The sequence below is a fragment of the Urocampus carinirostris genome, chromosome 4 (assembly GCF_059441175.1).
Source record: "Urocampus carinirostris isolate Australia breed hairy pipefish chromosome 4, RoL_Ucar_1.0, whole genome shotgun sequence".
Lineage (NCBI taxonomy): Eukaryota > Metazoa > Chordata > Actinopteri > Syngnathiformes > Syngnathidae > Urocampus > Urocampus carinirostris.
Genome location: NC_142352.1, coordinates 37,451,874 through 37,679,869, shown reverse-complemented (window position 1 = coordinate 37,679,869; position 227,996 = coordinate 37,451,874). Strand labels below are relative to the sequence as shown.

The following is a 227,996-nucleotide window of genomic DNA, read 5'->3' as shown; positions in this document are numbered from 1 at the left end:
CACACGGAGAGTGGTCTAAGTCCGCCCGGGTTGGAACTTTAGCCACTGCGCTTTTAGCTTTCCTGTGATCGTGTTAGTGAAGCTGCGTGGTGTAATGTTTTCCTGGTTCTTCCCTTTCTTGCATTTCAATTTCAAACATTTATCCAATCACATTTCAGTCATTACTTGGTACTAGGCTCATAAATTTACCTGCAGGACTTTACATATTTTTTGAAGGCTGTGTACCCTAATATTTGTCTTCGAGGAAGCTTTTGGTTTAGCCAATCAGATTCCGAGTGTGCAGCGGCATCCAGAAATGCAGGACTCAGAGAACCAGGCAGGGGCTGATTTTGGCGCAAATCCCATTTATTTCGCTTGAATCCTTACAATTAAAATAGGAGTTCACTTCCAAGAGCTGTCTCACAGAGCCGGTTTGTTTGCGAACAACACATCTAATTCAGTTTGGAGCTGCAGCTGAAGGCCTAGGTGTGAAATGCACAACCTGCCACCAATAAAGCATAATACTGAAAAACTATGGTAAGCTGTCTTAGAACAGGAAGTCCAGCTCAAGAGTCAAACTTTGTTCGGGTTTGATATTTTTTGCATGAACTGCGTGGCTCGCCACTGCAAAATGGATATGGAGTGTCTCGGGTAAGTGTTAATTTGCAAACTAACAAGATATGACATAAGAAATATGAAGGGGCTCACCACTCCCACAAATTGGTGTACAGGTTTTCTTCTATTTCTAATTGTATGGCTATTTTAAGCAGCTTTTGGTGGTATGCTTCAATGCAAGTATTTACAGCAAAGCGCTACTTGTGGAGTGTCCCTAATCCAGGAGGGAAAGTGAATTACTTTCTAAATGAAGTAACTAGTGAGGGTAACTAACTACTTTTCTCAGTAAAGCGTCCAACACTGGTTGTAAGAATGACACCAAATCCTCAACTGTTATTCTCGAGCACCATTAATCTGAAGTGAAGCAGTTTTGCCCACAGATGGCGCGCATGGCACTCCAACGAACGCACCCACCAACACATTTTTCCCTAGATCATTCAAATAAGGACCGATTAATGGACCTATCAACAATCTCAGCTCAGGATAATGATAACGGACGTAATCATCCGTGTTTATACACGCAAGTGTGAGTGGATGGAGACTCGGACGAGGGGCTTCCCGTGCACAGCAGCGCCGCGATAAAAGGCTTCCTGTAGCGCGCATTACCGTCGAGAGGCGCCGAGAGACGCTCCATCATAGTCAGGCTCCGACATGGCGCAAGATGGGGCACAAATGAGCCAAGAAACCGAGTGCATGATCGAGAAAGACACGGGTAAGAAACCGGCAGGCGGGGAACCTTCCGGAAATGTGAAAGAGATGCGGGCGGTGATGTTATCGGGATTTGGAGGGCTCAACAAACTCCGGGTGACTAAGAAGCTGATGCCCGAGCCTCAACCCGGGGAAGTAAAGATTCGTGTTAAAGCATGGTAAATATCGTGTTTTTATTACTACATTATCCCCATTATTGAACAGGTTTCAAGCGAAAAAATGCTCAACACTACACATGCCTGTTACCACTGGAAGCCACAGGTCTTTTATCCTTAATTGTGTCTCCTAACAGAGACTAAGGGTGGGTGGATCGATCAAAATATCGATATTATTGATACTTAGCGAGTACTTAGATTTTATCAAAACTAATTTCTTAAAGGTGCTGTCCAGAATTTGAAAATGTGTCACTCTTTCCAGGCTTAAAATCAAGATTGCAGCCTCAGTCAGATGATTCATGAGTACGTGCATACCTTGAAGGGAAAGTATGGCTCGCGAGCCAGGTGTGGCTCTTTTCATGAATGCATTTAGGCCGGGAGTGCAACACCATGTTTCTACCACTATCAGCAGGAGCGTCGTTGCACTTATTTCATCCATCCATTATCTGCACCGCTTATCCTCAGTAGGGTCGCGGGGGTGCTGGAGCCAATCCCAGCTGTCTTCAGGCAGTGGGCAGGGTGACACCCTGAACTGGTTGCCAGCCAGTCGCAGGGCACACAGGGACAGTCAATTAGCTCGCTCATTCACACCTAGGGACATTTTGGACCGGCCAATTCACCTGACAAGCATGTTTTTGGGAATAAGGGAGGAAACCGGAGTGCACGGAGGAAACCCACACAAGCACGGGGAGAACATGCAAAGTCCACACAGGAGGTTCGATCTCATGACCTCAGAACTGTGCCGCACCCGCGTTAACCACTGTGCCGCCGTGCTGCCGCACTTATTTCACTCTGGTCTTAAAAAATGTCATTAGGATATTATTTTTGCCAATGAGAAGCATCAGAGTACACAGGCGTGTAACGTCTGCCTTCTACCAATACCCGGATATTTGTAGTCAGTGTAGTCAGTGCAAGTTATAAAAAAATGACAACTGATCAACAATGCGCATGTGGACTTTTAAGACGAGTATTTATAGATTTCAAATATGTCCAAGATTCGCATCTATGAAACCAAAAGGGGGATGAATAATGACCACTCGATTCTCAAAGGTTTGTCATGTGATCACCTCACATGACCAAAGGTAAATAGATTGTTTTTTTCTCGTATGTTGGCTTTCATGACACTTTTCCAAAAGAAATCTGCTTGCACCTTGTTTTGAAACTAATTTTTCTGACAAAATGACATTCAAAATGAATCACAATGATTTTAAGTAACTGTAGGAAGGAGACACATTTTAGTGGGATATTTGTTGTTGTGGGACACAGGCTATAGTATTATAGTAATTTCACATACTTAATGAAATCCTATAACGTCACACACTGAAATAAAATGCACTGAAGAATTAGATTTTCTCTAGAGATCAGGTTTGGCGTCTTTGTGTAAATTTGTCATTACAGTGTGGCTCTCACTGAAAAGAAAAATCGAAATATATTGCTGTTATCGCTCTTTGAGACAAAAACGTTTCTGACCCTTTCTCTTAGGCACTTTTATAAACTTTTCGTTTTTATACTTTTGGGGGTTTTGGTTGCCGTTTCGACTGTATTAGGAACAAGACTTGTCTTACTTTTACCACTTTCTTGCTACGCTCACAAAAACTGTGCTGAAAAGCATAAAGTCACTCTCCAACTTCCCCCTTTGCTCCCTCTTTCCTTCTACCTAATGTGTTGCGTGTCCTGGAACCACATTGGTAAAAGTAAACTAGAAGAAGACAGACGCATTAGAAAAATAATATAAAGGCTCTTTGAACTCAGTTGAGCACTGTTAACACATACATAATACAAAATAGATTCTATTTTCAACTTTTTAAGGACAGCTCAAACTACACACCCCACCTTTAAGCTTGTTAGTGTCATCCCATTTTAACTATCCATGTAATAATGTTGTTAGTGTGTCCTAAGATGATACATACATTCCGACTTTCAAATTCGATCCATCCATCCATGCATCTATCAATCTATCCCTTTACAAAGACACATTTGTTCATCGCAGGAATTGATTCTCCTATTCATGGTACTTTTCAGTGGTTTAAACTTCCTGGATTTGATGGTACGTCAGGGGACTATCGATAGTCCTCCTAAACCACCTCTTGTACCCGGCTTCGAATGTTGTGGGATTGTGGAGTCCGTGGGTGAAAACACTGAAAGATTTGAGGTAGGTCAACTTTGATTCACGCTCGAACTAGTATACTAATCTTTTTTTACGGTGAGAGTATCGAGTGGAAGAAGAGAAGTAAGGTCAGTTGCAGTTGGGAACTTAATTGCTTGCTGTATTGATGACATACTGTAGATACCAAACCTGCTCGAAGTATCTTTAATGTATATACATGGTATGAAGGTGGAAAACATGAAATGATTTGAAATATCATTTAGCACCTATTAGGGTTGTGTCACGAACTTGCTAGTGATGATGCGGTAGCGCAATGCAGATGCACAGATTAGTACAATTGAAAGGTAGTCTTTTATTAGGGAAGGGTTTGATACATGGGAAGGTGGGCAGCGAGGCAACAATATCCAGAATACCAGAAGCAAAAAAAAGTAGTCCAACAGACAGACAAAAGGTTTTGTAGATCCAGTGAGTTGGAGTAGCTATATCAGCAGTCCAATAGTTCCGTAGATGGTTCAGGTGGTCAGAAAGGGGTTCGGCACACTGAATAGACAATATGAAATGTGATGAGAAAAACAACAAACTATTAAGAACCAAGGGGACACACTACTGAAAAAGGAAAGAGAAAGAGTCGTGATAGGAGGAAAAAACACAGCGAAATATGCGAAATAAGACAACACCTGTGGGGAGAAAAATAAAACCCGGAAGTAAGTGATCAAACAAGAGCAGGATTGTAACAGAATCAGAGAGTACCATACCAGGTGTCTTCTCTAGTTCCCAAAGTAGCATTTTTCAGCATCAGTGCTAACAATGGTAGCCGACACATGTATTGACTTTCTCTACTGACGATTAAACAATCAGGAACCTAAAATTAAATGAACCATAAATTGCCATGAAATACTTATTACTATTAAGTTATTACTATTAAATAATATTATGTACTGAGCAGTATTTGCAGATTGGTTTGAAGAGATTTGGTACATTGAAAATATAGTCATGTAAAGACTATAGTGATTACGGATGATCTGGAAAATTTTCCAAGCAACCTTGCATGGCTTTTGCATTCTGCGATAACAAGGTGAGTTGAAGTGGCCATGCCAGCAAAAAGTAAAAGATTGACTTGATGATGAAATGAAAGAGAACCGCTTTGTGATTTTCTGCATGCCGTTCATGCAATCACAGCTAGTGTTGGGCACGTTACTGAAAAATAGTAATTAGTTACAGTTACTAGTTACTTCATTTAAAAAAGTAACTCAGTTACCTCTCAGATTCACGGTTTACAGATCCCTTATCGGCAAGGGTGATAGGGTCACCACTTATGACACCAAAAAGTAGTGTGTTACTCTGAAAGTATCTATCTAGTTACAAATAAATGCACTGTATACACTCACATTTAAGCCGAACGCCTAAAACTTCTTTAAGATAACCACATAATCATTGAAATAGAAGAAAAACTGTACACAACCTTTGAACGTGCCAAATCTCTCATATTTCTTGTCTTATGCAATCTTGAGCACTTGCAAATGAACACATAAACGAAACACTCCGTATCCATTTTTCTTTTGGCTTCAAACAACTCAAAGATTTCTTCTCTATTTCTTGGTATTGTCCAGGATGTTTTCTGATTTTCTCCAGGCACGGTGTATCACAAAAATATTTTTACAAATAAAACGACCAAATTTCAGCATACTTTACCGTAAATTCTCTGCTTATGTTTGCCTTCATGATTTCCGGTTGGTTTGTTGTTTCTGTAACAGCCACGTCCCCTTCCAACGCGCTCCCTACCATTTGTTACTTGTGACATTCAACCAAATATGCGCATATATAGTGCCGTGAAGAAATGTCTGCCCCTTCCTCATTTCTGTGTTTTTTGCATACGTATCACTCGCGAAAGTTTCAGATCATCGAAACCCATTTGATTATCAAACAGAGGCAACCCAAAATAATACAAACCAGTGTTGAAATGTTTATTCTATTATTATTATATATTACTATTCCCTATTTGAATTACGTAGTATTTGCCTCCTGAACATTATAGTGAGTTGGGCCACCTTTAGCAGAGATAACAGAAATCAAACGTTTATGATAATTGGTAATGAGTCTTTTACAGCGCTGTAGAGGAATTTCGGCCCACTCTTCTTTGCAAAATTGTTTCAAATGTGACACATTGGTTTTCTAGCATCAACTGGCTGGTTAAGGTTACACCTCAGCATTGCAATTTGGTTTAAATCCGGACTTCAACTTGGCCACCCCATAATCCTCCTATTGTTTTTTTGGAGCAATTCAGAGGTGGACTAGCTGGTGGGTTTTGGATTGTTGTCTTGTTGTGCTTAAGTTTGAAGGCACAGTTAGATGACCAGATGTTCTCCTTCAGTATCTTCTGGTAAACACCAGAATTCATTATTTTGTCAACCGCAGCAAGTTGTCCTTGTCCTGAGGCAGCAAATCATCCCAAACCATCACCCCTCCACCACCATGCTTTACTCTTAGCATCATGTTGTTTTTATCAAATGCTTTGCCATTTTTTGCCAAAAGTAACGGTCTGCACACCTTCTAAAAAGTTGAGCTTTTGACTCGTCAATCCACAGAATGTTTCTCCATCCCACTCTTGGAGTAATCTTATATGGTCTAACACTCTTGGGAAGGTTTGCCACATTTCCCACTTTTCTCCATTTGTGGATAATGGCTCTGACAGTGGTTCGGTGGACCCCTACAGCTTTAGAAATGGCTTTGTGACCTTTTCCAAACTGATATACTGCAATCCCTCTTTTGCTAATTTCTCCTAGATTTTTTGGGGGATTGTGGCATGCCAATTTTGTAGGCCACTTCACTTTTTCTAACAGATTCAATTTGAGTGATTTCTTGATTCAACACAGGTTGTGGCAATCAACTTTGGCTGTTGTCTGTGTAATTAAACACTTTCCCAAAACTGTGGTTAGACACAGTTACTTTGTGATATAACAACAGGGCGCACCCTTCAGGGTATGTTGGCAGATCGAGGGTTTAATGCAACAACGTGAGTGATGCAGGAGTATTCAGCAATCAGAGGACATGGTAACGCACCATGAATTAAAGATAATTGAGTTACTACATATTGTCAATGGGGCGTTAAAGTGATCAAAGTTATTGCATTCCAGGAACCTTTGTAACGTGATAACCACAAAACGGCTTACAGCTAACACCGAGGCTTTCTAAAGTGTCTACAACAGCAGATTACCCAAAGGGAACATATTTTGGGGTTATATGCAAAACTAGCTCGCTGACTGCTCATCCCAATCGTTCCATATAACCGTTGATGTGAACAAAAGAGCTCAAATTGTGCTAGCAAAGTGGGTCACTGTTTGCAGCTCAAAGAATACAAACGTTCACAAATGAGTTTGACAGTTCTCAGTTTGTAAAAGCACTGTGTAATATTTGACCACTTGATCTTGCTGTATTGTGTGGTGCTGCAACCAAAAAACGAGTGCTACAAAGCAGAAAGAAGAATACAAATTATGGGTACTTAGAATGACCAAAAATGCACAATTTTTTTGCCCATTCTTTTATAGGTTTTCGTTTTTTGGGAGTACTCTTAGCAACAAAATGGCGGACTATCATGTCAGGTCCCTCTAAAAGAGCCAAATGTAATGTAAAACACATACACAATTCTTGAACTACAAGTATTAAAAGAATGCACGTTTATCTCATCTCATCTCATCAGCCGTACCGCTTATCCTCATTAGGGTCGCGGGGGGGCTGGAGCCCATCCCAGCCATCTCCGGGCAGTGGGCAGGGGACACCCTGAATTGGTTGCCAGCCAATTGCAGGGCACACAGGGACAGACAACTCACTCGCTCATTCACACCTATGGACAATTTGGACCGGCCAATTCACCTGAAATGCATGTTTTTGGAATGTGGGAGGAAACCGGAGTGCCCGGAGGAAACCCACGCAAGCACGGGGAGAACATACAAACTCCGCACAGGAAGTCTGGAGCTGGATTTGAACCCACGACAGGTTCCCATGACATGAACTGTGCCGCACAAGCGCTAACCACTGCGCCGCCGTGCTGCCCCATGCACGTTTATATGATAGCTTATTATCCATCCATCCATTATCTTCACTGCTTATCCTCAGAGGGGTCACGGGGGTGCTGGAGCCCATCCCAGCCGTCTTCGGGCAGTGGGCAGGGGACACCCTGAACTGGTTGCCAGCCAGTCACAGGGCACACAGAGACAGACAACTCACTCGCTCATCCACACCTAGGGACAATTCGGACCGGCCAATTAACATGACAAGCATGGTGCCCGGAGAAAACCCACGCAAGCACGGGGAGAACATGCAAACTCCAAACAGGAAGGTTTGATCTTACAACCACAGAATTGTGCCGCACACGGGCTAACCACTGCGCCACTGTTCTGCATGATAGCTTATTATTCAAAAAAAAATTGACAACGCCATTATCGTTACTGACGGTCAAAAGCGGTGCAATACTTTGTCTCTTCTTGTGCGTAAGGAAGATAAACAGGACATCCTCCTCAGCCTTTTGGCATATTTATTCTCTAATAACACCCAAACCTGAACGAGGCTCTCAATCAACCTAACCTGCAGCCATCTACAATAACACAAAACAATGCGTGATGATGTCACACAATGGAAAACGTCCTACTGTAATATCACAAGTAAGAGCGCTATTAAATTTACAACATTGCATTTGGGAAAACAAGCGTAGGATTCTTTCTCAGTGGTTCCTGCATCTTTAAACACAAAATGTTCCAAAACTGCTGCTCTCTCTTCACTGAGAGAAGTTTTGTTAGCTTTAGCTAGAGAGAGGGGGTGGATAAAGACGAAGGGTGTGAGAGACTGTTTACTTTTGTTGTGAACAAAGCTTTTGAAATGGAGTTGCCTATTTCTTTTAGTCCCGTTGTCTCAGGCTGTAGGAATTTGATTTAATTTTTTTACACTGCAGTGTTGAAAGCACTTTATATTGTTGAACTGTATACTTTTTGTTGTGTAGAAAAACACTTGAAGTACAGTAGCGTATGTCTACTTGAGCAGTTGTCTGACTAGAGTTTTTGATTCACTCTATTGAGTGAAACTCACTTTATATTGTTTCACAATTGAAATTTGTTGTGAGCAAAATACTTGAAGTACAGTAGGCGATGTCTACTTGACCATTGGTCTCAAGTTTTGAGAGCTAGATTTAATTTATTAAACTCACTTTATATCGTTAACTGTTATTTTGTTGTCGTTCAAGTGAAGGATAAAATTTGATTAAATTATTTTACACTGCAGTGTTAAACGCATTTTATATTGTTGAACTGTTTACTTTTTGTTGTGTAGAAAAACACTTGAAGTACAGTAACATATGTCTACTTGAGCAGTTGTCTGACTAGAGTTTTTGATTCATTCTATTGAGTGAAACTCACTGAAATTTGTTGTGAGCAAAATACTTGAAGTACAGAAGGCGATGTCTACTTGACCAATGGTCTCAAGTTTTGAGAGGTAGATTTAATTTATTAAACTCAGTTTATATTGTTTACTGTTATTTTGTTGTTGTTCAAGTGATGGATAAATTGGTTACTGGTAGGGTGCAATAAATATTACAAGGTTCTTAAACACTTTTCTGTCCTTCTCTATCCAACTATTATTATTTCATTTACTTCAACTTCTTTTTAAAGTAATGTAAATAGCTACGTTCCCTGGTAACTAATTATTTTTACTATAGAAAAATTCAGTTACTAACTCAGTTACTTTTTTAGAAGAAGTAGTGAGATACTATAATTACTTTTTTGGGGTAACGTGCCCAACGCTGTCAATAATACACAATGTCCTTTTTTCAATACATGATGCGTCTAGCAACAATTTGGGATTCTCTGTTGCCATGTCTTTCTGTAATTTTATTTTCCAGATAGGAGACAGAGTCATGGCTTTCACCAACTACAATGCATGGGCTGAAGTTGTTTGCACACCAGAGGAGTTAGTTCACAAGATGCCTGATGAGATGACTTTTGCAGAAGCAGCTGCATTCGCACTCAACTACGTCACTGCCTACTTGATGCTTTTTGAGGTGGCCAAACTCAGAGAGGGAATGTCAGTGCTGGTGCACTCAGCTGGGGGAGCTGTTGTAAGTTTTAATGGCTGCTACAAAATGTTGCATTAGCTTGATGCATCGGTATTTGATACTATTATTAGGTACTTAAGAACTGCAAATGCTAAGTTTATTGTTTATTAGACACTCAAAGTAAGAATAAAAGACATCAATGAATTTTCAACTTGCATAGAAAACAGCAGACTTTACGATAGTGATAGGACTTTTTATAGTCCGGTCTCTTTCGGCTCAGTTCACTAAAAAGAGCGGGCTCTTTCGGCTCACTAACATCTCTTCAGATTACCTTTTGTTGCTTTAATCTACAAATTACCAATCATTGTGTAACATTATTCACTAAATGACTTAAGAAGGGGGTAATAAAGCCCCCAAAAGCAAAAAAGACAAAATGATAAAAGACACATAAAATAATTAAAATAAAATAAAAAAAGGAAAAAGAGAAAAAAGAACAGTAGAAGGAGATAGCAAGAAAAGGTGCTGTAAAAAGCTAAGGGGAAAGAAACAAAAGAAGAAGAAAAAGAAAAAAGGGAAAAAGAGAGGGAAAAAAGAAGAACTATTGCCTATCACACCTCTGCCAATTTGTTTAAAACAGCTACCTGTCTAACTTGTGACACTGCCCCTTTAAAAGAGGCAGAGCTTGGGCCGCACACCTCTTGTAACACAGGACAGTGGAGAGAGAGCAGCTAAGTTCTCCAGCCTGGAGTCCAAACCTGAGAACCTCGACTTCATGTCACAAAATATTACCTTGCTATGTTTTCAGGCGATAACCAGTATCCCGTCTATGTACAACGCAATAGAATTGAGAGGCTGGCAGTGAAACCCGTCACTTCCCGCCCATGAACCTATGCTGGCTGATCTTCCCTCTCGTCTCATAGTTGCACCCCTAGTTGAAATGTAATAATTATTCTACACATTTTTACAGCATTGGAAAACGTTATGTCATGTTTGTCCTGCTATAGAAACCATATTAAAACCAAAAAATAGATTAACCTAATCTATATTTTTTAATTTGTAAAAATTTGGGGGAAAAAAACAGAGAGCTTCACTGCAGTGCTAAAGAACCATATGTGGCTCCTGAACCGACCCTCAAACTAGCACCATTGTACCCAACGCACAGTACATCTGAGTTAGAGGTAAGATCAGGCCTGAAAATTTCAGCCCGACCCAACCCGAGTCGCTGGTATATGAACCTGAATTTGCCCAAATTTGACAGAACTTGATTCGGTAACTGAGTCCGGAATAAACCCGAATCATTATTTCACCACCAAAGTAAATAGGAAGCTTTACTTTGGCTATGCGTACTTCAGCGCTAAACTGTGTGTTTTGTCTGAATTACGCAGCTTGAGGTTTAATTGTGACTGAGTCTCTCAAATCAAGTGTGCACTGCAGGTGCAGTGCCATAATGAACTTTTCTGCGCTGGAGTGTGGGTTTTGGAAAAGTGAAAGTGAAAACTGGACAAATTGGCACTGAAAAAAAAGTCTTATGCTGCAGTTTACATGCTGCAAATAGTGTAAGATTTGTCCCAAAAGCAGAAAGAAAGTTTGTAAAGCTTGTAAGCTTTTGACAAGAAGCGGAAATTACATCTGATGTGAGGGAGGCGGGAGGAGGAAGTGGCGCATCGTTTACTCCAACACAGAGGATGAAAATTTTTTGGGATTAAGTCATTTGAAATTAAACTGATACGCATGTTTTTTTAATCTAAATAATTACTTAAGTAAAAGTAAGTGCATGGTGTGCAGATCCTCCACGAAGGGGAAAAAAACAAATGTCGACATTTTAAGCCCAAACCCGGGCCGGATTTCGGGCTGTTCTGGCCGGGTTCACCTCTAATCTGCATGTTCTTGTCATACTTAACACAGATGGATATTACGCGTTACTAGAATGATGGTTAATTACAAAGCCACTGTAGAGTTTGAATGGACGCTACAACTAAGATGCATTTAAGGAATTCACCACATCATAACAAGGCTAAATGCTTTTTTTTAATGCATTTTTGCAGTCTAGTCTTTTGTGCATTTAACACTCGGGCAGGTGTTGATGTTGACAACTCCACATCATTGTTCTCTTCAGGGTCAAGCTGTGGCTCAGCTGTGCTCCACTCTATCTAACGTCACCGTCTTTGGGATCGCCTCAGGTTTCAAACATTCTGCTATCAGAGATTCTGTGACTCATCTCTTTGACAGAACTGCCGATTACGTACAAGAAGTCAGAAAGTAAGCATGATTTATAACCGGGATTTCAAACTCAGTCTGGCTCTGGGGCCGTATGCGGACTTTCGGCCCTAGGCCGGCTCGATCAGTAAAAGAATGTCAATTCCAAATTTTCAGTCAACCATAGTTTTTCAGAATTATACTTTATCATTCAGCCTACTTTAGTAGAAAACCGTACATATTATAACCACGGGTGACAAGGGATCTTTTCTAAGCATAATTTATACCTGCGAACACTACCGTTTTACACCTTAGAATACCGCTTCCTTCCCCTTAAAAACGCCTCCCGCTTTCTTCAAATTTAAACAGAAAACGAAAATAAAATCGTGATTCGAGAGTAGTATTTTGGTCTATGGCTGCTTTATTTTATTTTGCTTTATCTTTGTGCGTAAATAAACCACTCCAACAATCACATTAGATTTCCGCTTGATAAAAGTTTGCCACTTTGGGTTTTAACCAAGCACATGTTTTTTTTATTAGTATTCTTGAGACGAATTGTGTTTTGCGCTTAGAAATAGATTGTGCCATAAAACTTACAGCTTTTTATAGTCATATTGACGGCATGTATGCATTTATTCACAAACAGTAGGGAAATATATTTTCATGGTTGGCATCGAATGTGTTAACTGATTCATTTTAACAGTTGAGTGGATGCAGAATTTCAACTAAACCAACTCACCAATCTTGACAAACCTAACACTACCCCTAGCAATCGGAGTGAGAATTTGGTTTTCATTTATTTAAAAAAACTAATAACTTTTGATATAAATTACATAGGGAATTACTTCTTTTTTGACACACTCAGAAATGTATGGCGACCAGATCAAATCATGTGTCGTATGTTTGACGATTGATTTAGAAAATTCCCATCAAAACCCTGCTGTTCACCGCTTATTGTGAAAAACGGACTTCTCAGAGCGAGGTTCACCTGTCGAGGGCTTTGTCGTCATGGTCCCCATGGCAACAGAAGACTAATCCCCTGTGCCTCACTGGAGGTCTGCAACTGAGCCAATCATGGTTGATTCAGGAGAATCTGGATTTTAAAATTGGGGGCCTTATTTCCCAGCTTGTTTTACTTCTCAAACGTTTAGTAAGAACCTATTTTTCCCAATGTATGTTTATAGAATTTGTACTAATATACAGGTCTAGGGCACCATGGACTATTGATTCATGCTTGCTGCCTGAACACAGAGTAGTCGTGGATTAATATGAATTTCATCCCCTAGCACCAGACATTCCACTTAGGATCAAGACCAAAGCACAATTACATGAGTGATTTACAAAAGGTTATCACAAGACCAACAGGCAATGGGTCCGAATTATGTCTCTTTGAGAATGGCATGCCTGTCATTTCTTATCGGCTCACTTTTAATCACATACTTGTGTTTTTAAGTCCGTTGGAGAAAATGAAGTGTAATTAAATGATGGAACCTAATTGTTGAAGATCACAGGAAATCAACCCTGATACCCAGGTATTCCGAAAGTGTGGCCCACTAGTAGACAAGGACTTTGGTAAATGACAAAAGATATATTTGACTATTAAATTCAATACACTGCATTCAATAGAAATGGGCAATACTGGGAATTTTGGTATCAATCTGATGCAAGTAAATACAGGCTATTATCATTCGACACCGATCTTATACCCATATTTTAGTTTGGAAAGGTCAAGTCAAGTCAAGTCATTTTTATTTGTATAGCCCTAAATCACAAAGAGTCTCAAAGGGCTTCACAGATTGTTACACTATATTACACAAACTATTTTCAACCGACAAGAGGAGTAGGTTATTCGTATGCAATGGAGTAGAAGTGAGTTTTAAGTTTAGATTTAAACATTTCCACTGAGGTTGCAGATCGGATCTCAGGGGGAAGAGCATTCCACAGCACCGGTGCCCGGATGGAGAACGCTCTCGAACCAGCAGAAGACTTCTTTGCTCTCGGGGTCATCAGAAGACCAGCACTCTCAGATCGTAGGCTTCGGACCGGGACATAGTGGCAGATCAGATCTGAAAGATAAGAGGGAGCAAGTCATGATCATTGAATAATAGAGACCCTCTCCCCTTGAGTTTATAATTATGAAAACAGCAAGATTTTAGGGACTAAAATCTTCTTTTTTTTATTAAATAACTACAATGCAAACAGTTATGGTTGAAAAAAATATCTAAATATTTTTATCACAACTGTTTCAGAACAAAGGTCAAAAGAGCAGTAATGTAACAAAAATACAAATATAACTGTCACGGTTGCCCAATGCAGTATCCGGTATCGATCCGGTCTGTCCCGTCCGATATCTTGCTGCAGTATTGATACTGGATACTGGACAGGGCAGGACAGACACTGGAGCAAGATACCAGACAGACGGGATCATTACTGGAGCAAGATACCGGACAGGACGAGACAGACGGGATCGATACCAAATACACGAGCAGGATACCGGACAGAGTCAAAATCGAAGTCTTGCAAGTGCAGAAGTTTGTTGACGGACTGACAAGGAGTGAATGAGAGCACTGAGTTTAAATAGGCAACGAGCAGCAGCTGGCGCCAAACGGGCGGGCCCAAGTGAGGGCAATGGGCAACCGTGACAATGACAAAGTCAACCAGTTTACACAATATTTTGAAAATTAAGTCAAAATGCAAATACTGTAGCATAACCAATACTTTTAACAGTATAAAAAATACTATTAAAACAAGAACAAGAAGAAGTAACAAAGCCGCAATGTCACACGGATCCAAAGTGAACATTATACCATCCATTCCATATTGTTTTGAAAAAAAAGTCAAAATGCAAAGGCTTTCAACAGTTTAAAAAAAAAAAGTAGAATGTGGCTCAGGAGGTAGAGCGATCGTCTTGGGATCAAGAGATCTCAGTTTCGAATCCCGGCTCTTCCGTGTTACATGTCGAAGTGTCCTTGGGTAAGACACTGAACCCGTAATACCCCCAATAAGCAGGTTAGCGCCTTACATGGCTGCACGGCTGCTATTGGGAAATGTGAAGCACAATGTAAAACGCTTTGGGAAGTCTTGACTTGAAAAGCGCTATATAAATGCAGATTATTTCATAACATTTTATTACAAGAGCAAAAGTCCAAAAAGTAAAACAAATAAAAAAGTGATGAAAATACAAATACGCTATAACAATATCAACAAGATAACTTAAATATCTTCCATTGCACAGTATTTTGAAAATCAGTAGTGCAAATAAAGTGTAAAAACAATTGGAACAAATTTAAAAGTTATGTATAACCTTACAACCCAATAACACTGTTATTATTGTGATAGTTAAAATGGGAAAACTGTATAGAACCCAAGACAATAGTATTGATCTGATCCAAGTACACGCTCAGGATTAATAATATTGATATTTAGATCCATCCCACCACCCTTAGCATTTATTATTTAGGATTAGTTGGCTTTAAAACAACTGTCACGGTCTGACCCAAATTCAGGGAAGCAGGACCAAAGGCTGGGTGGGTTGCTTGAAAAAAGTTTGTATTCAAGGATTTTTACATTTGATTATAAAACCTAACAGTATTTATAGCAAAATAATGAACAAATTAGCAAACAAGTGGTTAAAAAAACAATTGACATTGTATCCAAGCCATGAAATGAATACAACATTTAAAAAAACAGACGTGGAAGACAAAATAGACAATGGAAGCCAAAGATAATGGCCCAAACGCTTCTGCTGTTGGCACAGTCCTGAAATAAATGTTTTTTGATTGCAGTCTGGTGCAGGTAATGAGGATAGGTGTGTGGGCCGTCTGCCTATTGGTGCCCTCTGGAAGATGTTTGTGTGCGAAATAATGAAGCATTGACCTTTTGTTAATTTTCTTTTATAAAGATCAGTACTCCATTGCCTTCCAATAATCATTTGCCTTGCTAATATTTTAGGATATCTCCTGATGGAGTGGACATCGTGTTAGACTGTCTATGTGGGGAAAACACAGGGAAAGGCCTCAGTCTGCTGAAGCCATTGGGAACGTACATCCTTTATGGTAAGACATGTACAAGAAATATTTCATTAATCATTCTACCCTAGGTTACCTTAATGCCCAGGACACACTACACGAAAACAGCCTGATTTAGTCCCAACGCATTTTTTAAAAGGAAACAATGTCAACTCTTTTGAACACTCCTTGTGCAGTGTGACACGATCAACGATTTCTAAGTTTGCGTCTGCGACGTTTTACAACATCTATGACTAAATTATGGCATGTAAGAATTTTTGTTGTCTTGTTCGGTAGTGTGACAACCATTTTTTTTTTTCAGTATTGACGTATAGGCCGTTATGAATAACGCCGTTACGTAACGGACGTAACTACGAGATGGCTCTTGGAAGTGAATGATGGGAACCGGCTCCCCACCAATCAACAGCTAGTTCCCTCCGAGACGCCTTTTGTCTCTTGTGATAGGTCAATTTACTCTTTGGGGGATTTTGTGTTGTTCGCTTAAAATTTGTTGAGGTTAACATTGTTTAGTATTTTATCTTATTTTGTAGATTTATAAATATTTAATTATGTTTTAAGAGTTTATGTGTTTAAATAAAAATATGAATTTCATCCTTTTTTGCTTCTTTTATCTCTCTTTTTCCTCTTGTTATTGTATTTTTTTCTTTCTTTTTTTCTTATTTTTGCCTTTTTTCCCTTTATTTTCCCCACTTTTTAAGTCATTCCATGCATAATGTTACATAATAATTGGTCAAGCAACAAAAACACCCTGATGAGCGTTTCAGTGAGCCGAGCTGAAAAAGCCGGTTGACTAAAATAGGTGGAATTCCCTTTTCTACAAGTAAACTCCAGTCAAAGACGTCACTGTTTTTTTGTATTTGCTCAGAAAATTCGTTGACATACAACTTCATTTAAAGTAACGGTAAACAGTTACTTTCACTATAAAGTATTTCAGCTACTAACATTGTTACCTTTTTTAAGAAGTAGCGAGTAACTATATCTAATTACCTTTTTAAAGTAACATACCCATCACGGCCTGTAGGAGCACGATAACAAATATTAAAATTCGACACCAACAACTAGCGCCTTCTTTTTCAAAAGGACAACACTACCGTCATTTTATTTTACACTGAAAAGTACATTCTTAGAAAGAATTTAGCTCCAAAGTTCCAACATTTATACTCCTGTGTAATTATTGTCTGGAAAACTCGATATTTCCTGAAGTTGAAGCTACTGATGAAAGGATTAGCGAGGCAATTGCATGGAACAAAAACTGGGTTGACTGTCACCTGTCTAAATCTGAATAAATAATGCTCTACACATAAAACATAGCCGGATAATAGAATGTATTCTCAGTCACAGCTGAGCCTCTTATGGAACCCCTGTTAATCACTGTAATTCTTCTCAAACCTCATGAATTAGGAACACAATTACTAGTCAATTAACGATTAGTGCTTGTTGTATTACAAAGGCATGCTTGCGCGGATCCTAAATTGTAGAGGTGCCAATAGTTCAGACAGCCCCCTACCCCCACATCCCCCTTAGCCTTCATGCCTTACTTGTAATTGTCTATTCACCTCTGCCCATCCATTTGTACAACACCCACTCATCCTTTTATTTTTGCTTTCTCAGGCGCATCCAACATGGTAACTGGGGAGACAAAGAGTTTTTTCAGCTTTGCAAAATCTGTGAGTCATAAATTCCAACTTTGGTATGAAACGGATAGATCATTTAACATATAGTGCTTTGCAAAAGTAATGCCCACCCCAAGAACCTTTTGACATATTGCGATATTTCAGGCTTTAAATTTACAGATTAAAAAAATCTCTAAAATATTTTCTTAAAATCAAAAACATGTGAGGCACCATGTGAGAAGAAAACAATTTTTTCAACATTTTGTATTGAGCTAACATTTCAAAATTGAAAGGTGTTGAAAAATGATTGGCCCCCTTTGAGTTAACACTTGTACAACCTCCTTTTGCTGCGATCACTGCCAAGTATTTTTGGGTATGTCTCTATAATTTTTGCACATCTTGAAACCAAACAATTGACCTGTTTCTTAACGTATGATGGTGATCATTTGTCAGATCTTTCCACAGAAGCACTATAGGATGAGGTCTGGACTTTGACTCGGCCATTCTAACACTTTAACATTGTTGGTTCTAAACTATTCCATTGTAAGTTTTTATCACGTCTTTTGCTGACTCTAATAGATTTTCTGCAGGAATCGCCCTGTATTTGGCTTCCCATCAACTCTAACGATCCTTTCGGTCCATTCTAACCAAAGCAACCCCAGAGCATGATGCTGCCACCACCATGTTTGACGCTGGGGATGGTAATTTCAGGTGATGTGAAGTGTTACTCTTCGGCCCCAATGTATTGCCTAAAAAATTCAATTTTGGTCTCATCTGAACGGAAGACCTTATTGCAGATGTTATTTGTCTCCCATGTGGCTTCTTGAAAACGCCAAGCAGGCCTTTCAGAAAGGGCCTTCTTTTTGCCATGCCTACATAGCTTAATGACACACGTGTGCACTCTGTTTTTCAATGTTAGTCATTAAGATCGACCAGATCATTCAGAAGTCATAAGGGAACTTTTGGAGTCAGTTGGTTGAGCTGAGAGAACAGGGGGCCTACCTTTCCGTTTTTTCATTGTAAATATGATATAAAATGTTGTATATCTCACACGATTTTGAATGTCAGAAAATCTTTTCAGTTTTTTACCTTTAAGATTGAAGCCTGAAATGTGGCAATATGACAGCCAGTTTTTGGGGGGGCAATACTTTCGCTAAACACAAACTACACACTCAATTCTCAAATGACTGACATCTTTGACGACTATTTGTTCTTCTCAAGTGGTGGCAGGTTGAAAAGGTGAACCCGATTAAACTGTATGAAGAGAACAAAATCATGGCAGGATTTTCCTTGCCAAATCTCCTCTTCAGGCAAGGAGGACCCAGTTTGGTAAAATCGGCAATGGACAAACTATTGTTACTCTTCAAGCAGAAGAAAATCAAGCCAGCGGTGGATTCTCTTTGGGCTCTTGAGGAGGTAAGAGCCCTAATCAAATTGAAGAGGTCTGTCGTGAAACATCAATCCTCCATAATTGTGTTCAGGGTTGTGGCAGGAACAGAAGCCCATTAAATGAGGAATACACACTATATTGGTCCCGTGTCTGTTACCTGTGACCAGAACAGAAAATAAAAGTTGGCCATGTGAACCAAAAAAAAATAGTGGGGAAGATTCCACACACAACTGTTTAAATGCCAAGCCTTTGTAAAAAGCTTTAATATGGCTTAAAGTCACAATTTATCTGTTTCTTTCTCGCAATTTCATTTAAAGGTGGACTGCAAAACACATAGCATTAGTGGTTAGCATAGTTGCCTTTGAAGCAGTTGCCGTGGGTTTGATTTCCAGCTAAGGCTCCCTTATGGTAGTGATATTTTAAATTCATTTATTAATCAACAGCCATTGTATCGTATTTAACCTACATTTTCTGCCGTTTTAATTGCGATTTTTTTCCCAAAGCTGTATTGTGAATACACGGCGTTAGTGGTTAGCATGGCTGCTGGATTGGATTCGCAGCTAATGCAAGTTTATGGTTGTGCATTTTCATATTTAAGTCATAATCATACATCCATCCTTCTATCCACCCATCCATATTTTTCTGCTTATCCGAGTTCGGCTCGCGGGGCAGCAGCCTCAGCAGGGAAGCCCAAACCTCCATATTCCCAGCTTCTTCATCCAGCTTGTCCGACAGGATCCCGAGGTGTTTTCAGGTCAGCCTGGAGTGATAGTCTCTCCAAGGTGTCCTGGGTCTTCCCCGGGGCCTCCTGCTGGTGGGACATGCGTGGAAAACCTCCCGAGGCAGGCATCCAGGAGGCATACTTATCAGATGCCCGAACCACCTCAACTGGCTCCTCTCAATATGGAGGAGCAGCAGCTCTAAGCTGAGTCCTTCTCGAATCACTGAGATACTCACCTTTTCTCTAAGGGCCCGGTCACACAGCCGTTTGCGTCTGAATCACGGCCAGAAATTTCTGCCTGTGAAGCAGACGCTGTTGGACGCTTTGAGATCGCCATACAGTCGAGATACAGCAGTGCTTTACACGCGGTCGGAAATTCACACGCGGTTGGCAGCGCGAAAAAGTTTTGCGCTGCTCAAAACTTTAGGGCCTGATCACCAAGCCTTTCACGGGCGTATCGAGGCTGAATCACGGCCAGAAATTTCTGCCCGTGAAGCAGACGATGTTGGACGCTTTGAGATTGCCATATAGACGAGATACAGCAGTGCTTTACTCGCGGTCGGAAATTCACACGCGGTTGGCCGCGCGAAAAAGTTTTGCGCTGCTCAAAACTTTAGACCACGTGTTAACCGCGGACGGCACACGAGTTAATGACGCGGAAATGACGCGGAACGACGTGCTCTGGCCGCGGCCAGGGCGTGTTACACATGGGTAGGACGGGAAATTTCAGCGGGTAATCGTTGGTGGAGCATGGTAATAGCATGTTCTGCGCCTGTATCGCGGTGTTATTACGTGTAATTAGCGTGTTACACATGTGACGGTCAAACGCCTTTCTCCGCGTATATACAGCGTGATTTGCCGAGTACACGTCAGTTGTGCTCGAGACGTCAAGGGGTGAACATGGATCCCCGTCACCGTAGTGACCTCGTCTTAATCCATTTTTATTTCTTGACATTTCTTTTCATTTCATAACAAGATAATAAAATAAAAATGAAAAACTATTACAATAATAACATATTGGCTTCTTCGGTGCCATAGCTTGAAATCTTGATCTTCACGGGACTGTGTCTTGAGCGGTTATGATTTCTACAGCCCGGTGTTATGCCGAGAAATGCATCCCTGCCGAAATTTGCATCCCCTCTCTACTACAACCACTTTTACCTCGTTTTATCTCACTTTTAGGGAACGTAATGGCGAAGATGTAACCAAATCCCTTTCGTCTTGCATTTGTTGGGAATGTAATACAACATAAACCATTCCGTCTTTGTTTTTGTTGTGAACGTAATCGAACAGTAATGCACACCGTACATAAATCACTTTTGAGAACTGTTATGCACTCTACCGTAAAGCTTATTATGAAGAAATAAGCTTTATGGTAGAGTGCATAACAGTTTCAATACGAGCGATTTGAATAGAAAAAGGCAAAATAAACATGTTACCTGCTCAAAAGTGATGCATGTATGTATATGGCATGCATTACCGTTCGATTACATTCACAACAAATACAAAGACGGAATGGTTTAAGTTGTATTACATTCCCAACAAATGCAAGACGAAGTGGTTTTAGTTATATGTTCGCCATTAAATTCCCTAAAAGTGATATAAAAGTGAGATAAAACAAGGTAAAAGTGGTTGTAGTAGCGAGGGGATGCAAATCTCGGCAAGGATGCATTTCTTGGCATAACGCCGGCTCGGCAGCTTTTATACCCATGGTCCACACGAGAAAATGACGTGGAAATGACGCGATGAGGAAGCGGAACAGTCGCCGGCGTCTGTTTTGCGGGCATACCACCGATGAACAGCGGTTTGGCCAATTTTGCGCATTTTCCATCGCGGGCCACCACGGGCAAAAAAACCCCGCAAAATTTCACCCGCGATACAGACACAAACGGCTGTGTGACCGGCCCCTATGGGAGAGCCCAGCAACCCTGCCGAGTAAGCTCATTTTAGGTGCTTGTATCCGGGATTATGTTCTTTCAGTCATGACCCACACTTTATGACCATAGGACCTGGGTTCTAATCCCAGCTAATGCATTTTTGTGGTAGCGTATTTTCATATCATCAGTATTTGGAATCCTTAGGCTAAATAATTATGTATATGGCATTAGTGGTATAGCAATTAGCATAGCTACCTTCCAAGCAGTGGACCTTGGTTTGATTTTCAGCTAATGCAATTTTATGGTAGTGCATTATCCTATTTAAATCATAATTAACCATCAATACGATTGAACCCATGATTTTCCCACCATTTTAGTCACAATTTTCGGCTAAGTAACAGTGAGTATGGCATTCCTGGTATAGTGGTTAGCATAGCTGCCTTCCAAGCAATTGACCTGGGTTTGATTGCCAGCTAATTCAACTTTATGGTAGTGTATTATCCTATTTAAGTCATAATCAATCATCAAAATGATTGAACACATGATTTTCCCACCTTTTTATTCGCGATTTTTATGGTAAGAAACAATGAATATGGCATTAGTGGTATAGTGGTTAGCATAGTGGCCTTCCAAGCAGCTGACCTGTGTTCATTTCCCAGCTAATGCAACTTTATGGTAGTGGATTATCCTATTTAAATCATAATCAACCGGCAATACAATTGAACCCATGATTTTACCACCCTTTTAGTCACAATTTTCGGCTAAGTAACAGTGAGTATGGTATTCCTGGTATAGTGGTTAGCATAGCTGCCTTCCAAGCAGTTGACCTGAGTTCGACTTCCAGCTAATGAAACTTTATGGTAGTGTATTATCCTATTTAAATCAAAATCAACAGTCAATACTATTGAACCCATGATTTTCCCACCGTTTTATTCACAATTTTAGGCTGCGTAATAGTGAATATGGCATTAGTGGTATAGTGGTTAGAATATAGAATAGAATATACCTTTATTGTCATTGTTACCAAATGGGTTAACATCTTGTGACAACGAAATTGGGCATGACACTCCAGTCTCACACAATCACAGTGAGGTAAAAAAGCCAAGAAGATAAAGGAACAGAGAAGATAAGGTTATAAAACAAGGAGGATAAGGTAATAGTTATAATTTACACAAGAAATGTCAGCATGTAGGATGTTACATACAGTTTCGTATCGTAAGGGTTTGTGCAATTAAACATTTGGTGCAAAACAGTCATCATAGTGCAAAAAATAGTCAACATATGCATTTGGTGCAAAAACTGGTCATCCTAGTGCAAAAAAATAGTCAACATGTGCAAGGTGAGCAGTAAACATAGTGCAGTCAACATGTGTAAGAAACATAGACATGAGTAACATTTTACGTTCGTTTGAGGTAGTGTGGTTAGCGCAGTTCTGAGTTCATGGGAACCTCCTGTGTGGGTTGAAATCCAGCTACCGGCCAGCTACCGGCCTTACTGTACTGTTCTCCCCATGCTTGCGTGGGTTTCCCCCGGGCACTCCGGTTTCCTCCCACATTCCAAAGACCTGCATTTCAGGTGAATTGGCCGGTCCAAATTGTCCCAAGGTGTGACTGAGTGAGCTAGTTGTCTGTCCCCGTGTGCCCTGCTAGCTGGACTGCAGCGTCGGGGATCCGCGGGTCAAGCCAAGACTCCGTGATCACAAAAATACTGCAATTCCGTACGAAGTTGTTGGTAGCTATCCGCAGCTCAAGTTCACTGATTTTGTGAACGATGGATCTGGCATTGTTCAGGAAAATACTCCTAAGAGCTTGTCGGTGTCGTCGCCTTCTTAGCTTCTCCGCTAGGCCTCCCCGAGAGCTTCGTTTTTGCTTACGTTCCCTCCGCCGTCTCCGTCGCTTGTCGGGCGGGCAGATCACCCAGGGAGATCCCGGTGGTCTTCGTATGTCCTATGGGATGTTGTTGTTGGTTTTGTAGTCATGAAATAAGTCGAAGTCTAATCTTAGACCCAGGTTAATAAGTTCCTGGCGACTTAAGGTGATTGTTGCCGAGCAAGTATTTATCAAAGAAAAGATGAGAGATAAAAGAACACTAAAAGTAAAAAGATTTACTGGAGCTGCCTTCCAAGCAGTTGACCTGGGTTTGACTCCCAGCTAATGCAACTTTATGGTAGTATATTATCCTATTTAAATCATAATCAACAGTCAATACTATTGAACCCATGATTTTCCCGACGTTTTATTCACAATTTTAGGCTGAGCACCAGTGAATATGTTATTAGTGGTATAGTGGTTAGCATACCTGCCTTCCAAGCAGTTGACCTGGGTTTGATTCCCACCTAATGCAACTTTATGGTAGTGTATTATCCTATTCAAGTCATAATCAACCATCAAAAATATTGAACTCATGATTTTTCCACCTTTTTGTCCGCAACTTTTCATGTGACTAACAGTGTATATGGCATTAGTGGTATAGTGGTTAGCATAGCTGCCTTCCAAGCAGTTGACCTGGGTTCGATTTTCAGCTAATGCAACTTTATGGTAGTGTATTATCCTATTTAAGTCATAATCAACCATCAAAACTATTGAACCCATGATTTTCCCACCTTTTTATTTGCAATTTTTAGGGTAAGTAACAATGAATATGGCAATAGTAGTATAGTGGTTAGCATAGCTGCCTTCCAAGCACCTGACCTGTGTTCGTTTCCCAGCTAATGCAACTTTATGGTAGTGTATTATCCTATTCAAGTCATAATCAACCATCAAAAATATTGAACTCATGATTTTTCCACCTTTTTGTCCGCAACTTTTCATGTGACTAACAGTGTATATGGCATTAGTGGTATAGTGGTTAGCATAGCTGCCTTCCAAGCAGTTGACCTGGGTTCGATTCTCAGCTAATGCAACTTTATGGTAGTGTATTATCCTATTTAAGTCATAATCAACCATCAAAACTATTGAACCCATGATTTTCCCACCTTTTTATTTGCAATTTTTAGGGTAAGTAACAATGAATATGGCAATAGTAGTATAGTGGTTAGCATAGCTGCCTTCCAAGCACCTGACCTGTGTTCGTTTCCCAGCTAATGCAACTTTATGGTAGTGTATTATCCTATTTAAATCATAATCAACCATCAATACTATTGAACCCATGATAAAAAGTGGTCGGCGGCGCCCTCTGTTGGCTGCGGCTGCATCAGCTCGCTACAACGGGTCAGGTGCAATCGACATTTCGTTCTGTGTACATTGTTACACAGAATGACAATACAAGGAAATTATTATTATTATTATTATTTTCCCACCTTGTTAGTGTTGAGGAATTTGTCGGTTGGTTAGGAAAAGCCTTCTCATATGTGGATAAGGAGACAGAGGCCAGCTTCGGAGGGAGATTGCTTTATTGCAGATTCTCTCAGAGAACGGTGAACATGACAATGGTTTTAAGCAGTAGTGACGATTACGCTGGATACACCCCAAAAGGCGGTCCTGTATCACGTATGAGTACGTGACCAGTCCTTGCACGCCGTCTGGCAACGGTATCTTCAACCGAGGTCACCCCGACCTTTTCCCACAAGCAAGTAATGTATTGTAAGTTAATGTAGACATGTATGCAAATCTATTTCTATATATGCAAGTGCAAATGCTTTTGAGGATTTGCCACAACATAATCCCCCCTTTTTTTTTTTTTTCCTTTGAATGGAAATTAAAATTGAAAAGGAAAACAGAGTAGTGGCAAATTATTACCAATCGTAGATATCAATACAGGACAGAGTTTACGCGAATCGAAAATAAAATAAAATTCTGGCGGTCAGCCTGCTGTGATTACTCTAACTTTCATTGTTCATGTTTCATTAAATAAAAAAGAAAAAACCCCTAACACTCCAAACATCTGACCCATGCACTAACCCCCCCTTCATTTATCTTTATCCGTACATACTGTATTATACACGTGGACCGTCGACGGTTGATCGGTACGTGATAAAGGTAAATGAATAATTAAACTGATCAGCGATAACAAATTTTGGTAACAGCCGTCGATACATTTCAAGATGAGTGCATGACTGGATAGTGATACAGCATATACATCGGCCTTTGGCCTGACCCCTGTGCATAATTTGAAGACCATGCACTGTCGTATTCGTCAACGGGTGGCGTGAAGTCAGATGTTGGAGTGAGTGTTATCCCAGCAGGCATCACGCTCAGTTTCCATGCAGCCAAAAACCCGGAAGCGACGATGACCATCCCAGGCAGCAGCTTGTTCCCCGGCAGTGTGACATACCAACAAAAGAATCACAATTAGAAACCAATATATTTGTTGCTGTTATTCCTAGTGCTATACAGTGTGTTGCATGTTTAACAATAGTGCCAATTGATATCGTATTCAGACCAGATCATCATATGTGTCTCTTTCAGCAGATGCTCCATTATTTAATGTAATTTAGACTGACTATTAACGTTGCCAAATAAAATTCAAGGTTCTGAATTCAGTTGAGTCATCTGTTCTCCCTCACTAAGGAATAGGCTTGGATATTTAATCACTAACTGTGCTCATTTAGCTTCTTACCACCCTAGTATTAGCCACTACTGTCATTTGTTCTCCAAAAGTCTTAAGAATTACTCTTTTAAGAATAGGTATGGCACAGAAACACAACAAATACATAATTATTACGATAGTTAGTACGAAAATTTCCCCCTTTGCTAACATACTACCCCAGTACCAATCAAGAGATACTGTTCTTTTCAGTATTTACTGTCACTTCATTGCTCAACTCACTGACATAACAGTCAGTGCTTTTGTGAAGCTTCCTGCTTCGGATGAATTTAAAGGTATATACGTACAGCCTTCCTCCTTTATCATATGACACACCTATACTGGCTAAAAGAAAATCGAAGGCCTGATGATTCTGCCAGGCCATCCTAGACGTCTCATGTAATTGCTCTCCTACTGCACTAAAGGCCTCGTTAATGTAATTAATAAACGTTGTTGGTTGTAATAAATGTAGTTAATCCATTTTGCGTTCTTATTCTGAGTTATCCAGATAAACACCGATCCTAATCCAGACTTAATTTCATTGCTAGCTATAAATTACTCTGGAATTACTCTCGGTTGTCCGATGTTATTTAGCCATACCCGTCCACATACATATGTTTTCTTTACTCCGGCCAATTGTCAACAAAGATATTTCATTTAATTGCTTTTTCCCCTTTTCACTTCTTCCTTTACCACTTGTATATCCCTCTCTTCTCTTTTCCTCAACGCCTACTTTCTTTTCGCCTTTTTACTTCTTCCTTTGCTAACTCTTATCTTTCTGTATTTGTAACTTCCTTACTTGCTCTGCCAACAAACCATTTTCTACATAACTTTCCCTTCTCCTACGCCCCCTAACACATGCTTTTTAGCCCACTAGTTTAATGGGAAATTGACATATAACCATCTCACTTAATCTTTCAATTCATTTATTTATTTTTTCCAAACCAATTAAATCTGCTATCCTAGCTCCACCTACTTCATTTGAAAACGACGTGCATTGATCTACAACGATTCATCTTACTCATTTGTATTCCATTCAATGAATATTTCCTCCATATTCAATGAAAAAAAGTATTTACTCACGCTTTTCCACTACTCTCGTACAACAATGCTTTTCATTCTCAAATTACTCCATTTATTCCACTCAATTGGATTCTTCATCATCTTCACATTCCTTTATTTTCAAATTTTTACTGAAAACGAAACATTTTAATTCATTTTCTGTCACTATTCCATCTTTCTATGGTGTGGTTTTGGCATTACCTCTATGAATCTGAAATAACTCTACATAATTATCTAAACTTACCACTCCTAAATTTATCGTTTTCCAATTGAAAAAACAGAAAAAATTTGGACCGTAAAAAATATTTATTGGAACCCCTTAGGCCCCTATGCGTTATGTTGTACACCCTTTGCGTCAAACGCTGATTTCCCAGAAAACGAACGTTTTCGATTCCTGACGCGATGTGCTCTCGGTTCCACCCAAAAACAATATTTTTAAACGGTCTTACTGTTGATATTAAAACGTTTCTGTCGTTGCATTGTGCACTTAAATTCGCATCCTTTTTCTTCTTTGTTAAAAACGCACGCGCTCTCGTCCGCGGCAATTTTCCTTCGTATTTTTCTATTTTTCCTTTTCAGTTACGTGGGCCGCTTAAACGCGAGCGCAAGACAAACATAAGACAAAGAAAAAAGAGAATACAGGAAAGAATACAAACGTTTACAACATTGAACAAACATAAAACATATGACAAGACAAATGGCCCACAAAAATTTAAGTTGTTTAGTCAAATTAAGTCAGTGCACATTGAGACCATGCGCCTACACAACTACCGAGTTAGGGTTACGGTTTTCCTCTTCTACACAATTTCCCGAATTTTACGTACTGGCCGTGCACTCATTTTTGGCTGTCGGCGTTGTAACCTCACTCTTTAGTGCTGCCGCCGTGGGTGTAGGTTTCCCTGGACTTTGGTCGTCGGAACTCTTCTCGCCTGTACCGTCACATTAAGGTTTACCCTATTATCCGTCACTTTAGTCTGTACTGTCGTTAACATATTTGGTTTCTGGTAGGCCGTCGGCACTCCGACTGGTTGCACGTTTCTCTGACTCATCCCATGATACCCGGAATTTCAGTAATTCAAACTTGTCTTCTATCGCAAATTGCACTATTTATACACGTCCTTCTACTCAATCAAGGAAGCAAGGCTTAGGGCGCTCTGAGGAGAGGGATGACTGAGAATGGGCGCCAAGAGTGGACTGAGAGTGTGATCGTGGCTACTGTGTTGTGCCGTGCAGAGTCGATTCAGTTTTATTAAGACGACAGCAGTGTGTGTGTGTGTGTGTGTGTGTGTGTGTGTGTGTGTGTGTCGTCGTATCGATACTAATAACTACAAGGAGTGGAATGGAACTATGACGACTATAACATGAAACCAAACGAGACGTCACGCTCTATAGAGAATTTACCAACCTATTTCATCATCGCCTACAATCAGCTTAAAATTTTTCCAACATTCTGCTTCTTAAAAGAACCTAAAAAAAAAATCAGTCATTAAAAGCGCAATTAACCACCAGTCTATCGTCCCAAAAACAATTGTTTTAAGTCAATGGTGGGCAAACTTTTGTCGTCACGGCCTAGGGACACATCCAGTTTTTCTCATTTACAATTATGATGTTGTATTTCATTATATTTAATTCCTGTTTATTTACTTTGTGTAAGCTTTGCACATCAAACTGAAATATTAGCCCTTTGTTCCTTGTTATTTTTTCCATTGTTCCTTACAAAACCGCTCCCCAGTTCCCAAACGTACGACGGTGATCGTTTGGATACACCATTTTTCAGATCTTTCCACAAACACTATTTATGTCTGGACTTGGGCTTGGCTATTCTAACACATTTATATTGTTAGTTTTAAAACATATTATTTTAGATTTTGTTTATGTACGAACCTCTACTGAACATCAGTATACCTTCAGGGCAATTGCAGTTGACTCAACAAGGTTCGTTTGCTTTCGGAACGGACTAATCCCGTTTCAATCCAATTGATTCAAATTGATAATGTGTTTCGATTTACAATAGTTTCATCATTTCATATTTACTGCTAGAACCAATTAAACGTATAAGTAGAGGTACAACTGTGTACAACTTTCTTTTGCACTATATTGACTATTTTTCACCAAATGCATATTTACACAAACCTCAACCGTATGTAACATTTTAAATGCACATTCTTGTGTACATATTGTATTAATTATAACTATAACCTTATCTTTTCCGTTCCTTTACCTAACTTTGAAGATGGAGTGTCATGCCAAATTTAATTGTCAGTTACAATATGTGCACCCGTTTTGTAACTATGTCCGTAAAGTTATATTCCTTCTTATCATAAATGATGCGCATATATGTAGTGCCTTCCAATACCCTGAGGAACTCCAAAAACACTACATAATGTGTTGTCTTTCATACTTTCGTCGCAAGTTTTTCATACCCAATTTTCAGCAAATTATCCTTATTTAAATAACTTATGTTGTATGTTTGTCTTAGTGTTTCTTTTTCTTTTCTTTCAGAATTAAAGCATAAAATATACTAGGTTAACTTTTTGTGGAATTCAGGGGCACTTAGAGTCTCGTTAAGTTTTATCGTGCTTACGTACTGAGATGTTTTAGTGCAAACAGGCGGCCCGCGACCTTGGCGTTATCAGCACCAGGGGGGATTGAATCCGGCCCGCGACAACACTTAGTGAAGCGCAAGAGAAAAACAAGCTGTAGGCTGAAATATGTCAACTTGATGTGGCTCTCACAATCGCTGTATTTATACAATCTTTCCCTCTCTTCCTTTCGTCCCACCCTCTCTTTTGCACTTTCTCATTTTCTTTCTCTCTAATGTACTAGTCCGGCCAAAATTCAGTGTGGAATCAATTGTCCTAAAAAACTGCCAACTCGAACTCAATGTCAAAAATTTCTAGTTGTCTTTTCATCCCTCTGTAATCATAATCTCTTATTGTTGATTCGATATAAAGCAATACCTACTTGTCACTTATGAATTACCTTGTTGAATCGTATTTATTTTATATTACTATCTTAATCTTTTATTCCGCGCAACAATCTTCGTTTTTACTCAACTGTCTTAGTTCCCTTTGTTTTTCTTTTTCTTTTCTTTTTAAAAGAAATATTTCATTCAGTGACTGGAATAGCTTCAGCTACGTTATTAATGATTTCTAGTCTCCAATTTTCTTCCCTGTGATACTATGTCGTCATCTTCAAACTTCTTTCAATTTTTGATAATTCGAAATCATTCACACCACTAGTAATCTATTATTGAATATGAGAAAAACTAAGGAAACAATCTTTTTATGTATTACGCCTCTTTTGAATATGTCCGTTTATAACCAACGAAAAGATGGACACTAAAATTATGGATGGTTTCCAGTCGTCTTCTTTGTTTTACACGCCTCTGCTTTAGCAAAACTACACGTCTTAAAAGTTCTTACCCTTTTTACATTCGCATATTCAACGAGAGATGAATAGTTTTGTTACTTAAACATTCTTTCTTTTTAAACTATTCTGTATAATTATCTAGTATACACTCAGTGTTCACAGTTCACCCTGTTCCTGTGTCCCAGACGCATCATCTATGTTGGGGACGCAACCATTTCCTGTAAATTTTCATTATCATTTAATTCCTCTTTAACAAAGATTCTTGGTTTTGCTGTATGAGATTTTATTTTTCTGCACGCCGATCTTAGCTAACGAGATCTCGTCGCTTCGAGATTACGTCATTGTTGTTGGTAATTGGTTAAGTCCGTCTTTTTCATTGGACAAAACGGCTTTTTCCTCAATTTATTGAAGAGAGCCCTCTCATAAATGCTTTTCTTGCACTTAACTTGGTATTTAGTTCTGTAGTTACTTATTTTTAATTGATGTAGTGTACTATGTCTTTGTTTTAAAGTACTATATTGAATCGTTAGTTTTGTGATACTGTTTAGTATACCTCTAGGGGCATTTCTCTATTACCGTATTACTGTCGTAGTATTTCTACGGTACTTTCCTTCAGCGATTTTAATTTTTACCGTGTAACGTTTTGAGTGTTAAGTGACTTAAAATTCGACTGACTCCTGCCGACACTTATGAGTGCTAAGGGTCATTTTGTCTCAAATTATTGATCCAAATCCTGATGCAAGCCAAGTTATTTTGTGAAAATGTCAAAAATTCCTACAACTGAAGATACTTACGTATTTACTTTTAGCACGGGCGCTGTGCAATGGAGCAAAATGCGCATGTCATGTCTTTATTTCTTTACACTTACCCAATCTAAACGTTTGAGTCTCTTTGCTACAGCTTCTGGATAAAACGTTCGTTGTCGGTTAAGGTTTTATCCTGCGAGTTTTTATTAGAAATGTCTTGATAGTGAACCTAAATCGTTTAATTAGCTTTTTTATAAAGTATTTTTAGCAATTTATATCCAAAACAGGTACTGCTGTAATGACTACGCGATTGTAAACTGGAGTTACTGGAGTTTTCCATAACATAACATGAGCATCACCTAGAGGCAGTGAAAAATAGTGCTTATGTGGGTGCTGTGACCCCCCTTTATTATCCTGTTAAGCACTTTTATTTTGGTTGCACTCCACAGTGCAAAGACTTCTTGCGGTCAATTTATACACACTGTCCCTTTAAAAAATTTCGAGTGCATGTCTCTTATGAAACCATATTCTAAAAATTATATTTTACACATTTTCGTCACATCTCACATTTTTCTTTTTTCCTGTAATGTTTTTGATTTTGGTACTTTAGAGCTTATCTACCTCAGGGCCAGTGAGCCCTTCATGAGGTAAAGTGTACTTGTACTTTCCAAATCACCAACCGTTTTGGCATGTTATACAGTAGTGTCACACTTAACCGGGTCGCTGTCTCTAGGATGCGTCATGGTCGTCAGCGTCGCTTTTCGGATCTCCGGTTGCACTTTCGGAACCGCAATTTCCATTCGCCGCTGCGATTTCTCGAGCTCTGCTCCTAGTAACAACCATATCAGACAATTTATTATCACACACATCTTTGTCACCCACATCTTGTTTTCCTAATTTGAACGTTACTGTCCTGTTGATCTTGCTTGGTCTCGTTGACGGTGGCAGCAGGGGTCAGCAATAAATGATTGGTGAAAAATTAATGCCATTAATTGCGAAAAATTAATGGAATGGTTGCTTAAATTCATAAATCCATTTATTGCAAAATTTAAATAATTAGCAACTATTGCGAGTTTGCGACCCATTAATTGCGAAATTATTCGGGTTTTTTTGTTAGTCGATTGCGTCAACAAACGTGCAAATTCTCTCGCCGCGCGAGCATTTCGTATGCGGTCAAGGGCACATACACGCACAATCGGGACAGTGCATGTATACGCGTAAGCTACCGTGTTTCCCCCATTATAAGGCCCAGCTTTTTATGAGAAATGAAATTCAACCTTGTCAACAAATTGCCTAAAAGCCCAACTTTTTTTGTTTTCTAACAACCGCTTCTGGGACAGCGAATTTGTTTCCCACATCGTTTCATCTAATGAAAATCTCTAACATTTTCACTATATCCGATGTTTCTATGTTGTACACATTTTGTTCATAAATGAATGTGTAATAAATAGCAAAACCTCTCATTACTAAGGTGTCTTACTGCGCATGATAATGTTGGCGTGAATGTTCTATCATTCACTGTTCATCTAACCTCAGTTAGTGTTCCGTCAATTCGCATATTAATTTAGGAGGAATCGACAAATTATAATTATAAAACAAGCCCCAACATGACGGTAGCTGATGTGATCACCAATAACTCAGAAGATATTTTTTGTACTAAAAGTAAAGATTAAAGGACCAGTTTGTTCGACCACATTGACACGGCTAGTATACCATTAAATTACCAATTAATGGCTAGAAATCCAATAAATACCCATCAATTGGCCTTGCCGCAAAAAAAAATAATTTTAATTTTTTCGCACTTAAATATTATTTTTCTTCCAAAAATCAATTAATGATGACCCCTGGGTGGCAGCGTGAGCCCTCGACCTGGACTGCGGCCAGCGTTGCCCTCACGACGGTGTACGGTCCCTCACGCCTCGGATGGTTCCTCTTTCGTCGACCTTGATGTACACGAGATCCCCTGGGACGTCTTTTCAAATGGTTGTTCGACCTTGGACTCCTGTCTCTTAACCAGCTAGTAGATGACAGCCGTCAATTGTCACATTCAGTCTCTCAGTTCAGTTTGTAGTGTTTTGTAGTTGCTCAAGTGGCCCAGATGCGGTGCTGGTCTGCCTGTTACAGGGATATGATTTGACCAAAGTGAAATTATCTGAAAATGAGGTGAGGGTCTGGGGGGCGCGGGCCCCCAACTGGGTCCAGGGCAGTGCCCCGGTGGGGGGACTAGTGGGGCGAAGTCCCCCCCGGAGCTCATGGGTTTTCCGTGTTTTTAAGTACTTTCAATGCATTCAGATGACAAAGAAATAGACAAAACAACAGCATCAATTTTCAATGTAGTTCGAACTATCCCATAGAAAATTACAGTTTAAGTCAACTCAAAATCAGTCACATTAAAAAACATTGGACTACCTTTGCTTTTAAAAACTATCACTGAGAATACCATCATATCTAACTCATGTGATTACTAAGTTAACACATAAATCATGTTGAAGAGTTCAAATTTCATGAACAAATAATTGTATCATGACCAAATGAAAAGTAACTCATTAGAACATACCTCTAATGTCTTTGTTATGGCAGAAGAGTTTATCTATAAATGAAAGTACTGTAGTGGGTTGTACCTAATTCACCCATGGAACCATTGTTTAATGTGTAGTTTTTGTAAGATGCCCTTCACGACCTTTTGAACAAACAAATTTATCTGATATAAAGTCAAAGGTATTTCCCTGTTACCTATTCTCCATGCCTCTGGAGACACAATCACCGATTTCCTGGAAAGCAGATTCAAAATACAATTTTAGCAGTATTTCTGTGTTAAAAATAAAATAATTCACAATCCAAACGTATCAATATTCCTCAGATTTGTAAACACTACGTCAATCAACAAGATTCTAGCGTGATTCAAAGCAGACTTGTGTTGTTATCACCGCCCTGTCGACGGCCTTGGCCGTCTGGCTCAGTCCCTTGTGACGTTCACTCGCAGTCTGCCGCCGGAATGTTTTCGTGAGCTTATCAGTACCAAACTGACCTTGGTGCTCAGCTGTCTACCTTTTTCCCCTCGTAACTGGCTGCAATCAGCACTGTTTGAGGAAAGCCTGGATGTGCTCCAGTGTCCCCACGACCCTTCTGTAGACAAGCGGCCAGACAATGGATTAGTGAACGTCTTTGTTTGTTCTTTGCTCGTTTTTCTGTCCATCCTCAGCCCTTTTCAACGATCGTCTGACTTCTGAATCCTGTTAAATCGGTCATGTTTACAAACTCGGATGTTTAGTCTAGGTTAAATGACTGAATGAATGAATGAAGACATCACCTTAGCAATTAAATTCTTAAATTTTTCATGGTCTTCCTCAAGATTGAGTAATCTGCTCTTCATTGTATTTTGAAAAAGCTTGCCAAATTGTCCTCAATTTACCCAAACTATACTTATTACGTTTATCGGAACAAGATCTCACAAATCAAAAGGCCGCACGCAAACGGAGCACTTGACTTGACGAATTAAGTAATCCCTCCATTTTTTTATTTTTATGACACCACTTAACATAACGTCACATAAAGTAAAGGGAAAACAATACACACGGTCGAGCTCAACTTACACACGGAGAAAGACAGAGTGGTGGGGGTAAGGAGGGGGGGGTAAAAAACAAAAAACAAAAAAGAAAAAAGACCAAAAGAACCAACGGTTTGCGCTAATAACCCACAAAAACCAAGAAGCAGTCACTCCATCATTCATCCATGCATCCATAACTCCACACCCAACGCCAAACAAAAGAAAAAACAAAAAAGACAAAAACATCAAAGGTTCTCCTCCGCGCAGCGTCGTCCTAGCCCTTAAACAGTTAACTATAAATCACCCGCGTACAAAATAAGATATTTTATTTCCTTTTTTACAAAAATACAGAATATAATTTGCATAAACAGTCAAATAAATATTACATTTCAAAAGGGTCTTTAACAAACGTTTAGGACACTTTTACTTGTATTTATTTTTATTATATAATTACCTCTTTTTAATATTAAATATAAAAGCAGTAACGTTCGCTCATTGGTAACATTTTTTTAATGACTGTTATTATTTAAATAAAGAGAAATCACATTTAAGCAAGCGATGTTATCTGCCATTGAAATAAAAATCACTCAGCGAAGCCCACGACCCTGAGATTAAGAATCTCATGCTCCACCGACTGAGCTAGCCGGGCGGGGGAGAACACACATCCACAGACAGAAACACACACGCACAGTTCTCGCTAGCTGGCACACACCAACATTCCCGAATGAGACATCTCCCACACCAAAACATGTCATCAATTCCCACACATTCTTTGTATCGCCTGTTCTATGCGAAAGTATTTTAATAATAAAACATCGATTACTGCTCATTTTTTAGCGTCGGTCTAATAAAATCAGATATTAGAAAATGGCGATCTCCCACGCACCACACTTTTTATTAAGTCAAGGTTACATGTCGGACTCCCAAATCATAAATCCACTAGGGAAACAAATAAATATTTCCCGTATTAACAATATATAAATCGCCTATTTTGAACTGCCACTAGCAAATGACGACGTCTTATCACAGCTTTACACAGATCTCAAGACAATCATAAATTATACCTAAACCGACGCGCTGCACACCTTTTTATTCTAGGTAAATTAGCCTTGTTATGTTTTTCACGCAGCCATGTCTCTTAACTAACAGGGTTCCTGAGCATCGAACTCCCGTTTAGACAACAAAATCTCAACACAGTTCACATATCACATCCGCTCGAACTTGGGCCAGACTACGGATGGAGAAATTCACATGCATGCATTTAATTTAGCTCCGAGATTCTGGCTCCTGTCTCTCCACAAATATCTCGACAAGCAAACTGAAATAAGGAGATAAAAAACATTCCTTACCTCAGTCGCTGGTGCGAGACCGATGAGACAATGAGAAGTTTTCCTCCCTTTTCGGTTTTATTTGATTAGTGGGTCAATTCACGTTGGGCGCCATTGATTTGTTGAGGAATTTGTCGGTTGGTTAGGAAAAGCCTTCTCATATGTGGATAAGGAGACAGAGGCCAGCTTCGGAGGGAGATTGCTTTATTGCAGATTCTCTCAGAGAACGGTGAACATGACAATGGTTTTAAGCAGTAGTGACGATTACGCTGGATACACCCCAAAAGGCGGTCCTGTATCACGTATGAGTACGTGACCAGTCCTTGCACGCCGTCTGGCAACGGTATCTTCAACCGAGGTCACCCCGACCTTTTCCCACAAGCAAGTAATGTATTGTAAGTTAATGTAGACATGTATGCAAATCTATTTCTATATATGCAAGTGCAAATGCTTTTGAGGATTTGCCACAACATTAGTCACAGTTTATGGCTGGGTAACAGTGCACATTGGATTAGTGGTACAGTGATTAGCATAGGTGCCTTCTAAGCAGTTGACCTGTGTTTGAACCCACATAATGCAACTTTATGGTATTGTAATATCTTATTTAAATCATAATCAACCATCAAAATAATTGAACCCATAATTTTCCTGCCTTTTTCACAATTTTTTGCTGGGTAATAGTGCATGTGGTATAGTGGTTAGCATAGGTGCCTTCTAAGCAGTTGACCTGGGTTTGATCCCCCGTAGTGCACCTTTATGGTAGTGTATTATCCTATTTAAATCATAATCAACCATCAAAACAATTGAACCCATGATTTTTCTGCCTTTTTATTCACGATATTTAGGCTCTGTATTAGTACATATGGCGTTAGTGGTGTAGTGGTCAGCATAGCTGCCTTCCAAGCAGTTGACCTGTGTCCGATTCTCAGCTAATGCAACTTTATGGTAGTGTATTATCCTATTTAAGTCATAATCAACCATCAAAACTATTGAACTAATGATTTTCCCACCTTGTTAGTCACAATTTATGGCTGGATAGATAGATCTTCAATTCCCAGCTAATGCAACTTTATGGTAGTGTATTATTCTATTTAAGTCATAATCAGCCATCAAAACTATTGAACCCATGATTTTCCCACCTTTTTTTTAGGAACTTTTCAGGTTGGTTACAGTGTATATGGCATTAGTGGTATAGTGGTTAGCGTAGCAGCCTTCCAAGCTGTTGACCTGGTTCTATTCCCGTTCAATGCAACTTTATGGTAGTTTGTTATCCTATTTAAGTCATAATCAACCATCAAAACTATTGAACTCATGATTTTCCCACCTTTTTATCCGCAACTTTTCATGTCAGTAACAGTGCATATGGCATTAGTGGTATAGTTGTTAGCATAGGTGCCTTCTAAGAAGTTGACCTGGGTTTGATCCCACATAATGCACCTTTATGGTAGTGTATTATCCTATTTAAATCATAATCAACCATCAAAATAATTGAACCCATGATTTTCCTGCCTTTTTATTCACAATATTTAGGCTGTGTATTGGTACATATGGCGTTAGTGGTATAGTGGTCAGCATAGCTGCCTTCCAAGCAGTTGACCTGTGTCTGATTCTCAGCTAATGCAACTTTATGGTAGTGTATTATCCTATTTAAGTCATAATCAGCCATCAAAACTATTGAACCCATGATTTTCCCACCTTTTTTTAGGAACGTTTTAGGTGAGTAACATTGTATATGGCATTAGTGGTATAGTGCTTAGCATAGCTGCCTTCCAAGCAGTTGACCTGGTTTTGCTTCTCAGCTAATGCAACTTTATGGTAGTGTATTATCCTATTTAAGTCATAATCAACCATCAAAACTATTGAACCCATGATTTTCCTTCTTTTTATTCGCAATTTTTAGGCTGAGTAACAGTAAATATGGCATTAGTTGGATAGTGGTTAGCATAGCTGCCTTCCAAGCAGTTGACCTGGGTCTGATTCCCAGCTAATTCAATTTTATGGAAGTGTATTATCCTATTTAAATCATAATCAACCATCAATACTATTGAACCCATGATTTTCCCACCTTTTTAGTCACAATTTTATGCTGAGTAACAGTGAATAGGGCATTAGTGGTATAGTGGTTTGCATAGCTGCCTTTCAAGCACTTGAACTGAATTCGTTTCCCAGCTAATGCAACTTTATGGTAGTGTATTATCCTGTTTAAGTCATAACGATTGAATCCATTATTTGTCCACCTTTTTATCCACAATTTTTAGGGTAAGTAACAGTGAATATGACATTAGTTGTCTAGTGGTAAGCATAGTTGCTTTCCAATCAGTTGACCTAGGTTTGATTCCCAGCTAATGCAATTTTGTGGTAGTTTGTTATCATATTTAAGTCATAATCAACCATCAAAACAATTTAGCCCATAATTTTCAACCCCTGAGTTTTCCCCATTTTAGTTAATGTTAATAAATATGGCATTAGTGGTGTTGTGGTTAGCATAGCTACCTTCCAAGCAGTTGACCTAGGTTTGATTCTCAGTTTTTGCAATGTTATAGTTGTGTATTATCCTATTTAAGCCATAATCAACAACCATCAAAACTATTTAACCCATGATTTTTCTCACATTTTTATATGCAATTTTTAGGCTGAATGTCAGTGTTTATGGTATTGGTGGTATAGTGGTTTGCATAGATGCATTCCAAGCAGTAGACCTACGTTCGATCACCAGTTAATGCTATTTAATTGTAGTGGATTATTTTATTTAAGCCATTGTCAACAACCATCAAAACTATTCAACCCATGATTTTTCCCATATTTTCATTTGCAATTTTTAGGCCCAATTGTATTGTATATGGCTTTGGTGGTATAATGGTTAGTACGGCTGTCTTTTAAGCAATAGACCTGGGTTCATTTCCCTGCTAATGTGATTCTATAGTAGTGTATTATCATATCTAAGTCATAATCAACAATTTTTAAAACTATTTAACCTATTATTTTTTTTCCCACATCTTTATTACCAATTTTTAGACTGATTGAGAATGGACATGGTATTAGTTGTACTTTATAGTGGTTAGCATCGCTGCCTTCTAAGCAGTAGAGATGGGTTTAGTTCCCTGCTAATACATCGTTAAGGTAGCGTAATATCATATTTAAGACATAATCAACAGTCATGAAAACTTTTTGACCTATGGTTTTTCCTACATTTGTATTCACAATTTCGGGCTGAATTACAGTACACCTGACATTAGTGGTATAGCTGCTTTTTAAGCAGTTGTCCTGAGTTTAATCCCCATCTAATGCAACATTATGGTAGCGTAATTTCATACATAAGTCATAATCAACAACATTTCAAACTATCTTGGCGTTAAGTCTGTTTGACTAACAGCAACAATGATGAACATATTTTGGATTATTGTCGTTCCTCATTAGCTGTTTATTTTGAAGCTTCCCTAGCTGACTTTAGGTGGCCGGAATGTGATTGTTGTGGTCATTAGCGGGTGGCAAAATGAGCAAACATTCATTGAACGGGGGGGGGGGAGGGGGGGGGGGGGTTGGGGGGATTGTGGAGGACACGTTGTCAGGGCCTCATTTGTTCGTATGCCCGCAAGGACAATTTAGAGCCTTATTGTGTTTGTGTTAAGGACGCTAACCTTTTCTTGCTGCTAGAATAGAAAGCTGCTTGCGTCATTGCAAATGGAGGGAAACTGCATTGTTTTCCTTTTGGGATATCATTTTCTTTCGACTCTTTAATTCAGAAATGTGAACAGGTTTTTGTTTATTTTTAGTTCATGGTTTTTATTCATTTATCTTTCTTGTTTTAAAGCAACACTTTGAGTATATTTTAGCGACTCCTACTGGTTAAAAATGTAATTCATTAAAAAAGACCATTGAAGCAAAAATACTCAAACTTTATGATATAAACGTGAATTTCTTTAATACTCATAGGTCAAAAACTGTTTTTATTTTACATAACACAGTCAGTGTTCTCGTTTGCCCGCGTCCCTGCGTCCCAGACGCATCATTTTTGCTGGGGACGCATAGTGTCACATCAACGTGCGTCCCCGGGATCGATTGATTTTTCGTTATTACCCGATTACTTTTTTTTTAACAAAGATTTACCGCACTCCAAACTTTTCCTCAGGCAGATCCACCATTGTTGTTTTGGTCACGCAGTTCGAGTTTTCGTCTGCACGCCGATCTCGGCAAACGAGATCTCGTTGCTTCGAGATTACGTCATTGTTGTGGTGGTTGTCGTTGAGGGAAGGTGAAGGTTAAGTATGCCTCCGAAAAAACAGTTAGTATCAGGTGAAAATCAACAAAATATTGGTAATTTCTTCAGTGTCAGTAATAAGACACGAAAAAACGGCGGAGAAATTCTTCGGAAGATCGAGGAGGCAAGGAAAACAAGTGTGTTGAAGCGAACGATTCGACGAAAGAAAATAAACAAAATAATACTCCTAGCAAGAAAAGGACTTTTCTGCCAAAATGAACTAAATTATATTCCTGGTTACGCTATAAGGAGGATGATAATGGATTGGACCTTGAGAAGGCATTACAACTGTGGTGGGACAGCAAACCACGAAGAATATATGAACTGAAAAATCTGAAGTAATCTGTGATGATTAAAACTGAATGATTATATAGATTTTTATTATACATTTGTCACTGATTTACAATGTCAACCTCGACAACACAAAATTTTGGGGACCCATAGATCTCTGTTGGGACTCATAGATTTTTGAGCATGATTGACTATGTGATTGACTCAAAACACAGTATTCACGTATACAAGCATGTATTTATTTATATATGTATTTAATTATGAATTTGTTTATGTATTTTATCCAGGTTAAGGAAGCCATGCAGCGAATTCACGACAGAGGCAACATTGGAAAACTCATTCTGGATGTTGAGAAGTCACCTACCCCTCTGGTAACTCCAATAAACTCAGTCAAAATTGTTTTGTGAATCATACTTATTTGTAAGCATAGTACGTATTTTAAAAATATGTTTTGAATCAAATACGCCTGAAAAAAAATAATTTATGTGCTTGATTCATTCTTTTAACACGTATTTTAATGTGAAAAAAAAATTACATGGAAATCATGCAAATAATTAAGCAGTTTGTGAACAAAATATAAAACGCATGCCAATGGTTTAACATAGCTTCTTTTACCGCACTTAACCTGCGAGAAAATCAATAATGTTTTTTTTAATAAGTGTATCATTGTGCTTGGCTATGGGGTCACTGATGGATTTCTGCATCATTTTCCTGCCATCAGATGGCCAACGACAGCACTGAGACAAGTGAAGCAGGAGAGGAAGAAGAGGAGCCTGAAGGGGACAATGACAGCAAAGAGCGCATACCTTTTATCCATTAACCTCAAACGCCTCGTGAAATGTGTTCCATGAAGGCTCATGTTGGGAAAGTTGTGCAGTGTTTGTGCATGTATTGTGACCATGTCAGTATTCGCCTTGTTTCTTACCTGTTATCGCTTGCATATGGAATGCACAAAAAAGGACCTACTCCATTTTCTGTATGTGCAAAAAAGATGGGGATGTTTTTTGTGTTTATATTCACTTAAGAGAATAAGTTTAATACCTAATATGGATTAGTACGACTTAACCTTGCTGATTAGCTATAACCCTTAGATAAATTAGGTCTAAAGGGACAGTGCGTATTAATTAGCCCCAGCAAGTTGTAGAAAACACATTTATGAAAAAACAGTATTGATTTGAATAAAGATACAGAATGCATGAACTATCATAAAAAACTAGCTTTTTTAAAAATACTCGTTGGTTGGAAAGTTTATATTAATTTGAGATAATATGAGGCTTACCTACCGGGAGCTGACATGATTGTCTGTCATTTTGCTGATACCCACAAAACGTGTGCTTAAAAAAAAGGAAGAATACGAACTATAGAGACGCAAAGACTTAACGTGTCCTTTTTCTTCTCTTCTTTCTTCTCTTTTCCCTTTCTTGCTTTTTATTCTATGTTTCTTTTTTGATTTTCTTTTCCTCTCTTTTGTTTGTGTTCCTTTTCATTTTCCCCCTTGAACCCTCATTCTATCCCTGTTTTCTATTTTTTTCTTTTCCCTTTTTATTTCTTTTTCCCCTTTGATTTTATTTTTAATTTTTTTTTTTAAATTTTTTTCTACTTGGTTTCTTTCTTTTTTTCCTTCTTTTTTTTCTTATTACCCTTTTTCGTGCTTTTGCTTCTTTTGGGTCTTTCTTTTCTTTCTTTTTCTGTTTTCTTTGCAATTCTTTAGTTGTTTTTGTTTTTCCCTTTTTTATTCATTCCCATCTTTCTTTTTATTCATTTTTCTTCACGAAAGACTAGGCAAACATTTTTTTACATAAAAAAACGGTGCAGTTTGGTCACTTTGAACCTCCGTAGTTTGTAATCTTCGTTGGGCTTTGTAGCACTCCTTTTGGGTTGCAGGACACAATAGAACGACATTTAATGTTCAAATTATACTCACTGTCCCTTTTATAGAATAATATAATAATAATAATAATAATTTCCTTGTATTGTCATTCTGTGTAACAATGTACACAGAACGAAATGTCGATTGCATCTGACCCGATGCAGCCGCAGCCAAGAGAGGGCGCCGCCGACCACTTTTTAAGTCTTAGGAATGACTCGGCCGGGGCGCGAACCCGAACCTCCCAGTCTCAAAGCGGGCGCCTTACCATCTAGGCTACTGAGCTGGTAGAACAAAAATATATTAAAAAAAAAACCTCCCTGTGCTTTTTCATGACAGATGATATGAAATATTTTAAATGTCTTAGTGTAAAGGATGTTGCTTGTTTTCATGAACCCGTCTAGGTGCCAACCTCAGTGTATTATCGTCACATGTGCCTTGTGTTTCATACTTGAATTTTCTACACCTAGGCCTTCAGCTCCAGTCTAAATTTAGTGATGTGTCCTTCGCAAATGAATCGACTCAATGAGCCGATACATGGAAGTAAAGTAAATCCACAACAATATATTTCCTTGTGCAATTCGGTCTCTTTAAGTTAAACGGCTGTTGGCATGATCACTTTGGTGGATTACTGCCCCCTAGCCAATCATAATTTGGGATAACGATATCATTTTCCAACACCGGCTAGCCGCTAGCTGGTGCCCAGTCATCAACTCAGAACAGCTTTCTCGAAGACTGATGTTACGCTCCAAGATTTTTTGTGAAGGTCGCCAGGTAGATTTCTTTGCGTAGCAACAACTAATGTCTTAAATTTGATTGGTTAAATACTTAAATATAAAAGCAGCACAACCAGGGGAGAAGCAATGAAAGGAAACATGACAGACACTTAAATTTTTTTAAAGAAGTATTGATGGACAAACATCACAATATCAAGATAAGGGCAGCACGTCGGCTGAGTGGTTAGCGTGTCCACGGCACAGTTCCGAGGTCATGGATTCAAATCCAACTATCAGCCTTTCCTGTGCTGAGTTTGCATGTTCTCCCCCTGCATGTGTGGGTTTCCTTTGAGCACTCTGGTTTTCCCTCATATTAGACTAGCTGGCAACCAGTTCACGCTGTTCCCTACCCACTGTCTGATGATGCCTGGGATGGGCTCCAGCACCCCCACGACCCTAGTGAGGAAAATGATGGTGGTGATTCAGATATTTTTAGGCCAGCAGACATGGCCTTGCAGTCCCTGACGGCCCACCACTGGAATGTATCGTTAGGAAAAGTATAAAAGTCGTTAAAACTAATTACGTTGCACACTAGGGATCAATTTAGGCATTCACATAACAATTGGATTGCCATTTTTTTTAAACAAAATATTCAGCAAAATGACTTACTTTATGACACAATGGATAGTCATAAAAATACTGGGACCCAGAAAGTCTTTTGTGTCTTATCCAATACGGAAACGTTCTTTAGAGGATGATGACGACTTTTTATAAGTGTGCCCTTTTTATTACCTGCCTGACCAAAAGTTGACTTTCTGGTGCCTCAAAACAAACGTGCCCTGAGAGATTTATTAGTAAGGCTGGGACGACTACAAAATGCCCGACAACTTCTGATATGTATCGAACCAAAAACTTCAAACTCTTTTTAAACTACCTGATGTATTTTCTCAAGTGCCAAATCATTGCAAGCAAACTGTCAAAACATTGTTTATAGTTAAAGCAACTTTGAGATTTAAAGAGGAACTAAACCCAAGGGATTTTTCTAAAAATAACATATTTTCTAAATCTCCACTAGCATTTTGATTAGAATATGGATTAAAACGAAAAATCCCCTTGTGTTCATCCATGAGCGCCCATTTTGCCATGAGGAGAAAATGACATCACAAACACTCTGCCTTAAGCTCTCGACCAATATTGCTTCGTATGCTACCTAGTGCAAAAATTGGTTATTAGTTGAAGCCTGAGTCCCTAAAATGACTGCGTCCAATAAATATCGGTTCTTAAGGGGACCTTTTATATTATTTAGTGCCTCGTAGTGGTTAAAAAAAACTTAATCCATTAAACAAAATATAGTAATCGAGTTAGAAAATAAGCAACAATACACGAACTATCATATAAATGTGACATTTTTTAATATTCTTAGGTCAATAAATTAGCATTTATTTCAAATAGCATGAGGCTCACATATAGGGGAGCTGATATGATTGTAAGTTTGCTACTACGGGTACCCTCAAAACCTTGTGAAAGGCTAGGAAAAAAGAAAGAAAAGTGATGCAGTTTGGTCACTTTAAGTCTTTGTAGTTTGTATTCTTCCTTGTGCTTTGTAGCACGTTTTTTTAGCTGCACTACACAATGAAGTGGTCAAATATAAATGTAAATATATAGTGCTTTTCAAGTCACTGAAGACCTCCCAAAGCACTTTATAATGTGCTTCACACTTATCCATTCTCACCCCAATAACAGCGTCAGCCATGTAAGGCAACTACCTGCTTATCAGAGAGTAGAAATTGAACCTGCGACCTTGTGATCCCAAAAAGTGCGTTTTACCTCCTGAGCTATATGGGACCCACACAGTGTACATTTAAATTCCATTCATCAAAGGGACAGTGTGTTATATCTAGTGGTACAAACAACTTCTACTAAGTAAAAGAACAAAACATTAATTTGAATACCAAGCAAAAATATATCAACTATCATACCAATGCTTATCTTTAAAAAATTCATAGGTCAGGAAATTGTTATTTCTTTTACAAAGTGGCCACCGCCATGTTTGTCTCCCGTCTTGTTGCATGCTCTGTTACTGGTTTTCGTTCCCATGAGAACATGGCAATTTAGTGGTCCAATATTACACACTGGGGCTTTAAACACAAAGTGTTGTGTTTAGTTAAGTTGAGGCCTACACATTATATTAATAGTAATTTTTGGGGGGTTTACTTCTACTTAAAGTAGGAAATGTAATGTTTAAAGTAAATATGGACTTTTGAAATCGATCCCAGTATTGAGTAGAAATATCAGTTTGTGATGTGTTTGTAAGAGAAATTGTGCAAATTTGTGTTTGTACGCTTCCTGCATGTTTGTGTCAATCAATGGGGGGGAAAAGTTAAGTGTTTTTTTAAGTGTTTTTTTTTCTTTTGTCCAGGGTTGCCATCTGTGGACTTTGTTTACATGAAAATAAATGGATCTGCAAAGTAACTCACTAAAGACGTTTTCATTTATGATTTATGATATATTAAGATTTGTTCGGATAACTGTAGCGTATCCCCTTAATGTTCCTGTAAAATCCACCTAAAATCGAAGACGTACCCAAAGTAAATTAAATTATTTTTTAGAAATTATAGACGGTTTTGGTCTCTTTTGAAAGGTAAGACTCTGAACTCTTGTACCAAACTTAAATAATCACTGCAAGTGCCACATACATTGGGTAATATGAGTTGGAACACACAGAAATAGAAGGTTTTTCTTCTCACCTGAATTTTTTTTTAAAGCAAACGCCTGCAAATGACTGTAGCATGGCTATCTTAGTTGGAAAACAAGGGAGACTATAGCTTGAAGCCTTACCTGGTCGAATTTGATCACAATCTGAAAAACTAATCATTGTATTTTACAGATTTTCTAATGATAAGTCTAGCTGTTTCCAAAAGTGTCATTTGGAGACAACAATTTTACAGCTATTAAAACACTGCATTTGTTTATTTTACTTTGGCCAAATGTTTAGACGTTGTGAAAGAGTTATAAATGTTTGACTTCTTTTTCCAGGAGTCAATCAATGATCATTCACACGTGCGTGTAATTGCCGTTCGTAAAAATGAATGAATGGCGTTATTTTTGGCTCTGTTTTGAATACACACCGTAAAAGTGCACATATTTATGTTGGGAATTTCACTGGCTAACTAATGTGTCAATCATCATTTGAATTGGTTACTACTGGCTAAAGATATTCAGAGCTAAAGAGGGCAATCTGCCTTTTATCAATAAAGGCCCTTATTTGCTCATGCAGGCTGTAGACTGTGAAAAAAAAACTGCCATTGGTCGAGAGTGGTGTCAATCAAAGTGTCAAAGGCTAACGGCCATATTGAAAATAATTTTATGAGTCTGTTTAATTGTAAAGGTATTTATCTGGCAAAACGAATGACTACAATAAGGAACGTTCAATGATGCAGAAATGCTTTTAGGCGGACTTTCTATCTTATCTGTCGGCATTATCTTGTGTTTTGGAGTAAATATTTTACACGGTTGGAATGACTAGATAGTCCTGGATGTAACGACTCCATGTTTGCAAACATGATATCATGAGCTGCCTACTAGGGGACATATTGATGAGCTGCCACGGCTTTATAGTTTTTGGGTATCTTGTTTCAGACTGACCGTACGTAATGTTTTTGTTATGAGTACATTTTGAAATGGTCATCACATCTTGAATCTCTACAGTGTAAGTGTCCCAATGATATGTGGCATGACATATTTTAGTGACTGGTGACATGGCACAGACACGTATTTGTTTATGAATAGTCTGTCGGCCAGCCGTCGGAACATTAAGGGTTTATAGAACAGTGAAACTAATAATTTGGGAAGCATTTTCTTTATGCTAGAATAATCTGAATAACACCAGGCTAGTCGGCCAATCTGTTCACAGTGAGCATCAACCCGGAGCAAACAAAACAGAAAGCAGGTAGCTAGCAGGACATAATTTTACCAACTTCTACTAATGTGGCAAAAACACAAAGGAAAGGTCACAGTCCTCTACCTATAAGAAGGAGAAGGCAAACAAGGAATGCAATTTGTAACAGTGGCAGGTAAACTTGCTCCACGCAGCTTTTGGAGGGCGGAAAATTCAACTCAGACAAAACAGTCAAAGGCCCCCAGCGACCGTGTAAAAAAGATCCATCTTCTCCGAGCAGAAACGAGCTATATGCAATTTCTTTCCACTACAATCAATGTATGTTTCGGAGCTGGCCCTGCATGTTGTATGCTGTCCTCGCTTTAAAGTTTCACTGTTTTGCTAGCTTGACAACTAGTGAATGATGTCTCAAATAACCAGACTTCTTGGCTTTTCATTGCTGTTTATCCATTCAACGGCTTCAACCATTAACCTTCTAAGGTCGTTGTAAAACTAAAACAAAGTACAAAAAAGTACAGTTAGCTTGCTAACTATGGAGAAACATTTTGAGCTAAGCTAAGACATGCTAATAACGATTAGAACAAGTCAAGTCAAGTCTAGTCAAATCATGTTTATTTGTATAGCCCTTAATCACAAAGAGTCTCAAAGGGCTGCACAGTTCAAAGACTATTGCAAACTACAGACTATTATGATACCATCCCCTCATCTAAAACCTCCATGAGGCCAAATAATACATAGATATTGTCAAAATAAAATGTAGGTTATTCATATGTTATAGAATAGAAGTGTGTTCTAAGCTTAGATTTATACATTTCCACTGAGGTTGCAGACCGAATTTCAGGGGGAAGAGCATTCCACAGCACCAGGGCCTGAATGGAGAACGCTCTCGAACCTGCGGATCTCTTCTTGGCTCTTGGGATCAAAACAAAAGTAAGTAAATGTGTAAAAAAAATTCTACTATGAACAAATACACAATATCAAGAAGTCATCACAATATTTTCCCTACTTACAGACAATTATCGTCCAACGCAAATCAGGATTTTTACAGAGTGTTTGAAAGTCTTCTCTCCTATGTCTAAGTCTGTGTTTTTCTGCCGCTTTTTCCTTCCGCTTCAAACATTTAAAATGTTGAACACAAGAGGGCAAATAAGACCACTTTATATATCTTATTAACATTAGAATAAGTTGGGGAACCGCGGCAGCGCGTTGGTTGTGCGCCACAGATCTAAGGTCATGAGATCGAACCTTCCTGTGTGGAGTTTGCATGTTCTCTCTGTACTTGCGTGGGTTTCCTCCAGGCACTCCGGTTTCCAAAAACATGCATGTCATGTTAATTGGCTGGTCCAAATTGTCCCTAGGTGTGAATGAGCAAGTGAGTTGTCTGTCTGTAGTCTGCGACGGCCTGGCAACCAGTTCAGGGTGTCCCCGCCCACTCCCCGAAGATAGCTGGGATGGGCTCCAGCACCCCCGCGACCCTACTGAGGATAAGCGATGTAGATAATGGATGGATGGATAGAATAATTTGCATGATTCACTATTTTGAGAGTGTTGCGTTCCTTCAATGACATCACAGCTCTAGAAAAAACAAGCCAAAGAACTCAGAGACAACATGGAATATTTTTCAACATATTTGCATAATTGTAGGGAGAAGACTACTTATTCTTTACCTAATTGAAAAAATATATATATTTTAGAAAAACTTGAAATGAAAGGATGCAATGCTTAGTGCACCGTGTACCAAGTCAATATTCCTCACAAGTTTCCACACAAGGAGGACATTATTTTATCCCCCACCCTAATATGTCCCTTACCTCCTCCTCACATTTGGAAAAAAAACATCATGTGGCCCAGTGTTCAACAGAGAGCTAGTATATACGGATCAGCCCTCAGACTTTCGGACTCCTTTGACGGTAGCACAAGGTGTAGCAGTGTGTCTAGTCTCTGGTATGGCAGGTCTGGGCCTTCCCGTCTTGGTGGTCCTGTGCTTTTCTTTGCTCCACTGCAGCTTCGGACGGCCGCCTCGCATTAGGAAGGCCGTGTCGCCCCGAGCGACGGGTAACCATGCACAAAAATGTCAGCGGCGCTCATCTTGACCTCACATGATATTTCCTTCTTGTATGAGGAACCGCAGATGAGCACGACGTGAAGGGCCAAATTGAGAAGTTGTGGAGGGAGGTCAATTTACTCAAAGAGATGCAGGCCTTGCAGACAGGTAATAAACAACTTAACATTTTAGAGTTTGGACAAAGCGTGTTTTAAAAATGTTCTATATTTTTGATGGAGTAAATCACTTTACATCAGTTTTAAAGTCACTACATTGGCGCCCCATTGAATGTCCTAATGGTCTTGGGCCATTCTATCTGTCTGATTTGCTTTTATTCTATCAACCCTCGTGGTCCCTGAGGTCCTCTGACAGCGGTTTATGACTATTCCGAGGGTGAAGACCAAACCTATGGTGAAGCAGGATTCATCCATTATATGCCAGAAAACCCTTGATAATTTTAAGAGGAGCGTCAGGACCCACTTTTTTAAATATGGCTTTTAATTGATCATTTTTATTTAGTTTGATTTGTTTAATTTCTGACTTTTTAGTGTAACTTACATTACTTTTTACTTTATCATTTCCTCTAAAGTTGTTTTGTATTTTTATTGTTATCATTTACGTGTATCCTCATTGGTGCGGGAGGATGTCACACTTGTATAGTGTGGTTCAATGGCTGAATATCCTGAGGCCATCTGCTGCCTTCCCTATCAGTGTGGATAAACCTCCCTCAGGTCCCTTTCCTCTCAGGGTTAGTCTGTGCCTTGCCATAAATCATGTATTATATCTATGACGATCTATTTTGTTTTTATTGTAAACCAGTGCCACAGAGCACAGCATAGTATCAAGTTGTCAGACTGCCATGGCGGCAACCATAGGTAGGGATTCCATCATGTAAAAGAAATACAAATTTCTCAACCTAGAGTTTCTTATGAAAATTAACTTTGGTACGATAGTTCCGGTATTTTTGCCAGCTATTTAAATCAAAGTGGGTTTTTTTGTCACTGAATGAAAGTTTTTGTACCACTAGGTGACGTTATATATTACAGATTGTACCTTTCATAATTAATTTTGATAATAAATACATTTATTTCCCTGTACTAACTCATGCGCAGAATCGTGAGCGGTTAAAGGATAAAGAAAAGAATTATGAATTTAAAAAGAAAAAAAATGTTATTTAAAAAGTCTAAACATAAAGATTTTCAGAAATGAGAATCTTTTTTGCAATTTATTATGTTATGCCATGAAGGCTAAATTATTATTATTGTACTCTTGTTTTAGTGACAGAAAGGGTAAATAATGTAAACAATACAACCTAAAAACCTTTAACTGTAATAAAAAATACAACAGCTATTATAGAGCAAATGTCAAGAGAGTCAAACCAAAAAATCAGCAACGTAACGAAAAAGCCCTTTTAGCTCTGTTTCCATAGTGACAGTGGATTTACAGGTTTTTGCTCAGGAACAGTAACATGTTTACATTTGTGGTTGCAGCTCGTTGCTCTCAGTAGGGTGAGCTTTATTTATGTCTATGAGAAATTGTGCCTTTACCACAGTAGCATACCATTTTACCACACAAATTACACCTGACATTGTCCTTTTCTGTAGTTGAAAAAAAAGTCCACATAGCGCTGCCCTTCCTGTTTGCCTCAATCAATTTTAGCATCTGGTAAGGTTGGGTGCATCTCTTCTGCCTGTAAGGCAAGATGCAGCTGCAGGCCAGGTAGGGATAGGTGCTAAAAGTGTGCCGGCCAATCACACAAACAGGCATAAACTTAGGGAATGCAGTACTCTATACTATATATATACAGTAGAAGCGGCACTTTGAGGAAATTGGTGGAATGATGAAGTATCGATCCCAGGACAATAGTATCAATATGATCCAAGTACTGTGTATCATCATGCTCAAAATAACTTTAAACAAGGGGACAAATTGAGCAATAAAGAAAAAAAGACACAAGAAGGATAAAATAAATGAAGAAGAAAAAAAGGAAAAAGGAGAGAAAAAGAAAAAAAAAGTACAGTGGTTAACACCTTTTTCTTACACGCAAAAGGTACCCAGTTCAAGACCGGGTGGAAAAGTATGTTGGCCTGGAGAGGAAGGGGCCCCACCGGGCTGTACCGGCCCCAGATACACCACCAGAAATGGTGCCCCTATTACCCTAGTGGTTAAGGGATCCATCCAACTGAGCAAGAAAAAAACAATGTAAAAAGCTAGGACGAGGAAAGAAAAGAAAAAGAAAAACTAAAATAAGGAAAAGAGATGCTTAAAAAAGAAAAAAAACAAGATTTAAAAGGGGAAGGATAAAGTAAAAACATAAAAATAAAGAAAACCTAGCAAAGGAAAAAAGAAACAACATTTTTAAAAAATCTAAAAAAGAGAAGAAAATATGCAGGAAATAAAATAGAATAGTCTTTATTGTCATTGATACCAAACGTTCTGAAACATCATATGCAACAAGACTAGACATGGCCCTCCAGGGTAAAACATGTAATATAGAGACTTTAAAGAGAAAAGGATAAAAGACGATCAAGATGAATAGGCAAACAACAACAATAATAATAATTACAAAATAGTGCTCAAAAATTTGGCCTAAGTTTAAGAATAATGCAATTAGAAGAATAGTGCATTATAACAATAGTGCAATGAAAAAAAGAGCAATGACGTTTAGCAGAAGTGATTTCTCATCTCATCTCATTAGCTGCACCGCTTATCCTCAGTAGGGTTGCGGGGGTGCCGGAGCCCATCCCAGCAATCATCGGGCAGTGGTTGCCAGCCAATCGCAGGGCACACAGGGACAGACAACTCGCTCGCTCATTCACACCTACGGACAATTTGGACCGGCCAATCCACCTGAAATGCATGTCTTTGGAATGTGGGAGGAAACCGGAGTGCCCGGAGGAAACCCACGCAAGCATGGGAAGAACATACAAACTCCGCACAGTAAGTCCAGTAGCTGGATTTGAACCCACACAGGAGGTTCCCAGGACCTTAGAACTGTGCCGCACATGCGCTAACCACTGCGCCGCCGTGGTGCCCTGAAGTGATTTAAAAAACCCAATATAATTCACAAGGTATGTATATATATTTTTTCACAGGTTTGTGCAATAGTATATTGTTTTTCACTGTTTTATTTAACAACATAATGAGAAAAAACAAAAAAGTCACATTTCAGTGCGTTTGTTAGGGTTGCTAATGGCCCTGGGAAAAAGCTATCTTTGAATATGTTTGTCCTAGGTTTGCGGGACCTGTAGCACCCACCAAAGGGCAACTGGTCAAGGAGGCGGTGGCCGGGGCTGGAATTGTCTTTTATAATGTTAATGGATCTGCAATGTTATCGTAAGAAGGCGATGTATTCTAACCCGGGGAAAGAGCAGCTGATGATGATAAATAAAATAAGAAAAAGGCAAGAATAAAGAAGTAAAAGGCAAAAAAACAGGGAGGAAAATAAAAAAGAGAAAAAACTAAATAAATAAAAAGCAATCAGATGAAAAAAATAAAAAATAAGATCAAATACAAGAAAAGGGGGAAAGAGAGACAAAAAGAAAAACCAAAGAAGAAAAGGAGAAGAAAAAACCTTGGAAAAAAAGAAAAAAAGGATCCGCGAACAGTCTTCGGTTTAAGACCGGTTGGAAACATTTGTTGGTCTGAAGAGGGATGGGCGGCACCAGGCTGTACTCTCCCAAGACACACCTCAGGAACGGGTGCCTATAAGCTCCTAGTGGTTGATTCAAACCAAACCAATATTAGGTATGTGGAGTGCCACGTCTAATTTCGTTGCACACAATGTTCACTATGTTGTTAACCATGACAATAACACTTAATTTGAATTCTAACCTCACTAACCACCTTATTTTACACAATATTCCATATTTGTTATCATCCAAAATAAACTCTGAAATCAATTTTCTGTTCTCAGTGTGCCTCCGAGGCATCAAAGTTCACAGGAAGTGCTATCTGACGGTGGAAGAGCCCAAACACTACCACGAAGCCAACGAAGATTGCATAGCGCAAGGAGGGACGCTGGCGACCCCGCGGGACACCCTGGAGAACGACGACCTTCGAGATTATGCCAAGAGGAGTTCCCCGGGCTCCAAGGACTTCTGGATCGGTGTTGCGGACATTGTGAAAGAAGGACAATATGTTGATGTCAACAGTCAACCCGTCAGCTACCTGAACTGGGACCGTTCCAAGAAGCAGCCCACAGGAAGTAAGCGCGAGAGTTGCGTGTCTCTGTCAGTGGCCGCACACGGTAAATGGTATGACGAGGTGTGTCGCAGTTTGAAAAAGTACATTTGTGAATATGTTATTCCCTGAAGCCCGCACTCTTGATATCGGCCACTAAGGGCAGTATAACGCAACTGGTACAGACCTTTATCATACCTGTCAACCTCCACGGCTCCATGCCCTTACAAACTGTCGTATTTTCCCTTACAAAATACAAAATAATCTTACACCAAATATTTTTTTTTCAAACGTGTTTATTTATGTAGTATAACATGTTATATTGTACATGTATTTCGTTATATCATATACAGTGGAACCTCGGTTCTCGACCATAATCCGTTCCATTTCTTTCTACGAAAACCGATTTGTACGATCACCGAAGCCGTTTTTTCCCATTAAAAAAATGTTTTAATCCGTTCCGACACACTGAATGTTTATCTTGAATATTTAACGTAAAGCTAACCCAGGCTAATCGTACGTTCGCGTTAGCGTGATCTTCTCTACGAAAGATTACGCTAACATGAACGTGTAAAAATAAAAAAATCAGGTCGTTTACACGTCATTTAGCACCCGGGTCTCCACAAGTGGTGAGCGGTTAAAGAATAAAGAAAAAATTTATGAATAGGATTTCTTACCGGTCGGCAGAAGCCATGCTGTATTCCTGAAAGAAGGGAAACTCGCACACCTTCTTCATATTTTGCTATTATTTCTTTCTTAAATGCAATAGTTGTACACACTACTCCTCTTTTTTCACCTGTAGCAACTTTGCTGCTTGCACCAACCTTCTTCCGAGGCATAATTAGGGGTTAAAACACTCCCTTCACCGCTTTTGAAAAACGAAAACAGAAAAGGAGTGCGCGTTGCCGTGACAACAGTTCTTCACGAGGGGTGGGGGCAATCTACACTCGTACGCCGCTCAGCGTCGCCCCTAGCGTACCGACGTTCGAACTCTGATTTTTTTGAACGAAAAGCGAAGCTAGAATTTCTCGAAAATTTTGGTCGAGAACCGATTTGTTCGAACTGAGAGGCGTTTGAAAACCGAGGTTCGACTGTATATTGTTAATTAACATTTTGTTGGGAGATCCTGAGTTGCTCGACATGAATAAGGTTTATTATAAAAAAAGTTCAAAAATTAAGTAACTTGGACGTTCACTGTAGAAGGAAAAAATACATGCAAATATAATTAAGTAGAATAATAATTTTTCTTATTCAAATTATGAATTCATTTTCTGCATTAAATTATTGTTGGTAATATACTGATTAAAAGGATAACCACAAACCTGTCTTTTTTCATTTTATCGTTTTATACTTCCTTTTTTTCTTAACTTCTTTATACAACATAATCATTCGTAATATAATGCATCAAAGCAAGTGAGCCGTTTGGGAGCCGGCTCTCTTTAATGAGTTGAGCCGAAAAAGCCAGTTTTCTAAAAAGAGACGGACTTCCTTTCACTACATCAAACCGCTCGCTTTGTTTGCAACGAAAGAAACGATACCGGGATAGAGGCTTCCGGGGCGAACTCATTTGACTTGATTGATTTGCCGTTTCGTGATAGTCGGTGTGTACCGTATGGTACCCATAATTGACAAATTTGCGTTTTTCCGTACAGATTTTCTTATGCGTCGTACACGTCTTAAAATGCATGCTAAAAGTACTTTGTACAGCAAAACCGTACAGGTTGACAGGTATGCTTTATAAACAGGGACACAGTGGTAGGCCGTCAGGGCCTGCAAGCTCTTCTCTGCTGTCCTGGTAAATATCTGAATCATGTTATGTAATTGTATTTTGTCCATAAATACTTATTAAATCATTCCTGATTGTCTGTGTGTTTCCTTTCATGGCTTTTCCTGGTTGTATGGCTTCCAGATGTGTGCTTTCATATTTACCTAATTTAATGCCATCACCTATAGACACAGACGCCTTCCTACTTACGACCATTTGACTTAGGTAAAACTGTGCACCTTTTTCCGAGTACAGGACATTGCTTCTTTCCGCCGCTACCGGCATGTGGGGCTGTGAGGTTACCCAACATCCACCCCGAAGAAGAAATCCCGGTTCTATTTCCTGGTTTGTGTGTATACACACTGCGCTGTATCTCTAGTACGCTAAGAACTTTGACTTTTTTATTGTTTAATATCTCGTGCATCCATTCAATATGGTTGGTGTAAAGTGTAAAGAAGAGGCGAGCCATTTCCTTTGAAATGAAAATGGAATAAAAAAGCTTGATGCGATTGAGAAAATGGTCGAAACACTTTATTTTGGCCACTTTTTACCACGGAGGAGGACCTCTTGAAGCGCATCTTTCAAAAGTAAGTTGAACTGAACTTTATTTATCTTTATAGAGCACATTATTTTATGAAATGTTAATTTTTTAGTACAAAACAATACAGGTTACTTATGCACGCCTTAAACATACTTATATAAACCTTAAACATACAAAATATAGCACTGAAGTAACTTATGAAGAAATTCGACTTACGAACGATCGTCCGGAACCTATCTTGTTCGGAAGTAGGACAGCGTCTGTAACCTTTTCAGAAGTATTGTCCCTGAGTAACACTTATTCCGTTACATCTACTTGAGTGACTTTTAACCTTGTTCATTGCACAATCATGTACATTTGCACAACTCAGAACGTTTTGTTTACAAGGTACCTCTATGCACTGTATGACTTATGTGGGCACTATCTATTTATGTGTCGTACTGGCTACATGTGTGTCTAAGGGTAGTGTGTCCTAGCATTGTCACGACTGGTACATGCATGGGACCCAAATGCGTAACGTTTCACACAATGCTTTATTAAGGGATCGGGGAAGTCAGGGCGAGAGGAAAAAGACAGCGGGGATCGATACAGGAAACAGAATCAGGCAGGATACGGGTAGCCGGGACAGGAGAACGCAGCTTGGATCGGGGATCGATACAGGAAACAGGTCGGGATCAAAACGGGAGCCAGAGTCAAAAGTGCTTGCTTGCATGCACTGAGGTTCGCTGACGGACTGACCAGGAATGAACGAGAATGATGTGCCAGAAAATATGCGTGAAAGCCCCCACCCTTCCACAGTTCTGCCAACACAAATTTGATGTATTCTTATGTTTTGAAGTGACAAAGGGTGTATAGAAGTAACACATTTTTACGTTTGATTTCAACTCCCTCTATGTCGGACTGCTGGTTATTTTGTGACACTCTGTTTTTAGTTTGTTCTTTTGATTTAAAAAAAAAGGCTTTGACGCGGCTCATCAGTAAGTATAAAGCCTCTGGGAATGATTTCAGAATGATAAATTGGTAGAACGTCTCGGCAAGGTGGGACACTGGCAGAACACCGGGAGCTGCCACTTCCTTGCAGATGTGAGCAGGCCCCCTGATCTTCTCGGAGGGTCGAGAATTCTTTCTCACCATTATTTACATAAGGGGCACAACGGATGAATGAAAGAACCACATGTTGCTCCATAGCAGCAGGTTGGACACGTTCACTACCGAGAGTGCAGACGCGCTATCTAGTGGCTAAACGTGAACGTTGCCGTCGAATCAAACCCAGGACAAATACTCTACGCCAAAATGCGTTTTTCGATTTTTTTTTTCTTGAAATATCGATAAAAGGAACAACGAATGTTTCGGGCTACGGTGTTTTAAAACGCTGACTGGAGAGGTAGGCTTCAAATGTGGACGAAAGGCAAGCACGTCACGTCACGCACGCTCGCGTGACGTCAGAGGGGCTTGAACGAATTCTCGCGCAGGAGCACCTCGGCCATTTTTCTCAATAGCACTGCTGCTGCTTTGAGAGCGTAAAAGCGCTTCATAGCCCATTTAAAAAGCTTACAAGTTTGGACAAGCGTGACTCTGTTACCTACAGGCTTCGGAGAAGTCCGAAACACAAGACTCGAAGCATGCTGCCGCCGACCCGTCCACAGTTCTTTCGCTGACAGCCTCGTCCGGTGTTTGGCTTGTCTAAAGTGTCGCGCAAATGGAAATGGTGCCCAGCGAGGAGAACCAGTTCGTTTCCCAAGAGGTGAGCTTATCCCGTCCAATACCTAGCAAAGCTTCACTTCCTTACTTTATGCCGAGAATGCAAAATGTTTGCGTGCAACGTCGACACTTTAGGTGTAGTTTAGAAGCGGACTTAGCTGCTAGCCGTTAGCCACGCAACATGACTTGGACGGCCTATGGTGAGTGACATGGCTAACTAACGTTGGGCTTTAACTGCGCTGCAATGACAACGTAAGCTCTTGCAATTTAACTGACGCTTTAGAGACATTTTATTGCCCAAACTGCGAACTGCGCCGTGTACAAATCAACTACCTATTGAGTCAACTCGATATTGCCACATACTTTATTTGAACAAACTCATTAAAGACTTGTTTACTAGCTAATGTCCAGTAAAGCCAAAACATTTGCAACATTTCCATTGTAATGATCTATCATTAGATGCAGTCGATTTAAATCTAAAACGTGACGTTCTATTGATTACACTACTGTGTAGAATCAGTTTCTCATATTTTGATGTGGCTTGTTTAGGAAGGGAAGTTTCACTTATTTGTTAGCTCATTGGTCCTCAATCCCTTTGTTTCGTACTCCCCTGCGAAGTATGATTTCGGACAAGTGCGCTTTTAAAGGGACAGTGTGTAATATTTAGTGCCTCCTCGTAGTACAAAAAACATTTATCTTAATATTAAGCAACACTACATGAATTATCATACCAATGTCAATTTCTATTGAAGTCACAGGTCAAGAAATTTGTATTTCTTATACATAGTGGATCCCTACCTAAATAGTTGGCATCTTGCTGTTACGCTGTACTCATTCGGCAATGGGTTTTGTTCACATTAGACAAGTCAGTGCCATCTAGTGGTCACATATGAAACAATTGGGCTTTAAGGGTGGCAGGTGTTGTTTAAGGTGTCCTTAAAAAGTGAAAGATAAATATTTTCTCTATTAAGTATGTGTAAACAATAGCCAACTGAGTTAAGAGACTTTTTTTCCACAGCTTCTATCTGCTTTTATCTGACTTTTATTTTCATCTGTGTTCCGGCCTCAAAGCGCTTTAGGCTGGGGGAAAGGAGATGGGGGTGATAAGGGGTAATTTAACGCGCGTATTTGAGGTTTTCTTTCATTTTAGGATAAAAAATGGTGAAAGTATGAAATTGCCTGTTTCAAATGCAGTCCAAATGCCAACCCAAACCCAGAAAAAAATGAAAAAGGAAGCCTTTATTCGAACATGTCTAAGATAGACACATACATGCACGTGCAATATAAACAGTTAGACATGGGTGCAATGATGATTTCAGACAGAAGCTAGTGTCAGTAAGTAGAATATTTTGAGTATGTGTTAAAGAGGCAGTGTGTAGTATTTAGTGCCTCCTAGTGATACAAAAACTTTAATTCAGTAAAAAAAAGAAATATTAGGCAACAATACACGAACTATCAAACCAATGTTAATTTTCATTTAAAAAGATCATAGGTCGAGAAATTTGTATTTCTCTTACATAGTGGAATCCCTACCTAGAAGTCCCCGCTATGTTTGTCTGGCATCTTGCTGCTACGCAGTGGTCTTGGCACGTACAATACAGTGCCAGCTAGTGGTCAAATATTACAATTCGGGGCTTTAAAAGTTCAAATGGCCCTTATGCTTTTGTTTCCACTGTGCCTTTTTCTTTTTATCTTACTTTTATCAGAGCTGTTTTACTAGTTTTGTATTTAAATAGAAATGGTCTGTCGTTTCAAACTTTGATCTCTTTGATCTCCGGCAAAACTAACATAAAATGCGACAGAAACAAAATGAAAATAAATCCAAACAGCTTGCCAACATCATTTTTGCCGTTCCATGTATTGCGTTACTCCCCAAGCCTGCACAAAATTTAGTAATTTTATTCATATTTAGTTTCTTTTGTCTTTTATTAGCATATTTGGTATTGAAGTAATCCAAAAGTAATTGAAAGTAATCAAGTTAAAGTAACCCTACCCAACCCTGATAACAACATAGTGAATATTTTTTTCAGCGAGATTAAACGCCGCTTTCCGAGATAAACATGTAATAAAAGATGCAAATGAAAAAATAAGATGCAACAGAATTACAGAATGAATGGGCATTTTTTTGCAAGCTAGTGCATTCATTAATTACGTTGCCCTGTGTTAGCCAATGAGTGTCAGGTGAACAAGGGAGGTTTGGTTCTTTTGGGCAAATAAAATAACTTTTTTTTTTTTTAATTATTACGCATACATTTCTTTTTTTTCTCGTTTCTCCCCCCAAGATGGTTCAGCAGAATTATCAATAACAATTGCGTATCCCTAAAAGGCAAACTGTGTAATATTTATTGCCTCCTAGTGGTATAAAAAAACTTTCATTCGGTTAAAAAAAATCATTTGAATAATATACCAAAATACATGAAGTATACTAATGTTCATTTTTATAAATATTCATAGGTTGAGAAATTTGTATTTCTTTTACAGAGTGGAATCCCTACCTAATGTCGCCGCCATGTTTGCCTGTATCTTGCTGCTACATTGTGCTCATTGGCACTGGGTTTTGTCCGCATTAGACAATAAAGTGCCATTGAGTGGTCATATTATACAATGTACCTTCAAACTAGAGCGTTGTAGAGTAGCAAGACATGCACTAAGCTCTTCAGAATTTAGCCTAAGTTGACATTAAAGTTTTCCTCTACATTAGATAGATAGATAGATAGATAGATAGATACTTTGTTCATCCCCGAAGGGAAATTCACATTTCCAGCAGCATCCCTGAGCTGAGAATAATCGAGAACAATCGAAAATAACACGGGAGCTGCTGGAGTGGCTGCCATTCGTGACGGCGCCGGAAGAAAAGATTCAATTTGAATCATGTACAAACAAACAAACAATTAAACCGAGTATACAATTTTAAAACACTTTTTAGGGGACAATACAAAGTAAGCAAACTATTTAATCATTGTTCCTCAAATCTTATTACCGTATTTTCCGCACTATAGGGCGCACCGGGTTATAGGGCGCACCCCCAAAAAATAGTTTTTGGTCTTATATCTTCCATAGATAAGGCTCACCGGATTATAAGGCGCTACAATGGGAACGTCGACAAAACAGTCAGATAGTTCAGTCAAACTTATTACCCCCTTAACATTCCCAAAGCTTGCAAAGAAGCAAATACGTGTCGTAGACACGTGCGGATGCGGTGTCCGTACGATGTCACTTAAATGCGTCATTTCAAATATCATTCGGAAGGTTGAAGTCTTGGGATTCAAGAAATGCCAAACATTTCTATGTTTCTATTTTCTTTTTCGCTCACAACTTTACTGTGCATATGACAATAAACACTTGGAATTGAGTTTAATTCACTCAACTCATCACAGCAACATCAAGATCGTTCTAAAACAAGATACCGGGAAAATATAAAGCCGCATAACTCACCTAAGTTCTCACGTTCAATAATGATACGCAATCATGGTCTTCTTACAACCGTGAGTGAAGTAAATCCAGGAGAGTAGAATAATTACAAATACAGACTAATGAAACATGTTTCTTTATGCCGTACTTTAGCAAGCTTGCTACGTCATTGCTAAACTCGGCCGATTGCAGGGTTTGTTTTGGCCATCTAGCCAATCCGAGGCTCCGAATAACTTCAGCCAATAGCGATCGATTTAACGGATGATTGACACATCTTTTTCGGCCAATTGCAGGGTTTGTTTTGGCCCTCTAGCCAATCCGAGGCTCCGAATAACTTCAGCCAATAGCGATCGATTTGATGGATGATTGACACATTGGTTAGCCAATGAAACGCCGGTATATAAATCCCAGCATACACCGCGGACTTGCTACGCCATTGCTAAACTCGGCCGATTGCAGGGTTTGTTTTGGCCATCTAGCCAATCCGAGGCTCCGAATAACTTCAGCCAATAGTGATTGATTCAAATGATGATTGACACATTGGTTAGCCAATGAAACGCCGGTATATAAATCCCAGTATACACCGCGGACTACTCCACGTTCGGGGTAAAATCGAGTCGGCGGCTGTTGAGTAAGTTGCGAGACCTTGCGAATTTAATATTGAGCCATATATAAGGCGCACTGTGTTATAAGGCGCATGGTCAGCTTTTGAAAAAAATTAAGACTTTTAGGTGCGCCTTATAGTGCGGAAAATACGGTAATTAGATTACCATTGTGTTTTTCTTCAAACATGAACTCAACGTTTCCGAACTTTGAATTGGTCAATCATTTGCAAAACAAAATGCCAACAACACTGGTAAAACCAATATAATACATTTCTTTAAAAATATAAAATTTAACAGATTTTGTAGCAATATGAGCATTTTTTTCTACTTTAACTCATCCACAAAGTATCTTAGTGCTTTACTTTGGTTTCCCATATACTAAAATTGGAACAATACAGTCATCCATATTTTATCTCTGTATCAGATGTACTCTCGAAAAGAACCATACTACTCGCAAGCCATAAGTTCCCAACCTCCGCTACACTGGGATATCTCATGGTTAGATATTAGTGTCCCTTAATATGTACCCATATTTGAAAACCTGATACCTATGTGGTTCCCCTCGATCTGATGCAAATCGAATCGCTGTAGCATGATGTTATAGCAAATAGAATGCAACCAGTCAACTTGTGATCTAGCAACGTGTTCCACGTATTCGCTGGCTTGCAGTGTTGACATTTTCACTTCACATTCAAATGTATCGGTTTTGTATGTCCAAAATTGTTATGAGTTTCTTTGATTGGCACTGTTTAATAATTGAGTTAAAATTCACCAGGTAATATTTTCATCCAATTTTCTGATATTTTGTCTGACACCTTCTAACTAAATTGGTTTATTCCAAATAGGTATTCGCTTTTTGTTAACTTTTTTTTCTTTTTGATTTGATCAATTGTTTAATGCTATGTCTTTTGATATCTTTACCAGCCTTTAAATGGGGTATTCAAAAATTTATTGTCGTGTGCGTGTGTGTGTGTCCAATGTTGTCACCCAGTGATTATATCCAAGGTAAAAATAACCTTTAATCTCATAATACACTTGTGTTAGTGCACATGCAGTTGTCAGCTGTAGCTCCTTTATGGAACATGCCTTTCACATTTTGGCATAAATGCAATATTCACACACGCATGTTAGAAAGTTGTGAAAAACATACTTGAACTAGCTATGTTTTTAAACAAGACTAAAACTTGGCACCATTCGGATTTCAGATGCTTAAAGTAATTTGTTTATTTGTTCCGTTTGTATAAGGGTAATATTTGGAGTCGCAGACAAAGTCTTTTTGATGAGATGAAGAGACTTTCTAAGGTAGCAGTGTCTTGCATTTGTGTGGTGTGCAGTGGGCTCAGCATGTCGGTAAATAGTTGCATGTGTCCGCATGAGGACTATAAAAGATGGAACGTTCGATTAGGACTTTAAAATTTAACTTTCAAGACATACATTGAGAATGACCAAATCTAAAGTTCCAATTCTGTACTAGTTTCAAGACGGTAATTTTTATCCTAACGAAGAAAGGACACCCCTGACATGCTTCATCTACAGAACCATCAGTCTCATTAGCCATGCTAAAGGTCCTACTGAACAGACAGAACCCACATGATGAAAATACCCTAGCCAAGGAACAGGTCGATCTGAAGGAGGGAGGGAGCACCTCAGAACAGATTTCAATTCGTAAATCCTATGTGAGAAGTTTGAACAAAACCAGAGAAACCTCTCTAATGTCTTCAAGTAGGCCTTTGATGCAACAAAACTGTTATTTCGTTTTCTGTGTTAAACAAAGATATAAACTGTAAAGCGCACACATTTTGCATTCAGACTGTCCTAATTTTCAGATTGATAGAAATCGTGCAGTAAAGAACTGTTTTTACAATTGACACCATACTACCATAAAAAGCTTGAACAGAGAAGAGAAAAAAAAATCATCTTAAAGATTCGACACCATACCCATTTTGAACTACAGTAGTGTGGAAATCGAGTCTGCAGAGATTAGGTTTTTGCATGTCACCTGTCGTTTCTAATTTACAACATTTGCAGTGTTTCCTGTAAAGACAGTTTTTTTGAGGCTTCCACATTCCCACGTGTGCCATCTTCATCCTAGTCAAGCGTTGGCTAACAGTTTGCTGACGAATGTTGTCTCATGCGCAATATGACGACATCACCTTCCAGTAGTTTTCTCTCTTGTTTGACTTGCTTGCATAAGATGGCGAGAGCTCAACAGTTTCCCTCACATTTCAAACATGGCTTCCTTATTCATTGAAAGTCCCCAAATTATAACCCCACATTTTTAATCAGTGTATTTACATGTCTAATTGAATTTTTTTTAATTGCGTAAGTAGTTTCATAACGTAAACAAAATTGATTTTGTGACGTGAAGTTTTCATATTGTGAGAATACTTACCTCTGCCAAATAAGTTTAACAACTTTGTTGAGTGTTTTAATGTGTGAATGCATGTCCTCGTGCTTATCAGTCGGTTCCTCTGTTAATTAGTCATAAGTAAAACTTTGTATACTACTACCACAGTGACCATTGTGGCTGTCATGTGAAAAATAAACTCTACGAAATGTTCTTTTGTTTGTTCATTATCAAAATTTTATCAATGGTATATTAGATAATTATTTCTAGAGGTATTTTTTCTTGTCATGGTTTGATGTTCTGTTGCTTTAAAGGTGGGGTGCGTCATTAGACGGGTCTCAAAAAGGTTGAAAGTAAAATATTTTCTCGATTAAGTATGCGTTAATAATGCCCAACTGAGTTCAGAGAACCTTTATTAAAAACAATTCTCAGCGCGCCTATCTGCTTTTATCTTACTTTTAGCACCGCTGTTCTGGGACTTGCAACACATTAGGAAGCCGGAGAGAAAGGGTGTAGAGTGCTTTCATACTTGTTCCCAGGTTTTTTGTTGTCCTGTAGCCTGAAAATGGTAAAAGTAAGAAAAGTCCTGTTTCAAATACAGTTCAAACGCCAACCTCCAAAAAGATGAAAAATAAGGGTTTATTGATACCTGAGGAATTGCTGACTGAGGCTGTGTCCAAAACTTAAAGCCAGGAGATGGCTGCAGAGAGTAGCAACATTTCAGGTTGCGGACGCCTCCTTTAATTAGATTTTATTTTTTCTTGGTCTTTGTCATAATTTTAACCAGTAGAGATTTATACACAGAATGTGGTATTTTACCTATGACACTATAATAATCTGTCTATATCATCAGGAACCACAGAAATCTCAAAAAGCAAGGAGACTGGGTTGGAAGTTAAACTTCAAAACTGACATTTGTCCTTTCCCTCAGTGCTAAGGACTCATTTATATCTATCTTGAAAGCGTGTTGCTTGTTTTTCCAGAAATGTCACTCAACCTTCATTAAGTAGGTTGGATCTGTAACACGGCATGACGTGAGGTGTGTTCTGACTCCAATTGGATGAGCATTTCACAATAAATCAAGTTCAGTCTTTTGCCAGCTTTTGAGTGAGGTTAAAAACTTTGAGTAGTTTGGCTAACCATCTTGCTATTGTCTTTGGTTTCAGATCCAAAAAGCTGCAGAAGAGCCCAGAGTGCTGTGTATAATCCAAGATATCACCTGTACTAGGACTGTCAACGAGAGATTAACCTTTAACGTGCCAGCGTCCACCTCCATTGCCAAACTCTACAAAGATGTTGCCCAAAAAGCTGGATATGTCAACGGCTCATTTGAACTCGCCTGGGGAAACACACAAGACATGGTTGGAAAATTATGCTAACTATACACCATGCCATGAAAATAGATTCAATAGTTTGACAAGTCCAACGTTTAAAACTCCCCATGAGAGTTTACACAGTTCAGCTATATCCACTCCCTTGAGGCGGCGCTCTATCTGAGATTGAGAGAGGCTAATAAAGAAAATCTCTCATGGCCTGAGAGTTTGATTCGGTCGCAGATTTGTACATACCATTATTAACTTGCATAAAGTAAGCACACTGCAGGAGTTGAATATATTTGCTGATGTTGAATAATGTTAAAGGGCAGTTTGCGCTTTTTGTTTTACGTACTGACTGGCCCCTTTACTTAAAGAAGCCTGAGCTAATCCTGCTGTTGACCCAAGCCAAAGCCTAGGTGCTGTGCCTGTTATCGCATCGATTAGGTCAGTGGATTAAGCTGTGCTATGCTTCCACTGCATTTCGGTCTGCTTGCTCATCCTGCAAAGCCATCAGCAGAATATGTGCATATTGCCATAAACCTGTAATACTTCTTTCTACACCTGTACTCATACATGTTGGAAAATTTAAACGCAATTTCAGTGGAATGTATGTTTTCCTTTGAGAAAATTTATAGGCTGTTGAGTTTACAACTGTCCGGAGTTTACAACTGTCCGGATTCTGATTCGGTGTAAATTTAGAGGTTACCACAAGCATGTTTCAATTCAATTTGTACACTGACACTATGGCAAATGTAACCTAAACCTTTGACCTCATGTAGAAATATGCTACATGTATTATATAAGACTGATTTTGTTTTGTTCCTTTGTACATTCAGACACCCCTGGAGCACAGCGCGGAAGTGTCCCTTCTGGATTTAGGTTTTCAGCCTGGCGGAAAGAAGAATTTTCTTCAGCTAACAGACAAAGATGGTGAACAACCACATGTTGCTTCAGTAAGTGGTTGTATTTATATTTCGACAAGTTTTTTCTTGCCACTTTATTTTGTTGGAAAGTGTGATAAGCTCAGACTGAATAAGAATTTGCATGTAGCGTTGCTTTTTCAGGGCCATTGTATTGGCTTTGCTTGCAACAAAAAACAATCGGGGTTAGCCGTATTTTTTCAAACAGAAGAAATGAAAATTGCAAAATGCTGGTCAAATCTGGTGACTCAAAAACAATGGAAATTTTCCAATAGTCTCGAATTACTCTGTTCTCGTCTGATCGACTCAACTGGTAAGACGAGAGGTGTACAACGTGATGCAACCATCATGCGTCGTGTTTACCCTACAAGATTGTGGGGCAATGTTTGCGACAGTGGATTAGGTTTGTGTTTAGAAATTAATTTTGGGGAAAGCTTTGTGGATTTATATTTTTACTTATTACACAATTGTGATGTGCCAAAAATGGTTTTTGGGCTCCCAAGTGCGAGTCATTTTATTTGGAACTAATACTGAGTCCCTATTTTAAATATGTGATTAAAACAATGTGAGGGTAGAAATGAATTCTAGTTGATCCCTTATTCGTTATTAATTATTATTTCTCTATAAACACTACTCCACATCAGTTTTGTAATCAAGAATACAGGACTGTCCCTGAAAAAAATATTATTTGTAATGCAATTAAAAATAAGCTAATGTCAAACATTCTTGATTCATTAAACAATAACAAATATTGCAATCCTTATATCATTCTAAAATTGCTGTTTTGGGCTTTCAGCTTAAGAACTCAAAATCCCTATGTCAAAATTGTACTATATACAGAGATGAAATTTAAAAAAAAGATTTATAACAGCAAAACAAAATCAAACATTTGAAAATGACCTTTAATGCACCCAGTACTTGGTTGGGAATCCCTTTTGCATGGATTATTGCATTAATGTGGCATGGAAGCAATAATACGCCTTTAGCGTTGCTAAGATATTGTGATTGTCCAGGATGCTTCAATAGCGGCCTTTAGCTCATTTCCAATGTTGGGTCTCGTATCTTTTAGCCCATCAAAATACTCATATACCAATACAAATCTTTGATGAAGTTAAGGTCAGCAGAATTGGCAAACCAACCAAGGATGGTAATACTATGGCCAGTACACCAATTACTGTTGGTTTTGGCACTGCGGGCAGGTGTCGGATCATGTGGGAAAATGGAATCATCCTATCCATTGAGCTTTTAAGCAGACAGAAGCATATTTTGCTCGAAAACGGGGTCACCAAACCTTTTAAAGCTGAGAGGTACTTTTGGTTACTGATTCACAGGGAGGACAACCAGTTTGATATACATTTCTAAACTGTCAACTTATCATGTTGTTACCATTTTACCTAGCCATCTCATCACAGTGCAGGCGGGGCGGGACAAACACGGCAACCGAATGAGAGTGCGTGCTTTAGCAGGAGAGGGGCTGAGGGGCTGACGGACAGCGATACGTACCACTAATACACACCATGGCGTTTGCGATCATTTAGATAATTAGAAATCGAAACGTTATGTTGATAACCTTGGATTTTGAAAATCTATATTTTTTTAATAATAGAAGATTATGAGACTCAGGCGGGACCAATTAAACCCTGGTGGCTCGCTAGAATCTTATTTCTGGGAAGCACTGAACAGTACATCAACACCAACAGCTGCTATGGCTCTCTAAACCATTACTGACTCTGAGAACTTCACACTGGATTTCAAGCAACTTTAATTTTCTCCTTCATCCTTTTCTCCAGACTAATAATTTTGGATGAAGTGCTAATAAAGGCTTGAGATAATTTGAAATGAAAATGAAATGAAAGAAATGAGATAATTTGTATTTCTCAACAAGTCTGCTTAGACACACCTGCTGTGGTGGCTACGCTTTGCCACTGCATTTCTTCTTTCCTCGAGATTAACGGCAGCTGTTATTAGTTTGTATGGCATTGTCCTATGAAATGTCATTACCCCCTACTAGTCGTGCCCAAGAGGGCAGGTTAAGGCTACACCCAAACTAAGAAAAAATTAAAGTAGCCCAAGCTAAATATTTTCAACTCACACCTATATGGGGAGAGATTTGTCTCTAAAACAAAAATATTTGCGATTTACTCAAGGTCTAAATATCATATGTCTTGATAAATGCACACTCAAGATTAAAAATCCCATATGTTTGTATAGTATGTATATACCAAAGCTAAGAACACACTCTCATTCTTGCACTCTAGAGTCTTTCTGGGAGATTTATAGCTCAACCCAACCAATGTGTCACAGCACCTGTCCTTGGGAGTCATTAGGTGGCCAAACCCTTCAATTCCAACCCCTAATGCCGAGCGCCAAGCAGGGAGGCAACAGGTACCATTGTTGTAAGTCTTCGGTATGATTTGGCCGAGGCTCGAACCAGCGACCTCCCATTTTTGAGGCGGGCGCCCTGCCCCCAAGGCCACCAAGCCCAAAATGCATATGTAAACGACAGATATATTTGTCGCTCTGCAAAATACACGATTTACAGTGGAATTCTTCTCACTACTGGAAAAAAAACTTTTAAAAAACCTTACGGAATGCTATGATTTGGCCATAAAAAATGTTGTTTTGAATTGCCGTGCAAAAAAAGTCTACACCAATATTCTAATGTTCTGAGATCCACTTTATAAAAGGTATACTGTATGTATCCTCAAAACTGAAAGGAGACATTTCAGATACCTATCGGAACCGCAACCACGTGATCCGGTCAGATTTAAGGTCATGTGATTTGATCATCTCTCCTACAAATTGTAATAATTTGTTTTCTTACTTACGTCAAGGGTGAGTCTGGAGCCACAGATAGCAGTGAGCTGGATGATAGCTCTCAGGATAGATTCATTGGGCCTCTGCCCAGAGACGGTACAGTTGGCTGCACTGGTGACTGCACCAGCCCTTCATACTCTTATACTTCCATCCTCAATAAATCTGATACAGGTGAAGCTTTAAAATGTGTACATTTTATGGCGTACCTCAGGTGTCAGTCTTCAGTGCGCTTTCTCCTCTACTCTAGGTTATGTAGGTTTGGTCAACCAAGCAATGACCTGCTATTTGAACAGTCTACTACAAACTCTTTTCATGACTCCGGAGTTCAGAAATGCGCTTTACAAGTAAGTCGAGCTCTGTATGTGATTTGGTTGTATAATTTGAAGTTTTTCTCGTATATTAAGCTTGGATTTTAATTTTTACCTTAGCTTCAAACTGAAAACAACTTGTTAGAAAGTGCTAAATAGATAATTGTGTGTCACAGTCAAAGCTATAAAGCTGGAATTCAAAGGTTAATGGTATGAAGATGCTTTAACTCAGTTTTAAAGTTTTAAAGCTTTAAAGGGACAGTGTGTATTATTTAGTGGCTCCAGATGCTAAAAAACTTAATTTGAACAAACAAAACAATATTGATTTAAATGATGAGCAAAATTATATGAACAATCACGTAAGCATGCATTTTCTTTTATGCTTGGTTTTCACGGAAATAGCATTTATTTGACAAAAGCTGATTCGCACCTAGACGGAGCTGACATCTTGCTGCCAAGGTTACCCTCTTTTTTTTTTTTCTTTGTTTCTTTTGCACATGATTTAAAATGATAATGTTCCACTGTAAGATAATTTTTGCTCATTGTAAGAATATTTTTTGTTCTTTTTCTCTTTTTTTCTTTTTTCCCCATTTTCTTTTCTATTTCCCCTTTCTTTGTCTTTTTATTATTTTTCATCCTTTTATATTTTTAGTTTTTCTCCCTTTTCCTTTCGTTCTTTAGGGTTTTCATTCCATTTTTCTTTTTACCCTTTTTTCTTTCGATTTTCTTTGTGAAATTTTGGCAAAAAAATGAGTGAAAATAATGTTGTTTTGGGCACTTTGAGACATCCTTAGTTTGTATATTTGTTTGTGCTTTTTTATCACGCTTTTCTAGATGCACATACTACAGAGACGTCTAGTGTTAAAATGTTGCACACTGTACCTTTAAGAGATTTAGTTGAACCCTGCTTTAAATTGGAGTTTAAGGTTTAACTTTTTTTGAACCAATATATCATAATTTTTACTACAATACCAGAGTCAAAGCCATATAATTTTCTTTTAGTTCATAAATCAACTGCAACTCTGTCCTATTTCTTCAGTTGGGAGTTTGAAGAATCTGAAGAGGACCCAGTCACGAGCATCCCCTACCAGCTGCAAAGACTCTTTGTTCTTTTGCAGACAAGTAAGAAACGTGCTATTGAGACCACCGATGTGACACGAAGTTTTGGATGGGACAGTAGTGAAGGTAAATATTTTGTTCCTGACCATAGGAATTATTTTGTTTGTGAGGAAGTACCACATGTGAATAATACACAACCCTTTTTTATATATAATTTCAGCTTGGCAACAACATGATGTGCAAGAACTTTGCAGGGTCATGTTTGATGCCCTGGAGCAAAAGTGGAAGCAGACAGAACAGGTGGGAGGAAAATCATAAACACAAAATTGGTCCCATTTTAGGAAGAAAAAAAGGCTTTTTGTGAGAAAAAGAAATTACCAGGAGGGTTTTGCAGTTTTAAACTTAAACACTTGGGCCTCTGTCTTTGCACACCACATGGTTGCTTGCACATGACACAAACAAACATGTGGTTGCCTATCATTTAAAATAATCCACCTTACTTACTATATTTTATGTGGGAAATTCATTTATTGCTTGACAGGACATTCCTCAATCAAAGATACAATAGATCCAATACAAAGAAACCCATACTGTTGTATAATCTGGTAAATTTGTATTAATGTCTGTCACTAGGTATGATAATAATTTTTTTTCAATGTCTAATGTTAATAACAGAGTCTGTATGAGGAAGAAACTAAATATTCAAACTTTGGCAGCCTGCAAGGATGTTTTTTTTGGCTAATAAAAGGTTTATTGTAATGCCAAATGTGTTTTCTGTTGAAAACCCCCAAAGTTCTTGTGCCATAAGGTGCTAGTACAAATTAATTTCTTCCTTGCAGTCACAATCAATGTTCCCTCTATGCTGCGTGCATACACAAATTGAAAGTCGAACTAGTGTTGCTGGAATTTCAGCAGAATGTGACTTGATTTGACGTCAGGGTTTTGACATGTTTGATAATCAATTGGGTTTCACACCCAGGATTTATGTTGCTCACTGTTATGACAAGCAATGCTCACAGACTTTGTTTGAACGCTCAGATCTGTGGAAGATTAGAGGGAACATTGGTCAAAATGCAGATTTTTAATGATCCTTTATGTCCCCGGTCAGCTCCTAACACAGGCTCTTTAGTACCACCAATTGCTTCCTAACAAAATCCCCACACCTGCCCCTTTATGTTAGTTATCCACTATGAACACTCACAAAAATGAGATGGATGCTCTTTCATCCATGTTTTTTCATTACTATATGGTCATTGAATCTGAGATTTATTTCAAGTTTCTATTTCTCAAATTGTTACTGTATCTTTCTGCAATTTGTATTATCCATGTGAGTCAACTTAATTAAGGGCTGAATGCATTCCTCTCTCAAGGCTGACTTGATCAACCAGCTGTACCAGGGGAAGCTCAAAGATTACGTCCGCTGTCTGGAGTGCGGCTATGAGAGTTGGAGGATTGATACTTATCTGGATATTCCTCTTGTTATAAGGCCATTTGGGGCAAGTCAGGCCTATGGCAGTGTGGTATGCTTTACTCTCACTTTTATTTATTCTAGTCACTGGACAATGTTTAGAATAAAATGTCAATCGGGGTGTCTTAGGAGGAGGCATTGCAGGCATTTATTCAGCCGGAAACTCTAGATGGGCCCAACCAATACTTCTGCGAACGATGCAAAAAGAAATGTGATGCCAGGAAGGTGAGTGCACTCTGAATGAGTTTGCACAAATTGTATGCAGATTGCAGACGGACCCGTCTAAGAATTTTTTTATTCCTATTATCTCCCCATTTGGTGCAGGGTTTGAGGTTCCTTCACTTTCCATACCTGCTGACGTTGCAGCTGAAGCGATTTGACTTTGATTATAGCACTATGCATCGCATCAAACTCAATGACAGCATGACGTTCCCTGAGGAACTTGACATGAGTCCATTTATGGATGTGGAGGATGAGGTGAGCAAACTCTATTTTAACAAGCAGGGATTTTTTTTATATCTGTCTTGATTGAACTTTGTATTGTTTTCTGCTTGAATTGAATCTAAAGAAGTCCCCTCAGACTGAAAGTTGCACAGACAGTGGAGCAGAAAATGAAGGCAGTTGCCACAGTGACCAAATGAGCAATGATTTCTCCACCGATGATTGTGTGGATGAGGGCATATGCTTGGACAACACTGGCAGCGGAGAGAGGGTCTTGAAGCCAAAGGTATTTGTTTAATGTATTTAAAAGGCCGTTGGAAAGTGTGCTCAATGCAATTGGGACAACTCGGCATGTTATATATATATATATATATATATATATATATTAAACATTTTAATGTTTGTGTGTGTATCTTTTTTGATGTATTAGTGAAAAACTAATCCGAATACAGTTGCTGGTACTTAAGATGAAGTATTCACTGATACTGATTTCAATCTTTTTTTCCCTCTCATTTTTAATTTGTTTTTTAGGCTTTTTTTCCATACATGCTTGAAATAAATCTTAAACTTAGTTGATACGTCTTTGTATTACTACTGCTTTCTTAGCCAGTTATATAAAATTTGGGCATCCCTTATAATTTTCAAGATTTTTCTTTATAAATCATTGGTTTTTTGGATCAACAATTTCAATTAAATATATCATAGAAGACAAACACAGTGATATCTAAAAAGTGAAATGAAGTTCATAAGACTTACAGAAAGTGTGCAATAATTAAACAAAAGTAGGCCGGTGCTTACATATAGGCACCCTTGTTGTTTTTTTAATTTGAATACCATTAGCACTAATAATTCGAACACAAAATTTGTTTGGTAAGCTTATTGACCCTTGACCTACATACACAGGTAAAGCCAATCATGAGAAAGGGTATTTAAGGCGGCCAGTGGCAAATTGTTCTCCTCTTTGCTTATTCTCTGAAGAGTGGCCACAGGGGAGCCTCAGAACAACTGTCAAGTGACCTGAAAACATTGTTCAACATCATGGTTTAGGGGAAGGATACAAAACACTAGCTCACAGTTTTCAGCTGTCAGTTTACATTGTGAGGAACATAGGGAGAAAATGGAAGCACACGGGCACAGTTCTAGTTGAGGCCCGGAGTGGCAAGCCAACAAAAATCTTAGATAAGAGGAGGTGAAGGATGGTGAGAACAGTCAAACTCAGCCCACAGACCAGCTCCAAAGACCTACAACATGATCTTCCTGCAGATGGTGTCACTGCGAATCGTTCAACTATTCAGCGCACTTTGCACAAGGAGATGCTGTATGGGAGAGTAATGCGGCAGAAGCCTTTTCTGTGCACATGCCACAAACCGAGTGGCTTGAGTTATGCTCAACCACATTTGGACAAGCTGGCTTCATTTTGGAATAAGGTGCTGTGGACTGATGAAACTAAAATTGAGTTATTTGGACTTAACAAGGGGCGGTATGCATGGCGGAAGAAGAACACAGCATTCAAAGACAAACACTTGCTACCAACAGTAAAATTTGGTGGTGGTTACATCATGGTGTGGGGCTGTCTGGCCAGTGCAGGTACTGGTAATCTTGTTAAAGTTGAAGGTGGCATGGATTCTAGTCATCAGCAGATTCTTGCGAAAAATGTTCTAGAATCAGTGGCAAAGCTCAAGTTGCGCCGGGTTTGGATACTCCAACAAGACAACGACCCCAAACACTGCTCAAATTCTACTAAGGCATTAATGCAGAAAAACAAGTACAATGTTTTGGAATGGCCAGCTCAGTCCCCAGACCTGAATATTATTGAAAATCTGTGGTGTGATTTAAAGCGGACTGTCCATGCTCGGAAACTATGAAACCTTACTAAAGTGAAGATGTTTTGTAAAGAAGAATGGTCAAAAATAACTTCAACCAGAATCCAGACCCTCTTTGGAAGCCATAGGAAGCCTTTGGAGGCTGTTATTTCTGCAAAAGGAGGATCTATTAAATATTGATGTAATTTTTCTATTGGGGTGCCCAAATTTATGCACCTGCCTACTTTTATTTTAAGCAATTATTGCACAGTTTCTGTAAATCCTATAAACTTAATTTCACTTCTCATATCACTGTGTTTGTCTGCCATATATTTAACGAAAATTGATGATCCGAATTCCAATGATTTATAAAGGAAACTCTTGAAAATGATCAGCGGTGCCCAAACTTTTGCATACGACTGTATATACATTAAGTCAAATTGTCTGAATCCAATACAGTAATCCTTTGTTTTTTTTAATTTTTACAATTATTGCTTTTCAAAAAAGTCCCGCAATAATCAAAACCCGCGAAGTAGAAACATTTATTTATTTTTTAGATATCAGTAACATATATATATATATATATATTAGACTTTAGGAAAATAACAACTCTAGAACTACAAATAAAAACACCAAACACATAGTTGCAGTTGAATGAATGGTCTTTATTGTTATTATACAATTCTACAACGAAATTGGAAGGCTTCTCCTTTCAGTGTAAGAAAGCGATTTACAGACCGGCTACCTAGCTGCACGTTAGTATCAGGGATCCTTGGGTGGGGCCATGTCGCCGTGCTGATTAAAATACATGAGTCACAAATGTAGCTGTTTCCCACAAGTTGTATCTCCAGGTCATCCATTTCATGGAAAATTGATCCAGTCTTGGCAGGGGATGGTTTGTGAGAGTTGTTGCATAGCCTAGCCGCAAAAGGCCTTACCTCAGCCCCGTTTTTCCTTTGTCTCCCGACGCCCCCTCAGTCTTTTCCTGGACCCAAAAACTATCCAAGAAGCACTCGGTGGTGATCCACCGTTCTTTGCGCTCTTGAATTTCCTCAGTCTTTAGTTAATTGATGAATTTCTTTTCAATGTTACGAGCTGCTAAAATACTAGCTGTCACATTGCTTCAGTTTGTTTTTGTATGGCCTATTGACTTGTGCACCCACCTAGATGAAAACTGACCGCATACACCAACATCAATATTTAATAGATCCTCCTATTGCAGTCATTCCCATCCAGCACACACACACACACAAACAGACAGGCCTCCGTGATAGCATTTGCTGTGTGTTGTCTGCTGCGAACCCAATAGCCGATGAAAATCAGCAAAGTATTGTGACCACGAAAAGTAAACTGCGATATCGCAAGGGATCACTCTAAAGAGAGTGTTAGTGTACAGCTTGAAGCGAGCATACATTGAAACTTCACACCTTAAATTTCGAACAAATATGTCAATATGTGATCTGGAAGTATCTGTACCAATTTTTTTCCCACAGCCATAGTATTTTTTTTTAACACATTGTATTCACAATTCTCATCCCTGATGGAACATTTTAATGATGTGTTGGACTTTCAGATGATAATTTTTAAATGTAGTTTTGTAACATTACGGTGAAGCAGTAATGCTTTTTTCCTTTTTGTCATTTTCCTGCTGCAGTAATAATCGCTTGTTTCTTTAGTCTGACTAAACATATTTTCCAACACTTTTTCTCAGAGTTTGCTGACCTTTGAGCTGTTCTCTGTCATGGTCCATTCGGGAAGTGCTGCAGGAGGGCACTACTATGCCTGCATCAAATCCTTCTCGGATGGCCAATGGTACAGTTTCAATGATCAGCATGTTAGCAAGGTCAGTATCAACCACTGTGAGTTATCGTGTCCTCAGATTAAGAGGAGTCCACTGTTTTTAAGCGTCAATTGGTCAAATTTTTCCCGTCTGCACTTGATCATGATCACTCATTTCATTATTTCCTTCAAAAAGATTTGCATTTACAGTTCTAACTTCACTGATTTTAGCATTTGCTGCCTCATTCTTAAATAATTATAAACCTAAAACACAAGATAAACACTTCTACCCTTGATCATCAGCAGTGTCAGTTTGCGCCTCATGGTTGCCGCGTTCTTGTTTTTGAACAGATAACGCCAGAGGACATCAAAAAGACGTATGGGGGCTCCTCGGGGAGCAGAGGATATTATTCCAGTGCCTTTGCAAGGTTGGTAATATAATTATACTACACTTGCTTTGCTGTATTTTTACTTTACTTTATGAAAATATATAGGTAAATCAGTGGGATTTTCTGCTTAATCCATCTTTTTCCTTCTCCAACAGCTCCACAAATGCTTATATGCTAATTTATAGATTGAAAGACCCCTCAAGGAATGCAAGTAAGAAATCTATTAATTTGCTAGCAAACAACTCATGTTGCATGTAGAATGATTGTAACTTTTTGGAGCTTGTTTGTATCAACAATTTTTAAGGACAGCCCCCCCAAGTTTTTGTAGGGTATTGGTAATGGCATTTTATACCAAGAATTTAAGAAAAGGTACATGATGAATAAGATGTTGAGAGAAAATCCTTAAAGGAACCGTACGAAATTTGGAACTTTTTTACCAGTGCAATCTTCTGGCTTGTGTGATTGCCTCCTCTGTCAAGCTTCTTACTGTGCGCGTGCAAGTACGTGCATTTCTTAAATCTGCTTGAAGAAACTCTTTCATCTTTGTTTAGCAGATTTGTGTAGTAGGAAAAAAACACAAGGGCCTTTTAAACTCTGTTAGGCATTGTTAACACATACTTAATGGAAAAATATTCTTCTTTCATCTTTTTAAGGACACATTAAACGACCCACCCACCTTTAACATTGTATTACTATTATTAACAATGCAAAAGAACTGAAAAGTTAATGTGACAAATAATAATTTCATCTGGGATATCCACTAGAAGTGGAATCCAGATTGCCACTCAAGTAAAGTCTCATTGATGTGTATATTCAAGGTGCCAAAGTGAAAGTCAACCAATAAAAAGTCTCCTGAGCAAAGCATTTATTATTTTGTTCATATGAAAACAGGAACTGCAACAACTATTATCTATTTTTTGAAATAATAATACATGATTCATTTCTTGCTTTGAGTGCTTTTATAACGCATGTGTTAAACCTGAAAGATTGTGTAAATTTATTATTATTTTCTCTGCCTTTTGAGTTAAACAATGTTTCCACTATTTAGAATATTTAGCGGTGGATAACTTCCCAAAGCACATCAAGAGTTTGGTTCAGAGGGAGAAGGAGTCTGAAGAGCATGAAAAGAGACAAAGAGAGATCGAGCGAAATACATGCAAAGTAAACAAATTGACCCACTAGCTTGATAAACATGATGCTTGTCTGGTGCTTAAAGTCTTCATTTGTTTTACCAGTCATTCCTTTTTTTTATACTTTAGATAAAGCTTTTCTGCATGCACCCTTCCAAGATAATGGTAGAGAGCAAGCTTGAGGTCCACAAAGATAAAACTCTTTGGGAAGCGACAGAAATGGCATACAAGGTTTGTTTGGTGACAGTCTTTAAATTGGAGAAAGCTGATGAATTCTGATGAACCCAGCTTTTGTTGTTTAATTGATTTCAGCTGATGGAGCTAGAGGAACAGGTCCCTTTGGACTGCTGCCGCCTGGTGAAGTATGATGAGTTTCACGAGTACCTTGAGCGCTCCTACGAGGGAGAGGAGGACACACCAATGGGCCTTCTGCTTGGAGGTGTCAAGTCCTCCTACATGTTCGACTTGTTGCTGGAGACACGTCTACCAGAGCAAGCCTTCCTGCCTTATAAACCTGGAGGTAAGGAACTTGTGCCCAATGAGTTAACATGTACATTCTAAAGCCAGGTTTATACTACAAAACAATTAATTTATATTTAAACCTGAAAGTGGAAATAAGCAGCAATATTGCTGTGTCAATTTAATCGTGTTCCCTCGTTTTTCAAAAACGAATGTGCAAAATAAAGGACTTTTGCAAAGGACGTACTGTATTCATTTGTGCATAACGCGCACCCCTAATCTTTTATTCCAAATCGGTATACATTTTTTGGTTCACTATTCCTAAGCTCAAAATTGAAATAATTTATTGACAACGTATACCAGACCTGGGCAAATTACGGCCCGCGGGCCACATCCGGCCCTTTGTACGTCCCTGTCCGGCCCGCGTAAGACCAATCATAAACACCATAAATTAAACAATTTTTTTCAACTTTTATTTTGAAATTTTATTTTGACTACATATACACGTCATAGACGTAGCGCCTTCACGCGCGTATACACTTGAGTGAGTGAAGGTGATACTGTTCGCCAGGGTACCCTCAAGATGTCGGCACACCCCAAGAAAAGAAAAGTTGATAACGAATGCCGTATTTTCAACAAGACGTGGACTGCCAAATATTTCTTTACAGAAATTAAAGGTAAAGCAGTGTGCTTAGTCTGTGGTACACAGGTTGCTGTGTTTAAAGAATATAATTTGAATCGCCACTACACGACCAAGCATGAAGATGAATACAGAAACCTGACTGGTGAAGAGCGTGCAAGGGAGTCTGATGCATTGCTTGCAAAACTACAAACCCAACAAGGTTTTTTCACTAAACTTCACACTTCCAGAGATGCAGCCGTCAGGACAAGTTATGTCATTTCTCATAAAATCGCCAGAAAAAGTAAGGCATTTTCCGACGGAGAGTTTATTAAGGAGTGTTTATTGGACTCTGCTGAGCTGATGTGCCCAGAAAAAAAGGGCGCGTTTGAGAACGTTTCACTCTCCCGACGCACTGTAACGAGGCGGATTGAGGACATCGCGGGAAATTTAGAGCTTCAGCTGAAGAAAAGAGCGGCCGACTTTGACTTTTTTTCTCTGGCTTTGGATGAGAGCTGCGATGTACGTGACACCGCCCAGCTGCTCATCTTCTTACGTGGGATAACCGCAGACTTTCAAATCACGGAGGAGTTGGCAGCCATGCAGTCAATAAAAGGGACAACCACAGGTAATGACTTGTTCAGAGAGGTAAATGCATGTATGGACATGTTAGGACTGAAATGGAACAAGCTTGCAGGTGTGACAACAGATGGTTGTCCAAATCTTGTCGGGAAAAATGTTGGACTTTTAAAGAGAATGCAGGATAAAGTGACAGAAATGAACCCTGATCAGAAATTGACATTTTTGCATTGTATCATACATCAGGAAGTGTTGTGTAAGACAGTATTAAAAATGAAACATGTTGTTGATTCTGTCACTAAAATAGTTAACTTCATCAGAGCGAGAGCTTTAAATCACAGTTTGTTGCTTTGTTGGAGGAAAATGAGGCTGAACATGGTGACATAAGCTATCACTGCACAGTTAGGTGGCTCAGCCTTGGCAAAATTCTGAAAAGTGTCTGGGACCTGAGAGACCAGATTCAGGAGTTCTGTGTTCAGAAAGGTCATGACGTCTCAGAACTTTCAGATGAAGACTGGTTGGCAGACCTCGGATTCACTGTGGATGTGACTGCACTAATGAACGAACTTAATGTCAAACTGCAGAGCAAGGGCCTTTTTGTGCATGAGATGTACAGTGCAGTGAAGGCTTTTATGAGAAAACTGCAGCTTCTCTCAAGCAAAGTTAAGGACAACATTCTGACCCACTTGCCAACACTTAAGGAAGCCAAAAGATCAGGCGATCACCTCCAAAAGTACTCAACCATGTTAGAAACATTGTCCTTCAAGGCGATTTCAAGTTTTCAAAACTCTTGAGAGTGAAATGCACATGGTCTCTTCGCCCTTCAACTGCAGTGTGGATGATGCGCCAAGTGAAGTTCAGATGGAACTCATAGATCTGCAGTCTGACACACTTCTGGCAGATCACTTCAAGTCAGTCTCACTGCTGGATTTTTACTCCTCCCTCAAAGAGGAGAACTTTCCACACCTGAGGAAGCATGCTCAGAGGATCCTAGTCCTCTTTGGATCTACCTATCATTGTGAACAGACATTCTCAGTTATGAAGTTTAATAAATCCAAACATAGATCCTCTATGACTGATGACCACCTCTCAGCTGTCCTTCGCATAGCCACTTCAGACATTCCGCCAGATTTCAATGCCCTTGTTCAAGCCCAGAACAGACTGGATTATTCTCACTGAAGAGGTAACATGAGGTGGAGAACATTACAAGTTATTGTTTGTGGAAATTAACAAGTTAAAAATAAATTGCACTTGTTCAATCATTGTTTTTCTTATTTAACCAATACACCACAATTTCACATAGCCTAATATAAATATTTACAGAGTGCTATATTCTTCTGATTATCAGCATCAGCTATTCAAAATATTTAATTTGAGCATTTTACAATGAAAGAAAGTTGGTGGCCCTCTGACACAATTCAGGTTTCTCATGCGACCCCTGATAAAAAATAATTGCCCACCCCTGACGTATACTATGAAACAGGGTTTGTACGGGGGCATTATTCCTTGAAAATGCTTAAATGTTGTGTTTTTTCACGGATTGTAAAGTGATTGAATTTTGGGTGAAGTGCCAGTAAATTCTAGAAATTGTCATGTTTCTCGACAAGTTTAAAAATGACACTGTTCACTGGTGGCTTGACATTGCCATTGCATTTTTCCCCTCATGATTAAGGGCAGCTGGCGTTAGTTTGTATGGCGTTGGCAGGTAAGGCGTCATCGCCCCCTACGGGTCACGCTCAAGAGGACAGATAAATGCTGCTACACCTAACAGGGCGCTATGAATGAATATTGGTGTAAAGATTATGTATCAATTATAGACATTTGTTATGGGCCGTGACAAAAGTTAGGGTACCTTTCCCTGTGGTAAGTTGTAATTGGAAAAACCTGCAATTGAAAAATTTAAGCTACATATTATAATTTGTCATTTTTACCCAACACTTATCGGGGGAGAGGTTTGTCTCAAATATTTACTTGGGTTGAGTTCAGATCTACAAATGTGTCATTTACTCAAGATTTAACAATCATATGTCTTGATAATCACACACGAAAGATTAATAATCGCACATCTAAATCACAGATATATTTGCGGCTCTGAAAAATAAATGATTCGCACAGTTTTTTTTCTTTTTGTGGTAATTGAAAAATCGCAAAATTGGCTTTGAAAGTCCTAAAAAATGCTTGAACTTGGCCATGAAAAAGGTGTACAAACCCTGTATGACTAGAATACCACTCCATACATTCATTGTGTTTATTTGATGTTCTTGAAAGTCCAATTCACCATCAGACATACCAGAATCGTTTTCCTTCTTGTGCTTTTTTTGCATTTATCATTATCTTTCTGGCTGACTTTGTTTTCGCCAGTCCCTAATATTTGTCTCTGCTACCGTGGATAATGAGAAACAAAATGAATGCCTTTTCTTAGTAATCTATTTCACTGGTGATATAGTGGTAAGGATTTGGCGCTCTCACCACTGCGACCCTCGTTTAATTCCCGTTGCATCCAATGTTTTGCAATTATAGTCGACTGAACAATCATTCCTCGAAAATGTGTAACCTTGTGCAAAATGCCCAACCAAATGTTGTTTTCTTAAGGTAAAAACAAAAAAATGTTATACACAGACTAATACAGTAATGAGAGTTGCAGTTCCCTATTCTTTTTGATGTGTGGATGTTTTGTGCTTTTTTTGCCACAGAAGTGATGGTGAAGGTTCATGTTGTGGATCTGAGAACGGAAACTATCACCCCGCCCGTCACTGTTCGGGCTTACTTGAACCAGACCGTCATTGAATTTAAGCATCTTATTGCTCAGGTTCACTTTCCTTCTCTTTCCCTAAATGCTACAACTCAAATTACAACACTGGAATTTGTTAGGTGTTTCTATCAATTTTATCCTTTAATTTGTGGTTTTCCTCAGGCCACTGGGCTTTCTGCAGAAACAATGCGCTTGGTTCTGGAACGTTGCTACAATGACTTGCGGCTACTTCATGTTCCAAATAAGACATTGAAAGCTGAAGGGTTCTTCAGAAGTAATAAGGTATGATTTTTTTTTTTTCAATCATGGCTTATGTTTTTTTGGTTTAATAAAGAAATCAACACTTGTGCAAACTGACTGCAACCCCACTTCTTTGTTTTCTACACTTTGTGTTATGTTAGATTTTTGTGGAAAGCTCAGAGTCACCGGATCACCAGGTCACATTCACTGACTCATTGCTGTGGAAGCTCCTGGATCGTCACGGGAATACGATACGACTGCAGGTTTTGCTACCAGAACAGTCCCCGGGCACTTTGTCCAGCAGAACTATTTGCCATCAGGTTGGAGGTGACTCGGATTTGCCCTTTCAAGGGTCAAAAGGCAACAGGAAATCTGTGGAGGCTATCCTTGAGGAAAGCACAGAAAAGTTAAAGAACCTTTCTCTACAGCAGCAGCAGCAGCAAGGATCCTGCACCAGCAATGTCCAGAAAAGCTCAGACGCCAGCTACTTTGAATATATTGAATCCTCGGGCAGAGAGGGGGACATTCCCTGTGTGGCCTCAGATAGCCGAGACCTTGAAAACCGGATCGGGGCTACAGCTGGGTGCAAGGGCAGTGCCTTTTCTGACCCAGAAAACCAGTTTGGCTGCGAGGAGCGCTCTGACTCAGAGGTGAACAATGACCGTAGCACCAGCTCAGTGGATAGCGACATTCTGAGCTCCAGTCACAGCAGCGACACGCTGTGCAATGCAGACAGTGGCCCAATCCAGCTGGCCAATGGCTTGGACTCACATAGCATCACTAGCAGCCGCCGTTCCAAAGCCCACGAGGGCAGGAAAGAGACCTTGGACCCAGCGGAAGAAGACTCTGGGACAGACAGCGAGTATGATGACAACGGGAAGACAAAAGCTCAGGAAACCCAGTACTTGTACTTCAGGACAGAACCCTGTTCCCAGGATGACTCTGCCTACAATTCTAAAAAATGTATGAAGTTCTGATAATGATTTAGTTAAACCTATACTATGTTCAAGTAGTCACACTCCTAGTTGGTGTTAATCCTGACGTGACCCTTTTAATTGGCCTCCAAGTCCCCACATGGTGGTAGCAAGGTGTCAAGTTTATATTAAAGTAGACGTTCAAAGTGAGGAGAGAAGACATCCATTGATCTTAACTTGAAGGAGGACAGGATCGGAAGCCCTAAGATGAGGGGTTTGCACCCGAACAACCTTATTACATCTTCAAAGTTACAAAAGGCATATCAGCCCTAACGGGTGTGAAAATAAAAGAAATGGCAACATGATTGCTTGATAGTGACCGTCCCAGTAACTTATTAAATGCTTAATAGATAGATAGATAGATAGATACTTTATTCATCCCCGAAAGGAAATTCACATTTCCAGCAGCATCCCTGAGCTGAGAACAGTACAATAATAAAGCCAAAAGAATACAATATACCAATACCCAGTGTGACGTACAAATGCCCACTGTAGCGTGTTATATAGAGTAACTAAATAGTGCTACACAGAATACATAACTAAATAGTGCTACACAGAATACATATTGCAGTAAGATTCGGTAATATCCAATGTAGGTGGTGTGGTTTAATGTGGGCCTTTACTCTGCCGGGTGGAGTTAAAGAGCCTGATGGCATGAGGAAGAAAAGATCTCTTCAGTCTGTCCGTAGTACAAGACAGTGACAGCAGTCTGTCGCTGAAACTGCTCTTCTGTCTGGAGATAATGCTGTGTAGTGGATGCGATGGATTGTCCATGATTGACCTCAGCTTTTTCAGTGCTCGTCTCTCAGCTACTGTTGTTAGGCTGTCCAGCTCTTTGCCCACAACAGAGCTCGCTTTCCTAGCCAGTTTATTGAGACGAGAGGCATCCTTCTTCTTGACGCTGCCTCCCCAACACGCTGCCGCATAGAAGAGGGCGCTTGCCACTACTGTCTCATAGAATATTTTCAGGAGCTTTTTGCAGATGTTGAAGGAGGCCAGCCTTCTGAGGAAGTAAAGTCGGCTTTGCCCTTTCCTACATAGAGCTTCTGTGTTGGCAGTCCAGTCCAGTTTGTTGTCCAGCTGCACACCCAGGTATTTGTAGGTCTGGACAAATTCTACACATTCTCCCTTGATGGTTACAGGAACCGGGTGAGTTCTGGTTCTCCTGAAGTCCACCACCATCTCTCTGGTCTTGGTGGTGTTTAGGTGCAGGTGGTTTGCGTCGCTCCATCGGACAAAGTCCTGAATCAATTTCCTGTACTCCTCCTCCTGCCCGTTTCTGATACATCCCACGATCGCAGTGTCGTCGGCAAACTTTTGCACATGGCAGGACTCAGAGTTGTACTTAAAGTCTGATGTATATAGAGTGAATAGGAACGGAGAGAGTACGGTCCCCTGCGGAGATCCTGTGCTGCTAACCACAGTGTCCGATGTACAGCCCCCCTGTTTCACATACTGGGGTCTGCCTGTCAGGTAGTCAGTAATCCATTCTACAAGGTGTGAGCTAACTCCCATCTCTGTCAGTTTCCTACTCAGTAGCAGAGGCTGTATGGTATTGAAGGCACTGGAGAAGTCCAAAAATGTAATCTTCACAGCCCCCTTCGCCCTATCCAGTTGAGAGAGGGATCGGTGTAACATGTATACTATAGCATCCTCCACTCCCACCTTCTCCTGGTAAGCAAATTGCAGTGGGTCGATGGCATGACGGACCTGTAGCCTCAGGTGGTGCAGCAGCAGCCGATCCATGGTCTTCATCACATGTGATGTCAGGGCGACCGGCCTGAAGTCGTTGAGTTCCTCAGGTCTTGATTTCTTTGGGACTGGGATGATGCAGGATGTTTTCCACAGCTGAGGGACCCTCCCCTAATAGAGCCAGGGCTTAAAATTGCAACCGATTTACTTTCAAATGTGTCAATTGCGTGCAGGTGGTAAAATTCTAGGCTTACAAAACAGGATTTTAATCTGCAGTGTTATAAACATTATAGTTGAAAGTCAGCACATTTGGCTGCTGCTAGTTTTGAGTGATTGATTATGTTGTTACCATAGTTGAACTGAAGGTTAATGTCGCGATAAATGCACTGTACATGTAACTTTTCAGCAAGTTTCTTCCTTTGACCCGAGTGTGTTAAACATGTTTCATCTGTTTGACCTTCAGCACAAAGCACAACTTCACAGTTGAAGCTGTAGGTTGAAATAAATTTCTGGATTCACTATCAAACTTTAGCTAACTCTGATACGGTTTTGCTGCACTGCTCTCCCTCCAAAATATGACCAACTAATCAAAATTACGTAGAATAGAATATACCTTTATTAACATTGTCACAAAATGGGTTGAACAAATTGTGTCATCGAAATTTCACATTTAACTAAGGATTAAAAAAAAAACATATACAATATTTACTTCCAAAAGTGTGGACATGTTGAGGCAGAAGATATTTACATTGCGTATTTACATACAGTTTTGGGATCGTATTAGTGCAATATGCGGTAGTGGAAATTGGGCATCATTGTGCAAAGTAAGCATAGGCATGAATATAATTTTACATCTGTATGAGGTAGTGTGTTTGCAAAATATTTTTGTGCAGTGTGTTAAGGGTGGTGATGGCTCTGGGGAAGAAACTGTCTGAGTTTGTTTTTGTTTTGTCCTCGGTTATTTTTTTCTGCTCTGCTGAGGTAGCGAGAGCAGGCAATGTCCTCCAGACTGGGTAGAGAGCAACCAACGATTTTCCTGTCTGCTGCCGTGCACCCAGCATGCCACACCGTAATGCAGTATGTCAGAATGCGCTCCACTGTGGCTCTGTAGAAGGACACCAACAGCTGTTGTTTCAGATGATTTTTCCTGAGCACGCTCAGGAAGTGGAGTGGCTGCTCGGCCTTCCCTACCACCTCTGGTTTTTGCAGACCAGGAGAGGTCATCAGAGATGTGCACACTCAGGAATTTGAGTGTGCTCTCTTTACACTGTCTCCGTTTATAATGAGTGGTGATGAGTTCCTGTCTTTCCTTCTGAAGTCCAGTATGAGTTTTGTTTTTGTGGTGTTCAGCATGAGGTGGTTTTTACAACACCACGTTGTCAGTGTCTCCACCTCATCCCTATACGCCGCCTTTTCCCCTTCAGAGATGAGGCCGACCATGGTAGTATCGTCGGCGTAACAATTGAGCAGTCTGAGGTGTAGAGGGTGAAAAGCAGGCGGCTTAGTACACATCCTTGAGGGGAGCCAGTGCTCAGTGTTAGGGTGGGAGAGACGTGGTTGCAGAGTTTCACGGACTGTGGGCGGTTTGAGAGGAAGTCCATTATCCAGTGGCAGATGGAGGAAGAGAGTCCAAGGTGAGAGAGTTTCTCCACCAGGATCTCCGGAATAATGGTATTGAAGGCTGAGCTGAAGTCCAGAAAGAGCATTCTGATGTAGCTCCTCCGTTGGTCCAGGTGGCTCAGTGCGGTGTTCATGGCGTTGTCAGTGGAGCGGTTTGCCCTGTAGGCAAACTGGTGGGGATCCAGTGTGGGTGGAGGGAGTCCTTGATGTGCTGGGACACCAACCTCTCAAAGCACTTTAGGACCACAGGCGCAAGTGTGACAGGCCTGTGGTCGTTGAGGCTTTCCACTGCTGACTTCTTGGGGATGGGAATGATGGTGGAGGTTTTGAATCAGGGTGGTACGGTAGCCTGTGACAGGGACTGGTTGACGATGGTGGTGAAGACCCCAGCCAGCGGATCGGCACAGTCCCTGAGTACCCTCCCTGGTACGCCATCTAGGCCAGCTGCCTTCCTTACTTCATGCTCCTGAAGTGTCATTGTGTTACTGCTGGTTGTTGGTGGGTGTGGTGTGACTGTTTGTGGCCTTCCAGCTTCTAAGCGGGCAAAGAACTGGTTAAGATCCGCAACTAGTGAAGCATCAGCCCCAACAGTTGCCAGCTTGTTGCCTCTGAAGTTTGTGATGTGTTGTAGACCCTGCCACATCCTCCTCGAGTCATTTCCAGCCAAGAGGTGCTCACTCCTCCTCGTGTAGGCTGCCTTTGCATCCTTAATGCATCTCTTCAGGTCAGCCCTGGCTGTGCAGTAAAGAGCCTCGTCTCCAGGCCTGAAGGCGGCTTTGCGGTATTTGAGGAGAGTGCGCACCCCGCTGGACATCCAGGGTTTTTGGTTTGGGTAGACCCTGATTTTCTTATATACTGTGACGTTTTCCATACAGTGTCTAATGTAGGATGATACAGTGTCTGTGTATTCCTGGAGGTCATGATGTTCAAATAACTCCCAGCAAGGCCGGGTAAAACAGTCCTGCAGCTGAGCGAAAGCTCCCTCAGGCCATGTTTGTATTGTCCTTGTTGCAGGCTTTGTTTTTCTCCGTTATGGCACAAAAATATTTTTTTATCTTTAGCTGATGTAATTAATGTGGGTAAAATAGAGGTTCTATATGAACTTATTCAATTTTATCAAAATTTCCATGCAGTTAAAAATCAGCAACAATCTGCTTCTCCGTCAATTGACTTCTGAGCAGTGCTGCAAAACCGCCACCTTGTTTCTCCAGCTACGTTTGATACCACTTTGCATTAGAAGTGTTTGTTGTAATGTTTCAGATGACTGTCTGAAGCGAAATGATCCACACAACCTAGTGACATTATGCACACAAAAAAATCTAGAGAGTTAGGCTTAAACATTATTAGCTATTTTTAAATTCTTTAAATTATCCTTTTATTGCTTTATTTAATTTATAGTTGCAGCTTAGTGGTTTGCGCGTCCGCAGCACAGTTCTGAGGTCATGGGTTCAAATCCAGCTGAATGGCCTTCATATGACGAGTTTGCATATTCTCCCTGTGTTTCCGTGGGTTTCTTCCCACATTCCAAAGACATGCATGTCAGGTTAATTGGTCGGTCCAAATTGTCCCTTGGTGTGGATCAGAGAGTGAGTTGTCTGTCTCTGTGTACCCTGCGACTGGCTGGCAACCAGTTTAGGGTGTCCACTGCCCGAAGATAGTTGGGATGGGCTCCAGCACCACCGCGACCCTCCTGTGGAGAAGCAGTTCAGATAATGCTTTATTTACTAAGACACTAGGTTTTTACTTGCAAGTGCCTGGGATTGTTTTTGTAATGGTTTGGGAGTTATTAAAATTTCTCAGTGTAATTGAATTGCATCAAGCTCCAATGTTTGAGTTGATTTTTATGTTGTTCTTCAGCTTTAGTGATTCACGTGGACAAGAGGATCACGTTGGCAGCATTCAAGCACAATTTGGAGCCTTATGTTGGTGTTTCTTCGACTCAGTTTAAAGTCTTTAGGGTTTACGCCAACAACCAAGAGTTTGAGAGCATCCGGCTTAACGAATCGCTGTTGTCCTTCTCTGACGACAACAAGGTGGGTGGCTATTTTCAATGGCCTTTTTTGGTTGCATTTCAGTAACACACGGACTGTCCCATAGATAACCATTCGGCTTGGCAGAGCCCTGAAAAAGGGTGAATATCGAGTAAAGGTGTATCAACTGCTGGTGAATGAACAAGAGGTGAGACTGAGAGCTGAAAAAGATTACGTTTGAAGGAAATTGACTGTTTTTCCGGTTTGTTTCGCAGCCCTGCAAGTTTCTTATTGACACGATTTTTGCTAAGGGCATGACTGTCAGACAGTCGAAAGAGGAGCTGCTTCCTCTTTTGAGAGAACAGTGCAAGCTTGACCTCAGCATTGACCAGTAAGCCCACAAAAGACTGAAGAGATGTACACAACATGCAAATTAAACAATTTAATTGTTTTGCTCTCAGGGTGCGTCTCAGGAAAAAGACATGGAAGAACCCTGGCACAGTATTTCTGGACAACCATGTTTATGAAGAAGACATCAGCATTTCTTCCAACTGGGAGGTTTTCCTCGAAATCCTCAATGGTATATAATTTAGAAATAAAACAGTTCTGCACTATCACCTTATCCAATGCCAGACATTTTTCTCAAATTGAGAGGGACTGACAGCCAATTTTTGCCATTTTTTCTTTTTTTTTTTTCGTTTACTTTAAGGCCTACAGAAAATTCCGTTTTGTAGCTATGTAGACAATAGGACATATCAAAAGAAGGCTTTTAATATTGTTTGACATTGCTTATTTTTTCCAAAATGCCTTGTTTTCAAGAATGCTACTGAGAAAAAAATCAAGGTTTTGTGAAAGGATTCATTCAAGCAAAACTTTCACATCTGTGCTTTTTTTACATTTTTAAATACCAAGATCTAAACAATGCCTTCCATAACAAGGGTAGGGAGGGTTACCGTACTTTCACGATTATAATGCGCACCGGGTTAAAAGGCGCAACCCACAAAAATAATTTTATGTCCTATATATCCATACACAAGGCGCACCGGACTCTAAGGCGCTACAGTGGGAACGTCAACAAAACAGTCAGATAGTGCAGTCAAACTTATTAACCCCTTAAGATTCCGACAGCTCTCAAAGAAGCAAATACGTGTCTCAGACGCGTACGGAACACGGTGTCTGTTCGATGTCACCAATAACTCAAATGAGTCATTCCACACATCCTTCGGAAGGTCAAACTCTTGGGATTCAAGAAATTCCAACCATTTTAGTTTCTATTTTCTTTTTCTCTGACAACTGTGTGGACAGCAAATTAAGAAATTCATTGTGCAGGGAAACGTGGTTCTTTAATGAACATATGATAATAAACACTTAAAATCAAATTTAAAAATAGACTCATCACGGAAACGTTAAGATCAGTCTGAAACAAGGTACTGGGAAAATATGAAACCGGGGTAGCTCACCAAAGTTGTCTTGCAGCCATCACGTTCAATAATACGCAACCATGGTCCTCTTATATCCGTGAGTGTAGTAAATCCCATCTCATCTCATTAGCCGTACCGCTTATCCTCATTAGGGTCGCGGGGGGGCTGGAGCCCATCCCAGCCATCTCCGGGCAGTGGGCAGGGGACACCCTGAACTGGTCGCCAGCCAATCGCAGGGCACACAGGGACAGACAACTCATTCGCTCACTCACACCTATGGACAATTTGGACCGGCCAATCCACCTGAAATGCATGTTTTTGGAACGTGGGAGGAAACCGGAGTGCCCGGAGGTGTAGTAAATCCAACCGTGTAAAATATTTACACACTCCAAAACGGCAATAATTCCGACAAAGGACAAAATCCGCCGAGAAGCATCTGCATCGATAGATGTTGCTAGCTGTCTGTTTAGCCCCATAATTCCTGTTTACAAATACAGACGAGTAAGAAATGTTTTCTCCATGCTCTAGAGCAGCCTAACGTGAGATTCACATACATCTTTTTCGGCCAATTGCAGGCTTTGTTTTGTCCCGCTTTAGCCTACGCGAGCCTCTAAATGCTAAAAAGGACCCGCCTCCTTTATCCCTGAATAACTTTAGCCAATAGTGACCAATTCAAATGATTGACACAATGGTTAGGAAATGAAACACCGGTATATATATATATATCCCGGCATACACTGCGGACTACTTCGCCTATGGGGGAAAATCTAGTCGGCGGCTGCTTGCCTTGACCAGTCAATTAACCTGACATGCATGTTTTATAATCGTTTTTTAAAAATAAAACAAAAGATAAACATTGTTTTTGTTTTGGCACTCAGGGACAATGCTTCTGAAAACATATTTATACGTCATGGCATTGAATGAGTTACAAGACCACCTTTTACACGACTGGCTAGAATTTTCTATTTTTTAGCAGAAATTTGAGGCGCTGTTAAAGTGAGATATTAGTTCAAAGATGCCATGGTTTGATCATTGACAACAGCTTTATTTATTGTTGATTGATGTGGCTCTCAAATGGTTTTACGGCAGATTTCAAAATGCAGTATAAAAAGAAGCCATCTCCATTTTAAAATTTATGTTGTATAATTTAAGATAACATTTAAAAGAAACTTTGATTCAGAAGGTTACACTCCAAAAACTGGTGGGTTAAAAAACATTTTTTTTTAAACTACTTAAGAGTGCACTCATCCACTAAAAATTCCCTCAAAATGTTGTCCAACAACCTAAAGGTAAACGTCATATCCTATGTATTGGATGATTTTGTACAAAATAACCTGAAATGTAGATTTTAATCATCCAAGCAGCTGATTGGTCCATTTTGAAACCAGTCTTTGTTATTTTGACTGTTTTTGGAGCAGGGTTCACCCACGCTTTTGAGCTTAGAGCTACTGTTTACTATTGATTGGCACAAAGGGCTACCAGTTTGATATGCATTTCTAAATTTGACACCTTCTTGTTGTTACTGTGTTGTTACTCGGTTGTAATTGTTAGAAGTTGAGTAAAAATAGGTCAACCACATGCCAGTTAGAAATCCAATTCCCTGGAAAATGACCCATCACTGTTAAGTTGTCCACAGCTACTCAGGAGTTCTGCAGGGCTACCTGGTGCCGGTGGGCAACACGTTGGCGACCCCTGTTATAGAGTTTAGCTAGGAATTTTTATGTTCTATTGAATTCCCTGACAAAAAGAAAAACTTCATGCTAGTTGTTGGCTACAATAACGTGAGATGACTAACGAAAAATGTTTAAAAATACACAGTAAAATTGAAAATTGCACCATGTCTTGTGGTTCAGTTTCAAAAAAATGTGTATGGTAAAATTTGAATTTTCTATGTTGTCTACACCGATGAAAGGACTTTTGTGTTAAATTGAATTTTTCTGGATTTTTCAGAACACGAGAAGATGAAGTCCATGTCTCAGCTGGCCGTCCTGACCCGAAGGTGGAGCCCGTCCACCATGAAGCTGGGTTACTTCCAGGAAGTGATTTTAGCGAGCAGCAATGTTGAGGAACTCAAGGCCAAGGTACTGACTGTTGTTCTTCTAAATTTTGTCCATGCATAGATTTGAATGTCCTAGTTTGTGGCAAATATTTCCCCTTTTTTTCTCGTTTCAGCTAAGTGAAATGAGTGGTATCCCACTTGAAAATTTAGAGTTTGCAAAGGTATGTAAGATTCAAAATTCCTAACCATTTTTTCTATTAGAGTTCGTACAGGAGCTTGAAATCCTTGAAAATGCTTGAATTTTAGTGTTGTTTTCAAGGATTGTAAGTTGTTTGCATATTGAGTTAAGTTCTTCTAAATGCTTGAAATTGTTGCCATGTTTTTCATCAAGCCTGCAAAAAAATGACACCAACACTGCTCTCTGGTGATTTTGCTTTGCAATGCGTTTCTTCTTCCCTTGTGATTAACGGCAGCTGCCATTAGTTTGTACAGCATTGTCCTATGTAGCGTCATCGTCCCCTACGGGTCATGCTCGAGAAGATGGGTGCATGCTCCACCTAAGTAGAGCACTATGAAATGTCTATTAGTGCAAGAATTACATATCAATTTAGGGCCATGTGAGTGTTTATGGTAGTGTTTCCTAGTGGTAAATTGTCATAGGAAGAACTTACTCCGCAACTGAAAATGTAAGCTACATATTCTTATTTTTACCCAACACCTAAATAGATAAAAGGTAAGATTAAGACGAGTAGAATATGTGCGCCAAGAAAGACTGCAACCTCTAAGTTTATGCATACATTGTCTGTAAAGGAAAGCTACGTTCCGATAATGAGGAAGACTCCTTTGATGGCGATAGTTATGAGGGGGAAGTTGAGGACGATCTACCGTGAATTTCACAATTACGGGATGCTTTCTTTTGACAGACACGTTTGATGCATTGCAAGCGTGATTCTACTAGCGTGTTGGTACCTTTCAAAGGAACGGTTTTGGGATGAATGCTATATTATTATTAAAGCTTTGAAAACTCTCTCGGTGTACCGTCTTTCTTCGTAAATATGTGTAACCATGTATAATATGTATTTGCAACTGTATATTTTTGTAATGTATTTATTTTAGAGATTTATTCTGTTATGTGTTCTATGAGCGAATCAAAAAGAAGGGGCGGAGCAAACGCGGGCTGATGGGGATGTGGGGTAAAGCTGAGTTACCGGTAGATCTGTCTGTTGTTGCAGCGGACAATAGTGGATATATATTTTTCCCACCCTTAATTTTGGAAATATACATTTTGTTTCCTTGGATTACTTTCAACGAGACCCGGACTTTACAAGTCTGCACCATACGTTAATTACGGGTATCATTTTCCATTCATGATGCCGAATGTGGTTCTAAGATAAAATAAGATAGATAGATAGATACTTTATTCATCCCCGAAGGGAAATTCACATTTCCAGCAGCATCCCTAAGCTGAGAACAGTACAATAATAAAGACAAAAGAATACAATATACAAATACCCAGTGTGACGTGCAAATTCCCACTGTAGCGTGTTATATAGAGTAACTAAATAGTGCTACACACAATACATATTGCAGTAAGATTCGGTAATATCCAATGTAGGTGGTGTGGTTTAATGTGGGCCTTTACTCTGCCGGGTGGAGTTAAAGAGCCTCATGGCATGAAGAAGAAAAGATCTCTTCAGTGAATAAAATAAAGAGCAGGTTGAATACTACTATTTATTTAGTTACAATTGTGGAACTTACAGCCTGGTCTGAGTTAGACTTGTGATTGTGGCACAAGTTTTAATGCATGCGCACGCGGCTTTCACAGAGGTGCGGCTTGTGTAAGTACAAAAGTGGCAGATGACTTAAAAAGTGGTGGGTGCGGCTTATAATCAGGTGCGCTCTATAGTCCGGAATTTACGGTACTTGTGATTCACACTTGATTTCTTTTAATGGGCCTGAAGAAATTGGAGTAATTGTTTTAAAATTCCGCATAAAATGATTGATTGAATTTAGCAATTTTATTGGAACTTTACATGCATATGCTGTTTGCAGGGTCGAGGAACATTTCCATGTGACATTTCTGTGCTGGAGATTCATCAGGATTTGGACTGGAACCCAAAAGTGTCAGCATTGAACATGTGTCCTCTGTTCATATGTGATGATGGGGCTGTGGTCTTCTACAGGTACTAGAAAATTCAGCCCAATTTTTTTTAGGAATTGATAATTACATCCGTCCCTGTAAATTCAAACACTAGCAAACGAAAGGAAATTTTGGTACTTGTTGCGTCATAATTTCCCCTAAATTACACATATATTACATAAATAAATTCCTAGTACATGTACTTATCAGCTATAAGAGTAATGAATCTCAATCCACCCTATTTACATTTAATACGTCATTGGTAGAAAAAAACCTAAATCTTAAAAAAAAAATTAAATACTTGTACGTCAAGAAAGTTGCATTTATTTTACATGAGTATCACCTAGAGGGAGCTGACATGATTATGGGACATCTTGCTGCTAAGGGTATCCCCAAAAAACAAGAACTGGTTAGGCAACAACAGAAAAAGATGAAAAATTGTGCAGTTTGGTCATTAAGAGTTCCTTGGTTTGTATTGTTCCTTAGGCCTTATAGTACTTGTTTTTAGTTGCACTACAGGATATGGTGAGTTTCTGGCATTGAATGTGTTGGCTGGTTTATTTTAATAGTTGAGTATTATGCAGTTTGACCTGAACCAACTCACCATGCTGTACAAACTCAAAACTGCCTTTTAGTAGCCAAAGCGAGCATTTGGTATGTATTTATTTAAAAAAAAAAACATAACTTTTGATAGAAATGATGTAGGTACTAGTTTTTTTTTGTTTTTTGTTTTTTTTTTGTTTTTTACATTTATAGAAATTTATATTAGGTCAGATTAAACCTTATGTTTGACATGCCTGATCTAAGAAAATCCTACTCCTGTGCCCAGGGACAGCACTGAGGAGCCAATGGAGCTGTCAGAAGACGAGCGCAATGAACTCATGAAGAAGGAAAGTAGCCGCCTCCTCAAGACAGGACATCGGGTCAGTTACTCGCCGCGCAAAGAGAAGGCCCTCAAGATCTACCTTGACGGGGGTCCGGCTAAGGATCCAGGGCAGGACTGAGTCCTTTGGCCTTTTCTCCTGTCCTCCGGATCCGTCGCGTCGTCTCTGGGACTCGATATGAGCGAGCGCTTGGAAAAAGACATGGAGCGTCGTCAGGTAGAAAAACTCTAGCCCTCCGCTCTGAGCCTGGGACTTTTTCGTGCACTGTAAGGTTTGTGTCGTACTGTAAAGTTGAAAGGGAACCCGAGAACTTTTTCCTGAGGTGAAATAAATCAAGCACTGTTAAGACCTTGGAGCTTGAAAGCCTCTCAGCATCTTCCATAGCTCTTCTTCTTTTGAATAATTTCAAAGAGAGTTGAAGGCTTTGTGGTGTAAAACATCACCTGACATACTGCTGTGGAGCGGTTGCTGTTTTAGATTTCATCTAATTTGCAAGATCATCGTCAAAACAACTATCTTGTTTTCGTAATCGCTTAAACCACACACACAATCACAGATACTTCTTGTCCTTCGTGATTATTTTGTGACTTTTCTGTTTTGCTCGTCCGGTCTCAATTGCGTGTGACGTGAGGGTGAAATCTCCCCCAGAAGGATGTCTTGGTTCGTCGCTGATACCTGCTGCTGCTTGATAGATTGAACACCACAAAGTGGAGAAAGTGTGCTCGGCCTGCCAGCTGTTCAATGTAGAAATGCCAATATCCGATTTTATTCTCCCTCCTTTGTTATTTCTTTTGAGATTTCAACCCTGTGTGAAAATAGTTGAACTTGATTTTACGGAATAAATAAAATGCTTTATTTCATAACCTGTTTTTTGTCTTTGTTACAAAACATTCAGCTCTGTGACCAGATTTTATACGCGACCAAGCGTGTCCACTAGTGGTTTTGCTGAAGGATTCTGCTCCTTTCTCATACCTCATAACCATTCACAACTAAAATCAGGATTCGTACTGGTGCTTGAAATCCTTAACAATGTTTGAATGTTAATATTTTTTCAAGATTTGAAAAGTGCTTGAATTCTAGGTGAAGTGCTTGTAAATGCTTAAAATTCAACAAGTCAACTTTAAAAAGCCTCTAACACTGCTCTCTGATGGTTTGTCTTTGCCATTGCAGTTCTTCTTCCCTAGTGATTAACAGTAGCTGGCATTAGTTTTTATGTTATTGTCCCATGAAGCATCAACCACACCCCTCTGCAACTGAAAATGTAAGCTATATTTTACCAATTCACTTTTACCCAACACATATATGACGAGAAATTTGTCTCCAAAACAAATACATGTGATCTCTACGAGTCCTAAAAAATTATGTTTTGATAAATGCATATGCGAAATTTGTAATATAATTAGAAATTATATATGTCTCCACAAATTACATCGGTTCTTCTTTAAATGGTACTGGAAAGGTGTCCTTGAAAGTCCCTAAAAATGCTTGACTTTGGCCATGACAAGTTGTACGAGCACTGTAAAATAGAAACAATTCTGTCCCTTATCTGTGTGGAATAATCTCGTTGCAATTATCGTTTATAAGGAACAACTTCCCTATTGGGCTTAATCTGGAGTGTCAAAACTAGATCTGGTCACTCATCACTGTCACCCACAGAACATATTGAAAAATTGCATTGCAAATATAGCCACCTACTATTACTGTTATTTTTTTTAAGATCCACAAAAACAGTTCATTGACTATTGATCATGTCATTTTAGAAACTAATTTTTACTTGCCCTTTCTTATCAAGGTCTATCACTAAACAAAAATGATTTAAAACTAGGTCCAGTCACACATCAGTGCAAGGGTGGTTTTTTAACGTGGGTTCAAGGTAACCCTAGGTGTTCTGTGAGTCAGTCTCAGTCGCTTGGTGGAGCCCCTGCCATGGGGGTCAAGATTCCTGTCTAAATATAAAGACTGTATGAGGGTGTTTAGTGCAGGTGTTGCCTATATTGTCGTGAAGAATGTGTAAATTCAAACAATACTCAAATTCTCAAGTAGGCTAACATTTATTCAGTTGTTCATCTGCAAATGCATCGATTACATTCTGTTAAAATGCCAAATAAACTGCAGTGCGTTTCTATTGCTCTCAACAGTTGATTCATTTTATTGCACATGGTTTCAAGCAAAGCTGCAAACACTTAATGGACCTGAAACTTGAGGACTGCATGGCAATGACTGTAACATTTAAGGCATATAACTTGATCATGCAGTTGCAATCTCTCACATGTGGCTTTGATTGTCAGCATCTTGTAAGCAAATAGAGTAAAGCTTTTTAATCGTTCTCCCCCAAAAATATATTAAGCCTAATGGTTAAAGCGTGGCCCAGGAAAAAAAATTGTTCAACAAAAAACATGCAGTAAATACGGCCAGCTTGGTAGGATGCCTCAAAATTACATTATTTTTCGGACTTTGAGTCTGATTTTTTTCATAGTTTGCCCGGAGGTGCGACTTATGTGTAAAATGATTACCACAATATTATATCATTTCACATGTTGAAGGGCTGAACAAAAAAGTCACAGATAAGAAAATCGTATTCTGCAGATTACAAACTGCCAATATTGAAATACCCAGCAGATAATCAAGCAGGAGTTTGCAAGAAACTTGTAGGGGACTGGCGAAAAGCGGAGGTGACGAGTTTGACATAGAAGAGGAAGCAGCGCTTTGTATACCTCCAAGTTGGGGGAGGTAAAAGTGACAGAGGATGAAGATTTCATTGGATTTGGAGTGAAACTGATAGGAAAGCATGTTCTTTATGCTAGAAATATCTGAATAACTCTAATACGTTACGTCGTTACTGTATTTAAATGTTAGGATACTATTCAATTATTCAACCTGCTCTTTATTTTATTTTAAATTGCCTTTCAAGGCAAACATGTATGTACCCCCAAAATGCGACTTATAGTCCAGTGGGACTTGTGTATATGTTTTTCTTCCTTATTATGGCTAGTGCGATTTATAATCCTTAGCGATTTATAGTCCAGGAAATACGTTATCTAACTTTTAGGGGTGAAATGCATGATGGGCCCATGGGGTTAGTCAATGGATTGGAGTTAACACTTTGGACGGGCTATTCTATTGAGCAGTAGTAACAAACCCCCGGCAAAAAAAAACCTGTATTTAGAACTGAGCACATTTCCTGAGGGTTCAAGAGAATCGGGAACAAAGCATTTTAGAGTACGTAGTCTATGGACGAGTACAGGCTGTCGCTCAGCTCTTCCTCACTTGAGTCGACCGGTCTAATGCACATGGATCCTCGTCTGAAAGCAGAGAGAAATTCACAAGAACATAAAATATACTCGACTTCACCACTAATAAATTGGAAACCTCTTGTTCCTTTAACAAACATCTGTTTTGCCAACGAAGCTAATGCTGAGGCAAAACATTTTTTATGTACGGCAGTTAAAAAAAAATGATGAAAAAGTAGTCAAACATACTGGCAATTGAGGGTGTGAAGACTTGTGCAACATCTGGTGGACATTCTGTATTTAAACGTTTTTTTACATGACACGAGGCTTTCAGCATTGTCTTCAGGCCGGATTAGGCCCGCGGGCTGCAATACACACTAAGGGTTTGCAATACCAGGAATTTGGTATCGATCCGATCCAAGTAAATACTGGGTAGTATTGATAGATACCGATCCTATTACAATAATTGTTGCTTGGAAATTTCAAGCTCATCAAATTATTGATCATTATTGATAACCAGTAACATAACAAATATACTAAAGAAAACATTCTAAAATACTACCCTGGAAAAAACACAAAAATACTATTATAAAAATACTACACATATACCACGACAGTAGTAAACTATAAAACAAAAATACTACTACAAAAAATATTATGAAATACGAAAAAAATAAAACTCCAGTATTACTATAGATACATGACAAAAATTTGATGGAAATACTACAAAAGTACTGTAAAAATGAAATCACGGTAATACTACAAAACTAAATATCAAGTTAGTGTTTAAAACAGGGATCTAATGTATTATTTTTTCTTTAATTGCGAATGTTTCAAAGCCTTTTTGATGAAACTAATGTATTTAAAAAGAAATGTAAAGAAATATAACATGTACAATTCTACATCTATCCAAACTTATTTATAAATCCTGATTTGTGTGTGCACGCCTGCCTGCATGTCTGTATGTGGCTTATAGGCTGAAAAATGGCTGAACCGATTTTTGTAAAAAATTTATGGAGTTGTACTTTAATGTTTTTAGCTAGGTTTTGTGTCAAAGCTTCAAACCAATAAATTCCAATGAAATTGATAAGAATGTGTCTATGTTGTGGTAACCAAAAGTCCCGTCCTACAATACAGGCTTTACTGGGTGGGCTGACACGCCCTTTCCTATTGGGCGAGGTTTCAAACCATACATGTACCTCCCAGTAACGCCCATCATAGTGACAATATCTACATATCACAAGCTGAGCATATAAGATAGCCGAAACAATTACAGCAAGCGACCCCTTTAATGGATATTCCTATTGGCATAGCCGTATCATTTCTTCCGGATTATGCAAATTCATCTCAAAAGTCGGTAGAAAAGGGTCTCTGTTATATGCAGTTATATTCATGGCATCAAGGTGCCCAAGATGCTAATAACCTTGTAATAGAGGATGCAACATTTTGTTGATTTATGAGGAAGTCAGAACCCAACTACACATAAAAATAGATTTAGATTTGTGAGAGATCATGGTAGATAGAGGATATATGATGAGTGATCCAGTATATCCTATTTATGAAACAGGTGGTGTAATTTCCATTTGTTCCAAGTCTCCGGCAAGGAACATATTTGTTTGTATTTGTTTTTCCTCATATGTTATCTAGTGTGCAGTTATAGACTAAGAGAAAGTGCAAGTAAGACAGCCACTGTAACTTACAAACGTCATGCTTAAAACTGACTACAAAACACATACAATAAAGTGATCTGTTTTTTAAACAAATGAAACGTTGTTATTTATACACATTAAATACTGGGACACTGCGTATGTTGCTCTCCAACTACAAAGTAACCGAAGTCACATTAGACAAAGTCGATGGCCATAAACTCACGGTACCATATTCTCTCACTGACATCTATCCGACCCAACAGCAGTGTAATCAAAATAAAACACTTACTGTGGAACAAACTTTTTTTGTTCCGATCCTCCGCATGTTGAGTTGAGCCGCCTGCATGCCTTTATCCATCTCAAACATTTCTCCAAATTAGTTTTTGGCTGAGGAAAAAGGGACAAACCTCGTCCTTACCTACATTGCAAGGTCCCCAGACACATTGTCCAACTATTTTGATACAAAACACTGTACGAGAGTGTGGATCACATGTGCATTGATACATAGATCCATCTATCTACCTTAGTCATATCCCTCAAGAGGGGTGACCGACAGCAAGACAAACATACAAAAACAAAGAAAATAAAGGGTACAATGGCAAAAAAACACACAAATATTTTTGAACCATGGCGAACCCAAATGCCCCAACACCCAAACAAGTTAGGCACCTCGGCACCTAAGTTGGTCATGCTTTCTTCCCTCCGGGATAAAACGGGACACAAGAAAGTGGCCGTGTCACTCGGGTCAGGGTGACACAACACACTCTTCTGTTCAACAGCAGGGCCCGACAGCTTTCACTGGTTTACGCCTGCCGCATCAAAAGGGTGCCCAGCCCATCCTTTAGAACGAGTCCACAATCCCATTATCCTTTCACAACACCTCTCCACATTGATACATAGATGGCTCACCTGAATCGGCAGCCACGGGGTGTCGTCTGCCTCGTGTTCTGATTGGCTGAAAACAAACGCTGATCTATGAATTGGCTTCTTGGTCACCCTTGAGGCCAATCTTCTAATAACCCAGGGAGCTGTAATAACCACCAGCTGCCCAGAAAGAAGAGGAGAGCACCAAACTGGGGAAGAGAGAGGACCACTCTCAAACCTCAAAACTCTGGGGTAAGCAGCCACTGGCCGAATCATTTTCCTGAAGTAAGAATAGGAATTCTGTTTTGCTAGATTGAAGAAAAGTCAGGACTGTACAGAATCTTGACCTGTTGGGGAGTGCAGGAAGGCAGGCCAGATTTGATTTTAAGTGTTTGCCCTCACTGCAACTAACCACAGGAAGACTACCTCCAATCAGAGAAGCACTCTTGTTTTTTGGACTTCATCCACCCCCCATTTCCCCGCACAGTTTTGTAGTAAATAAACCTTCTTTTGTGAAAATCTGGAAAGCTGTCTTTGTTGTGTTTCCATCTGTAAAACCTGCCTTTGATTTTCATGTTGCAGGGGCTTCTGACTTCCTCATAGATTACCAAAATTTTGCATCTTCTATTACAAGGTGGTTAGCATCTTGGACACCTTGATGCCATGAATACAGCTTATGATGCGGCAGGGGTAAACCAGTGAAAGCTGTCAGGCCCTGCAGTTGAACAGAAGAGTGTGGTGTGTCACCCTGACCCGAGTGACATGGTCGCTTTTTTGTGTCCTAATGGCATATCTTTATTGAGCCAAATGTACTCGTGAAAATTGCCATTTATGGCTTGCGAGCCATAGGTTCCTAACCCCTACCTTACAACGTTATTATAGTAATAGATAAAAGAAGAAGACTGTATCATTCCCAAGACAATAGTGTCGATCCGATCCAAGTATTCGCTCTTTATCTAAAACATTGATATTTGGATGGATCTGCCCACCTTTAGTACTCACCCCAGGTGCTGGCATTGGAGGTCCCCGGCACAGGGGCAATATTTGGCCGGTGCGTGATTGTCTGTCAGGTGGTTGGAGGCAGGAAAACAGCGCTCACGTTCGATGGGCTTCGCAGAGCAGACCGGGAACAGAAGGGCTGAACACAACAAGACACGTTAATGCATGCGTGTCCTTAAGAGTCTTGGCGCTTTTTTGCTCCAAAACGGGTCATTCCTATCACCATCATCATTTTTGAGATCACATGCAGTTTGCTAAAAAGCTGATAATTTGCATCACCCGAATTGCAGAAGAGAAACCTCTAAAACATGCGGCTTTCAAGAACTGGGTTTACAACCCCTGCATTAATTGATCAATGCCAGCTTTACAAAAGGCCTTTCAACTGTCATTTTACACACTAATGAAATATTTCATTAGTGGACTTCAGCATTTGAGCACTTTACGGTTGAACATTGGTAGATTGGATTATTGTATGTACAGGTATGTGGGTTGATGTTGTATGCTACTCTGTGTGCCTTTTAATTGCCCCATGGGGACAAATAAAGTGGATTGATTGATTGATTGATTCCATACACCAGGGGTCGGGAACCTATGGCTCGCGAGCCATATATGGCTCTTTCTATGAGTATCTGTGGCTCAGAGACCAATTTGATTGCATGCAAAATTTCTCCATCTTGTTCAAAACCGGAGTTGTCTATTCTAGTCAGGTACACGTAAAGCCAAACCAAAGCTAAATTTGAAGGCAACACTTCGCAGTATGTATAGGGCACGTTTTTCACTACAATTTACAGTCAAGGTGTCACACAAAAAAAGGGGGAAAAAACTCGTTTTGGCTGTACAACGCTAAAGAATCTTTTATTTAAAAGTTCACAATATAATCTGTGTTCAGTGTTCAGATACTTTATGATGAATCCACAGAACTGTAAATACGCCAAAACACCGGAAGAGAACTTAGTTATTTGATTGGTTGAGTGGGAGGGATGGGTGGAGCTATGCAAAAAGTACAAGCATTCCCTCCCATCTCTCGCCAAAGGTAAGCACATAAGGCTCCCTATTCTCAGAATGTTGTGACGTTTTTACAAAATAAATGCTTGCATCTGGTTTTGAAACCAATATGTATGAAAAAAAGGGTCAAAAGGAGTTTAACCGATCTTGAGTAATTGCAAGAAAGAGACAAGTTTAAAGTGGTCTGTTTGTTGAATTTGGGACAGGGGCTCTGGCATTATTCTCTTTTCATAATTTTTATCAAATCATCAAAAATAAATGTGCTGAAGACTAAGCTTTTGTCTGGGGCGCAGGTTTAGCAATTTAGTAAATTTGTCTCATAATATATGGTGTGGCTCTTTCCCAAAATAAAATTAATATTTTTTGCTTTTATGGCTCTTTGAGTCAAAAAGGTTCCCGACCCCTGCCATACACTAAGTCACTAAGTAAAGGCCCGGGGGTTGGATGTGGCCCGCAATAAGGTTTTATATGGACCGGGAAATGATCTGGATACATTATTTTAGCATACAACAGGGATCATTGAGTATTTTTAACTGTAGATACCTCTCTTGGAAGAGGATGATGAGTTGTTTATGGTTAATAGATTTTTGCACTTTATTGTATTTGGTATGCAAGGCTAAAGGTTGCAACGCTTGCCACGTCTTTCTGCTCACCTCTCCGGGTGTCAGAACCAGAACAGGAGAAGGACCAAGATGCGTAATGTTTTCACATGCGCATTAACACAAACGTCAGTGATCGCTGGGTGGAAGAAGTAAGACAGATGTCCGACGTGGAAAAACAGGAAGCCATAGGCCGACGAGATCGATACCAGATACACGAGCAGATATCGGAAAGACGGGATCAATACCAGACACTGTAGACTGGAGTCAGTTATCAAACAGGACGAGAAAGACGGGATCGATACCGGACAGGATACACAAGCAGGATACCAGACAGAGTCAAAACACACGTCTTGCGGGTGAGAGCACTGAGCTTAAATAGGAGGGAAGCCAATTGGCAACAAGCCGCAGCTGGCGCCAAATGGGTGTGGCCAAGTGAGGGCAATGGGCAACCATGACACTGGGCTCCTTTTCATGTGGTTAGCCCTCTACCTACCTATCTGCATGACAACATGGGCCATTTCGGTGTGGAGAAAGTCCTGGCTCTAGCAAGAGAATGTTTCTACTGACCATTTATGAAAAGAGAAATAGATGAGTATATTACCAGACAGTGTCCTTGTCTGAAGCAGAAGAATCCAGCAGTGCATTAAAGAGCGCTCATGGGTGGAATTACAAGAAAGGCACCCCTCTAAAAAGTGTATCAACTTCCTCCACCTAGAGCCCTACCGAGACGGGTGTGAGTATATGCTGGTGGTGATGGATCACTTTACCAGGTTTGCCCAAGCCTACTCCTCCCGGAACTAAGCTGGCATGACCGTGGCAGATAAGTTGTTGGACCACTTTTGTGACCCGTTTGGTTACATGTCCATATTTCACCATTACCATGGAGTAGAGTTTGAGAATAAGTTGTCCTTGAGACACACAGACCAGACACTATTATCCCCAGGGAAACCTGTTGGAGAGACTGAACTGGACACTGTTAGAGATGTTCAGAATGCTTGGAGACAAGGGGAAGAGCAATTGGAAGGACCACCCCATGTGATCCATGCATATAATTGTACAAAACACGAAGCAGGGGCTTTCACCTCCTGCTATCTAGTATATGGTGTAGAGATATTCTCTGCCTATTACAGAAACGACTGAATGATTGCCTCATGAACAACAAACAAATTAAACAATTTATATCTGTAAAGTTCCACCTGTGTTCGTCTAGTGCATTTTTATCCTGTGGTGTGTCTTGGTCAAGTGCAGGTATAAAATAAAATAACCAAACGTGCACACTTATCCTTTACTCTTTCAACAATCAACTCCAAACTAACACATGTGGATAAAAGAGATAAAAGGACACGCTAACAACTAGGTGAAACTGAACTGGCTACTTAGGGCACTCTCTTTTTTCAATAAACCCATCAAGGTCTCTTATACCTCTTAAAACCAAAATAAAGCACTCATTCTCTATCTATCCATCCATCCATCCATTGTCTTTTTCGAATCCGGGGGCAGCAGCTTTAAAAGGGAAGCCCAGACGTCCCTATCCCTAGCCACCTCCTCCAGCTCATCCGACGGGATCCCGAGGCGTTCCCAGGCCAGCCTAGAGACATTGTCTCTCCAGCGTCTCCTGGGTCGCCCCCTGGGCCTCCTGCCGGAAGACCTCCCGAGGGAGGCTTCCAAGAGGCATCCTTATCAGATGCCCGAGCCACCTCAACTGGCTCCTCTCAATGCGGAGGAGCAGTGGCTCTATACAGAGTCCCTTCCGGATGACTGAGGTTCTCACCTTATTGCTAAGGGGGAACCCAAACACCCTGCGGAGGAAACTCATTTCAGCCACTTGTATCCGGGATTGTGTTCTTTCGTTCATAACCCACAGTTCATGACCAAAGAAAATAGATCAATTCATATATATTCCTCTATATTCAAACGGTCAGAAATATTGCTACACACATGACAATGCTTATTGTATAAATCATTACTTTGTAAATAATAGACTAAACTGTAAAGTAAGAAGAATGTGTGTTGTAATGAGGTTTTGTAGACCACTCTGCTTGAATCCATCCAATGATATTATTTGGGTGGAAGTGACTGGCGGCCTAAAGCACACCGGTGAACAGATACCGCACAAAGGTTCTTACCCACATGACAAAATACTGCAGCGATAGTATAAATTATGGTTTTCCACCATGTAAATAAATCGATAAAACAATAGAAATTGTGTTCAATACTTTTCAAAGTAAAATAAAGTTCTCCCACTCAAATATGAAGGCATCACAATTGTTTGAGTATCTGTTTTGTCATCGCTGCAACTACCACATCAACATTTGAAAACTGCATTTTGTATTTCCTTGGGTTGTCTCTGTGTGGTATAAAATCGGTCTGATAATTTGAAACCTTCATGAGTGATATGTTAAAACACAGAAATCATGAAGGGGGCAAATACTATTTTTCACTAATGTAAACAATTAAATACGGCATGAACGATAACCAAGGGCCAATGTCTTTCTTTTTGTGGGGCCCGATTGAGGTCCACGACCTTGTGGTTGTCGATCACTGCAAACGTGTTTTTACTCAATTCATGTTACGGATAAAAACGCGTATAGTCTAAAAGCTTTTCATCTTAAATTCTGGATGTAAGACTTTGTAATGAGATGTACGTCACCTGCATGGACGGCACAGCAAAGGTCTGAGTCGCATTGTGCCTGATTGTTACAAGTACTGCCAGCTTGTCCTTTGGTGGCATTGGGCCTGCACTGGCCCCAAACACACAAGTGGGCCCCGCAGCACTCAGCATCCTCCAGGCAGGACTGCAAAAGCACACCAGCAACATGGATGAAATACTGCATTCAAGTACAGTACTACTAGATGAATATATTAAAAAAGAATTTTCATTCAGCCCTCAAAATGAAAATGGTGAAAATATAATGACTATATTAATAATATTTAATGAAGTTCTACTGATAAAAAATGCTCCCAACTTTGTCCCCACTGTCAATTTGTGTTTCAACAACTAATATGCTACAACAGAAATACTACAAAATTCTAAAGAATACTGCAACGCTAAATACAAAATTTAGAAAACAGTGACCTAATATATTATTTTGCTTTCATTCTGATAAGAAAACAAACACTATTGAAATAATGTACTACAAAACTACTCCTAGAGAAATATCAACATAAATACTATAAAATACACAGACTACAGTGACATTACAAAAATACTAAAAAGATACAAATAAAAATACTAAATATATAATACAAAATACTACTACAGAAATATTACAAAAAATACTACAAAAATATGACTTATGTAATACAAAAATACTAAAGAAAAAATATTATCTATATATTGCGAAAAATACTTCTACAGAAACACTACAAAAACACCACTATGGTAATACTGTAATAAAAATGACTACTACCGAAATATTACGACATGAATACTTCAAAAATACAAATACCGTAATACTACAAAAACATTCTTCTATGGAAATGCCATTAGAATATTACTACGGAAAATACTACTGAAATACCACTACGGTAATATTGTTATGCAAATTTACTGCTACAGAAATATTATAGCAGAAATAATGATAGAAAAATAATACTACAGATATATTACGACAGAAGTACTACTAAAATACAAAAAGAGTGATACTAAAAAATACTACAGGTATACCGGTACTACAAAAGTTCTACGATGAAAATTGTTTCGTTTGGATCCCTTAACCAGCAGAATCATGGGGCATTATGGAAATGCTACAAAAGCAAAACTATATTAATGCTACAGAAATAAAACTACAGTAATGCTACAAAAATACTAGAGAAATACCCCAAAAATACTAAAAAAAATGAAACTACAGTAATACCAGAAAACTAAATATCGAATTTAGTGCTTAAAACAGTGACTTAATATGTTATTTTCCTTTAATTTTGTTTCAAAAGCAATTTTGTGAAAGTAATCCATTTAAAAACAGATATAAAGAAATATAACATAAAAATGTCTGCATTTATATTAATTCATAAACGAAAAAATTGGACAGGCCTTTAGGATCGGCCCCTAGGATTGGCCAAATTTTTCAACCCAATGTGTCCCGCAACTCCATATAGTTACCGAACCCTGGCCTCAACTGAAAGGACAATGTTGATAAAGACCACCCGTTGAAATGGTCAGTTCCACTTCACTCACCACGTCGGTGCCTTTGCAAGCTCGGCATCTGGAATTTCGTTGCTGACAGTACCTTCCTTTCCCACAATCCTTTGCGTCGACACAGCCCTAAATAAAGTGCATTGACATAAGGGAACTCTCACTCAAAATAGTTATCGTGCAACTTTGGACACTGATTAGATATTGATCATTTGGAACATTTCACATATAGTCTAGCAAACCTAATTTAGCCTACTGAATGATATTCTAAAAGTATTGTTATGTGTCGGTCAGATTAGCATCAGGATGTTCTGCTCTGTCCACTCCACGCAATGATCGCAGCAAGGCTTTAGGGCTAGGACCTTAGCTTGGCCTTTTGGCTGAGAGTAAGTGTCCCGGCTCCTAGGCTTTGTAGTGTATTATGAACTGACCGATAACGGATAATGGATAAAGAATGACGAAGATAGAACAATAACCCTTTCGACCTCTTGTGACCCGGACCACATCTGCTCTCCTTTACCGGCTTATGACCACGTTTTTGCTCTTCTGTCCCGGCTACTGACCCGTTTTTTCGTTCCTGACACCGCCATCGCTCACCACGGAAGATCCACTTCCGCGTTCAGAGCGACCTGCTTCCCGCGTCCAGCAATCACCGGATCGTGGGCGCAACCCTTTTTCTTTCTTCCAATAAAACTTGTGAGAAACGCAACGCAGGTGAGTCCTGTCTCCGTTCTGGTCCTGACACAAGAACTAAAAAATGTGTCTCTGATTAAAAAGCTAAACGTCGCTGTTATTCAAGATGGCCTTGCCTCCCGCATTCCTTTCTTCTTACAGAGACGCATTGTGTTTACAAAGTTTCATTTTTGGTGCCGGGAAGCGCGCTCCAGACCTTGGCTCCCACATTCTAAGTCATCCTTATTCCTCATTTATCATACTCGCACGCCATCTAGCAACCAACCATATACACATACACCAATCAGATGTGTAGTTTCATTCTTGTGTTTTCCAATAAATTAGCCTTCTGCCAGAGGAGGACCGTGATTCTTTCCTGATCTGATCCTGGAAACACGCACCTCCGATGGAAGTGGCTATCAAAACCATAAATCTCTGACTCAGAGTGTGTTCTTTTCTTTATTCTACTACAATCCCAAGTTTTAAAATTGACAGTCTGTAAGCTTCCTTTCATTGCTTCTCCCTGGTTGTGCTGCTTCCTGATGTGTGCTCTCATATTTAAGCATTTAACCAATCACATTTCAGCGATTACTTGCTCAGAAATCGAATCGAACGCCTTCACAAAAAATCCTGAAGGCCATGTCCCGCAACAGCAGTCTTTGAGAAAATTGTTCTTTTAGCCAATTAGATTCCGGGTTAGCGTCTAAGAGGCTGCTAGAGGGCCTTGAGAAACGTCACCGGTTGTACAAACCTTTGGCCAGGGGGGGCGGTAATCCACCAAAGCGATCACCTTGAAGAGACCGGGCTGTACAAATGAATTTATTGTGTTAATTTAATAGCAAACGGTCTCCAAAGCGAGCAAAGCTTTTGTAAGCTGGAAAAGGTTCTGTCTACCACTTTCCGCCCAGAGGTAAGCTCTTTACCCCGAGTTCAAGCCCGACCCAATCCAAATTTCGCGTCGGGTCTGTACATTGAGGTCGAGCTGAGCTTCTCTATTTTTTCTACTTTTTTTATCATCCAGCCATCATTGTTCTTCGTTGTTTTTGTGTATACTGTCTGTTTTAATCTGTTTTTGTTACAAAAGACAGGCTTTACGTGTCACTCCTTCTCTCGCACAGTCCGTGTTGGCGGCTTTCGGCGGCCAACAAGTTAGCCAAAATCCCCTCTCCACCTGAGTCCTCACAAATAAAATAGGACATTTTCAGTGAACGTCACATCACTAAGTAAACTTCCCGGAAAATAACCGGAACTTGACTAATTGATTAGATAAATTACTAGATAAAGGATTTGTATCATTGAAAAAGAGCAGTTCAAAAAGAAAGATAATGAGATAACCTCTTTGTATTGTCGCTCATTAAATAGGCATGAGGTAGTGCTGACCTTGTCAATATGGTTGTCCATTTGAGTTGACTGTGCAGTGTTTGTGGCAATTGTTGTCTCCTAAATGGTAGAGATCACATCCAAAACGTGACATCAGATTAAATGGTACACTTCATGACTTCATTTAGAAATGGACACAACAATATGCTGCGTCACGTTATCCTTACTTCATGCGCAGGCTTTGGTTGCTCGTCTTCCGCCGGTTGCTCTTTCTCCTGCAAGGAATTGCCAGTGATGAAGTGAATTTTGGGGTGCAGAAACTCAGGTAGGATGCCGTCGCAGGGCGCCAGCAGCATTAAAAGCAGAAGGGTGGCTTGCATCTTTGCATTCAGAAGCTTCTCATCACTACTGCACTAGAAAGAGGAGGAAGGCTTTGGTGCTGTTCTCTGTGTCACATGACCCTACTTGAAATGCTGCATTGTGCACTCTTCTGAGTAAACTCTCTCTCAATAGCTCTCTCTTCACCCCCCATCTCGGTCGCTGTCGCTTTACCCTCTCTCCGCTTCTCTATCTCGATTGCTTCCCCCACCCCATTTCTCGAGCTAGCACTGTCTGTACCCTTCCTCTCTCTTTGACTTTCTTTCGATAGCTCTCTCTTAACTGCCCCTCTCTCTTGATAGCTCTCTCTTCACCCCCTTTCTCTCTATAGCTTTCTCTTTACCCTCCGTTTCGCTCTCACTCAATATCTCTCTCTTTGCCCAGCACCTCTCTCATTTGATAGCTCTCTCTTTTCCTACACCCCCCATCTATAGTACTCTCTTGACTCACCCCGCCCCTCTCTCTCTCTCTCTTTCTCTCTCTCTCTCGGTAGTACTTTCTTTACTCATCCCCACCTATCACCCTCTCTCACTCGACAGCTCTCTCTTAACCCACCCTTCTGTCTCTCTCTCTCACTCGATAACTTTCTTTATCCCCCCTCTGTCTTGATTGTTTTCTCTTTACATTCCCTTCTATATCATTTCCCCCTTTCTCCCTCTCTCCCTTTTCTCTCTCTATCTCAAACACTCCCCTCTCTTTGTTGATAGCTCTCTCTTAACCCCCCCTTCTATCTCTCTCTCATTCGATAGCTCTCTCTTAAACCCCCCTGTCTTTTGATAGCTCTCTCTTCATCCCCTCTCTATCGCTTGATTTCTCTCTCCATACACCCCCCTCTTTATCCTTATCTCTCTCTCTGTCTCTCTCGCTCTATCTATCTATCTATCTATCTATCTATCTATCTATCTATCTATCTATCTATCTATCTATCTATCTATCTATCTATCTATCTATCTATCTATCTATCGCTCTATAGCTCTCCCTTTAGCTCCCTTCTCTATCCCGCCCTCTCTCTCTTTCTCTCTCTCTCTTTCGATAGCGCCACCCTCTTTTTCGTCTCTCTAGATAGCTCTTTACCCATGTTTCTCTCCCTTTGTCTCTTCCTCTCTCTCTATCTATCTCAAACGCTCCCCCCCTTCTTTGTCGATAGCTCTCTCTTTACCCGCCCTCTCACCCTCTCTCTCTCGATAGGTCTCTCTTCAAACCCCTATCTTTCCCTATGGCTCTCCCTTTAGCCCTCTCGGTATCTCTCCCCCTTTCTCTTTCTTTCTCTCTCTCTCTCTCTCTTTCGATAGCGCTCTCTTTACCCCACCCTATTTTTATTCTCTCTATATAGCTCTTTTTATCCCTTTGTTTCTCGCTCTCTTTAACCCCCTTCCCCCCCCCCCCCCCCCCCCTCTCTCTCTCTCTCTCTCTCTCTCTCTCTCTCTCTCTCTCTCACACACACACACACACACACTTGCAACTCAATTCATGGTCAGTGAAACAAAAGTTGACCTTTTTTAGCCATAAATATCTTGGTCTCAAAACATTGGTTGGTTGTATGTCTAACCACGAGGGTCGTAGGGGCTCCATTTCCTGTGGTGTGTTCTTGGGCAAGTACAGCCTAGTTACTGCTCTCAAAATCATGAATAAATTGAAGTTAAACATAATTTGGGGTAATCTGAGACACTTTAACCGGCCAGTGTGTATCATTTTGCGCCATCTAGTAGTAAAAAGAAAATGTTACTGAAATTGACTTAAAACAGAATATTCATTCAATCACATACAAACACGCTTTCGAGCGCCTATGATGTTGCTTTAAATTTCCACTAGATAGTGCCATTTCACCAGACAAGGACGCTGCATTTTTTTTGGTTTGAACAAATGTATTCACACTAATAACAGCAAACAAACAATGTGAAGTTTTAACAACCCTTTTCGACAATCTTAACAGCAATCAAGCATATTCACAATTTCGTTATGTAACACCTTTTTAGTGTCAATAGGTCCGTCCAGTTTGAACAAATTCATTGACACCAATAACATCAAACAAACAATGTGAGATTTGAACAACCCTTCTCGACAATCTTAACAGGTTTTTTGCTCTGAACAAATCCACCGACACCAACAGCAGCAAACAAACACGACAATCTCAACATCAAACAAGCATATTCACAATTTTGTTATATCTAACAATATGACGTGACAATATGACGTTTTAACATTTTTTCCTGACATTTTCAACATCAATTAAACAATTTCAGAGTTATTATCTTTTAACAGTAGTTAACCAACGTGTAAAGGGCAATACTATTGTGCAAGGGCATAGCTCTGCCATCCCACCCTCCCAAGCAGCATCCTTCCAGTCCTCTGTGTGGGTCCTCTCCCTTCTTACTTCTACTTTTCACAACCCAGACCGTTGCTGCCGGGACCCCCACAGTGTAGCTCCGGTTCCCCCCTCCGGGTGGGTGCAGACGATTCTTCTTTATGGCTGCGTCCTAGGCCCGCCGCTCGCAGATTGTATGGTATCTGCAGCCATTTGGAGCACAGCCACGGGGGGATCTGCCTGCACCTCCATACCAGCAGGTTTCTGGAGGTCCAGATGGCGTCCTTGATGGCGGCGAGAGTGAGCCAGTCCCTGGCAAAGTCGTTCCGAGACCTCCTCGACCGACTAACCCCGTAAAGCACTTACTGTGCATCAGGGACCTCCCTGCTGGCAAGTCCGGGAACTTTCCTAGTTGGTCGGCCATTGTCCACAAGTCCTCGGCAGCGTTGCACTCACAAAAAAGGTGCTTCACCGACTCTTGGGCGCCACAGCCAGGTCGAGGGCATGTCGAAGTCGCTGACATTCCTCGGTGGTGCATTACGGCTCTGACTGGGAGAACCTCATGAGCCACCATCCATGACAAGTCTCGTAGTCTGTTTGGGAGGGCAGGATGATTCACGTTGCTCCAAACCGTTGTAGGTTCGCCAAACGCAAACCCCCGCACAGGACTTTCTGTTGCTCGCTCTTGCACAATAGCAATAAGGGCCCTGTGGTTTTGTAAAGTGTGACTTTCTTGTGTTTCCAGATCAAATTTCTTTAAAAAGTCCCTAACAAAGAGATGTGTTGGTGGCAAGTTAAAGGAAACTGGAATCAAATGATTTTTTGGTACAAGCTTTAGCTTCCGCAAGTACGAGCCCATCCAGTACCAGGTCATCGCTTGACCCCTCGGGTTATTGGGTGGGACCGGGTCATCGCTTGACCCCTCGGGTTATTGGGTGGGCCCATAGCGTTTCGGAAGTGGAGGGAGACATATTTGCTTCCCAGGAAAAGCTGGAGGTCAGGCACTCCTTTCCCCCTTTTTCTTTTTCCTTTTCATTGTATCTCATTTTATCCTTTCCCACTTTGAGCCCCAGATAAAGTAAAATATGGCTCGGTCCAGTTGTAGCAGCACATTTCTTTTGGGCATAAAAATTAAACTGATTGATAAAAGCAGTGGGAGGATGATCGCTTTGATGATTAGGACCTTCCCCTCTATTGTCAGTTTTCTTAGTGTCCAAAAAACAAGTCTTTGTTTAACTTTCCTTGTCACATCGTCCCAGTTGGTCTCGCCTCCTCCATCCGCATTGAATTTTATCCCTAGAATTTTCTGGTCTGTCTCTAAAACCGTCAGTGGGAGTCCTGCCTTTTCTGTCTCTGACCACGGTCCATAAAACTTCACTTGTGATTTTTCTCTATTTAGTCTCGACCCAGACGCCCTCCCAAACAGGTCAGTCAAGTCAAGGGCTCTTCTAACGGATACGAGGTCTGTACATAAAATATTAAAATCATCCATGTACAAAACACACTTGGTAATTTGTCCCCCGCTTCTTGGGATATTGATCCCTTCCACAAATCTATCTTTTCTTAACATTTGTGCCAAAGGTTCAACGCAAAGGACATAGAGCAGGGGAGACATAGGGCAACCTTGACGTACACCGCAGTTGATCTCGATTTCTTCCGATAAATTCCCGTTAATCATGAATTTGCTGTAGATGTCTCGGTATAGCAGTCCCACCCACTTGATGTATTTTTGGGGAAAACCACATTTTTGCAATACCCTGAAGAGGTATTGGTGCGAGACTCGATCAAAGGCTTTCTCAAAGTCTAGGTTTAGGACCGCTAGTCGCATGTTTCTGTCTCTCGCATAACAAATGGTATCACGGATCAGCATGAGACTGTCGCTGATCTTCCTTCCCACGATGGCACAGGTTTGGTCCGGATCAACCAAGTCTCCCAAGACTACAGACATTCGTGTTGCTAAGAGTTTGCTGAAGATTTTACAGTCCACGTTTAAAAGCGTTATGAGACGCCAGTTTTTTAAGTCAGTTTTGTCTCCTTTTTTTGTGCAATAGAGTAACTATCCCTATTCTGAAACTGTCTGGCATGTTGTCTTGACTGGAAAATTCGTTAAAAAGAGTAATCAGATCTGGTGCTAAAATATCCCAAAAAGTCCGGTAAAATTCGAGGTTGAGTCCGTCCTCCCCAGGTGATTTGCCTTTTTTCATAGTCTTTATGCAATCATTCAGTTGGTCTTGGGTAAAGTCCAATGTTAAAAATGGGTTTTGACGCACTGATCTTGAAATATGATCTAATACATGCCCCATTTCATTCTCATGTGTTTCTTTCTTTTCATATAATTTTTTGTAGTAGTCTTCGACTAATTTGGTTATTTCACTACTTTCCTTTGTTATTTGCCCGTTTTCGTTTTGAAGTTTAAAAAGCCCCTCACTTTTGCTCATATTTTTTTTTAAAAAGTAGCGTGTATATTTTTCCCCTTCTTCTATTTCTCTTTCTCTGCTTCTTATTAAGATGCCTTTGCTCTTTATTTCCGCCAAAGCCTTTAGTTCTTGTTTGGTCTCTCTGATATCATCATTAAAGTCCACCCCCCTTTTTCTTGTGTGCAGTAGCTTGAAATTCAAAAAGAAATGTTTGGTAGGGGATTGGGATGTAGACGATTTAAGGCAGTTTTCCAACCAGTGTGCAGGATGAGCTTGTCGAATGCATGACTTGACTTGACTACGGATTTAAAGTGTACAGTAATCCCTCGCTGTATCAAGGTTTGGATTGAATTGCATAGATTAGATTTATATTGCATAAGTTGGAGTAGGCTGGAGAGCGTACACAATCAATATACCGAGTCCTGCCATGGCTGGGCTTTATGCCGGCGGGCGGAGACATAACTGCGTACGATTCTTGTTCAAAGATGTAGGAATGTCAAGACTTGATTTTATGAACAAGTTTCTTGAAAAAATTCTGAAGTTTAAAATGGAGGAGTTACATTGCGTCATAAGCTTGCCTTCTGTCAAAGGCTTTGATGTAAGTTTTGTAACGGCGGCTCTTTATCAAGAGTTTTGGAATCGTTTTGAGGGGGTGAGGCCCCAGTTTTCTGGATTTACAGTGGAGAAGCTGGCTGATAATGCTAGCAAGATAGTTATTGTCAGGCTGTTTAATGAAGTGGTGAATGCTGATGACATCTGTTATTGGTTGAGTAGATATTGCTCGATAAAAGGCCAGGCTATGAAGGTGAGGGAAGAGAAAAACGTTTGGACTTGTGCCTGGAGGATACCCATCCAGCAATGGCAAGATCCTCAGGGTTTTCAGAAACTGAAACACCTCCCGTCGACTATATTCCTGGGGGAAAATCGTGGCTTTATCCACTATCAAGGACAACCAAAACTCTGTCGCAAATGTGGTGAGCATGGGCATCTGGCTGAGGTATGTGATCGAATTTTTTGTGGAAATTGCAGGACAATTGGACATTCCTTTGAGGAATGTACCAATAGCAGAAAATGCAATCTCTGTGGAGAAACGAACCACCTCTATAGGAACTGCCCGAAATCGTTTGCTAACAAGTTGAAAGCTAGGAAGGCAGTTAACAAAGACAACAAAGACAATAAAATGATGTCAGACAACATAATGAAATGAATATATGTAAAAAAGACAATGAAATGAAGACAACAAAGACAATGAAATGAATAAAGTTATGGAAATACCAAATGAAAATGAACAAGAAATGAATAAAGTTATGGAAATACCCAATGTAGATGAACAGGAAATGAATAAAGTTATGGAAATACCCAATGAAGATGAACAAGATGAACAAGAAATGCACAAAGAAAATGGACAAGACAAACAAATTGAAAATACAGATGTCCCTCCCAAAACCCCTGGAGGAGAGACCAAAGAATCAAATTTGAGTCAGGAAGGACCTGGAAATTATAATTCGATTTTTCATACAATACCTGAATTTAGACAAGACAAACAAATAGAAAAGGCAACTGTCACTCCAAAAACACATATTAATCAGGAAGGGCCTGGAAGAGTCCAAAATAACAAAATTGTTTGCTATGCCATTTGAAAAAGACAAACAAATCGAAAAGGCGAACGACTCTCCAAAAACCCATACGGGCACTGGAAAGAGGGGTAAAAGTAAGATAAAATCGGGGGTGGTGAAAACACCGGAAACAAAGAGAAGGGATTTAGAAGAAAGCCGATTGCCGATGAAAAAGCCCATAAGTGAACTGTATGAAGTCAGCCGGAGGAAGTCGGGAGGGAAAAAATCTGACTCTTTGTGGGCAGGGAAGTAAGAGACCCCTCGATAGATCCTCTGGCTCACCCCCTAACCCAGAAAAAAAGGGGAAGACCTGGAACCACAGACAGAGAGTCAGAGGATTCCAGAGTTTTCCCCGGTGAGTCTCCAAAAGAGGTACTGCTCTTAAGTGGTGAGTCCGACACAGGTGACACTCCCGATGATCACCAAAGAATGGACTCGGATCCCGCGGTTTTGTCTAAGTTGTTTGAATACTTTAACAACACTTATGAACATTACATTCTCTACTATCAATGTGAGAAGTGTGAGATCAAAGGTTAAGGCTCAAGGCGTTTTATCGTTCTTAAAAACTATCAGAACGGATGTGTTTTTACTACAAGAATGCTGCATCCCTTTTCTAAAAAAGTATAAACAGTGGGAAGAGATTTGGCCATATCCGTCATTATGGAGTGGCTCGAATGAAAACCGTAACGATGGGGTAGCCATTTTAATAAACAACCCTCAACTCATCATAAAAGAGAGTACTGTGATGAGAGACGGACGTGCAATATTAGCAAGACTTTCCTATATAGGGAACGATTTTAACCTCATTAACATACACGCCCATCCCGACATACAACTCAGGTACGAACTTTTAGAGGACATCCAGTCGTATATGCTAGGCCACCAACCACTAATCGTGGGAGATTTTAATTGCATCCTAAGTAGGAAGGATAGAAAAAGGACCGATGAGGAGTTTAAAGTAGATAAAAGATCAATTTTATTACAAGACATGTGCCGGACATTTAAACTGGAAGACTGTTTCAAATCCATACATCCAAGAGAGGAGGGCTTCACCTGGTTCAGTAGTGACAATGCCAGAGCCTCTCTAATAGACTACATATTTACAAGGGGTTTAGCAAGTTTAATTCCTGTTTTTTTTCGCATCACTTGCTACTGTCCTGCTCTCTCTCATTTCCTTCAGGTATGACTGTTGGGAAGGGTCTGTGGAAGTTAAACTGCTCCCTGCTGGAGGATGAGGCTCTAGCCGCACAATACGGGGAGCTGTACAAAGACTGGCAGATCCTTCAAGACTCGTATGATTCACGAGCACAATGGTGGAAAATGACAAAGAAACGAACACAGACCTTTTTTAAAAATGCAGGGAAAAACAAGAAACTTAAAGAGATGAAACGCGTGTCGGGGCTACAAAAAAGACTCCAACGCTATTTTCTTTTTTTGGTTTGAACAATTTTATTGACACTATTAACAGCAAATAAACAATGTGAGGTTTGAACAATTTTTCTCGATAATTTCATCCTTTTTTTTTTTGGTTTGAACAAATTTATTGACACTAAAAAACAGAAAACAATCATGACAATCTCAACAGCAATTAAGCACATTCACAATATTATATTCCAATATGACGTTTTTAACAGCAAACACAAAGTGGGGTTTGAACAAACCTTCTCGAAAATCTTACATAAAAGGCTTCGCTTTCCCTTTTCAATTGCCGCTAGATGACATTTTATCCAAGTCCAGCCATGCATGACTTGAGATGCTCTCTTCCGCGTACTGCTGTGATCGACGCGCTTTTGGTTTGTCACGTATCGTCAAAGGTGTTGTTAAAAGCCAACCGGCGCTACATGGCGCACTAGAGTCATTTCAACATCATAATCGCAACGCTTCCTCTGATTTCGACTACCGTAGTTTGAGGATGCGTTCAAAGACCGGTCAGGTGTACGAATTCGTAATTACACCAATGTGCACTCTTTTAGTTAGACGATGCTTTCGAAGCGGCTCAGGTTGCTCAGATACACTATGAGCGGCGCTGTTGTGTTTACTTAAGCCCAACAAAAAAAAAATCCAAATTCAATTTGAAAGAAGATTCTGTGTCCCGCGGAGAGACAGCTGAGCTATCCCGGGGCCAGAGGCAGCAGCTGTGGGATGTGTCCACAAACAAGCGCCGCCCCCAAACACCGGCTGACGTCCAGCAGCAAACACCCACCAGGAAGTTTTTTTTCCTTACTCGGGACATGTGAGAGTTTCAATTGCATTCACGTCAGTGGAGGCAGCGAGAGAGAGACACCTGACTAAATTCTTCTTTTTATTTTCATCATCATGACTAAAAACATCTCCACGGGGTTCACTGCGAGGTAAGACTGACGATGTTTTTTTCGGTTTTGGGGGGAAATAAGGGAAACATATTATATTTTAGTAAAATTTTCTCCTCTCCAGCTGAGGTTTTTTTTTCCGTAAATTTCTTCATTGAAATGTTGAAAGCTCAAGCTCCCATGTTCCCACCTCCTCCTTTTAAAATCATTTGAATTCTTATCAACTCAAATCTGCTTAAATGTTTATCAATAGGACCGTTATACAGATTTATGCACACTTTGTCCTCACGTATAAAATTTTATTCTAGTGTTGACTCGGTTTAACTACTTCACTGCCAAGATATTTTCATAATGCTGATGCAAAAGTGCTTAAGATCTTCTAGCATTCTGACTCATTTTCCAAGTTCCACTAAATATGTCTGTCCATTACTTCGGCTCGAAATCTAACAAATTAAAATAAACTATTCTTACCAAAAATATAAACTACAGTGTAGTTACTACACCAAACCTACAGTCCTCCGTGTAAAAACACGTCTTTGGCACTGAATAAATCAGAAGCTTTGGCATTTTACAGCACTTACATTTGCATATATTTCTTTTCAAATACACGGCCTTGCGAAATTATCTCCCCCCTCAGAACTTTTAATCATATTGCCACATTTGAGACTTCCAACCTAAAGCTAAAAAACCTAAACTTTTTTTCTAATAAACATGTATGTGAGACACAATCGTGAAGTGGAACCAGATTATTTCAACATTTTATACCTACAATGGAAAAAACTGAAATGTAGGTGGTGCAAAAATATTGGCCTGCTGTTCTCTCAGCTTAGCTCAGTTCCCTGATGACTTCTGAGTAATCCAATGTTGACCTAAATGACTAACAATGATAAACAGACTGTATTAAATGAATGTAAATGTAAATGGTCTGCATTTATATAGTGCTTTTCATGTCAATGTGGACCTCCCAAAGCGCTTTAAATGTGCCTCAAACTTTTCCCTTTTACACACTAACTAACCGATAGCAGCGTCAGCCATGCAAGGCAACTACCTGCGATCGGGGGCATTGAGACTTCAGTGTCTTGCCCAAGGACACTTCAACATATAACTCTGAGGAGCCCGGAATCGAACCTGTGACCTCTTGATCCCAAGACAAGCAGTCTCTGTTGAAATGCACCTGCTCTGTGATGGACTCAGGGGTCTGTGAAAGGAGACACTGGAGAACAGACAGCATTATAAAGACCAAAGAACAGACCAGCCAGGTCTGGGACAACGTTGTGGAAAAGTTCGAAGCAAAGATCGTTCGAGTTGATGTGAAAATGGATGGAACAAAATACAGAACGATCTGTTGGAGTTTGAAAGAGACCTGAGAATGGGGCGCAGGTCCTTTTTCTGACCGGACAAAGACCCTAAACATATAGCAAAATCACCAACGGAATTGTTTAATACAAACAATATAAAGGTGTTGGAATGGTCAAGCCCCAAATCCTGTAGTGCATTTATGGAATAATCACCATCAATCTTTAAGGAACTTGTGCTGCTTTTTAGGAAAAATGGTTCAATATTTCTGTTTCAAGATGATGAAAACATATCCAAACATACTGTGATCACAGCAAACAAAAGGTAATACAAAGAATGATCTCAAAGGGGGGCAATATTTTTCCAATGCCTACTTTTTACTGTTTTATTTGTTAGGGGCCGGTCACACAGACATTTGCGGCTGAATCACGGCCAGAAATTTCTGACTGTGAGGCGGACGCTATTGTACGCTTTGAGATCGCAATGCAGACGAGACACAGCAATGCTTAACACGATAAAGTTTTGCGCTGCTCAATTCTTCAGAGCGCGGGTACACAGCCTTTCACGAGCGTATCAAGGCTGAACCACGGCCAGAAATTTCTGGCCCTGAAGCGGATGCTGTTGGGCGCTGTTGGACGTTTTGAGACCGCTATATAGACGAGATACAGCAGTGCTTTACTCGCGGTCGGAAATTCACACGTGGTTGGCCGCGCGCAAAACTTTCGAGCTGCTCAAAAGTTTGAGCACGTGTTAAACCGCGTGCCGCACACGTGGTCAACACGAGGTAATGACGCGGAAATGACGCGGAACGATGTGCTCTGGCCGCGGCCAGGGCGTGGTTACACATGGGTAGGACGGGAAATTTCAGCGGGTAATCGTGGGTGGAGCATGGTAATAGCATGTTCTGCGCCTGTATCGCGGTGTTATTACGTGAAATTAGCGTGTTACGCGTGTGACAGTCAAACGCCTTTCTCCGCGTATATACAGCGTGATTTGCCGAGCACACGTCAGTTGTGCTCGAGACGTCAAGGGGGTGACCATGGATCCCCGTCAGCGTAGTGACCTCGTCTTAATCCATTTTTATTTCTTGACATTTCTTTTCAAGATAATAAAATAAAAATGATGCCATAGCTTGAAATCTTGATCTTCACGGGACTGTGTCTTGAGCGGTTATGATTTCTACAGCCCGGTGTTATCCAAGAAATGCATCCCCTCGCTACTACAACCACTTTTACCTCGTTTTATCTCACTTTTAGGGAATGTAATGGCGAACATATAACCAAAACCACTTCGTCTTGCATTTGTTGGGAATGTAATACAACTTAAACCATTCCGTCTTTGTTTGTGTTGTGAACGTAATCGAACGGTAAATCCCCCCCCCCTTCGCGTGAACGCGCATTCTGCTGCGCTTCCAACGAAAGCGATCGTATTCTATATAAAACGCTTATTAAAACTATAAAGCGAGCTAATTATAACAATTGGGAGATCCTAGTCTATATAACGCGTTTATTTAAACAATAAAGTGCGATCGTATTCTACAAAATGCGTTTGTTAACGCGGATGAAAAAGTCACCAACGTCAATGCACGCTTACAACAAAAGCGATCGCAGCAGAATGCGCGTTCACGCGAGGGGGTGGGAGTGTTGCGTAGGAGTCGGATTTGGGCACAACACCGGCTCGGGAGCTTTTATACCCGTGGTCCACACGAGAAAATGACGCAGAAATGACGCGATGAGGAAGCAGAACAGTCGCCGGAGTCTGTTTTGCGGGCATACTACCGATGAACAGCGGGTTGGCCAATTTTGCGCATTTTCCATCGCGGGCAACCACGGGCAAAAAAAACCCGCAAAATTTTAGCCGTGATTCAGCCGCAAACGGCTGTGTGACCGGCCCCTTAGGACAATACGACATGTTAAATATATATGGTTTCTTTTCACGATTGTGTCTCGCATGTTGTTGATTCTTAGAACATATTTTGAATTTTTTATCTAAAGGTTTGAAGCCTTAGATATGGCAAACATTTTGTAAGGCACTGTAAATGTCTTCTGCAGATAACAGCTGTTGGCGGCTGCATTTGTACCTCAGTCTCCAAAGTAAGGTGCAGTATTGACAAGCTACTCAATTGACTAACCCAAAGACGGAAATTGAGTGACAAGGCAGCTCTATACTGTGAAAAACAATAGACGACAGGTTAAAATCCAGCTACTGTGCTAACAACTCACACAAACCACACAAAACACTCGTGGCACAAAGTGATTATACGCTGTAGTGTTTTAGTGTTCGTTTTAATTGAGTCACTTCTTTTCTAGTGAACTTTGGATTAAGCCATTGTGACAGACCTCAAATATTCAACAAATAAGGGTTCAGATGTCTAAATTTTCTGACCATTTAACATCTGGGGTAACTTGTATTCCTGCCTGTAAATGATGGTCTTAATATTGTTATTCAGAAATAAAACATAAAAATGTTCTGGTCTTTCAGAGTGGAATGTCGTTCCAGAAAAAAATGCTGAGTCCGCAAAAGCAAAAGGGATGATTCATTTTTTGGGGGGCATTGACACATATAGGCCAACCCTTTTAACTTTCTGCAAGAGATTGTGTTTAAACTGAATGTTGTGCTGGTCCTGGAAGATGGGAATGTCTGTCTGGAAAACTTGTGAGTTGGCAAAACCAAAATTACTGAGTCATTTTTTTTGAGAATTTTCACCTCTAGAGTGACCTACCTGATTGCTTGTGAAAGATTGTGATTCTGGCCAAACCTTTTTTGGGCCTGAGAGAAGGCGCTGAGTCCGCAAAATAAAATATGCACAGTCAGCTTTATGGAGGGGGGATATTTTTCATCTAGGCTAACTTACCTGACTGCCTGCAGAAGATAGTGTTGATATACAATGTTGTTCTTGTCTAGGAGGATGCAATGTCTTTCTGGAGAAAAATGCTAAGTCAAAAAAAAACAAAAAAATGCTGAGTCTGCTTTTTTGCCCTTTTTCACAACAATGGTAAACATACCCGACTGCCTGTAAAAGATGGTGTTTATATTCAATGTTATTCGGGCATGGGAGAGTGGAATGTATTTCTGAGTCGATAAAACCAAAAGAACTGAGTCATCTTTTAGGGGAAATTTTCACATCAAGGGTTACCTACCTGACTTCCTGTGAAAGATGGTTGTCATAACTACAATCACCTCTCATTTTATTGGGTGGACAGACACACGGACATATATACTTGGATCTCAAACGAAAACATTATGGCCACCCTTGCTCGTGGGTGATAACAATGGCTCACTGTGGCTTGCCAGGCTGCTTGCTAGCTCCATTTAGGCGTTGGCAACCGCCGCAAATCAGACCCACTTTAAAGTTGAGTCATTAGTGTGTTTTAATTTTGCCTGTTGACTCACAATAACTTTAAATACATTTAATTTTACATTCTTCTAGTTAATTCTCATTTGGAGAATAGTACCTATGATTGAGTATTTTATGACATGTTTGCTACTGTGGAAAAAAGTAGGAGTCATTTAACTTTGAAGATCAGCTTTGTTACTGATTTGTGCAAAGGTCTTTTAATGTAATATGCATTTTTAAAACAACCAATGTTATGACTATGTTACTGTGTTTTTAGCTTGTTGTATTTACCAGGAGTGGGGCTAAAATAAGCTGTGTCAACAATGAAAATGGGCAATTATATATTTAATTGAAGCACAGCTATTGTTCAGAATTTATCATTTTAGTACAGGCATTGACAGTGTTTATCTGATTTCTTATGCTGTTTGAAAAACAGATATTAGCAAACTTTCCATCAATATTTTCCATTGTTTGTATTTTCAAAGATAATCACAGATGATCCATCACTGGTTTGATATTTTCAGGACTGCTCCGCAGACAATCCACGTGTTCTTTTAGAGCTACTTGGTGCTTGCGAGCACCATGTTGTTGACCCCTGACCTGATTGTCTTTCTGAGCAGAAATAGGAATTTAGGATATAATGCCAGCAGACGGGCAGGATTTTAGCACCTTTGATGAATCTGCTTTTTTTCCCCTGAATTCAACTCTGAAGTGACTCAGTCGTTCCTCCACATATTTAGCCCGGAATGATTTACATGTCTTGCAAGATGAGGTGTCATGTCTTGAGCAAGCCAGCACTTATTTTGTGTTTACTGCAGTAGCTAACTGCCATTGGCCTCTTTTCTTTTCTTCTACGGCAGAATCGCTGTAATCCAAACCTTGTCTAACAGTCCGTATGATTTACTTTTGGACGTGATCGCGTCCTTTGCCAATAACCTGTCAGCTACTACCACAATAGTTATGGTATTTCCCCTACTGATTAAGAACAAAATGGAGGCGTATTAAATGTTATTATTATGACCGTCTGTTATTATTTAACAGCTTTTTTTTCTGCCAAATGGCCGCTGGCCTCATGTTTGGCGCATGCTCAGCAATTACTGTTCTTACTCTGATTTACATACTTCCTCTTTTCAGTACACTATTTGCTCGGAGCAAAGTTAATGTAAAATGCAAACTCTTTTCAAGGTGAAGCCATAAGGAGACCTTATGCAACTGGAAACTGCGGGAATAACACAATTTGGCTGACATTTACCTCACAGGGAACTCCCACTTCTTTAATGTAGACTAGGGCTGCAACTCAGGATTATTGTAATAATTGATGAATCGGCAGATTATTTTTCAATTAATCGACGAATCGTAATTTTTAATATATCATGTTTTCAATTTGCTCCTCTTTATTCAAATAATGTGATGTTTTGGACAGATGGAAAAATGGACAAAACAACAGAATAGTCTATTATATAATACAATAAAAAGTGTCAAATAGTTTAACAAAGAAAAGCGAAAATCATAGAAATGTATGCTACACACCAGCAAAGAGTAAGATGCTTTTTTTAGAAAGCGCTTAAAAAAGGCAAATATTGGAGGAGAATTATAGTACTCCGTAGTAGCAGGAGGACCTGAGTGAATTTTTAACGTTTTTATGCTCTTACATATGTTTACCTTTTTAATTTGTTTTATCTGCACTGAAAGGAGAAACCCTCCAATTTTGTTATGCTTGTATAAAGACAATTAAAAACCATTAATTCATTCATTCATGTATAGAATTTAAGGTCTCGGGCGCCCTCTGCCAGACCAAAGTACTACTGCTCTTGGTTGGCACCAAAGTAAGTGTCGTAACAAAAATTGTTTTCCATTCGCCCTCTGCTGGATCAAAGTGGCACTACAAGAATGTCTCCTCAACAACCCAACAAATGCACTCTCATTTGCATTGATTTAACGGGCTGAGTGCCGCCATAATTTGTTGCAAACGCTTTAAAAAAACAATTTATCGATGTGTTGTTGCAGCCCAAACATAGACCGAAATTCTTTTAGAAAATAATTCCTTCAGCTTTTCATTTAAGAAATAGTTCTGGACACTTGTAGAAATATCCTAGGCGGCGGAATTGAGAACTAGTAAAACGCCAAAGTTTCAGCTGTGATGCTGTGGTGAATGAAGTGGATGAATGCAGTCACACTGTGTTCCATGCAGAAAAATCAAGCGAGCGTGATTGAAAGCTTGTGCTGGTTACTGCCGGGGTGGTGTTGTAAGCCTCTTCCTTCCGCCCGCAATGCGTCCTTCCTTCTCTCTTTATATCAATCGAAATAGACCTGTGTACAAAAAAAAAGGCGGAAAACCTGGCGGGCAACGTTGACATATAATTCCTAATGTCACCAACAGAGAATAAAGTGGTGATCAAAAGTCTGCGTACCCCCTTCGAGAAGCCAGGCTTTGGGGCACATGAAAATGATCAAACATTTCAACACTTGTTTTCCAATTTTGATTGAAGTATAAAAATACCAGTGTTACTGCTATTGCACAAATGTGCACACCCTTGTAAAACTGTAGATGACAGATGATCTCCGGTCATTGGTTTTCCTTACAAAAAAAGGACTCCGAAGTGGTACGGTCCTGACTGGGGATGATAGGTATCATTGGTGCAGTTGCGAGACCAATTATAGCGTATTGGTACTCATTATATGTTTAGTACATTTTCAAATCACCAGAAACTTCAGGAAAAGCTTACTTTACTAGATCACAATCGTTAAGGGTGGGTGTGTTGCAATTAAAATGAAAAACAAGTGGTAATGTGAGTGTTTCTGAAAACGGATTCATAATAAGAGGGTGTGCACACTTGTGCAATGCCATAGTATTTTCAACAATTTTGACTTATTTTTTCAGTGAAGTTAAAAAAAAAAAAAAAAATATATATATATATATATATACATGTATATATATATATATATATATATATACATGTATAATAAAATCAGTTTTGTCATTTTAAGGATGCGTGTTAAAAACTTTACTGTTCGAATTTAATGATAATACAGATGCTCCCTTACTTACGAACATTAAAGTTACCAAATATGGTAGATGCGAAAAAAATCTTCGGGATGTCGAAAAGTTAAGTAAGTTAGATTTTCTATTGTGTGTACCTTTTTCCGAGCACAGGGCAGTACTGTAGTGCCTCTTTCCGCCGCTACTGGCGTGTGGCGCTGTGAGAGCTCACCCAGCATCCCGCCCAAAGAAGAAATTTGCTTCCTCTTCCTAGTTTATGTGTAAACATACTATACTGTATCTCCAGCGTGCTAAAATCTTTGACATTTTTATTGTTTAGTATCTCATGCATCCATTCAATATGGTTGGTGTAAAGTGTAAAGAAGAGGCGAGACGTTTCTTTTGAAATGAAAGTGGAATAAGAAAGCTTGATGTGGTTGAAAAATGGTTGGCTCGCTTTTTTTCGGCCACTCTCTACCATGAAGGAGGACGTCTCCTAACCCATGAAGCCCATCTGCCAAAATTAAGTTAAACTTCACTTTTATATTTATAGAGCTTATTATTTTATGAAATGTTTATTTTTTAGTACAAAACAATACAGGTTACTTATACAAGCCTTAAACATACTTATATAAACCTTAAACATACAAAATATAGCACTGAAGCAACTTATTAACAAAATCAACTTACGAACAGGGCAGCACGGCGCCGCAGTGGTTAGCGCTTGTGCGGCACCGTTCATGTCATGGCAACCTGTCGTGGGTTCAAATCCAGCTCCAGACTTCCTGTGCCGAGTTTGTATGCTCTCCCCGTGCTTGCGTGGGTTTCCTCCGGGCGGGGCGGCAGTAGCTCAGGAGGTAGAGCGATCTTTTTAGGATTGTCCGTGTTACATGCCGAAGTGTCCTTGGGTAAGACACTGAAACCCCAATACCCCCAATAAGCAGGTTAGCGCCTTACATGGCTGCACAGATCACGGCCGCTATTGGGAAATGTGAAGCACAATGTAAAGCGCTTTGGGAAGTCATTGACTTGAAAAGCGCTATATAAATGCAGATCATTTCACATTTCATTTCACTCCGGTTTCCTCCCATGTTCCAAAAACATGCATTCCAGGTGAATTGGCCGGTCCAAATTTTCCCTAGCAGTGAATGACCGAATGAGTTGTCTGTCCCTGTGTGCCCTGCGATTGGTTGGCAACCAGTTCAGGGTGTCCCCTGCCTGGAGATGGTTGGGATGGGCTCCAGCCCCCGCGACCCTAATGAGGATAAGCGGTACGGCTTATGAGATGAGATGAGAACTTACGAACAATTGTCTGGATCTTGTTCGTAAGTAGAGCAGCGTCTTCATGAATTGACATATGGCGAAGTGGGTGTCGATTTTTGACATCCACGGCGTAGTCAAATTATCGTAATGTATACGTGCCAACATACTGACTTTAAAAATCTTTAGATTTTATCGCACAATCTATTTTTACACAGGAAACTAAATCTATCTTCAAAATATTAAACAAACAACGGATGCTTGTTTATATCCGGAATTAGCAAACTTTTACCAGAACAGATATCTAATGTGATTGTTGAAGCAATTTATTCATGCACAAAGACTTGATTTCGCAATAAGTAGCCTTAAACTAAAATATAAGTCCTGAGTCAAGATTTTATGTTGTTGTTTGAATGAATGAATGAATGAATGAAAATTTTATTTCGAACATGACTAATCAAAAACAAAACAACAAATCGAAAAAAACAAAACAAAAACAATGTTGTTTAATTTTTAGATATGATAATATATTTTTAACCTGTTTTTAATTTTTTTTTGCCTTTTTTATTTTTTAGAAAAATGAAAATAAATACTTAAAATCAGCACAAATGTTTGGCAAATGAATGTTTTCTTTACTACGTTCTAACCTTTCAAAGTAAAAATAATCATTCAAATATGTGTAAGATCTAGCCTTATGTTATTCCAGGTATTTTATTTTTTTTCAGCGCAATCTTAAACAGCTTCATCAAACAATATAAGTAATTGAATATAATCTCATGAGCAGATAATTTGTTTACAGTACAGAAAAAAGTAGTCTTCTGCCACCCCAGGATGAATGTTACAATTGCTCAGGTGATCATAGGATGAAAGCAAAGATAGTGACCAATGGCATGCTTTTTCAAAGTTAAAATAAGAAATTTCCTGCAGTACACAAGACAAGGTCTCACGGCACACCGGTTAAAAAACACTGGTTTAACACGTATAGCGCTAGTGAGTATGGTAATGCCTCTAAAACCTGTTAAAACATATGAAGATTATCTTTACTCAATTAGATTAGAAAACACAACTTTGAGTTGTCAATGGGACATTTTTTGTTGGCCAGACAATATGCCAAATTATTGTGGATAAGATAACAGGATTGACGCGTATAATACAACATGTTTATACAAGGACGTTAAAACGGGGGTCGGCTATATCTGAACACTTGCCTGCCAACAAGTTGAACTTAGTCCAATGTTTGTATCTTGTTTACATGCTCTTTTTACAGGTCATGTGTTGCAACCTAATAGCACTCCTCTATTCTGAGCTCGCCTCTCATCATTGTTGTCTAGCAAAATTGTCTATTCTAGGGAAACGGTTACCCCGATGCCTTCACATGAGTGATTCCCACTAGACCTTGGCCTTACTTTCATTATCCTGAAACTATTTGTTCCTTGACGACATTTTATGGCATCTTTGTGCCAGGGAGGAACTTGGTAATCTAATCATGTTGGAGCATTGAACCACTGATTCTGTACTCTAGTAGAACTTGCGCATACTTTTTATTGAGCAAAGCCGCACTTCCTATAGAAAAAAATCAAAAGGCCATGGTAAATGAGGTTTTATTTTTGACATTTATATGGTGTAAATCAAGGGCGCCAAGAAAGCAGCCCGCGACCCGCCTTCTGCCCGCCAAGGGTTTTAATACGGCCCACGAGACGACGCTGAGAGAAGCGCAAGAGAAAAACAAGCTGCGTTTTGAAATATGTCCGCTGGATGTTACCAAAGCAAGGCACCACTTCATAGCAACTGGAGCTGTAGGTCTCTCACGCTCTCTCTCTCTGTGTCTGTCTCTGTCTCTCTCTCTCCTTGTCTCTTTTTTCAATTTTTTTCTTTTTTCTGTCCCCCTCTGTCTTTCTTTTTTTTTCACTCCATCTTACTCTAATTTTCTCTCTCTCTCTCTCCTCTCTCTCTCTCTCCTCTCTCTCTCTCTCTCTCTCTCTCTCTCTCTCTCTCTCTCTCTCTCTCTCTCTCTCTCTCTCTCTCTCACATCTGTCTCCTTTCCTTGTACTCTTTCTTTGTCGCTCTTTTTCTTTTCTGTTTCTTTCACTGTCTTTTTTTCCCTCTCTGTGTCTATTTTATTCCCTTTCTCTTTGTCTCTCTCTTTGTCTGTTTCTTATTTTTGTCTCTTTCTTTCTCCTGTCTAATTCTTCATTCTTGCTTACTTTCTCTCTCTTATTTTATTTTTAACTTTCTTTCTTTTTAATCTACTCGACCAGAAATTGTGAGAATGTTTTTACTAACACATGTCTCCCACACTAAAAGGAGTTTGACACCCCTGGTCTAGATAGTTTTATCATGCCTAACTTGACAATATGAAAGACAACTTATAATTGTATTTAGATTTGGTAGTGGAACAAGATGTTGGTGGTTTCTAAGTCTACTGTAACTTCAATTGCATGGCACCTTTAACCTGTATTGCTTTTCGAGCACAATATTTTGCTGAATAATTATTTCCCTACTTTACTGTAATTACATTCATCTTTCTAGTATGAAAAGAATGCAGCTGCCACCTACTGTTACGAAACAAAATTACACTTACTCTGCTTATCATTGGAAAACAGTTTCATCAATAAGTATAAATTTGTTGTCCCTGATAAGATGAAATTGAATACGGCACTCAACACAAGGCCTCATGGCACACTGGATGACGCACACTGACATGGAAGTCTCAGTTTTACAACGGATGGTGGCAGAAAACTTGATAACAAGAAGCAGGTCTGCGGACAGCAAATAATAGCCACACCCAGTTTAAGTTTGCTGACATGCTAAATAAACATCAAGTGAATTCTAATTTTGTGTAAACAGGCAAACCACATAACTTTGCCTTGGGAAAGTCCCCTCTCTCAATACTAACAAACTATGCAAACCACCACAGACTGATAGAATTTCACCTAAACCAACAAGAGGCGTATCAAACAAATTGAGGATGAGAAACTGAAACCCGAATAGCGGGGTTTCTACTACAATTTTTAATTATCTTTAGAAGTTGAAGTTTAATCCTGTATTCAATAAATTTGCATGTCTGACGTCCTAATGCCAAATGCATGACTCTCAGCACTAATGTGAAAGGACATTGAAGTTAGGGCTGCAACTAGCGACTATTTTAATCGTCGACTAAGCACAGACTATTGAAACAATTAGTCTGTATTATTATTATTATTATCTTAAATTTGGCATGAATTTGAATTTTGTTGTATGGTAAATTATAATCCAAAAATAACGAGCAGAGTGAAAAAATATATTTTATTGAACATACTGCAAATTCGTATGGAAAATAAAGAAAAAGGCACCATCTAAAACCAATTAAGAGCAGTGCTCATTAGGTGGAGACATGAAGCCATGAATAAACCAAAAGTACTTAACGATTCTCAACAGTTTGAAATGAAAGGTTTTTAACAACTGACGTCGGTTCTTTTGACTGCATCCATTTCATTTCAAATTTGTCTGGCACAATGTGTCACAAAGCTCAAGCTCTCTGTTATAGTGAAATATACACATATATAATCTACAATCTATGTCATTAATAGTGAATTGGCTTGAATTTAACTTGAATCTTACACAGGCGAGTCAACTGTCCGCGGTCCGATATGTTTAATGTTCGTGCGTCACTGAGCTACCGCAATCATAGGCATGGTCTGCATAGCAAACTTTTTAGTACGCGTACGCAAAGTTTTGTTACGCATACTTGATGTTGACGCTACCATTTCTGTATGTTTAGGTTACAGCTCGAAACTAAAGACTATTGCGCATGAGCGATTCTAAGCAGAAATTACATTCATGTAAAGATGCCTCTCTGTTGGAAAAATGTGTCTGACGACAATCGTCAATAATAGAATTCAGTGTTGACGATTAATATTATATATTTTTTTCAACAACAAGGATTTATCGTCGCAGCCATATTTCAAGTAATCCATTTGTTTAATCCGTTTTCTGCACTAGTTTTCCTCAATAGTCGCAGGGGTGCTGGATTCCAACCCAGCCATTTTCGGCCAATGGGACGGGGACACCCTAAACTGGTTGCCAGCCAGTCGCAGGGGATACAGAGACAATTCACTTACTTATTCACACCTACTGTAGATTATATATAAATATATTATTGAAGTAATGCATTATTATCTAGTGTTTAACATTTTTTTGTGTGTATCAATTTAAAGAAAATGGAAAACATCAACCGATATTGTCCTGACACCCGCCTGATATCAGCTCTGTGACCTTCATGTTGGCACGTTGGTTGCTTATCAGCCTGACAGATGGTTCCTTCCTGGTTTTCTAAGGCCGAGTCTGTAATTTTGAGTTCTAGCTGGCCATCCGTAGTGTGTGTGTGGGAGCGTGCATGAATGTGCACTTCCCAGCACTCCCAGTGTTTTCCTTTGTACCGCCAGCTTCCTATTGTATTCTCATGGTGATTGCGTCACTGCTTGCTCACTTGATGATCACGTCTCCTCTGGTTTCTAGGGGTTGGAAGTTTCTGTTGATAATCTTCATTTAGGATGCGTCTGTTGGGTAACTTTGACGACCTCTTTTATAAATGGTCTGTAATGTGCCAACAATTCTTCTTTGGAGTCGTACTTTGTTTTTTGAAAGATTTCACAATCCAATTTAAAGTCACTTGAGAGTAATTGAATGCTGCCAAAAGCTTTCTGCAGGGGAAAAGAAGCATACGGTTTACATAACGGAGTCTTTTTAGGAGCTATAGTACACTATGTCTTAGTTCCTGGTGGGATGAGAACTTTTGTTTTTTCTACACCTATCAAAGAATAGTACAGTACATCCTCAAAAATGTTTGGTTTTCTTGCTGTCTAATTCAATTGGAAGATTGCTATTAGATAACAGATGTGGAACATATGGTAGCTGATAACGTCCAAGCTAAATAGTTGCCTTGCTACATTTGTCATGTAAAATGCTTACAAAAATATCAATAATAGATGTATAATTACAGCTAAGTCAAATGATTAATAGTGAGTCAGTCTCATCAGGGCACTGGTATTTTATATACAAGATCAACATTAATAATATTGAGATGAATGGTATAATGTAATAATTTTTATTTATAGCTTAATCCTATAATATTTGTGTTTTGGAGAAATGTTCAAATCAACCCAAAAATTTGGAGCTTGCTGGATTTCCGTCAATGGATTTGAGGCCTGGCGGCGTACCTTTCTTTTTTGTGTCTCCCACCATGCTTTTGATTTATAGTAATCGTTGACCTATTGGGTTACTTCATTCTCCAATGCCCGTCCCCCAACCAAAAAATATACATTGTTGAGGGCCATCCCATCAAGCAATAATCTTTTTCAAACACAGAGCAAGTTCGTTCATATGAAGACTTTATTTTGCACAAGTCAATTCTATTTATCATCGTGAGTCATTTAGAATGAAGAAGAAGAATGAATTTACTTTTATTGTCATTCTTTGTAACAATGCACACAGAACGAAATGTCGATACACCTGACCCGTACAGTTAAACTGTAGCGAGCCGATGCAGCCGCAGCCAAACAGGGCGCAGCCATTTTAGTCATTAGGTGACCAAACCCCCCAATTCCAACCCTTAATGCCGCGCGCCAAGCAGGGAGGCAATGAGTACCAATGTTGTAAGTCTTAGGTATGACTCGGCCGAGGCTTGAACCAGCGACCTCCCAGTCTCAGAGCGGGCGCCCTACCATCTAGGCTACCGAGCTGGTGGACAACGTTAGGACAGCATTGGATCATTTAGAGATCCTCATTGAAATTCTGTATAGTTTGCTGGATTGGAAAGGAATACAATATTTCCTTGCTGTATCGTAGTTTACTTACCACAATTTTGCTACTTTGTAGATTTTCATCATCCATTTTTTTCTGCATTCTGATTGGTTAAACAGTTTACCCGCCCCTTTTCGGTGTGTTGGCCTCCGCATCAATAATGTTGCAGTCTGCGTGTAAAACAGCTTGACAAACCAACATTATGTATGTGAAGATCATTTTCAAGTTTCTCTAAAAGCCATCATGTCAACAAAACATTTTGGACCCACAAAAGGAGAAAAAGGCAAAGAAGATGCATTCTATCGCCAACAAATTTGGACTTATTGACCCATTAAACTTGCCCCGGAGCCACAATAAGTCTTTGGTACTCTTTAGTGGCTCCTTGGCACTTTAAAAAAGAATGCATGATAATGGAAAAATATGTGGTTTCTCTAGGACAGCATCGGATGGTAAATGCAGTTTTCCATAACATCCCCATTATGGCGGCAAAGTATCATGTAAAATAAAGGAGATAGTGGTGTTTTTCCATATAGTTATCAGTGTCTGAAACTCAGGACAAAAAATTACCGGACACCAGAGCAGACAACTCTGAAAAGTTGCCTTATCCCACCTCATGATTATTTCTTGACGAAACATTTCCAGGTACAGTTTCTCTTTTTATGTTAGGACCCTGAAATTTGGAAACATGTTGAAAAGTTCAAGGAGGGCAAATACAAGGCACTTAACCAAGTTTTCTGGAGGACACTATGTATAGTATTGGAAAAAACAACAATAAAGAGAATTTCCTAGGGTTGCTTTTATTAGGATGCGTCTCTGATAGATCACATTACATCTTCTCATTGTTCTAGTTGGGGTGTCACAAAATATTGCATTCTCACATGTCCAAGTGTCTGTTGGTGTGTCTGTGTGTTCTTTGACATGCTTGTTTAGTCTAGGTCCTTCTGCAACAGGTGCATTCCTAACATTCCTGCTAGTTGTAAGATTGTGTTTCACTCATGTCTTGTCATTTGTATTTGTATGGCTACCTTTCTTGTACTGAAGTCATTGCAGTCCTTGCATATTGGTATGAATGGTGTAAATGGATACGTCAAGTCACGTTTATTTGTATAGCCCTTAATCACAAAACGTCTCAAAGGCCTGTACAGACTACAGACTACTATTACACAATCCCCTAATGTAAAAGCTACATGAGAGTAAGGAGAAAAATCAAAAACATCTGTATGAGGAGAATGAACAGACAGTACTCATGCGTCATCAGCATGAAATGAAGGTAATAACATAATGTCCGGTTAACAGCTTCCTTAAGTCAACATTATTCATAAGTTATTGAATATAAATGTGTTTTGAGCCTTGATTTAAACACTTGCCAAATTATTTTATTGGATCCATTCGAGATGTGGAAATGTTTTCTTGATTTGGGTAGCAGATTGTCATTGGGGTGAAATTGTGGGTCTTAAAATCAATCCAGTTGAAAACCATTGATCTAGAGCACAGGTGTCAAACATGCGGCCCGCGGGCCAGATCAGGCCCGCTAAGGGATTGAATCTGGCCAGCGAGACAACACTCAAAGAAGCGCAAGAGAACAAAAAGCTGCAGGTTGAAATATGTCAACTTGATGTTGCCAAAGCCAGGTGCCTCGAACAAAGACACTGTCCTTGTATTTCTTTCTTTTCTCTCTCTCTCTTTTCCACCCCTTTTCTCCCACTCTCTGTCTCTTTCACTCTCTGTCTCTCTTTTTCTCTTCCTTTGTGCTCTTTGTTTCTTTCTCTCTGTGTGTCTTTTTAACCTCTTTTGCTCTAACCTCCTTTTTGCCCTTTTCTCTCTTTTCTCTTCCTACCCTTCACGCTTTCTTTTCTCTTTTCCCTCCTTCTGTCTTTCTATTTCTCTTTGGATGTCTTTCTTCCTCTCCCTTTCTTTTTTGCCTCTCTCACAACGTTTTATCTCTTTTGTTTCTCATGCTCTCTCCCTCTCTCTCATTTTCTTTCTTTGTCCTGCCCTCTCTCCTTTTCCCTCCCTCTTATTTCTTAATCTCTCTTTTTCTTTCTCTATAATCTACTAGTCCGGCCCCTGACAGAATGTGTGTTCTATCGTGTGGCCCCCGAGTTAAAATGAGTTTGACACCCCTGATCTAGAGCCTAGATTCTAGACTGTCATGTGATAAAAAAAAAATCAAAAATGTATAACACTTGGCTAAGTGTTACCTACCTAAATAAAGCACAGATGTGTTGGGTTAAGGTTAAATTACTTAACAGCAATATTGATTTGAATTCAATGCTATGAAGGTTAAAAACTTCATCGTACACCCAATACAGTAGTAGTTTTACTACAGTAGCAGTTATGTTCTCTAAACCAATAAATCTTGTGTGACTGTGTAAAACTAACAATTTAACTTTCTTGCTGACTGAAGCGAGAAATGCGACAGTGTCGCCCAATGAAATGTTAAGATCTTTGTAGGAAACAGTTCGACGCTGTGAGACTTTTCCTGATCCAGCTGTGATGCGTTCACTGCATCCCCTCCGCTCCGTCTGTCATTAAGTCTTATTTTTACAGCCGGGCTGCGGCCTCGCCAAGTCTGCCCGCAAGTGACTTTTCCGTTCTGTCAGCGAACGGTGGCCACGTCCAATTGAGAAGATCTCGAGTTTGCGACAGCTTTGATATAGCAACATTAAAGTGCTAGCGTTTCATTAGCCTTTTTCGTGCACTTGGTCCCACTAATTTGTACCCGTTTCTCATCTCTTGAGCTGAATAACTAAAGCAGATTGCGAAAGCTGTCTACAGGATCTTCTACAAACATTCTCTGCAAGCCAACAGTTTTATTTGCTCTGTTAGTATTGAGAAATAAATGAATTTATAGTACCTAGTTTAGAAATCACACTTGCTAATTAGTTTGTTATTTTACTTGCTTTCTGACTTGACTGTGATTGATGTTATGTCAAGTTTTCAGCCACATACAGTGTTGGAATCCAGATATTCCACCATGCTTGAAAACTCCTGTGTCATTTGTCATGTAAAGTTCATTCTCTAACAATATTTTCATGGTCTGGCTCAAGGGCGGCATCAAACATCCATCCATCCATTTGCTGCACCGTTTATTCTTAGTAGGGTCGCGGGGGTGCCGGAGCCCATCCCAGCAGGCAGGGGACACCCTGAACTTGAATGCCAGCCAATCGCAGGGCACATAGGGACATACAATTCGCTCGCTCATTTACATCTAGGGACAATTTGGACCCGCCAATTAACCTAACATGCATGTTTTTGAAATGTGGGAGGAAACCTGAGTGCCTGGCGGAAGCCCACACAAGCACAGAGAGAATATGAAAACTTCACACAGGAGGTTTGATCTCATGACCTCAGAACTGTGCCGCACCCGCGCTAACCACTGCGCTGCCGTGCTGCCCGGCATTAAACATGTATATACTTTTTCTAAAATAATAATAACGATAGCAATAACAATTATGATTTATTATGATAACAACAATGATAATAATAAAGACCTCTGTAGTCACGTGGAGCATTTAGATGTTCTCATAACATCACATCTAAAACACATCAATTCATTTTTCCAAGCTGAAGTGCTGGGCCCCTCCCAACCTATGTTCCCTCTAATTTTTCATGTATCTGGGCAAACACACAAGCTCCCTGAGCAAACTGAGGACTACTGTGAGCAACATCAGATATGCACGCTTTATTTCTAAATAAGTAATTTGGTCACAAAAATCTGAAAAATGGGATGTGTAGATGTTATACAGTATGTGAGAGTCCTGTTTTGGCCATGGGAAGAGTCCTGCTTTGGCCTGGCCGAGGGTCCTGTTCTGGAAGATATGAGACATATGATATGAGACGCTAGCACCGTCAATGCCATGGTTGGCTTTGTACCGTAAGTGAACTGTATCGAATCATTGGCTAGACACTTGTCACTCACTGAGTGAGAAACAAAAAAACAATATTATTGGGCGAATTAATTAGATTAGATTAAGTCTCATATTAGATATTAATTAATACGTTATGTTGATGTTGTTTATGCGCTGGAAAGATTTTCTTGTGCGCTGAGAATGTGCGGGCAGTGCGCAATTGCGCACGCGCGCAGCTTAGAGGGAACATAGCTCCCAACCATGTTTTTTGAATATGGGAGGAAACCTAAGTGCCTGAGGGCACAGGGAGAACATGCAAACTCCACACAAGCTGGAATTGAACCCGTTACCTTTGATCTGTCTGGCAGACATGCTAATGGCAACACAATCTGGTCGCTACCATAATGTCTAATGCAAAATGTCACATTGATCCGCTTGCCAAGTAATACAATAGAAACTCACCAAATGAACCAAGCCCACGAAAATGTTGTTGGTGTTATGTAGTCTCTGTGTGGTGTTCTTGACTTGGGGATCCATGCATCCTCCATTTCTGTTGCAAAATGTTTTTTTCCATAGCAGCAAGTTTATGTTTTAGCATGACTCAGTTGACCATTCTCCACACCGATTGGCTACAAGAGTGGTTTGATTCATTTTTCACTGTATCTTTGGCGAGTGATGGATAACTGTCAGCCGCGTGAACCGCCCTGAATTTAATTCAAAACATACTCCTCAATGCCCCAGTTCATGTTCAGTATGAAACGTAGCAGTGTCAGTAAAACCACAAAAGGTAAAAACAATGAAATTTATTTTTCTTTCTTTCCGGCCTAGTAACAAACTACTCACAGGCCGGTACCTGTTAGTCGCTCTGTAGTTGCTAACCACTGATACACAGTACAATGGGACTCTAGTTTGGGTAAAATGTTTTTATGATATTATATAACCAAAAAGGTACTGATAAGAAGACAGGGCACCTTTTTTACACATCAACTATTCAAACTATTAATAGAACAATAGTGATAGTGAGCAGAGAGTTTGCTGTCCTGCTGATGGGGCATATCAAAGCTAGTTGAGGCACGTGGTGGAGGAATGTGCTCTGGCTGCGTTTGAATGTCTGCTCTGAGGGGTGAAAGGTCTTGTTAAGCAACAGCAGAGGTCCAGTAGGACAATAGTATAATTATATGAGGTAGGCTTTGTCTTTGAACGCGGCGGCTCAGGTTTGCTGGATGTATGCGCTGGTGTCGGGCTTAAAAGCACTCTATAGTATAAACAGTTTCACTCTGCTGCCACCGAGGCCCAGGGCGGGGTGGACAGTAATAGGGGATTACCTAGGGTGTCGGTGTCCCTCGCAGCGAACCTATGTGGCTCCAAAGGACATTGGAATATCAAAGGCTTTACACTTCAGAGAAATTGTGGTTTCTACCTTTTGTAAGTCCCCCTCCCTTTTTTTAAGATATGGCTCTGATTTACAAGAAGTGCTGTCAAAATGCCTGATGGTTGACTGTGTCTCAACGGGTTAGAACTTTTTAAAAAAAATCATTGAATACAGGATGGTGCGATCTATTTTACTCTACCTCAAAACATTTGTAACTCTGATTAGGTTTTAAAGTTCCAGTGAATATAAAAAGTGCACACTCTTATTCAAATGTCAACCAGATTATTATACTAATTAGACGCATAAAATGGGTTGCTAGTAGACAGAGACTAACAGTCACACAGACATAGTGTGTATTCTTTAAAAAAAGGTGACCTGTACAACCAGAGGTGTGCATTCTGTAAATATAGACATAAAGTCTGTCAATTTCCCATTTTGTTGAATCATAAGAAACAAAAAACCTATAGAATAATAATTGAAGTGGATTTCTGCTCTTAATGTATCCATCAACAACCTGATCAATCCCCAACTGATATCCGCATTCTTTCAATGATTTGCGGGCAAATGACCCTTGTAGACGGACTTCCACTTAGTCGTCGCACCAGCCTTTTAAGTATGTTGACAGCAGATGTTTATTATCTCAACAATTGTTAGCAGATAAACAGCTACTCCTGAGCATTCCTGACGTCCTAAAAAAAGAACGAGAGCATTAGATCAAAATACCTAAAAGAGGAGCAACCTACCCAATGTCCATCTCCGATGCCGCCTTTACAGAATTCTCAAACATTCAGAAATAAAACGGCAAAGCCGAAAGTGCATGCACGGGATTAAGGTCAATCCTGTACGTATATCCATCAGTAGGCGAATGAATACAAATTTTCAATGTATGCTTATTCTTTTGTGTGCCAATCTTCAATTCATTTTCTTCTTGCTTTTCCCCAATACTGACAGCTGATTATTTTGTTGAGTTGGGTAATTTACCAGCAAAACATTGGTTTAGTCCTCTGTTTATTTTAGTTCTACCTTAGCCACACTATTAGACTCGAGTCATTTGGTGTGGCATTTTAGGTCTGGCAAGTCATTGCCTACCTAAGGGTCCTAACAAAGGGAGATATAAATGGTACTATTCCATGAATCAAGCGGGTCTTCCAGGAATATTTAATGCAATTTTGCAAATAAGATTCTGGTTTGCACGATAATTCTATTAATAATTGGACCCAATACAGGCATGACAAACTTAGTTTGGCTCTGCGGCTGGATCCAGACTTTCTCTTCTGAGACAGGCTGCCTCATTAAAAGAATGTCGACTCAAAATTTTTGCTTTTCTTTTCTTTATTATTCTTGAGTATTTAGCCTACAGTACTCGAGTAACCTACCCCACATATTACAATCAAGGACGACAAGGAGCTTTTCTAAACACAACACATTTATTCCCAAACAATTAGGAAAAACGATTTACATGTTCGGCATTGAATCGACTAGTTTATTTTAACAATCTGGTTAAATGCCGTTTTACATCTGAACCAACTCACCACGCTATACAAACTCAATACTGCCCTTTAGTGACCAGTGAGAGCATTTAGTTAGCATTTATTCAAAGAAATCATAACTTTTGAAAGAAATAACAAAGCGACTTGCCTCTTTTTTTTTTTACATACTTCAAAATATATGGCGGGCTGAATTAAATCATCCAACGTGCTGGATCCGGCCCACAGAATGTATGTTTGACAAGTCTGACCTAAAACGTCTTTTCATTCAACCATACTCATAGTCCCTTACATGTGACTTAGGGCCCATTATTTTCTCTACCCTGACTATGAGCAGCACAATGTTCATATTCAGTATATGCTTAGGCAATAGATTGGTCACCCCTGCTGTGAAATGTCAAAACAAGTCACTTTTGACCCAAAACATCTTGTTTGTCTTACATTCTATTCAGCAACATCTTTCCATGTTTTTTTCTGTAAATTGCAGTATGTCTGCTAAAATGCTTTATACTAGAACTGATCAATTAACCCTTATGTTGTGTGAGAGTCCACTGAGCTGTTTCAAGATTATTAAATATACCTTATCTTTCAGATTATAAATCACAGCTTTTTTTTCATAGGTTCACTGGGGGTGTGATTTTATACTGTGGTGACACTTGTGTGAAATTAATAACACATTATTACCGGGTATATAATTTCAGATGTTATTTTCACACTAAACCGCAAGAAGGCGCTCAATATTAACATTGCCGGTGTTGTGACGATAAATGTCCCCCGTGTGAAAAATGTAGTAATAACTGATGAGTCTAAAAATCAAATTACAATGGGAATAAATGGTTATGGTTGCATATGATTTGTGTTAGGATGTTGTATTATCTATATTAAGCGATACTCGTTTTTTTTTTCTTTTGGTGGTCAGTACTGAGATTAAACCCCTGGTCAAAATTGACCCACTACCAACGGTTAGTGATGCCATTTCCTAACATATTAGGAGGGTTAAATTCAGATTCATTGTAATGGTCCTCACTCATCTAAAATATGCTTTTTGAATGGGTCAAAAAGCAAATTCAAGTCGTATGCGACCTCATCACTAAAAAAAAAAAATCCCATTACGGTCACCCCTACAACCATGTAATGAAGGCGTCTCTGGGTTTTTGGCCACGAAATTACATCAGAGCTGTGTGTCCTTCTTCTATGTGTCCCTCAGGCTGGGCATGCCGGGACGAGCCACTCAATCAGTGTAGTCACATCTGGCAAAGCACTTGCACGAAGCACGGGCCTCTGCGCACCCGAACATCAACCGCCATAGGGGGAAATGGGAGAGACGGAGGACGAGAGGGAGAGCAACATCGGGAAGCTCTTTGAGGACTTCGTCCAAGCTTCCACCTGCAAGGGGACGTTGCAGGCTTTCAATGTCCTATGTGGACAGCTAGACCTTGACCCCAGCGATCATGGCAGCTTTTACCAAAACCTAAAGAGCAAGGTCACCTCCTGGAAGGCCAAAGCGCTATGGAGCAAGCTGGACAAGAGGATATCGCATAAGGAATACAAGAAAGGTGAAGCCTGTCTGGGCACAAAGGTAAGATTCAAAGCTGTTTTGTATGACATCTTCATGTGGATAAAAGTATTGATTTACTTACTGCGTATTAGGGCTACAACTAACGATTATTTTAATGGTCGATTAGCCACCGACCATTGAGAGGACTAGTTGAATAATCGGATAATTCTGCATTTATTTCTTAAATTTAGCACAAAGTTCATTTATGTTACAGCTCGACAGAGACCATATTACAAATGTGTGACTCTTAGGAGAGATTATATTCATATAGAGATCCCTCAGTCTTATGGGAAAACGTGTCTGGCAACAAAAGCTGACAACTCATTGTTGACTATTTCTATTATTGATTTTTGTCAACAACTCATTGTTGCAGCTCTTCTGCATATACAGTAGATATTTCATGAAAAGGCTCAGAATGGTCCAAGAAATGTGTGCACATCTGGAAAAACTTTTACTTTGTATTCACAGCTAGTTTTGGAAAAACACATGTGCTAATCCATGCATGACTAATTAAAATGAAATTACTGTACTGGCCGTGGCCCGACTGGAAAGGACTGTTCCATCAAATTTTCCACAGAGGAATATCCATCTTGTGTATTTATATCTCCATCTAACATGTATTCTTAACACTGGCTGAAGACAAACAAATATTCTCGATGTAATTTATGAATGAGTTATATATATATTTTTTCTGCCTACTGCTGTCATCTGAAATTGACATTGTTCTGCCTTTAGACAGACTATTGATGCAAATTTCTAGATTAAAATATTCACACATCTTAATTTAACTTACTTGGGACACAACAAAATGCATTTTGCCCCTTGCCAAAGGGTAAAAAAAAGTTGCTCAAGCGTTTGTTTTGCTGTACTACTGATTTGAAGTGGTTACGAGCCACATAACAAACCACTTGTACATGACAGTTAAAATTGTCTGTGACATTGCTTTATGACAACTCTAACTCGACGCATGAATTCACTCAGCACTCAACATTACTCCATTGCTGCCGAAGACCAGTGTTCTCTATAGGCCTGTAAGGCTCAGCAAGAACAACTCTATTGAGTTTTGTATTAGGTTCATCTGTCTTGCTAATTTATACCTTGACCGCGACGTAAAAGCGGAAAGAGGAGGCCGAAAAATCGTCTACCTCCCTAGTTGTTTATCAGTAAAAAGTGACAGAAAGGATGATGGATTTAGTTATTTGGAGTGAAGATGATAAGTTTGGTAAGCATGTTCTTTATCTAGAATAATCTGAATAACTCCCAAAATGTAACGTCGTTACTGACAAGCGTGTCTAAAATATGCACGTTTGTGTAACCTCAGCAAACGATGTTTTCCGTTTGATTTCAATTATGAATTGCCTTTCAAGATGAGATGTTTGTTTTTGTTGTTGGATTTTATCAACAAAATTTCCCCCCAAAAATGCGAATCCCCTTTTTCACTATATAATTTTTGCTTGGTGCGACTTATACTCCGGAGTGACTTTTAGTTTGCAAATTACAGTATATTGCTCCCACCGTGCTCTGGGAAATTTGTAAATGTTTAAAAATCTTCTTGTTTGTTCTCCAGTGTTTCCTTTCCCAGACCTCTGAGCAAATCATAAAGCAGGTGCATTTAAACTGAGACTTACATTATGTCATAAAAGTGAGTACACCCCTCACATTTCTGCACATATTTTATCATAATGTTTAATTGGACAACACTGAAGAAGCCTCGCTTTGACACCATGAAAGGTAGTCTGTGCTTCTATAGCAGCGTAAAGAAAACATTCCCCTCAAAAAACTCAAAATATAGCCATATGTAGCTAAGCCAAACAAAAGTGAGTACACCCTTAAGTCAAAGTTCCTGAAGTTCAATGTTTTGTGTGTTCACCATGATTTTGCAGAAACAAATTAATCCTCCTGGCCATGGATTTCAGCTGAGCCTCACAGATTGCCACTGGAAGGCTCTTCCACTCCTCTACGACAACATGACAGATGTGGGCGATATTTGAGAGTTTGTGCTTCCCCACCTTCCGCTTACTATTGGATTTAGATCTAGAGCCATGCTTGGCCAGTCCATCCCCTTTAAACTTAGCCCGTCTAGAAAAGTCTTGGTCATCTCAGAAGTATATTTGGGGTCATTGCCAGGCGGGAACATTTCCCTGCGACCCAGTTTCTGGAAAAAGGGGATGATTCTCTGCTCCAGTTTTCACAGTACATACTTGAGTTTGTGTTTCCCTTAATTAAATGCAACTCCCCAATTCCATTTGTACTCATGCAGCCCCAAACCATGACATTTTCAACACCATGCTTGACTTGAGGCACGATGCAAACATGTTTGTACTCCTCACCTGGTTGCCCCCACCAGTGCTTCACACCATCTGAGCCATATAGATTAATCTTTGTCCACATCTTTCCAGTAAGCCATGGCCTTTGTTTACATACTTTTCTTTTTTTAAAGCGATGTTTCCTCAGTAATGTTCTATTTGGCATTACAAGGAACTATCTGCAGAAGTGTGAGGCGTGTACTCACGTTTGTGACACTGTATTGACACACAGGTATACTCTGTCATATTTAGTCATTTAGGTCAACATTGGCTCATTCAGAAGTCATCAGGGAACTTCTGGAGTCAGTTGGCTAAGCTAGGAGCACAGGGGGCCAATATTTGTACAACACTTACTCTGTCAGTTTTTTGTTGTAGAGATAAAATGTTGAAATAACTTGGTTCCACTTTACGAGAGTGTCTCACATGACGTTGTATTCTTAGAAAATATTTTCAGTTTTTCATCTTTGAGTTAGAAACCTGATATTTGGCAATATGACAAACACTTTCATTTTCAGGTCTATGAGCAAGGTTTCCTTTGTGATTTTGAGAACAGGAAGTGTGTTTGTCATGACTCAGTAGACATGCAGGAAAAAAGCCTCAGACATGGGGACATATTCACCAGTCAGTGCAAGCAAGAGTAAATAAACAAATATACATCTGTGACATTTATCTTGTAAATGTTCTGCTAAAATTCCTTTGATTTTACTTTTACAACGGAACTTGTCACCTGAGTTATTAGCAATCGTAATTACGTCAGGTGTATAACCTCTGGAAGCTAATGGGGAAGTATTACGATGTCACTCCTATCCCCCGTGGAACAAGATTTAAAGACAATGACCAAAAGTCAACTCATCATCCCCTGCTTTGCAAAGATAATCCCTATCAACGCTTGTTTTTCTGGCATTTGCTGGCGTAGTTGTTATTTTAACACGGTCAGGAGGACACTGTACAAGATTCAGTTACAAGTTAGCACAACCTGCAAGTATTTGTGCAATGAACTGCCAATTTATTTTGCTTTGTTTGCATTTAAAAATTTGATTTACAATTCGCGGTAAGATAAACCTAGATTTTTCTTCTGTTTGCATTTGCTTGTACCGGTATTATTTTTGTAGAGTGGGCTTTTTAGTAATTTTTTCCAGCTATTTTGGCTTAAAGGCAATTTTTCTTTGCTAATTCTCACAGAATTCTTATAATTTTACAATGCAAATAATTTCAAGTATGTGTACAATTTTCTTCAGATTTCACAGTATACAGTCAGGAGTGTCAACATGACGGCCGGGGTCCGTTCGTGAGCTTCTAACTGTTTTTCAGCGGCCTGTGGTGTTTACTGAAAAGTATATTTGCTCCTAAAAATGTTTTATAAACTATACAATTTAAAGAAAAATCAAATTCTTTGCAACACTTTTAATGCAACAAATAATTATTTGCAAAATTCTTATGTTGTGGGAAAACGTTTTATCTTTCAAAAAGTCTGCTTAGTAGAATTACATATAAAATCAAATGAACATTTATATCCTATGCTTTTTTTCTGTATCTGGACTATAGAGGAAAACGTTTGAAACCTCTTGTCTAAGCCACTATGAATAAAATAAATAACAATAAAATTTGGGAAATGGCTTTAACTGATTTAACAAGAACAAATTACAACACAGACATTCATACTTACAACTTGTTGTACTCATTAGAACAGGGGTCGGGAACCTATGGCTCGCGAGCCATATATGGCTCTTTCTATGAGTACCTATGGCTCAGAGACCAATTTGATTGCATGCAAAATTTCTCCATCTTGTTCAAAACCGGGAATGTCTATGCTATTCAGGTACACGTAAAGCCAAACCAAAGCTAAATGCAATGGAAACACTTATATAGGGCACGTTTTTCACTACAATTTACAGTCAAGGTGTCACACAAAAAAAGGGGGAAAAAACTCGTTTTGGCTGTACAACGCTAAAGAATCCTTTATTTAAAAGTTCACTATATAATCTGTGTTCAGTGTTCAGATACTTTATGATGAATCCACAGAACTGTAAATACGCCAAAACACCGGAAGAGAACTTAGTCATTTGATTGGGTGAGTGGGAGGGATGGGTGGAGCTATGCAAAAAGTACAAGCATTCCCTCCCATCTCTCGCCAAAGGTAAGCACATAAGGCTCCCTATTCTCAGAATGTTGTGACGTTTTTACAAAATAAATGCTTGCATCTGGTTTTGAAACCAATATGTATGAAAAAAAGGGTCAAAAGGAGTTTAACCGATCTTGAGTAATTGCAAGAAAGAGACAAGTTTAAAGTGGTCTGTTTGTTGAATTTGGGACAGGGGCTCTGGCATTATTCTCTTTTCATAATTTTTATCAAATCATCAAAAATAAATGTGCTGAAGACTAAGCTTTTGTCTGGGGCGCGGGTTTAGCAATTTAGTAAATTTGTCTCATAATATATGGTGTGGCTCTTTCCCAAAATAAAATTAATATTTTTTGCTTTTATGGCTCTTTGAGTCAAAAAGGTTCCCGACCCCTGCATTAGAATTTGATTTCGATCAATATTGGAACCTGCATCCAAGCATTCGCCTTAATATTACTGTCAAACTTCCATCTTCCTACTGTGAGGCCTTTTAAATATTTTTGTATATGTTACAAAAGTAGAGAAGCCAAGAACTGTAAATCCAGATGGGATTGTTAAAGTCAAAGCTGTGATCTTCAGATACATACTCCATGAGCTTCCGTCTCAAAACTGCTGTTCATATTTAAATCCCTGGATCCCTCAGTAGCTAGGAAAAACCATTCAACATTCTTTTTAAGCTGCCTGATATGCCAAAGTCGGGAAAAAGAAGACATATCATTCAACCATATACAGTTGTGTTTAAACGTTTAGAAGGAAAGAAGAAAAAAATATTTCCAGAAAGAGTACGGGCGCGCTTGCGTCACTTCTTTTCATCTGTCATCCAAGAAGCTGATGTCATGTTTGGACCTGGTTCATAGACAAAGACAGACACTCGTAGCTTCATGCAAGGTGACTTCATGCGCTTTGCGGCTGACACACGAGTAGAGCAGTAATTATTCCTCATGCTCTTACAAAACTTTGGCAGATGTTTCTCTTGGCAACCACTTTGAATTTGCTTTTTTGTTTATTCTGATGTCATCTATTGTCTTTCTCTAGACCAGGAGTCGGCAACCCAAAGTGTTGAAAGAGCCATATTGGACCCAAAAAAAAACCCCCAAAAATAATTTGTCTGGAAAAAATTTAAAGCTTTTAATAAGCCTTATGATGAATTCAACACTTGCCGGATGTATTCTTGTTAGCTATACTGTATTAGCCTATTATCAAAATAACTAAGTTGGATGCAGCGTATCCTTGTGGAGAATGATGCTTTCGATACTTAAACTAAAAATGTGCGCGTGATAAGATTGTGTTCTTCTTACCCGTTTAATGTGAGGGTGTGGCAAGAAGTTGCGTTACATTGTGACGCTGTCCCTTTAAAAGGGGCTAAGGTTGGGCCCGCACAGCTCTGCTTTATCTCGCAAAACACGTGAGAGAAAGGAAAACAGGCAGAAAAGAGATGCGCTGAAGTTTTTTATTGCAGATAATTTCTTCAAGCCTAATTTCTTCTTTACATCACAATATATGACGTTCCTGCGTTTGAGGCAACAACCTGTATCCCATGTTTTTACAACCCAATACCAGTGAGAGAGCAGTCGTCAAACTCGTCACTTCCCACCCACATTTGTACCAGCTGATCTTCCCTCTTGTTTCCTAGTTACACCCCTAGTTGAAATGTAATATTTATTCTACACATTTGTACAGCATTGGAAAACGTTAAAATTATTTGTGTCATGTTTGTCCTATTTTATACCCCATACTAAAACAGAAATATATTTACCTCCCTCATTTTTTTCAATTTAGATTTTCTTTTTGTTTAAAGCGCCAGGGGGCTACTCAGCAATGCTCACGAGCTGCAGGTTGCCAACCCCCACCCTACACAATGCAGCACATTATCATCGAGTGTTTTAACATCAGCGTTTTAGGAAATGAATGAACCGTCATCCCTGCTGGAAACTGTTGTACTGCGAGAGTCATGTGAAGCCTACTTAATCACTGCTTGTCTTCCTAGTGCCTCATCATTGGAGGAGGTCCGTGCGGCCTCCGCACGGCCATCGAGCTCGCCATGATGGGTGCCAAAGTGGTGTTGATTGAGAAGCGGGACTCCTTTTCAAGAAACAACGTGCTGCACCTTTGGCCATTCACCATCCATGATCTACGGGACCTCGGGGCCAAAAAATTTTACGGCAAATTCTGCGCCGGGGCAATAGATCATATTAGTGAGTTTTGCAGTTGATAATTTGGTAGTCAGTGTAGGGAGTCATTTTAGCTGCGGTATGATTGGCAGCAATGTTTTTGTATTGTGTGGGGTGGGCGGGATTTGAAAAAGTCCAATTCAAAATAAGTAACCCTCCAAAAACCCTTAGAAGCTAACTTTTTTTATACAAGAATATTTAATAATCAAGTCTATAAACTAAAGTTTATATTCCGTAAGTTGTTGAATACTAGTGTCACAAGATAACCTCTCTGTTGCAAAATTGTTAATTCCAGCCAGTCCTATCCCACTTAGCATGGTTTTAATACAAGATGTTCCAAAAGTCTTCGGCACATTTTGACACTTAATAGCTCAAAAACTATTGATAATAAATACATCTGGTAAACTCAGAACGCTTGTAATCTCAATTTTTATAAGAAATGTTTAAAGATCTCCATTGGTCACACGACACACAATAAGCGATTCAATTTCTGTTTTTAAATTCTTGCCAAAAACGTCCCAGCATTGCATTGGCAATGGTTGCAACAGCTTCTCTATTCGTGGCTTCAGATCCTCCACATCTTTTGGAATAGGGAGCACATAGACCAATCCTTTCACAATTACCCACAATAAGAAATTGCATGGTGTGAAATCTAGAGATCTGGGTGGTCAGGACATGAGATCGCAATCATTCTGCTCAAACAGTCCAATTCATCTGTTTGGCAGTCTTGTGTTCAGATACTGTCTACTCCTGTCTCGCCATTTACTGTTGAGGAACTACAAATTTCCGCTCACAACCTAATTGTGTGCATAATTTGCATTGATTTAAAGTACTTGGTGGCTCACAAATCACTTGATACAACAAATTAATGGGGTAATTAGTTTCCAACACTTTTAATAATCGATTTTCATTTGATTTTACCGATTAGTTGTTGCAGCCCTACTTCAATCACATCTTCTGAGGGGCGTCTCGTTCTTTTAGCTGGGTATTAGCATTCATTCATTATGAAGTTTTCATGCCATCTCACTGTGGACTTCCTCTCTGGTGGCTCCTTTCTGACTTTTCTGTGAATGCACGTTCGGCAGGTCATGGTTGAAGCAGACAAAACTTCTTTTCTAGTTGATTGAATGCCATTGATGGGTCTGAAAATAAATTTAAAAAATCAATAGCCTTATCAAAAAACTGTATGAAATAAGCTTTCAAATGGCACCGCTTTTATCTTGCTACCATGAAGGCTTCAAATGTGCTAAAGACCTATCCTTTATGACGGAGCATATTTGCCGACAGAGTAGGCGATGGTACACACCCACACTAAAGTGTCTTTTGCATCTGACAGGTATCAGGCAGCTGCAGCTGATGCTGTTGAAGGTGGCTCTCATTGTTGCAGTGGAGTTTCACATCAACGTGGAGTTCGTCAAGCTATTGGAGCCTCCTGAGAACCAAGAAAATAAGGGTATCTGCAGCTTGTTCTTTGATAAAATATATAGGAAGGCACTGTCAGTTGAGAATTATTTATGCTTTGTTATCTAGCATCATGCTGATTCACTCTTTAAAAAGCAACGTGTGAGTGTTTTTTGGGAAGTAGTATAAATGTGGTGGAAACAAATAGTTCCCTTGTTCCTCCCTGTGAAAACATTCCCGTCTGGATCATAAAAATACTGAAGTATTTGAGCAGAATTTTTTTCAATTTCTCGTTGTATGTTAAAAATACACATTTGCGTCATACATCACCACATTTTTTCGCTATAACGTACACTTTGAAATCAAAATAAAAACATTCAGTTGGATGGGCACATCTGACCTAAAACAGCCTCCTGTTAAACAAACTTTGTAGTAAGTACCTTTACAAAAGAAAACTCTTCACCATGTGTTTCGGGGATCAAAGATTACTTTTAGGGTATTTCTGTTACTGTAAAGCAGAGGTGTCCCAAAAAAGACCACTTTTTTAAAAATTTCGATTAATTTATTTATTTTTTGTGTGGTGCTTTCTTTGAGATGTCATCAAAAAGTTTAAAATGGAATAATTCTTTTCTGTGTTAACAATGCTCGAATGAGCCTCCTTGGGACTCGCAACACATTAGGAAGGCGGGAAGAGTGGTTTCATGCTCGTCTTTGCGGTTTTCTGCTAGTGTAGCATGAAAATTATTAAAGTAAAGGACTGTTTCAAATACAGTCCAAACGCCAACTCAAACCCCAACAAATGAATAGTTTATTTGAGCACGTCTAGTACAGTACTTGCATGCGGCACACAAGCAGCTTGACAGGTTTCAATGATGACTTAAGACAGAAGATGGCGTCCGCAAGTAGAAAATTCTAAATTCTGGACAGAACTTTTAACAATGATTTGCCAAGAACGTTAAATGCTATACCAAAAAAAAGGTTCTAGTATGTTAGTTTATAATTTTACAAAATAATATATTTTTGAATGTAAACGTGTTGATTTAAAATTTACAATTTTTAATTTGCATTTATGGATATTTTAACAACTGTATAAACGTCCATTTCAGCATATTCGGTATATGCTTAAGGCTACTTAAAATCGCCCTGCAAATGCCCTCTAGGCAATAGATTGGTCACCCCTGCTGGGAAATGTCAAAACAAGTCACTTTTGACCCAAAACAGTATGTAAGAACAACAAACTGCTGTAAGGTATCACGTCCATATTAATGAATGCTCTCTCTGTAAGAGGGGGAAAAACACCATCGCACACAGCTTTCATTGTGTGATGGTAACAGGAGGAACAACTTGAATGGCCACTCCCAAGTTTGACTTTAACCTGGCTTCCAGCTGTAATATCAATACGCAGATAACAACAAGAGCCTTGCCTAAATTTAGAAGTTCTCTTCCCCCCTCCACTGCAGACTAGCCGTGCCCTTAATATCCTATTGCACAACATAAAGACTGGTTGTTTTGGTGGGCCTGACTGGTGCTCCGAATGAGTTTTTAATAGAATGCTTCTAAAGCAGGGGTGTCAAACTCATGTAGAATAACCCTCCTCTCTGGGTCTGGACTAGTGGATCAGAGCGAAAGAAAGGAGTAAAATGGAAAGAGACAAAGAGAAAGCAAGAGAAAGAAAGAGCGAAACCGAGGAAAAGTAAGAGAAAGAGAAAGAGCGAAACATTGAGAAGGAGGGTGAGAAATTAAAAGAGAGACATAGAGAAAAAAGAGGAATAGAAAGAAAAAGACAATGAAAAAGAGAGAGAAACAGAAGAAAAAGAGAGCTTAAAAGATACAAAAGACAAAATGAATGAGAAAAGACAAAGAGACAAAGTGAGAAAGAGGGTGTAAAAGCCAGAAGAAAAGAGACGTAGAAAAGGGACTGAGGGAGAAAGACAAAAAGAGAAACAGAGAGACAGAGCTAAAGAGAGAGGAAAAAGCCTATAGAGAGTGTAAAAGAGAGGGAGAGAGAGAGAGCGAAAAAAAGAGGGACGACGGGGAGAAAAGAGAGAAAAAAGAGATGGAAAGGGACAAAGAGAAATAGAGAGAGAGAGAAATGGATAAAACTCCAGCGTTTATGTGTGTGGCGCCTGGCTTTGGCAACATCCAGTGGACATCTTTCAACCCGCAGCACATTTTTCTCTTCTCCCAGTATTGTATCACGGGCTGGATTCAACCCTTCTCGCGGGCTTGATCCGGCCCGCGAGAAACATTTTCTAGAGACCAGCTGTATTTGCTCTTATCCTTGAGATAGAAGAACTTTAAGGTTGAACTGATAAGAGGTGACCCTGAAGCAGAAGTTATTCTTGATCAGCTGACACTTGCTATGTAGTCCTTTCTATTTCGGCCACGGGAATAAGGCACAAAGAGAATATTTATGTAATGTGTTTTCTCTTGGCCTCCCCGCTCTGCGGTCATCTCCCGTTTCCAGGGCTGGGCTGGAGAGCTGCAATCCGACCTGCTGATCACCCTGTGGCTGATTTTGAGTTTGACGTTGTGGTCGGGGCTGACGGGCGCAGGAACACGCTGGAAGGTGAGCGTGTACCTAAGAAAAAAGGATGAATGTAATGTAATGTACTACAAAAGGACAAGGGGACAATGCCTCCTTTTAAGTTACCACATGAGGCGGAAACAAAAAGGAACATCCAAGACTCAAATTATCTTTTTAGAAACACAACTGGTTGTAATACTTTGCCATTTCATCGTGTTTTGAAAACATTTTATTTGAACAGATTACTGCTCTGAAAGTTTTATTGTTCCGGTAGTTTTAAAAGAATGATATATTTTCCCTTCCAATTCCAAGTTAAATAAGCTATATTATTGTATTATATGACTCCCAGGGAGTTATAGCAATTTTTTTTCACTACGTTTACATGTCAGGGTTCGTACAGGTGCGTGAAATACTTAACAATGCTTGAATTTTAATATTTATGTTCACGAATAGAATAGTGCTTGAATTTTGAGTAAAGTGCTTGTAAGTACTTGAAATTGTGGCCCTGTTTCTCAACATGTCCCCTTAAAAAACAAGACTGACACTGCACACTGGTCGCTTCGCATTGCCATTGCATATCTTCTTCCCTCCTGATTAACTACTGCTGACATTAGTTTGTATGACATTGTCCTATGAAGCATCATTGCCCCCTACGGGTCCCGCCCAAAAGGACAGGTGCATGGCCCTATTAAGTGTGTATTTGTGCTAGGATTATGTATCAGTTTTGGACATTTATTATGGGCTATGCAAAAAAAAAGAAGGTAGCGTTTTCCTGTGGTAAATTGTAGGAAGGACTTCCTGTAACTGAAAACGTAAGCTACATATCACTGTCATTTTTACCCAACTATTCTGTGCGGAAATATTTGCCTCAAATACAAAAATATTTACGATTTACTCAAGACCTAAAAATTATGTTTCGATGAATGCACATGCAAGATTAAAAATCGCATATGTAAATCACATATATATTTTGTGATTCACACCGGATTTCTTCTTTAAAAGGTACTGGAGGAATTGGAAAATTGTTTTTCACTGTTCTTAAGAAATGCTTGAATTTGGCCATAAAAAAGTTGTACAAACCTTGAGATGTATTCCACTTTAAATTGATCGTGACTATTGGTAATAGTAGCACTAATATTAGTACTGATCGTGTCCGATTATTTTTAAACTAAGTAGAAGTAGGCTTCATGTATGTAGTACTTGTAGTTGTTTACTGTCAAAAGACACAAAATGGTCAATTGCAAGTTTAAGCAGTTATAAGTAAACGTGACATCAGTAATATAAATTTAAATTAAATATAAATATCTTAGCACAAATTGTACATGTAGTCATCCACATATTGTATCACGTTTTCTTTATAGCGGTTGCATCGTACTGTTCAATATTCTGATTAGCTAAAAGGTTACCCAGCCCCTTTTTCTGATTGTCTGCCTTTGCGTCATTCAGGCCTTTGGCCCTCCCTAATGACTCCTTGGCACTTTTTCAAAAATGTTTCATAATGGAAAAATATATGGTTTCTGTAGGGCAGAACTGAAAGGAAAATGAAGTTTTCCATAACATCCACATGATGGTGGCAAAATATCATGTAAAGTGGATTGTGTCCTTATTCCATACAGTTGTGAAATAGACCAGCAAGATTATTCTTAAAATTAAAGTTTGACAGTATATAATTTATTTGAGAAAATCATTATTTATGAAATACATTACTTTTACGTACTTGAGTCTGTAAATTGGGTTCAGGGGTTTTGACTATCGCAGCATGCTTTTTGGAACGCAACCCCCCAAAAAATGAGGGATCACTTTAGTCGTTATATTCTGCCCAGGTTTACAGAGTCATAACAATTCTACTGCCCTCCTTCTGCAAAGTTTCACATATCAAAGTACAGTGATAAAAAATGTTTTGTTTATAAAGAAAAGACAAATTATTTTGTCTTTCTTGCAACGAGACTGAGAAGGAATAGTCATTTAACCATTACGACATAAAATTGCATTAAAAAAAAAAGAAATTTGGTACCAAGCAAGATATCCTGCGATACAAAATACAAGCGTTCCAGTTGTCCCTATGTGAGGTTGCATCAGTCACATCTTCAAAGCTCAAAGAATCCAACTAAATAAAAATAGGCCTGCTTGAGCAGAACAGCTGATGCGAACTGGAGCCACTCCATGACTTTGCGTCACTTTGTCAAACTTGCTGCCTGCTGTGGTCAACCCAACACGCAATACACATATGTGGCGTTTTCCTTAAAAGGTCAAAAAAACAAGACGTTTGGCTCATTCTTTCATTATGAAGCAACTCAGGGGAAATGAGTCAGTTTGAATCAGGTCTGTTTTGGGGAGGATGGCGTATGCTAAATGTGTCAAAGCAGCGAAAAATACCATAATAAATCCTCCTTTTTATTATGATTATGCTTTCTTAAAACGATTGTTTTGTCTTTAATCAAGACTGTTCAAATCAGGGTTTGAACAGGTGCTTGAAATGCTTGCGAATGCTTGAATTTCATGTGTTTCAAGGATTGAAAAGTAATCAAATTTTGCCATGTTTCTTCACAAGTCTGCTTAAAAATAACGCCGATAGTGCTCTCTGGTGGCTTCACATTGCTATTGCCTTTCTTATTATATCGTGATTAACTCCAACAGGCATTAGTTTGTACAGCATTGTCCTATGATTTGTCATCACCCCTTAGGGGTTGCACCCAAGAGGACAGGTGCTACACCTATACAGGGCACTGTTAAATATGTATTAGTGTGAGGTTTACATATTATTTATCCATTATGGGCCATGCAAGAAAATGTAGGGAACCGTTTCCCACTGGTGCATTGTAATGGAAATAATTTCCTGTAACTGAAAATGTATGTTACATATTACCAAACACCTAAATGGGGAGAAATTTGTGTCAAAAACAAATACTGCATACTCGTGATTTACTCATGATCTAAAAGTTACGTCTTGACAAATGCACATGCAAGATGAATAAATCCCATTTGTGAATCGCAGATATATTTTGGCTCTGCAAAATACTGTTCATGGTTGAAATCCAATTTTTATCTTTTACTGGTACTGGAGAAATTGGCTTAAGAAATATCTTAAAAGGTGCTCGAATTTGACTGTGCAAAAGGTATTGAACCCTGCAAGTTGCCCCCGGACTTTGACAGATGTTCTATAACATGCAGCTCTGGCCATTGAGGCCAGATTTTTATACATGTGCTTTAGTTTATGAATGGCTGTAGAAATTACAGGATGAAAATAAATGTGAATATTTGTACTGCAGTTCTCATGATATTTCACATTGAAGCACAACTCCATGCATTTTCTCTTTAAACAATAGCAAATGTCTGCCTTTGCAATAATTGTTTTTAAAGTGGGTCGGGATCTTTGTATTTGCATTAGTGCACAAATTTAGTTACTGATATAGTTTAGGCTTTGTGCTGCCTACAGATACTGTTGGTGTTTTGTAAGGTTTATGAGGTGCAAGTGATCTTGACGTAACCACCTTGTGTTTAACTTTTAAATCTACTTTTCCTACTCACACAAGGGCACCTCCCCCCCATTCTTTACTCTACTGATCATGTCATTTGATGCGCTGCAAGGTTTCAAGAGAAAAGATTTCCGCGGCAAACTGGCGATCGCCATCACTGCCAACTTCATCAACAGGAACACGACGGCAGAAGCCAAAGTGGAGGAAATCAGCGGCGTGGCTTTCATCTTCAATCAGAAGTTCTTTCTTGACCTCAAAGAAGAAACAGGTGCGGGGGTGGAGATCTGTGATCTGTCCGGGGACACTTTTCTTCTGCTTCAAAAAGGATAGTTTTACATAAGCCTGTGACTTTTGCCTTTTTGCAGGCATCGACTTGGAAAACATTGTATATTACAAGGACAACACACACTACTTTGTCATGACTGCAAAGAAACAGAGTCTGCTGGATAAAGGAGTTGTCATTAATGTGAGTCACATTACACTCTGGTGCAGTAACACAGTTTATTCCAATCAGGAATGGATGCAAGTTCAAATTAGGGCGGTCACGATCTGATATTCATATCTTACATAAGTCCGATAAGCGTTTTTTATTGAATATAATCTAAAATCTTGGATTTTGGCACATACAGTGGGACCTCGCTACTTCGCGCTTCGACGTTCGTGGATTCAGAGCTTCGCGGGCCTAAAAAAATAAAATAAAATAAAATAAAATATATATATATGTATATATATATATATATATATATTTTTTTTTTTCTTAAGCATTTTTGAAGGGGCGTCGCTACTTCGTGGTTCCATGTTTGCGGGTTCAGAGCTTCGCAGGTCTAAAAAATAATAATAATAGAATAAAATAATTAAAAAAAAAACATTTTTATTTATTTATAATTTTTTTTTTTAAGCATTTTTGAAGGGGCGTCGCTACTTCGCAGATTTTCACTTTTCGCGGGTGGTTTTGGTCCCCATTAACCGGGCCTAAAAAATAATAATAATAAAATTAAATTAAAAAAAAGAATATATATATATATATATATATATATATATATATATATATTTTATTTTTTTAAGGTGCGCCGCTACTTCGCGGATTTTCACTTATCATGGGTGGTTTTGGTTCCCATTAACCGCGATAACCAACTATATATGTATATATATATATATATATATATATATATATATATAAAAATAATATATGTGTGTGTGTATATATGTGTGTGTGTATGTGTGTATAACCATAGATTAAGACGAGTAGGACTAAAAGTTGATACTCTTGACCTGAATCAACTTGAGAAAGCAGAATAGTGCAAATTAAAATAGCATAGTGCCAAATTTGGATTCCTGTCGTGATTCGGTTGAGCAGGGTTTTTTTTTTTTTGGCATTTTCACATCGAGCGTGACCTACTTGATTGTAATCCTTGCAAAACTTGTTCTCGCCTAAGACAGTATAATGTCTTTCTGGGAAAGCTGTAGTCAGCAAAACAAAAAATGCAGGGGAAGCTTTTTTGCAGTTTTTACATTTGGGGTGTAACCTACCTGACTAATTGTAAAAGATAGTGTTGATATTTAATGTTGTTTTGGCCTGGAAAAATGTCTTTCTAAGAAAAAACGCTGAGTCCGTTTCTGGCATTTTCACATCGATTGTAACCTGTGGTTGCCTGTGAAAAATGGTGATCATATCCAAACTCCTCCCCCCTTTTATGGGTGAACGGACACAAAGAAACAGACAGCCACACCAACATTTATATACTTTTATCCAAAATGCAAACATTATCATCACCCATTGCTTTTGTTCACAAGTGATATTCAGGCTGATGTTGTCCTGTATGTTGTGTGACAGGATTACATGGAAACACACAGGCTGCTGAGCAGCGATAACGTCAATCAGGAAGCTCTCCTGTGTTACGCCCGTGAGGCTGCCGACTTTGGCACCAACTACCAGCTCCCCACGCTGGACTTTGCCATGAACCATTGCGGGCAGCCCGACGTAGCCATGTTCGATTTCACCAATATGCACGCCTCCGAGAACGCCGCTCTGGTCAGGGAGAGGTTCGGACATCAGCTGCTGGTTGCGCTAGTTGGTGACAGCCTGTTGGAGGTGAGGAGAAGGGAGGGGAAGTCACATTATGAAGACAGAAGTATTGAGACACTCGCACTGGAAAAATGTATGCAGCAGTGGTCTCAAACCTTTTTCAAGCAGAGATATACTTTTTGTTAGTAATTATCACAAAGGGCCAAACACTCCATCCTTCTATAACTATAAACCCTTGAAAGAAACCTTAGTGTATTGCAATTACACAATCTCACTACCTCATATCGCAATATTTAGTAGATTCTGGTTAACCGTGTAGCCCTGGTATCCTCAAACTAGATCACATTGTGATGCACGGCTAGAGCTGGTATCTTAGCAGCTTGTTCGATTGAAAATAAATTAATCAATTAAATCGGACGCTGAGGAAAGTCAGAAGAGTGCAAAGGAATGTTGATCACCAGCAGGTGCTACGTGTTATGTTATCAGGTCCGGTTAGAGACTGAGGTGTTGTCAAGAGAAGAAGCGGTTGCGGTGCTGCATATCCATCCAACTGCTACGGCTAGGCTATGTAACAAGCAATCTCTGCGAGGCCTGTATCATACCAACACCAGATCCATTACCCATAAAATGGAATGACCTGAAGCTACAACTCATGGGAAACCGCTACATTTAGTGATGTTTGTATTTTAATTATGACGGAGACCTAGCTCATTCCAATGAACCCTGATGCTAGGTTGCAGCTATCTGGCCGCTCTTTGCATTGCTTTCTTACACTGAAAGGAGAAGCCCTCCAATTTGGTTGCACGATTGTATAATGACAATAAAGACCATTTATTCATTCATCTGATGATTATTTTTAGATCTATAGTTGTTGTTTTGTTACAGTCTTCTATATTGTTACAAATGTCTAATGAATAAATACAATTGTTTTACTTTGCGGGTTTTGACCATCCATAGCAATAGTAAATGTAAGCTTGTTTCTTTTACTTGTTTGCATGTCCCAAAAACAAGTTTAGTTCTGACCTTTTAATCTTACCAAGTTGAATTACCGTAAATTCCGGGCTATAGAGCGCACCTGATTATAAGCCGCACCCACCACATTTTCAGAGGAAAACGGATTTTGTACTTACACTAGCCGCACCTGTATATAAGCCGCATGCGCCCACATTAAAAGAATGTATCACAAACACAAAATTAACCCAGACCGGACTGTAAGTCCTGCGATTGAAACTAAATGTGGGGGTTTTTAAGGGTTATTGTTCTATCTTCGTTATTCGTTATCCATTATCCGTTATCGGTCAGTTCATAATGGTCAGTTCATAATACGCTACAAAGCCTAGGAGCCGGGACACTTACTCTCAGCCAAAAGGTCAAGCTAAGGTCCTAGCCCTAAAGCCTTGCTGCGATCATTGCGAATGCACCGTTCCCGGAGGTACCGCAATACCGGGCCAATGTGTGGAGTGGACAGAGCAAGCTCTTATTCCATCTCCGAAATGCAAAAATCAAAGATCATGGCAAGAGGTACGGCCAAAAGGCCAAGCTAGCCCTAAAGCCTGGCCAAGCTAAGGAACATACCCGATACAGTCCAAAAAACACAGCCGTCCTTCATTAAAGTACACAGTCCAAAAATCACAGCCGGCAAAATTAAAGGAAAATGATACTGGTACTTAAGATTTGATGCAGATCTGCAGAGTCCGGGTCCCGTTGAAAGTAATCCAAGGAAAAAAGTGTATATTTCCAAAGGTAAGGGTGGGAAAAATATATATCCACTATTGTCCGCCGTGTCCACAAACACTCACCTTTACCGGTCCCCACTTCCCGTCACCCCGCGTTTGTTACGCCCCTTCTTTTTAATTGGCCCGTGCAAGACATATCAGAATAAGTGTCCAAAATAAATACAAATAAATACATTACAAAAATATACAGTTGCAAATACATATTATACTTGGTTACACATATTTAGAAAGAAAGACGATACACCCAGAGAGTTTTCCAAGCTTTAATGATAATAATATAACTTTCATCCCAAATGGTGCCTGACAGGGCAGTTAATGGTAGCAACACGCTGGCAACACAGTAAACGGGTCTGTTAAAAAAATATACCGTACTTGTAAAAGTCACGGTAAACCGTCCTCATCTTCCTCCTTAGAACTGAAGCCATCAAAGTCGTCTTCCTCAGTGTCGGAAAGAAACTGTGCAATATAGACGTCGTCCCACGCTCCCGCAGCCGGACTTGCACTCTCATTGTCGCTGGAACTTTCATCCACTCCTGATTCTGTGCCCTCCTCTCCGGCACGCAGCAGACCGGCTTTTCGGAACCCGTTGGTTATGGTGGATTTTTTTATGCTGCCCCACGCTGTCAGGATCCACTGGCAGACTTGCGAAAAAGTTGCCTTTCGCATGCGGCCACTTTTAGTGAAGTTGCAGTCTTCCTCGGTGCATATATTCCACCGGTCTAAATCTTACCTTTTGTACTCGAGCGCCGCTGAATTGGCCGCATCACTGAATAAGCCGCAGGGTTGAAAGTTTGGGGAAAAAGTAGCGGCTTATAGTCCGGAATTTACGGTATTGCTCTGGCGATAAATCCACATTTTTGGGGGTCAGAATCTGCTCATCTTAAGTACTTTTTTTCCTTTATATCTACAATTGTTATTTTTGCAGTGTGATGGATTGGTTTTCAGTTTGGGCCAACAAAGATTTACAGGTGGATCTCACGACTTACATCTGACTCATTTCTGTTTGTGTCTGTGTTGTGTTTTCAGCCTTTCTGGCCCATGGGGACAGGTTGCGCTAGGGGATTCTTGGCAGCCTTTGATTTAGCTTGGATGGTAAAGGGTTGGGCTCAAGGTCGACCAGTTTACGAGTTGCTGGCAGAGAGGTATGAGTTCGATACACAACGCACACTAACCCACAGTCTTGTGCAGGGGTCGGCAACCTAAAATGGCAAAAGCCCCATATTGGACAACCCCCCAAAAATTTTTTTCAGGAGCTGAAAAACATTGAAAGCCTTATTCAATCTTTAAAAAGATTGCAACACATGCTATATATATATATATATATATATATATATATATATATATATATATATTGGCCTACTATCAAAATGATGACTTTGGATGCAGCGCATCCTGTGGAGAATGACAGTGACTACTCTGTTGTAGGATACCGCCTCAAGTTTAGCTTTATTACAATATTCCAGTATGTTCCATTGCTAGGCCATGGACCCCAAAGTGTTTTATCCAATCTCACGCTCACCGGTTTGTTTAAAACGGCCACCTGCCTGCTCTGTGCCGCTAACCCTTCAAAAGGCAGAGCTCTTCTAACACGGGACAGCAGATAAAGTGGAAAGCAACTAGAGGAGAAATGTGCTGGGATTTTGCATTGAAACTTAAGTTCTCCAAGCAGGAGTTCAAGCCTGAGAGCCAAAGGTTCACGTCAGAATATATGAATTTGCTGCGTACAAGGCGACAGCCTGTTCTTTGTGTTTTTATAACCCAATACCAGTGAGAGAGCAGCAGTCAAACCCATCACTTCCCAACTTTCAACTCATAACAATTGATCTTCCCTCTTGTCTCATTATTACACCCCAAGTTAGAATGTAATATTTCAGGGTTCCCGTGTATCCTTGAAAGACATGACATTCATTATTCCAAAAATAAGGCCTTAATTGGCATTCAAATGTCTTAAATCCAATTTTAGTAGTAGTATTTAAAAATGTAAACATGTAAATAAGATTTGATTTGATCTGGTGGGATGGCGGGTCAACGCTCCGCTCATAACATCCATGTGTGCTTCTGCAAACTAGATTCCATTGCACGTGAAGTAACTTGTCCTTCTGCGCATGCGGACCTGTTAGGTACGTTCATTCAGGTAGATCAAATCAAATAGAAGTCACATTTTGTTGGAAATGTAAACACAAAAACATCGGATTTCATCCCAAAAAATCAGAATGGAGCATTAAGCCCTGCAGTGTGAACATAGCCACAGGTTTCCCAACTAAACACATAGCAACTTCGGTGGGAGAAGTTCACTTTACTTTCATTAATTTTTCTTTTTTTTACTTCGGACCGTGGGAAAGTGTAAATTTAAAGAGTTAAGTGGCTGCCCAATGTATGTTTTTTGACATGGCTTGAAGCTGTGCCAGGTAATCTGTGTGCAGCACGAAGTATTGTGCGCAATAAATATTCGTGTTTTTGTTTTGATTGTTTTAATTGTGTTTTGTTGTTGTTGTCAAATCTGTCTTAAATTTGATTTCAAAAGGGATTAAAAAGGTCTTTAAAAGTCCTAAATTTAACTTGCTTTAAGCTTTAGGAACCCTGTATTTATTTTACTTGTTTTTACAGTATTGGTGAACAGTGAAGAGTTTGTGTCACGTTTAACCTCCTATAAAAACTGCATTAAAAGAAAATTATATTTCCCTCACGCTATTTTTATTCGTAAATATTTTTGGAAAAGATTCATTGAGCCACTCAGCAGCGCCAAAGAGCCGCATGCGGCCCCTGACCTGCGTGTTGCCTCTGCCCGGTATTGTTTATTTAATGCAACTGGGTGTTCATTTTTATCATCTTGGGTTTTGTGTGTATTTAGAGAAAGCATCTACAGGTTATTGCCGCAAACAACCCCCGAAAACATCGCCAAGAACTTTGACCAGTACACCATTGACCCAGCGACGCGATACCCTAAACTCCTCTCCACCTGTGTTAAACCGAATCAGGTGCAAAAGAAGATAAATTGAAGTTGTGTGTTGCGCATGAGAAACTAATTGCTTTATTTTTTATTGTTATGGCTTTTATTTCAGGTGTATCATCTGTACTTGAACGGAGAGCTAAGTTCGTGTTCTCTGGAACGTGCCGCCTCCATCCGTCGACCTGTGAACATCTGCCGACGAGGTGGGTTATCACCTGATTCTTACTTACTTATAGAATTGAATTTTGAAATAACAAAGCAAGTTTGATTGGTGAGGGTAAGTTATACTCTGTAGTTTGCAGTGGCGGGCAGCTCCAGTCTGAGTTAGTTATGTGTTTTTTTTAAACAAACTGGCTCTATGAGCCAGCTCTCAGAAGTCAAATTTCCTTTTTTATTTGTGAGGATTTGGGCTGACACCGGCCTTTTTCACTGGGTCCTATGGTGCCCGCCAGCGCCGGGCATGGTCCACTCAGGGAGCCAGCATAGCAGACTGTGTGACAGGGGCAGGAGGGGAGCAAAGAACCCGGTGCCGCGCGGAAACCCTGTAAAGCCTGCATTTCGTAACAAATTCAAGTTAAAGAAGACTGTATAAACAAAGAAAAAGAAGAACAATGACGGGTGGATAATAAAAATAAAAAGTCAGCGAGTGAGAGCCGGAATGTAATTATTGGCATTTTAAGGGTTGGGCTCAGGCTTAGAATCTTCTAGAATGAAAGTGTCAGACAAATCTTTTTCCCGCTTGCGAAAGGCCTGCTCGCTTCAAAGTTGTCTCGAAAAGTCTGTCTTGAAAATGGCTTTGACAGTTAATCTGCGACCGAATTCAGTTTCTTCGCCTGCATCAGTAGGTTGACAAAAATGCTTTATATCAACACATCAATACATTTACCTCTGCACTTCGGTCTCTTGAAGTTTGACGGCTGTTGGCGTGGTTTGGTGGATTACCGCCCCACAGCCAATCATAGTTGGTCAAAACGTATCCTTATGCCTTCACAGAACCGAATTTCCACCAAGCTCGGTATATGATTGTCTAAACCAACACCTCTCTCAAACACTAATGTAACAGCACTCGTACTTGCACTCGTAGGATTTTTGTGAAGGCTTACGGGTAAATTTCTGAGCCTAACAACAACTAATGGCTGAAATGTGATTGGTTTAATGCTTGAATATGAAAGCACACATCTGAAAGAACTAGGGATAAGAAAAATAAAGGAAGCTGACTGACAATTTTGAATTGGTAAACGAGTATTCATGGACATTACATAATTAACTTCACATTATTAACATATATTTGGACTAGCAGGTGTTTTGCAGGCACTGATGGCACACCAGTGATGATTAGTTTTTACACATGCTTTTAGGTTGTAGAGGAAGCCATGAAATGGGAGTAACCCTGCAAAAATGTTTTACTCAAACTGCTTTAACTCCCTGATTTAAATTTTTAAGTGAAAAAAGTTCCACCAAAAAGTTTCCTGTGTGGATTTCTATAAAAAGTGAGTGTGAGAGTTTTTGACCTTTTGACCTGAGAGTGGCGACTATATTTGGCTGGCATCGCTTGGATTTGCTGGTAAAAATTAGCTTGCTTTTGTCTCTTGTTTAGATTCTGAAATCCGTCCGGCCAAGCTTCTAACATGGTGTCAGAAGCAGACTGAGGGTTATAAGAATGTGAGGATCACCGACCTGACGTCATCTTGGAGTAGCGGCCTGGCCTTGTGTGCTCTGATCCACAGCTTCAAACCGCATCTGATGTATGTAAACTGTTAGAAAGCAGTTGATTTTTTTCACATTACAACTTTACAAACTAAGATCTCACGTTACTAAGTGTGTTAAGTATTTTATATTTGTCAGGGCAATGTACCGCTCTTAGTATGAGTGCATTTACGAAACCAAACTCTATCCCCTCCTGCTCAAATTATTACCTTCACCTCCTTGCATGCCAGTGCAATATCATGAGGTCCTGCAAGTTTTTAAGGGACGTGCTGGCATTCTTCCCTCCTTTCCCTCCTAATGCATGCCTGTCAGCACAGGGGGATTCTGTAAAGTAAGTAGGTTTGCAGATAGTACAGAAAAGGGAGTAACAAGGGAGGGGGGGAAAAGTGTGTTTTGCTTGGTTCCAATCTGTTATTTTTGATGCTGAGGTGCTCGAGCTGCTTCTATTCAACCGTTTATCAAGTTGTTTGGTGCCTTTTTTCTCTCAAAAATGACTAACAAAATGTTTCAGTGCATGTGTAATGCTCTGCTAATAAGAGCAACCATATCTTTTGAATTTGGAAATTTGGTTGTAAATACTTAATATATAAATGATAGGTTTTCAGTTTCCCCTAATGGATGTATGTGTAAGTTAAGCTCAGGGCCACCCCTTTCTTGCTGAAATACCTTGAGTTCTGAGTTTAAGAATGTATCCCAACACCCCAACAGGGTCTTTTTGTTGGGGTGGACGATACTGGGAATCTTAGTATCGATCCGATCCTAGTAAATACATTGTAATATCAATCGATTTGAATCCGACACCGATACTTTTTGCCTGGAAATGTCATGATCAATGAATAATTGAACCTCTCCACCTTGAGTTGGTTTGAGGCACGAAAATATTTTCATTTTTTGTTAAATAACTACAACTCAAACTTCAACAGTATAAATAAACAAATAGAAATATTTGTGTTTCAATTGTTTAAAAATCAGAAATGTAAGAAAAATACAAATATAAAATGTCAACATGTTAAGTAGATGGTAAGGCGCCCGCTTTGAGACTGGGAGGTTCGGGTTCGCGCCCCGGCCGAGTCATTCCTAAGACTTAAAAAGTGGTCGGCGGCGCCCTCTCTTGGCTGCGGCTGCATCGGGTCAGATGCAATCGACATTTCGTTCTGTGTACATTGTTACACAGAATGACAATACAAGGAAATTATTATTATTATTATTATTATAGCTTCCGTTGCACAATATTTTGACAATAAAGTCGGAAAGTGCGAGAAGTGTAAAGTGTAAACAATACAATCTAAAAACCGTTAACGGTATCAAAAATAAAATACTTCTACCAGGCGCTTTGCAAGGATGCCGCTGGCTATTGTGCGTGCGTACGTGCGAGAATGAAAAACATCGGAACGCGCTTTGGGTGTCTTCAGTGACTTGAAAAGCAGTATATGCAGCTCATTTACCATTTACTACCACAATGGTTATAGAGCAAAAAACAAGAGATTCAAACTAAAAAAACAGCAATGTAAAAAGCAAGCCGTTTTAGCTCTGTTGCCATAGTGACAACCGATTTACGTATTTTATTTTTATTTTTTAGAAACAGGAACATGTTTACACTTTTGTTGCAGCTTGTTGCTCTCTGTAGGGTGATTTTTTTTTCATGTGTTTATGTTAATTTGCCATTGTAGTGGACCACAGTACCAAACAAATGCCACCTGGCGTTGTGTTTTATTTTTAAAAAAAAAGAGGCAAAACCACACTGAGCTTTTTACTTGCCTCTGTCATATTTAGCTTCTGATATGGGTGAGCATGTAAGTTTGGCCCTGTCTTCTGCTTGGCATGCAGAAGGTGCTAAAAGTGTGCCTGTCAGTCACGCAAACAGGCATTAAATTAGAGAGTGGCTCGGGGTGCTGCGAGAGGGAAGGGCTGCACTTTTATTTCTTCATATAGAAGTGCTGCTTTGAAGAAGTTAGTGGAGGGGTGATGTATCAGTCCTAGGACAATAATATCGATCCGATCCAAGTGCTTGCTTAGTATCAATAATTTTGATATTAGAAACAATCCACACACCCATACTTTGGTGTAAGTGGCTTAGTTTCTCATACTTTGTTGCACTATCCATCACAGTTTGGAGCTTTTTAAGTTGATATATTTTTGTGGCTCAAACCTGGAGTGATGTTTTGATACAAAACACACTAAAGAAAGTATCATTCTTTATATAACTTGTATTTTTCTTAGTACTCAAATTTTGCTACATTTTGAAAAGCACTTCTGATGTATGTTCAAATTTACAAGCCATTATTTCTCATGTAAATATTTTTTATACTTCATTCTTCACCAAGCTTGCAAGTCTCTTGACAGGCCCATCTTGTTTCTCATCTTATTTCATAATAGTTAATAACTCAATCAAGTCACACTAAATGCTAAAACACAGGGCTAGCTGACTTGAGTACAAGCCGTAGCAGCATGCAGATACCCTGACGTGCACATAATCCGCCTCCTACACAATTCACTATCTTCTTTTGTTCCTCAGAGACTTCGAGACATTAAATGAGGAAAACCAGGACGAAAACTTCCAGCTGGCTTTTGACATCGCGGAGCGAGAATTTGGGATCAGACCCTTCGCATCTGTGAAAGAACTTAGCAGCTCCCTAGAACTGGAGAAGATCAAAATCATTAACTACTTATCCAAGATCTACGAATTCTTCCGAGGCACACCTTTACCTGATGCAGGTACTAAGTATAAGTATGCTATTCTGCACTTTAGTTACTATTTCTACCCCGTAACAATTGTGCACTGGCGGTTTTGTTGAATTTTGTCTTCAAATAGATGGTGTGGCTTGTCAAACAAAAAATCTAAATATTTTGACGTTTTGGCTCTTTGGGTCAAAAAGGTTCCCGACCCCTGCTCTACATCTTTGTTTTTCCCAAACTTTTTTCAGCCATTCATTAAAGAAAGTTTCGATGCACACCCCCCAAAAACATTTTTTTTAACGGACATTCTGTAGTATTTAGCGCCCCCAAGTGTTGAAAGAAAAAAAAACAGTTTGTCAGGTACTTGAAATCCTTGAAAATGCTTTAATTTTAATGTTGTGTTTGCAAGGATTAAAAAGTGCTTGATTTTTTGGTGAAATGCTTGTAAGTGCTTGAATTTGTTGCCATGTTTCTCAACAACTCTGCTTAAAAATGATACAGACACTGCTCTCTGGTAGCTTCTCTTTACCATTGCATTTCTTATTTCATGATCAATGGCCGCTGGCATTAGTAAAGCGCTTTGGGAGGTCTTCATTGACTTAAAAAGCGCTATATAAATGCAGACCATTTAGTCTGTACGGCATTGTCCTATGAAATGTCATTGTCCCCTACTGGAAGTGCCTGAGCGTTGCATTTTACACCTAAACAGGGTACTATGAAACGTGTATTAGTGCAAGGACTACGCATCAATTATGGGCATTTATTATGGGCCATGTAAAAATTTAAGGTAGTGTTACCTCGCGGTAAATTGTCATGTAACTTCCTGCAACTAAAAATGTAAGCTACACATTACTGTAATTTTCATCCAACACCTATAGGGGGAGAGATTTGTCTCAAAATTAAATATATTTGCAAATTAACTCAGAATTTAAAAAACATGGATAATACACATGCAAAATTAAAGGTGGTGTCTGTATCTTCAAATGTTCTAATTCTTTCAAAAAGAAATTCCAGCATCAGTCCGGACAAAGAGTTTTTTTTTTCAGCCATCTTCTGGCTGAATTAATTATTGTAGCCTCTTTCAAGCTCCTTTTGTTGCGTGTGCAAGAATGTGAATTTTTTAGAAGCGCTCGAATAGACTCTTTTCATCTTTTAAGGGGTTTTGGGCTGGCATTTAGACTATATTTGAAAAAGGCCTTTAGTTTCCGAAAAAAAAAAGAAAATTGGGAGCACATGCGTTAAATCACTCTCCTCCCTCCCATCCACAACCACAAATGCCCCCACCTCCTTTTCTCCCTCGTAATGCCCTCCGTGGCCGGATCACAGAGGCTAAAATTAAGATAAAAGCAGTTTGGCGCGGTAGATTTTTTTTCTCCCTAAAGGCTCTTTAAACTCAGTTGGGCATTTTTAAACACATATTTCATAGAACAAATATTTAATTTTAAACTTTTTAAGGACGCCACTAACTACGCACCCCTCTAAACATTGCATATGTAAATCGCAGTTATATTTGTGGCTCTGTGGAATACATTATTCACACTGGATTTTTTTTTTTTTTTTAGCCGCACCTGAGAAAAATGCTTTGGAAGTCCTTGAAACGTGCTGGAATTTGGCCCATGAAAAAAACTCTTTAAAACCTTGAATTAGCAAATTATTTGTTATTAGTGTTTTTTTACTGAATAATTGAAACCATTTTTTTCTCTCGAATAACAAAAACATACTGCAGATAGAAACTGGACATCTTTCTGTAGCACATCAGACATCTCACGGCATGTTACAGTTCTCTCAATCAGTGTTTCTGTGTTTTTGTCCAGATGTGTATAATGTTGAACAATTCTTTCAAAAAGGAATTCTAGCATCAGTCCGGACAAAGAGTTTTTTCCCTTTGCGGTTGATTTCCTGTGTGTGTTATGAATTCTCAGCAGTCAAGAATGCTGCGATGTGTGGAATGTGCCTTTGTACCAGCGATGTAAACTGCTGTGGGTTGACACTCTCCGAAGAGCCACCGATTTCTTTTAAATTTGTACGATAGGGGCATGCTGGCGTGGTGCTGGTGTATTTCAAGTAAAATGTTTGAGAAGCTATGAGAGGCCGTTTAAGAAGGAATTCATACATGCTCACACTCATGACATCCTACTTTCACACTATTATACAGAGAAAGTCATACCCATGCACTATCACTAATATACTCTATCATACATACGATTATACTCTAATGCACACTATACTCACACATACTGCCAAACTCTTACACATATTGCTCTCATTCATACACAAAACTACCAGGCTTTTCAAACACATACTACTATATTCTCATATTTGCACTACTTTGCTGTTACACACATATTACTTTCTCACATACTACTATATTCTCATACAGACACTACTATACTCTCTCACACATACAGTACTACTTTACTCGCTGTACTCTCTCACACAAACTACTGTACTCTCTCACACGATCTCATACGTGGACGATTATAACAGGAAGCTATTTAGCTCTAGCAGAAAGACACTTTAAATACCCATTTAGTGATAGGCTTGCTCACGGAGCAGTGTGCATTGTCATGGTTACCAAAAGTACCCATAGTAAGACAACACAGAGAGGTGAGGTGATCATTACGCTAGGTGGAAAAAAAACCTGTAGTAAAAGCAATGTGACTGAGAATATAGAGGTGTGTGTGTGAGAGAGTCTATAATAGTGCGTGTGTGGGGTATAGTAGTATGTGCGTGAGAGTTTAGTTATATGTGTGTGTGAAAGCACAACAGTGTGTATATAAAAGTATAGTAATAGGTAGGAGAGAGTATAGTATTGTTTGCACAAACGTATAATGGTATGTGTGAGAGTATATGAGTGTGTATAAGAAAACATTTTATGGTTTGTGCATGGCTATGACGGTGTCTGTATGAGGGTATAGTTGTGCATGTGTGAGAATATGATGGTAAATGTGAGGGCGAGTATGATTTATTCATCAAACAGCATATAATCTATACTCTTATAAAGACACTATACACGCACACACATACCACTATAATACTGTCCTTGTGCGTCTGGCCTTCTCCGTCAGAGTCCTGTTATCAAAATTCCCCAGCCAAAACATTCCGCATTTGGAACGTTGGACCTGAAGCTCACTCAGTGAAAATCTTCCTTGCACTCGATAAATGTAACTTGTATTTAATCGTATAAAATATAAAATCCTTCAGTCTACAGGAGTAACAGTATTGTAGTGAGAGTATAGTAATATGTGTGTGAAAGCATAGTAGAGTGTGGATGAGAGTATAGTAGTGTGTGGGAGAGAGTATAGTAGTGTTTGTGCATGGGTATGACTGTGCCTGTATGAGAGTGTGACGTTATATGCGAGACCAAGAATGATTTACTTCTCAAATGTCCTCTCATAGAAATGCTTGCCAGAGTTCACTGACTCCTACTTTCAAAGAGCTTGGTCAGTTGTGGGCATTTCTGCACTGATATTATTTGACGTTTATGGCTGCTTGAACTGGAAAGTCTGAGAGCTTAAATTGAGTCACATGTTGTACTGCAGGCTCCAGACCACTGGATGAAAACAGTGAAGATTACAATCCACCTGTGGACGCCCCAAATCATAATAATCTTAATCTCTCAATGCCAAGGAAACGTGTTCCGAAGGTAACATCGCCCTTTACTCAATTTCAGCTGTTTTTGGATGCCTTTTATGCAACTCAATTTCTTTCCTTAATATTTTTTTGCGGAACTTTCAAGGATGAGATGAAGACGGACTGTACAGACGGCATTTACAAAAGGAGGAGGAAATATTGCACATACTTAGAGGAGGTCTGTTTATTATCATGTTTAAATGTTTTGACTGCTAATTCAAATCAATTGATTACAGTGCCTAGCGAAAGTATTTCCCCCTTCAAGAACTTTTTGTCATATTGCCACATTTCAGACTTCAAACCTAAAATTGAAAATACCGGGTAGTTCCTAAGAATCAACATGTGAGACACAATTGAGGAGTGCTACCAAATGATTTTACATTTTATTAACTATAACAAAAACTGTAAAGTAGGTGTTGCAAAAATAATTCCCCCCTGTTCTCATCTTAGCCAAATAACTCAAAAAGTTCCCCGATGACTTTTGAATGATCCAATGTGGACCTAAATGACTAACTAAATGAATAACGGCAGAGTCCGGACCTGTGTGTGAGAAAGTCTCTGTTTAAATGCACATGCTCTGTGATGGGCTTAGAGGTCAGTGAAAGGAGACACTGGAGAACAGACAGCATTGATTGATTGATTATTGCTCCAGCGAAGGTCGGGGGGTCCCGTCACTGTGCGTTGAGCCGACCAGATGAACCAGGTTTTTCCAATGCTGGCGGTCTTGTGCCAGCTGTTCTGCATCCTCTACAGCAACTCCGTGTTGTTGGAGGTCGCCCGCAACGACGTCGAGCCATCGAGTGCGGGGTTTCCCTCGTGGTCGTCTCCAGCCTGCTGCCTTTGGGTCAAACTGGAGAATGGCTCGTGTCGGATGGTCTGGTGGTAGACGAAGGACATGGCCAAACCAGCGGGTGCGGCGTTGTGCGACCAAGGAAGATGCTCGGGGCTGGCACGTGCGGGCTCTAAGCTCTTTATTGGAGACTCGTTGGGGCCACCTGATGTTCTCGATGGTTCTGAGAGCCCTGCTATCAAAACCGTCGATTCTTGTGGCCAGGGACAGACAGCATTATGAAGACCAAATAACACACCAAGCAGGTCCGGGATAAAGTTATGGAAAAGTTCAAATCAGGAATGGGATGCACAAATATTTTGCAACAATTACACATTTGACATAATTGATGTTTAAATATGTTGAAATTTCCATTTTTTTACCAAAAGAGACAGTGAATATTATTTAGCGCCCCCTAGTGGTGAAAAATAAATCTTTATTCATCAAAAAATACATATTTATTTGAATAAATTGCACATCCTTGGAGACCCTTGTGCTACACAATTCAACGACAATTACTGGTCAAATATTGCACAGTATCCCTTTAAAGCAGTGTTTTTTACTGTGGTCGAATAAGAGGTTTTTCTTCTTTCTTTTTCTTGCTTTTTTATATTTGATTTCTTTTTTATTTAATTTATTATTATTTTTTTCCTACTAATTTTCCATTTTCTTTTGTCCTTGTTTTTATCTTTTATCTAGCTTTTATCTTTTTTGTTTTTCTATTTTCTTTATTTTTTTCTTCAGATAGGCTGAGTAAAAAATAAATTAAAAAAAGTGTGGTTTGGTCACTTTGAGTCTCCGTAGTTTGTATTCTTTTTTGTGCAATCATAACGTTTTTAAAACCAGCTTGAAAAGAAATCCAATGCTCTTAGAAGTTGGACATAAAGTATCATAATACATTTTCCCGCGCAACGGGAGCCATGCACCCGTATGTCACCTTTAGATTGGAAGTCAGTCTTTTGGGTTTACAAAGGGGGATTTTGGTGAGTTCAACAGCAATATGTAGGATTTTTTTTTTAATGGATAGCTGGAATTCTTCACAATCAGTCAAATAGTCATGGAGCCGTTATTTATAACACCACGGGTAGGCAAACTATGGCCCATGGGCCACTTATGAAGCTTTTTCTTCAGTCCCGCCAGACAAAAATGGTTAAAATATAATGGCAATATGATGAATAAAGTTCTACTATTAAAAAATATTTTTTGGTTCCAACCTTGTCGCCATTGTGTCCCTTTGTGTGTGCACTGCAAAAAAGACTACTACAGAAATATAAAAAAAAAATTACAAAACTGAATCATCATCATATTTAGTGCTTAAAACCGGGGACCTTAAATCTTATTTAGCTTTTATTCTGAAAATAAAAAAAAATACTACGTAAATATTATGACAAATAATACAATACAAATCTCACGACAGAAAAAGTACAATACTGCAAAATACTACAGAAATACTGCAAAAGTACTTTTATGGAAATACAGTACCTCAAAAATACTTATTTAGAAATACTACAAAAATACCACTACAGTGATACTATAATACAAAAATACTACTACAGACGTTTTTGAACATAAATACCATAAAAATACTACGGCCGAAATCTTGCAACAGAAGGCTCACGACAGAAATGCAACTATAGTAATGTTACAAATAAAAAAACCTGCAGATATAATACAAAAATCTGCAGCTGAAATACCAGTAAAATACTCCAGAAATACCAAATATCAAATTTAGTGCCTAAAAACTGGTAACTTATATATTATTTTGCTTTCAAATTGAAAGGGAAAAATACTATAAAAATTCTACTGCAGTAATATTATAATACAAGACAAGAATACTACGACAGTAATATTATAGTACAAGAATACTACTACATAAATAAGACAATTACCACAGACATACTGCAATAGAAAGCTTAAAACAGAAACATTAACAAAATACAACTACAGTCATACCACAAAATGCTAAAGAGATACTACCATGAAAATACTTCCAAAAAACTTAGATAGAAATACTACAAATATATCACTACAGTAATACTATAATACAAAAATACTACTACAAAAACCTTACAAAAGAAATACTACAAAAATACTGCTACAGAAATTTTACGACAGAATACTATGGATATACTACAAAAATTCAACTGTTGGAATACTTCAAATATTCTGTCAAAATACTATGTTGGGTACATTACAGATATACTGCTGAAATACTACGAAATCTACTGCAGAAATACTACAAAAATACAAAAACAAAAATACAAAAAAAATAATGAAACTACAGTAAAAAATACTTCAGAATTACTACAAACATCCGACAGCAGAAAATGATAAAAAGTACAAATACTTTATTTTTATTGTTTACCCATTTCATATTGTTTTCTGGTTCTCACTTTCAGGCAACCAATTTGTCCACTAAAGGGACTTTAAATTGGGACCGAAGGGAACCTAAAGAGAACAGAGTTCGCTCAATGGCCACTCAGTTGCAGGCCAAATTTGAGAACACGACAAGCTACGTGCAGCGGAAACAGGTACAGCTGCTTCATTTGTTTTTAAAACCTGTTCATAAGTTACCCCATGACCGAAAATGGTGTTTATCTTACCAGGGTTCGTATGAGTGCTTGAAATCCTTGTCGTTTTTTTTTTCAATTTCAATGTTGCGTTTTTAAGGTTTGAATTTTGCTTAAGCCCTTTTCAAATGCTTAAAATTGTTGCCATGTTTCTCGGCAGTCTAACCACGCATTGAATATAAAAAATGAAACAAGTCCGCTTGATGCTGACTCGCCTGCTCTGGTTGCCTCACTTTGCCATTGTGTTTCTTTTTCTCTTGTGATTAATGGCAGCTGGCATTAGTTTGTATTTGTTACGGGAAGTATCATTTCCCTCTACAGGTCATGCCCAAGAGGTTCAACATATCGGGAGGCTGCAGTTTTAATGAATGATGACTAGAAAACAGAAAATACAAACAATGGCTAAAATGTGGAACAAATCCACGCACACAATTTTGAAAATTATGCAAAAAACAGTGATCCAACTCTGCACAATGGGAGAGTCAGCTTTCTCCAGTCATATGAAATTTAATCAACAAAGATGACCAGTTTATGATTAATGATTAGGTGCAAGGATTTCATATCAATTATGGACATTTATTATGTTCCATGTAAAATTTGAACTTTTTCCAGTGGTAACGGGAAGAACTTCCTGAAAATTTAAGCTGCATATATCATTTTTACCCTAAATCTGTATGAAGGGTTCATACGGGTGCAAGAAATCCTGGGAAATACTTAAATTTTGATGTGTTTTCAAGGACTGAAAAGTGCTTGAATTTAGGGGGAAGTGCTTGTAAATGCTTTAAATTTTTGCAGTTTTTCCTAACAAGTCTGCCTAAAAATGACACCGACACTGCTCTCTGGTGGCTTCACTTTTGTCATTGCATTTCTTCTTCCCTCGTGATTACCAGCAGCTGGCATTAGTTTTTATGTCATTGGCCTATGATGCATCATGTCACGCCCAAGAATACAGATCTCCACCAAAATAGGGCACTACGGAATACTGTATGTATTAGGGCAAGGATTATGCCATGCAAAAAATAAGGCAGAATTTGCCAGTACTAAGTTTTAATGGGAAGAACTGCAAATGAAAATGTATTTGTGTATCTGATCTGAAATAATGTATATAGCATTTTCTTTCGATAGATAGATAGATAGATAGATACTTTATTCATTATTTATACTTTATTTCTTTTATTGGTACAGGAGAAATAGGAAAATTGCCTTTGAAAGTCCTTAAAAAGTGCTTAACTTTGGAATGAAAAAGGGGTAAAAACCCTGTCTTAAGGGTTTTTTTTGTCTGTGATTTTTCCCAAATATCCTTTTCTCTTTTTTTCTACTTCTGTCCTCTCTTGACACCCAACATTTGATCCTTTCAGCTTAATTCCTGATCTGTGCCTTTTTATTAACTTTCTTCTTGACCTTTGTGCCAAATCCCAGTCCGACTGGGAGAGCGCCTTCCCTCTTCAAACTTTTGACTCTGCAGAGTGTGCACGCTTAAAATCTTTGCCACCCGTCCCACCCAAGCCGACACCTGAGCTGCAGGTAGAGTCATGAAGACATATAGCTACTTCGTAGGCGTCACTATTCACTCAAAAACACATTTTCACACCATAGATGTGAATTCAATTTATTTCAAACAGGGGTGTCAAACTTACGCGAGACAATGCTGAGCGAAGCAAAAGAAAGAAAGAAAGAAAATGAGCCGCATCATCTCAACAATGAACTGCAGTTTTAAATATGTCCACTGGATTTCGCTAAAGCCGGACACCACTCCCACAGCAGATCACTGTAGCCATATTTTCTGACTGTCTTTTATCAGCCAGAGAACGGTTGAGGAAACAGATGTTATTTAACTGTTTAAAGAAATGCGGTTGCACTCAGGTGTGGTGACATTTGCTACTAAACTACGTTCTTTATCTCCATTGATTGGAAACTATCCGTTAACACATTTGATTAAAAAAATACATCTACTGTAGTTGTATTTGCAGACGTTTTATCATTCGGTTAAATAATTTGTTCGTAGATTAGCATCTGTGTACTACTTTTGTCACTATCCGTTGTGCGAATGATGGACTCAAGTGATGGGAAGCAGGAACTCAAGCAGACGTGCTTCACGAGAAAAATACATTTTTCAAACATGACAACATTCAAACAAGAAACAAAGACTAAATTGGAACTAAAGATGCAAGGAACAATGTAACAAACAATGGGTCACAAAACAAATAACATGTCCGTTAAAAAAAAATCCACCCTGACCTGATCCAAACCAGGAACTCTGATCGAAATGGAAGAGCAAGGAACAAAGTAAAAAAAAAAATATCCAGACCAGAAACTGGAAACAACAAACAAATCTGATGTAGCAGTGACACTGGAAGTGAAAATGACCCAACGACATGTTCTGTCCAAAATGTTAATATAAGGGGTCAGGATAATAATGGACAGGTGATTGGTGAGTGGACAGACATGTGCCCAGTTCCAAAGCTGGTTGGTGCCCTCTGGGGGAAGGTGGCATACTAAATAGCACAGTTAATAAATATTACAAGAGATTAAATCTTATTGTAAGAAAAAAAAAGAAAAAGAAAAAATCTTAATCATCGTTTTATAATCGTATACTACACGCCTGAATCATAATCGTAATTTACATGAGCCTCTGAAAGATCCCGAGCCTTACAGCTAAGGCACAATTTTTATGCCATTAGTTTACCAGTCCAGCCACTGCGAGAGTGGCTATACTACCATGAGTTTGACACCCTTGATTTGGAAGAACTTTTAGACTTAAATTCTACAAACTTTTACTGAAAAAAAAATTCATGTTTAAATCACATTTAAGGAAATCTCCTGGTTTGACTAGCGCTTTAATAACGCGTGCGTGTCATCACTTTCCAGTTCCGATTCGATATCAGACGCGCAGCCCAAAACTTAGTCCCCATCGAGCCTCGATTCAAAGTCCAGGAGCTCCCACCCGAGCCCAACGACTGCTTCTCTTTAGTGAAGCTCAGACATGTAGCGCAGACGGGCCAACGGGCCAAGAGCTCATCAGAACCGGAGAGTCAAGCCCATTCTGCAATCCCTTTCCACTCTGCGGTTGCGTTCATGTCCAGAGTGGTGCAGCGCCTCAAGGAGGTGGATGAACTCATTTGTGAGGTGAAGTCTCCTTATTCCTTCGTGACCCCCTGCACTCCTTTCCTTCCACTGTGATTTTTGCATGCTGTTAAGAAATGTTGATGGATGATGTGTGCGGTAACTTAGTCAGATGGTGAAGTCATCTGCTTAATTATCTCTCCAGTTAGAACATGAAAGAAACAGGCCAGCAAAACTGATATATGTTGTGGCAAATTATTGGCTCAAGATTGAATGCAAACAGTAGGGAAGTTTTCTCTGGTTATTGTGGTTAACTCATTCAATGCCATAACGTATACATATGTGTTCAGAAGCATTGTCCCTGAATGCCAAAACATAAGAATACTTTTTTTCTTATTCTATTTTTAAAAACACTATTACTGTATAAGGGGTTCGGAGCTGCTCACCAGTATATATCAAGCGTCTGGGACTGATTTCTTGGTGAAAAATCACCATTGGATATCAGAAGTGGCTTTGATAAGATATTTGTCCACACATCCAGGAAGCCCCCACTTTCTTTACCTGGCAAAGGAGTGGGTGTAGTAAGTAGCCATACCTAAGCTGTGTGGTGATACTTGCATGGTGTGGATAAATACGCTTCAACAAGAGCTTTTTATTTTCAAAAATAAGATGACTAAGTCCCATTGTCGTTGTCTGGGCAGAGATAAATGTCGTTTTTTTTCATGACGCGGTCGCCTGAGGGACTGCCATTGCCCGAGGGAACGCGATCGCCATGGTTACTGAAATCTTATCACTTCGCCCTCGTGGTTATGAAAAGCATTGTTTTAATATTGGGGGTATCACAAATGCAAAAAAAATAAAATAAAAACACAGAAATGAAAGTTCTGCAGAAACGCGCCATTATCAGAAGTTTCTTGGAAACGTGTATTTTTAAGAGACTTAGCAATGTACAGCTGTTGTTTATTAAACAATTATATAAGCTAAAAACATACTTATTTACAATGAAAGATGAGTGTTCAAGCTTACTTTTGATATATGCTATGCTTATATAGCTGCAGAACTAAATTTATGTAGGCCTTCAAAATAAGGTCAAAATGGAAAAAAATGTCTGTCTCAGACTCTTTCTATTTGAGAGAAACATCTGGCATTCAAATGAGTAAATTACAATAACTTGATTTTAAAACACATGGCATTCCGTTTCAAATAAAGCACCATTATATGAACATGGAAAGTTCGAGAAAAATGTGCTGTGAAGGTTATCACACTGCTGATCACACTTTATTGATAATAAATCTCAAGAAGAATTAATTCAGTAGCATGGCATATCAGGGGTCAGGAACCTATGGCCTGCGAGCCATATATGGCTTTTTACAGTACACCTGGCTTATAGATAAAGCCGATTGTAGCCTGTGCGCGGGCAGGACAACACTGAAAATGCAGAGGTTTGGTCCAGTATTTGTATAAATATATATAATAATATATATATGGCACAGTCTACAACTACAGTTTACAATCGAAGTGTCACACCAACAGACCCCGTTTTGGATGTAGATCTCCAAAGAATCCTTTATATGGACGCCCAATAAACATTTTCTGTTTATTATTGAAGCATTTTATAACAAAAACTCAGAGAACAAACCGTTAACACCCATGTATTCTAGCAAAGCACCAAGAGCAATTTGATTGGGTGAACTGTAGGAATGGGCAGAGCTATCCACACAGTGCGCGCATTGCTCCTCCCCCTTGCCCAGTGCCGTCTGCACCAAAGGTAATTTCGTTTGTATCCCCGTTTGCAGTATTTTGGGACATTTTTACTTCGCTTGCACCTTGTTTTGAAGCCATTTTTCGGGACAAAAAGGATCATCAACACTCTTGGTGTCTGCGGGAGGAAAGTACATTTTTAAGTGGCATTTTTGTTTCGATATGGGACACAGGCTCTGGCATTATTCTTATTTCATATATTCTATCAAATGCCACACAGTAAAATAAAATGTGCTGAAGAATTAGCTTTTTGTGGAGAGCAGGTTTGGCAGTTTTGTTGAATTTTGTCTTAAAATATATGGTGTGGGCCTCTTTTAAAAAAAAAAAATAAAAATCAAAATACTTTTGCTTGTATGGCTTTTTGGTTTCAAAAGGTTCCTGACCACTGTATGATATGTTACTTGCATGACAAAAATGGAATTAGACAAATAGGTTTGATTAAAAATAGAATTTTGGGTGTTTTCAGGCTCAGTTTTGTGGCTGTATGTCGCCCCTCCCCCTTAAATAGCAGGAATGACTTCGGTTTTGTCATAAGACCAAAGAATGATCTTTGGATCCCGTTTCATGTTTTAGAAAAAAGCTCGCTCACAACAAGCTAGAGAATTTCAATCCAAGAGCATAAAGGAGAAAGCGCTACACCTCAGTGCTTTGAGCTCAGCAGACTGCTGCCTTTTGATCAAGGTGACTATCCAACGCTCGCCCGAAGTCTTGCGTTTGGCCTGCATGCAGTTTTGTGGCATTTGTGTGTATAGTAAATTTCGGACTATAGAGTGCACCTGATTATAAGCCGCACCCACCATATTATAAGTGGAAAACCGTTTTTGTGCATACACAAGCCGCACCTGTATATAAGCCGCATGCGCCCACATCAAAAAAACGTGACACAAACACAAAATTAATCCAAACCAAACTTCAAGTCCCGCGATTGAAACTAAATGTCCTTCACTGGAGTACACAGTCCAATAATCACAGCCGGCAAAATGAACGTGATACGACACAAGTACTTAATATTTGATGCAGACCTCCAGAGTCTGAGTACCCGTTGGTAGTAATCCAAGGAAAAAAAGTGTATATTTCCAAAGGTAAGGGCAGGAAAAATATATATCCACTATTGTCTGCTGCAACAACAAACAGGTCTCAACTTTACTCCACTTCCCGTCAGCCCGCGTTTGCTCGTCCCCTCTTTTTTAATTTGCCCGTGTCTCTAATAAATACATATAAATACATTAAAAAAAATTCCAGTTGCAAATACATATTACACATATTTACAAAGAAAGACGGAACACAGAGAGTTTTCAAAGATTTAATAATAATAATATCCTAAACCGTGCCTTTGGCAGGTAGCAACACGCTACTACCCACTCGCTCGCATCACTAAAAACGAGTCTGTTAAAGAAAAACATACCATGAATGTAAGATTCACGGTAAATCAATCTTATCTTCCTGCTTATAACTGATGACATCAAAGAGGTTTTTCTAAGTATCGGAAAGAAACTTTGTCATTTAGACGTCGTCCCACTTTCCCTTATTGCAATACACGCCAGCAATACGCTCGCTAAGTTCTGTTTCCTACTGTATCAGACTGTATGATTGCAATTGGCTTGAAAGCTGCGTCATGAGCCTTTCTTTAAGCAATTTGCATGATGAGGTTATATTTACACTGAGAAGTTGCGGTCTTCCTCGGCGCATACATTCCACCGGTCTAAAGCTTACCTTTTATACTCGAGCGCCGCTGGCGGCCGTTAAAAAAATTACATAAATTGGCCGCATCACTGAATAAGCCGCAGGGAAAAAAGTAGCGGCTTATAGTCCGGAATTTACGGTACTTTTTGTTTAACGTAGATTCGAAGAATTATCCTGGCAAAAGCAAACCATGGCCCGTGGGCCACATGTAGCCCGTCAGGCTTTTTCATCCGGCCCGAAAATGCCCTAAATATTATGACGATATATAAAAGTAAATAAAGTACTGGTGATTAAATACAGTGTTTTTAGGGGCCAACTTTGTCCCTATTGTCCCTTTGTTTGTCTACTACAGAAATACTACTACATCAATAGCCTACTACAAAATAACTATACTAAATGAACAGGAAACTAACAACTTTGCTCCCATTATCCTTTTTTGTGTCTACAAGAAAAATACTAGAGAGATACTACAAAATCAAATCTAGAATTTGGTGCTTAACAACAGAAACCTAATATACAGTATTTTTTTTTATTCTGAAAAACTACTATAGAAATACTACAGTAATAATACTAAATACAAAAATATGAATATTACAACACAAATACAAGGAAAAATACAACTACAGTAATATTGCAAAAATACTAAAGTAATACTACTAAAGGACTACAAAAAATAACACAGTTGAAGTACTTTTAACATACTTCTATAGAAATACTATGAAAATGCATCTATAGTAATACTATAATAAAAAAATGGTAATAAAAAAAAAAAAAAAAAAAATGACAGGAATACTACAAAGGTACAACTGACATACCAGAAACATTTGTCTGCAGACTTTCTAGAAAAAATACTACCCCCCAAAAAAAACGTAATACTACAAGACTAAACATCAACATTGGTGCTTAAAACAGGGGCTTAATGTATTATTTTGCTCAAATTGTGAGCGTTTGGAAACCAGTTTAGTGAAACTGTCCTCACATTTGAGCCGTGTTCTGGTGTGCCTTTTCTGCACGTGTGCTTTGGATCCCTCGCAGGCCTTCTCAGAAGAGGAGAATGCGGTTGGACTCTGAGCGTGCTTGCATGAGTGTGTATGTGGTTGGTGGTTTCCTGTGGTTTTCACTCCACCCAGACAGCCAGTGCAGTCTGTCATAAAGCAAAATCAAGCAGATTTCAAGGTTGAAAAAAAAGTACTTTTTCTTCTTTAGATTTTTTTCTTTATTTCCTTCGTGTCTGGTGAGGCACAGTCGGATTTACAAATAAATGAACCTTCATTTTATTGGCAAAGCAGGAAAGAGATCTATGAACTGTGGCATTCAAAAACTATCATACTTTAACTTGTAAATAAAGTCTGTGTGCTGCTCATTTTTTTAAAATCAAAGCATTAATAGATTGGTAATCCTCCATTATGAAATACAGTCCATGCAAAGGGGAAAAAAACCTACCGGATGGCTTGCTAATACCACCACTAATTCAATAGTTTAAATAGGATATTTGTTGAAATGAGACACAGGCTCTGGCATTATTATTATTTTATATACTGTACTTGATGAAATAATCTAATATCTTACAATGTAAAAAAATGCAGTTAGCGCTCAGTGTTTCCATTGAATTTTGTGAGACCCAGGTGGGCGGACATTCTAGGGGAGAGGTTGAGAAATGTATTTATTTTGCATAACATGAGCTCATTGGCAGCCACCTTGCTGCTATAGGTAACCAAAATAGTCAAAAAGACTGGGCAAGAAAAATGGGAGATACTTTGAGTCTCCATAGTTTGTATTTTTCCTTGCACTCGTTTGGTTGCACTACACAATAAAGCGACACCTAGTGATCAAATAATTCGCATCGTCCCTTTAATGAAAGTAAAGCACATGCTAACTACGGACTCATTTATACTTCTTCACATAAAATCATTTATAGTTTCACAATAATTCTCATTTTTTAGGTCTAATTTTATGTAGAAAATAAAACATATATTTGAGAACAATAGGATGTTTTTAATCAGCGTTTTTCTTTTGTAAAACCAGATGGAGCCCAGTTTTACTTAGACGCTAGCATCAGGGGCCCCCAAGTAGATTGAGTTTGAGACCGTTGGTCTTGGGGGGTCTGGACCAGGTTAAAAATAAAGAAAGTACTGTGCATAAAAAGTCGACGCTAGAGACAGAGTCAAATTTGGATTCATCTTAATGATATTGATGGCCCTAAAGCAGAGTGCATTGTTTATCAAGCTGGATTAAAGCAAAGGAGCTTTTCAAATGCCAACCTTCAGTAGACACTACTGATATATATACTTTTGTTTTACACATTTCAATGTATATATATATATTTGTGTTTTTTTCAGAGGTCATTTATTATTTTATAGTTTATTTAAAGCACTGCAAAGTTCCGCTTATCCGGGGTCAGGTCGCGAGGGCAGCAGCAGCTTTAACAGATATCCCTATCCCCAGCAACTTTCTCCAGCTCATCCGACGGGACCCCAAGGCGTTCCCAGGCCAGCCCAGAGACATAGTCTCTCCAGCGTGTCCTGGGTCGCCACCGGGTCCTCCTGCCGGTGGGACATGCCCGGAACACCTCCCGAGGGAAGCGTCCAGGAGGCATCCTTATCAGATGCCCGAGCCACCTCAACTGGCTCCTCTCAATGCGGAGGAGCAGTGGCTCTACACAGAGTCCCTCCCGGATGACTGAGCTTTTCACCTTATTCTAAGGGAGAGCCCAGACACCCTGCGGCGGATACTCATTCTCGTTCTTTCTGTCATAACCCACATACGTGAGGGTAGGAACGTAGATCGACCTGTAGATCGACTGGTAGATCGAGAGCTTTGCCTTTCGGCTCAGCTCCCTCTTCACCACGACGGACAGTTACAGGGTCCGAATGACGGCAGACGCTGCACCGACCCGTCTGTCGATCTTTCATTCCATCCTACCCTCACTTGTGAAAAAGACCCCAAGCTACTTAAACTCCTCCACTTGGGGAGAGATCTCATCCCCAACCTGGAGGAGCCACCCTTTTCCGGCTGAGTACCATGATCTCAGACTTAGAGGTGCTGATCCTCATCGCGGCAGCTTCTCACTCGGCCTTTCAATCGCTCCAGTGAGATCTAAAGATCACGGCCCTAGGAAGCCAACAGCACCACATCATCTGCAAAAAGCAGTGATGCAATGCTGAGGCCCTCTGGTGGACCCTCCTCTCTAGTTCCCCTGAATAGGCCTTACCTTACGTTTTGTTTTGCTTTTTTTTCCAAGGATTCTGTTTTGTTTTTGATTTTTAATCTGTTCAATGTTTAAAAAGCTAAAATTGTTTTGTATTTTACAATTAATTTTTGTGGATCTGCAAATATTTTATTTTACATGTTCATTCATTCATCCATTCATTTTCTGTGCCCCTTATCCTCACAAGGGTTGTGGGGGTGCTGGAGCCCATTCCAGGCTTCTTTGGGCAGTAGGGCAGGGGACACCCTGATCTGGTTGCCATTTATTTATATTTTTAGTTATTCTGGGATACTTTATTTCACTTCAAATTTGTTATTTGTGAAAAAGCTAATTATTTATTATTGTATTTTATACTGCATTTGTTGTTGAACTGAAAAGTAAACATTTTACTTTACATTTTGTTATCATTTTTGACATTAAATGTGCTTCGTATAAAAAAGTTTAATTGAGGTAAAAGTTCACTTTAAAATGGCAGGTACGAAGCTCATATAAGCCCCGACGATTGCGATCACTCGAATACAGCTACCCACCAAAAGAGATGTAGTAAAATAATCGTCATTCTAAGTCAACTACTGCGGTTGTGTTGATCATGATTTGTGTGTTGTGTTCTTCAGGGCAGCTCCATCCAGAGGTCGTTCTCCCCGGCGGCTGACAAGTGCCATACTTGCCAGCGGCGCGTCTACATGGTAGAGAGGATTTGTGCCGAGGGCCTCTTCTTCCACAGGGAGTGCTTTCGCTGCGCCACCTGCAACCTTAGCCTACGTCAGGGACTGCATGCCTTCGACGCTCAACACGGTAATCAACAGTATTGAAGGCGTTACTGGAGAAAGTAGCTACTAACTACTTAACGTTAGTACAAAATTCCAGCGGATCTTTGAAAAGTCTTAAAAGGCTTTGTTTGAATTTATTATTCTGAAAATAAGGCCTTAATTGTTATCAAAATGTCTTCAATTTTCAAAAGTCTTAAAAATCTGAGCACATTGATAAGATTTATGTTTGTTTGAACTAAAAAGATCGAGTAACATTTATCAATGGTCTGTAAATAATTCACTTATTTACTTTCGTGGCAACATCACGTAATGGAACTATCAAAACGGTGATGTGGTTTCAATCGGGCCTTTCGGAGCAGACACATGTCTTGGGTTTTTACGGAGACATTTACTTTGGACCGTGGGAAAGTGTCAATTTAATGCGAAGTGGCTATCCGTCGAATGTTTTTCGCCATGGCTAAAAGCTGTGGCAACTATTGTGTGAAAGAAATAGTTGTGATTACTTTTCTTTGTTTCAATCGTGTTTTTTTTTGTTGATTTGGTCTTAAACTTGTTTTCAAAAGGTCTTAAATTTACCTACTCCGAAAATATCTCTTTACATTAAGGCCGACCACAGAAAACTGCTAAAAATAGCCACATAATAAAATAAATAGAAGAAAATATTTGCACCAACCAGTGGAAGCTGTAAAGCACTCATATTTCTTGGTTAATCCCGACTGCTTGCAAATGAACACTTGGCCGAGGCACTCCATATCTATTTTGTCTCTAGGCTTCAAACCTCTGGATCATATCCTCCATTTTCTTGTATTGTCCACGGCATTTTCTTATTTTTATCCAGACATGTGGTATTGCAAAAATAATTTTACAAACAAACTAAAAAAATATAAATTCAGTGCATTGATTTTCCCTGGTTTGACGTTCTCGTATAAGTCACGTTGTCTTCCAACGTGCTGGCTTCCTTTCGTTACTGGTGACACACAACCAAACATGTGCATTTAAGCTGACCCCTGGTTTTGGTATTCAATTTTACAGTTGGAAATGAAGCTTAGATGCAAGTATCTATGGTTGGGAGAATATCAGTAGGGAAAAAATATTGTTCTCTGTAACTGAATTAAGTTGTACTTTTCAGAGCCATGCACAAATGCCAACTCCAATTTGACAACGCTATCAGCAGTGTGATGCTGGCAAACTAATCAACTCAAATTTATTTGTAAAGCACTTTTAGGGCAATAAATTGACGTTCAAACTAAAATATAAAAACATGCAGTTGACAATAAAACCCTCACTATTATCCCCGCCTAACAACCTGATACAGACACACACGATAGTTTAAAATACAATAAAACAAAATAAACAATGATACAAGTAAGATGTGATTATGACGAGGCTAAGGATTCATTGATATGTTCTGAGCAAGGGTAGAACAGGTACCAATTATAGATGGTGTTAAAATTTGTGTACTGTTTTTAATGAGTACTGGAGTAACCCATTACAGTACTCGTTACTGAGAAAAATAACTGCATTCCTGGAAGCTAACCATCTGGAATTATTTAATGAGTATTCATCGAAGAAATAGTATTAACATCACATGATTCAGATATTTTTAGGCCATCAGAGAAGGCCTTGAAGGCCCTGACAACCCACCACTGCTGTATTCTTATTGCTCTCGAGCAGTGGTTCACAAACCGGGGTCCACGGACCCCACAGGGGTGAAAAAATGTCTGAGTAATTCAGGCAGCGCCACGTGAACCACTAAAATTGATTATTTCTTTATACCAGAATGTGATAGCTGTGTCCAGCACAAAATAATTGGCAAAAGTCGAGGTTGGGGGTCAGGGAGCTGTTTGAACGACTCATTGGGGGGTCCGGGCCCAGGTTAACTTTGGAAACAACTGCTTTGGGGGTTGCCAGCTGCGACGGACACATTAGTAACTAGCATTAACAGCTTCATTCATTTTCAACATTCGATCAGTCTGGCTCTCGGCTTCTTGTCAAATTTTCTATTTCCAGGCTCGCCATCAATTTGACTTTGATATTTAATCTGTGTCTATTATTATGTTTTTGAACATATGCCGTTATACGAAGGCTCACGTTTTTGCATTATACAATGCGCTAAATTCTTTGGACTGACATGTACAATTGATGTGGTCTGACAGGTAAATTGTACTGCAAGCTTCACTTTGATCAGATCAACAAAGGAACAAGTCTGCATCGGAACGCTTCTTCACCCTTGGTAGGAATTGAAAACAGCAAATATTTGTTGTAATGATGTATGACCGTTCTATGATCCGGAACAAGAGTCAAACGTTTGGTGGATAATCATTAGGAATTATTGATATTTAGAAGTATGGTAATCTAGAATTTTTTTTTATAAAATGGAGTATCAAGAAAATGTATTTATGTATGTATGTATGATACCAGGAAATGTAAATCATATGTATACTGTGCTGCCCCCCGGTGGACAATGAATGGCCACAAAACTAGAAGCTAAGGCAGAGGTCCCCCAACTATTTTTCTGTGAGGGCCACATAACTTTACCCTTTTGGGATGAGGGGCAGGGACCAATTTAGAACACAAAAAGTGTGACGACTACAGGAGCCCCTAAATGTTTCATTTTCCAGAAATCGGCAATCAAATAACATTTTTTACCCGACAAATGTCTGAAAATAAATAATTACACTCTTAATGAAATAAATAATAATCAAATAACACTCTCTGGATTCATTACGGAAAAAAGTCGGAAAATAAATAGTTGTGCGTTTCACATTTTATAATGTCAACCCTATTATATTCTAAGCATTGTATGTGACATATTTACTGTTCTTGTAACATGTGAAATGCACAGGGAAATTCTCTCAGGTAGTACAGTGGTCAGCACATTCGCCTGACACGCGAAAGGTCCCCGGTCTTGAAATGGATTGAAATATTTGTTGGCCTGGAAGAGTGATGGGCGCCATCAGGCCGTACTTGCCCAAGTCACACCACAGGAAATGCTGCCCTATGACCATAGTGCTTAAGGGATCCAGGAAATATTTTTGTTTTGTGTGTTTTAATTGTGGGAGTTTTTTTGTCAACTTGGTCTTAAATTTGATTTAAAAAGCTGGAGGAACCCTGGTTTAAAAACACGCTGTGGCTTGATTTTGGTTACTAACCCTTCCTTTTTTGTTCCAGAGCCACTTGAGCAGTCGGGCTTCCGGACGTCATAGCGCGGCGGAGGAGAACACCTCAAGCGGCTGCCCGGCGGCACTGCAGAGCCAGCCGGCCGCAGGTACCTTCAGCTCCGTATTGAGGAAGCAGCTGTGCCGGCCCGCCAGCGTGGCGCGGTCCGTGTGTAGCAGCCCCAGGCGGGTGTCCACCGCGGTCCGCGGGGTCGCGCACGACGTTGCTCGTCACCTCAGGGACAATGCCGACGACTACTCTTTCCTCTATAAGCTGCTGAGCGTCACCGTGCCGCTCCTGCTCATCTTGTACGACGTCCTCCAGGACATGCAAATGGAAGCCGTGCCTAGCGGCCCCGGCCCCTGGGTTATGTAGTTGCTTCCCTTTTTTTTACTGGATGACCGGGAAGCTGCAAAGGCATATTGGAGGGAGAGGGGCAAGTGCATTGAAATTTCCTTTACTGTAATTTATTTGGGGTCTGCAAGGGGAGCCTCACTTCGGCAACCTTTTCTGTACCACGGACCGGTTCATTTTCTGACAATATTTTCACGGCCCAGCCCAAACCATTATCAAAAAATAATCGTACTTATTCCAAAATAAAGATGATAATAATAAAAATGTAAAATAGCAATTACAACATTTATAATAACAACATACACAATAATAATGAGTGTAAATCCAGGGTAGTCATGTGGAACATTTGATATCCTCATAACATCACACCAAAATTATGAGAGGCCCTTTAAGAAGTATTTGCTTTCACATATTACGTCTTACTCTCATTCATGCAGAACTATACTCTCATACAGAAGCATTTATACAGCACGCACAAACACTACTATACTCTCTTATACACACTACCATACTATCCTTTCTCTTTCATACCACTCTCACACATACTTTTCTCTCTTACATGTACCGTACTACTATACTCTCTCACATACTATATAAAGCTTGTTTGACATCAAACTGTGTAACATATACTCACAGATCAGTGTATATTGCCATGGTTGTCAAAAGTACCTCAATACACTAGTTATGAAAACCCCCTATAGTAATTTGAATGGTGTGTGAGAAAGAACAGTAGTGTGTGTGAGAGGTTATAATAGTGTTTACGAGAGTATTGAAGTGAAAGTATATTCGTGTTTGTATGAGAATGTAGTATGTGTGTGAAGGTATAGTGTGAGTATGAGAGTATAGAAGTGAGATCAGAGAGTGTGGTATTGTGCACTGGTATGACTGTATGAGAGTAGACTTGTGCATGTCTGAGAGTAAGATTTTACATGTGAGAGTAAGTATGATTTACTTCTCAAAGAGCCTCTCATTTAAAATCCCAATAAGTAATTTTCCGAACAGCTCCTCCCAGCCATATTTCTGGAATGTGAGAGGAAACCTGAGTTCCAGAGGGCATGGGAAAACATGCAAATTCCTTACAAGGAGGCTGGTAGCCGGAATTGAACCCGGGACCTCTGAATTGTCAGGCGGACATGCTAAAAGCAACACACTCAGGTCGTTATCATAACATTTGACGCAAAAACGTCACGTCAATTCGCGTACCAAGTGATTAAAAATACAAACTCACCAAATGAACCAATCCAGCGAAATTCCGTTGAAATCTCATCTACTGTATTTTTTGGAGTATAAGTCGCAGTTTTCTTTATAGGTGAGACTTATATGTGAAATTATCACCTCATTATTAAACCATTAAGCTTTACATTTTGATTTCCGGCACATCATTTCACATGTTATTTTGTAGACTGAACCTTAAGAGGGCGCTCGAGGCCTGTGTGGATAATTTCAAAATTGCCAGTGTTTCGCCGAACAAATGTCCCCCTGTGTGAAATCCCTAGCTTACGTCACTTGCGCAAACCTCACTAAAATGACTTCTTATCTATTTTTGAGGGGAATATATTAGAACAGTAAACCACAGAGTATTTGCACCTTGTATAAAATACACTTTGGAGCATGTTGAAAATATTTACTTTGGCGAAAAAACACCAACTTTTTCTTACCAATCGGAACACGAACGTTCAGAAGATAAGGCGTCATTTCGATCAAGTCAGTATTTTCAACATACAAAGTTCAAATGCTTCGTGCTTCACTATTCTAAGACCTTCCCCAAAATTGAGATAGGACGTCGTTCTTGTAACGTTTGCTTCAGTGATGTTTGCCGTGTATTACACGGGGGGACTTTTTTGATAATATGTATCTTTTTTGTGTTGGATTTTATCAAATACTTTTCCCCAAAAATGCAATTTTTCTTCAGGTGCGACTTTTATGTTTTTTTTCCTTCTAAATGATGCATTTTTTGACAAGTGCAACATATACTCTGCAGCAACTTATAGTCCAAAAATGCTGTCATTTATTTTGAGCCTTCAAGGGGAGCCTCACTTGTTGCTACAAGGTTAACCAGAAGAACAATCAGACAAAATCAATTTTTTTCAGCTTTTGGCCATTTTAAAATGCCGATTTCTCACTAAAAAAACACCATACGGTGTTTGGATTTTTATCGTTCATTACGACTTTTGTTTTCTCGATTAGGGTCGAGATTGTGGTAAAATTACAATCAATCAAGTGTGGCTCATTTTAAAAACATGAGATTTACTTAGTTGCCAAACGACTCGAATATGACTAAAATACACAACCATTCAGTCGCAAGAGCTTATTCTTTGAATTTGTAAAAGTTCCAACTCATCATCCTTTTTTTAATGCAACGCGAGTCCAGCGTAGAATTTGTCTAGACCATAAAACGTGATTGTCTTTCTTCCAGATCAGATCAAATTGTAGGAAAACGGTAAGACCAATCCCGCCATATACAAATGTACTGTATGCAGTAGCGGGCCATACAGTTTACACCCAGGTCTTCAACTCCAGCCTGAATAAGTGTCGTTGGCAGACAAATTGACAAACTGGCTCTATGAGACAGCGCTTGCAGGTGAAAATTCCTGTTTTATATGTGAGGACTCGGGTGGAGATGTTCTCTGGGTCCAATCACGCCAAGTGCGGTCCGCTCAGGGAGACAGGAACATGGTCTGCGTGAGATGGGTGCAGAGAGACCCGCAGGGACCCGCACGGGCGCAAATGTAATGAATGACATTTTAGACTCGCCTGAAATTCGGGTCGGGCTCGGACTGAAGATCTTACCACCAGGCTGAAAGTGGCGTTGAAAAGACTTTCTCGCTTCGGAGTGGTCCGATATTTCGCTATTAGATTATCACACCAATATATTTCCTTGTGCCGCTCGTTATTTTTTAGGTTTAAAAGCTGTTGGTGCGATCGCTTTGGTGGATTACCGCACGTTGGCCAATTATAGTTTGTGAAATCGCTGACTGTTCTCAAACCCTGCTAGCAGGCGCTCAGACGCCAATTCGGAATCTGATTGGCTAAACCAACAGCTTTCTCGAAAACTAATATTTTCTTCGCAATTTTATTTTTTGAAGGCCTCCGGGTAGATTACTGAGCCTAGCAACAAGTAATACTTGAATATTATAGCACACATCTGGAAGCAGCGCAACCAGGGAGAAGTAATGAAAGGAACCTGACAACTTGATAAAAAAATTAAAATAACACCACCATACGATTCCGATATTTTTTAGGCCAGCAGCAAAAGGCCTTGCGGACCTGGATGGCCCACCGCTGTCTGACTGTATGCCATATAAATAAATCTACACATTTACAAATCATGTAATATCAAAAATATGACACATGCATTTCTTTCATTTATTTCTGCATTTTGTCTTTTAGTTCCTCTTTTATTTATTTTTTCACATATTTTTTTCATGTATTTTGTCAATTATTTCATTGTGTGCTTTGTCACAAAATGTTTAAACGAAGTGGTGAAAAGAACAGGCAATTGTGCATCCTCATTTACAAAATATATACTCAAATTTGAAAAATGCCAAAATAAAAGACAAAATGCATAAATAAATTATTTAATATATATTTAGGTATTAAGCGGTTTGTGTGTTCTATTATTTATATGGCATATATTTGTGAGTATTCATACATTTAATTCTATGGCAAGATCGGTCCTCCATATTTATTTAGTGTGTCCGTAGCATAAAACGTGTTTTTTTTTTTTTCTTCTCACAATTATCTTCAACAGAATAACGTCTATAAGAAATTGCATCACCGTTGCGTTGCCGACATATTTGCAGGAATCCTCATCACAGACATTTGCAATCCGACCGTTAACCAAATAAAAAAAGCAGTGTTTGTATTCATATTCAAAAGAGGCTGCATGATTTTTGTCAAATGTCTCTGGAGGAGCACACAAACAAGCATACTTCCAAAACATGCAGTACATTAGCAAAAGCCACGTTAAGATGACGTGAGGTGTCAGGCTGCTCGTTTCTTCAATGATCCTTGGAGTGGCTCTTGAAAGCGCACTCGCTTTTTTACTCAGGTCATGATGACTGAACGCCTTTATGCACTTTATGTTTCAGAATTGCCTTAAGGAGTGAGCAGCTGCAAAAAAAAAAATGAAAGTAAAAAAAGGACTCAAGTCAAGTGTGGTCATTTGCTTTAAACACTGTTGGGCGTGTTACTGAAAAAAAAAACATTAGTTAGTTGCAGATGCTCGTTACTTCATTTAAAAAGTAATTGCGTTACCCTCCGAAATACTGACACCAGAAAGAAGCGCGTTACTCTGAAATTACCGTACATACTTGCATTGAAGCTGACCCCCTAGAAAATGCTGAAAAATAACCTTAATACAATAAATAGAAGAAAATGTGTACCCTTTATATTGTTTGGCTTGTGTAATTTTAAGAGTTTGCAAACATACACTGCTGAGAAACTCCATATCCGTTTTGTGTTGGAACCACTCAAACTTTCTTCTTTTTCTGGTTAATGTCACAGACGGTGTTTTTTTCCAGGCGTGGTGTATTGCAAAAATAATTTTCTGAATAAGACCAAAATTCAGTCGTATACAGAAAAATCTGCTCGTGGTTCGCCCGGTGCTTTCACTGTTCCTGTATAAGCCACACCCCCTTTACATGCACTGCTTACTGATCAGTATTGATGACAAAAAAACAAATACAGTAGACCTTTGTTTTTTGCAGAGGTCACGTTCCACAAAACGTCCCTCGATAGTCAAAACCTGCAAAATAGAAATATTTGTTTATATTGATCATTAACATATAATATATATATGGCTGTGACGAAATAACAACTATAGCGAACAATTGCAGATGAATGAATGAATAAATAAATAGATTATCTTTATTGTTACTATACACTGTACAACAAAATTGAAAGGGCTTCTTTGACTGTAAGAAATTGATATAGACACAAGCTGGCTAGCTGCATCGGGTATCCTTGGATTGAGCCAGGTCTGTAATGATTGAAATTAATAGTCACAAATGTAGCGGTTTCCTATGAGTTGTAGCTCTAGGCCATCTGTTTAATGGGTAATGGATCTGGCGTTGGGTGGTGGGATACAGGCTCTGCAGGAGTGGCTTCTTTCGTTGCAGTAGGCCGGACCCTCAGCCCCGCTATTTCTCTCCTGACCTAGCCTCTTCTTGAACCTAATAACAATCCACAGAGCACTCTGAGTTCAGAATTGCTTTGCGCTCTTCTGACTTTCCCAAGAGTCCGATTTATTTGATGAATTTCTTTTCAATGTAACGAGCAGCTAAAATACGAGCTGTCGATGACACCATACACCAGCCTATAAGGTTCACGCACAAACAGTCACGCCCACCAAACACGCGCACACACACAGCCCTTGGTGACCTGCCCCGTGATAGCATTTTCTGTGTGTTGTCTGCTACAAAGCAAAATGCAGGATGAAAATCTCAAGTTATTAAAACCGTGAAATTAAAGGGATGCCCAGATAAACTGACCCCTGATTTCAGCTTGGATGCAAGTATATATAGAAGTGAGAATATCAATAGTGGGAAATTACGCAACCGTGTAACTGTATTTAGTTATATTTTGTCGGTAGATCTAAACACAGCCACTGTTATTTGTCAAGTGGGTGGCGAAAATGTTGCTGTCAACGAACAAAATTTATTTTAGTTCATAATCTGATTTTTAAAAGTAGCGGACTAACGCACCATGTTGTAACGGCAGTAGAATCACAAAACATTAATGATAACGCATTGCAGTACTCCGAGAAAAGTAATGGTGTTAGGCCCAACACATGCTTTAACTGAGGAAAGGAGGGCTCTTAATATTTTCGTTGTTTTTTGCTGTCATTAATGCCGAGCTTCAGCAAAACAAGGGCACGTCAATCCTATTATTTTTTGGCAATGCACAAATCCCTTTACTTTTCTTATGATTATTGACAAAAGAGGCTTGCGAGTTCACCCCTCTTGCTGTAAACTGTTCTGAAAAGGAACCATGCATTGGCTTCCTCATTGGTTTATTCATCGTTTACAAAAATAAGCGGTTTTGTTTGCTTTTGGCAACATATACGTGAAAGAAAAAACATTAAATTGAGATCCAAACCTGAAAAAGTCATGTGACTACAGCAGGGGTGGGTAAACTTTGGGTCGCGGGCTGCATGTGGTTAAAAAATAACATTGTTTTAATTTTTTTGATACTTTGGCAATACATGAGGGAAAAGATAATGGAAGCTCATCCAATATTTCTCAAACCGTTGCTGCCATTTCAAAAGATGTATTTCTTGCTTTTTTTGCACATTCCATTCGGGCAAGAATGACACCATTTGCATTAGTGGTTAGTAAAATGTATAATAGATATTTTTTTACATTTTCGTTTGGTAAGCCGGATGAAAAAGCCTGTGGCCCGCGGGACGTAGTTTGCCCACCCGTGGACCAAATTAAGTTAATGACCGTGGATCATCTTTCTTCTGTACTGTATACCAACTACTTATTACATTCTCAGTGTGTACACTGTGTGTTTTAGACCTGGTTTGATGCGTCTAAGACCCCCGGACGGTTACAAAATTCCACTTGAAGGTGATCAAGTGCATGCTCACTGAGTTTTGTGATGGACTTTGCACATAACTGCATTTACTGTACAGTTGTGATTTGATTAAACATGGCTGCCAGGCTTTGACACGACTCACCTTGACTCTTGAAATGTGTTTGTGTGGCCTCTTTTTTTGTATAATCAGCTACTAACATGCTGTTTGAAAGTGACATGTTGTTGGGTTTTGAAGATACAGCATCTTTTTCTTTCAATTTATTTTTTTTAATTCAGAATCTTATTATGTGGTTACCTAATCGGCCAGCAGATAAGGCTCACGGTTTCCCACCCGAATTAGTTTGACATAGTCCTAGCTTTAAATTATCGGGTTTTTTTCAGTTCATTGATATGGATAATGATAGATCAGTCCAGAAGGAAAATAGTAGACTCACACAAGTAATGCACATGTTGTATACTAACAAACAACATATATTTACATGACAAAGGAGAATTGAATCACACAAAAGCTTAAAAGGATATTGTTGACTCAAGCCCTCGCTATCTTGGACAACAAGAAATTTGATAGCAATAAGTAAACCAGTGATCCATATATGGTGTTAAAACATTCAACTTATTTAAATTTATCAGAAATTATTTTCATGGCATGTCCAAAATTAAATATTATTTGGCCCCGCACCAAAGCAGACTTGTGATATATTTTCTCCTACCTTTGTCCCGCATGGCAAAAAGGAAAAAAACCTTTCCTCAGAAAAGTATCTCCCTTTTTTTCCTCATCCCTCAGCCAAGGGATAGGAAAAACGAGAACCATGGCTTGGTTTTGCTTTGTTTCCTTTTTTGTGAAGACCATATGAAATCCAGAACAAATTTAATCTGCATTAAGAGATTATTTTAATTCTGATACTTGAACTTCTTATTTCAATGGCTTGTTATTGTGTTTATTTCTCTTCAGAGATTGAGATTATGCCACTCTCCAAGGGCGATGATTTCCTGGGACTCTCAAGTGATTTGGGATCTAATACATGTATAATTTGGACACGTTCATGTCAAATATCCTTGTATATAAATTTAAAGTATTTATTAATTCCAGGGCTATTAGTTTGTTCTATGTATTTTTCGTCAAGTACATGTACAAGGAAATTAGTTTAACAGGGAAGGTGTTTTCTATTCTTTAAACTGCTCTTAGCAGGATTTTTGTCTGGTTGAGACCAGTCAATTTGTTTTTTAGACTGATGTCGGGAAAAGCGATTACCGAATAATCGGCTGATCATATTAAAAACATTAAGCTAGATTCACTTGCAACACTTACTGAACATAACACCTAAATACCATTTGACTCTTTGCATAGTACAGTGCAGTCAGGGGAGACTGGTGAAATTACACGTTTATATTTTCTCACTGTTTAAGTTCTTTCACATTCAACTTTATAATTTCTATTTTAAAATCCCAGAATTTTCCCTTACGATTAATGTTAATGATACCATCATATGTAACTTATTACTATGCTGAGTGTCTGCAGATGCGGAGTTAGGCACGCAATTATCTTCCCTCACAGCAGAGGGCAATAGTGAGACAAAAGATTATGATATGGTGCATGCCCCATCCCCAAACACTAGGGTTTTTAATATCAGCAAGCTAAAAAAGGCAATAAGGTATTTTTTTCTCAATGCATGGACTTTTTTTTTCTAATGGAGGTTTACCTATCAAAGCTTTCATTCAAAAGGAGCAGCACATAGACCTCATTTATAAATTAAGACAATAAACCATGTTATTCTATGCTACAGTTTATTTCTTGCTCTCTTGTTCTAACAAAAGATGTAGGTTCATTTATTTGTAAGTATGACTGTGCCTCACCATACATAACCGTCACTGCACGTCACTGCTTTTACAAAATATTTAAAAAGAGCAGACCCTAAGAATAACACAAGTGATAAGCTACAATTTTCATAAATGTTGAGCAAAATGTGTGTTTGAATGGTGTGTTCTAGATCACGCTCATAAACACATTTTGATTGGTAGGAGACTCATTCTAAAAAGGATGCATCATAATTAGGGGTGGGACAAAAGAAAATGAATTAATGTATATTGTATATCGTGATTTTATTTTTGGCGATTTTTAAAACCGATGTTTCTCCCCGGAGTCGATTTTTGTGTCGTCGTTTCTGGTATGAAATGAAATGTTTTGCATTTATATAGCGCTTTTCAAGTCAAGACTTCCCAAAGCACTTTACATTGTGCTTCACATTTCCCAATAGCGTCCGTGCAGCCATGTGAGGCGCTAACCTGCTTATTAGGGGTATTAGGGATTCAGTGTCTTACCCAAGGACACTTCGACATGTAACACGGAGGAGTCGGGATTCGAAATGCGATCTCTTGATCCCAAGACGAGCGCTCTACCTCCTGAGCCACTGCCGCCCCGGTATGAAAAAATGCTGGAAAGCAAACGGATGTGGAAAATGGAGGAAGAAGTCGAACCACGAGATCTAAATCCTGCGTTCATACATTTTAACTCCATTGTTTTAAATGCATTGTTTGAACGTCTTAAGTGTATTGTCCTGCCCCTAACCCGAATAGAATCACAGCGCGACCTGCAGGATAAAAGGTGAAAGAACATTCCGTGCCATTAAACCATGGTTCTCGACCCAAAATATAAAAAGAGCCTTATTGGACACCAAATATATATATATATATATATATATATATATATATATATAAATAAATAATCGCAAGGCAAATCAAGATTTAGAAGTAAAAATGGATGGTGCTGCAATAGACATTGTATCAGAAATTGAGTTTTTAAGGGTCATAATAGACAATAAATGAAGTTGGAAAACACACATCAGACACATACAAACTAAGGTATCTAAAAGCATTTCAATAATTAAAGCCAAATTCCTTTTAAATTATAATGCACTGTTTTTATTATATTGTTCTCTAGTTCTGCCATACTTAACATATTGTGCAGAAGTCTGGGGCAATAATTACAAAAGTTCACTACAGCCCCTTTTTATCCTCCAAAAACGTGCAATAAGAACCCTACACAGGGTAGGATATCGGGATCATACTAATATTTGATTTTAATTATTAAAATTGGATGATTTAATAAAATTTTTCACTTCACAACTGTTATTTAAGGTCATCAAAAACATGTTGCCAGAAAACATCCAAAAATGATTCACTCGGAAAGAGGGAAATTAGAAAATTCAAAATCCCAAAGGTGAGAACAACCAGGAAAAGTATGTGTGTGTCTGTGTGTGGAGTCAAACTTTGGAATAATTTACAAGATGAGATCAAACAATGTCCAACTATTCATTTGTTCAAATTTAAATACAAAAAAACAATACTGGCGAAATACAGGGATGAAGAAAATGGGATATGAGTGAGATTGGAAATACTGCGTTTAAAACTATGGTTAATTTGTTGTTATTGTTGCTATTATTATATCACAACTGTTATTATAAATATTATGTTTATTTTTATTGTTATCATTGGTGCCCCAGTGATATTTGGTAACTAGTGGCATAATGACGTTGAGGGATGGGTATTACAAAGATTAGTGTATAAAATATGTTATTATTGTAATTATTATAATAATTGATGTCTGACCTATGTAATAAGTATATCCGTGAGATTTTGTTATATTAGACACAAGAGAAGAAGAGGATTTGTAAAATGTATTTGATAGGGAAGATAAAGGGGTAGGGAAAATAAGCATCTGCTTCTGACTACCCCTTTTCAAACATGTTATGTGACATTATTTTGTTGTTGACTCATTGTTTTTGTCCTGTTTTTATTTTAATGTTCGAAATAAAGTTTTCATTCATTCATATAGATATAATATATATTATATAATATATATTATGATATGTATTATAATTAAAAGCCTTCTATAATGAATGAAACACATGCTGTATGTATCCGTATTAGTTATATAGTACTATAAGCCTACAATCAGAATAAGTCAAGTCAAGTCACATTTATTTGTACAGCCCTTAATCGCAAAATGTCTAAAGAAAGCACAGGTTACAGTTACACCATCCCCTGATCTTAAACCAACATGCGGGCAAGGAAAAACTCAAAAACCTCCGCGTGAGGAAAATAAGAAACCTTGAAAAGGGGTGATCCCCCTACCGGGGTAACCAGGGTGCAATAGATTTACCATTGGGTAACAATACACAAAACATAGTGAACATCAATAAAAGAATATAGGTAATATCTAGAATTTTTTCCAGAAAGTGCATGACAGCAACGATGCCACAAGCCTTTAAAATTATTCAAGTCCCTAATGGTAAACAGTGCATAATAGTCAAAACAACGAAAAACAGTGCAATATTACTCAAAATGATGAACTGGCATCCTATGCAATCTTTTGTCAGGAACCAGAACAGGGTCAGGACCCAATCGCGTGACGTTCTCACACAAGCCTTTTATTTTACGGGAAATGGGGAGTCATGCACGTTCGGCAGCCGGTCTGGTGTGGAAAGACAGGAAGCCAGAGACCGGCGAGACCGATTCCAATTGCCCGAGTTGATAGCGGACAGATGGGGTCGATACCGGACAGGAAGGGACAGACAGGATAGATAACGAATCAGGATATCGAAAATTAACAGGAGAAACTAGACGGGAGCAAAAACTGGGGAAAATAATAAACAGGACAAAAATAGACAGAAACAAAACTGGAAACCGAAATTAAACAGGACAAAATAAACGGGAACAATACCTGACAGGAAAATCCAACAAGAAAACAGGACCGAATCAGTACCCACGTCTTGCGGGGCAGAGGTTCGTTGACGGGCTGACAAAAGAAGCAAGAGAGCGCTGAGCTTAATATGGACAAAAAGCCAATCTTTCAACGAGCCGCAGCTGGCGCCACACGGGCATGGCGCCACACGGGCATGGCCAATTGGGCGCCATGGCAACCAGGACATCTTTGCAAGCGTTCAATACTAAAAACAAAATAAACTTATCACATAAACGTATTACATACACATACACAATCTAGAAAGTCATAACTATGTTGGATGTAATACATCCTGTGAATAATGCACTAAAAGACTACTCCGGGGCCCGGATGGAGAATGCTCTCAAACCTGCGGTTCTCTTCTTGGCTATTGAGATCAAAAGTAGACCATCATTTTCAGAGCGAAGGCTCCGGACCGGAACATAGGGGGAAATTAAATCTGAAGGATATGAGGGAGCACGCCCATGTGTGATTTGTATACTACCAACAGAAACATAAAATCCCATCTAAAGCTAACAGGGGGCCAATGCAGGTTAGCTAAAATCGGGGTAATGTGATCAAACTTTCTTGTCTTAGTTAAAAGCCTCGCACCAGCATTTTGTACCAGCTTAAGGCTCTTGATTTTGGACTTTGGGAGACCGGAGAGTAGTCCATTACAGTAAACGAGACGGGAGGTAACAAAGGTAAATAAAATCAAATTCATACAGTTTTAAGTTTGATTTCTGTGCTAATGTCAAACAAGTAAGTGTATGGTTAAAATGCAGCAGCATCCTCTTTTTTTTATCAAATCAATGCATCCATCCCCTGAACTGAGCAACAAAACACAATAATAAGTGTCATTCCAGATATATAGTGACAAAAATCAAAAGTCACTTAATAAAAACAGCTACTTTGTTATTAAATAAGTGCCTAAGACAGGATTGGGTGCTTACCCGTTTATTGTGATTTCTGTGTTGAAATTAGGGGTGTAAGGTTACATTGTGACTTTAAAAGATTTACATTGCAGCCAAGTTCTCCATGCCAGAGTTCGTGCCTGAGAGACACGACTTCATGTCACAAAACAGCAATCCCTCGTTTTTCCCAGGGTTGCGTTCCAAAACAGTGTCCTGATAGTCAAAACCTGCTAAGTAGAAACCTTTATGTATTTATTACTTAAGAACTAAGCTAATTTACAAGCTCAATTATTTGTTTAACAAATAGAAGTACTTTTTAAATTATTATTTTTCTTTTAACAAATATTTTTTCTACCGTCAAATTATATATTTTTTAAATCATTTCACAGTTTTATTGCACACGTGTATGAATAATGGCAAGTTTTAAGAAAGCGGGCCTGATTTGATTAAGATGAAAATATGTGAGGGCCAACTATTCAGCCTGGCATTCTTTGAACAGTCTTAAATAAATTCACCCTTCGTGGAAGTTTTTCAGTGCCTGGCGATCAACGTTGCGGCCTCGTAACTTTCCTTTGTAGCATTTTCATTTGACTCGCAGGGTCTCGGAAAAAAGTGCTGCTGTGTCTTCAAAACAGCTTCCAGTTGCTTCACCTTTTCACAGCGTTTGTTTCCAGTTAGCTTTTTGTAGACAGCATGTTTTGTCTGGCAGGGCCTATTGATTTTATGTTCTTTGAAAACATCCACAGAATCTGAGTAAATTAGGCAGACGCAGTTGTTTAGGATTTCGGTGGAAAAAATACTCCAATTTTCACTTGTTCCAGAAGCGGCGGCTCTCACAATCATTTTTCCTTTTTTTTTTATTTACAGTCGCCTTGTCGGTAATGGGGTGGGCTAGAATTCTCACAGAACTCCAAGGGCAATGTGGCCAAAGGGCTACTGCCATCATCTGGTGAAATAGTGATTTTGTTTTGTATTTATTATATACTGCAGTCAACATTATTGGCGGGCTCCATTTTATTAATTTCATGACAAGGCCACAGTCCAGCAGAAATGTTATCACGGGCCATTGCTGGTCCCAGGGCCAGACTTTGTACATGCCTGGATTAAGGACACAACTCAGACTGCAATGACGTTGACTCGCAAGCAGACAGGCAGAAAAGGGGCGTGACAACTGTTTAGCTTATCTGGATGCAGAACACAATGCAATAAAAATATGTGAAATGGCGAAACCGTGATAATTAAACCGTGATACAGAAAGGGAATACTGTATATGCCTTTTAGGCAACGCCCTGTATCCGGTGTTTTCACAATCCCAATACCAGTGAAAGAGCAAAAAAAAAAAAAAATTCCCTCCCACATCTTTTTCAATTTATAAGCATTTTTGGAAAAGCGCCAAGGAGCCACCAGGCAGCGCTAAAGAGCTACATGCGGCACAGGAGCCGGGGTTGCACATCCCCGCACTAGACACGTTTTAGGATGGACTGTTTTATGAGAAATAAATGAAGGCCAATATTATTTGGAAAAGTCCTATAATCGGGCCCTATGTGAGTCTCAGTAGCCCAATGGGTTGCTTGTCAATTACTTTTTATTCGTTTTTTTTCATGATTGAGTAAATAGTTCAGTCTACATTTAGAAAATCCACGTAGTCTTAAAAACAATTACAGTACATACGTGCATAATCCAAAACAAATGTATTTTAGAATGAACAGATGTTTTAGGTCGATAGGTATTTTTTTTGAAAACAGAAAAAAACATTAGTATTTAAGAGCACCATTTTAGGTCAGAATGCTCCTCAGAAGATGTTATTACTTAAAAAACTGCAAACACACGAGTAGTGATAACTTTATTCGACACATTAGCTGTAAATATTACTCTAATGTTTGTAACAAGCAAATGATTTAGCTATTAAAATGTAAATACACATCCTCCTTTGCTTGTGCCATATTAAAGTCTCATTGTCTAGTAAAGGCCTTTGTGTTTTGTATATTTTTGTTCCTACATTAAAATTATTTATGTGTTTATTTTGATTGTTTAAACCTTATTGTTAAATTATATTTTTATTTTGCTTATGTGTATTTATTTTTTTTGACATACGCATCTATTAATTAAATAATATTCCGCACATTAAATAATTGTATACACACTTTGAGCTTCAATTCCTTGTATGAAAACTGCTATACAGTACAAATAGTACATTCAAAAATCGATAATTGTGTAGTTTCATAAAGAAATTGTGATATAGATTGATTCCTGTAGATGGCGCTCTTAGTCTAAAGATACAATGAAAGTGTATTTTATTAAACATGAGCATATGCGGGAGAAAAATGAACATTGCGTGACTTTCTTTTCAATTTTAGAAGTTTTCATAGACAATGTGCACATGTTATTATACGTTTCCCGTGCATTTTATTCATTTTTGATCACTTTAATTTGAGTACGCCATATCACAACTTTAAACAGGATTTCTTTTTAATGTATACTGCTACGTACAATAGGGAACATTGAATTTACATCAAGTGGGGAAAGAACTGGAAGAATTCCGTTTTCTTTATTTAGTCCAGTGGGGCGGCAGTAGCTCGGGAGGTAGAGCGCTTGTCTTAGGATCAAGGGATCCCAGTTCGAATCCCGGCTCGTCCGTGTTACATGTCAAAGTGTCCTTGAGTAAGACACTGAACCCAAATTACTCCCAATAAGCAGGTTAGCGCCTTACATGGCTGCAAGGCTGCTATTGGGAAATGTGGAGCACATTGTAAAGCGCCTTGGGAAGTCATTGACTTGAATGACAGTGAATGCAGATCATTTAATTTCATTTCATAGTAAATAAAATAAACGTGTTCAGACAAACAATCTTGGTTTTTATTCTACACTCTGTGTTGCTATGAGTAAATAGGAGTACCGTTGTGTTTCTAAGGTTTTTCGTGACACTTAAGGGCAATTGTAATCATTTATAAGGGTAGCAATTGACTGAGGTTCACAAGGATGAATGCCCATTTTGTGATTTGCTACGGAAGATTAATAGTATTTGGTAGCTCTACAATTTTTTAGAAAGAACATTTGAGAAGTAAATCATACTGTCTTTTACATATAACATCATAGTCTCAGTCATGCATGACTATATTCTCTTATAGACAGAGTCATACCCATGCGGACACACTACTATATATGTTCTCTCAGACACACTATTATACTCTCTCACACATACTAATATACTGTCACTCACACTACTATGCTTACACGCACTTCTATCGACTCACACGCACTACTATTCTTTTTTTAACACACAATTAGGATTGTGATTACTGTTGTTTTTTTACACCTAGGGTAATGATCACCTCACCCCTCTGTGTTGTTTTACTTTGGGTACTTTTGGGTAACCATGGCGATGCACACTGATCATCGTGTCAATGTTTGACGTCAAACTGGAGTTGCTACCAGTATAGCACTCTGTGAGAGTACAGAAGTATGTGTGATAGATTATAGTAGCAAGAGTGTGAAAGCAGAGTAGTGCATGTATGACAGTATTGTGATTTGTGAGAGTGGGGCTTCTAGGCTTCTACCAATATTTTGGTCTTAAGGTTAACACCAAGAAAAACGAGATTATGGCTCAACTTTGTTCTGTATCCCACTCACCCATGAGTTTTCACATCAATGGGAATCCACTCATGAACAGAAACTGTGGGATCCACAGTTTGTGGGATCCACAGTTTCTGCGGATCTGACAATGAAATGCACCAGCGGGTTAGTAAGGTCTCATTTGCTTTTGGACGCCTCTGAAAAAGGGTGTTAAGCAACCGCAACTTGAGAACCACCACCAAAGCTGCAGTATATTACGAAGTCTGTATCGCCACCTTACTGCATGGGGCAGAAACATGGACGCCATATAAAAAGCCTGGAAATGTACCTCATCAGATGTCTTCAAAAAAAGTCTAAATCTGACCTGGGATGACCGAATCCCCCAAATGGATACTCTAACAGCAACCGGCACCATTAGCATGGATGCAGCTCTGGCCAAAAACATCTGCACTGGGTTGGCTTGGCTACCGTCTCCCACGCAAAGTCCTTTATGGACAACTGACCGCATCGAAGCGAGCTGCATGTGGCTGAAAAGGGCGCTACAAGCACTATACAAAATAACTGCAACATCAACCCTGTTCTCCTCAAGAACCTAGCTGCAAGCAGACCAGCCTGGAGAGACAACTGCAGGAAAGCAACTGATCAAATAATCAAACAATTTCATTCAAAAGGAGGATGGCAAAATGCAGCCATTGACCTCAGCAGGAAGAAATCATCCCTCCCTCAAACACCAGGACATGCTTGCTCCATCTGTGGGAGAGTGTGTGGCTCCAAAATTGGCTTCCGAAGCCACAAGAGTCTGCATCAACGTCAGAAACACCGACTGTGACCCTTAAAATCTTGTTTCTTAAAGGCTATTTGACCACTAAACGTCACTGTGTGGTGTTTTTAACTGAAAACAAGTGGTAAGAAGCGCAAGGAACAATACAAACTACAGCGACTCAAAAGGACCAAACTATAATTTTTTTCTAAGCCATCGACAAAGTTTTAGGTCCCCATAGTATCTAGATGGCAGGTCATTTTGTTAGGTCACTCCAGGCACGGCTCATGATATGTAAACTAGATGCAAATTTCTCAACCTATGAGTATTTATTATATTCACATTTACAGTGATCCTTTGTTTTTCCCAGGATATGAATTTCAAGTCCTGCGATTGTCCAAACTTCCACATCTATTTTTTAGATATTAGTAACATACAATGTATATGACTGGAACAAAATAACAATAGACCTACAAACAAACAAAAATAAACCACAAAATTGCAGTCAAATGAATGATCTTTATTGTCATACAATTAGTGTCACTTTTTAGGGTGAGAAAGCGATGTAGCTGCATTCTAGTATTGGAGATCCTAGGATTGAGCCAGGTCTCCGTAATAATTAAAATACAAGAGTCACGAATATAATGGTTTCCCACGGGTTGTAGCTCCAGGTCATTTATTTCATGGGTAATTGATCTGGCGTTGGTTTAAGAGAGTTGTTATGCAGCAGTAGGCGGGACCTGCATCCTTGCTATTGCCTTCCTACACTGCCTCACTATTTTTCTGAACCTGATAACAATCCACGAACCACTCGGTGGTGATCAGCATTTATTTGCGGTCTTCTGATTCCTATTTAATAGAGTATATTTATTTTTAAAGGCAACAAGCCGCTAAAATACTAGCTGTTGCCATGCTTCGCTGTTTGTTTTGGTGGACATATTGACTGCCCTGCTGTTTGACTAACAACATACACCAAGCTATCACAGTCGAGCACACAGACACAAAGCCCTTTGCAACCTGCCCTTGTAATAGCATTTGTGGTGTGTTGTCTGCTGCAGAGCATAATGCATTGCACGCAAGTAAACCGCGATACAGCAGGAAATTACTGTGTATGATAGTTCATGTATTTTTGCTTATTATTGTTTATAGTTCCTTGTTTTTATGATAGATCAAGGTTTTTTTACCAATATGATGCACTAAATAGTACATACGGTCCCTTTAATCTTCCAGTTTAATCACACAGTGAGAGATTACTCTCCTATTTGCCTGCACATTCATTTTTTCCGTAATTAAACTTGGCACTGAATTGAACATCGTGGTAGAAATTTACAAGTAAAATATAGAAAAATATAGAGGGTAAAAAAACTGATAGATCTACATCTTGCAAACAATTATGAATTGTTTTGAAAACAGAGCTTTGATTACAAAGTTTATCGCGTGTTTTGTCGTATCTTTGTTTTTTTAGACGTTTTTAGGATTGACTTTTACTTTGAAAGTTATTTAATAGAATGCACCAAAGACAAAATGAATCAGTAATCTGACCTTTACATATTTTAGTAACTCAGGGTTAACAGGTGATGTTAACATACAGTATGTTGCCAGTGTTGCTATTATACTATACTATTATGCAAATGTGGCTGCTATTACAATCAATGAAAATCCTCCCTTCTTCCTAAATAGAGGCAAAATTAACTGATTGGAATACTAGGGGTTGGTGGGTCGATCCAAATATCAATATCATTGATACTAAGGGGCCGGTCACACAGCCGTTCGCGGCTGAATCACGGCTAAATTTTGCGTTTTTTTTTGCCCGTGGTTGCCCGCGATGGAAAATGCGCAAAATTGGCCAAACCGCTGTTGATCGGTGGTATGCCCGCAAAACAGACGCCGGCGACTGTTCCTCTTCCTCATCGCGTCATTTCTGCGTCATTTTCTCGTGTGGACCACGGGTATAAAAGCTCCCGAGCCGGTGTTGTGCCCAAATCCGACTCCTACGCAACCCCACGCACCCACCCACCCTCGCAAGAACGCGCATTCTGCTGCGATCGCTTTTGTTGGAAGCGTGCATTGACGTTGGTGACTTTTTCATCCGCGTTAACAAACGCATTTTGTAGAATACGATCGCACTTTATTGTTTAAATAAACGCGTTATATAGACTAGGATCTCCCAATTGTTATAATTAGCTCGCTTTATTGTTTTAATAAGCATTTTATATAGAATACAATCGCTTTTGTTGGAAGCGCAACAGAATGCGCGTTCACGCGAGGGGGGGAGGATTTTATATACGGTGTGCATTACCGTTCGATTACGTTCACAACAAAATCAAATACAGAATGGTTTAAGTTGTATTACATTCCCAACAAATGCAAGACGAAGTGGTTTTGGTTATATGTTCGCCATTACATTCCCTAAAAGTGATATAAAAGTGAGATAAAACGAGGTAAAAGTGGTTGTAGTAGCGAGGGGATGCAAATCTCGGCAGGGATGTATTTCTCGGCATAACACCGGGCTGTAGAAATCATAACCGCTCAAGACACAGTCCCGTGAAGATCAAGATTTCAAGCTATGGCACCGAAGAAGCCAATATGTTATTATTGTAATAGTTTTTCATTTTTATTTTATTATCTTGTTATGAAATGAAAAGAAATGTCAAGAAATAAAAATGGATTAAGACGAGGTCACTACGCTGACGGGGATCCATGTCCACCCCCTTGACGTCTCGAGCACAACTGACGTGTGCTCGGCAAATCGCGCTGTATATACGCGGAGAAAGGCGTTTGACCGTCACACGCGTAACATGCTAATTTCACGTAATAACACCGCGGTACAGGCGCAGAACATGCTATTACCGTGCTCCACCCACGATTACCCGCTGAAATTTCCCGTCCTACCCATGTGTAACCATGCCCTGGCCGCGGCCAGAGCACGTCGTTCCGCGTCATTTCCGCGTCATTACCTCGTGTGCCGCCCGCGGTTAACACGTGCTCAAAGTTTTGAGCAGCTCAAAACTTTTTCGCGCGGCCAACTGCGTGTGAATTTCCGACTGCGAGTAAAGCACTGCTGTATCTCGTCTATATGGCGGTCTCAAAGCGTCCAACAGGGTCCAACAGCGTCTGCTTCACGGCCAGAAATTTCTGGCCGTGGTTCAGCCTCGATACGCCCGCGAAAGGCTGTGTACCCGCGCTCTAAAGAATTGAGCAGCGCAAAACTATTTCGCGCTGCCACCCGCGCGCGAATTTCCGACCGCGTGTTAAGCACTGCTGTATCTCTTCTGTAAGGCGATCTCAAAGCGTCCAATAGCGTCCGCCTCACAGGCAGAAATTTCTGGCCGTGATTCAGCCGCAAACGGCTGTGTGACCGGGCCCTAAGCGATCCCTGGGCCCTAAGCGATCCCTTGGATCAGATCAATACTATTGTCCTGGCATTGATCTTCGCTCTTTCATCGATTGTCTCAAAGCACCGAATTTCTGTATTGTTTACAATAGTTGCACCTTCAAAGTATTGTGCAATGGAAGGGATAGTTGTCATGTTGGCATTGTTATTTCTGTTTTTGTCTCATCTCATCTCATTAGCTACACCGCTTATCCTCAGTAGGGTCGCGGGGGTGCTGGAGCCCATCCCAGCAATCATCGGGCAGTGGGCAGGGGACACCCTGAACTGGTTGCCAGCCAATCGCAGGGCACACAGGGACAGACAACTCATTCGCTCATTCACACCTATGGACAATTTGGACCGGCCAATTCACCTGAAATGCATGTTTTTGGAACGTGGGAGGAAACCGGAGTGCCCGGAGGAAACCCACGCAAGCACGGGGAGAACATACAAACTCCGCACAGGAAGTCTGGAGCTGGATTTGAACCCACGACAGGTTCCCATGACATGAACTGTGCCGCACAAGCGCTAACCACTGCGCCGCCGTGCTGCCTCTGTTTTTGTTATATTGATAATTTTTTTGGTGCTTTACTATCTTGCACGGTTTTCTAAAACATTTTAATTGTGTGTTGTTACAATGTGTTACAATGTTACAATGAGAATAACATCTAATTTAGTAAAAAATTAGATTACTTTAAACTGTTAAAAAGACAGCATGTATTATTTAACGCCACCGAGTGATAAGAAAAATAAAACAATAACGATGAAAAATGATTATGTTTTAAATGTGTGGCAAAAAATAATATAAAAAAACCTTACCACACTTAAGAAAGTATTTTTTTTTTGTATTTGTGATAAACAATTAAATGTATAAATGTTGTGTGATATACTTAAAGGAACAGGGTGTATTTTTTAACCCTCGCTATTGGTAATAAACTTTAAATAATAAATCAAAATACACTAACCATAACATAAACGTCCTTAAATACTCGTAGGTAAAGAAATTAAGATTTATTTTACAAAACACGAGCCTCGCATGAAAGGTAGCTGACGTAATTGTCCACCATCTTGCTGCCACGGATACCCAGAAACGCCCAAAAGGCTGTGAAAGCAAATGAGAAGTAAAATGGTGCTGTTTGGTCACTCTGAGTCTCCCAAGTGTTTAGTCTTCCTTGTTTTTTTCCAAGCACATGTTGTCACATGGTCTACACAATACAGCTCCATCTTGACGCTGTCCCTTTAATTAATTAATAATTTCCTTGTATTGTCATTCTGTGTAACAATGTACACAGAACGAAATGTCGATTGCACCTGACCCGTTGTAGCGAGCCGATGCAGCCGCAGCCAACAGAGGGCGCCGCCGACCACTTTTTAAGTCTTAGGAATGACTCGGCCGGGGCGCGAACCACCGACCTCCCAGTCTCAAAGCGGGCGCCTTACCATCTAGGCTACTGAGCTGGTATACAGTTTACAGTTTGCACTGTAATTATTCAATAAAAATAATCTTTGTGTTGTGTTTGTTATAATTATAATAAAGTGTAGGGGCGGGGTCATTATTGCAATGATAATTTCCAAACAAAAAGTATTGAAATCTGATCAGTATTGCGCGATATTACCTTGTATTTCCTTGGATCGGATTGATACCAACATTTTAGGTATCAGCCAGCTCTATTGAACACATTAGAGCAGGGATCGGCAACTTATGGCATGCGTGCCAGCAGTGGCACACGAGGGGTTAACCAGTGGCACGCGAGCGCACGGCAAAATAATAAGGATTATTTTTTTTAAAAAGTGCATGTTTACCTGAAATTTATACATTCTCAGTTGCGTGCCTTGTTGTTTAGAGGCTTTACAGTAGCGCCCCTCCTCCTCTGCCCTCTGTGTGTGTGTCTGCGCGGTGCCGAGGAGAGGAGCAGAGATCCGTGTTTTAACCCAGCCAACGAAATGCGCGATAAATGAATGAATCATGACGGCTCCTCCAGTGAAAAAATGTCATTTTTTTCAGCCAACGTCTGGGGCCTTGTGCAAAAAAATGACAGTGCTGTTTGTGCATTATGCCTCGAGAGTGTTGTACCTCGCACATCAAGTGTTAAACGTCATTACGTCACTAATCATAAACATAAATTCAAGGACGAGTCTAACAAGACGGAGACATTAAAACTCGCTGTACGGCAAACAAACACAGACCCTAAAAACCCTTGTCACTGTTAAAAACGCCATTGCTCACTGCATAGCAAATCACGGAAATTCATTTATTTAATGCGAATATATGAAAGAGGCATTCTTTTCGAGCTTAGAGGTTTTTTTTGTGGCTTGCCTAACAAAGAGACAATAAAAAACAAGAATTAAAGACAATCCCATGTCAACCAAAGGTGTTGAACATCAAGAGGAGCTGGCAGAAAGCGTGTGCGTGCGTGTGTGCGTGTGTGTGTTTCAATTTGATATTTTCTGCAATAAGATTTTATTGGTGAATAGTATGGTAGCTGTCCATATCACTTGTCTTTTGATTGTAGTTCATAGTTGATGAAGAATGGTTGATTCTTGTGGTAAAAAGTTGAAGTCATGGATGTCCACAGGCCTTTCCACGCGTTGCTCACATTCATTTTTTGGTTTATTGATGAACAAGAATAGTGCTAGATGAATAGGTCAGTTATACAATTTCAATGTCTATCCATGCTGTATATTTGGACTAGTGTAAAATGACAGTTCAGTTGGATATAAAAAAAATGTTGTGCGAGTCGTCAATCTTGGTGTGGAAATCTGAAAGTGGCACTCCACACTGAAAGGTTGCTGACCCCTGCATTAGAGTGATACAGCACCTATAATTTCAGAGAAAACTTTTTGGGTACAAAATGTTCATACTTGTATTGTTTTTGTCCTTCAGTCTCCTCTACTGATATTTTCTTAGATAAGATACTGCACATCTTTGATGCCAGGTTCTGATACTTGTTTTATTTCCCCAGTTCCAGTTTTGTGAGTGTCACTCAGGTGTAAGAAAGTCCCGTGCAAAGATCCCGAGGATTACAGAAAAGATGACTTGCCGGAGTCCGGAAGAACCATGTTTGCAGCAGTTTGTTATTTTTGTTAACGTAATGTCTTTGAATGTAAAACTAGATAACAATTGTCACCGTGATGATGACTAGCGTTTGAACAACAGGGCAATCAGTCTGAAATTGGAGCGACATTACAAATGCCCTAAAAACTGACGAAAACATACACACTGCTGCCAGAAGATTCATCTAAAAACGTAATGTCGGCACTTAGACATAAATCGTCTTTTTAGCGTCCGGGTGGAAAAGGACTTCGCAACAGGCGGTGGGAATAAATTGTTTTTCATCTATTTACATTTCCTCTATGGAGGTGAAAAATAATTACCGTTTTCTCAAGCCAAAGTCTGCCTGGCTGGCTGGGCCCATCTAAGACAACTGGAAAGGACAAAAGACACTCATTTTGACTGCTTGCCGCTGCTTCTTTGAAACGTTTGGAGGGGATATTTCTTTAAATCGACTTCTTAAAACCTACATTTTATGTATTGAATTAAAATCTAGAGCAACTAAAGAGAATGGAGTAGTTATTTTTCCTATATATTTCAAAAAGACTGTCATGTAACAGTAAAAATAAACTGCTGTATGGTATGCTAGTCATTGACATGCAGTCAGGGGAGACAGGGGAGGTTGCGCCTCACGGTTATTGTGGAATTATAAAATAAAAAACATATTAAATGGTTGTATTTAATTAGTGGTGAAATTATTTCTGATTCAACTTCAAAATGGTTAGATTTTTTGAAAATCACTAAATTCTAACATTATGACTATACATCCATCCATCCATTATCTGCACCTCTCATCCTCAGTAGGGTCGCGGGTGTGCTGGAGCCCATCCCAGCTATCTTCGGGCAGTGGGCAGGGGACACCCTGAACTGGTTGCCAGTCAGTTGCAGGGCACACAGAGACAGACAACTCACTCGCCTAGGGCAAATTTGGACCGGCCAATTAACCTGACATGCATGTTTTTTGGAATGTGGGAGGAACCGGAGTGCCCGGAGGAAACCTGTGAAAGCAAGGGGAGAACATGCAAACTCCACACAGTAAGGTTCGATCTCATGACACTGCGCCGCTGTGCTGCCAATTATGAAAAGCATTGATACAATTAGTATGTAACATATTGCTGTACTGAATTGTGCAATTCTTTTGCCTCATGGCAGAGGGCGATAGGATTCGTATTTGTCGCACAGTTAAGATCCAAACAATAGAATTAGTGACAGTACAAGCAAGCTAACAGCAAGTCAAGCGATCCAATATATTTTTCCTCCTTGCATGGACAGTTTTTTAGAATAAGGATTACCTATCGATGCTTTTATTCAAAAAGGACCAGTATGTAACATATTACTGTGCTGATGTAGGTTGATTCATTTGTAAATCTGACTATGCCTCATCAGACACGAACCTCACCACACATCACGTATGCTCGTTAGCAGTTTTCAAATTCCTTCCTGGTCACTTAGCAAGTCAGTAATTAAGCATTTCATACTAGTTGTTATAGGCCACTGTAAACAATACTGTAGCTCCACTTCAAACATTTTTATATGAATATTTGCTGTCAGCAATGAATTCATTTAAGGCTTCCTGTTTCCAGTTTGATAAATAACTGGCATTTCATTTTTACTTGAATGTGGATAAAACGAAGTGAGCTTGGGCCTGTGGCACCAAGGAACAATGCGAAGAAGTTCCGACAGACATGCGCACATCACAACAATTATCAACTATCCATTGACAACTTGGGAGTCCTTGTTTTTAGGGATAGATATGGCCTTAATATACTGTAGATTCTAAAAAAATTACGGGGAATTTGCAAAAATTGACCAGCTGTAAAACAAACATATAATAAAATCTGAATTTTAGAAAGCGAACCCTGTGTATCACGGTTTATGATCCCTTAACCGCCAGGGTCGTCAGGGCACAGATTCCTGTGGTGTGTCGTGGGTAAGTACAACCTGGCTGCGCCCAGCCTTCACTCCGGGCTGTTTTTTTGGCTAGGGAGTTCGATCCCCTACATGAAACAGATGTTACTGGTTTCCATGGTTACCAGTAGAAGGAGATGTCTCTTGATCGGACTCAGATATAGCGCCTTCATCATCTGGTCGCAGTTGTTTTTCACTGCAAAGCGTCGTCCTGCTATTCCGAAATTTTCCCGGACCTTAAGTAACAATACTGATACTAGATCCTAAATAACTGTGAAAAACTGTTTAGTTTCGAAAGTGTTAGTATCACATTGTACAATACACAATGCATCGCTCTTGGCATTCATATTTTCATTGGAAAATAAACTTTGCGGCGCTGACGTTATGTCCTTTGCCGGACAGTCACTGGGTGAGAATGTTTTCATATTACATCTATTTATTCGGATACCAGGATGGTCGACTGTTACGTCAGCTCCCTCTGAGTGAGACTTATGTCTCTCCATCCACCCATTATCTGCATCGCTTATCCTAGGGTTGTGGGGGTGCTAGAGCCCATCCAAGCTATCTTTAGGCAGAGGGCAGGGGACACCTTGAACTGGTTGCCAGCCAGTCGCAGGGCACAAGGAGACAGACATCTTACTCGCTCATTCACACCTAGGGACAATTAAGCTGACATGCATGTTTTTGGAATGTGGGAGGGAACCGGAATGCCTGCAGGAAACCCACACAAGCACGGGGAGAACATGCAAACTCCACAAAGGGAGGCTGGTAGCTGGATTTGATCTCATTAACTAAGAACTGTGCCGCGGACGCGCTAAGCACTCACCTGGCGTGCTGCCCTTGAGGCTTATGTATGTAAAGTAAATGCAAAAATCTTGAAGTATCAAACAAGTTGTACGTTGGGATGTTAATTCATGTATTTTTGCTTTTTTAATTTTTTTTTTAAATCAATACTTTTTTTTACCATGAGGAGGCATTACAATACACACTGTCCTTTTAAGATAAGCTTTTTTGTCTTAAATAGTAGATAAGTATTACCTAAAAATATTTTGAATTGAAAAAAATGAAATGTCTACGTTGTCAAATTAAGTAACTGTGTTCATTTTACAGATTGTCTGTCTTGTTTTAGTAAACAGAATTCTAAAAATACAGTAATCCATTGCTTTATTGCAGTTTTGCTACTAGTTGTAATTGTGCGCAAAAACAGCCAGAGGCAGAGGAAGATGCTTTCTATCGTGAATAAATTTGGACTTCTTGACTCGCTAAACTTGCTCTGGAGCCACATGTGTCTTTTGCGCTTGGTACTTTTTCAAAACTATTTTATAATGGAAAGATATATGGTTCCTTGAGGAGAGACCAGGAAGGTAAATACAGTTTTCCATTACATTCACAGGAAAGCACAGGAAGTATTATGTAAAGTGGATTGTGTCCTTAATCCATACAGTTGTGCAATAAAACTGCAAAAGATTATTTTTAAAATTATAATTCGACCAAACAGAATTTATTTGTAAAGAAACGTTTATAAAGTGCAGTACTTTTATTTGATAGACAAATTCTTGAGCTTGTACTTTGGGTGTGTTCTAGGGTAATAGATGCTTAGCGGGTTTTGACTATTAAGGTATGTTTTTGGAACACAACCCCCACCGAAAAAGAGGGACAACTATACAGTAACACCAAAAAAATGATTACAATGTGAAAATATTGCTTTGAATTTCGTCAGAATTTTATTTTGTAGTGCTAGATTCATATTACTAGTTTTATTTGATTTTTCAGTGACATCTCCACTACTCTGCTTGAACATACTTTTACATCATTTTAGGAGGATTACTACAGACAAAAGATTGGAAGTTAGCCTATGTGTAATTTCATGAAGGTCATTTCAAGTGAAGTTTGTGAAAAAAAAATTGTAGTAACTTTTAACATCAACATTTGGAAACGTCATTACAACTATCCTGAAGCCAAAATAAATCTGCAGGTCTCCTGGATGTTTCTCAGACATTTAAACCGGAGAGACGGACAACGATTACCAATCGTTCTGATCCGCCATCATCTGGAACAGCAACAACCTGTAATGCCCCGTCGGGCACACACATAAAATCACCTGTAATCAGACATCCTGCAACCAGAGGTCTTGAAAAGGAACGCTTCAGGCAAATGAGCATGGCCGGCCTATCATGTTCATGAGCGGGCTTTTGTGCACCCTGAGTTGGACAAAGAGCTATTTCCCATCGTTTTATAAGCCTCTCGTCGAACGGCGAGTCAAGAAGGGATGCGGCAACGGCTATCTGAACTTGTAATTGAACATTATTGATTTTTAGACTTAGCAGCTGGTGGGTAACTCAATTCAGTTTTCCTGTCGATGCGTCCGAACACCTCATTCAAAACCGCTATTGTTCCACGCATGAAGATGTCATTGAAAGAACCCGGTCAACAGACATAAGGTACTTTCTAGATATTTAGTTCCCAACTGCGGTATAGCAGAAGTCTTTGAGTGCCAGATGGCTGAATACCTCTTTCTGTGATTCTTTTTGATAATCGCACCTAAAGCTGGTTGTTCCGAAAACATGTGTCTCTGTGATATCGCAAAATCCCTCGCCTCTGCTAAAAATCTGCGTGCACATCTGGTCCTAATCACATTTTAAACACTGGTTATGCAATAATCTGACTTTAACGTCTGTATCCTTCTGGCAGTATCTTCTGTTGCGCAGGCAACGTTTGCTGCCGCCGAGATAAAGAGATTAACCTGCAAGTGTGCAAACTGTTTGAAACAGCGCGACAGCCAAAACGTTGAAAAAGCACATTCGATTTCAAGGGGTATTTGTGAGGACTTGATATTCTTTTATTCCCAGTCTGTGCCGTCGCATACCTTTGGCGAGATATTTACAAAAGAATATTTCGTTATCATTGGGCCTGTTTGATAGATTCTTTCCATTGTGTGCGAATGAAGAAAAAGTGTGTAGGCAGCTGAGCAGTCGAAAAGCCGAGTGCCAGCGCTTGGCCTTAGATGACGATCTGATTAGAGAAGGTCGGCGACCCGGCTAAACCAGAGCAGACAGTTGTGGCAGCAGAGTATATCATGTGGGGAGGGTCTTAGGAGACTCAAGTGAATTAGCCTTATTCTATTGTCCTGTTGCAGCCATTAATAAGTTGAAATCACAGTGCAACTAAAACAAATCCTTTTCTATGAACAAGCACATTTCTATATGTTTAAATTCTGCATCTCCGCTCATTAAAGTGAAGCATGAGGACTCTGCACTACGAGAAAGGAAAACAATATTAAATAAGTAAACAAATAAACAAGCAAGCAAACAGACAAACAACAGACCCCCCCCCCCCCCCCACACACACACAATTTATATTTTCAGATCATTGTTATTTTTTTCTATTTTTGATGTACAGTAATCGCTTACTGAATATCGGTTTACTTATCGCCGTATAGACACTGCGTGGATTTTCATCATACATTGTGTTCTGCATTTTGATTGGCTAAACAGAGGAAGATACTTTCTATCGCCAAAAAATCTGGACCTCTAAGCCTGCTAAGATTGCTCTGAAGCCACATGAAGCTCTTTGTTGCTCCCTAGGGGCTTCCTGGTGCTTAAAAATAATGATAATGGGAAAATATATGGGTTCTGTAGAACAGGACCAGAAGGTAAATGCAATTATCCACACCGTCCACAAGATGGTGGCAAAGTATCATGTAAAGTGAAGTGGATCGGGTCTTTAATCCATACAATTGTTCAATAAAACAGCAAGATTATTTTAAAAATTATAATTTGACAGCACAGAAGTGAGTTGTAAAAAGCCTTCATAAAGTCCAGTGCTTTTATTTTCTAAAGAAATACGTGAGCCTGTAAATTGGGGTTGTTCCAGAGTAATAAATAAATAAATAAAAGTTTCTACTTCGCAGGGTTTGACTATCGAGGGGCGTTCCAAAAAAGTGATAAATGAGGGATTTCTGCATTTTTTTTTTTTATCTCGTTCTCTATTAGAATAGGAAAATGAAATAGGGCAAACTGCATACATATTATTTATCAAGGATTACTAACTCATTATTATTCTATTTTATTTTAACCAGTTTTTCTTGCAAAATAGTAAATACAGTATGTGTTAAAATGCAAATTAGATAATAAAAAGAACACAAATACTTTGAATTTTATCCTAAATTAAGAAAACAAAACTAGCTAATTTTAAGTTTTTTTTCATTTCTCTATTTATTGTGCATATTAATGAGTGAGTATTTTTCTATTTTATTAGAATATTTTAAAATATAGACAATCAAAAGCAAAAACCTTTTATGTGTTCAAAATGAATAAATATAAATATTGAGGAAAACATTCAAAAATATGAAAATAAAATAATTGATATTATTCTCATCAATATGTGTTTCTTGTAAGAGGATACTCAAAGGTGGGGTGCATCGGTTTCTCTGTCCTTAAAAAAGTTGAAAATTAATTATTTTCTCTTTTAAGTATGTGTTAACAATGCCCAACTAAGTTCACAAAGCCCCTAAGCTTTTTTGCCAATGCGTCTATCTTCCTTTATTTTACTTTTAGCTAAGCTTTTCGGAGCGGAACACATTAGGTAGGAGGGATGGAGGTTGAAGGAAGTGCTGGAGATTGACGTCATGATTGTGTGTACTTATTTGTAAGTGGAGTGGGTGGGTGGATCGATGAATCACTAGGGGTTGTAGGGGCACCATTTCCTGTAGTGTATCTTGGGCAAGAACAGCCTGGTGGCTCCCATCGCTCTCCAGGCCAACAATTGTTTACACCCGGTCTAGAGCATGAAAAAAGTGAAAGTAAGAAAAGGCCGGCTTCAAGTACAGTTCAAACACCAAACCAAACCCCAAGAAAGCTATAAATAAATACACATACTTGCACGCACGCAGGGTAAATATGAATAAAATTACTAAATTTTGTGCAGGCTTGGGGAGTAACGGAATACATGGAATGGCAAAAATGATGTTGGCAAGCTGTTTGGATTTATTTTCATTTTGTTTCTGTCGCATTTTATGTTAGTTTTGCCGGAGATCAAAGAGATCAAAGCCAGGAGAGAAAACTTATCACGTGTTGCGAGTCATCATTTTATTCATATTTAGTTTCTTTTGTCTTTTATTAGCATATTTGGTATTGGAGTAATCCAAAAGTAATTGAAAGTAAACTAGTTAAAGTAACCCTACCCAACCCTGCCCGCACGTCATAAACAAGCTAACAGAGTCTACAATGATGACACAAGCCAAGAGATGGCGGCAGCAGGTAAAATCCGTACAGCTCCTTGATTGAGCGAAATAAGCTAAAAAATGTTTTTTTTTCAAGTGAAATGTTTTTCTATTGACTGACAAAAGTGCTCACTTTAAGCATTATTTTGAATCCCTTTTTTTATCGGTTTGCCAAAATGTAGATAGTATAAAAATCTTAAATAAAGCAGCACGGCGGCGCAGTGGTTAACGCGTCCGGCATCAAACCTTCCTGTGTGAAGTTTAAATGTTCTCTCCATGCTTGCCTGGGTTTCCTCTGGGCACTCCGTTTTCCTCCCACATTCCAAAGACATGCATTTCAAGTTAATTGGCCGGTCCAAATTGTCCCTAGGTGTGAATGAGCGAGTGAGTTGTCTGTCTATGTGTGCCCTGCAACCTGGCAACCAGTTCAGGGTGTCCCCTGCCCACTGCCTGAAGATGGTTAGGATGGGCTCCAGCACCCCCGCGACCCTACTGAGGATAAGCAGTGCAAATAATAGATGGATGGATGAAAAATCTTAAATGATTAAGTTGAGCAAAACAAACTTCCAAAAAAAAATACATTTTTTTAGAATACAAATATTGATTATAAACGTTGTACTCATTCATAAAAACAAACAAAATGAACAGTTTTCACTATTAATATAAACTTTAACCACTAATTAATAAAAAAATATGACTGAAGATGCAAAAATGAGAAAACGTGTGCATAAATGTGCCACGTCTTTCATAACCAAAATGTAGTTGTATTGGTAACGGGAGTAAGAGCACCGATTACTATTTCGATTCGCCTTACACAGATCTCTCGTTGTTGTAGTTGGATTTTCCTGGCGCACATTTGCTTCAAGGTTTTGTGCTAACGCCGACTGCTGTTTCCAACTGTTCATAATTCACTCCACCTTTTCTAAAGCGCTGACTTGCGTGAGGTTGAATGCGATTGGTTAATTATGAACGTGGCCGCATTCCGGTTCCAACAGTGCTCTCGCTTGTGTAACAAAATGACCTCAGTTTGTTTATTATTGCATCTCCTCTTTTAGATAATAAAAAAGGGCCACGTTTTTGGTGGACAACGTATGGTTGTGATTTATTTTGGTTTAGTTAAATACTTGAAATAGTGATCGATTCTTCTGAATTAAAAATGTCTTACGGTTTGCGATCGAAGAAAAAGTATTGTAGGACAAGAGCGATGGCCGTTTCTGCACCTCTTCCACTCTCGGTGTCGGACAAGCATGGACAGACATGCAAAGGTGTCGTTGGATGTTTTGGGCGCGTAAGTCGTTCATTTTGCAGTAAATATTCTTTATTGAGACCTGTGTCTTAACACGGACTCTTTCAAATGGATGACTTGTTCGGACAGGAACACAACCGTGCGATTTGCTCTATGGATGCACTTGAGTGAATTTAAGGAAATGCTTTTGTCCCATTCAAACTTGATTTTTTTTTCCATTTTTGCTACGTAGCTTCTTACAACACAGAAGCATGAGAGTTAGGGCAACAGTCAGTAATCAGATCTTTTAAAACCAGACTCATTTGATCTTTTCTATGCTTGTTCACAGATTTTGTTAGCTAGTCGCATTCTTGATTGTCTACATGCTACCAATGGCTTCAACATTTTTATGGGCACTGGGTATCCCACCATAATTTTACCCAATATAGTGACAAGTGAGTGGTTGTTTTAGTTGATTCCTCAAAAATCTATGAATGATAATAATACCAGATATCACTCATGTCCTACTACTGAAAATGTTTCATTTTCTTTACATAAAGAGGTTTTATGAACCCTGATATTTTGCTGTTTGAATCAAGAAGCTGAATATACTGCATTCATCTTGAAGGGTATTAAACGTTTGGTAAAAAAATCTGTTTTGCAATGTCAGAAAAATCAAACAATGTCCAAACATAAATAACTGTACTGTGTTTTAAGTCAATCACATAGATATGTTATCTGACTGATACTGCTGGAATGTGAAGTCAGGAAAGGGGGGCTTTGGCTACATTTGCGAATTAAAGGTTGCCGTAACAACTCCACCACAGGGGGCCCACCGCTCCCAGGAGACCGGAAACCATAGCTGGTACACGTCTCACCTCGCAAGGCCAGTCTGATTTTAGCCTGCCACAAAGCAGGAGGGATGTCCTAACAGGAGGAACGGGACCAAGGCCCTGGCCGGTCCTGACCAAGTCTCAGCTCAACAAGCAGCCAGAGAACCCTTGCCAAGTCAGCAGCCAAGCTTGATCAAGCTAGTGGCCAAACTGGTAGGACAAAGCCAGCAACCTCAGAGAAGCCTCAAACCACCAGCAGTCAACCTCTCCTTCAACACTCTGCATCCTGTGGTCCTGGTCCCAACTGGCTCTAGAGCCTACCAGGATTCCTCATCGCTCGACATAAAGACTGGGCCTTCATCTTCATCAAAGCAGAACTTCGCAGAGCATCTTGTTGTTGCTAGGTGTTGGTATTGGTGTGACGTAAAAAGGGGAACTCTATCAAAATACAATAACGTATTAATCAAGCTAATGTTGTTGTCTATCCAAATGGTGCCAGTTTAAGTTCTCAACTTCTAGTTTTTAGAATAACTAAACAAGGTTTTTCATCCGTTTTCCTGACATAATGATCTAAAAATGTATGTGGTGCTCCAAAAAGGCGAGACAAGTATTGAAAAGAATAAACTCCGCTCTTCAATTCAATTGGTCAATAAATAGTTGGTTAGAATAATTTATTTACCACCCATATTTGCTACAATCTCATAAAACAGAGATGTCATTTTCAGTCAACAGCAAGTGCTATAATGGCTGCCCCAAAAATGCATTGGGTAAATGTTGTTCTTGGAGTACTTATCCACAAGTACAATAATAATCGTAATTAGGGCTGGCGGATTCATCAGTTGGCCAATCGTGGTCCTTCAATTGTCTTCCAAAAAGTATTGGCCAAGTGACTAATTTTTGCTTGAAATTTCATTAAACAAAGAACACCCGATATCCAAGTGTTGTAATAGTACCATATTGTATTACTATTTTTTTCCCATTTATCCTCCATTCTTTTTATCTTATTTTTCACTTTTAAGACTTGATTATATGTTTATCCTTGAGCGCCATGTCTAATCTCTTTGTAAACTATGCTCACTAGGTTGTTATGAATGACAATAACCAGAATTGTAATTGTTATTAATTTTGTTTCTAATTCTATTTCTCGCATAGCATTAACAACTAGAAAGTGGCATGTTTGTTGTTGGCAAGTGTTTAACAATTTTAATGAGAGTTGTTTGCCGATAAATACAAAACAAAACATAAAATGAGTATACAATGCTGTCCCAGTCTGATGCGGAGATTACAATTCATAAATTTGTTACCTCCTGTCTATAAATTTGTTACCGCCTGTCTGGATTACTGTAATGCAATACTCTCCGGTCTCCCAAAGTCCAAAATCAAGAGCCTGCAGCTGGTACAAAATGCTGCAGTGAGGCTTATACTAAGACAAAAAAGTTTGATCACATTACCTCAATTTAAGCTAACCTGCATTGGCTCCCTGTTATCTTAAGATGTGATTTTAAGGTTCTGATGGTATTATACAAAATCATGCATGGACTTGCTCCCTCAGATCTTTCAGATTTAATTTCGGCCTATGTTCCGGTTAGGAGCCTTCACTCTGAAAATGCTGGTCTATTAGTAATCTCAAGAGCCTAGAAGAGAACCCCAGGTTTGAGAGCGTTCTCCATTCGGGCCCCGATGTGGAATGATCTGTTCCCTGGGATTCCATCTGCAACCTCAGTGGAACTGTTTAAAACTAGTCTTAAAATACACTTCTTTTCACAAGCTTGTAAGTTACCTATTTTCCATGTTGATAATATCTGTGTAATATATGTTTTAGCAGCATCCGTTGCAGCCTGGACATCCTGAAAGGGGGCTTACCTCATGTGCAGTCCCTTCTCAAGGTTTCTTCATTTTCCTCATGTTCTTCCTTGCCCTCATGTAGGTTTTAGATCAGGGGATGGTGTAATAATAGTCTGTAGTTTGCAATAATATGTGGTCTGTACAGCCCTTTCTGACTCCTTTTGATTAAGGGCTATACAAATAAACATGACTTGACTTGAAACATGACAATACTTCCTACTCTTATTGTATGCTCTAAATAATAAAAGAATCAATCTGTGATGTTCGGTTTTCCTTCCAGGAATAATTATCGCATTGGCCTAAAAATATAAATTCCATTACTCAGACGTGCTGCCGTGCAGCTCACAGAACAACAAAATTACATTAATAAACATATAACTGGCACTTGCAACGATTATGTACTCGCTCGTTCGGTTCAATCATGAGAAAAAAACATTTACATGAGGAGATGCCTTTTAGCTATAATACACATCTTCGTGATCACGAAAAGACATCCAAATAGTATTTAAACATAGAAAATACAGTAATGAGACACATAAGATGATATTAACAAATAAGATACAAGTTTATTCTGGGCGCTGTAACAAATGTGTGTGCGTGCTGCAGAGTAATGGGGGAAGGTGGTTATATGGAGGAGTCACAGATATCGCATACATGTCAACTTATACACTTTTTATTTCACATTTTGTTATCATTGTGTACACCATAAATCATTATTTTTAATAGGAAACATTTTTTTTTCAAAGGAACGTTTTTCTCTTGCCCATTTCGGCTCTAATCCGGATCGTCACTGTAATTGGTAGCAGAAGACAACGTGATTGTAGATTGCTAATGTTGTCGCCGTATTCTATATTGTTTGCCTTGCTGTGAGTAAATACGTTGTGCATTGTTTGTACGGTTTATTATCGCTTAATAAGGAGGATTTACAATCATTAATAAGGGAAACAATGGGCGGACGTTGACATGTATGATACTAAGATGTAATTGTAAAATGTTCTGCATTTAATAGACTTTTGAAAATACATAACCATTTACTTTAAACCTAAAATAAAAGTTACTGTAACTTTAATTGAACATACACTCCAAAAAACATTTCAAGATTCTTTTTTTGTTTGCTGAAGCAAACGCAAACTGGATAAGCTGAGGTTGGCAGTAAGGGGTCATGAGCAGTCTCTAGGGGTAAACTCTAGGACTGCTGGTAAACTGGATTTTACTTCATATAGCGAGGTTAATTTTTGTAAAAAAAAAAAAAAAAAAAAAAAAAAAAAAAACATAAACCAGAATTATTGTGTTTAGAGGTGTTCATATAAACCCTTATCGTATTTGTAAGCAAATGTGATGTAGCCAGGCAGCGCGTGTATTGTTGAGGCAGAACGTCAGAATTCATTATTTATTTTTCTATATTTATTATGATTATAAAAGATCCATGAGCTAACCCCAGAACTAGCAAACATACAGTCTTTAGCAGGCATTGGTAACAAAAACTTTTCCTCAACACTTTACCATTCTTACTCAGGCATTCAGCATTCAAGTACGTCTGAATGAGATCGCCGCAATTACTTACCAAATGTAAAATGGATACCCAGATAAGGATAATCATAATAATGTCCTAGGCCGAGTCAGTTATTTTGTTGGCTTGCAGCCTATGGCACTTTTGAAATTGTGTTCCTTAGAACTACAATTTGGGCCCCCGTACATGTAACTGGGCATGTTTTTTTTTTTGTAAATTGTGACTCTAAAAATGCAACTCAACATACAATCCTTCTATGGCTCCTGTCAAACTTGTACTGCTTCTCCCGCTGTTTTGGGTCAACAATGCGCACGCATCTTGCAGAGATCCGGTGATGACTACAGATGGAAACGGGTCTATTGCTATTTTAAACCACAAAACTATCTTGAGATTGTCATTTCACTTGTGCAATGCAATGTTATTAGAATTCTTGATTGCCCCATCAATTCTAACCATTATTCGATGTTTCCATTTAATTTGTTCGGAATTTCTTCTATCCATCCATTATCTGCATCGCTTATCCGCAGTAGGGTCACGGGGGTGCTGGAGTCCATCCCAGCTATCTTGGGGCAGTGGGCAGGGGACATCCTGAACCGGTTGCCAGCCAGTCGCAGGCCACACAAAGACGGACAACTCACTCCCTCATTCACACTTATGGACAATTTGGACCGGCCAATTAACCTGACATGCATGTTTTTGGGGGAAAGTGGGAGGAAAACGGAGGAAACCCACGCAAGCAGGGGAAGAACATGCAAACTCCACACGGGGAGGCTGCTTGAACCATGAACCTCCGCACCGTGGGGCTGCGCGCTAACCACCCGTCCACCGTGCCACACGGAATTTCATAATTTGTGAATTCCCATTGTCTGGTGTTGTGCCTAAATTTGACTCCAATGCAAAATCTGACTCCCCTACGCGTGAATGTACACTAAGCTTCTCAGCACAACGTTTGTCGCAAACACAGACTGTAAAATGTTTATTAAGCGATATTAAGTGGCGTTATGAAAACAAGAAAATGATCGTGGTCTATATAATGAGTTAATAAGACATGCAAATGTCACCAACACCGAAGGTGACCCAATGTAGCCAAACGCTTTAATATTCACGATCACGACTAGTTGTACACAATTAGGTTTTATTTTGGGTATCATAGTAGCTTTGTTGTAATATATGTTTATTGTATGTAGGTGGGCAGCACAGCGGCGCAGTGGTTATCTCGTGTGCGGCACAGTTCTGAGGTCATGAGATGGAACCTTCCTGTGTTGAGTTTGCATGTTCTCCCGTGCTTGCGTGGGTTTCCTCCGGGCACTCCGGTTGCCTCTTATGTTCCAAAAAGATGCATGTCAGGTTAAATGGCTGGTCCAAATTGTCGCCAGGTGTGAATGAGCGAGCGAGACGTCTGTCTCTGTGTGCCCAACGACTGTCTGGCAACCAATTCAGGGCGTGCCCTGCCCACTGCCCGAAGATAGCTGGGATGGGCTCCAGCCCCCCCGCGATCCTACTGAGAATAAGTGGTGCAGATAATGAATGAATATATGTATGTAGTTGTTCACTGATCCTGTAACCAGAGGACCATTGTGAATAAGACACCTGCCAAAATCTGACTCCCCCCTAACTCACGAGAGAAAAGTCTGAAATACTTCAAAATCACTGTGGTGACATATTACACAACAAGACTACAGTACACCAAAGAAAGGCAACTTGTGGACAACTAGTTGTGATCGTGGATGTTATATAGTGTTTACCTATATTGGGGCACCTGCGGCGTTCTTAACAGTTGCGTATGTCTTAATAAACTCTTTATTTAGACAACGATAATTTTTGGTTTTAATGACAGCAATCGATATTTCTTCATGGACCGATTTTACAGACTACTATTGCAACACACGTTCTGGAAGGGGGATTACCAATTGTGGGGCCCCTTCTCAAGGTTTCTTATTTTCCTCGTGCTGAGGTTTTGAGTTTTTCCTTGCCCGCATGTTGGTTTAAGATCATGGTGGTGATGGTGTAATTGTAGCCTGTGCAGTCCTTTGAGACGTTTTGTGGTTAAGGGCCATACAAATAAATGTGACTTGACTGTCGGAAGCACAGCTCTGAGAAGCATAGTTCATGCAAAGGGGAGTCAAATTCATACATGTCAATCTCCACGGCTCCATGCCCTTACAAACTGTCGTATTTTCCCTTACAAAATAATCTTACACCATATTTATTTTTTTCAAACGTGTTAATTTATGTAGTTTAACATGTTATATTGTACATGTGTTTCGTTATATTATATATATTGTTAATTAACATTTTGTTGTGAGATCCTGAGTTGCTCATGAATGAGGTTTATTATAAAAAAAGTTAAAAAATTAAGTAGCTTGGACATTCACTGTAGAAGGAAGAAAATACAAGCAAATATAATTAAGTAGAATAATACATTTTCTTATTCAAATTATGAATTCATTTTCTGCATTAAATTATTGTTGGTAATATACTGATTAAAGGGAAAACCACAAACCTGTCTTTTTTCATTTTGTCATTTTATACCTCCTTTTTTTCTTAATTTCTTCATACAACATAATAATTCGTAATATAATGCATCAAAGCAAGTGAGCCGTTTGAGAGCCGGCTCTCTTTAATGAGTTGAGCCGAAAAAGCCGGTTCTCTAAAAAGAGACGGACTTCCTTTCACTACATCAAACCACTTGCTTCGTATGCAACCAAAAAAACGATACCGAGATAGAGGCTTTCGCGGCGAACTCGTTTGACTTGATTGATTTGCCGTTTTGTGATAGTCGGTGTATACCGGATGGTACCCATGATTGACAAATTTGCGTTTTTCCGTATAGATTTTATTGTACGTCGTACACGACTTAAAATGCATAATAAACGTACTTTGTACGGCAAAACCGTACAGCTTGACAGGTATGCAAATTTTGCAGGGTAGTCGGATTTAGGCACAACACCGGCATTCACTTTTGCAATAACAAACCTTGGAGGATTTCACGGCAAGTGGGATGAGAAGGCGACGTTTCCGCGCGTCCCTGAAGGCCACAGTTCTCGGGATGTCAAGGCGCCCTCCCTGTCCCTAGTCGGCTGCAAGGCTTGGAGATGACGCCACCTCTGGCTCCGCCCCCACGACGCAAACTCGCTCTTCGCGTTCATTTCATTCCTCTTCTCATTCCGAGCATTCTTCGCATCTCTGTCAGTGAGCGAAGCGATTCACCTTGCCTGCTGACCCAGAAACAACAGAATAACTTGACATTAATATTGTAAATACCTATTAACACCACATGAGCTTAAAAATGGACATTTGTTCCAATGTGAGGTATCAATAACGAGGTAAGTTCCATTGCTAGTTGCAGGCATTCAAAGTGAAACTATACTTCTATGTGATGGGTTTTAGTGAATAGCTTCCAAAAAGTGGGTGTTTTTCTTTTCCAAAACGCTTACCTGTTTATTTCTTCTCCCACGGCGGGTGGGAACGGTAGCAGTGGTGGGTTAGATGGCCGACTTGTTGTCGCAACAGGCACTTTGAACGCTCGCCCTCGTCGCTCGAGCGGCGAAATCTTTGACATTTTTCACATTTTTTTGGGGGGGGAGAAGGCAGCTCCTACGCCCCCTTTCAAAGCGCCACATGCCGTGTGCTTGGCGTCAGATCCCCACAAACACCCACGGGACATTAAATCCTCAACTCCGAAAAAATAGATACAGTTTTGCCTTCATTTTTGTCTTCGGGGTTAACATGACGATGCTAAGAGTTGCTGTTCTCGTTACTCTAGTTGTTGGCTCGTTCGACACTCGGGAGTCTTCAGCGGAGGTTTTTCGGACCACCTCGACGAAAACCACCGGAGAGACTTGTTGCTTCGGCATCGCAGACGTTGCTGTTATAAACCGACGTCGAAGTTCATTGTGAGTATAATTTATCTCCCTGTTATTTTCCTCCTTCTTGTTTCTGCCTTATCTCTACTCTTCTCACAAGACTGGCAAGGGAACAGCGAAGGAAAATAAGTCAAAAGTCCGTCTTTGTTTTACGCCTGTTTACGTTCGCTACCAACAATGCTAAATTATCAATTTCCGCACTGTTTCTTTTTATTGAAAAAACACAAGAAAGTAGAAAACTGAGTAGACTTAAACAGAAAACTACACAGGAGCAAATTATTTAGTAGTAACTTGTTGGTTAAGTGTCGGAGGAATATTAGCTTAAATTGACGTGTTACTCATTCGAAAAAAAGATTACGCCGCTATACCAGGTACTATTTTGCGGGAAAAAATACATTAAATTGTTTCCTAAAAATGTCAATGGCAGAATTTTTAGTGGGTTTGGACCCTCCAGGTCAGCCAAGACGTACACAACTAGAAGCCCCCCTTTTTATTCCATGTATGCATGTTGCACACGCTGTTTTAAACGATAGATTCAAGCAAAAAAGTCAAGATTCAGTATGCTATAATAAACTGAATAAGTGCTATTTGTTTGAAACAGACGTTTTGCTTTTTCAAAAGTTGACAGATTTTCTTCAGTTTGAACTAAAGCAACACTGTAAGGTGACAAGGTCACCATTTGCCCCCCTCCAACAAAGCAATGTATTTTCCCAGATTGAATGTCAAAATGAAATAATCTGGTTGGATTTAAGTAAAAATAGATATAATGAAGCACTGGAGTGAAAAAAAAGTACCCTCAGATATTTGTGGTTTGCGGCTTTAATTGATGGAACACTGCGTAATTATCCGCTTGGTAGAGGATCAACGAAACAACAAAGTGGCACAAAAGAGTTATTATTTCAACGAATAATTCCCAACTCGGCATAACTCCAAAAATTACACAATGTCTCCCGCGGCGGAATAATATAAAGGTTAGGAATAGATGCTTTGTTTTCTGTTAATGCAATCGGACAGGCAAACTGTTGGTCAAAAGCTGTTCAACGGTTGTATTAAAAAAATATACTATAGTTGTATAAAATATATCCGCCTATCTGTAAATCATTATGCTTTTGTTTATCCTTGATGATTTATGGTCACGGCTGTCTCGCGACTATGAAAATAAATTAGAGCTGAACAGGCAACTCTTATTTTTACAGGTGTTATTTTAATTTTGATTTCAATTTGCCTTAGGAGAAATTAAATTTGGTTTTGAATATTTTTTCTTTCAAACTTCCACCTGTCTTAAGTGAATGTTTTTTGCCTCGATTAAAGCATGCAGCGATATATATTCTGTGTTTATCATTATGACAAAAGGCTGTGTTGTCACAGAACATTCAAGAGCTTTTCAAGCATTTTACTAGCTATTTATACATTTTGCATGTGTCAATTTATGATTCAAGAACATTTTTCCGTATCTGAGTTTTTACATTTTCTAAATACTAATGAGAAATCTACTTTTAATTTAGTCCTTCAATATATTTTTGCTTTAAAAATAACAGGTTTTAAAACGTTGTTGAATATGTTTTTTTTTTACAGTTTTGTTGAGTTCATATTTAACTGTTGATTATTTAGCACCACCACGCTACTAGGATCATACATCTACTTTTAGCAGGTTAAGGAAATAAAAAAAAAAGGACATGCCTGCAGGCTCCCAGAC

The 227,996-nt window shown here is 39.4% G+C and overlaps 6 protein-coding genes, 1 non-coding gene and 1 pseudogene across 15 annotated transcripts in view; 6 read left to right on the top strand and 2 right to left on the bottom strand.

Moving 5' to 3' along the window:
- The first annotated feature begins 1,046 nt into the window (after positions 1–1,046).
- vat1l (vesicle amine transport 1-like) lies at positions 1,047–45,603 on the top strand. The gene is made up of 9 exons (XM_088334451.1): positions 1,047–1,460; positions 3,480–3,609; positions 9,452–9,667; positions 11,721–11,863; positions 15,752–15,855; positions 17,440–17,495; positions 18,663–18,857; positions 40,845–40,928; positions 41,279–45,603. The coding sequence occupies exons 1-9, from the start codon at positions 1,246–1,248 to the stop codon at positions 41,375–41,377; spliced, it is 1,242 nt and encodes a 413-aa protein (XP_088190577.1). The 5' UTR covers positions 1,047–1,245; the 3' UTR covers positions 41,378–45,603.
- On the top strand, positions 24,259–24,330 carry trnag-ucc (transfer RNA glycine (anticodon UCC)). The gene has a single exon. It is a non-coding gene; the product is annotated as a tRNA-Gly (tRNA).
- Positions 45,604–48,953: 3,350 nt separating the features above from the next.
- clec3a (C-type lectin domain family 3, member A) lies at positions 48,954–54,655 on the top strand. Of its 2 annotated transcripts, none has more exons than XM_088333266.1 (3): positions 48,954–49,093; positions 49,161–49,250; positions 52,999–54,655. In XM_088333266.1, exons 1-3 carry the CDS (start codon positions 48,985–48,987, stop codon positions 53,394–53,396), a joined length of 597 nt encoding a protein of 198 aa, XP_088189392.1. In that variant the 5' UTR covers positions 48,954–48,984; the 3' UTR covers positions 53,397–54,655. The 2 variants fall into 2 exon arrangements, with proteins under 2 accessions (XP_088189392.1, XP_088189393.1); XM_088333267.1 differs by having other exon boundaries at positions 48,962–49,093; positions 49,170–49,250.
- Positions 54,656–57,000: 2,345 nt separating this feature from the next.
- usp47 (ubiquitin specific peptidase 47) lies at positions 57,001–95,275 on the top strand. Of its 2 annotated transcripts, none has more exons than XM_088334450.1 (28): positions 57,001–57,314; positions 64,801–64,995; positions 65,787–65,903; positions 68,705–68,858; positions 68,935–69,031; positions 70,035–70,180; positions 70,275–70,354; positions 71,425–71,574; positions 71,652–71,747; positions 71,847–71,999; positions 72,094–72,249; positions 75,477–75,608; positions 75,896–75,972; positions 76,089–76,144; positions 76,982–77,094; positions 77,193–77,294; positions 77,376–77,583; positions 81,414–81,529; positions 81,635–81,754; positions 81,874–82,675; positions 87,856–88,031; positions 88,096–88,176; positions 88,244–88,359; positions 88,430–88,548; positions 91,340–91,470; positions 91,562–91,609; positions 93,441–93,571; positions 94,358–95,275. In XM_088334450.1, exons 1-28 carry the CDS (start codon positions 57,270–57,272, stop codon positions 94,530–94,532), a joined length of 4,092 nt encoding a protein of 1,363 aa, XP_088190576.1. In that variant the 5' UTR covers positions 57,001–57,269; the 3' UTR covers positions 94,533–95,275. The 2 variants fall into 2 exon arrangements, with proteins under 2 accessions (XP_088190576.1, XP_088190575.1); XM_088334449.1 differs by having other exon boundaries at positions 57,002–57,314; positions 72,091–72,249.
- Positions 95,276–96,444: 1,169 nt separating this feature from the next.
- On the bottom strand, positions 96,445–109,635 carry dkk3a (dickkopf WNT signaling pathway inhibitor 3a). Its single transcript, XM_088334448.1, has 6 exons — positions 109,116–109,635; positions 108,949–109,008; positions 106,939–107,025; positions 105,412–105,556; positions 101,158–101,293; positions 96,445–97,714 (listed from the first exon to the last, which is right to left on the bottom strand). The coding sequence occupies exons 1-6, from the start codon at positions 109,266–109,268 to the stop codon at positions 97,627–97,629; spliced, it is 669 nt and encodes a 222-aa protein (XP_088190574.1). The 5' UTR covers positions 109,269–109,635; the 3' UTR covers positions 96,445–97,626.
- A 7,877-nt stretch (positions 109,636–117,512) lies between these two features.
- mical2a (microtubule associated monooxygenase, calponin and LIM domain containing 2a) lies at positions 117,513–193,637 on the top strand. 2 transcript variants are annotated; one of them, XM_088334446.1, is made up of 19 exons: positions 117,513–117,955; positions 140,485–140,856; positions 147,248–147,455; positions 148,768–148,884; positions 151,300–151,401; positions 154,948–155,103; positions 155,201–155,301; positions 156,670–156,927; positions 159,624–159,739; positions 161,449–161,575; positions 161,660–161,750; positions 163,145–163,292; positions 165,770–165,969; positions 169,473–169,576; positions 169,670–169,741; positions 172,792–172,923; positions 183,292–183,472; positions 185,604–185,680; positions 186,619–193,637. In XM_088334446.1, exons 2-19 carry the CDS (start codon positions 140,593–140,595, stop codon positions 186,979–186,981), a joined length of 2,817 nt encoding a protein of 938 aa, XP_088190572.1. In that variant the 5' UTR covers positions 117,513–117,955; positions 140,485–140,592; the 3' UTR covers positions 186,982–193,637. The 2 variants fall into 2 exon arrangements, with proteins under 2 accessions (XP_088190572.1, XP_088190573.1); XM_088334447.1 differs by lacking the exon at positions 151,300–151,401.
- On the bottom strand, positions 158,272–158,405 carry LOC148367484 (U2 spliceosomal RNA; annotated as a pseudogene).
- A 31,849-nt stretch (positions 193,638–225,486) lies between the features above and the next one.
- The window catches only part of tead1b (TEA domain family member 1b), a 59,537-nt gene continuing 57,027 nt past the window's right edge, over positions 225,487–227,996 (top strand). For all 6 annotated transcript variants that reach the window (XM_088334445.1, XM_088334444.1, XM_088334443.1 and 3 more), the window contains exons 1-2: positions 225,487–225,760; positions 226,201–226,330. The gene's annotated coding sequence lies outside the window, so the exon portion shown is untranslated. The remainder of the gene's footprint in view (positions 225,761–226,200; positions 226,331–227,996) is intronic.

What these genes read in the sequence shown, in the direction of transcription:
- vat1l (XM_088334451.1), top strand. Translation starts at nt 1,246, where the DNA reads ATGGCGCAAGATGGGGCACAAATGAGCCAAGAAACCGAGTGCATGATC. An exon ending in AAGATTCGTGTTAAAGCATG is followed by an intron (nt 1,461 to 3,479) that starts GTAAATATCGTG and finishes GGTACTTTTCAG; the next exon opens with TGGTTTAAACTTCCTGGATT. An exon ending in TTTTCAGCTTTGCAAAATCT is followed by an intron (nt 17,496 to 18,662) that starts GTGAGTCATAAA and finishes GTTCTTCTCAAG; the next exon opens with TGGTGGCAGGTTGAAAAGGT.
- clec3a (XM_088333266.1), top strand. Translation starts at nt 48,985, where the DNA reads ATGGCAGGTCTGGGCCTTCCCGTCTTGGTGGTCCTGTGCTTTTCTTTG. An exon ending in CGTGTCGCCCCGAGCGACGG is followed by an intron (nt 49,094 to 49,160) that starts GTAACCATGCAC and finishes TTCTTGTATGAG; the next exon opens with GAACCGCAGATGAGCACGAC. An exon ending in GATGCAGGCCTTGCAGACAG is followed by an intron (nt 49,251 to 52,998) that starts GTAATAAACAAC and finishes TTCTGTTCTCAG; the next exon opens with TGTGCCTCCGAGGCATCAAA.
- usp47 (XM_088334449.1), top strand. Translation starts at nt 57,270, where the DNA reads ATGGAAATGGTGCCCAGCGAGGAGAACCAGTTCGTTTCCCAAGAG. An exon ending in TATTCCAGTGCCTTTGCAAG is followed by an intron (nt 75,973 to 76,088) that starts GTTGGTAATATA and finishes CTTCTCCAACAG; the next exon opens with CTCCACAAATGCTTATATGC. An exon ending in CGACAGAAATGGCATACAAG is followed by an intron (nt 77,295 to 77,375) that starts GTTTGTTTGGTG and finishes AATTGATTTCAG; the next exon opens with CTGATGGAGCTAGAGGAACA.
- dkk3a (XM_088334448.1), bottom strand. Translation starts at nt 109,268, where the DNA reads ATGCAAGCCACCCTTCTGCTTTTAATGCTGCTGGCGCCCTGCGACGGC. An exon ending in CTTGCAAAGGCACCGACGTG is followed by an intron (nt 105,557 to 106,938) that starts GTGAGTGAAGTG and finishes GTGCTTTTGCAG; the next exon opens with TCCTGCCTGGAGGATGCTGA. An exon ending in CTCCAATGCCAGCACCTGGG is followed by an intron (nt 97,715 to 101,157) that starts GTGAGTACTAAA and finishes CTCTGCTTTCAG; the next exon opens with ACGAGGATCCATGTGCATTA.
- mical2a (XM_088334446.1), top strand. Translation starts at nt 140,593, where the DNA reads ATGGGAGAGACGGAGGACGAGAGGGAGAGCAACATCGGGAAGCTCTTT. An exon ending in TGACCTCAAAGAAGAAACAG is followed by an intron (nt 155,104 to 155,200) that starts GTGCGGGGGTGG and finishes GCCTTTTTGCAG; the next exon opens with GCATCGACTTGGAAAACATT. An exon ending in CAAGGAAACGTGTTCCGAAG is followed by an intron (nt 169,577 to 169,669) that starts GTAACATCGCCC and finishes GGAACTTTCAAG; the next exon opens with GATGAGATGAAGACGGACTG.